The sequence below is a fragment of the Salvelinus sp. IW2-2015 genome, linkage group LG20 (assembly GCF_002910315.2).
Source record: "Salvelinus sp. IW2-2015 linkage group LG20, ASM291031v2, whole genome shotgun sequence".
NCBI classification, from domain to species: Eukaryota; Metazoa; Chordata; class Actinopteri; order Salmoniformes; family Salmonidae; genus Salvelinus; species Salvelinus sp. IW2-2015.
Genome location: NC_036860.1, coordinates 48,991,939 through 49,261,027, shown reverse-complemented (window position 1 = coordinate 49,261,027; position 269,089 = coordinate 48,991,939). Strand labels below are relative to the sequence as shown.

The window sequence follows — 269,089 nt, the reverse complement described above, 5'->3', positions numbered from 1 at the left end:
CTTCCGTGGCCTCCAATGCCTCTTTATAAGCTAGTAAAACCAAATGTCATGCTTTTGTTCGCTGCCTGCACCCGCCTGCCCGACTAGCATCACCACCCTGGACGGTTCCGACCTAGAATATGTGGACATCTATAAATACCTAGGTGTCTGGCTAGACTGTAAACTCTCCTTCCAGACTCATATTAAACATCTCCAATCTAAAATCAAATCAAGAATCAGCTTTCTATTTCGCAACAAAGCCTCCTTCACTCACGCCGCCAAACTTACCCTAGTAAAACTGACTATCCTACCGATCCTCGACTTCGGCGATGTCATCTACAAAATAGCTTCCAATACTCTACTCAGCAAACTAGATGCAGTTTATCATAGCGCCATCCGTTTTGTTACTAAAACACATTATACCACCCACCACTGCGACCTGTATGCTCTAGTCGGCTGGCCCTCGCTACATATTCGTCGCCAGACCCACTGGCTCCAGGTCATCTATAAGTCCATGCTAGGTAAAGCTCCGCCTTATCTCAGTTCACTGGTCACGATAACAACACCCACCCGTAGCATGCGCTCCAGCAGGTATATCTCACTGATCATCCCAAAAGCCAACACCTCATTTGGCCGCGTTTCCTTCCAGTTTTCTGCTGCCTGTGACTGGAACGAATTGCAAAAATCGCTGAAGTTGGAGACTTTTATTTCCCTCACCAACTTTAAACATCTGCTATCTGAGCAGCTAACCGATCGCTGCAGCTGTACCTAGTCCATCTGTAAACAGCCCACCCAATTTACCTACCTCATCCCCTTACTGTTTTTATTTATTTACTTTTCTGCTCTTTTGCACACCAGTATCTCTACTTGCACATGATCATCTGATGATTTATCACTCCAGTGTTAATCTGCTAAATTGTAATTATTCGCTCCTATGGCCTATTTATTGCCTACCTCCTCATGCCTTTTGCACACAATGTATATAGACTCTTTTTTCTTTTTTTTTCTTTTCCTACTGTGTTATTGACTTGTTTATTGTTTACTCCATGTGTAACTCTGTGTTGTTGTCTGTTCACACTGCTATGCTTTATCTTGGCCAGGTCGCAGTTGTAAATGAGAACTTGTTCTCAACTAGCCTACCTGGTTAAATAAAGGTGAAATAAAAAATATAAAAAAATAATCAAAGTTGTCTTGTTTTATTGATCATTCTTTGAGGACATATAAGGGTGTGATTAAATCAGTGAAAACTATTTGTATAGGCACGATCAAAATCAAGGAAACTGTCAAGTCAATTGCAATGTGCAAAAACAGGGGTAGTAATGACATCAGATTATTCTTTGTCTGAGAAAGAGGTGTTTTACTGACCATGCCACACACAGTAATGAGGCTGATGCAACAGATCAGACCTTTTAGCTTTAAATGTTGATTCAGTTTTATTTCTTCATATAAGCTCGACAATTCGCACTGCACACGCAAGAAGTTTCATGAGACAAATATATTTTTGAAATTAAGAAAGAGGGGAGATCTAAAGATACATCCACTAACATGGGTTGCTAATATGACTAAGATTATGTCTTTGGCTGCTGGAAAATAAAATAATGTTGATTTGAAAAACAATAGAAGATGAGAAAAATGCTGGTTTCAATGGTGTGTTTATAAAATTATTTTCTCAACATTTCTATGGTTATATTTTGGGCTAGCCTACTTTGAAACAAGGTAGGACATGTCTCATAAAATGACAATAAAGTTTATGGTTATATAGTTTCAAACCGCCTCCGCTCAAACCGCCTCCGCTCAGATTTAAGTTAGGTGATGGGCGGTGCGCAGCACTGTCCTTCACTCAGGTCTTTTGACCATTTGATCTGAATGAACCGTACCTCCAGTATGTCGACAGAATCAAGCCTTTATCCTTCATTATATTTGTCAAATATGACTGGTGTTTAGCCTATATTTATGTAATTAAAAGTCTCATTAAAGCTTGGCTACATTTTCCTCTTCCTCATGTCTGTCACGACTCCCACCGAAGGTGACCACCCTTCCTGTTCGGGTGGCGCTCGGCGGTCGTCGTCGCCGGCCTATTAGCTGCCACTGATCCTTTTTTTTCCCCCCTTGTCTGTTTATTAGTTGCACCTGTGTTCAGTTAGGTTTATTGGTTGGGCTTTATTTACCAGCCGGCCCGCCTACTGGTTGTGCGGGATTATTTTCAGTATACGTTAGTACTCGACTGTAAGTCACGGTTGTTCGTGTATGGTGTGTTTTGCTGAACTGTTTAGTTCCCCCTGTTTGGGGCATTTGTTTGAGTTGGCGTCATTTTCACCGGTGTGGTGTAATAAATATATCGCTACCCTGAACTCACTGCTTGCTGCGCCTGACTTCTTCCTCCACTACACCCCGGACGTTACAATGTCAGCATCTGTTTGGACATGAGGCTGTAGCCATTATGCATATCACATACGCTTTGACATGTAGGCTTTTTTATTTATATACTTGAGAAATAGATTTAAATATTAATCCAATGTTGGCCTCTCTGATCAAATTCTGATCTGAGTAATTGTTTGATATTGTGATTTTTGTGTGATTTATTCTTCTTGTCTGACAATTTTTGTTGACTTGTCCCGGACAAGAGGACAAGTGTTAATGTGGAGACCTGGGTTTGTTTTAATATAGTCATGTGAGGCTGATGAATGGCTCAGACATGATGAGATGACACTCCAGATGGGGATGGATTAGTTGGTCTGTCGCTCATAACAACAGCGAAATTAAGATCAATCCATTCCCCCTGGTGAATAGATTCCCATGTTGTTACGGTAACTGCAAATACTACATTGTTCCACCTGCAAGCGACTGTGTACTGTACCAGCTAATGTTCCACTTGGCCTGAATAGAAATACGTTGTATTAATGTGTGATTAGTAATTTGTATGCTTTTGGTGATGATGATTGTTGTGACTAGGACTAGATGCTGTTAGATCTGGCATACAGAGGAAAGGTGCTGTCTGTTTGCAGTTTGATATAATAAACACACTTTACCAGAGCACCTCACACGGTAATGATGTATTATTATTCTTTAGAACAATGCTTTAAAATAACCCTGACCTTTAGCCCAGCACTTGTAAAGGGTTAAAAAAAAATGCTCCTTAAGACAGCCTGAGGGAGAAGCTAGATTATGAAAGATGACATTGGCACACTTTTTGCTAAATCAAGCAGTGAATCAATTAGGTGTGTTGGCGGGTCTTTAGCTGATGCTCTGTCATTGTCACACAGATTGTGAGTCTTCCTTCATCAGCTTGTCAGCATTTCTGATTGACAGGAGAGGGTGTGAATAATGTAGGCAGATGCCTTTAATTTCATTTTTGAATGGTAAAGAGGCCTTGCCTTGCAAAGTTAACACACAAAGACATTTTCTAATTAGTATATGGGTTCATGTTATTTTCTTATGCATGTATTAGTAATATGCATGGCCTGCTGGTCTTGTGTATATCATGTGTTTTTTGCTATTGGTTGAAGTAAGGAGATTGGAATATGGTTTAAATATGTGCAAGTTCCATTACATCTAAAGGACAAATCTTTCTTCAGGGTTTTAAAACATTGTGATCGTGAAGCAACTTTTATGAGTTGATGTTTCTAATAGGAACCAGACTGAGCCTAGGTGTAAAAGTAGAGGGAATAAACAAAGTGGATGGCAAGTGGTACCGGAGCGCCAAGTCTAGGTCCAAAAAGTGTTAACAGCTTCTACCCCCAAGCCATAAGACTCCAGAACAGCTAATCAAATGGCTACCCAGACTATTTGCATTGTCGTCGCCCCCCCCCCACCCCCTCTTTTACGCTGCTGCTACTCTCTGTTTATTATCTATGCATAGTCATGCTAACTCTACCTACCCTGTACATATTACCTCAATTACCTCGACTAACCTGTGCCCCCGCACATTGACTCTGTACTGGCTCCTGAGCCTGGATTCGAGTGGCGCCTCTAGCACTGAGATGCAGTGCCTTAGACCGCTGCGCCACTCGAATCCAGGCTTTATCACAACCGACCGTGATTGGGAGTCCCATAGGGCGATGCACAATTGGCCCAGCGTCGTCCGGGTTTGGTCGGTGTAGGCCGTCATTGTAAATAAGAATTTGTTCTTAACTGACTTGCCTAGTTGAATAAAGGTTAAATACAAATGATTTAAGTAATAATATAGCCTCACTACCTTTATTTTACTGCTGCTCTTTAATTATTTTTTATGTGTATTTTTTACTTAACACTTATTTTTCTTAAAACTGCATGTTGGTTAAGTAAGCATTTCCCTTTAAGGTCTACACCTGTTGTATTTTGCGGAATTGAAAAAGCTCTTCTAACCAAGAGAACATCTGATATGCCATGAAAAGCAAAAGGTTAGGAGATGTTATTGTAAACATGGTAGTTGTCATTGTAAACATGGGAACACATATTCATTCCGTTGTTATATAACCAGGGAACTGTAAAGTTCTGAGGGTGTTGATTGGTAGAACATATTAAGGTGTAAACCAACTGCGATTCACAGACAGGAAACCAATAGACTGAACAAGGATGAGGTAGCGACTGACTGTTGTGCTTGGAACTTAAACATGGATAAGCAGCTATGTAGACTGGCTACTTCTTAAACCGAGTTCAAGTCTATCCATTAGATAATGCATATCCAATGATCACTGGCGTAACACACACCCCTGCAAGGCAGGGAGGCCCACAGGCAGGAAATTATCTTTAAAAATGCAAAATTCTCTCAGCCTCTAAAAAATGTGTAGAATAGCATGAGATGAACTATAAAAATGCACATTTTTCTCCCTGCCCTTTGGCATATGTGTAGCATTGCATGAAATTTGCTTTAAAACAGAAAAAATGTTCTCAACCTCATGGCAAAATGTGTAGAATAGCATGATATTAGCTATAAAACTGCACATTTTTCTATTTGCCCCATTGTGAAATGTGTGGAATTGCTCAGACCTTGCGGGTGGGGGGGTTATGGCAAGAAACTGCGGTACGCCACTGCCAGTGATATCATGTTGCTTGATGCATCTTAGCAAGAAGAGGGCAGAATAAGTGGATTTTTCCAACAATTGTATACTGAGTGACTAGGGCTCTTAAGGATGAAAAAATGCTTTTAAAGAAAGATAAGACCATTGGCAGACTGATTCAAATGTCTGATAACCTGACACCAGGTCCAAATTAATTTGCACACTTCTAAAATATATTTTCAATCAATACACTCTTGACCTTAGAGCAGTCGATGGTCCTCACCCCACGGAAATCTGAGAGTTGTTGTTTTCTCACTCTAAATTCTTACCACAAAAATAGTGTAGCAGACAACAAAGTACTCAATACCAATACCATCATATCCAGAGATGTACTATATATCGGATATAAATGCATTTAACTGACTGTTACAGGAGGATTTCACCATGTTAAAGATAATTGTTGAAATCCCTGGTTTACTTGTTTGTTTACTTAATGCAATGTCATTTAGATGCAGTGTAGAGGGTCTGTAGTGTCTGCTAGAAATGTATCTGATTCTAACAGTAGCAGCAGCTATCAAGCAGCAGCTATGATGTGGTTAAACAAACATTGGATTTACTTCACTTTCAGTGGATTCATATTGACTGGAAATATGGTGACGAACCGATTACAAACAAAAAATAAATGCAACACATTGCGCATTGATTAAGCATTTTCAAGCTGGAGAGAGTGCTTGGCCATAAAATAGATGTAGAAGCGTTTGCTTCTTGATTATCCATTAAAATGTCTCCCAGAAGTAGGTCAACCACTAGGTTCCGTGGAGTATCTGGCAATGCGTTGCCTCAAGTGGGCCACAATGTACTGTAAACAAATTGGTATCAATAATACACCCTCTTTGTATTCCATTGTACAATAGCAGTAGTGGTAGTAGTAGTGTTTCAGGTGATATACTGTACCTCCCTTCCCAGTCTCAGAACACCAGTCACTTTACCCCCAGCCTTATTCACCCAAAAAGAATGCCAAACCCTTTGAAAGCCCACACTGGATTTCAATATTTTTCAATAACAAAGGTGGGCGTTAGCTATACCAGATACACAGATCCCATGGTTTAGTTTCAATGTGGCAGCGTTTCAAAGAAATTCATAAGCATTTTCCACCACGTTTGTGGCAGTTCTCAACTCAAACATATATGTCCAATTATCGACCTCCCGTGTGGTGCAGGAATCAAGCTGCCACACACGAAAGCCCTCTCCAGAGAGAACAAGAGCTGTCCGTACAATCATTGCATAGGCCGTGTACACTCCGTGTTATCAGTGCGAGACGGCATGGAGGCTGCCATTGCTGTTTTAATGAGGAAGCATGCGTGAAAGTGGCAGGAGCAGTCATCTGTGAACACACGTACGCTCAGGCAGGACCCACATATCAGTCTCTCTGATGTGGAGCAACTGGCTGTGGAAGCCAGGGAGCGGCACCAGTCATCCAGGCATCCCAGGCAGACACATTGCAGCTTCCTCCAACCAGCACTGGCCAGGCTAGGCTAGGCTGCCCTGGATATGTTGCGTTTTGCCCCAGCAGCAGAGACCAGAGATAGATCAGGGTCAAGAGCTTCTCCTCAAAATTAATGTTTTCCCTTCTTTATTTTATTAAATACATTGGCCGAGGTATTAACGCTGGGTCAGACCTGGTGACTGGTCAATTTATCATTTTATTTCCCACCTTTTCCCCAGGGCATCCACCTAAGCTTGTGCTGTGAAATGTTACATGATACCCAGGGTAATAGCTTTGGACTCCTGGCATCTGAAGTAGCATTCTTTTTGTCTGTGCCATAAATTATTTGGTCTCTCTCGTTCAGCAGTGAATTTAACTCACCAGGCCGATGTTTGGGGGTCGATGATTCAATGAGGTAACCTAGACATGATTAATTTACAGAGGGCTTAATCATATCTGGATGATTAATCTATTTAGCCCTACTTTTAGACCTCTCATATGCATAGGTATCATGTAACAGTGTCAGTGTTCCATATATATTTTCTACCATAGAAAACTTATATTTGCATTTAAAATTATGCTTTCAATATATTTCACTATGACTATATAAAAAAATATTGTGGGAACACTACAGCAATGCAACTACCACAAACAATATACCTGCAGTATAAGAGAGCTTTAAATATTAGACACAGTAAACATCTTCCCCCTACTGTTATCCTAAAGTTGCTCTCAATATGTGGAAACTGGAGAAGACCTGAGGTAGTAGTGGTCAATACTTCCATCAACAGCATCACACAAATCAAAAGAAGTGGTTAGATTTGCTCCAACCCAGCGTTTCTAGCATTCCTGCCTCTAAAACTGGAACTAATCCTCATATCCAACATGTGAGGGTAGCCAACCACTTCCACCACACTCACCCTCAACACGGGGGCCCCTCAGGCATGTGTGCTTAGTCAACTCCTGTGTGATAGAAAAATTACATATTTACCTGATCTATATGATATTGATGGTTAACAATTAATATTTAACTAATAGTAAGACATTTCTGTCCTACTAGTGTCTGTGTTTTTATGGTCTCCACTCTATTTCCCTGCAGCTAATCTGGGCGTATGGTCACTAGAGATGGCTTGAGCTGACAAATTGGTTAAAGACTGCATTACATAGACAATTATGTGTTTTACTAGAGATAGCTTAGGAGTAGAACAATCCCTCATTATCTCAAAAGCATCCTTGCAACTGGGAACCTAAGCCAGGTTGGGGTTAAGACAACAACCCTGTGCAGATAACGACAGGATGAACTCAGAGTTGCTTATGATGCCCTATTCTGCATGGGAGGGGTGGAACCAACCATGACTGAGCATTCTTAGTGTCAGCTATATAAAGAACTCTGCATTTGTGTAAAGGTTAGGCTACTCTGCCCAACAGTCAAGACTGTGGGGTTGACTAGTCTCATTATTACAATAATTAATCAATATTAAATAAAGATGATTGTTTGAAAAAATGACAAAGTCTCAGTATGAATTTCCACGACACCTGTACTCTCTGTTCACCCACGACTGCTTGGCCACGCACAACTCCAACATCATCAAGTTTACTGACGATCACTGATGGCGATGAGACAGTCTACAGGGAGGAGGTCAGAGACTTGGCAGTGTGGTTCCAGGACAACAATCTCTCCCTCAACATCAGTAAGACCAAGGAGCTGATCGTGGACTACAGGAGAAAGAAGGGAGAGCATGCCCCCATCCACATCGATGGAGCTGTAGTCAACATGGCCTCAAAAAGTTCTACAGCTGCACCACCGAGAGCATCTTGACTGGCTGCATCACCGCTTGGTATGGCAAATGCAGCACCCTCGACCACAAAGCACTACAGAACATCACTGGGGCCGAGCTCCCTGCCATCCAGAACCTTTATATCAGGCAGTGTCAGAGGAAGGCCTGAAAAAATGCCAAAGTCTACAGCCATCAAAGCCATAGACTGTTCATGCTGCTACCGTCCGGCAAACAGTAACGGAGCATTGGTTCTCGGACCGACAGGCTCTGAGACAGCTTCTGCCCCCAAGCAATAAGACTGCTGAATAGCCATAAGACTCCTAAATAGTTCATTAAATGGTTACCAAACTCTATCTGCACTGACCCTATCTTGCACTGACTCTATGCACACTCACAAGGCTAAATAGTGCCTTCTGAAAGTATTCATACCCCTTGACTTATTCCACATTGTGTTGTGTTACAGCCTGAATTCAAAATTGATTAAATATATATTTTCACTCACCCATCTACACACAATACCCCATAATGACAAAGTGAAACATGTGTTTATACATTTTTACTAATTTATTGAAAATTAAATACATAAATATCTCATTTACATAAATACTTTGTAGAAACACTTTTAAGTCTTTCTGGGTACGTCTCAGAGCTTTCCACACCTGGATTGTGCAGCATTTGCCCATTATTATTATTACAAATTGTTTGTTGATCATTGCTAGACACCCATTTCCAGGTCTTGCCTTAGATTGTCAAGTAGATTTAAGTCAGAACTGTAACTTGGTCACTCAGGAACATTCACTGTCTTGGTAAGCAACTCCAGTGTAGATTTGGCCTCCAGTGTAGATTTGTTTTTGGTTATTGTCCTGCTGAAAGGTGAATTAATTTCCCTGTGTCTGGTGGAAAGCCAACTGAACCAGGTTTTCCTCTAGGATTTTGCCTGTGCTTAGCTCCATTATGTTTATTTTCTATCCTGAAAAACTCCCCAGTCCTTAACGATTGCAAGCATACACATAGCATGATGCAGCCACCACTATGCTTGAACATTTGGAGAGTGGTACTCAGTGATTATATTAGATTTGCCCTAAACACTTGTATTTAGGACAAAAGGGTATTTCCTTTCCACATTTTCTGCAGTATTACTTTAGTGCCTTGTTACCAACAGGGTGCATGTTTTGGAATATTTGTATTCTGTACAGGCTTCCTTCTTTTGACTCTGTCAATTAGGTTAGTATTGTGGAGTAACTACAATTTTGTTGATCCATCCTGTTTTCTCCTATCACAGCCATTAAACTCTGTAACTGTTTTAAAGTCACTGTTGGCCTCATGGTGAAATCCCTGTGCAGTTTCCTTCCTCTCCTGAACTTATTTAGGCTTGCCATAAAAAAGGGGTTGAATACCTATTGACTCAAGACATTTCAGCATTTCATTTTTTATTAATTTGTAAAGATTTCGAAAAAACGTAATTCCACTTTGACATTATGGGGTATTGTGTGTAGGTCAGTGACAAAAAATCTAAATGTAATCAATTTTAAATTCAGACTGTAACACAACAAAATGCGGAAAAATTCAGGAGTTGTGAATACTTTCTGATGGCACTGTACATACACACTCACACTACACTGACACTCTCACACAATACCCACACACATTCACATGCATTACATACAAACGAACACACATACACTCACGCACACATACACACACACTTTTACACTCATCATATGCTGCTGCTACTCTGTTTTTTATTCTACTCTTATTACTATCATCTATCCTGATGCCTAGTCACTTCACCCTGCCTTCATGTAAATATCTACCTCAACTACCTTGTACCCCTGCACATTGATCTGGTACTGGTACTCACTGTATATAGCTGCACATTGATTAGGTTCTGGTACTCCATGTACAGTGGGGAGAACAAGTATTTGATACACTGCCGATTTTGCATGTTTTCCTACTTACAAAGCATGTAGAGGTCTGTAATTTTTATCATATGTACACTTCAACTGTGAGAGACGGAATCTAAAACAAAAATCCAGAAAATCACATTGTATGATTTTTAAAAGTAATTAATTAGCATTTTATTGCATGACATAAGTATTTGATCACCTACCAACCAGTAAGAATTCCGGCTCTCACAGACCTGTTAGTTTTTCTTTAAGAAGCCCTCCTGTTCTCACTCATTACCTGTTTAACTGCACCTGTTTGAACTCGTTACCTGTATAAAAGACACCTGTCCACCACACTCATCAAACGACTCCAACCTCTCCACAATGGCCAAGACCAGAGAGCTGTGTAAGGACATCAGGGATAAATTGTAGACCTGCACAAGGCTGGATGGGCTACAGGACAATAGGCAAGCAGCTTGGTGAGAAGGCAACAACTGTTGGCGCAATTATTAGAAAATGGAAGAAGTTCAAGATGAAGGTCAATCCCCCTCGGTCTGGGGTTCCATGCAAGATCTCACCTCGTGGGGCATCAATGATCATGAGGAAGGTGAGAGATCAGCCCAGAACTACACGGCAGAACCTAGTCAATGACCTGAAGAGAGCTGGGACCACAGTCTCAAAGAAAACCATTAGTAAACACTACGCCGTCATGGATTAAAATCCTGCAGCGCACGCAAGGTCCCCCTGCTCAACCCAGCGCAGTAAAGGCCCGTCTGAGTTTGCCAATGACCATCTGGATGATCCAGAGGAGGAATGGGAGAAGGTCATGTGGTCTGATGAGACAAAAATAGAGCTTTTTGGTCTAAACTCCACTCGCCGTGTTTGGAGGAAGAAGAAGGATGAGTACAACCCAAGAACATCATCCAACCGTGAACCATGGAGGTGGAACATCATTCTTTGGGGATGCTTTTCTGCAAAGGGGACAGGACGACTGCGCCGTATTGAGGGGAGGATGGATGGGGCATGTATCGCGAGATCTTGGCCAACAACCTCCTTCCCTCAGTAAGGCATTGAAGATGGGTCGTGGCTGGTCTTCCAGCATGACAGCGACCCGAAACACACAGCCAGGCCAACTAAGGAGTGGCTCCGTAAGAAGCATCTCAAGGTCCTGGAGTGGCCTAGCCAGTCTCCAGACCTGAACCAATAGATAATCTTTGGAGGAGCTGAAAGTCCGTATTGCCCAGCGACAGCCCGAAACCTGAAGGATCTGGAGAAGGTCTGTATGGAGGAGTGGGCCAAATCCCTGCTGCAGTGTGTGCAAACCTGGTCAAGAACTACAGGAAACGTATGATCTCTGTAATTGCAACAAGGTTTCTGTACCAAATATTAAGTTCTGCTTTTCTGATGTTACTACTTATGTCATGCAATAAAATGCAAATTAATTACTTAAAAATCATACAATGTGATTTTCTGGATTTTTATTTTAGATTCTGTCTCTCACAGTTGAAGTGTACCTATGATAAAAATGACAGAACTCTACATGCTTTGTAAGTAGGAAAACCTGCAAAATCGGCAGTGTATCAAATACTTGTTCTCCCCACTGTATATAGCTCCATTCTTGTGTATTTTGTGTTACTCGTGTTACTATTTTTCTTTTTAAAACTCTGCATTGTTGGGAAGAGCTCGTAAGCAAGCATTTCACAATAAAGACTACACCCGTTGTATTCAGCGCATGTGACAAATAAAATTGTATTTGAAGTAAACATGTTGCCCAGCGTATTAACAGCTTCACCCCCAAGGTCACAGATACTTGCATTTACATTAAGCTGTTTTGTATTTTGGAATTTTAATTAGATCAAACTAAGATGAGTTAAAATGTACAATAGGGGTTTCTGCTCTGCTCTCTATTTCGGTACGCTCTCTGTTATTTGCGTTTCTACTAGATGACACAGCCTTAAAGTCAGATTATATTTTTGGTATTAATTTAAGGTTGGGGTTAGGCATAAGGTTAGCAGTGTGGTTTAGGTTAGGGTTAAGGTTAGGTTTAAAATCCAATGTTAAGAAGTGAAATTGTTGAAATGGGCAGGGTTTAGCCATAATTATTAATTCATCTATAATTATGACTTTGTGGCTGTGTTAACTAGTGACAACTTGTTATTTGGTACACTATGAAGGGTATGACGGGACCACTTATCATCCCACATCATGCATAATTAACTAGATGATGAGGGTGATATGTCATGCAATTAAGCTCAATGATGAGGTACAGTATGTCTCTATAAAAGCAGTATTGACGCTGATGTTGTTCGAACTTGAGTATTTCGGTTGAAATATATGGATTTTTAAATTATGCATTTAGAGTTCTATTATTCATGGAAACATGTCTGGCAATCAGTTAAAAATATCCTCTGCAGTATCTCTGTGTCTTAAACTAAATGAGCCTTTAAATTTGAGGATATAATGTTGTCAACTGTAGAGTTTGTTCAGACTGCTGAAATAAATACTTAACATTTTCCAGGAAAGCCTAAACACACACAGCATCTGTAGGATTTCAGCTTCATCTTATTTCACTGTTGAAAGAAATTACTTTTAATTTGTTGGTTTCATCATTGATTGGTCAGAGGAGTGAATCCACTCACCTGGCGTCTCAGTCCCTGACCAGAGTCTAAATGAGAGATAACTGGCAGCAGACAGACAGCGCCCCTGGAGGAGTTGGCTGGCCAGCCCTGATGTAAACACTGTGTGGACCTGGACACAAAACCAATAGGTTCAAGGCTAGTCCCAGTCCCAGAGAAGCAGCCAACATGATGCCTTTCGGCCCACCAGGCTTACTAAGTGCCTGACTCAAACAGGATATCTCAACCTGACCTTGGGTGGTAGGGGCGGCAGGTAGCCTAGTGGTTAGACTGTTGTGCCAGTAACCGAAAGGTTGCTGGATTGAATCCCCGAGATGACAAGGTAAAAATGTGTCGTTCTAACCACCAGGCTTACTAAGTGCCTGACTCAAACAGGATATCTCAACCTGACCTTGAGTGGTACAAGGATTCATGGCAGAATTGTTTTGTCAGGTTGTTCACACGAACACAGCAATCCATTTACTGTGCTGTACCTCATAATTGTGCATTCCTGATACACATGAAATGCACAACCATTGTACTGGAGTAGGGGTGTCAGGTAGCCTAGTGGTTAGAGCATTGGGCCAGCAACCGAAAGGTTGATGGATCAAATCCCTGAGGTGACAAGGAAAAATCTGTTGTTCTACCCCTGAGCAATGCAGTTAACCCACTGTTCCCTGGGCACCAAAGATGTGGATGTCAATTATAGCAGCTCCCTGCACCGCTCTGATTCAGAGGGGTTGGGTTAAATGTTTAAGACACATTTCAGTTGAATGCATTCAGTTGTACAACTGACTAGGTATTTGGCTGTTGTATGTCACAGCTGTTCTTTTCAGCTCCCAAGCCTACATCGATGGTCTTAGTTGAAAACCTGCACATACAGTACCAGTCAAAATTTTGGAGACACCTACTTATTCAAGGCTTTTTTWAAATTAAAACTATGAAATAACACATAGGTAATCATGGAGTAACCAAAAAAGTGTTAAACAAATCCAAATATATGTTATATTATTAAAAGTGGCCACCCTTTGCCTTGATGACCGGCACACTCTCAGCATTCTCTCAACCAGCTTCATGAGGAGTGCTTTTCTAACAGTCTTGAAGGAGTTCCCACATATGCTGAGCACTTATTGGCTGCTTTTCCTTCACTCTGTGGTCCAACTCATCCCAAATCACCTCAATTGGGTTGAGGTCGGGTGATTGTTTTGGCCGGGGTAGGCCGTCATTGTAAATAAGAATTTGTTCTTAACTGACTTGCCTCGTTAAATAAAGTTTTTTTTTTTAAATGTGGAGGCCAGGTTATCTGATGCAGCACTCCATCACTCCTTCTTGGTCAAATAGCCCTTACACAGCCTGGAGGTGTGTTGGGTCGTTGTTCTGTTGAAAAACAAATGATAGTCCCACTAAGCGCAAACCAGATGGGATGGCGTATTGCTGCAGAATGCTGTGGTAGCCATGCTGGTAAAGTGTGCCTTGAATTCTAAATAAATCACAGACAGTGTCACCAGCAAAGCACCATCACACCTCCTCCTCCATGCTTCACGGTGGGAACCACACATGCGGAGATCATCCGTTCTCCTACTCTGTGTTTCACAAAGACACGGCAGTTAGAAACAAAAATCTCCAATTTGGACTCATCAGACCAAAGTACAGATTTACACCGGTCTAATGTCCATTGCTCATGTTTCTTGGCCCAAGCAAGTCTCTTCTTATTGGTTTCCTTTAGTAGTGGTTTCTTTGCAGCAATTCGACCATGAAGGCCTGATTCAAGCAGTCTTCTCTGAACAGTTGATGTTGAGATGTGTCTGTTACTTGAACTCTGTGAAGCATTTATTTGGGCTGCAATTTCTGAGGCTGGTAACTCTAATGAACTTATCCTCTGCAGCAGAGGTAACTCTGGGTCTTCCTTTCCTGTGGCAGTCCTCATGAGAGCCAGTTTCATCATAGTGCCTGATGCTATTTGCGACTGCACTTGAAGAAACTTTCTGGATTGACTGACCTTCATGCCTTAAAGTAATGATGGACTGTCTTTTCTCTTTACTTATTTGAGCTGTTCTTGCCATAATATGGCTTTGGTCTTTTGCCAAACTTATAGAAAATTTGTTTCAATGGTCAGTGTGTTAAAAACGTTAAATTCGWAACACCATTTGAAACCTCAAAAGAGTATACTTTTTTATTAACATTTGACTTTGACCACATATTTTTTTTGCAGAGAAGGGACTCTGTTGTGTTGACTATTTTGTCATATCTTTCAATTAACACAATTAAAGAGGATGCTGCTCAATGCATGCTGCAACTAGCCAAATTGTTGCCTTGAACCTTTTCAAACTTAAATTTCAGAATTGGTTTTAAGGATGTAAGCTCCTCTAAGACGATTAAAGCTGCCTCATTCATTGGGATTGGAGAGTGTTGGAGGAATGCGGCAGCCAGCAGCATGTGATCTGGAATCTGCATTGGCTTTGTGAGCTCTAAAGACTCCCAACTTGCATTGCAAATCTCATCAAATAATACCCAGACACTTGATTAAATTAATTGGCTATTATTATCATGCAGCACACATCTCTGTGGGGAGAAGGGGACTGATGACAGGGATAAAAGTAGTCACTCACTCCACCATGGAGCCAGGCTGTTCACCATAACAATGTGATGAGAGAGCGAATAGACTGCTGTTGCAATCTGTTACTCCTTAATGGGAGCTCTGTTTCAATACCATCTTGGTCCCGCTGCTCTTTGAAGGATTTTAGTTCATAATTCACTATTTTTGAACAAACATGCTTCAGACTCACTGTTGTCTACTGTAGGCTACAGTATAGGCATATTGTCCAATAAGGAATGAATGGGTGTATAAAGATGACATACAGCATTTTATTCTCTCCCTTTGAAGGTAGTTCAGTAATAATATGCCTATTTGATTGTTATAAACAGCCTGTATCACAAGACTGGTCTCTTCCATAATGTCAAAGTCTGGTGAATGTTGTCATAAAGTGTCATCACATGTAATGTCAAGCTTATAATATTGTCAGAATAATCACATCTATGACAACAAAGTGTTACTGCTGTTTCTTTGATACTGAGCTGTGCGCTAATGAATTGTCTCTCCTTTCCCTTCAACAGGGATTGCAGTGGACAAGCAAGGATTAGTCTACTTTGTTGATGGAACAATGATTCGCAAGATCAATGGAAAAGGAATGATATCAACTGTCATTGGTTCCAATGGCCTGACTTCCACTCAGCCATTAAGTTGTGACGCCCGCATGGATATTTCACAGGTAAGATGACTAGACGGCCCACACACGCACACGCACACACACACACACACACACACACACACACACACACACACACACACACACACACACACACACACACACACACACACACACACACACACACACACACACACACACACACACACACACACACACACACACACACACACACACACACACACACACACACACACACACACACACACACACACACACACACACACACACACACACACACACACAGAGAGCTAGGAATGTATAGTATCCCAAGCCTTGCATTTACATAGAGCAGTACTGGCAGACTGAACGGACAGAAAGTATTTCAAAAGCAATTATTGACCCCTTATCTATGATTGATATCATCCTCTGGCTCCAAGGACCTTATCATGCAACGATTCCCTTTTAATCTATACACAGTCATATATAAGTAGCACAGTTAAGTCATCAATAAGTAATGCAGCAAAGCATTAAAACTGATATTAGCGATGAGCAATTAGACAATAATGTCCAAGAGAAGAAAAAAAAACAAGTAAAGACAGATCTTTTATCTATCCGACCTATAAAAATGGAGAGGCCTGATATCGAGAATGAAATTTCCTTTGAGACGTTCCCGCCATGATTAACTGGCCTTAGCGGCTGAATGCTCCCTCTCAATGGAGAGTTTTATTCTTGCTCCTGTCCCTGCTCTCATGAGCAACTGAGGCCCAGATAGGGCACGGGATGCACCCTGACTCAGAGAGCAATTATTCTCAGCCCTCAGACCTTGCCATAGGAAACCATCTTTATCAGAGTGCAAATTAGGCTACACCATGACATTCAAGGGGTCAGCGTGTGTACGGAATTTTTTTAGCGGGCCTATAATAAAGGTAAAAATTCATTACCTTTTAATGAGGCATGAACACAACCAGTCATTTAATCTGATTGTCAAACAAATCACTTAAAAAAATAGGCTTCCTCTGCATGATTGTCCACTCCAAAATAATTCCAGCATCCAAACTGCATGTACAGTGCATTCAGAAAATATTCAGACCCCTTGACTTTTTCCACATTTTGCTACATTGATGGATGAAATAAAAACATATCCTAATAAATCTACACACAATACCCCATAATGACAAAGCGAAAAGAGGTTTTTAGAAATGTTTGCAAATATCTTAAAAATAAAAAACAGAAATACCTTATTTACATAAGTATTCAGACCCTTTGCAATGAGACTCGAAATTGAGCTCAGGTGCATCCTGTTTCCATTGATCATCCTTGAACTGTTTTTACAACTTGATTGGAGTCCACCTGTGGTGAATTCAATTGATTGGACATGATTTGGAAAAGCACACACCTCTCTATATAAGGTCCCACAGTTGACAGTGGATGTCAGAGCAAAAACCAAGCCATGAGGTCGAACYAATTCTCTGTAGAGCTCCGAGACAGGATTGCATCGAGGCACGGATCTGGGGAAGGGTACCAACACTTTCTGCAGCATTGAAGGTCCCCAAGCACACATTGGCATCCATCATAAGTTTAAATGGGAGAAGTTTGGAACCACCAAGACTCTTCCTAGAGCTGACCACCCAGCCAAGCAGAGCAATCGGGCTCCCAAGTGGCACAGCGGTCTAAGGCACTGCATCTCAGTGCTAGAGACGTCACTACAGACCCTGGTTCGATTCCAGGCTGTATCACAACTGGCCGTAATTGGGAGTCCCATAGGGTGGTGCCCAGCGTCGTTGGGGTTTGGCCGGGGTCGGCAGTCATTGTAAATAAGAATTTGTTCTTAACTGACTTGCCTAGTTAACTAAAGGTTAAATAAAACATTTAATTGGAGGAGAAGGGCCTTGGTCAGGGAGGTGACCAAGAACCGATATGGTCATTCTGACAGAGTTCCAGAGTGCCTCTGTGGAGATGGGAGAACCTTCCAGAAGGACAACCATCTCTGCAGCACTTCACCAATCAGGCTTTTATGGTAAAGTGCCCAGACGGAAGCCACTCCTCAGTAAAAGGCACATCACAGTCTGCTTGGAGTTTTCCAAAAGGCACCTAAAGGACTCTCAGACCATGAGAAACAAGATTCTCTGGTCTGATGAAACCAAGATTGAACTCTTTGGCCTGAATGCCAAGCGTCACGTCTGGAGGAAATCTGGAACCATCCCTACGGTGAAGCATGGTGGTGGCAGCATCATGATGTGGGAATTGTTTTTCAGCGGCAGGGACTGGAAGACAAGTCAGTATCGAGGGAAAGATGAACAGAGCAAAGTACAGAGAGATCCTTGATGAAAACCTGCTCCAGAGCACTCAGGACCTCAGACTGGGGCGATGGTTCACCTTCCAACAGGACAACGACCCTAAGCACACAGCCAAGACAACGCGGGAGTGACTTCGTGACAAGTCTCTGAATGTCCTTGGGTGCTTCAGCCAGAGCCTGGATTTGAACCCGATCAAACATCTCTGGAGAGGCCGTAAAATAGCTGTGCAGCGATGCTCCCCATCCAACCTGACAGAGCTTGAGAGGATCGGCAGAGAAGAATGGGAGAAACTCCCCACAAATACATAGCGTCATACCCAAGAAGACTCAAGGCTGTAATCGCTGCCAAAGGTGCTTCAACAAAGTACTGAGTTAAGGGTCTGAATAATTATGTAAATGTGATATTTCCGGGGGGGTTTTTGTAATACATTTGAAAAAATGTACTGTGGTACACACACTGGGGTATTGTGTGTAGATTGATGAAGGAAAACAATTATTTAATACATTTTAGAATAAGGCTGTAACGTAAGAAAATGTGGGAAAAGTCAAGGGGTCTGAATACTTTCTGAATGCACTGTACACTCGCGCCATTTGATGAATCGAAATAGATATCTGTTACAAAACATCAAAAAGTGTTCTTGTTGGATGGATTGGATGCGCATTGGTGTTTAGCTGTAGGCTAGATGTCTCGTGAAATTGTCGACCATCCTCAGCTGATCCAGGAAAGAAAATAAACATTAATAGAAAATAATAAAGCTACATAAATGGTCTACTACTTCTGGCCACAGATGGTGCCGGAGAACACCAGTACCCGCGCGCACCTGGAAAACAAAGCAATGAGCGTTCTAAACAGCTGACTGACAAAAGCAAACAATGATGACTCAACAGATAAATCTAATGCATTGGAATGAAGGCTATTATTTATCAAGGAAACAAATGGCAAACAAATGGCAAAAATGAGGAAGTACAAAGGAAATTCTATGTGTAACGGAGCTCAGCTGAGGCCGAAATTCAGCACTACTGAGTGGACCAACCAGCTCTCACAGTCTCACGTCAGAATTAGACGTTCATCCATGTTTCTCAAACGTCAAATTTCTAAGTTGTTCCAAATCTTCGAAGCATTAAGTTTAGGCATTAATTCCACATTTTTAAGGTTAGGGTTAAGTTTAGGCATTAACTCCAAATGGTTAAGGTTTGGGATAGGCTTAAAACATAAATATCAAAAACAACTTTCTGTCGCTGGATTCGAACATGCAGCCTTTGGAACCAGAGGCAGATGCTTACGCCCATCCACAACACCGTAGCAAAAACTGAAACCTACTTGAAGGTAACAACGCTCACTGTTCCCCCTAGTGGCCGGTTTCCACGTCATCTCCCAATGTCCTCAGACATGGATGGACGTTGAATACTGACTTGTAACACAGGTGATCTGCCTGGAGTGAACAGCACTACCACAAATAAATACATTGTTTAAACAATGACAGAGATGTGTTTGTTTCATTTGGAGGCTTTATTTTAATATTTACCACTGTAAAACATATTAACCACTGCATTTTAAACAAATAGGAGAATGGTTAAATTAGCATTATTTAGAGACTCCCCCCAAAGTCTCATTCAGGGAAGCTGAGCACCCCCCTGGCTCCCCTGTAATTCACACACTGACCTTTATTAAGTTCTCACCAAAAGTTGTACAAATGCTGAGGCTGGCTAACCTTCAGAGATATGCCCTACAGCAGTGGTCACCAAAGGGACTAGTGGTTGATCTCCAGGGCATTCCTAGTCGATCGGAAAACATTTCTATAAAAAAACAATGATAAAGCCTTGCACTGTTTTCCCACAGTTCTGTTAACGACGGTGAGGGCAGGTGTTCAGCAGGCGAATGACACTGTCTACCGGTGCCGCTCCCGCTAGCTAGCAAGGAGGACTCCGGTAGGCGGGGACAAAATAACTGAGATTATACTTTTATTTCCCTTTTGACCCACATTCAAAAGTGTCACAAGCATGTAGTGCTCGAGGCGGGGGCATTCATAGAGGAACCAATGGGATGCTTGCCCAGAATTGCAGGCTGAAGTACAAACTCCACCTACTTGGTGACTCGGTTTCGCCGTCAGCTCGAAGACGGTGTCCCCTTTTAGGTCAATCTTAGCTGAGGGACGGTACGACGGTGGAGGATGAGACTGAATATCAGAGACTGAATATCAGATGCAGGACAATCAGTCCAGTAAAATTAAGAAAGCATGTTATTTACAGTTGAAGTTGGAAGTTTACATACACCTTAGCCAAATACATTTAAACTCAGTTTTTACCATTCTTGACATTTAATCCGAGTAAGAATTCCCTGTCTTTGGTCAGCTAGGATCAGCAATTTATTTTAAGAATGTGAAATGTCAGAATAATAGTAGTATGTAGGTTTGCCTAATCACTTATACTAGTCTTGATATGTATTATGGATAGTTTTAATGATCTAAGGAAAATAGTTGTATTGAACATTGTCAATGGGTCAGAAGTTTACATACACTCAATTAGTATTTGGTAGCATTGCCTTTAAATTGTAGCCTTCCACAAGATTCCCACAATAAGTTGGGTGAATTTTGGCCCATTCCTCCTGACAGAGCTGGTGTAACTGAGTCAGGTTTGTAGCCCTCCTTGCTCGCACACGCTTTTTCAGTTCTTCCCACAATTCTATGGAATTGAGGTCAAGGCTTTGTGATGGCCACTCCAATACCTTGACTTTGTTGTCCTTAAGCCATTTTTCCACAACTTTGGAAGTATGCTTCGGGTCATTGTCCATTTGGAAGACCCATTTGCGACCAAGCTTTAACTTCCTGACTGATGTCTTGAGATGTTGCTTCAATATATCCACATAATTTTACTTTCTCATGATGCCATCTATTTTGTGAAGTGCACCAGTCCCTCCTGCAGCAAAGCACCCCCACAACATGATGCTGCCACCGCGTTGTTCACGGTTGGGATGGTGTTCTTTGGCTTGCAAGCCTCCCCTTTTTTCCTCCAAACATAACAATGGTCATTAAGTCCAAACAGTTCTATTTTTGTTTCATCAGACCAGAGGACATTTCTCCAAAAAGTACAATTTTTGTCCCCATGTGCAGTTGCAAACCGTAGTCTGGCTTTTTATGGCGGTTTTGGAGCAGTGGCTTCTTCCTTGCTGAGTGGCCTTCAGGTTATGTCGATATAGGACTCGTTTTACTGTGGATATAGATACTTTTGTACCTGTTTCCTCCAGCATCTTCACAATGTCCTTTGCTGCTGTTCTGGGATTGATTTGCACTTTTCGCAACAAAGTACGTTCATCTTTTGGAGACAGAACGCGTCTCCTTCCTGAGCGGTATGACGGCTGCGTGGTCCCATGGTGTTTATACTTGCGTACTATTGTTTGTACAGATGAACGTGGTATCTTCAGGCATTTAGAAATTGCTCCCAAGCATGAACCAGACTTGTGGAGGTCTACCATTTTTTTCTGAGGTCTTGACTGATTTCTTTTGATTTTCCCATGATGTCAAGCAAAGAGGCAATGAGTTTGAAGATAGGCCTTGAAATACATCCACAGGTACACCTCCAATTGACTCAAATAATGTCAATTAGCCTATCAGAAGCTTCTAAAGCCATGACATAATTTTCTGGAATTTTCCAAGCTGTTTAAAGGCACAGTCAATCTAAAGTATGTAAACTTCTGACCCACGTGAATTGTGATACAGTGAATTATAAGTGAAATAATCTGTCTGTAAACGATTGTTGGAAAAATTACTTGTGTCGTGCACAAAGTACAGTCTTGGTCAAAAGTTTTGAGAATGACACAAATATCAAGTTTGTGGCTTCAGTGTCTTTAAATATTTTTGTCAGATGTTACTATGGAACACTGAAGTATAATTACAAGCGTTTCATAAGTGTCAAAGGCTTTTATTGACAATTACATGAAGTTGATGCAAAGAGTCAATATTTGCAGTGTTGACCCTTCTTTTTCAAGATCTCTGCAATCCGCCCTGGCATGCTGTCAATTAACTTCTGGGCCACATCCTGACTGATGGCAGCCCATTCTTGCATAATCAATGCTTGGAGTTTGTCAGAATTTGTGGGGTTTTGTTTGTCCACCCGCCTCTTGAGGATTAACCACAAATTCTGAATGGGATTAAGGTCTGGGGAGTTTCCTGGCCATGGACCCAAAATATCAATGTTTTGTTATCACTTTTGCCTTATGGCAAGGTGCTCCATCTGGAAAAGGCATTGTTCATCACCAAACTGTTCCTGGATGGTTGGGAGAAGTTGCTCTCGGAGGATGTGTTGGTACCATTCTTTATTCATGGCTGTGTTCTTAGGCAAAATTGTGAGTGAGCCCACTCCCTTGGCTGAGATGCAACCCCACACATGAATGGTCTCAGGATGCTTTGTTGTTGGCATGACACAGGACTGATGGTAGGGCTCACCTTGTCTTTTTCCGGATGCCCCAAACAATCGGAAAGGGGATTCATCAGAGAAAATGACTTTACCCCAGTCCTCAGCAGTCCAATCCCTGTACCTTTTGCAGAATATCAGTGAAATCAAATCAAATTTTATTTTGTCACATACACATGGTTAGCAGATGTTAATGCAAGTGTAGCGAAATGCTTGTGCTTCCAGTCTGTCCCTGATGTTTTTCCTGGAGAGAAGTGGCTTCTTTGCTGCCATTCTTGACACCAGGCCATCCTCCAAAAGTCTTCGCCTCACTGTGCGTACAGATGCACTCACACCTGCCTGCTGCCATTCCTGAGCAAGCTCTGTACTGGTGGTGTCCCGATCCCGCAGCTGAATCAACTTTAGGAGACGGTCCTGGCGCTTGCTGGACTTTCTTGGGCGCCCTGAAGCCTTCTTCACAACAATTGAACTGCTCTCCTTGAACTTCTTGATGATCTGATAAATGGTTGATTTAGGTTCAATCTTACTGGCAGCAATATCCTTGTCTGTGAAGCCCTTTTTGTGCAAAGCAATGATGACGGCATGTGTTTCCTTGCAGGTAACCATGGTTGACAGAGGAAGAACAATGACTCCAAGCACCACCCTCCTTTTTAAGCTTTCAGTCTGTTATTCGAACTCAATCAGCATGACAGTGATCTCCAGCCTTATCCTCGTCAACACTCACACCTGTGTTAACGAGAGAATCACTGACATGATGTCAGCTGGTCCTTGTGTGGCAGGGCTGAAATGCAGTGGAAATGTTTTTTGGGGATTCAGTTAATTTGCATGGCAAAGAGGGACTTTGCAATTAATTGCAATTCATCTGATCCCTCTTCATAACATTCTGGAGTATATGCAAATTGTCATCATACAAACTGAGGCAGCAGACTTATATATAGCCTACTACACACCTCATTGCTGCAAACTGTTTTGCATAGGTTTATGTTTTTTAAGTCATGTTTAAAAAAAATTAAAAAATCGGAGAGGTAAATCACAGCCCTTCATTTTGACTCAGTGATCTTGGCTCACAAAAGTTTTGGGACCACTGCATTACAGTCACTCTCTACAGACCCTCTCTCTCGCTTTACCTCTCTCTTTATCCCGCTCTCTTTCTACCCCTCTCCCTTCCTCTCTGTCCCCCTTCTATCTCTTTCCCTCCTTTTCTCTCTCTCTCTCGCTCTACTCTTTCTCTCTCCATCTCTCTCCCCTTCTCTCTTCTTCACAGCAACACAGCACATTGACCCGCATCTGAGTGGGTCTCACAGCTCTGAATAGGCAACAGGAAATTAACTGCTGTGCCCCCATAAGGGCTTATCACATAAGAAGCGTGCAATTCCCCTCTTATGCACAGATTTGCTTCTTTAGAAAGATTATCCATGCGCATCACTGGACTGGATCACGTGCTGATGAACCCATCAAAGTGCTCATGAAAAGATACATAACTATATAACATCATTATGGGTGTGGGTTTTCTCCAGAGCATTTGCATTTTCTGAGGCTGATGCTGTAGAGAGGCTACAGGGACTTTGCATACTGTATATAACGTCTCAATTAAACCTTCATATAGGAGGATACTGTATACCCTATTTTGCATCACAATAAGCCAGTCATTGACACTGCCTATTATTCCCATAGACATTTGTCAACTGCTCAGTCGTATGAGAAGCAGCAGGATGAAGCATTAAATTAAATGTTTGCAATTCAGATAATATCTTGCATGAAAGATTTTTTTTTACTGTCCATATTTCAGGCTTTGTGTTCCTGGCTTTCATTTTGTTGGTTTTCTGAATGCCTTTTACGCTGATTTATTATGCAGTGAAATTATTCCAAGCAACTTCATCCTCAAGATGCTCATTTGTGAGCTGGCTGTCTCCCTCTCCTCCTCGCGTATCTTACATGCAAAGTCTGATGTTCCACTGTGATAGAATCAAATGTCCAAACTATCAGGCCAAGGCCTCTAATCACAGTAATGTGTGTTGGCCATTTTGAAATTGATGTGTGGTTGATACTGTAGTTTACATATATGTTTGGCAGTGGTATTTCCCTTTCTCCAGAATTCTCCTTGCATGTTTTTGGTGTATGCAAGGCTTAAGGCCTCTTAGCATGCACAGCCCCACAAACATATTCTTATTGCATTTGACAATCAATTTAAACTGTGTCCCCAGCTTGGACCAAAGCTGTGCAGGAGGAAAATTAAGGTTATTTCATTGTTGCATCACACTGGAAGAGAAACATTGTCTCATTCTCCAGAGCAATATGTTTCTCCCCCAAGCCATTCTGAAAACAATAGAAGGCTGGAGAGATCTAAGAAACAAAGAGAGTCCAATACTCCATCCAATCCACCACTCCAGGCTTTACGGTGCAATAAGGCATACCATTCTGGTTCCCATCCCCTAGCAAATGAGACCCCTTCAAGTGAGTAATAAGGTACTTTATTATAAAGATTAGGAGAGAGTTGTATTGAGTCACTGCAAGCAGATTAGCATTGTGTGGGTATAAAATGAATTTAAAGAATGGAATAGTTCAGTGATAGCGTATTATCATATATGTGACAGATCTCACCATTCCAGATTTTCAGGCAAACAAAATGCAAGCATAGCACCGTTTTTTTTAATGGAGCTCATTGCATTGATTTTGCTTTTTAAAACGCAGGAGAAAAATATGTTCATGTATTGTCAATTAGTGTTCTTTTTGTGGGAAGTTATTTTCAAACACTGAGCTGCCAGTCTTCTCTCACAAGACAGACGTGTTCAGATGTGCTTTAAAATAATGGCTGCAGTGGGAAAACGTACCTCCAATTTCAATGCGCGGACACTATGCTGTCAGTATATTTTGTTACCTGTGTAGAGAAGTGTCAAATTATTCCTGAACGGATTCCTTTCATTCACGGACAATTGACTTGCATACAGCCCCTTCATCAGATCATCTCCGAGTGCTTGAAGGTGAGATGGCAACTAATTATATCCTCCACCAATCTGAATCATTCACCCCTATTGTGCAGGAACACTTACCACCCATTATTTGTGGTGGAAGAATGGTTTTTCATGATCCAATTAAACACAGGGGCGATTATATGGGAAGCTTTCTTTATTAGGACTTTGTCCAGCACCCTTAAGTATCCCACTCAGAATTAGTGAACTGTACCTTGGAGCTTTTTATTTGAAATGTGTGTCCTTAGCTGAGTCTCACGGGAACACAGTGTGAGCACACATCCAAAAATGACCTTACAGTGACATTACTACTTGTACAGAACGAGCACAACGTACAGCTTTTTTTTCAGTAGTCACATGCTATTATAAGGCTTTCACAAAATGTGCTCTATTATGAATTGCACACTTGACATTTCTGAATATATGACACAGACAGACAATGTCCAAGCAGTCTACACAGTATATGTGCTATTCTTACTACTACATTTACATAACATTGCAATATAATGCATAATCAAAGACAGTGGGACAACTGGAAAGGAAATGTTTCAGGAGAAACTTTGTGGCGTCCATCTATATGACAAGTACACTGAGAGTACAAAACGTTAGGAACACCTGCTCCTTCCATGACATACTGGCCAGGTAAATCCAGGTGGAAGCTATGATCACTTATTGTTGTCACCTATTAAATCCACTTCAATCAGTGCAGATGAACAGGAGGAGACCGTTAAAGAAGGATTTGTAAGCCTTGAGACAATTAAGACATGGATTGTGTGTGTGCCATTCAGAGGGTGAATGGGCAAGACAACATATTTAAGTGTCTTTGAATGGGGCATGGTAGTAGGTGCCAGGCGCACCGGTTTGATTGTGTCAAGAACTGCAACGCTGCTGGATTTTTCAAGCTCAACACTTTCCCATGTGTATCGAGAATGGTCCACCACACAAAGGACATCCAGCCAACTTGACACAACTGCGGGAAGCATTGGAGTCAACATGGGCCAGCATCTCTGTGGAACACTTTCAACACCTTGTAGTCCCTGCCCCGATGAATTGAGGCAGTTCTTAAGGCAAAAGGGGATGCAACTCAATAGGAAGATGTTCCTAACTTTTTGTACACTCAGTGTATATGCTTGTTAAACTGTGTTTTCCCTGCTCTAGGTTCGTCTAGAATGGCCCACCTACCTGGCTGTCAACCCGATGGACAACTCCCTGTACATCCTGGACAACAACATAGTGATCCAGGTGTCAGAGAGCAGCCAGGTGAGGATCGTGGCGGGCCGGCCCATCCACTGCCAGGTCCCTGGGATCGACCACTACCTGGTCAGCAAGGCAGCRGTCCACTCCACCCTGGAGGCAGCCAAYGCKATCYCKGTMTCCCACCAGGGCACYCTCTACATCGCRGAGACGGACGAGAGGAAGATCAACCGCATCCAGCAGGTCACCACCAACGGGGAGATCTCTGTGGTGGCCGGGGCGCCCACTGAGTGTGACTGCAAGATCGACCCCAACTGTGACTGCTTCTCCGGTGGGTCCCCTGCTGAGCACGCCATTATGCCTCAGACTCAATTCAGCAGTCTATCAAAGGCCTGCGGAGAGGCTCTCTGGATGGACATGCTCTGAAGCAATGATTTGGAACTATTATAACCCGCCCAATGTTTATGGTTGCATCAGTCTAGCTTGACAAAACAAACAAGCTTTAACGTGTGAAATAGCTCAGTGGAGTGGTGGGATGAACAGCGAGTTTATTTCCCTTTCACACAACACTCCTCACTTTATTGTCTCGGATGTATTATTCATAACAACTTTATTTGACATTGCAACTTGTCAAACACCACATTATTATTCAGTAAAGTATGAATACATAAATAGTTGTTTATGATTGACTCTCATTTGATTCAATGTATTCTACCTTAGCTAGTTAAGTGCGTAATTTCTTCATTGTCCTGTTCTCACAGGAGATGGTGGATATGCCCGTGATGCCAAGCTGAAGGCTCCCTCCTCCCTGGCTGTTTCCCCTAACGGGACTCTGTACATCTCTGACCTGGGGAACATCCGTATCAGGGCCCTGTCCCCCAACAGGCCCCAGCTCAATCAGAACAGCATGTATGAGATCACCTCTGTGGTGGACCAGGAGCTCTATCTGTTCAGTGTCAACGGCACCCACCTCCACACCCGCAGCCTGGTCACCGGAGACTATGTCTATAACTTCACCTACTCAGGAGAGGGCGACGTGAGCGCCGTGGTCACCAGCGACGGCACCATGGTCCATGTGCGCCGCGATGCCAACGGCGTCCCCCTCTGGCTACTGGTTCCCGGGGGTCAGGTCTATTGGCTCACGATCAGCAACGGGGGCGTCCTCAAGAAAGTCTCCGCCCTGGCGCATGACCTGGCGCAGATCAGCTACCATGGCAACTCGGGTCTCCTGGCAACCATGAGCAATGAGAACGCCTGGACAACAGTATATGAGTGAGTTTTCCACCACGCTCCTTCCTCTCTATTCATGTCAATTTCATTCTGCTTGATAATATCCTCTATTAGCACCCTTCAGATCATAGCCATATTCTTGTTCCTGTCTGCCTGTGTGAAGCTGTAAGTGCTTCACCACCTACACTCCCATTATACGGTAACATTTTGCTGCAGAATTTTGCTGCAGTTTTTTCAGAGTTGGAATGTGTTTAATTTGAAAGGTGTGTGTATAAATTACATTGTCCGAAAAAATGAAATATAAATGTATTTTCTAATAGATTATTTCCAAAATTATGTTTTTCTGTAATTGGGGCAAATCCATACGCTGGCCTGCAGAAATGGTCTTCTTTTTGTTGACGATTCAAAGCCTCAAAGAGAACTGGGAATAGTGTGATTATATAAAATGTTTGCATAGGCATTTTTAGGGATTTGTTCAGGGGTGCTTTGGGTTTAAAATCCGTTCGGATGTCAGGGGCAAAGAATCCTTTTCACTGCCTCTTAATTTTGTTTGATCGGCAGTAAAACCCTCTCCTTTATTGTGTCTCTATGAAAAATCCTAAATCCACCGAAACCCCATTCTCAGACTGTCCTCAGTGTCCTGCGGTAAGACTGCCTTTGGAGGTCATACCTCATTGGCTTCTTTGTTCCAGCAGCATCATTATACTGCCTCCCAGGGGTGAAGCTGGGGAACTACACCTTTCAGAATAGGAATATTCTGGAATCCACTGAAATATTACCATTTTACTACACAAGGTTGTCACAATGATGTAAGATCCACATTTCAGACATTAGTAGGATGTTATTTGACTGAGTGTTTCCTTGACCAGGTATAATTATGACGGTCATCTCATCAATGTCACCTTTCCAACGGGAGAGGTCAGCAGTTTCCACGGCAATATGGAGAAATCAGTGCGGGTGGAAGCAGACACTTCAAATCGGGAGAAATTCATCACAGCCACAAACTTCTCTGCTGCCAGCACTATCTATACATTACGCCAAGGTAGTAGTAAGGTTTCGTGTCATTTTCTCATCTCGTTTTTTTTTCATTATCATGCCGTAGCTTTTTATGTTGTCTGCTCACTACCAATGATGAAGCAAATATATTCCTCCCTGTATCTGTTATTTCGGTGTCCTCAACACGTTGTTCACATGCATGTCTTAATGAGGTGAACAATTTTAATAACGGCCCAACAGCAATTTTATAGAGCCTTAAAATAACAATGAGATGGCATGTCTGACAAAGGTGTAAAAAGTTGGTGAGGAAGTAAACAGGAAAGAAATGAGAAGTAGTCTCCTTTCACAAAGTCACACCTCTGTTCTCACATAGACACATACAGAGCCAGTGTCTCATCAAGTTTTGTTTGTAGAAATACAGTTACTCAAGGGGATATCAATGAAATGTCACATGGCACAAGCAATAATATACCATTCTGTTATCTCTACAATAACAGCTGTGAATAATATAATTCATGCATTTTATTGAAGAGATGACAATGGTATTACTGGATGCCCTGACTGCTATAACTGCCATGTACGGTATGTAGTCTACAGTTGAACCAGTCTTCTGTCGCAATATGAGTTGTCCTTGTTGTAATATTGAATGAGTTTAATCTCTCTCTCTTTCTCTCTCACACACACTCACTAATTATCTCTCTCACACACACTCACTAATTCTCTCTCTCTCACACACTCACTAATTCTCTCTCACACACTCACTAATTCTCTCTGTTACGCTCTCTCTTTGTCCCATGGCTTCACACAGAGCATGCTCAGAACACGTACCGTGTGAGTTCGGACGGCTCTCTGTGGGTGACGTTTGCCAGTGGCATGGAGGTGACCCTGAACACAGAACCCCACATCTCGGCAGGCGTGGTCAACCCCACGGTGGGCAAGTGTAACATCACCCTGCCAGGCGAGCATGCTCACAGCGTCATCGAGTGGAGGCAGAGAAGAGACCAGGCTAAAGGGAACTATACGGCCTATGAACGCAGGCTCAGGGTGAGGAAGATGCAGAACAGACAGCGTGAACACAATACCCCTCACCATATGTTGTGTGTGTGTGGGAGGAATGTCTACATATGGTACAATATGGCAGCATACTTACAACAGACCTAATGTCGCCCTATGGGAGTTTGACTCTTCCAACACTGTAGGTCATGTTAAATAGAAGATGTGTGACTGACCGGCTCAATTTGGTCTTATGTAGCAAAATTTGAAAGTGTTTTTTACATTGGATAAAAGTAGCGACTCAGAGCTAGAAAATTGTATATCGTATACTACAGTTGAGGAACATTGGGAAAGTAATTCTGCTTTGAAAGTTGATGAACTTGTAACCACACTTTTGAGAAAATGGCCCATGAATGTTTTGGTACACATACTGTAGAGCTCTGGCTTTCTTTACACCCATTCAAGATTGTTCACACCCTCTTAAGCCTTAGCCCTACCCATCTCTTAAGCACATGATGTGCTAAACATAGTGAGTATGGTAGTGTACTAAACAACCAAAGATTTCAAGACTAAAGGCTGGTTTATACTATGTCTGTAGACAGTTGTCGAAGTGACATCATWAATTTTTAGGCAAGTCAGTTAACCTTTCTGCGCACAGATCCCGATTACGGGATCATTTCCCTAAACAACCGCTGAATTGCAGGGCGCCAAATTCAAAAATATTACTAAAAATATTGATAATCATGCAATCACAAGTGAAATATACCAAAACACAGCTTAGCTTGTTGTTAATCCACCTATCGTGTCAGATTTTGAAAATATGCTTTGCAACGAAAGCAATCTAAGCTTTTGTGAGTGTATCAATCAATGCTAGAACAGTTAGCCTAATATTAGCTTGGTTAGCGTGGTCACGAAAAGCAATAAAATGTATCGCTTACCTTTGATAATCTTCGGATGTTTGCATTCACGAGACTCCCAGTTACACAACAAATGTTCTTTTATATTACTTTTATAACAAAAAAACGCCATTTGGGTTGCACGTTATGTTGAGAAAACTACAACCTCATTCCGTTCGACGAAAATTCCAAAAAGTATCCGTAATGGTCGTAGAAACATGTCAAATGTTTTTTATAATCAATCCTCAGGTTGTTTTTAACAAACATAATCGATAATATTTCAACCGGACCGTAACCTATTCAATAAGAGAGAAAAGGAAAATGGAGAGCTGGCGCAGGAACTATTCAGAGGACACCTGACTACTTTTGAAAAATCTCGTTAATTTTTCAAAATAAAAGCCTGAAACTATGTCTAAAGCCTGGTCACAGCCTGAGGAAGCCATTGGAAAAGGAATCTGGTTGATACCCCTTTAAATGGAAGAAAGACTGGCCAGGAAACACAGATTAAAAATATATATATATCACTTCCGGGTTATATTTTCTCAGGTTTTCGCCTGCAGAATCAGTTTGTTATACTCACAGACAATATTTTGACAGTTTTGGAAACTTTGGAGTGTTTTCTATCCTAATCTGTAAATTATATGCATATTCTACGATCTGGACCTGAGAAATAGTCCGTTTACCTTGGGAACGTTATTTAAAAAAACAAATAATAATAATCTGACCCCTAGCGTCAAGAAGTTAAGAACAAATTCTTATTTACAATGACAGCATACCATGGCCAAATCCAGACGACGCCGGGCCAATTGTGCGCCACCCTATGGGACTCCCAATAACGGTTGGATGTGATTCAGCCTGGATTCAAACCAGGGACTGTAGTGATGCCTCTTGCACTGAGATGCAGTGCCTTAGACCGCTGCGCCACGTGGGAGCCCAACATTCTATTGTCATCTGACATCAAACTTGTCATTATGAAAAAGTATAAACACAAAAACGACAGGGGTGTAAAATAGCATAACTGGTATTTTAACACCAATAAACCCATCCGTTTAAAAATGAATTTAGTATTTGTCAATCTAGCAAACCAGGCAACTAGAAGRAACTTTCTAAACAATGTTTCTATCTTGTTCAAATAATAATAATGACCATATCACATAGCTGACAATGTCTTAACTTTAGCTCATTTGTATTCATTATTACAGGAAAATAAACTCACAACAAGATCATTATTTACAAGTTAATTTTAAACAAGTTAAAGAGTTTATTACAGAAAATACCTTACGGTTTTGAGTGTGAAATAAATGCGGGGCATTCTACTGGAGAATTTCAGAACTTGGACACTGTCTCATTGGCCTAACGTTGTATAATAATTTGACTTTGGTGCAGGTCATGTTGTTCTTCACATTACCGTCTCTGGTAAACGCACACTGTATCAAATAAAATCAAGTTTATTTGTAACATTCACAAGATACAGAAGGTATAAATGGTACAGGGAAACGGTTACTTGCATAGTGGAGTCTTGTTTATAAATGTAGCTTATAAATGTAGCTATCTTAACAATGAACCATAATCCCAACTCATAATGTTACTACCCTACATGAATCTGCTGGTAGATAAAACTAACCAACTAGGTTCAATATTAGCTAGCTAGCTAACATTAGGCTATAACTAGCAATGCAAATGGCTCTGAGATACGAATAATGTTACTACACAGATCATACATGTAACGTTAGCTAGTGAACCAGCCAGCTAACGTTAGCTAGCTAACAGTACAGTTTAACTTGCAATGAAAACAACTTTCTGACACGTATAATATCTGAAAATGTAGCTAGCTAGACTCTCTTACTCGTATACATGGATGAACGTTTCTCCCTCTAAGTCATGGATGCCACAGTTGCCCTTCGTTTTAAAATGTAACCCGGAGACAGGTGTTTTATACAACAGCCTTTTGTGTGTTCTCTTTGAGACTGCATATTTGCAATCAAACGCCAGAATTTCTGTTCTCTTCTTAGTTATCATACTCTGCTTCCACCGGACATTCCACTGATTTCAAAACTCGGTCCTCCAGAAAGTGGAGCGCATTAGCAATACTTTTTCAGTTGTTTGTGATATCTTTAAAAAAAGCTGTGTTAGAAAGGATTACCTACACATACTGAGCAGCTTATGTTATAGACAGAAGCATGCTACATGGCAGACCAATCCAAACTCATCTCTTGGCATGTCCAGCCTATCCATTATCTCAGCCAATCATGGCTAGCGGGAAGGTTCCTCACTTTTTCTGTTGCTAAACCAACTCGAAATTMAACTATTTTATTCCTATTTACAGATGGCATGCAAGTTTGTTATTAAGGCACATGAAAGTTCACATGTTCCAGAAGGCATTTCTGCCAAAAAAACACATTTTGAGCAAAAAAGTTTACATTCAAATGCCTCTCCTGTGAAGTAGTGATGCGCAACATACGCATAGTTTACTGAAACGAGTCACATTTACACATGACTTGCTCAAATATTATGGATCCCTAGAACTTTTTAGTGGAATATTTTTAGATTCAGACAGTGAAAATGGGAAATCAATTGTAACCCAGACTTCATTGAACATGCACATAGAGAGGGAGAGACGATGATGACTCTGTCAGAGAGAGGAGGATAATGAGGGGGAAAAGGGTGTAGAATGTTTGACTTATTCCTCCTCCAAATTAGGATTAAATGAAATAAAAGCATTTAGGGACCATTTCTAGTTGAGCTGAGGCAGAGAGGGAACATTCAGCTCCATTACTGCCTGTCTGAATCGCTATTGATGGTGAAACACTCATTTACCATCACACTGAAGTCTTTAAAAGCCTCCATTTCAAATCGGCACAGTGGATTTGTTTTTGAAACATTTGCATCATTGTTATCTAGATAAAACAGCAAACTTTTGGGAGAAATAGTCAATAGCTCTAGTATTAGTCAGAGGAATGGCTGTACCACTCACTCAAGTGTTATTCTTGTCTCTCACCAACCCCAGGCTCACAACAGAAATGTGCTGTCCATAGACTTTAACCAAGCCACACGAGTGGGCAAGATCTATGATGACCACCGAAAGTTCACCCTGCGGATCCTCTATGACCAGATGGGTCGTCCCATCGTCTGGTCTCCCAGCAGCAAGTACAATGAGGTGAATGTGACCTATTCTCCAGCAGGCCTGGTGACCAGCATCCAGAGGGGTAACTGGTCAGAGAAACTGGAGTATGAGAACGGGAAGGTGGTTTCCAGAACATGGACCAATGGGAAGATATGGAGCTACACTTTCCTGGAGAAGGTATTCAGTAATTTGCTAGACATGTTGTGATGGATCCAGAAAGAGTCCAATGCATAAGGATTTTAGTTTGTTCTGTATATGTATATTAGGTGGCAGTCTGTAGCTCAGAGTATTAATCTACTTCTGTTTGTGTGTTCTGCAGTCGGTCATGCTGCTGTTGCACAGCCAGCGGCGGTACACCTTTGAGTATGACCACACAGACTACCTGATAGCTGTGACCATGCCCAGTATGGTGCGTTACAGTCTGCAGTCCATGCTGTCAGTGGGTTACTACAGGAACACCTACAGCCCACCAGACAGCAGCGGAGCCTCTGTGATCCAGGACTACAGCCATGATGGCCGCCTGCTCCAGACTCTGTACCTGGGCACGGGCCGCCGTATCCTCTACCACTACACACGCCAGTCCCGCCTGGCAGAGATCCTGTACGACACCACCCTGGTCACCTACACCTACGAAGAGGCCTCTGGGGGGGTGAAGACCATCCACCTCATGAACCAGGGCTTCATGTGCACCATCCGCTACAGACAGACAGGTACCACAATACAGACCAACCTTCTAGCTAACTTAATGGGGAATAGCGCTGAAGAACGTTACAAACGAAGACAAGCCYGTTAAACTTCAGTAATGATCCTCACATAATGACAAGAAGATAAGATAGATTCAAAATGAATGGCATGCCATAAAGTAGCTCATTGATTTTTATAATGGAATGTATTATGACAGGTTAATGTAAGAAACGAAACCACAAATGGCTGTGCCTCTGCAGGAGTATAATACAATAAGCTATATGAGATGAGGAGGCCTTTAGGCATAGCTGAGGATTATCCTTTATTGTGAGTTCTTATCACTATAATGCTTTGTCAGACAAGACTTAAAGTTTGACATATAAGTCTGCTTTGAGAGATTGAGCATACCATCATGAAGTACACTATTAGCACCTCTTGAAATATATCCTCAGGTGTATGGCCCCAATAATTCACCCATGAGAATTTATATATCCTATTCATCCTGCTAAGTTGAAATCTATTTTTGGAACCTAAATCCATGGACGACTCCGAAACTTTGTTGGGCTTTGAAATCCCTATAAAGCCAATATGGAATTGCACACTGATTATATAGGGCACCAAATCAGAACCCATTCTGGATAGTTGGAGATTGGGAGTGCTGCTGTGCACTGATGAGCAATTTCCTCAGCTTCACAGACTTGTATTCTGTCCTTTTGAGACATGCATGCCTCGCTGTTGGGGGTCACCATACTCTGCTGGCCTCTCCTGGTCTCCATGCACAGATACACCTCGATTTCCTCCTAACGAATTGACATGAACCTGTACTTAATAGTATCCCAGGTCCTCCACTGGCTGGGCCACAATAAGTCTGATTTGAAGCAAATAAGCAATCAGGGACAGCAGAGAGGGATGATGGTAGGCGAAAGCATGGATGAGAATACTTAAGAATGTATTATATAGCCTGGCCGGTGGATTTGGCTGGCTCAATGATAAGCCTGGATATATTACTAGAAAATGTAGCTGGGTCATTCCATGAAATGAGTGCCTTTTGCGTCCCTTTGATATTTGAATATTGCATTTTAAAAGCCTGTTCTATTAAATGAACTGCCATTTTTAATATAGACCACATGGAAAAGTAAATATGAATAAAGGTTTGCAATAGGGCCAAAATTCAGCATTTCAACATTTCTCTCTGTCAACACTGTCACTTCTAGGAAGACATTAACCAACTTAATCCCAAAATTTCACCATCATTGTAAAGCCCTAGTTATTTTTTTGCTTTTGAAGATTATTTATTTTATGTGATTAGTGATTCATTTACATCTGTCCCTCATTTTAAGGTCAACCCTGTTACGTGACCTGAACTCTCGTTTTAATATGATGAAACTATTCCTTTTTTAATAATTTGTTTTTCAAAAGAAACATCTAATAGTCAAATCCTAGAGTAAAAGCAGGTGAGCTGGTTCTACTCTTTTTGGCCATTTTCTTGTCTTGTGGTGTTAAACTAAACGGGTCGAGCATTACACGTCAGATAGGCTACAGGATACTTCTGTAAAAGTACAACATAAAAGTAAATGCCATACATCAAATTCCTTATATTAAGTAAACTAGGCGTCCCCAAAATGTATTTTTTTTTTTTTTACGGACAGCCAAGGGCACACCAACACTCAGACATAATTTACAAACACAGTATTTATGTGTTTAGTGAGTCCACCAGATCAGAGGCAGTAGGGATTACAACGGGTTATATTGATAGAGGTGCGTGAATTCGACTATATTGCTGTCCTGCCTGAGCATTCAAAATGTAATGAGTACTTTTGGTTGTCAGGGAAAATGTATGGGAGTAAAAAGTACATCATTTCTTTAGGAATGAAGTGACCTCCTGAGTGGCGCAGTGGTCTAAGGCACTGCATCGCAGTGCTGGCTGTGCCACTAGAGATCCTGGTGGTCACCCAGGCTCTGTTGGGTGACCGGGAGACCCATGGGGCGGTGCACAATTGGCCCAGCGTCGTCTGGGTTAGAGGAGGGTTTGGCTGGCTGGGATGTCCTTGTCCCATCGCGCTCTAGCGACTCATGTGGTGGGCTGAGCGCTGACACGGTGTACTGTGTTTCCTCTGACACGTTGGTGTGGCTGGCTTCTGAGTTAAGCGTGCATTGTGTCAATGTCAACCTTTGCCTCTCCTGAGTCCGTTTGGGAGTTGCAGCGATGGGACAAGACTGTAACTACCAATTGGGTAAAAAGTAATCTAATAAAAAATGCAATGAAGTCAAGTAAAAAATATAAGCAGTAAAGTACAGATACTGCTAAAGTAGTACTTCAAAGTATTTTACTTAGTTTACACCACTGTCTATTACACACTTTATCACTTCAGTAGTGTAGAGGTCAAATGAATTATCCTTTTCTCACACCTACAGTACACTAAGTATCATACTGCAGGCTAGGCAGTCTTTTTAGTGGGGTCTCTGCCTTTTTGCTCTGAGTTCCTCAGCTGGTTTGAGCCCAAATGAAGCTATTGAATATGTTGTTAGAGGCCTTTACAGAGCTGAATGGGAGAGTGAATAAGCCCACATTAATGAACTGCCATTCAGTCACTTTGAATGTATCACACCCCTGCAATTTCAAGCATCACAGGTCAGCAGCCTCCAACTTCATTTGCAGTCACATGATATCACGCAACCATCTCAATTCAATTTTCATATCCTAAGGACAAAAGTGATTAAAATGTACAAGTCTTTAATTCTGCTTTAGTTCGTTAGTTTAGTTTAGGCAGACATACAAATACTTTGTCTCTGTTTTATAATGTGCAATCCATATGGGTGTGAACAAGACTGTTTGAGGTACTGGATTAGTATTAGTCTTCTGGGCATCTCTGCTCTGCTATTGATGATACAATAAGTATGTCTTCAAACTTTGAAGAGCTGCTAGAGTCATGCAAATGTACTTCATTATAAAAGATTGTTTCATTTATGCCTGAGTTTTTTTTAAAGATGAAGTTGTGATTTCATCTTATAAATGTTGAGAAATCTAACTTTAATTACCTCATCCTTCTCCCCCCAGGTCCTCTGGTTGGGAGACAGATCTATAGGTTTAGTGTGGAGGGCCTGGTGAATGCCAGATTTGACTACAGCTATAATAACTTCCGGGTCACCAGCATGCAGGCCATGATCAATGAAACTCCTCTTCCCATTGACCTTTACCGTTATGTTGACGTGTCTGGAAGGATTGAACAGTTTGGGAAATTCAGTGTCATAAACTATGACCTCAATCAAGTGATCACTACACACATCATGAAGCACACTAAGATATTTAATGCGAACGGACAAGTGATTGAGGTCCAGTACGAGATCCTGAAGTCTATTGCCTACTGGATGACAGTGCAGTATGACAACATGGGCCGCATCACTATCTGTGACATCAGAATTGGTGTGGATAACAACATCACTCGCTACTCATACGAGTATGATGCTGATAGTCAGCTCCAGGCTGTGTCGGTGAATGATAGGCCACAGTGGCGCTATAGTTACGACCTCAATGGCAACATTAATTTACTGAGTCATGGCAACAGTGCTAGACTCACGCCGCTGCGCTACGACTTACGAGACCGCATAACACGACTCGGAGAAATTCAGTACAAAATGGATGAAGATGGCTTTCTTCACCTGCGGGGCAATGTCATGTTTGATTACAACTCCAACGGGCTGCTTGCTAAAGCTTTTGACAAAGTGTCAGAGAGGAGTGTTCACTACCGCTACGACGGCCTGGGCAGGCGGGTGGCCAGCAGGACCAGTGACGGCCAGCAGCTGCAGTTCTTCTATGCTGACCTGACCAAACCCACCAGGGTGACCCACATGTACAACCACTCCAGCTCTGAGATCACCTCCCTGTACTATGACCTGCAGGGACACCTCATCGCCATGGAGCTGAGCAGCGGGGAGGAGTACTACGTAGCCTGTGATAACTCTGGCACGCCACTGGCCATCTTCAGTAGCCGAGGACACATCGTCAAGGAGATGCTTTACACCCCTTACGGAGACATCTACCAAGACTCAAACCCATCCTTTCAGCTGATCATCGGGTTCCAGGGCGGTCTATATGACGCATTGACCAAGCTGGTCCACCTGGGGAGGAGGGACTATGATGTGGTGGCTGGGAGGTGGACCACTCCCAACCATAACCTGTGGATGGAGCTCAGCATCAACCCCAAGCCTTTCAACCTCTACTCCTTCAAAAACAACTACCCGGTTGGAGAGTTACAGGATGTCACCAAGTTCACTACAGGTAAACTATATGTCTACTTCCTGAAGACAGACCTTTAAACTATAGAAAATAGGACTCTCAATTGTGTTGCATGGCAAAATCTAAAATTCTATGCCCTGTCATTGACTCCTCAATACCTTCTGTCTCCAGATATTAGCAGTTGGTTGCAACTGTTTGGGTTCCAGCTCCACAACGTTGTCCCTGGTTACCCCAAGCCGGAGGTGGAGAGCATGGAGCAAACCTATGAAATGATGAGGACTCAAACCAAAACACAAGACTGGGACCCTAGTAAGGTGAGCTAAACCTAGACTAGGCCTAGACAGAGCCTAATCTCCAGTATGATCCTTAGATATTACATAACCTCCTCATAATCCTTATTATCATTAGATAACCATCCCATGTGTGTTTGTCTGCCAGGTTCTGTTGGGTATCCAGTGTGAGTTGCAGAAACACCTGAAGAACTTCATCTCTCTGGACCGGCTGCCTATGAGTAAGGTGAGTGGTCAGCTGGGGGCGTGGCATGGCCGGAGGCCCCGTTTCTCTGCCATCTCCTCCATCTTTGGTAAGGGCGTCAAGTTTGCCATCAGAGATAATGTCGTCACCACCGAAATCATTGGAGTGGCGAGCGAGGACAGCCGACGTGTGGCAGCAATCCTAAACCACGCGGTCTACCTCTCCGGCCTGCACTTCACGGTGGGCGGTCTGGACACTCACTACTTTATCAAACCTGGCCTGTTGGAGGGGGACCTGGGAGTGGTCGGCCACACCGGAGTGGGTCGCGTCCTGGAAAACGGCATCAACATGACCGTGTCCCAGATGACGACAGTGGTGGGTGGGAGGACTAGGCGCTTCGCTGACATCCAGATGCAGCACGGGACTCTGTGCTTCAACATCCGCTACGGTGCCACAGAGGAAGAGGAGAGGGAGCATGTGCTGGAGGTGGCCCGGCAGAGGGCGGTGGAGGAGGCCTGGGTCATCGAGCAAAGGAGGCTGGAGGAAGGAGAGGAGGGCTCCAGGCTCTGGACAGAGGGGGAGAGGCAGCAGCTGCTCTCCACTGGACAGGTGCCCGGCTACGATGGCTACTTCGTGCTCTCCGTGGAGCAGTACCTGGAGCTCTCTGACAGTGCCAACAACATTCACTTCATGAGGCAAAGTGAAATCGGGAGGAGGTAACAGCGGCATCTTGCTTCACTACTGCCGTGGGTTCCCCTTCACCAAAGACAGTCTGTTTTTAGACCTACAATGATTTGTTGTACCGTTTTTTCTAGAATGATGACGATAAAATAAGAAAAAGACAACTGCCTTTAAAAGTGACAAATGATGGTATTTTGTTTCACCTGTGTTTTGATTGTTTAGTTTTTTCTGAGAATGAGTTGATCATTTGAAGCTCTTGACTGTCTTTCATTTGAGTGATTTAGCTAGCTTCTGTAATTTGACCTACTTTGTAAACTGTTAGATATGCTGAATCTGAGATGATACGCTATATCAAGTTCATTACCATATAATTCATCTTTATACATACTGTATGTATAACAGTGTTGTGAATTTCTCTCATTTCAGTTTATACAGTACATATCTCTCTGATCTTTTGAGAAATGGTAGTGACAGGTACAGTCTTCTTTTGTGACTACGAGACTCACTGGCATCGGGGATTGCTGCTTCCTGCGTATTTGAAGTTCTGGTGGTACAATGGAGTAGATTGTGTGGGTTTAGACACATTAAATTGTATATAGCAAGTGCTTTAGCGAGATACAAGTGCTTAACTTGATGTGTTGTTACTGATTATTAATTGTTAATCCTATCAATAGAAGTGATCACTGGAGTTACACAGAGCAACGGGAAAAAGTATTCATGCTGAAAACCTGTACAGTATAGTTGACATTATTATAATTTTTTTTTTTTTTTACAAATTGCTTATTGTAAAATATAATGTATTATCTGGGTGGAGCTTGTGCCTTTCTGCTCTTAAAAAAACTTTGAAGGATGACAATTCAAAAAACATCTTTCCATACCATGAAAAGTGTTATTATTTGTATAATTGATCTACTGGACTAGAATCCTTATGGAGTGGAGCTTGCAGGGCAGACTATAGTGGCCTATACAAAGTGCTAAATCATAGTGTAAATGCTGCAAATACCTCATCATATTGTAATTCACAGGTATTACATTCATTGTACCTTAATTATTCTGATGCCATTACAAGGCTGTCCTTACCATACCCTGTTTAGATAGACCGAGTGTCCCAGTAATAGAAATATCTGAGCTAGCAAGTCAGTTGGTTAAATAAACGTGAAATAAAATAAAAATAGTCAGACAGTATCGAAGATAAGTCTCTGCTGCCACTGAGAAACCCAAACGTCATGAATTAGTAACAATCAGTGGTTTGCATGGTAAAAAGAAAAGGTGATAAGCTTGTAAAAAAAAAAAAAATCCATACATGTAGGACAAGGCACACTTCAAGTTTACCAAGTGGATAGAAATATAGACTTTACATCAGGAGCAGGAAATCATAATAGGCTGAAAAGCAGCAAGAGAAGAGSACAAATTCACATTACGTGGCTTACAAGAGCCTAAGTGTGTACCAGTTACAGGTCGAATATAGTGGATATGGAGGATTTTTCAAAAATAAATGCACACAGAGAGTAGCTGTTTCCCACAAATAAAACGAATTGGAAACAGTGTTTCAATATTTACACATTTATTTTTTTCTGTGCTTAATTTACTGCAAAGTCACATTGTGTTACAGTATTAGTCATTCCTATTCCTCTGTGAAAAGATTGTAAGTAGTGCTATATGCCTCTGTCTAGTATTCCACAGAAATTATCTGAGGAATTTCGACATCCGCTACCCCATCTTCACAACAGCTAAAATATTTTCAATGCAGCCCCAATTAAACAAGCCTTAGTAAAGCAATAGTTTATTCAGTCCTTTGAAAGATCTAAGAAACCTTATTTCATAAGACTGACTTTCAAGTCTGGGAATTAATTMTAATTATTTAATTTATTTTGATCAGAGTATGACATGTTTGGAACTGAAAAAGAGGGGTTTAAAAAGTAAAATGTTGTCCAGCCATCCACCCTCAAGCATTACCCACACACACAATTTGGTTGTACTGTTGTCAAGTAATTTTGTAATTGGGATGTGTATGGTTTGTGTGCTGACATTTGTTTTCTAAGCTTCTCATACGGAAATGAAACATTTAGCACTGTGGAAAAGTCTGAACCAAAAGCATGACGTGCTGTTGGACGAAGCCAAACACCCTATATTCTGATATTCACTTTAATACTGTGAAGTTCATCAATATATAATTCTGTGCAACCTTATCTGTTGTTTTTTACTTTAATTKTCATTGGGTTGTATTGCAAAAAAAACTATTGTATAAAACGTAGGCTATATGATATACTATATAACATATTTRGGGTAAATTAATTGATAGTACTCCCTATAATTGATAATTCTCTGCCCATTGGTGGTCAAATTGATGATYCTGTCTTAGTCGGGATACTGTCTTAGTCGGGATACTGTCTTAGTCGGGATACTGTCTTAGTCGGGATACTGTCTTAGTCGGGATACTGTCTTAGTCGGGATACTGTCTTAGTCGGGATACTGTCTTAGTCGGGATACTGTCTTAGTCGAGTCTGAGAGCGAATATGATGAGATTACCAAGATACATTTGTGATATACGGTATACTATGTAGACTGATGGTATGAAAACACTATTGCTTGACTGCATTTTCTACTCTGGGCTTTGACCAAGAGGCATGTATTTTCTGCAAGTGCTCCAGGAAGAGGGTGTAAATAATAAGAAATTAATATATTGGGTGTGGAAAGTTCATGTTCAAAACAAGGTACTTTGAAGGTTTGACTTTTAATAAATAAATGTGCAAATTCTTTGTCCGTATGTTTTGATGTTTATTTCATTGTATCATGAAATAATATGAGTACCACTGGTTTAAATGGAACTGGACATAATGCAAAAAATAGTTAATCAAACAACGTGATTTAAACAGAATACAAAACCAAAAAATAAATACACAAATTATTTAATTTGAATCATTTCACAGTTCTTCAAATATATTGTTGTCAAAGTTTGTATCTTTGAAGAGGAGCCATCATCTCATGGGTACTGCAGGTCAGTGTGTTGGTTTTCAACTGGATAGAGGAGGGGCATCTCCAGGCCCTGGTTTGGATTACCAWAGGCAGCTATCAAATTGCTTATCTTCCTGAATAATCGTGTCTGTACTCCAGGGTTTGTCTGAAATACAGAAACGCCTTATCTGTTCATTCAGGTCAAGTCAGGATAGAGTTTCCTATTTCCAAAATAACTATAKGGTAATTAGTAGACCAGCCAACCTGGAAAAAGTGCTTGCTTTTTTTGTTTGCTGCTACATGCTGTCATCCATGCTAGATCAAACAACGATTTATTTTTCCGTTATATTAACAGGTAAGTCACTGTTCTCATTGTTCTCATTTACAGCAACAATCTGGGGAATAGTTACAGGGGAGAGGAGGGGGATGAAAGCACCAATTGTAAACTGGAGATTATTAGGTGACCATGATGGTATGAGGGCCAGATTGGGAATTTAGCCAGGACACCYGGGTTAACACACATACTCTTAGAATAAGTGCCATGGGATCTTTAATGACRTCAGAGAGTCAGGACACCTGTTTAACATCCAATCCGAAAGACAGCACCCTACTCAGGGCAGTGTCTTCAACTTCCAGCTTATACATARTATATACATTTTACGGACACAATATAGTTTACATTAGTTATCTTTTGTTTGTTTTTAGTCCCATCCTTCAACTACCCTCAACCCCTCCCATCTATCTCCGAAGACCATTCAGTTTATATTTCTATTTGTCATATATTTTCAACTGTGCTGTAAAGTTTCACAAAAGTTCTGAACCTACATCGCATTCGGAAAGTATTCTGACCCATTAACTTTTTCCACATTTTGTTACGTTACAGGCTTATTCTAAAATTGATTAAATAAAACAAATTCTCAATCTACACACAATACCCTATAATGACAAAGTCAAAAACAGGTTTTWAAAAATGTTTGCAAATGTATTAAAAATAAAAAACAGGAATACCTTATTAACATAAGTATTCAGATCCTTTGCTATGAGACTCGAAATTGAGCTCTGGTGCATCCTGTATCCATTGATCATCCTTGAGATGTTTCTACAACTTGGAGTCCACCTGTGGTAAATTCAGTAGATTGAACATGATTTGAAAAGGCACACACCTGTCATATACAGTTGAAGTCGGAAGTTTACATACACTTAGGTTGGAGTCATTAAAACTCGTTTTTCAACTACTCCACAAATTTCTTGTTAACAAACTATAGTTTTGGCAAGTCGGTTAGGACATCTACTTTGTGCATGACACAAGTCATTTTTCRAACAATTGTTTACAGACTACAGATTATTTCACTTATAATTCACTGTATCACAATTCCAGTGGGTCAGAAGTTTACATACACTCTAAGTTGACTGTGCCTTTAAACAGCTTGTAAAATTACAGAAAATTATGTCCTGGCTTTAGAAGCTTCTGATAGGCTAATTGACATAATTTGAGTCAATTGGAGGTGTACCTGTGGATGTATTTCAAGGCCTACCTTCTAACTCAGTGCCTCTTTGCTTGACATCATGGGAAAATCAAAAGATATCAGCCAAGACATCAGAATAAAAATGGTAGACCTCCACAAATCTGGTTCATCCTTGGGAGCAATTTCCAAACTCCTGAAGGTACCACGTTCATCTGTACACACAATAGTACACAAGTATAAACACCATGGGACCATGCAACCATCATACTGCTCAGGAATGAGACGCATTCTGTCTCCAAGAGATGAAAGTACTTTGGTGCAAAAAGTGCAAATCAATCCCAGAACAACAGCAAAGGACCTTGTGAAGATGCTGGAGGAAACAGGTACAAAAGTATCTACATCCACAGTAAAACGAGTCCTATATCGACGTAACCTGAAAGGCCGCTCAGCAAGGAAGAAGCCACTGCTCCAAAATCACCATAAAAAAAAGCCAGACTACGGTTTGCAACTGCACATGGGACAAAGATCATACTTTTTCAAGAAATGTCCTCTGGTCTGATTAAACAAAAATAGAACTGTTTGGCCATAATGACCATTGTTATGTTTGGAGGGAAAAGGGGGAGGCTTGCAAGCCAAAGAACACCATCCCAACCGTAAAGCATGGGGGTGGCAGCATCATGTTGTTTTGCTGCAGGAGGGACTGGTGCACTTCACAAAATAGATGGCAGCATGAAGAAGGAAAATGATGTGGATATATTGAAGCAACATCTCAAGACATCAATCAGGAATTTAAAGCTTGGTCGCAAATGGGTCTTCCAAATGGACAATGACCCSAAGCATACTTCCAAAGTTGTGGCAAAATGGCTTAAGGACAACAAAGTCAAGGTATTGGAGTGGCCATCACAAAGCCCTGACCTCAATCCCATAGAAAATTTGTGGGCAGAACTGAAAAGGCATGTGTGAGCAAGGAGGCCTACAAGCCTGACTCAGTTACACCAGCTCTGTCAGGAGGAACACCCAACTTATTGTTAGAAGCTTGTGGAAGGCTACCCGAAACGTTTGACCCAAGTTAAACAATTTAAAGGCAATGCTACCAAATACTAAATGAGTGTATGTAAACTTCTGACCCAATGGGAATGTGATGAAAGAATTGTGAAAAACTGATATATAAACTGATATATATATAACATTCTATTGATTGCAAGAATTTTGTATCATTTAAATTGAAAAACGACGTTTTGAAGAGCGCGTCATTTTGTGTATCAGTTCATTCCATGTGCCATGGAATCGGTACATCAAAAATCTCTTCCCAACTATTTTGCAATCTGTATGGCAAAGTGGGTCGCGGACCTGCTTAGCAGCCGTATCTGAGCTCAGTTTGGCAACTGCGCAAGTGGGAGGGAGATGCCCGTGTGCTTCGCGTTTTACCTCATATTTTTTCTGCAGTTTTATTGAAAATCACTCGACAACCCACACGCTGAAGCGCTGTCGTTCAGCAGCAGATGATGCGCTGTCAGCCACTCACTCACCTGCCATCACTCACCGCTGTCATCAAATGGACTCAAGCTAGCCACCAGTTCTGACTGAACTCATACAGCGATATTTGATTTTATCTCTCTTGGTTTCATACAAACTTTGAGAAATAATGAGTGCCCACAATGTGTTTGGTGCAGGGAAGTGCTTAGGAATGAGTCTCCCAAAACTAACAAATTAAAATGACACATCCTGACCAAACATCCACAGCATGACGGTAAACCCAGGGAGTTATTTCGAACAGGGCACAATGATTCAGAAAACAGTGCTTCGACAGTAGAAAAGTAAGTCAGCTAGCAAGGCATTGTTGTCAGAAATAAGGGAGTACTATCGCTCATAGTACTAGATGTGATTTTTTCTTTCAAACATTAGCTAATAGCTAGTTAACGTTAGCCAAAGCAAGTTAGCTACTGTACTGATAGTGCAGCCCTAAGTAACAGTACAGATGAAGATATACCATTATCAGGCCTACTGTACATCTTACTGTAGAAATTACTGTTAAAAACAAGTTTAGGTTGGAACTGTTGCTGTTAAAATACAAGTAATAATTTTTATTCTGGAATACACTGATTGAAGCAAGACGCTTTTTGAGGCAAACACTCACAATTCTGGGTTGCTCATCTACAGCAGGAAGCTGTCTACTGCATGACTGAGAAAGCAGTAGATGTTCTGATCCAGTTTGGCATCACAAACCTATGCGAGTCAGAGTTCTCAAAACTGTCGTACTTAAAAAACAAGTACAGAAACAGGGTTGCACTGTCAAAAACTGAGCCCAGAATAGACATACTTGTTGATAACTTTAAACCAGCCACACGCACCTCTCATTAGGACTGTGTGTGTGTGTGTGTGTGTGTGTGTGTGTGTGTGTGTGTGTGTGTGTGTGCTGTTGTGTGTGTGTGTGTGTGTGTGTGTGTGTGGTGTGTGTGTGTTGTGTGTGTGTGTGTGTGGTTGTGTGTGTGTGTGTCGTGTGATGTGTGTGTGTGTGTGTGTGTGTGTGTGTGTGTGTGTGTGTGGTGTGTGTGTGTGTGTTGTTTGTGTTTGTGTTTTCTTTCTGGTCTATCATCTGTGTGATGTGATTTTAAAATCAGAGTTTACTTCAGTTCAAAAATAAAATGTATTTATTTTATTGTAATAGCAATAGTTCCAACCTAGACTTTTTTTCAACAATACTTTCTACAGTAAGATGTACAGTAGGCCTGAACATTTTTCATCTGTACAGTTTTTTTTAATCAATTTGTATATTTGAGTTTAACCATAATATTTGTTGTAATATTTCTTCTGTCTTTTCTGGTGGATTAAACTGAAATTGCAAACAACTTTCTATGGCTTGTTTWAAAAATAGTGATATTTTGGAGATTATTTCATTTTCAAATAACTGAAAGTGGGAGGCTGTAATCTGATTAAAAAATATATATATTTAACTAGGCAAGTCAGTTAAGAACAAATTCTTATTTACAATGACGGCCAAACCCGGGTGACGCTGGGCCAATTGTTCGAACCAGGTACTGCACTGAGATGCAGTGTCTTAAACCACTGTGCCACTCGAAGGGCAAAGGCCATTCTTGAACATGGGGTGAGCCATTCTTACTAATCTGCTAGAGCACCAGTTTGGTTTTAAGTATAGCTTTTGTATGACTGAAGCCTTTAGAGAGAGGTCTAATGCTTTAATATTTAATAATGTCTGCCCTCCGAATTCATATTCATTATATAAATAGGCCCGTTTAATTTTGTCTGGCTTTCCATTCTAAATAAAATGTCATATTTTTTGCTCATACAGTACCAGTCAAAAGTTTGGACATACCTACAGTACTCATTCAATGGTTTTTCTTTATTTTTACTGTTTTCTACATTGTAGAATAATAGTGAAGACATCAAAACTATGAAATAACACATATGGAATCATGTAGTAACCAAAACATTTTTAAACAAATCAAAATATATTTTATATTTGAGATTCTTCAAAGTTGCCTCCCTTTGCCTTGATGACAGCTTTGCACACACTTGGCATTCTTTGGCACACTTTTTTGGTTACTATATGATTCCATATGTGTTATTTCATAGTTTTGATGTCTTCACTATTATTCTACAATGTAGAAAATAGTACAAATAAAGGAAAACCCTTGAATGAGTAGGTGTGTCCAAACTTTTGACTGGTACTGTATTTAAAAAAACAAATCGTTAGGTGTAGACCGGCCATAAGCATCTGGCCTAACTTTGTTTATCTTCTTTGGGCTGCAGGGGCAGTATTGAGTAACTTGGATGAAAGGTGCCCATTTCAAACGGCCTCGTACTCAATTCTTGCTCGTACAATATGCATATTATTATTACTATTGGATAGAAAACACTCTCTAGTTTCTAAAACCGTTTGAATTATATKTGTGAGTAAAACAGAGCTCATTTTGCAGCAAACTTCCTGACAGGAAGTGGAAAATCTGAAATCGATGCTCTGTTCCAGGGCATCCCTATTCATTTGCTTGATATGTATTAGCATACATGCACTTCATACGCCTTCCACTAGATGTCAACAGGCAGTGAGAGAAGAAATGGAGTGTATATCTTGATCTGAGGTRGAATAAGAGCTCTTGGCATGACGTGACACCAATTTCCTGTTTTCTGGAAGGCGCGAGTAGGAACCGGGTATTGCCTTCTGAAAAGCTGTCGTTATAGACGGCTACTATCTCCGGCTTTGATTTTATTTGATAAATGTGACAAWATCATCGTAAAGTATGTTTTTTCAATATAGTTATCATATTATTGAAATTTTTTCGGGAGGTTAGGCGTGTTGCGTTCTCTGCGTTTGTTCAGGAAGGAGAGCTTCGCGCCACTTGGCTAGTGTGCTTGCTAATTCAAGAGGGAAAAATGCCATTCTAAAACCAAACAACGATTGTTCCCGACAAAGGACCACTTGTACAACATTCTGATGGAAGATCATCAAAAGTAGGACCCATTTATGATGTTATTTCATATATCTGTCGAACATGTGTACTATGTTTGCGCCCAGATTTTTGGGCGCTCTCTCGCCATAACGTAAGCTGCATGTCGTAATGAAGTTATTTTTAGAATTCTAAACACCGGCGATTGCATTAAGAACTAAGCTATCTTAATTTGCTGTCCAACATGGTTTTTTTAGTAACGTTTATGAATAGTTAATTTGATTAGATTAGGTGCTCCCAAGATTTCTCCGGACATTGTTATTGGCATTTTGCCTAGTATTTCACATTGTATAACCACGATTTGTGCCGCTAAATAATGCACATTTTCGAACAAACAACATATGTATTGTGTAATATGATTGTTATAGGACTGTCATATGATGATTTTGAGAAGGTTAGTGCAAAAAATTAATATATTTTGCTGGTTTATTCGTTATCGCTAACTGTTGGCGCTTGAATCAATGCTGTTGTGTTTTTGGCTATTGTGGTAAGCTAATATAAGTGCTATATTGTGTTTTTCGCTGTAAAACACTTAAAGAATCGAAAATATTGGCTGGATTCACAAGCATGTTGTCTTTAATTTGCTGTACAGCATGTATTTTTCATAAATGTTTTATGATGAAGTATTTAGTATTCAATTTGGTCTCTGTAATTGTTCTAGCTGCTTCGGTGCTATTTTCCCGATTGTAGCTGCATGTAAAACACTATGATTTATCCTCAAATATGCACATTTTCGAACAAAAACATAGATTTATTGTATAACTTGTTATAAGACTGTCATCTGATGAGTTGTTTGCTCCTTGGTTAGTTTGGTTGGTTTTCTTGGTTAGTTAGGTTGGTTTTGTGCAAGCTACCTGTGCTGTGAAAAATGGCCTTGCTTTTTTGTATTGGTGGTGAGCTACATAAATAAGATGTGTTTTCGCTGTAAAACATTAAAAAATCTGACATGTTGGCTGGATTCACAAGATGTGTATCTTTCATTTTGCTGTATTGGACTTGTTAATGTGTGAAAGTTAAATATTTCTAAAAAATATCTTTTGATTTGCGCGCCTGCACTTGGAACGGGCTGTTTCATAGAGTAGTACCGACACCGGGCCTGCAGCCATAACAGGTTATATTCCATCATTGTTTGATCTAGCATGTATGAGAGCCTGTAACAAGTAAAAATAAATTAAAAGCAAGCACTTTTTCCTGGTTGGTTTGGTCTACTAAATATCAATAATACAATACCATTTTATAATTTTGTATCTAGTGTTTTGAGGCCATACCTCTTAAGGGATGTGCTTTCTATAATTAGAATGTAGAAAAGTGTGCGTGGAATTTGCAGTATACTTGTAGCAAATCATGTGTGTCCATGCAGTAAATCTACTATTAACCAATGGATATGATAACATTACTGTTTCTTCTCTTTACTCACCTGAACTGTCCAGGACCCTCATTGATTTGGAACACTCTGTAGGTGTAGACAATGTCTTTGCATCTTTTTCGTGAAAAAATATAATTACACATTTCAATGCAGAGTTATTTTTTGTTTAATCGTACTGTAAATTACAGTCCAGTATTTATGGTATTCTATAGTCTGTGTAAATTGGAGTTAAATGAAATGGAACAACCAGTCTGTATGAGCATGAATCAGAAGATGGGAAACACAGGTGTGTGTCATGCATGTCATATCATATCCATCTGATGATTCATTCTGTAACATTGTTATCTCACCGCCTTGCTGAGAAATTATTATTTCTAAGTACGTTTCATCAGAACGGCATTGATGAAAATGTGAATTCATAGTATAAGTCAATCAAAATGGCAATAACTAAACCTACATGTTTAAAATATTTATGGTCACATGATTGTTAGGTCAAAACATAACAAATGGATCAACAATACTGTTGAGGTACTCACAGGAACACATAGGCAGTAGGTGTTGGGTAAACTCTCACTGTCTCGGAGTAGATAACTTCCATCTCTCCCCACTGCACCCAGGATCCTCTCAGTAGTGGCCTTGCTGATAGCCCGTGGTAAACAGAAACATGCTCTATGATACTGACGCTTGACATGTCTTTGAATAGCACTGACACACATTCAGAATGGTAGTTTATGGTATGGTGGCATCTACAGGAAATCATATCATTTCCTGAAGGAAAGAAAAGATACACAGCCTGTTTGCATATTAAAATAAATACTTCACCCAAATTACATTTATTGGTTTCCTTGCTCTGTAAGCAGTCAATGGACAAAGTATGACAGCAGTCCATGCTTTGGTTTAGTTTCCCTGGCAATTGTTAGCATTGTGGCACCAATCCCAATCAAGTCATGGGACCGATATTATCATTTTTTACACATCATGTTCAAATCATCTACTGTGACTTTGAGCTTTACAATCAATTTTAGATACTTTCAGATAATTTGGACATGATTCACAAAAAATGCTAATATCTGTCCCTTGACAGATAKTGCCAGGGAAACTAAACCAAAGTATGGATCGCATTTTGTAATTTGAGTGAACTATCCCTTTAAGGTTATGTCACTGCAGGAAACAGTATTGAAGTATGAGTATTTAGGCCTACATGTCACCTTAATTTGCATTGAACTTTTCTGTTTATTGTAATCTTCATATAATGTTCATATTAGCTGATAATATGATGGGTCTGGATGAGTTTTAATAACTAAAATAACAATTTGAAGCAAAAACTATGGAATTATCATCAAAGACAATTCTGTTGCATCTGCGCTTCTCAAACCCAGCCACAGAGTGGCAGTAAAACAGAGCCTATATCAATGCTTGTTACTCAGTGTCTTCGATGTCTCTATGATGGTTGCAAAAACAAATGTCAGGGGGGGAAAAAAATCGGTTAGTTTTGATTGTATGGAAAATCAATGAAATGCATGTTAAAATTGCTACACTGTGATACAAACTCTAGTCCCTGTCTTTCCCATGTTTGTTCAACTTGAGCATGGCTTTAAATAATTGAACGGGGGTTTCGTTTTCACACCAAGAAGACAGCCAGACAGTTATATCATTATGAATCATTGTATTCTTATTAGGGCTGGCACAATCACTGTATAATCATGTAACTGACATTTATGGACAATAACTGTGAAAGAAAAAAGAAAAATCTCCATAATCATCTTCATACATTCATTTTCAGAGGGGGAGGGTGAGGGGATGCAACTTCATTTTCAAGTYGATATAGTTTACACAATAGAAGTTTTCAATTTTTACATGAAGAGGAAAAGCTTCCTACCAAAAGTTCAGAGTGGTCAAAACCATTCGTTTTTGAGACAGGGGTCACCAAAGCTGTGTTATAATATTTTTTTCAAAGATGCGTTATGATACATAACAAGGTCCCAAAAAATGTTTTATGACAAGAATCATGATAATTTGCATGATAATTAATTGTTACACATAATTATATAATCGTCACAGCCCTATGATATTCAAATGAAGAGTGTCTGGAAGACATAACTCATAGCGTGTCCAGATAAGGGTTATACATTTGACACAATATAATGTTAATTATGGTTCAAGATAGACAAATTATACAGTTTACAGTAGATGTTTGCATGTACATTTTCTTGCCGTTTAYAAGGCTCCGTGTTGATTGACATATATAGTTTTGTTATGTATATACAATAAAACAACATATACATCACATTATTTTAACTAGGACAAAAGCACATAGTTGTATATTTCACACACACTTAATATCACACTGGCCTATGAATCTCAGAAAACATGGCCAGTTTATCCAGCACATATACTGTAGATTGTATTGAAATATCCCTTCACCCTAACATGAGCTTCATGGTCACATGGGATTTGAAATTGACATTTAAATATATGTTTAGATGCCCTCTGTCCAGCCTACAGGGTGTCCCTGATTAGGAGTAGACAAGGGGGGTTCAACGTCCCCTGGAGACTAGGCCTGGGGGTGATCCTGGATGTCTGGGTTCAACTGCTACACATCTGACAGCAGTCCTCTCATAGTCCTGCCAGGTGATCCACTAGGGTCCCTACTGTGTTGTCCCAGAGTCTCCAGTGGCCCTGTATCTTTGATGTTGCTGGAGAAGGAGCTAAGCCTGGTCCTGATGGAGTCTCTCTTCTGACACAGCCTGGGAGCCTTCTCCTCGTACAGCCGCCACAGCTGCTCCCGAAAGTGGATCCCCACAAAGCAGTAGAGTACAGGGTTGATGGCGCTGTTGAAGAAGCCCAGGCAGAGGGTGAAGGGCATCAGGGTGATGATGGCCTGGCGCACCCAACAGCTGTGCATCACCCCCAGGGTGCTCAGGACGTCCATGAAGGTCAGAAAGTGGAAGGGGAACCAGCAGACTAAGAAGACCAGCACCACAGCCACTACCATCTTCATCACACGGTCCAGGTTGCTGGAGCTCTTTTCCAGGCTGGGCTGTGCCCCCAGGAGATGCTTCCCAATGCAGCAGTAATAGCTGGCGATGACTGTGAAGGGCACCAAGAAGGCCAGGATGTTCTTTGTCAGGGCCAGGGAACCAGTTTGTCTGGGTAGGTGGATATCTGAGGGCACATGCCGTGACCCCCAGGTCCTCCAGGTGGTAGGTGTCTCTGAAGGCCATGGTAGGGATGGTCATGAGGCCAGCAATGGTCCAGATCACACAGCTGACCACTCGTGCCCAACACAGGTTCCTGCTGCACTGAGACTGTAGGGGATAGACAATGGCTCTGTAGCGGTCCACACTCATACAGGTGATGAAGTAAATGCTGGCGTAGACGTTCAGAGAGAGGAGGCTGCCGCACAGCTTACACATCAGCCCACCAAACACCCAGTTGTAGTCAACGGAGTAGTAGACTGCCCAGAAAGGCAGGCTGATCAGGAACAACAGARCTGAGAGGGCCAAGTTTACAATGTAGGTGTTGGCCACTGTTTTACGGTTGGACTTTTGACACAACACGAACACCACCAAGACATTGCCCACAAAACCAAAGACAAAGATGAAACTGAAGATGGTTGGGATCAGCTTGTTCTGATACAGAGAGGGGGAGATGGAATCACAGGAAGAAGAATTGTTCATTGGGACTTGTGATGTGTTGGTGGCCATTGAGAGGTTAGAGAGTGTTGTTGCCAGGGGACTTTGTGTGCGTGATTGCTTTTACAGCTAACTCCGACTAAGGCCCGTAAGAAGATCATGTAAAATCAGCAACATTTTAAATGAGAGAGTTGCAATAAGTCTGTAACTGTAAAATACAATGAGACAGTTGTTTTGGAAAGCATGGTAATAAATTGCTCAATGTTACATGCTGACCACACCACTCGGGTCATGTGCGTGAGCGTTGCAAAATAAATTTACACATACATGTTGTTCAATCATTGCACCACACTGCTCGTGCACGCCATTGAGCGTCTGCGTTGCCAAGCGCTAAWATAGAAGTCAGTTCTATTTGTGACGCTGAACGCGGTGCAAGTCCTGCCTCTCCCATCTCCTCATTGGTTTATAGAAGCAGATACCCACGTGCCATCTCCTCATTGGTTATACCCACGTGGGTGATTGAAAGATGAACTGAGGTTGGTCGGTCATGGTAATACACCTATGAAAGTTAGATGCCAATTGCCATATAAAGTCCAAATAAGAAAAAGCCTGGAAGGAGGAGAAATGACTAGAAACGATTCGGTTGACCGTTTTATGTGTGAATTAATTGTCGGAGTAGAGGACCTTGTGCATTTCAGGTATGCACGTTTACATGTATATCCCAGGACAAATTAGCTAGCAACAGCAAGCTAGCTAAATAGGACAAATTAGCTAGCAACTGCAAGCTAGCTAGCTAAATTGCCATAACTGTTTGATGCTTTTCGACCTGTCCCCAAATTAATATAATTGGTTCAGAGTTTGTTTTGATATTTCAACCTGCGTGTCGTGACCGCGTTTGGTGTGTGGGGGGGAATATATTTGCGTATGATGGCGCACGRGTGTGTCCGGTCTGGGCGTGGTGTTAGTAGACACAGGGTGGGCCAACTGAAGAATGAGGTGTTCTCAGTCCACTAAATACTTTGCCTAATGAATTTATTACATTCTGATGACAGCTAAATCTTTTAGTGATAACAGCTGTGTGTGAAACAGCTCAGTCTTCCTTCTGTATGTCTTTTTTTTTTAATGTTTTTTTTTCAGAACCTCTACAGCAGATGTAAGAATCACGTTTCATTATGTCYTTTTGTCCTGGAGCATGAACACCGGGCCAACCTAATGTAAAAAAAGAAATACATTTGTATGGCCCATTTGAGAAATCCTTTTTGTTTTGAGAATATGTATTGGATAGTCCTCCTCTGTGCAGGCTCCAGGCTGGAGTCCATCTGAATAGTGTTATATAGGAGCAGACAGAGGAGAACATGTGGTTGGTTATTTTAGAGGGCTCTGGGGGTTCTGGGGTTGGCCATATTCCCCCCTCCAGGGTCCCTGTGCATGATAAACTCCCCTACAGGGGCTGGCCTATACAACCAGCAGCGCATGCTGTATAGCAAAGTAATGAGCATTACATAACATAGCATTGTGAACAACTGACTGCTGCAATCTCTCAGGAGATATTTTAAGGTCTTCCTTTTTACAAAATAACTCATTTGTGTTTGAAATTGTAAAAATAGTAGAGAAAAAGTAATGATAAGGTGGATTTGATTGATTTGCATTACCTTGATTCAATCTGAAAGTATTGTACAGGTATGTAATATATTTATAATGAACAAAAATATAAAAACGCAACATGCAATAATTTCAAGGATTTTACTGAGTTACAGTTCATATAAGGAAATAGTCAATAGAAATAAATTAATTAGGCCCTAATCTATGGATTTCACATGACTGGACAGGGGTGCAGCCATAGGTGGGCCAGGGAGGGCATTGGCCCACCCACTGGGGASCCAGGCCAAGCCAGTCAGAATTAGTTTTCCCCCACAAAGGGGCTTTATTGCAGACAGAAATACTCCTCAGCACCCCCTCAGACAATCCCGCAGGCGAAGAAGCCGGGTGTGAGACATCTGTGACATTGTGTGGCAAAACTGCACATTTTAAAGTGGCCTTTTACTGTGCCCAGCACAAGGTGCACCTGTGTAATGATCATGTCATTTAATCAACTTCTTGATATGCCACACCTAATCAGGTGGATGGTTTATCTTGGCAAAGGACAATGCTCACTAACAGGGATGTAAACAAATTTGTGCACAACATTTTAGAGAAATAAGCTTTTTGTGTGTATAGAAAATGTCTGGGATTTTTTATTTCGGCTCATGAAACATGTGATCAACACTTTACATGTTGCGTTTATATTTTTGTTTGGTGTATATTTATTACATTGTGTGTATTAGAGGTCGACCAATTAATCGGAATGGCCGATTAATTAGGGCCGATTTCAAGTTTTCGTAACAATCGGGAATCGTTATTTTTGGGCGCCGATTTGCCGATTATTTTTTTACTTAAAAAAAAAAAATGTACACCTTTATTTAATCTTTATTTAACTAGGCAAGTCAGTTAAGAACACATTCTTATTTTCAATGACGGCCTAGGAACGTTCTGCCTCGTTCAGGGGCAGAACAACAGATTTTTAACCTTGTCAGCTCGGGGGGTCCAATCTTGCAACCTTACAGTTAACTAGTCCAATGCTCTAACACCTGTTTACATTGCACTCCACGAGGAGCCTGCCTGTTACGCGAATGCAGTAAGCTAAGGTAAGTTGCTAGCTAGCATTAAACTTATCTTATAAAAAACAATCAAATCAATACTGTCATTGCTCCAATGTGTACTTAATCATAAACATCAATGCTTTTCTTAAAATCAATACACAAGTATAATATTTTAAACCTGCATATTTACTAAAAGAAATCCAGGTTAGCAGGCAATATTAACCAGGTGAAATTGTGTCATTTCTCTTGCGTTCATTGCACGCAGAGTCAGGGTATATGCAACAGTTTGGGCCGCCTGGCTCTTTGCGAACTAATTTGCCAGAATTTTACGTAATTATGACATAACATTGAAGGTTGTGCAATGTAACAGGAATATTTAGACTCATGGATGCCACCCGTTAGATAAATACGGAACGGAATAAACGTTTTGTTTTCGAGGTAATAGTTTCCGGATTAGTCAAAGGTATATGGTTTAGAGAGAAATAGTCGACGCGTTATAATTCCTGTAATAACTTGCGGCTGAACTTGAAAGGGGTTCCTTCGCTATTTTACCGTTCATGTCTTCCATAGAGAATGTCTTGATCTACTTCAAATAAGGTCTGTGTTTCACGGAGGAGCAGACTGACAGGGGACCATGCAGACAAGCTCTGCTTTCTGCACTACAACTTCTTAACTGGGAATATTGAAGACCCATGAAGCTGGTGGTTCGTTTTAACATATGTTCTCATGTTATTTGAGACTAAATTTATTTTTATTTATGTATTATATTAAGTTAAAATAAAAGTGTTCATTCAGTATTGTTGCAATTGTCATTATTACAAAAATGTGGTGTGTGTGTATATATATATATATATATACACTGCTCAAAAAAATAAAGGGAACACTTAAACAACACAATGTAACTCCAAGTCAATCACACTTCTGTGAAATCAAACTGTCCCTTTAGGAAGCAACACTGATTGACAATAATTTCACATGCTGTTGTGCAAATGGAATAGACAACAGGTAGAAAATTATTAGGCAATTAGCAAGACACCCCCAATAAAGAGTGGTTCTGCAGGTGGTGACCACAGACCACTTCTCAGTTCCTATGCTTCCTGGCTGATGTTTTGGTCACTATTGAATGCTGGGCGGTGCTTTCACTCTAGTGGTAGCATGAGACGGAGTCTACAACCCACAAACAGTGGCTCAGGTAGTGCAGTCATCCAGGTGGACACTACAATGCGAGCTGTGGCAAGAAGGTTTGCTGTTGTCTGTCAGCGTAGTGTCCAGAGCATGGAGGCGCTACCAGGAGACAGGCCAGTACATCAGGAGACGTGGAGGAGGCCGTAGGAGGGCAACAACCCAGCAGCAGGAACGCTACCTCCGCCTTTGAGCAGGAGGAGCATGCCAGAGCCCTGCAAAATGACCTCCAGCAGGCCACAAATGTGCATGTGCTGCCTCAAACGGTCAGAAACAGACTCCATGAGGGTGGTATGAGGGCCCGACGTCCACAGGTGGGGGTTGTGCTTACAGCCCAACACCGTGCAGGARGTTTGGCATTTGCCAGAGAACAAATTGCATGGCTGTGTGCTTGATTTTATACACCTGCTAGCAACGGGTGCGGCTATAATAGCCGAATCCACTAATTTGAAGGGGTGTCCACATACGTTTCTATACAGTTGAAGTCGGAAGTGTACATACACTTAGGTTGGAGTCATTAAAACTCGTTTTTCAACTACTCCACAATTTCCTTGTAAACAAACTATAGTTTTGGCAAGTCGGTTAGGACATCTACTTTGTGCATGACACATAATTTTTCCAACAATTGTTTACAGACAGATTATTTCACTGTATCACAATTCCAGTGGGTCAGACATTTACATACACTCTGAGTTGACTGTGCCTTAAAACAGCTTGGAAAATTCCAGAAAATAATGTCATGGCTTTAGAAGCTTCTGATAGGCTAATTGAAATCATTTGAGTCAATTGGAGGTGTACCTGTGGATGTATTTCAAGGCTTACCTTCAAACTCAGTGCCTCTTTGCTTGACATCATGGGAAAATCAAAAGAAATCAGCCAAGACATCAGAAAAAATGTGTAGACCTCCACAAGTCTGGTTCATCCTTGGGAGCAATTTCCAAATGCCTGAAGGTACCCCGTTCATCTGTAAAAACAATAGTACACATGTATAAAAACCACGGGACCGCGTAGCCGTCATACCGCTCAGGAAGAAGACGCGTTCTGTCTCCAAGAGATGAACCTACTTTGATGCGAAAAATGCAAATCAATCCCAGAACAACAGCAAAGGACCTTGTGAAGATGCTGGAGGAAACAGGTACAAAAGTATCTCTATCACAGTAAAACGAGTCCTATATCGACATAACCTGAAAGGCCGCTCAGCAAGGAAGAAGCCACTGCTCCAAACCCGCCATTAAAAAAGACAGACTATGGTTGCAACTGCACATGGGGACAAAGATCATACTTTTTGGAGATATGTCCTCTGGTCTGATGAAACAAAAATAGAACTGTTTGGCCATAATGACCATCYMTATGTTTGGAGGAAAAAGGGGGATGCTTGCAAGCCGAAGAACACCATCCCAATCGTGAAGCATGAGGGTGGCAGCATCAAACATGGAGATGCTTTGCTGCAGGAGGGACTGGTGCACTTCACAAAATAGATGGCAGCATAAGGTAGGAAAATTATGGGGATATATTGAAGCGACATCTCAAGACAAAAGTCAGGAAGTTAAAGCTTGGTCGCAAATGGGTATTCCAAATGGACAATGACCCAAAGCATACTTCCAAAGTTGTGGCAAATGGCTTAAGGACAACAAAGTCAAGGTATTGGAGTGGCCATCACAAAGCCCTGACTTCAATCCTACAACCCTGACTCAGTTACACCAGCTCTGTCAGGAGGAACGGGCCAAAATTCACCCAACTTATTGTGGGAAGCTTGTGGAAGGCTACCCGAATCGTTTGACCCAAGTTAAACAATTTAAAGGCAATGCTACCAAATACTAAATTAGTGTATGTTAACTTCTGACCCACTGGGAATGTGATGAAAGAAGTAAAAGCTGAAATAATTCATTCTCTCAACTATTATTCTGATATTTCACATTCTTAAAATAAAATGTGGTGATCCTAACTGATCTAAGAGAGAGAATTTGTACTAGGATTACATTTTCCTGAGGCTATGGTCTTGGGAGAGGAGTTAGTGGAATTCAGCAGTTTTACAGGTATAAAGGTACCAAGATTAGGCCGTAAACTAACAAATTAAATAAGGCCTGGCCATTTWTTTTTTTTGTCATATGGCTTACCACACACACACACACAAACACACCAGCACGCACACACAACTTACTAGTTGTGAATTTGGGTTAGTGCCTAGGTTTCTTAAAGGGGCACACACACATTGAGTTTTCAGATTTTTTTTCCTGAGTTTTAATTGACCACGTGAATTATTTTGATAAAAATGGATTGAAGAAACTTACAGTAGACCTGGGATACGAAATGTATGAATGTTGTATACGAATACGACATTCATCTTCTGCACATCTATCACTCCAGTTTTTATTTGCTCTACTGAAATTATTTTGCCACTACGGCCTATTTATTGCCTTACCTCCCTAATCTTACTTCATTTGCACACACTGTATATAGACTTTTCTATTGTGTTATTGACTGTACGTTTGTTTATTCCATMTGTAACTCTGTGTTGTTCGTGTCGCACTGCTTTGCTTTATCTTGGCCAGGTCGCYGTTGTAAATGAGAACTTGTTCTCAACTGGCTTACCTGGTTAAATAAAACTGAAATAAAAATTAAAAACAGCATCCAGTTGAAGTCATCAACTGCCTTTTTCTCTCTGGAGTTCAACAGAAGTCCACGTAGAGTGAGCATGGAGAGAGATCCATTCCAAAACTTCTCTCATATTGCTGGTATACTGGTTGGCAAATAGACGAGACATAATGAGTTGTGGTGGGGTTGAAATTGGGACATTGTCACGGGCCATCCATTTTGAACTGTGAAGCTATATGAAGAAAGAAAATTAAGAAATGCCAGAATATTGAGTGCCAGAGAAGGGAGGGGGTTGGTCAACTGTACCCGTAATTGATTTAGACTTGTCTGAAATTGTTTTTGTGGGCTATCAGGTTGATTGAGGTCTACACTGCTAAATTGATAGTTATTTAGGCTAAGAATGCATTGAGATACTGATTTGTAATTATAACCCTGATGAGGAACTTAATACTAGAATTATGAGATTAATATATTGTACGGTTAATATAAATGTACATTCTGCCAGTGTTGATGTATGTTAAGTTGGGGGTTTTCATTTTGAGTGATATCAATGAGCAATGTCATTATACATTTTGGTTGGATAATTAATTGGGTTTTAATTATGATTTGGAAACTGAARGATTTCCCTGACCTATTCCTGACTACATCTCTGATGATGACCCCAATTCTGAGCATAAGGACCCAGATGTGGAGCTCATGTTCCTACTAAGTGTACAAAGTGCCCAGAGTGTCTGTCACTGGTGTAGGAAGGGTTCGTTCTAAATGGGGTGGACATTTTTATCATGCTGACCCCCTACTTTTGTGTATGGTGCCGGTGTGATGACTGTCCGATTTGCTGTAATGAAGCTTGTGTTTGATTTAATTTTTATGTTTCATTTTCTGTTCCAGATTGACAGTGTTTAGATAAGAAAGGTTTAAAACTCAGCAACCCAAAGAAAGGTTGTTTACTATGGATGAAATGTCAGGCACCAGAAATATGTACATTGTTTGTTTAAATTTATGTTTAACAATAATTATGTAATGCTTGTATCCTTTATTTTTCCAGAAGAAGCTTAGCTAATTGAGAGGGGAATGTGATAGAAAAATGACATACTTACCTTATTTGTTTGATATTAATAGTAAAAGATTATATATTTAACTAAGAGTAAGACTGGTCTGCTAAGGCTGAGTTTTTATGGTGTCCACTCTAGCTTCCTGCAGCTAGTTTGGARGTCGAGGAAATGGGTTTTACTAGAGGGTGAGAACTTTACAGCCACATTCCATTCTATCATTAGTGGTGCATGTGAGACATATGTCTCCGGTCTAACTGGGCCTGCATTCTATAAATGAGATAGCCTGAAGGAATTGAGGGGATTGGGAGAAACTCCCCAAATACAGGTGTGCCAAGCTTGTAACGTCATACCCAAGAAGACTCGAGGCTGTAATCYCTGCCAAAGGTGCTTCAACAAGGTACTGAGTAAAGGGTTTGAATACTTATGTAAKTGTAATATTTCAGTTATTTGTTATTTATTTTTGGGGGAAAAAATGTCTAAAAAACAGTTTTTGCTTTGTCATTATGGGTTATTGTGTGTAGATTGATGAGGGGGGAAAAACGATTTAATCCATTTTAGAATAAGGCTTTATCGTAACAAGTCACGGGGTCTCAATACTTTCCCGAATGCATTGTATGTATAGATAAATATGTAAGGAAAAACAGGAGGATACATGCATCTCCATCAGTTCTCACATGTTAATGTCCATTGGGAGCATCTGGCAATGACTAAGGCCTAAGAGGCTTTTGCATTTACCGTCCAAGGACTCAGATTTGTCATACAGAAATCCACATTTGGGCAACACTTGCACATTTCCCATGTAGTGTTTGGAAAGACCCCTGGACAGAGTGTTCAATGAGTGAGTCAGCAAGAGGACAACCTGCTGTCCTTCTCAAACGATCCCCATCTGAAAGCTAGGAAACATGTAATGTCAGACTAAGAAATTAGAGGCAAGAATAGACCTTTAAATACTTGATAATGTATCGTTAATAATTATTTTAACTGTTAGGCATAAAAACCCTCACATTAAAATACCATTCTAAAAGGGGGGGTGCACCAGTAAATTCCTGTAAAATCTTCACACATARGTGTATCCAAGAGAAAATGTCTCCCCTGTGAGTATAAACCCAGATGGAACTGAAGAACTTGGAAATGTTGATGCAATCTTGAAATGATTATTATTTTTAAATCATAAATCATGGTGTTTTCCTGTCTTTACCAACATTTAAAAACTGCAACGTAAAAAATATTTTCACATGACCCACACATTTTTTRCCCACGTTTGTGTTTAAAAACGTGTGTGTAAAATATTATTGTTCTCAGAATTTTAATTCCGAGATTTTACGTTTTTTTTTTATCTTTTAGCAAAACAATATATATACATTTTTGAGCTGGAATGGAATGTTTGTATCCTGTATATTTGACTGTGATATGTGATTGTCTCACCTAGCTATCTTAAGATGCAGCAGCTAATGGGAATCCATTATAAATACAAATATAAATACACTTACTGTAAGTCGCTCTCGATAAGAGCATCTGGTAAATTACTAAAATGTTAAATGTGGATGTGAGTTGTGTTAGTGTTGAAAGGACGTGTTAAGCTGATTGAAATTGGGATAAGAGATATTATTAGTGTTAAGATATTGACATTTGGATAATAAGTGGTAAGCTGAGTTCAACAAAGGATTTCAATGGGATAATAAGAGGGTTGACATTTTGATATTAAACTGATTTGGAATTTGGATAACAAGAGGATTGAAATTTAGATAATAAGAGATATTATTACTATTAACTGATGAGTGATTGAGAGCTGTCAGGACACTAGCTCTGGTGTGAAAGAGGTGGCGTGTCTGAATGATCTATAATGTTATTGAGCGGTTCTGTCTAKCACTGCCCGTCAATCTACAAGTAGTGAGCACTGACAGGAAAAGACATTGAAAAGTTTGAGAGGATAACAGCTGAGATGGGTAAGAGCTGTTCATTGATTCCCCCGGACACTGAGATTTCCCAGAGAACATGATATGTGTAATGTGTACCTCTCGGGTGACTGCGATGTGACCATTGCTGGTGGTGTGGATGTAAATACCTAAGTTGATTTAAAACGTTATATATGGAATCTGTATGTGAAGATATYAAAGGAGAGAGTACTATTCCCGAAWATGCTGTTAAATAGAACACTAGTGTACATATTTAAACCCTTGTATGAATAGAACACCAGTGTAAAGGAGGKATTTGTGAAGAAGCATATAATGGGTTACTAGAGAGTTTATAAAGTAACAATGATTTAAAAAATAATAATAATGATAATAATAATATACAYCTTGCACACCCACACGTAGACGTACGTAAGTGTTGTAAAAAGTATTCTGAGAAGTTCAGGGTGGTCCCTAAATGGATCATTTGATGAAGATAAGGTTAAAGCATTGTATGACTGTCTAAAGGGTCTGGGAAATAAAGTATCAGACAAAGATTACCCCATATACACTTTTGGTAAACGCTTATGGAATTTCCTCCACCCCTGTAATACATTTTGAAACAAAACCAATGCCCTGTTAAATAGAACCTATGAATGTTGACCATGTAGAGACTTGTTAACTAAACTTAAGGCTATAAGATATTGCAATGCCAATGGAGTTTTCATTGATATCCCAAATGATGAAGTTCTAAACCGATTCGTGAGTAGGCAAAATTGAACCACTCCCCGAGACGGAGTTGGAAACTGGCTCTGTATCCCAGTCTATCCTGTCTCAGGTGCCAGACCTATTATGGACAGAGCACTCCATCTACAGTGGACTGATAGACAGTGCCAGCCCAGAAAGTTTATATGRTCCCTTCTGAATTGGCCAATGTATTTTATAAATTTGGCGCATTATATGTTAATCATAAAATAATAGGCATTTAATAAATGTGAYGCAGAAAGTGACTATCCAACAGAAATTGGACATATACAGTTGAAGTCGGAAGTTTACATCTTAGCCAAATACGTTTAAACTCAGTTTTTCACAATTCCTGACATTTAATCCTAGTAAAAATTCCCTGTCTTAGGTCAGTTAGGATCACCACTTTATTTTAAGAATGTGAAATGTCCGAATAATAGTAGAGAAAATGATTTATTTCAGCTTTTATTTCGTTCATCACATTCCCAGTGGGTCAGAAGTTTACATACACTCAATTAGTATTTGGTAGTATTGCCTTTAAATTGTTTAACTTGGGTCAAACGTTTCGGGTAGCCTTCCAAAAGCTTCCCACATTAAGTTGGGTGAATTTTGGCCCATTCCTCCTGACAGAGCTGGTGTAACTGAGTCAGGCTTGTAGGCCTCCTTGCTCACACACGCTTTTCAGTTCTGCCCACAGATGTTCTATAGGATTGAGGTCAGGGCTTTGAAATGGCCACTCCAATACCTTGACTTTGTTGTCCTTAAGCCATTTTGTGAAGTGCACCAGGCGCTCCTGCAGCAAAGCACCCCCACAACATGATGCTGCCACCCCTGTGCTTCACAGTTGGGATGGTGTTCTACGGCTTGCAAGCCTCCCCCTTTTTCCTCCAAACATAACGATGGTCATTATGGCCAAACAGTTCAATTTGTGTTTCATCAGACCAGAGAACATTTCTCCAAAACAAATGATCTTTGTCCCCATGTGCAGTTGCAAACCGTAGTCTGGCTTTTTTATGGCAGTTTTGGAGCAGTGGCTTCTTCCTTGCTGAGTGGCCTATCAGGTTATGTGGATATAGGACTCGTTTTACTGTGGATATAGATGCTTTGTACCTGTTTCCTCCAGCATCTTCACAAGGTCCTTTTCTGTTGTTCTGGGATTGATTTGCACTTTTTGCACCGAAGTATGTTCATCTCTWGGAGACAGAACGTGTCTCCTTCCTGAGCAGTATGACGGCTGCATGGTCCCATGGTGTTTATACTTGCGTACTATTGTTTTTACAGATGAACGTGGTACCTTCAGGCGTTTGGAAATTGCTCCCAAGGATGAACCAGACTTTTGGAGGTCTAGAATTTTTATTCTGATGTCTTGGCTGATTTCTTTTGATTTTCCCATGATGTCAAGCAAAGAGAAACTGAGTTTGAAGGTAGGCCTTGCAATACATTCACAGGTACACCTCCAATTGACTCAAATGATGTCAATTAGCCTTTCAGAAGCTTCTAAAGCCATGACATCTATTTCTATAATTTTCCAAGCTGTTTAAAGGCACAGTCACCTTGTATGTAAACGTCTGACCCATTGGAATTGTGATACAGCGAATTAGAAGTGAAATAATCTGTAGTCTGTAAACAATTGTTGGAAAAATTACTTGTGTCACGCACAAAGTAGATGTCCTAACCGACTTGCCAAACCTATAGTTTGTTAACAAGACATTTGTGGAGTAGTTGAAAAACGAGTTTTAAAAGTGTATGTACACATCCAACTTCAACTGTATATATTAAGAGTAACAATGTAGAAGAGTACCAAGGTAGACTAAAATGAAAACAATGCCTTCCAATAAGGAAAAGGTTATTATGTTTGTTTTGTTTTTAATCCTTACAATAGAGGTAAAAGCAGAACATTGTTTGAGAGTGATCAGTGTGTTATTAGCAGTAGTAATTTGGAGCGTCTTGAGAGTCCTAGTTGAAGGAAACAGATATGGAGACCAGTGAAAGTAACAAAGTGAATGGTAATATTAGTGGCTTAAAGATAATACTCTAATAATGCAATATTTGAGTAATTTGAAGAAGTAAATGTTTCAGAGGGATTGAGCCTTGGGACATTATATTAGAGGCTGCACTGGTGTTTGGGTTAGAGATAAGCTCCCTGTGGACAAATAGATAACCCAACAGTGAAATAAGTGCTACTCACTGAACTCAAACAGGCTGTAAGGGACATAGTCGGACAGAGGTAAGAATAATTGAATAAGATACGTTTTTGACWGTTTCCAATTATTATTGCTCAATTCTATAGCTTGGGTAACACSAGTGATTTAAGTAAGAAGATAATGTCATCAAAAACAATAATCTGTTTCRATTACGTGGAACTGTGTCCAGAATTGAAGTAGATCAAAGTAAATGTGTTAAGTACCGAATATTGAACTGATAAGCCAGGACCAACTTTTTGAAGGACCTAGCAGATTTGTTAAACAACAGGTTTCATATTTTGACTAGTGGATGTTACAGGGACAGTCAGTACAGGACTATGTCAATGCAACAGGTCAAAATGATAGGATTACAAGAAAGGGGTTCTGGGATTGTTTACTTTAGAAGGTGCCTATTTTGCTTAACGGGACACTGTATCATCTGATGTGTCTGAAGTATGATTCTGTATACGTATGGTTTTATCAAGACTTCCTACCCAAGATGCAGTAAGCTCGATTAAGATTAAGAATTTTTTAGGAATGATTAAGAAAACTAAAAGCATATTGAAAAAAAWAAAAAAWAAAWAAGATTTCTTCCAGGTCTGACAAATGTCCATTACCGAGTTRACCAATTATTCTGTATCTCTCCCTTTGAAAGGTTTCCTGAGACAGGTGCCTTAAGAGAGTGGTTATTGAGACTGTGTACTATATAGTATAAAGGTACCCGGATCCGGCTATTAAGAGATCTCCCAAATTAAGTAAGGCCTGGCGTTTTACCCTACGTTTTACAACACACACCAGCACACACACACAACCCACCTGTTATGAATATTTGTTAGTGGTGTTAATACTGTGTTTAATTTAATGTGTGTTGTCTTTTTATTTTGGTATAAGGGGATTTTTCATGGGTTAGAAAGGATGCAACTTAAAGGGCACACAAATAAAATTTTCTGAAGTATCTATTMTKCGAGTTTTGTTTGCACACATGTAAATTCTCTTGATAAGAAATGTACTGAAAAACCCAATGTAAACCTGGTACACATTTTAGGGGGAATGTTTGAAATGTCTTTTAATAATGACTCTGAGGTAAAGGAAAGAAAAGGGAAATAAACACTCACTTAACTTCTTACGGATCATTGGGACGCTAGCGTCTTACCTCGACAACATCCGGTGAAATTGAAGAGTGCGATATTCAAATGACAGAAATCGTAATATTAAACATTCATGAAAATACAAGTGTCATACATCATTTAAAAGCTTAATTTCTTGTTAATCCAGCCGCGTTGTCAGATTTCAAGAAAGGCTTTACGGCGAAAGCATACCATGCGATTATCTGAGGACAGCGCCCCGCACACAAAAGCATTACATACATTTTCCAACCAAGCAGAGGCGTCACGAAAGTCAGAAATAGCGATAAAATAAATCACTTACCTTTGAATATCTTTATCTGGTTGCAATCACAAGGGTCCCAGCTACATAACAAATGGTCCTGTTGTTCGATAAAGTCCTTCTTTATATTKCAAAAAAGTCAGTTTCATTGGCGCYCTAGACTCAGTAATCCACCGGTTTCCCTCGTTCAAAATGCATACAAATGAATCCCGTAAGTTACCAATAAACTTCTTCCAAACATATCAAACAACGTTCCTAATCAATCCTCAGGTACCCTGATATGTAAATAAACGATCAAATTTAAGACGGAGAATACCGGAGACCATTACCGGAGATAAATAACGAAGTATGCGCACTCACCGGAACATGCTACAAACACTACAGCCAAAATGGGAGCCACTTAGAAAAACTACAAATTCTAGCTCATTTTTCAAAAAACAAGCCTGAAACTCTTTCTAAAGACTGTTGACATCTAGTGGAAGCCCGAGGAACTGCAATCTGTGAGGTGTTCCTTTTATATTCCCATTGACAGCCATAGTAATCAAGGGTGAGCTGATTCTTTTTTTCTGGATGGATTGTCCTCGGGTTTTCGCCTGCCGTATCAGTTCTGTTATACTCACAGACATKATTTTAACAGTTTTGGAAACTATAGGGTGTTTTCTATCCAATACTACCAATTATATGCATATCCTATCTTCTGGGCCTGAGTTACAGGCAGTTTACTTTGGGCAACTCATTCATCCAAACTTCCGAATACTGCCCCCTAGCCCGAAGAAGTTAATGTGGTTGAACGACCTCTGACCTCTGTTCTGACTTTCTGGTGAGGCCTGATCACCCTCACTAGAAAGTCTAGAGTCATTGGGTGAGATTTAAATGTAATATGTAAATACTGATAATTAGGAAGAAGTTTATCATTTATCAATAGTCCTATATATGTGATTCGGACCACGAGTGGTGTTGTTTTTTTACACATCAATCACATTGTGAGTCATGTGTCAAAAGGGAAGAAGTGTATGTTGTTGTTGTTTTGTTTGTTTGTGTGTATTGTTGCTGTTGTTTTGGTCTTGCTTCCATACAAATCTCACCAGGTTAGGTCTACTGAATGGTCGGAATTTCTCCCTAAGGATTAGCCCTCTAACTCCCTGACCCTGTAACTCTGCAGTGAGATCACCAAGATGATAGGGGAGTATAAGCCAATTTGCAAAAATGGTTTCAACTGTGTGTTGTTATTCTCTTTGACATTTGTCTTAGACATTTGTATTAAGAATATTGGTAGAAGTAATACTTTTTCATACAGTGAATAGTTTGTCTTGATTCCCTGAATTAGAAACAGAAACTGTGGTTCTGGTCTGTCTTCTCTCAAAGTTATGGCGAAGGTGACCACAGATGGTATCTAGATGCATGGATAATTAGCCCGAGAACAATGTGAGCCTCTAACTGGCTGAAGTAATGGCAACAATGGCGTTCATTATGGTCCTTCACCACTTCTACCTGAAACCTGAGTCCGAGCCAGCAACCTGTGCACAGCATCCAGTTGAAGCTATCAACTGCCTTTTCTCTCAGGAGTGCAACATGAATCCACTTTGAGTGAGCATGGAGTGAGATCCCGTCCAAACTTCTCTCATGCTGCTGGTGTACTGGTCGGAAAATGAACAAGACATAATGGACGGTAAAGGATGGTGGCGGCTCAGGTGAGAGATTCGTCTGCTTGGGAAAAACAGATTATTTCCAAGATATTGAAATCAGGACATTATCAAGTGCAATTCACTTTGAACGAACTGAAACACTATTTGAAGAAGAAAATGAAGAAACACCAGAAGAGTGAGTGCCGGGAGGGAGGGGGATTGTCAACCGTGCCCATAATTGATTTAGGCTTGTCCCCKAAAAATTATTTGGAGTATCAGGCTGATTGTGGAGGTCTGCACACTCCGAAATGTATATTAATTTAGACAAAAAATTCATTGAGATGCCGATCTGCCATTAACAAGCCACTCGCGACACAAGCTCCAGCTGAATGTCATTGCCAGAATCCATAAATGAAATTGTGTAATGAATGAAAAAATATTTTTTTGAAATATTTAACTTTCACACATTAACAAGTCCAATACAGCAAATGAAAGATAAACATCTTGTTAATCTACCCATCGTGTCCGATTTTTAAAATGTTTTACAGCGAAAACACAACATATATTTATGTTAGCTCACCACCAAATCCAAAAAAACACACAGCCATTTTTGCCAGCCAAAGATAGCTTTCACGAAACCCAGAAATAGAGATATGACATCATGTGACATCATATGACATCATGTTACACAATACATTTATGTTTTGTTCGATAATGTGCATATTTATATCCACAAATCTCGGTTTAAATTGGCGCCATGTTCAGAAATGCCTCCAAAATATCTGGAGTAATTGCAGAGAGCCACGTCATATAACAGAAATACTCATCATAAACTTTGATGAAAGATACATGTTTTACATATAATTAAAGATACACTGGTTCTTATTAATGCAACCGCTGTGTCAGATTCTTAAAAAACTTTAGTAAAAAGCACACCATGCAATAATCTGAGACGGCGCTCAAACATAAATAACATTTCTCCGCCATGTTAGAGTCAACAGAAATACGAAATTACATCATAAATATTCCCTTACCTTTGATGATCTTTCATCAGAATGCAGTGCCAGGAATCCTAGTTCCACAATAAATCGTTGTTTTGTTCGATAATGTCAATTACTTATGTCGAATTAGCAACTTTAGCTAGCATGTGTAGTACTCGTGTCCAAACACTGGCGCAAGCGCAAGTGAACGCAAACATCGGACAAAAACTTCAAAAGGTTATATTACAAGTCGAATAAACTGGTCAAACTTAGTTGAGAATCAATCTTCAGGATGTTGTTATCATACACGTATGAAAAAGTTTGGGCACCCCTGACAATTTCCATGATTTCCATTTATAAATAATTGGGTGTTTGGATCAGCAATTTCCTTTTGATCTATCAAATAACTGATGGACACAGTAATTATTCAMTAGTGAAATGAGGTTTATTGGATTAACAGAGAATGTGCAATATGCATCAAAACAAAATTAGACAGGTGCATAAATTTGGGCACCCCAATAGAAAAATCACATCAATATTTAGTAGAGCCTCCTTTTGCTAAAATAACAGCCTCTAGACGCTTCCCATAGCATGTAATGAGTGTCCTGATTCTGGATGAAGGTATTTTGGACCATTCCTCCTTACAAAACATCTCCAGTTCAGTTAGGTTTGATGGTTGCCGAGCATGGACAGCCCGCTTCAAATCATCCCACAGATTCTCAATGATATTCAGGTCTGGSGACTGGGATGGCCATRCCAGAACATTGTACTTGTTCCTCTGCATAAATGCCCGGGTAGATTTTAAGCAGTGTTTTGGGTCGTTGTCTTGTTGAAATATCCAGCGCCGGCGTAACTTCAACTTTGTGACTGATTCTTCAACATTATTCCCAAGAATCTGCTGATATTGAGTGGAATCCATGCGACCCTCAACTTTAACAAGATTCCCAGTACCGGCACTGGCCACACAGTCCCACAGCATGATGGAACCCCCACCAKATTTTTACTGTGGGTAGCAAGTGTTTTTCTTGGAACGCTGTGTTCTTTTGCCGCCATGCATAACYTCCCTTGTTATGACCAAATAACTCAATCTTTGTTTCATCAGTCCACAGCACCTTATTCCYAAATGAAGCTGGCTTGTCCAAATGTGCGTTTGCATACCTCAAGCGACTCTGTTTGTGGCGTGTGTGCAGAAAAGGCTTCTTCCGCATCACTCTCCCATTACAGGCTTCTCCTTGTGCAAAGTGCGCTGAATTGTTGAACGATGCACAGTGACACCATCTGCAGCAAGATGATGTTGTAGGTCTTTGGAGTGGGCTGTGGCTGTTTTTGACCGTTCTCACCATCCTTCGCCTTTGCCTCTCTGATATTTTACTTGGCCTGCACTTCTGGCCTTAACAAGAACTGTGCCTGTGGTCTTCCATTTCCTCACTATGTTCCTCACAGTGGACACTGACAGCTTAAATCTCTGCGATAGCTTTTTGTAGCCTTCCTCTAAACCATAATGTTGAACAATCTTTGTTTTCAGGGCATTTGAGAGTTGTTTTGAGGCCCCCATGTTGCCACTCTTCAGAGGAGAGTCAAAGAGAACAACAACTTGCAATTGGCCATCTTAAATACCTTTTCTCATGATTGGATGCACTTGTCTATGAAGTTCAAGGCTTAATGAGCTCACCAAACCAATTGTGTGTTCAATTAATCAGAGCTAAGTAGTTACAGGTATTCAAATCAACAGAATGACAAGGGTGCCACATTTTTGCATAGCCTATTTTTCACATCTGATTTAATTTCATACAACTTAATATTGCTACACTAAAAATCTTTGTTCTGGACAATACCCCAGTACTCAGCTTTTATTAGAAAATGAATGGCATGCCACTGTGATCATTTTCTCTGACGACAGAGTAAATTATTACGCAGCCTCAGAGGGGTGCCCAAACTTTTTCATACGACTGTATATATCCAATAACGTCCCAATTGGAGCATTTCTTCATGTCTGTAAAAGTAATGGCACACATTGACATCCCATGTCTAGCGTGTTGCCTTCTCACCAAGCTGCTTGCCTATTGTCCTGTAGCCCATCCCAGCCTTGTGCAGGTCTACAATTTTAACCCGCATGTCCTTACACAGCTCTCTGGTCTTGGCCATTGTGGAGAGGTTGGAGTCTGTTTGATTGAGTGTGTGGACAGGTGTCTTTTATACAGGTAACGAGTTCAAACAGGTGCAGTTAATACAGGTAATGAGTGGAGAACAGGAGGGCTTCTTAAAGAAAAACTAACAGGTCTGTGAGAGCCGGAATTCTTACTGGTTGGTAGGTGATCAAATACTTGTGGCATGCAATAAAATGCAAATTAATTACTTAAAAATCATACAATGTGATTTTCTGGATTTTTTTTTTAGATTCCGTCTCTCACAGTTGAAGTGTGTACCTATTGATAAAATTACAGACCTCTACATGCTTTGTAAGTAGGAAACCTGCAAAATCGACAGAGTATCAAATACTTTTTCTCCCCACTGTATGTAAAATATATAGGATAGGGCCTCCCGAGTGGTGGAGTGGTCTAAGGCACTGCATCACAGTGCTAGATGTGCCACTAGAGATTCTGGTTCGGGTCCAGGCTCTGTCGCAGCCACCCGCGACCGGGAGACCCATGGGGCGGCGCACAATTGGCCCAGCGTCGTTCGGATTAGGGGAGGGTTTAGCCGGCAGCGATCTTTTTTAGCCGGCAGCGATCTTTTTTTGCCTTCCTGTGACATCGGGTGCTGTAGGTGTCCTGCAGGGAAGGCAGTGTGCCCCCGATGATGCATTGGGCAGACCACACCACCCTCTGGAGTGCCCTGCAGTTGCAGGATGCTCTTAAAGGTGCATCTGTAAATGTTTGTGAGGGTCTTGGGGGGCCAAGCCGAATTTCTTGCGCCTTCTTCACCACACTGTCTGTGTGGGTGGACCATTTCAGATTGTCAGTGATGTGTACACAGAGGAACTTGAAGCGTTTCACCTTATCCACTGCGGCCTCATCAATGTGGATGGGGGCGTGCTCCCTCTGCTGTCTCCTGAAGTTCACGATCAGTTCCTTTTTTCTGGCTCCGCCAGGGCCCTCACCTCCTCCCTGTAGGCTGTCTCGTCATTATTGGTAATCAGGTCTACTACCGTTGTGTCGTCTGCAAACTTGATGATTGAGTTGGAGGCATGCTTGGCCATGCAATCATGAGTGAACAGAGAGTACAGGAGGGGGCTGAGCACACCCCCTTGTGGGTCCCCTTTGTTGAGGCTCAGCGTAGTGGAGGTGTTGTTTCCAACCTTCACCACCTGTGGGCGGCCCGTCAGGAAGACCAGAACCCAGTTGCACAGGGCGGGGTTCAGACCCAGGGCTCCAAGCTTAATGGTGAGCTTGGAGGGTACTATGGTGTTGAAGGCTGAGCTGTAGTCAATGAACAGCATTCTTACATAGGTATTCCTCGTCCAGATGGGATATGGCAGTTCGATGGCGATTGCATCGTCTGGGGATCTATTGGGGCGGTATGCAACTTGAAGTGGGCCTTGTGTGTCAGGTAATGTGGAAGTGATATTAACTAGCCTCTCAAAGCAGTAAATGATGACAGAAGTGAGTGCTATGGGGCAATAGTCATTTAGTTATCCTTTTTAGATAAAACTATACTAAATATAATCATGCCACCAAATAATTGATTAAAACATACTATTTTGCAATGAAGGTCTACAGTAGCATCAGCAGCAATCTGTAGCGTAGCACCATGGTGTAGCCGGAGGACAGCTAGCTTCCGTCCTCCTCTGGGTACATTGACTTCAATACAAAACATAGGAGGCTCATGGTTCTCACCCCCTTCCATAGACTTACACAGTAATTAAGACAACTTTTGGAGGATGTCCTCCAAACTATCAGWGCTCTTGCAGCATGAACTGACATGTTGTCTACCCAATCAAAGGATCAGAGAATTAATCTAGTACTGAAAGCATAAGATACAGCTAGCTAGCACTGCAGTGCATAAAATATGGTGAGTAGTTGACTCAAAGAGAGAGAAAGACACTAGTTGAACAGTTTAACAAATTAATTTCTTCCAAAATTAAGKTAGCAAATGCAGCTAGCTAGTTTAGCCTACTCAAACAGAGGGATGCTATGTTAGCTAGCTGGCTATGACTAGCCAACACTGGAACTCTTCCCAGTCAAGGTTAGCTTTTGGTTTTACTAATTTATTGCCACCGGGGCCTGCCGGTGTAAGTGCTAAACTGCAGAATGACTGTACATTAACATTTTAGTCATTTACCAGACGCTTTTATCCAGAGCGACTTAGAGTYGTGAGTTGATACATTTTCATATTTTGTTTTGTACTGTCCCCCGTGGGAATTGAACACACAACCTTGGCAAGCGCCACACTCTACCAAATGAGCCACAAGAGACCACTGTAAACTGTAACATTACTGCATGATTGTAGCAGGTTTCTTAAACGGAACAAAACGTGGATAAACATACCTGAATTTGTCCAATAGAAACTCTCGTTTGCAACTGTTGGACTAATGATTGCACCCTATATCAGCTAGATGCAGGCAAGAGTGTGCAAGGCGGTATTGAATGTGTCCCTGTCTGTCATCTCAAATTTCTCTCTCGACCTGTATGCACCTACGTTGTAAACTTTCATTCAGGCTAGGTTGTCGCAACCTCATGATGGTTATAAGTATTATGTAGTAGCAGTGGCAGTGGCAGTAGCAGTTAGAGACAGCAGGTGTGGTAGAGAGAGAGAGTCAAAAACAGCAGGTCAGGGACAAGGTAGCACGTCCGGTGAACAGGACAGGGTTCCATAGCCGCAGGCCGCAGGCAGAACAGTTGAAACTGGAGCAGCAGCACGACCAAGTGAACTGGGGACAGCAAGGAGTCATCAGGCCACGTAGTCCTGAGGCATGGTCCCAAGGCTCAGGTCCTCCGGGAGGGGAGGGAGAGGGTAGAGGCAGAGAATAGGGTTAGAGGCAGAGAATCCCGGTGGAGAGAGGGGAACCGGCCAGGCAGACAGCAAGGGCGGTTCATCGCTCCAGTGCGTTTCTGTTCATTTTTACACCCCTGGGCCAGACTACACTCAATTATAGGACCTACTGAAGAGAGGAGTCTTCAATAAAGACTTAAAGGTCGAGACTGAGTCTGCGTCTCTCACATGGATAGGCAGACCATTCCATAAAAATTGAGCACTATAGGAGAAAGCCCTGCCTCTAACGGTTTGCTTAGAAATTCTAGGGACAATAAGGAGGCCTGCGTCTTGTGACCGTAGCGTACGCATGTACGGCAGGACCAAATCGGAGAGATAGGTAGGAGCAAGCCCTTGTAATGCTTTGTAGGTTAGCAGTACAACCTTGAAATCAGCTCTAGCCTTAACAGGAAGGCTAGCACTGGAGTAATATGATCCAATTTTGGGGTTCCAGTCAAGATTCTAGCAGCCATGTTTAGCACTAACTGAAGTTTATTTAGTGCTTTATCCGTAAAGCTGTCCCAACAGCAGAGCTTTCTTTTCAGCGCCATGGAGTGAATCCACCTCTAAACATGGCTAACAGTGGAGCCTTGTCTGGCAGCGAAACAGTTAATTTAGCCTCATTTACTGCCTTTAAAAAAAACATAGCTGATATGGCTGACTTGCTTAAACAAATGTGGTTTCTAKTGACAATTGAGATGCAAAAAACAAGGTTGAATCATGACGTCAGTGATCTTCAGGTCGCAGCTCTAGAAAGAGGCCCGAGTTCCGACTTAGAATTCCAAGTGAGATGACCTTTCAAAATGTATTTTTCCAGTCGGAGCTAAATTTTTTCCAGAGTTCCCAGTTGTCTTGAACTCACTGAAGTCTGAGTTTTCCCAGCACCCAGTTTTGGATGCGGCAGAAATCATGCTGGATTGACAGCATGGCCAATGTATTCAATCTTCTCTGGCCTATGATGTGTTGCAAGTGAATGTTAATCCTTTTAATCTTGGAAAATAGAGCCTTAAACCCAGACTTGGATCACACACACCCTCTCCACTGAATAACAGGCTAGGGATTGCTCTGCAAAATGTACAGTTAGCCACTGATTCCTTCCAAACCACTCATTATTGTTTTGATATAAGCTTATCATTATCTGGGAACTCCTCTCTGAATTTGAAATAATCAAGTGTCCCTCATTCCAATATGTCCTTTTTTTAAACAACATGGACTTGGTTCATACAAATTCTGTTTTTGCCCAAATGGCAGATATTAACACTATCGCCCTCTAGTGTTTGAAATCAAATACTCATATTATCCACAATTACTTTGCATGACTATCACAATACTTTACCATTTGCACTTTTTCTCTGCTCTGATTAAAATGACAAAAAAAGGAGAATGAAGGAAAATGCCTTTATTCCCTATTTGGCAATTCTATTGCACAAAAGAACACACATCTGAAACATGATTATCATTGTGAAGATCAGGGATTGGTGATTTCAAATTGAAGGCAGTCAATTRGTGAAGTGATTTTCATTTATAAAAAAAGAAAAAAGAGGGAGTGATAAAACATGTAAAATATGTCCTCTTGGCTGTACTGTAAAATAGCCATGTATATATATAAAGTTTAAATATGTTGACAGTTCTATTAAAATACAAACAAAACTGTTTGAAACATTTCCTTTTGAAAATACTAACTGACATCAAGTACAAGGACATTATTCCAATGATCCAAACACACATATCAAACTGGCCAGTTCATAATGTAACATGACCTCCAGGTGCCTCTATGTGGGCTTATTTGTGAGTTTCTAACTTGTGCAAGAGCTGCACACATCCATAAACATTGGGTTTTTACAAAAAGGTTCAACTCAGTAGTTCTATAAAGTCTTACAAATGCTATAAAACATGGATATGTGTTAAAACGGCTCACTCGTTTACAAAATGCCACATGGAAAATATTTGCATAGACTGACCGGACTAAAAACAGGCATTCACCACATGAATGTGGCTGACAAAAAAAGTGACAGCATAGCAGTGACCCAAGTAAAGTCCCTAGTAAAAATATATATATATTTAGTGTAATGGTCCAGTTTGGTTAGTAACATAATTTGTGGACTCCACAAATTGAGGCTGTTCTGAGGGCAAAGGGTGTTCTTAATGTTTTGTACACTCCGTGTAAGCGCTGGTAAGGAAACCTTGTGTTGTGGCCCTGGAAGAAGAGTGTAAAGATGGCTGTTTGTTCTGGTGGATGCAGATGATGGCCTGCACCCTGCTCCCTGTGGGTGTCTATGTAAACTGCAAGCTCCTCTGCAAAGAAACACAAATGACACTAGAGTTCAAATTCAAATACAGTATGTGTGCGTCCTGATTCTCCATCCTTCTCCGTGTAATGGATTCAAATCGGATTGGTGAAAATATTGGCCGGAGGCGGGAGTTTCCACCATTGGTAAATCCATGACAGGAAGTGTGCAGGTACACACTTGGGGAGAAGGGTTGAGAATCAGGACATAGCCTGTGACTAACTGTTCCCAATCCTTGAGGTAAAGAGAGAAAGGCACCTGAAAAACTATAGTTGCTTTAACTTCTCTAGGATAAGGGGCAGCATTTTCACATTTGGATGAAAAGCGTACCCAGAGTAAACGGCCTCCTACTCAGTCCCAGATGCTAATATATGCATATTATTATTAGTATTGGATAGAAAACACTCTGAAGTCTCTAAAACTGTTTGAATCATGTCTGTGACTATAACATAACTTATTTGGCAGGCAAAACCCCGAGGACAAACCATTCAGATTTCTTTTTTTTTTTAGGTCACTCTTTTCAATGGGGTTTCATTGGGAATCCAGATTTCTAAGGGACCTTCCTGCAGTTCCTATCGCTTCCACTGTATGTCAACAGTCTTTAGAAATTGGTTGAGGTTTTTCCTTTGAGAAATGAAGAAGTAGCCATGTTCAGTATGAGGCTCCAGTGAAGTGTACTGTTTGTTAGAGGCGCATGACCAGAAAGCATGCTACACATTGTTTTCCTCCGGTATTGAACACAGATCATTCCGTCTTCAATTTTATCAATTATTTACGTTAAAAAATACCTAAAGTTGTATTACAAAAGTAGTTTGAAATGTTTGGACAAAGCTTARAGGTAACCTTTGAGATATTTTGTAGTCACGTTGTGCAAGTTGGAACCGGTGTTTTTCTGGATCAAACGCGCCAAATAAATGGACATTTTGGATATATATCGACGGAATTAATCGAACAAAAGGACAATTTGTGATGCTTATGGGACATATTGGAGTGCCAACAGAAGAAGCTCGTCAAAGGTAAGGCATGAATTATATCTTTATTTCTGCGTCACGCCGGGAGGGTTGAAATATGATGGTCTGTGATTGTTAGCTGGGGTGCTATCCTCAGATAATAGCATTGTTTGCTTTTGCCGWAAAGCATTTTTTWAAATCTGACACGTTGGCTGGATTCACAACAAGTGTAGCTTTAATTTGGTATTTTGAATGTGTGATTTTATGAAAGTTTAATTTTTATAGTAATTAATTTGAATTTGGCGCTCTGCATTTTCACTGGATGTTGGCCAGGTGGGATGCTACCGTCCCACATATCCCAGAGGTTAACACATCACATTATTTTCCCATTTCTGTGGTTTTCCCTTATCCTCCCCCCCCTCCCACATCTTCCCCCCCCTCCCACATCTTCCCCCCCCACCTTCTCCTTTTCCTCCTGTCGTTCTTCATCCACGCATGTTGTACAGGTCTTCATCCTCAGGGCTGACCTGGCCCAGGTCAACTAGCTTGGGGTCGGGTGCAAATTTGGGTTTCCCTGGAAATACCCAAAATATTTGTTTATTTCTTTATAGTCGACGTCAATATCTGATATTAAAAGAAGATGAAGCCAACCGCTTAGATTAAAATATCTTCACCATCAGTTACTATTACAATCACAGATGGCTCCTCTGTTGGAGCTGGAGGAGCAGCCTCCTCAACAGGAGCAGATGCCGTCTCTTCAGCTGTAGGAGGTGGGGCAGCAACCTCCTCTACAGGTGCAGGGACAGCCTCTTCAGCTGCAGGGGGTGCAGAAGCAGCTTCCTCCTCAACAGGGGCAGGTGGAGGAATCTCTTCAGCAGGAGGTGCAGGGGCAGGCTCCTCGACAGGGGCCGTCTCAACAGAAGGCACAGGGGCKGTCTCAACAGAAGGCACAGGGGCKGTCTCAACAGAAGGCACAGGGGCCGTCTCAACAGAAGGCACAGGGGCAGTCTCAACAGAAGGCACAGGGGCAGTCTCAACAGAAGGCACAGGGGCAGTCTCAACAGACTCTTCTATGGGGACTGGGGCACAGCCAGGTTCAGAGGGAGGAGCCTCGTCAACAGCAGGCATGACTGGTTCCGATGATCCAGCTTCAGGGAGGGGCTTTGCCTTAGGTATTTCTGTCTCAGGGATTGGAGCTGGTGGGGCTTGCTGCTTCTAAACAGGAAAACATTGGTCAAGTTGTGTTTAATCCATAAAAATATGCTTTTCAAACTAAACTTTTCAACTCCTGAGAGAGCTTTAAACGGCTTGTTAGATTTATTAATCATTGACCTAGCTACACTGAACAAAATTACTGTATAAATGCAACATGTAAAGTGTTGTTCCTATGTTTCATGAGCTGAAATAAAAGAGCCCAGAAATGTTCCATTTGCACAAAAATCTTATTTCTTTCTAATTTTGGGCACCAATTTTCCACAGGTTCCACAGTGAAATCAATTTGAGACCATAGAGTAGATGAAAAATAGCATCTATAATGTCAATAGTCTGTTGTACCTCAAGACTGACAGTTGGGGGAGTTACTTCTTTGGGCTTTGATTTAAAGGTTGATGCCACATATGAGGTGGTGTACTGGTTGGCTGCATACATCTTCTGCCCAGTCATCTGCAGAAGAAAAGCCACACAATGTTACAGATGTAGGAACTTAATTTGATCACTCTTTTGTTGCCGAGAATGTGCAGGAAATGGAAACTTGTACTGTATTTTTACAAAATTTCCACTTTGAAATAGACTTTAGTTGCCCTAACGAAAAAGGTATCAACCCCTATAAAAATGTCCACTAATTATAAGCAACATAATAATTCACATATCCTGTGCTGCAGGATTATTTTCCTGCTGTAGCAAACTGGCTCAAATTAAAATCATACATCTGAATGTCCCTATGGCATATCACAAGAAATCCAGTTTCAGCTTTTAATTTTAGCTCATATGCACATGGATGTCAAAACAAATTGACACAAGAAAACTAGATATTGTGCCATAATACGAAATGTGTTTTAACAGTCCAAAGTATTGGATCTCATGACATTTATYTAATAGTGTGTAAAAAGGCCTTAGTGACAGACGAAAGGAAGCCGTGGAATTGTTTTATTTTTTCCTGTACATTAATATGTACCTTTACAACAGCCACTGTCTGAGTGGGGTAGCACACTGCCATCCCAACAGTGGCCATACCCAGAGGAACCCCCAACATCATCAGATGTGGCCCTGCAGGAGGGGGGAAAAGTCAGCTACTCTACATAGTGGAACATGATACCAAAGAGACATTTGGCAACCTGCTTATTCAACCATTCTACTGCGAAGTGTACATTTTGGATTATCTACTATCTATTATCTATAGTTAGTCTACACCCCCTTTAATTTTGTGCACATTTTGTAGCATTACAATGTGGGATTAAAATAGATTTCATTGTCATTTTTTGTCATGATCTACACAAAATACTCTGTCAAAGTGGAAGAAAAATTTGACAATTTTTTAAAGATTAATGAAAAATAAAACAATAATATACCTTGATTAGATAAGTATTCACACCCCACTGAGTCAATACATGTTATAAACACCTTTGGTAGCGATTACAGCTGTGAGACTTCTTGGGTAAGTTTCATAAGAGCTTMGCACACCTGTATTGTGCATATTTGCCCATTATTCTTTTCATAATTCTTCAAGCTCTGTCAAGGTGTTGGGGATCATGACAGCAATMTTCAAGTCTTGCCATAGATTTTCAAGCAGATTTATGTCAAAACTGTAAATTGGCCACTCAGGAACATTCACTGTCTTCTTGGTATGCAACTCCAGTGTAGATGTTGCTTTGTGTTTTAGGTTATTGCACGGTTGAAAGGTGAATTCCTCTCCCAGTCTCTGGTGTAAAGCAGACTGAAGTAGGTTTTCCTCTAGGATTTTGCCTGTGCTTAACTCCATCCTGTTTCTTTTTATCCTAAAAAAATTCCCCAGTTTTTGCCAAAGTCAAGCATACCCATACCATGATGCAMCAACCACCATGCTTGAAAATAAGGAGGCAATTAATCAGTGTTTTGTTGGATTTGCCCCAAACATACAGCTTTGCACCTAGGCCAAAAAATTTGATTCCTTTGCCATATTTTTCTGCAGTCTTACTTTAGTGACTTGTTGCAGACATACGCACATTTTGAAATAATTGTATTCTGTATATTGTTCTTCTTTTCACTGTCATTATTGTGGAGTCACTGCAATGTTGTTGATCCATCCTCAGTTCTCCAATCACAGCCATTGAACTCTGTAGCGGTTTTWAAAAAATCACTAATGGCCTCAGTGACATCTCTAAGCAGTTTCCTCCCTGTCCTGCAGCTTAGTTCATAAGTTCTACTGCATCTTTAAGGTGTCTGGGTAGTTTAATGCATCATCCACAGCATAAGTATTAACTTGACTAAGCTTAAAATAGATATTCAATGTCTGATTTGTTATTGCTACCCATCACTGCCATTCTTTGAGGTCTTCGAAAACCTCCCTGGTCTTTGTTCACTGAACAAACATAAACGCAACATGTAAAGTGTTGGTCCTGTTTCATGAGCTGAAATAATCCCATACATTTTCCATATGCACAAAAAGCTTTTTCTCTCAAATTTTGTGCACAAATTTGTTTACATCCCCTATTTCAATCCTACTTTGTAATGCAACAAAATATGCAAAAAGTTCAAGGGGGTGTAGACTTTGTATATGCACTATATAATAAACTGCTGGTCAATAATCTGGGGAGTATTCAGTGATGTAATGCAGCAACTCATTATTACCTTTCCTTGCCAGGATCAGACCAGCTAACCCAGAGACTGTGATCACACTGACCCTCGGGAAGAAACCAGGAGGAGGATCTCTCAGGAACTCATATGTATCTAGGTAAAATAGACATGAAAAAAAAAGTTGTTAAGAGATTGAGATACTAGAACAGACCTACTGATGTGTCAACAGAACTCCCCCACTCCTCACCGTGTCCAGCAGTATAGACTGTTACAGCTCCAACCTTGACAGAGGTATAAGCATTCTGGAAAAACAATGGTCAGAAATTAGTAGAAAATAAAACTTGTTTGCAAAACAAACCAACAGAGCTGAGATATTACAAGATCACAAAAGCTGCCATTTTCAGAAAGTACCTCACCGTCTATTGATCTCATGGCATTCTCAGTAAAAGTAGACAATTACTATAACTGAACTAAAGYGCCACTCCAAAACTTCCAGCATGTCATTCTTAAAAACCCATATTGATGAATATTCAAATTAGCCAATACAACCAACAGTCAGCAGTGATAAGAGGCCATCAGAGCCATATAGTGTAAGTATACCTTAACGGCTCTAACATATGGCAGCAGCCCCACTCGGACCACACCCAGCCCACTCTGCAGATCTCCAGGCTGCTCATCCATGTAGTGTGTTGCTGGAGGGTCTGGAGCATAGATGGACAACTAAGAACAGAACAATAGATCATCATCAATTGATCGTCAAATGCATACAGCAAGAAGCATGGTGGTAATAGTCAAGTACATCCCGTTTCTTGAGTAAATTGAACATCATCTTGGTCATTTGATTACCTCTCTAGGGGAGAGCCGCACYGTTTCTGTTTTGTCCTCACTCATGGCATAAACTTGAAACGAGGCCATTCCCATTGCTGCAGAGATCGCCGCCAGCTTCACTACCTGCAGACACACAAACAACAGACTTTTGTCAAGATAGGCCTAAAGTAGTCCATAGTTTTCCTGTCTTATATTCACATCTCATCAGTTATTGAAGAGGCACAGTTTAATCTAATACAATACAGGCCTACACCCGTCTTGTGCCATCTAGTGCAAATACTATGGACCTATAATTGGACAATATTCTACTGTAACTGATGATGAAAATGATAGGCCTAATTAGAATTATTCTAATGGAAATTATAATACTGTTATGCATAGTATTACAATTATCAGAACAGTACTTTACTTCATGAAACCACGGTTGCAACATTTTTAAACTAAGAATGCAATATCAATGGGATACTGATCAAAGAGATAAGACATTGAACTTGTTGAGCGGGGAGGGCTCTTCTAGATTAAAATAATTAAATTGATACAATAAAGATACATTTAGGACAGATTAAGAAGAGGTGATCTCTTTCACATTGAAATAGTAGGCTATCTATGCTAATTCTGAAATATACAGGGAAACACTTGGCTACAGCCATTCTATATCTACTTCAAAATCCACAAATCCACATCRACACAACTAGATAGAATTTAGAGTCAGACCACAGCAATTTGCGTTTGTTGCTACAACATGTTCTAAAAGGTGCGTGTAGAAAACAATGTTGTATTCACGCAATTCTGGTCGATGTGTTGGCACATAAATACACACATGTAAACGGATACATTATTCGACCTTTTTAAAACAACCTTAGAGTCCCAGTTCAAACTCAAGGAAAACATTGCTTAGGAAAGACTTGCACTGTACAAATACTTACTGGAACCATTATGGTACCGCCCCTCAGTGTCCTACCGGTGGCGACAAGGGACCAACTTTAGCATAGGAAAACGCGTTAAATCCTGTTAAACTGTAACCACTTTCGTGTCCTCAAAGGCACTGCGCTATCGTTACATCAAAGATTTGTGTAACTAAACCCAAATAGACCACAGCCCGTCTTTTCCAAGGGAACAAATTAGTCATAGTGGGCAGAACAAGCAAAGAGATGGACAGAGCCAAGCACGAGTTAGCAAGTTCCTATTGGCTCGTTCGAGCTGTATCTACATATTTCCGTTAGTGAACGCCTACTCTGTTGAGTAYGCGTGTGCAATAACTCAATTCGCCTTTGCACTCCTTCTAAACAACGCAATATTTTACAACTTTGACAAAACGTAAAGTCTATAAAACTTAGTCCACTCTGGTCATAGCAGATTTTAGTATTATGAACAGAAAACTCTATTGAGATCAAATGTTTCATCAATGACAAAATGTGCGGAATGTTGACCAAAATCCATCTCCTTTCATCTCCCACTGCCAGCCACTAGYCTCAAGGAAAACAATGTTTAGTTGTGAGTGGAAACGCCAAGCGGATGCTTCACATTTATATATCCGGTGAAGTATCTGACTCCTTGTTATTCCATCATTGATTGGACTGAATTTTGGGTGCCGGTGTTGTGCCGAAAATTTCCCCCCTGACAGAACCTCCCCCCCTTTTATAATTTCCTTAATTTTGTGGCTAGGGTCAAATACTTTCTGTGGCACACACATCAGAGTCAAATACTTTCTATATAACAAACTTTACGTCAGGATAGGCAACCAAAATTATTAATGAATGTATGTGTATTATATTAAACATAGAGGGAGTAAAATGTTGGCAAGCAGTAAACATTTCAGAACAACTATGGCTGAATTATTATCCTTACACTTTCAAAAATACTAGTCGAATAAGACATAGGAGAGATGACGAATTTTGGCAAAGAGATGTATTTATAGACTAATAAAAATCAGGAGCGGATTTAGGTACGGGCGACATGGGCAGCCGCCCAGGACTTTCTGCTACTAAGATTGCCGGGGGCGGCACCGTGCCATACAAGCTAGAACCGCCACATASACTTGAAACAAATAGCCAAAACGAAAACTGCAGACAAAAATGCTTTCTGCTACTAAAATCAGTGAAATGTAGGCTAAACTGACAACGGAGTGAAGAGCAGAAATCTCAACTAGCAAGCAAGTCGAGGCAATGAAGAATGCGAAGGGGGGGAATTCTGGAAGGGGGGGGGGGATTCTGGCAGGGGGGAGATTTTCGGCACAACACCGGTACTATTTACATTTGGATGCAAGAGCTCCACAATACTTTTGAGCTAATATTGGATAAGTAGAACAAGAGCTCAAGCAGTTGAACCTTTGTGGTGGCGGTATCAGCTCCAGTGAGCTTCTGCCCAAGTTAAGCACTGTTTACTGGGTCAGTGAATAATGACCTCCACTATAACAATGACATACACATAGCAATGTTAATCAGTTTTCTTTATTTAGAGTATTGTTCTTCATTCCTGATCCTATCCTGGAAAAAGCCTGCCCATTATGTGGGTCCCTATGAGCAGGGTTGAAGATCTGCTTTAGTTCAGAGTACCGTTTTTGTTATCAAAATAAATAGACATGAATGCATTTATTTGTGCAGTAATTCAGTTTATTGGTTTTACAACTTCAGTTTTACAACCTCGTACTGTATATATTTCTGAGAAACAAAAAGGCTACTTTTGAATCATAGGAAGAATAAATGTATTTCTCTTTCTTGATAACACTTTTTTAATCAGTTAATGTACAGATAAACAGATAATAATATACTTCCAAAAAAGAGCAATATGTTCCTTTTTTTAATGTCGCAGTGCAACTTACATCTTAGCTACACACCTGCGCAGTTGTACTATGAGGTGCACACCTCCAAAATAACACAGTGGAACCCTGGACAGATTGGGCAGATTTCATGTACAATGTTTTAAAACATTGTGAGAACAATTACATTCTGGTTAAATGAAATACATTCTACAATACATGTACTGCTATTCATAAAATMTAAAGTTGCGGGCAACAACTTGAGCGTAACTGCTGACACGTTTTATAAATGTTAGTAGCCTAAATGTCTAATATGACATGTAGCCAAACAATGCAGGGCCTGTGTAATCATACTGTATAATTTGAAGTAGATTATACTGTATAACAAATGTACTGACCCCTAAAGGCATTTTAAGTATCAGGACACAATACTGGATGATAACTGGAGGTGAATTGAAGAAATGTCAATATCCTGCCAGGAATAAGGGAACATATATTAAGCAGCACAAAGAAAAACATTATAATTGAAATTTGATAGAAATTACATATTCCATCACAGGTAAAAGTCCAGAAAATAGGCCTAAAAAGAAACAACCAAGTATGTCAAACTTTAAAAATGAAAAATGTGTTATGAGTTGTTGATCATGTATTTTGCACAGAAGGAATGCAAACACATTGAAGTACTACAGTACTACTTCTTAACCTGTAGAAATAAACAACTTAAGCAAATACAATTKATCGACACAATTTCTGGGATCCTTTTGAAAATAAGCCGGTACATTCACATAAAATCAACAGAGACACAGAAAGGGAACAGAATACATGAGCAAAACTCAGGACCTGAATCAACCCTGAAGATCAGGAGGTAACTTCTGTGACAGGTGGAGTGAAGCAAAAACAGTCATTCAGGAGACGCAATGCTTTTTGTCTTTTATATACTTTTTATAAGAAAAATATAAGTAAAAAGATTCTGTCGTCACAGAATCTAAAGATTGCATTCACAAGTATATAGTTCACAGTTTTAAATAGAGGGTGCTGCTATGCAAACAATATAATATTTTTATTTAACACATTTCTCAACCCCAATGGCCACATGTACATGTTTACTACCATGCAGATGTTTGATTTCAAAAATAAATCTCACCAACAAATGCTATAATGATTGGCAAAATCAAAATAGCTACAAAGAGACATATCAATAAATGTAAAAAGTGTCATTCCGGTGAGCTGTGTTTGGCTAAACTACTTTGTTTAAATGTCAAACAAAATGTACATAATTATACATACATGTTAAACATGCAACATCCGTAAATACAACAAAAATGTGTAATAAAACCCTACTGAGCTTCATACACTAAAAGCCCAAATACCTCCATCTCTTTCTCTCACTCTCTCTTCCTCACACACCCTGTCCTCTCCACACTTATACAAACATACAGTGCGCACACTTTTACACAGATTGGGTCTTTCTTTCTGGGGGCTCAGGGTCACACAGTAACATGTTGGCCCAGTAGGGGGGTGCATTGTTGTAATCAGAATGATGCCTATAGCCCGTCGCTACATAGCTCTCTCTTCAAGCAGCATTAAAGGGGAAATAAAAAATGAAATGAAATCAAAGCTTGCTTCCTCTTAAGCAAGGAAATAAATAACAAAAATGACAATCGAAGAAAAAAATGCACTGCATCAGCCAAAAACAGTTCTCGTCTTCTTTTTGTTGTTAAGTTCTCTTTCAATCTATCATCTGTTGCATTTTCTGTTTTGAAGATAATAATGAAGAAGGATAGTTTCTCCACACATGCAGAATGGCACCCCGTGGGAGCCTTATTTTATCCAATATACAGTATATACACCGACCGTAACTCTCTTGTGTTTGACCTCAGTGCAGTATGTACACATATTACAGTGATTGGTTTGTCAGTTCATTTGCTGTGAATGGTGACGGTAGACCCTGGCTGCATCGACGATTGGGGGGGAAAGAGATGATTGCATGATTCCACAGTGTCTTCCTGTTACTCTGTATCTGAGCACTCAAACGTGAGTTTCGATGAAGGAGTGGGTGTGCATCATCAGAGGTGGAGACAGGGGTGAGAGGTCGGACCCCTCAGGGTGAGACTCTGTCGGGGCAGAGCTGAACTCACAGATGTCCACAAAAAGCTCATGGTGTTGCTGCTTCCACTCCTGGAAGTTCTGGGAGTTTAGACCGGGGTCGTCCAGCACTTGGCTGATAATGGCCAGATCCCCCTCTTTGGCCTGTGGGAACACATCAGTTAGTGTTTGGCTTACATACCACCTAAATGACCCCACTCATATGCCACCTGCTGGACCTGTAACATCCTATACCATTCATATTTGCCCTTTGCAGTGTTTTCCCTAAGCGCTGGTCGTCGGCTAACCAACCGATAACAGACTGATTATTGTCCGGCTACTTTTTCCACTTCATAAATTAACTAGGCTTCTTTTCATTTAAAAGTTTAAATTCGCTAGTCAGAAAAGTCAGTATAGCCTTCTCCCCCTAGAATAAACAATATGCATCTTCTAGTGACCTATTGGTAGGAAAGGCGCCTGTCAGTCATAAAGCGAGCGATGACAGGGAAACACTCCTGGTTTGTCAGTCTGCTGTCTGTCCCGACTCTCAGTACATGCTTCTTCATCGTCTCCTGTGAGTGAATTTAGACGCCCCATGTAATGTAACGATGACTTGAAATCTACTTAATTATTGTTTTGTGGCACATTCAACTATTTTATTTCGTGTATTTTATATAGCCAGCCACGGAGTCGAGGCACAGGCTATTTCCTGTGATTTGATTGACGATCGAACAGCAAGTGTTGACTAGTTTATAAAAAGTGTCGAACTGACTGAATAAAGTCAATCTCCTATATACTTTGCTATTCATAAATCATACAATGTAGTTACATGTCATCGGAACAAGTAAACAAAATATCTTGTTTGTATTTTCCTAGGACTTGAAGCCCATGTCGAAACTTGCCACAATAAACTAAATTGAAAGAGTAGACTCGACTAGTTTCTCTGACTGTATTACTAAGCTACCGCCTTCCCTCTGTCCAACCCCCAGTGAATGATTGACAGGTCTGAAACCCCACCAACTTTGAAACATCCTGGCCCCTCCCCTGACAATCCCACCCACAGTGAATGATTGACAGGCCAAACTGTTAAAGGGATAGTTCCCCCAAATTACAGAATTACACATTGGTTTCTTTACCCTTAGTGTCCACAGCCACAGAGCCAATAAAATACATAATTTGAAGAACAAACATCATTGTGGCAATTCATATCTTGCAGCAAAACTGTAAATATGACTTTAATCTCAAGAGAAGACAGGTTAAAGGTTAAAAAAATAAGCTTATTTTACCTAGGCCTAGATGATATCCAATACAACTAACACACTGAATTCATATATTTTCAGTAATTTTAATTGCAAAGTCATGTCTTTCTACTCAGTACCACAACTCATTTAACCAATCTGGGATGTAAAGTTGTACAAGCATTTCGCCACCACACTCAATAACATCTGCTAAATATGTGTATGTGACCAATACAATTTGATTTGATTTTAAGTATTCAATAATTTAGCTGTGTATTTTGGATGGAATCAAGGCATTAGAATGTACCAGAGGCCACCAAAATAGAGCTTGTTCTGCAAAAACAAAATCCCCAGGAGGGAAAGCACCCCCAGAACCCCAAAGTCCGGAACTCCCTGGCTGGCTACTTTTCATATACTTGGGGAAAACACTGCCTATGACTGCCCCACAGCCTGCACTGTGGCTGAGGCCCTTCCTCTCCGTACCTTGAGCGTGCTGCGCAGGGCACGAATGCGGTGCAGCTTGTCATTGATGACAGGGTCATTGCAGCGCTTGACGAAGGAGCGTCTGAACTCCTGTTTGGTGGAGGGCCTCTGCTCCCCCAGGGCAGACAGGCTGGCCTGCTCTATGGAGCGGTACAGCTCATGAAAGCCATCCACTCCCTCATGATCATGGCCTCGCTCTTTAGACCGAGAATCTGAGCGGGGAAATTAGGACAGGATTTCAAAGCTCTGTACTAAACCTTATTCAACCATTTTAACTTGGAAAAAAGCTTTACAAAGTACCTTGCCTAACCTTGTCATCAAATGAATATATAATCAAGGCATAACCAGGTATATGTGTATTTTTTAAACAGTAACTTGAAATCTGAGGAGTCCTAAAGAGAAGCCTGGCGAGAGCAGGAAGTACCTTGTTTTTTTTTTGAGTTGTGCTTTCTGAATGGCACCTCATCATCCTCACTCTTCTCCTCTGAGGGTCCTGCTGGGCGCAGGCTGCCCTTGGTGCCCTGCACGTCCCTGTTTCGGGGCAGGCTCTGGCTGCGCTGCTTATGGGTACAGTGGTGGAGGCGCTGCTCGCGCTCCTCTATGTCCACCAATGGGAAGGGCCCATCTCTGTCAGGTTGTCGGCGCCTCTGTGCGGGCAGTGTGGCCTGGCGTCGGCGCTCAGGGGACATAAGCAGCTGACCCATTCCCATGTGGCCGCTGCCGTAGCCCCCGTCACCCCTGTCACCCTCCCCCGGCACGGTCTGCAGAAAGTGGAGGCCCGAGCTGGTGAGGGGCGTCTCAATCAGGTCCTGCCAGGAGCGGCGTTGGGTGTCACGGAGGGTGGGGCGGAGGGTGGGGTGGCAGCCGGAGGACTGGGTGCTCCCAGGGGCGTCTGGGCGGGAGTCCTCAGCTGAGGAGTGGGAGTACGTGGACTCACTGGAGAAGTGGCGCTCAGGGAACGGACTGGAGGAGTTCACCTGGAAGGGGGCCAGTGGACAGAGGTATTTAATGATAGGGTCATTATGTATTGTATGAGTGTAAGCATAAGTGTGCGTATCAGTGGAGGCTCCTCAGAGGAGGAAGAGGAGGACAATCCTCCTCAGTGAATTTCATTTAAATCATTAAAAAGTGATCCTTTTTAGATAAAACTGTACTAAATACATATGTCACCATATGTCACCAAATTGATTAAAACATACAGTTTTGCAATGAAGGTCTACAGTAGCCTCAATAGCACTCTGTAGGGTAGCACCATGGTGTAGCCGGAGGACAGCTAGCTTCCGTCCTCCTCAGGGTACATTGACTTCAAATGGTTCTCACCCCCTTCCAGTAATCATGACAACTTCCAGAGGACAACCTCCAACCTATCAGAGCTCTTGCAGCATGAACTGACATGGTGTCCACCCAATCAAAGGATCAGACAATTAATATATTACTGAAAGCATAAGCTACAGCTAGGAGAGACTCAAGGAGAGAGAAAGACAATATTAATTTCATAAAAATAAAAATAACACTTTCAGTTTCACAAATGCAGCTAGCTAGTTTGGCCTACTCAAACACCCAGCTCAAACAGAGTGATGCTATGTTAGCTAGCTGGCTATGACTATCCAACACAACACTGGAACTCTTCCAAGTCAAAGTAAGCTTTTGGTTTCACTAATTTATTGCCACCAGGACCTGCCGGTGTAACTGCTAAACTGCTTACTGACTATACACCGTAAGGTTACTGCATGATTGTAGTTGGTTTACTAACGCATTAGTTCTATAAGCTATGTTGTCTACGACGTTACTTTATCTAATATGGTGACAATGATATGGTGACAACACTGTGCCATGTTTAACGGTGAGAATCGCAGAATGGTGAACTTACTAAATGACTGAAGAGTTTGACTGCGTGATGTTAGGTGGCTTCTTGTGTAAATATTTTCCGTCTGGATATTAATGATTTGTATGACTGAAGAGTTTGACTGTGTGATGTTAGGTGGCTTCTTGTGTAAATATTTTCCGTCTGGATATTAATGATTTGTATGTAGCGTGTAGGCTGTGTGTAGCGGTTATGATACGGTTTGGCTTGGAAAGGTTTTTTCACCTGGTCACATACAGCTGATTTGTTGTGCATTGAAGTCCACATACGAAGGGAAAAGGTGAGAGAGGGAGAGCGCATAGATGCGAGAAAGAATACAACGTGGCCGCTATGAAAGTTAACTGTGTTTACGTGTGATCAGGGATGCATTCATTTCGCTGATTCTGTCGAAAAACATTTCTTAAACAGAAGCAAACGGAACAAAAATGGGAATAAACATACCTGAATTTGTCCAATAGAAACTCTCGTTTGCAACTGTTGGACTAATCATTACACCCTAGATGCAGGCAAGAGTGTGCAAGGCGGTTTTGAATGTGTCACTGTCTGTCCATGTGTCAGTGTCTTTTCTCTCTACCTGTAGCAAACTCATGATGGGTATAGGGAAAATTAGAGTATCATGTAGTACTGTAGCTTAAACKTATCAATGTTACATTGAACTGAGTGAATGGAATATGAATGACAGTCATCCAATATGTTATAATAGAAATAAGGCCATGCTTGTGAAAAAAATAATTGCCCTCCCTCATCTTAAATATCACCGACCGCCACTGGTGTGTGTGTGTGTGTGTGTGTGTTCCAGAATGTGGACCAGATGCCTGCACTCACAGACGGGGTGCGGTGGTAGGTATCACAGCGTGATGACATGCCCTCTTGTTTCAGGGTCATAGAACCATCAATCTCATCCTGGTCACTCTCACTCCAGTAATCTGAAACACACATCAAAGTTGAACATCAATAAGATAAACAGCTTGGGTGACCTCATCAATGCCAATACTGTCAGTATTGCACTACAGTACAATAGGTATTGATCTAACACACTTATGTAACATTTTACGTCAATGTCCTAAAATCATTCAATTTCCACATCACAACAGGATGTTGTCTGATGTCACTAAACATCTAGTCAGATTGTCCTACCTTCATCAGGGCGAGAAACTTTATCGTCGGGTGTGTAGCCAATCGCCGCCAGCCCCAGCCGGTTCATCCATCTAAAATGGGTAAGAAGACAGGGTGCAAATACACAACATGAGATGGTTAATCGACTAACTAATACAATACTGGGAGTGGCAGGAAGTTTGAAATGTGTTATGTTGCCAGACTCGCCGCCTGAACGAATCAGTTGGAGGGGCCTTTGATTTCCATAGCCGGCCCATTTTTTCATGCGACCTATGTGTGCACGCACTTGCATACATTTTTTAAATGGGTGTAATAGTAAAGACCATAGGCAGCTCGTGAATTTCAAGTTTGGGGAAGCTTACAATTCATCCTACCATTTCTACCGATCTGCGTGCCAGTTATGATTATTTTTAATTGCACATTTTCATGGAACAGTTTCATTTAAAAAATGGTTAATCATAAAAATCCGAAGTAGGCCTTAAATTATAAAAATCTAAAACTATGGCGAGAGCACTAGCCTCTGTCATAGACACACTGATACACTGTGAACCATTAGTGACTAAAGAAATGAGAGCATAGAACTCAGAGATAGCCTACAGACCAATGCAGCAGTAGGCTGCATTTAGTAAAAAATACAGTTGAAGTCAGAAGTTTACATACGCCTTAGCCAAATACATTTAAACTCAGTTTTTCACAATTCCTGACATTTAATCCTAGTAAAAATTCCCTGTCTTAGGTCAGTTAGGATCACCATTTTATTTTAAGAATGTGAAATGTCAGAATAATAGTAGAGAAAATTATTTATTTCAGCTTTTATTTCTTTCATCACATTCCCAGTGGGTCAGAAGTTTACAAACACTCAATTAGTATTTGGTACCATTGCCTTTAAATTGTTTAACTTAGGTCAAAAGTTTCGGGTAGCCTTCCACAAGCTTCCCACAATAAGTTGGGTGAATTTTGGCCCATTCCTCCTGACAGAGCTGGTGTAACTGAGTCAGGTTTGTAGGCCTCCTTGCTTGCACGTTCTTTTTCAGTTCTGCCCACACATTTTCTACGGGATTGAGGTCAGGGCTTTGTGATGGCCACTCCAATACCTTGACTTTGTTGTCTTAAGCCTTTTGCCACAATTTGGAAGGATGCTTGGGGTCATTGTCCATTTGGAAGACCCATTTGCGACCAGCTTTAACTTCCTGATTGATGTCTTGAGATGTTGCTTCAATATATCCACATAATTTCCGATTGATGCCATCTATTTTGTGAAGTGCACGTCCCTCCTGCAGCAAAGCCCCACAACATGATGCTGCACCCCCGTGCTTCACGGTTGGGATGGTGTTCTTCAGCTTGAGCTCCCCTTTTTCTCCAAACATATCGATGGTCATTTGGACAAAATGTTCTATTTTTGTTTCATCAGACCAGAGGACATTTCTTCCAAAGTACGATATTTGTCCTCATGTGCGTTGCAAACCGTAGTCTGCTTTTTTATGGCGGTTTTGCAGCAGTGGCTTCTTCCTTCACTGAAGCGGTCTTTTTAGGTTTGTCAATATAGGACTCGTTTTACTGTGGATATAGATACTTTTGTACCTGTTTCCTCCAGCATCTTCACAAGGTCCTTTTCTGTTGTTCTGGGATTGATTTGCACTTTTCGCACCAAAGTACGTTCATCTCTAGGAGACAGAACGCGTCTCCATCCTGAGCGGTATGACGGCTGCGTGGTCCCATGGTGTTTATACTTGTGTACTATTGTTTGTACAGATGAATGTGGTACCTTCAGGCGTTTGGAAATTGCTCCCAAGGATGAACCAAACTTGTGGAGGTCTACAATTTTTTTCTGATGTCTTGGCAGATTTCTTTTGATTTTTCCATGATGTCAAGCAAAGAGGCACTGAGTTTGAAGTTAGGCCTTGAAATATATCCACACGTACACCTCCAATTGACTCAAATGTTGTCAATTAGCCTATGAGAAGCTTCTAAAGCCATGACATCCTTTTCTGGATTTTTCCAAGCTGTTTAAAGGCACAGTCAACTTAGTGTATGTAACTTCTGACCCACTGGAATTGTGATATAGTGAATTATAAGTGAAATAATCTGTCTGTAAACAATTGCTGGAAAAATTACTTGTGTCATGCACAAAGTAGATGTCCTAACCGGCTTGCCAAAACTACAGTTTGTTAACAAGAAATTTGTGGAGTGGTTGAAAAACGAGTTTTATTGACTCCAACCTAAGTGTATGTAAACTTAACCTGTTCACTGTGATTACTATTATTTGACCATGCTGGTCATTTATGAACATTTGAACATCTTCTCCATGTTCTGTTATAATCTCCACCTGGCACAGCCAGAAGAGGACTGGCCACCCCTCATAGCCTGGTTCCTCTCTAGGTTTCTTCCTAGGTTTTGGCCTTTCTAGGGAGTTTTTCRTAGCCACCGTGCTTCTACACCTGCATTGCTTGCTGTTTGGGGTTTTAGGCTGGGTTTCTGTACAGCACTTTGATATATCAGCTGATGTAAGAAGGGCTATATAAATAAATGTGATTTGATTTGATTTAAACTTCCGACTTCAACTGTATATATATATTTTTCSTTTCTGTTTTGCATGTTACTTTGGCATTAATACGTGTCACATACCAATGTAATTATATATTTTTTATGAGTTAATAAAGCTGCATACAAACATGTTCTCTGTTTTGCTTTATTGAGTAAGACAGCTCCAAAATGCAGTTTTTTTCAGCCTAGCTCAGCGCTTTCTGTGGTGGTGGGGCAGCCAGCGMAAAATACGGAGCCTTGGTGTTGGTAATGTTCTCTAGTTGCGCCGTGATTGGCTCAGTGTTCTGTCACTGATGGGGACACTACGTCACCACAAAATCTACAGTTAGAGCTTGGAAATTTAAGCCCCTTGGGTGCTGCCGTAGACTTACATTAGAAGTGCCCATCCAAGAAGTCTAAAGGTCATTGATAAAATCACGTTATATCTACCGTAGCTTTGATTGGACTGATCATGTCAACATCATACTTTCAAAATCTTAGCTAGCAAGCTAGCAGTCCTCATCATGCATCAAGTCGGCAATCTACTGGCAAATCCCTTTCAATCCTTGTCATATGAAGAGACATTATAGATAAAAACGTATCGGACCATATCACCTCCACCCTACCTGACACCCTAGACCCACTCCAATTTGCTTACCGACCCAATAGGTCCACAGACGACGCAATCGCAACCACACTGCACACTGCCTAAACCCATCTGGACAAGAAGGAATACCTATGTGAGAATGCTGTTCATCGACTTACAGCTCAGCATTTAACACCATAGTAACCTCCAAACTCTTCATCAAGCTCGAGACCCTGGGTCTCGACCCCGCCCTGTGCAACTGGGTCCTGGACTTCCTGACGGGCCGCCCCCAGGTGGTGAGGTAGGTACAACATCTCCACCCCGCTGATCCTCAACACTGGGCCCCACAAGGGTGCGTTCTGAGCCCTCTCCTGTACCCTGTTCACCCACGACTGCGTGGCCATGCACGCCTCCAACTCAATCATCAAGTTTGCGGACGACACACAGTGGTGGCTTGATTACCAACAACGACGAGACGCCTACAGGGAGGAGGTGAGGGCCCTCGGAGTGTGGTGTCAGGAAAATAATCTCACACTCAACGTCAACAAACAAAGGAGATGATTGTGGACTTCAGGAAACAGCAGAGGGAACACCCCCTATCCACATCGACGGGAAGTAGTGAGGGGTGTAAGTTTTTAGGTTCCTCGGCGTACACATCACGGACAAACTGATTGGTCCACCCACACAGACAGCGTTGTGAAGAAGGCGCAGCAGCGCCCTCTTCAACCTCAGGAGGCTGAAGAATTTGGCTTGTCACCAAAAGCACTCACAAACTTCTACAGATGCACAATCGAGAGCATCCTGTCGGGCTGTATCACCGCCTGGTACCGGCAACTGCTCCGCCCACAACCGTAAGGCTCTCCAGAGGGTAGTGAGGTCTGCACAACGCATCACCGGGGGCAAACTACCTGCCCTCAGGACACCTACATAACCGATGTCACAGGAAGGCCATAAAGATCATCAAGGAAACAACCACCCGAGCCACTGCCTGTTCACCCGCTATCATCCAGAAGGCGAGGTCAGTACAGGTGCATCAAAGCAGGGACCGAGAGACTGAAAACAGCTTCTATCTCAAGGCCATCAGACTGTTAAACAGCCACCACTAACATTTAGTGGCCGCTGCCAACATACTGACTCAACTCCAGCCACTTTAATAATGGGAATTGATGGAAATTATGTAAAAATGTATCACTAGCCACTTTAAACAATGCCACTTAATATAATGTTTACATACCCTACATTACTCATCTCATATGTATATGTATATACTGTACTCTATATCATCTACTGCATCTTGCCATCTTTATGTAATACATGTATCACTAGCCACTTTAAACTATGCCACTTTATGTTTATATACCCTACATTACTCATCTCATATGTATATAGTGTACTCTATACCATCTACTGCATCTTGCCTATGCCGTTCTGTACCATCACTCATTCATATATCTTTATGTACATATTCTTTATCCCTTTACACTTGTGTGTATAAGGTAGTAGTGTGGAATTGTTAGGTTAGACTACTTGTTGGTTATTACTGCATTGTCGGAACTAGAAGCACAAGCATTTCGCTACACTCGCATTAACATCTGCTAACCATGTGTATGTGACAAATAACATTTGATTTGATTTGCTCATCAGCCATTGGACATAAACATTATCAACAACAACAAGTTGGAAATTGCAAATTCAACAATGAGTGCTAAGGCGCCACTGCAGTCCCAGGTTCGATCCCAGGCTGTGTCACAGTCGGCTGTGACCGGGAGACCCATGAGGCGGTGCACAATTGGCCCAGCGTCGTTTGGGTTAAGGGAGGGTTTGGCAGGCCAGGATGCCCTCATCGTGCTCAAGCAACTGCTTGTAGCGGGACAGTCACCTGCAAGCTGACTTTGGTTGTCAGTTCGACAATGTTTCCTCCGACACATTGGTGTGGCTGGCTTCCGGGTTAAGCGAGCAGTGTGTCAAGAAGCAGTGCGGCCTTGCTCTCGACCTTCACCGAGTCCGTAGGGGAGTTGCATCAATGAGACAAGATCGTAACTACCAATTGGATATCACAAAAAAGCGGGTAACGCCATGGGCCAGAAAGGTTTGAATACACTGGCCATGCTGTCAATCCAGCATGACTTCTGCCATGTTCAAAACAACTGGAAACTCGGAACTGAGAAATCTCAGACTTCATTGAGTTCAAGACAAATGGGAACTCAGATAAAACTAGCAGCGACTCTGAAAATACGGAAAATCATTTTGAACGGTCATCTAACTCGGCATTCCAAGCCGGGATTTCGGGCCTCTTTCTAGAGCCCACAAGAAGGACCGCCGCGCCACCTTCCTGTTGAAGTGAGCACAGCACAACAAAGTGAGTCCAAATGTCTTGTATGCTGCTTCATAAATGATGTAATATGCCAGGGACATATGTATACTGTCGCCAAGAAAGTAATACCAAGTGTATGTTGTGTAGTAAGCTGTTATGTGCCTCACCCTAATAATTTGGTCCCTTTCCCCCTCATAACTTAGCCTACTGTTCTGACTTGATGGTGCACATGTAGCCTATAACTTGTTTTAGAGAACTGTAATCATTGAATAGTGTAAGAGCTTTCATTGTCTGCTTATATACCCCCTTTATTTATCCTACGGTTCTGTCTTGTTGTACAGGGAGAATACTGTAAGAACGGCCCATTTTCTGAATTCTGTCGCTGTACATTTCAAAAGTGCTGAACAAATAGTTATATTGACTACGTCCGTCCTAGCTCATTCATTAATGTCTTAATCGAAATTATGGATTGCCTCTTATCCGCTCATTGTTCCACTGTGCCATAGTTTGTACATCTCACTTGTCAGTAGAAATCCAATTTGTTTAAGCAAGTCATCCATATCAGCTATGTTTTTTAAAAAGCCTGTAAATGAGGCTGAATGAACTGTTTCGCTGCCAGACAAGGCTCCGCTGATAGCCAGGTGTAGCTGTGGTAAGGATTCCTACCATGGTGAATATGTAGGCCATAACAGGTTGTGGGCACGGTTTGTCACCGTTATAGTGCAATGAATGTATTGTTTAGTGTTGTGTAGTGGCTTTGCTGGCATGCATCAAAAATAAATAATTGTTTGCCACACCAAGATTTACATGCTAAAATCGCCACTGAATAGGCCAATAACTTCCAACAACAACTAAGTCAAATACATATGCCTAAAGCTAACAAATAAGAACAGTAGAAAATATCCAAATGAAAATTCTGGTTCTTTCAATCACATTCATCTCTCTTCTCTGCATGTCTGCCTCCCTTTCTATCTGTCTTGACTTGAGCTATTGCCAGTGAAGTTCAACATTGCATCAAATCAGAGGGTCCAGTCCAAAGCTGTCGTTAACAAACCTGCAACAATGTATCAACTTGCCTATTCCAGGCCCTCAAAGTTTCCTGCTCCAGTGAGCCCGGGACAGAAAGCAGTTATTTATGACGTTTCCACTGGATATATATATTTAGCTCTTTTCACAGAGTCTTGGGGATTTTTGAGGCCGGGAGTGTTGGAAAGATTTTTCAAATACTGAGGAACTATCATGCACAATGGATGTAAAAAAAAAACTGACTTTGTTGACTTGTGTGAGGCGAGGAAAAAAATGAGTGGTGTACGTGGTCAGTTAAGACAATAAGAAATCAGACATCGGCAAATGGGCCCTTCCTACATATGCATGCATTCTGAAATGAGACACACCATATCTTCACCACACCTCCTCCCCTTCTTGATGCAACATTTTAAATTATACTAAAGACACATTATCTTCACACATATTTCAGATGCTTTATACTGACAGCCGCAACTCAATCAACTAGACCTATTGCCACGCGCACTAATCAAATTGCGGGCTTCCCAAACAATCCACAGCCATTTTTTTAAGAAGCTAATGATCCTTTGTGGATAAGTCATGCTCCCCGGTGAAGTATTTTGAATGATTTTATGTAGACAGGAGTAATTATATAATTTTAGCTAAACATCCATTTATTTTAGGGCAATCCAGCATCCTAACAGTGCACTGTTTATGGAACCAGATAGCTGCCAAAAGGTTGAATGTACGTATCATTAGGATCATAAGAAAAGCCATGCGTGAAACGTAAGTGTGAAATTTCATCTGTGAACATACAAACACCATGTTGCGTTTACAGACTTGAGGCTTGAACAAATCTTGTGTTGCAATTCTGATGTACAATAATAACTTTCAGAGTTTTGGCAGTTTCATCTCACCAACAAAAAAAATGTATACCAAACGGCCTGTGAGGATTGCTACACGAACAAGCATAACACAGTATAAAAAACACGGAAGTCAGGGAAACTGGAAAGAGGTATCCWGCACGTTTTCAAGTTAAAAGTCTCCATTCTCTATTACTCAGTTGAGTTTACTTCACATGTAGGTAGCTAATGTAATGGATTTGTTTGCCAAGTCTAGATAGCACTAGCTATATTATGCCTACAACAGTGAAGTTTCAGTCCACTAGGTGCATCTCTACATAATGGGCATATCTCTGGTGACATGGACATCCCCATGCATGCACCTTATCAAAATATGACTAATTCAATATTGCACCATCCCAGTCTCTGTGCTCTGTCTGCAATCATAACCAGTAGTATCAACCAGGAATAATGAAACATAGAATAATGATAGATGTTTGGTGAATCTATAAATTATGTATAACCACTGGAGACTTTGCCACTCAAAATATATTTTTATAGAATATTTTGACATTTATCACTCAAAATCTTGCCAAAGCATATTATGTAGGAGGGGTTAAAAATAATTTTAAATAATTTGACATGATTTATATTAATCGGGTCATGAACATATGGACTTTGAAATTAACAAGGGAGACGTTAAATGTAGGCTAAGTCTGGCATAAGCTTATTCCCACACTTTACAATAACTCTGTTGCAGTGGTCTTAGGTAGTCTCCATATAGTCTATTCCCTCCATAGCTACACTGCTGCCCAGTTGAAGAGCTTGTGATCTCTATGCAGCACTACAGCACCATGCGCCTTCGGAAAAGAACCCCTCAGCCTCAGAAGATTCCCTTCTGGAGGCATGCAGCCAGAGAGTCATTATACTCTAATGTAGGCCTATTTGCCTACTAGCCAAATAAAATGCAGAGCATGCATGATGCGTGCAACTCGTCATTCCAACATATTTGAACATTTAATTCATCCTTCATTCAGTTCAGTCAGTTAGTATGTCATCCATTCTATCATTTGTCTGAGTTACAATAGGAACTAAATCAAAGAGAATAGAACAGTCTTATCCACTTGTTTATTGAAATCCATGTGTYTATTCAAAATTATCTCAATTCTCCAAAGTTCTTTAGCCTATCACTTTAATAATTCAATGTTTCATTTAGGCCTATCCAAATACAAAAATAGGCCTTCAACTTATAGGCATTGCAATTTAGGCTATCATTTCTGGTGCTGGTGTCTTGCGGAATAATTTTAGAACTCTGTGTTTTATAACTTTTTATTATAGGCTTCCACTTAAAAAGAGACCCTAGCTCACAGGCTTCTAAATATATTTTAAACAAAATAGTTGAAGAAGCACATGCAGTGGCTGATAGGGAAAACAGATCTGCCAATAAGAATAGGCTATAGATAGTCTTGACCATTTGGGACCTCTTGGCTATTTTGCTCAGGACCGGTTATAGCCAAGACTTAATCAATATTTTGTTATGTCTCATTTATTGATATGGATATAGCCTCTGCATGATGGGGTTGTGCAATGCAAATGGCTATAACAAGCCTACATACAAAGTGGAATTCACAATACAACAGTCAAAATGCCTAATATAAGGCCTACAGTCCATGCTCCCAAATACTGGAAAAAGTGTAATTCATTAGGTTACATGATCACCACAGTTGCCCCACACGGCTATAAAAATTAATTATGCAATTATATGGCCATTAAATAACACACAGCAGAATGGCATATTTAGATAGTGGAATAGGCCGAGCCTAAATCATATTTACTTTATATTTTGCAGCTCAGGCGGTTATTCTGGACAAGGCTCTTCTGTATCTTTATAGTATCATTCTCACACAAGTCATTTGCTGAAGGACCAAGCCTATACTACGCCATCTAGTTGTATTACGTTGTTATTGAATGCCGTTCTAAAACAAGCTCTTGACATTTATTTTGGAAATGAAACCGGAAGCTGCAAAGCAACTCTAACGTCTGGGCTAGAGTTGCTTGATTGACTAGCTACATTCAGTTCATGTCCTTTACAGATGCCACATTCCTGACAAAAGTTTGTACGTATAAAAAAGATCTGTAACCGAGTTAAGGGAGACATAGTAAGAATTGAACGTGTAAATGTTCATTCATAATCGTAACATTGGGTTTGTACGTTTACAGATCAAATTTAACAGTTCGTTTCATGTTTCACGCATGGCTTTTCTTACGATCCTAACAATTTACGTATGGATTTTCTTACGATCCTAACGATACATACATTCAACCTTTTGGCAGCTATCTGGCTCCATAACTGTGCACCCGCCATCTTTCCTTTCTAATTCACAAGAGGCTGAAACTAGAGATCTGCATATAATGACGAGATGCTCATGTCTCGGCCCTAACATTGGGAGTCTTTGTCCCAAAGGCGGGAAGGCAGGCGACAAGTTTAGGTCTGCATATTATTCCCATAGAAACGCATTGGTCTTATTTATACTGGACAGATTTTGTCAAGAGAGCCCTCTCGCTTTGCCTCTTCCTCTGCTGAAACTATATCACTGTAGAAAGCACCCGAGCGAGCAAAACAGCACCCCTCTATATGTAGCCATTATGTCTCAGTATTGGTAGACCATGTATCTGATGCTGTCTGGCCAGAAATCGTATGACATGCCATATTCTTTTGGTCCAGACAGCATCAGATACATGGTCTACCCATACTGAGACAGAGGGGTGCTGTTTCACTCGCTCGGATGCTTTAACTGAGATTGATGCGTCTTTCTGTCGGCGCATGTCTCGGTCAATATTTAAATATTTTATTTTGACGGGCAAGAAGGTACGGTAGGGCGGGTCAGGCCCCTTTAACGCCGGCCCTGTATGTTGCACTATAGTCTATATTTCTTAAGAAAATTCATAATTAAAGACCCAGTCCAGTAAATAACTATATTTGTCTGTGTTTTATATATATTGTAACAACCCTGGGTTTATAAGCGTGAATATCGACTCTGCCGCTCGAGCATGCTTTTGGGGCACAGTCAATAGCGCGCTGGTGCTTGTTTCATTACATTGGTGTCAGAAGTGATCGGACCTTGCATCCACGAACGTGTGTGTGCTTGGCCAGTGAGCGCGTTCCTATAAGACGTTGAGTCGCAAGCTAGCGCGAGGATGCGCTCTTCGAAAGGAGGGAGTTGTGTAACGATCCTGGGTTTATAAGCGAGGATATCGACTCTGTCGATCGAGCATGCTTTTGGGGCACAGTCGATAGCACGCTGGACTTCGGGCTAAAAGGTTGAGGTTGGAATAATACTGTGAAATTATGAAAATGATGATAATGCCCTTTTAGTGAAAGAGCTGTTTGAAAAGTTTCTAAACCCCTCTGCCAATAACAGCTAGGTTTCAGTTTTCCCCTTGCCACTCCCCGACAATCCTAGCAAAATTCTTGCTTGAGAAATTGCTATTCTCTCTTTTTGTTTATTTTTGACCATTTTAAGGTACTTAATTGTTACCCAGAAATGATTTGATATTGACATAAAAACAGCTGCATTGGACCTTTAACAGTCTGCATTGAAGAAAATAATGTATATCGATGGCATGATATGCAATCTCTGAATCCTCTCACATCCTTTCTTTTGTTAGTGCTACTCAATCAATAAAGGGAATTTGTGATCAACACTGCCACATAATTGCAAAGCAAAGAGCCAGAGATGATAACAAGTGAATCAATCATAACACAAGGGAAAGATGAAACTGTTTCTGATGAACAAAGCAGTAGCTGATGACCCAGAGGGTTCCTTGAAACAAGATACTTCCTGCTCTTTTTCATCTCAGTAGAAAGCAAAGAAAAATAACATTTCAGTGGAACACAACTACAGATATCTAAAGTATATTTTCATATTCATCCTGTTTGAGAATGAACGGAGAACAATGTCACAGCTCCAGCTGTGAATGCTCTGAAACAGATAATACGCCTTAGAAAATAAGCTGTTCACCTACTGTACATTCTGTTGCAACCAAGAGATCATTTTATGAAATAAGCACACTAACTAACCCTACCATCATAGCACTGGTCTTACCTGTTCATCTCCTCCAAACAGTCTGTGGCAAAGAAGAAACTCTTGATTTTGGGATGGCAGGCTTTGAAGGCACTGTAACGGAAGCAGAAAAAATATCCATTTAGTCTGTGTAATGTTGTAGTTCATCTAACGCTTAAACATCTCAATTTTGCATAATTCCATTCCATTAGCCTTAGATCCAGACCACGTGGTACAATACGAGCTTCAGAGCATTTGGTAATGGCCAAATAAGTGTACTGTATATGCGATGTGCTTATCACCGCTGTAGTCTCTGTAATAGTGGACATGAGGCCTGGCTGGCTGGCACACGCCACACCTAGCCAGTTGACCCCTCTCTGATCCCTATGTGACCCAATCAGCTTCTCAGGTGGAAACAGACACCTATTACTTCTACTACTTTGTGCCACAGCTATTTAAAGCTATTATTATGAAAATAAAATAGTCATGCCACGCAACAGCATCCTCTGTTTATGTGTTGTCCCTTTGAAGCCAAACATAAGCACTCGTGCTGGCAATAATGTATGATGTGCTTGTTTCTGTGTTTCATTTAGGCTTTGTGTTTTCGTTTAAATCCCCAGATTCACTAAAAGTTTGAGAGACAAAATAAAACATGAATCCCAAAAACACTCACTGTTTCCTTCTGCATTCAATCGCTCGATCTATTCGGAACTCAGGTAGGCTGATGAAACCTTCAGCCTTCTCGTCCTAGGAAAGGAGAGGTAAGGGAAATAAGAAGCAATGCATTGCCATATGCCTGTAGAGATGACACACCTCATTAAGTATACCAGACATACTGGAATACGCTGTACACTACATGTCACTTCAACATACAGTGCCTTCAGAAAGTTATCACACCCCTTGACATTTCCCACATTTTGTTGTGTTACATCCTGAATTTATTATGGATTAAATTGAGATTTTGTGTCACTGGTGTACACACAATAACCATAATGTCAAAGTGGGATTATGTTTTTAGAAATGWTAACAAATAAATTAAAAGCTGAAATGTTGAGTCAATAAGTATTCAACCCTTTTGTTATGGCAAGCCTAAATAAGTTCAGGAGTAGAAATGTGCTTAATAAGTCACATGGACTCACTCTGTGTGCAATAATAGTGTTTAACATGATTTTTTAATCTCTGTACTCCACACACAATTATCTGTAAGGTCGATCAGTCAAGCAATGAATTTCAAACACAAATTCAATTACATTTGAGCAGGTGCTGGAGGCAAAAGGCAAAACTGGAGAAACAGGAAAGAAATCTCTGCACACTACCAGTCATATGCTAATTTATTTTAATATAGCTGAGCTTTCGGTCAGTCGACCTTCATCAGAGCATATCTCCACAAACAATAGTGGGACAAATAAGGCCATACAGCGAGCCAGAGCCAGAGAGCAGGACAATAACATTAAGCACAAGGCCAAATATACACTGGAGTTGCATACCAAGACGACATTGAATGTTCCTGAGTGGCATAGTTAGGGTTTTGACTTAAATCGGCTTGAAAATCTTTGGCAAGACTTGAAAATGGCTGTCTAGCAATGATCAACAACCAACTTGACAGAGCTTGAAGAATTTAAAAAATAATAATGTGCAAATATTGTACAATCCAGGTGTGCAAAGCTCTTAGAGACTTGCCCAGAAAGACTCACAGCTGTAATCGCTGCCAAAGGTGATTTTCACATATATTGACTCAAGGGTTGTTGACTACTTATGTAAATTAGATATTTATGTATTTCATTTTCAATCAATTTGCTAACATTTCTAAAATCATGTTTTCACTTTGTCATTTTGGGGTATTGTGTGTAAATGGGTAAGGAAACATCCATTTTGAATTCAGGCTGTAACACATCAAAATGTGGAATAAGTCAAGGGGTATGAATATTTTCTGAAGGCACTGTAAATGGTTCAGTATCTGGAATATGGCCTGTAGTGTTGCTATATCTGACAAATCTGCAGATCGTGTTGGTAAACAGCAAGCCTGTTGTGGATAAGAGAAAATAAAGTAATGTTTGACAGCTGTATTGTACTGTCAGAGAGCAGCTTACATTCTGGTTGGTGTACCAGTAGAGCGAGGAGTCCTTGAGGATGAACCAGTACTTCTTCCACTTCTGGGTGAAGTAGCCCTTGGCATCCTTCTTCTTCCACAGCCAGCCCTCACAGTCCCCGTGGCCCAGGTCCTTACAGGAGATACGCCTGCGGCTAGCGCTAGTCAGAGAACCTGGGTGGAGAGCAGGATATCCCAGGAAATTCTTAGAGACACATGGACACACTAAACATTCCCTGGATGATACTGTATCCTTAATACTAACATCATTCCAACCCCATCACAAATCCTAATATAAAAGAAAACTATTGACAAAGGTTCACCAAAGGAAACCTCACAGTGAATGGGTTTATCCCTCATGTCTTACCTTTGGTTCTCTTTTTGGTCTTAGTCCTTAAAGACGCATAGTGAAATGACTGCAAGGAGAGGAAAGAAGAGAGGGTTTGATTAGAAGAGGTGTCTAAAGTACAGTACTCATATTAGGGGAGTAACAGTAGTATTAACTGTTTCATATAATTTGCTTTACCTTCCTCATGGATGAGCCTCCTTGTCTCTCGATGCCAAAACTAGCATACCTGCGGAAAGGGAAGATCAGGTGAGTAAGCATGCAACAAAATGGAGGCTAACCCTCTTTATCTGGGGATAAGCTGATCCTGTACTGCTATCAATGTAAGGATACTATTCATAAATAAAGGGTAGAATTATAACTTGATATCTATGTGAGTAAAATACTAAAGCATATATTCCATTGACATGAGTGCATGAGTTACATACATGAAACATTGATTTGTTTGAGTGTATCTCATGCTAGAATTCGTCCCAAAGAACTTAGTCCCCATTTCAGCATCTTTATCCTCCCCAGGGCTGGCCTGAATTCCCATCTGGACATGGCTCTACTGACAGATGGTACCATGCATGGTACTGGAACATGGACAATGACTGAAGAAATGGACATCACATATCATTCTCAATCTAAGTTTCACTACTTACTTTTGTGATATACTAGATGTAGATTTTCTACTGGATGTCAGTGTATTAGGTAAAGCAAGTATGTGTAGCATGCAGTGGACTGTATGTGTCACGACTTCCGCCAAAGTTGGTGCCTCTCCTTGTTCAGGCGGCGGTCGACGTCACCGGCTTTCTAGTCTCCACCGATCTACATTTCTTTTTCCTTTTGTTTGGTCTTGATTGTACACACCTGGTTTTCATTACGTTATAATTTATTCCCTATTTAACCCTCTGGTTRCATCATGGTTTTGAGCGTGTTTATTGTTGTCAAGTTGTCTCGTTTATGTGCTCTGGAATTTTGTTCTCCTTYATGGAAGATTGTTTATTGAGTAAAGGTACGATTATTACTCATCATCTCTGTGTCCTGCGCCTGACTCCGCCTTATCCACATCACCTAGACTATTGACAGAAACACGCACCTCTAATGGAGTCAGCAGGTGCACACAGCCCTCCTCTYCCTGTGGAGGAGCGGGTCCAGCAGCATGCGACTATGTTGCAAAGTCTCGGCACAGCCATGGATCGCGTGCTGCAAACCATGGAGCGATGGGAGAGATGGGGGTTTTCCAGCAACCTCATCATCACCCCAGCTCCCACAACAACCCACACCGCWGTCCACCCCTCCTTCACCTGGATCCAGTGGGATTCGACTCGCGCTCCCGAGGGTATATGATGGAACGGCTGCCGGGTGCCAGYGGTTCCTACTCCAGCTGGAGCTCTACCTGGCAACTGTTCACTCAACTCCTTCGGGACGCGATAGTGTGAATGCCCTCATCTCCTGTCTGACTGGTAAAGCACTTGAATGGGCCAACGCCATTTGGGGAAGGGAAGGACCGACGTTGGACAACTATGAGGATTTCACCAGCCGCTTCCGGGATGTTTTCAATCATCCACCTGAAGGGAGAGCGGCAGGGGAACGCTTGTATCATCTCAGACAGGGGATGACCGTGCTGCTGCTCCAGTTTAAACTGTTCTGCCTGAGGCTATGGAACCCTGACCTGTTCACCGGACGTGCTACCTGTCCCAGACCTGCTGTTTTCAACTCTCTAGAGACAGCAGGAGCGGTAGAGATACTCTTAATGATCGGCTATGAAAAGCCAACTGACATTTACTCCTGAGGTGCTGACTTGCTGCACCCTCGACAACTACTGTGATTATTATTATTTGACCATGCTGGTCATTTATGAACATTTGAACATCTTGGCCATGTTCTGTTATAATCTCCAGCCGGCACAGCCAGAAGAGGACTGGCCACTCCTCATAGCCTGGTTCCTCTAGGTTTCTTCCTAGGTTTTGGCCTTTCTAGGGAGTTTTTCCTAGCCACCGTGCTTCTACACCTGCATTGCTTGCTGTTTGGTGTTTTAGGCTGGGTTTCTGTACAGCACTTTGAGATATCAGCTGATGTAAGAAGGGCTATATAAATAKATTTGATTTGATGAGGAGCACACAAGACTTCGCTCTGGYCTTTCGAACTCTGGCCGCCGGCGTGGGATGGAATGAGTGGGCCCTGATCAACCACTACAGGTGTAGTCTACGCGAGGACGTTTATAGGGAGCTAGCCGGCAGGGACACCACCCTTACCTTTGACCAGCTGGTGGACCTATCCATCCGGCTGGATAACCTGTTGGCCTCCCGCGGACGTAAGGATCGGGGTCCGTCAGTTCCATCCCCCAGCACCTCCGATCCGATGGAGCTAGGAGGGGCTGCTATGAGGGGGACCGGAGGAGGGGCCATTCCCTGCACCACCTGTGGCCGCAGAGGGCACACTGCTGGTCGGTGCTGGGGAGGTTCCCCAGGGAGTCGAGGCAGCAGGCAGGGCACTGGTGGATCATCCCAGGTGAGTAGGCACCCGACTCACCCAGAGCTCCCTGTTGCGCACATGTGTGTATGTATAAAATTTCCTGAGGTTTCCCCGCATTCCCAGCATAAGGCGCAAGTAGATTCAGGCGCAGCTGGGAACTTTATTGACCGTTCATTTGCACTTAGATTAYGGATTCCTATTGTTCCTGTTGATGTGCCCTTCCCTGTTCATGCCTTTAGATAGTCGTCCTTTAGGGTCGGGGCTGATTAGGGAGGTCACAGCTCCACTACGTATGATAACGCAGGAGGGTCATGAGGAGAGAATTAGTCTCTTTCTGATCGAGTCTCCTGCTTTCCCTGTGGTGTTGGGGCTTCCCTGGTTGGCCTATCATGACCCCACTATTTAGTGGGAACAGGGGGCTCTTAAGGGATGGTCACGTCATTCCTTAGGGAGGTGTGTAGGTGTTTCCATAGGTGCAACTACGGTGGAGAGTCCAAACCAGGTCTCCACCGTGCTCATCCCCCCTGAATATGCCGATTTGGCTCTCGCCTTCTGTAAGAAGAAGGCGGCTCAACTACCACCTCATCGACAGGGGGATTATGCAATAAATCTCCTGGTAGACGCAGCACTTCCCAGGAGTCACGTGTATCCTCTGTCACAGGAGGAGACGGCGGCTATGGAAACATATGTCTCCGAATCTCTGGGACAGGGACACATTCGGCCTTCCACTTCACCTGCCTCCTCGAGTTTCTTTTATGTGAAGAAGAAGGATGGAGGTTTACGCCCGTGTATTGACTATCGAGGTACAAAACAGATCACGGTGAAATACAGTTACCCGCTGCCTCTCATCGCCAGTGTGACAGAGTCATTGCACGGGCGCACTTCTTCACAAAATTGGATCTCAGGAGCGCTTACAACCTGGTGCGTATCCGGGAGGGGGATGAGTGGAAGACGGCATTTAGTACCACCTCTGAAGACTATGAGTACCTCGTCATGCCGTACGGGTTGATGAATGCTCCATCAGTCTTCCAATCCTTTGTAGACAAGATTTTCAGGGACCTGCACGGGCAGGGTGTAGTGGTGTATATAGATGACATTCTAATATACTCCGCTACACGCGCCGAGCATGTGTCCCTGGTGCGCAAGGTGCTTGGTCGACTGTTGGAGCATGACCTGTACGTCAAGGCTGAGAAATGTCTGTTCTTCCAGCAGTCCATCTCCTTCCTAGGGTACCGCCTGTCCGCGACAGGGGTGGAGATGGAAAATGACCGCATTTCAGCCGTGCGTAATTGGCCGTCTCCAACCACGGGAAAGGAGGTGCAGCGGTTCTTAGGGTTTGCCAACTACTACCGGAGGTTTATCCGGGGCTTTGGTCAGGTAGCGGCTCCCATCACCACCTTGCTAAGGGGGAACCGGTGCGACTGCAGTGGTCAGCTGGGGCGGACAGGGCTTTTTGTCACCTGAAGGCTCTGTTTATCTCGGCTCCCGTGCTGGCTCATCCTGATCCCTCTTTGGCATTTATAGTAGAGGTGGACGCGTCCAAGGCTGGGATAGGAGCTGTGCTGTCTCAGCGCTCGGGTACARCACCAAAGCTCCGCCCCTGTGCTTTCTTTTCGAAGAAGCTCAGCCCTGCGGAGCAAAACTATGATGTGGGGGATCGGGAGCTGTTGGCTGTTGTCAAGGCTCTGAAGGCGAGGAGGCATTGGCTTGAGGGGGCTAAACACCCTTTCCTCATTTGGACTGACCACCGCAATCTGGAGTACATCCGGGCGGCGAGGAGACTGACCCCTCGCCAGGCAAGGTGGGCCATGTTTTTCACCCTTTCCTACAGACCAGGTTCCCAGAACGCTAAGGCAGACGCACTGTCCCGGATGTATGACGCAGAGAAGCGGTCCACGGACCCCACTCCCATACTTCCGGCTTCTTGCCTGGTGGCACCGGTGGTATGGGAGGTGGACGCGGACATCGAGCGGGCGTTACYTACAGAGCCCACTCCCACCCAGTGTCCAGTTGGGCTTCTGTACGTTCCGTCTGATGTCCGCGATCGTTTGATCTGTTGGGCCCACACGTCACCCTCCTCTGGTCATCCTGGCATCGGTCGGACAGTGCGCTGTCTTAGTGGGAAGTACTGGTGGCCCACTTTAGCTAAGGACGTGAGGGTTTATGTTTCCTCCTGCTCGGTGTGCGCCCAGTGCAAGGCACTTAGACACCTGCCCAGAGGGAAATTAAACCCCTACCCGTTCCACAACGGCCGTGGTTGTTGGATTTCGTGACGGATCTATCGGTGGATTTCGTGACGGATCTTCCTCCGTCAAAGGGAAACACCACGATCCTGGTCGTTGTGGATAGGTTTTCTAAGTCCTGCTGTCTCCTTCCTTTGCCCGGTCTCCGTACGGCTCTACAGACTGCGGAGGCCCTGTTCACCCACGTCTTCCGGCACTACGGGGTGCCTGAGGATATAGTTTCTGATCGGGGTCCCCAGTTCACGTCTAGGGTCTGGAGGGCGTTTATGGAATGCCTGGGGGTCTCGGTTAGCCTCACCTCAGGTTTTCACCCCGAGAGTAACGGGCAGGTGGAGAGAGTTAACCAGGATGTGGGTAGGTTTCTGCGGTCCTATTGCCAGGACCGGCCGGGGGAGTGGTCGGCTTTTGTCCCCTGGGCAGAGATGGCCTAAAACTCCCTCCGCCACTAACCTATCTCCTTTCCAGTGTGTACTAGGTTATCAGCCGGTTCTGGCACRGTGGCATCAGAGCCAGATCGAAGCACCTGRGGTGGACGAATGGTTTCGGCGCTCGGAGGAAACATGYGTCGCTGCCCATGTGCGTCTGCAACYGGCCATCAGGCGGCAGAAGGCGAGCGCCGACCGCCACCGCAGTGAGGCCCCGGTGTATGCACCGGGGGACCGGGTCTGYCTCCCGACCCGAAACCTACCCCTTCACCTGCCCTGCCGGAAGCTGGGTCTGCAGTTTGTGGGGCCATTTKAAGTCCTGAGGAGACTGAACGAGGTTTGTTATAGGTTACAGCTCCCCCCTGATTAATTGACCACTCGTTCCATGTGTCTCTCCTCAGGCCGGTGTGGCTGGTCCGCTCCATCAGTCTGAGGTGCGGGAGGTTCCTCCGCACCCTCTGGACATCGAGGGGGCCCGGCGTATACTGTGCGAGCCATCATGGACTCAAGGCATCGGGCGAGGGGCCTTCAGTACCTTGTGGAGTGGGAGGGGTATGATGAAGCCGCACGTCGGGGGGGGGGGGTGGTACTGTCATGACTTCCGCCGAAGTTGGTGCCTCTCCTTGTTCGGGCTGCGTTTGGTGGTCGATGTCACCGGCTTTCTAGTCTCCACCGATCTACATTTCTTTTTCCTTTTGTTTGGTCTTGATTGTACACACCTGGTTTCCATTACGTTATAATTTATTATAACTATTTAACCCTCTGGTTCCATCATGGTTTTGAGCGTGTTTATTGTTGTCTCGTTTATGTGCTCTGAAATTTTGTTATCCTTGATGGAAGATTGTTTATTGAGTAAAMGTACGATTATTACTCATCTGTGTCCTGCGCCTGACTACGCCTTATCCACATCACCTAGACTATTGACAGTATGTGAAACACACAGCAGCTTTCCATTATACTGACACCTTGGTTTTAACATAATTACTCTAACACTGAGTGAGGCCTTCACCTATCCAGAAACTCTGTGTAAAACTGAGTGCTGGTGCATCCATTCTACCAATGAGAATGATCTAAAGCGTGATACATTTCTAAAAATAATGTATTGCCTCCAGCAAGTGAAAGAAGCAACCTAAACCACAGAGCAGGTGGCAGGAAATCAGGTTCAGCCAGTCTCTGTGTCTCAGTAGAACTCAGCACGACGCAACATGAACCACTCAGGGAATGTGCTACTCATGCTGGCTATCTATGATGACCTTATTAGCACTCATCACTGTAACAATGGCTGAGAGGAATTCTCTACTGCCAGACCCCCATTTTAAACCTACATGGTTGGAGCACCCACTGAACACTGACTATGGGTAAGGTGTTGAATTGGGTAGGATTGTAGCATAAATTGAAACAAAGCACAGTGTTTTTTTAAATAGAAACAGGAAATAAGATTTAGGTCAATGAAAGGTAGAGGAAATATGTTCTGCTTGGCAACCCTCATGATTTATGTTAAAATCTCCTTCTCTTGAGGCCTATTGGCCAATTCAATTAAAGAGATGCTCCATAGCTTTTGTATAATTTCAGCCAGTAGTTTTGCAAGTAGTGCTCATGAGCCGTAACTGGTCCCCAAAAATGTTACACAATTATGTAGTACATCATCCGTTTCGTATGATATGTTTCGTCCCGCAATTTTAAGCAATTCGTATGATATGTTACTAATTCCAATTCGTACAATATGTTAGGAATTTGTAAGTGCGTGAGGTCCCAGACTGCATCTATAAGTTAATACATTGTAACAACACACTGAAGGTAAAAAGTCCTCTCTACTAGAATAATTTAAATGATGGTATGCAGGATGACGGAAATTTACTTCACTCACAAGAAGCAGAAATAGGTAACTAATACAAAGCATTCATAAGATAAATTATCTATCAATTACATTTTGATCATTTATGAAAAACTCTCAATTTACTTCAGAGGAAATTGTACCAATCAATTTCAAAGTAGCACAACTTGCCTCCATAGCTTAAGCAAAAAAACTCCCACACATCAATTTCTGAATCAGCAAATAAATCCATGTTCCTCACAAAACCATGGCAATATTCTCTGGCCATTGAGTTGGCCTGTCCCGTTGATCCCCATGGAGAAGTAATGCTCACTCACCTGTCAGTGTCAGCTCTCAGTGTGTCTCCAGCTCTCTGTGGAAAGGTAAAGAGCAGATTAGCGCATCACAGAAAGAGAGAGAGAGATCACAGCGCACTYTTATCTCAGAGCATGGCTTTTGTTTCCTGTTGTGACCAGGCAGGCAAATCAGTAGATCAGGGGAAGGTAGAGTCCCTGGGCCCAGGCAGAAACCATGGGGTGTCTGGGGTTGTGGAAATAGAGGTGGTATGGGTGGCACTCTTCTGACTCACCTTTTATTTAATTTTGATTGTGACCTCAAAAAAGCTTWAACCACAGAAAAATGGCACTGCTCTGTGACACAAATAGGTTGAATCTGTATTGTCAGACCATTATGCCACTATGTCTGAGTGTTAAGCTATAATATCCTTCTTGAACTGGTGCAGATTGATAAAAAATAAATAGTAGCTGTGCTGACTCACGTGGTACATTGGCACAGTGTTGCTCTCAGGCAGTGAGAAGGGCAGGCCTTCTGGCGGTCCTGAGTCCAGTCTGACAGGCGGGGCCAGCAGGGATGGGCTGATGGGATAGCTGGGGCTGCTGGGGTTGTGACTCTTCTTGCGGGTACGCCGCCCAGTGTCCCGCTTGCATTCCCTGGACACGTCCGGCTCCTCCTGGATTACTAGGATCTTATCGTCATTCAGGTAACGTAGCAGGGAGTTGTCTGAGTCTAGCAGAGGTCAGGGAGGGAGGGAAAGAGGGGAGCAAAGTTGTGTCATTTGGAAGCCTAGAGAGGTAATTATATGTTCATTAGGAGGCCCAGAGTGCCTATCACATTAAATGCTTGATGGCAAAACAACCTCTTACCAACGGTTTAGTGAAACAACATTTGGAATGGAAAAGAAAGTCAAAGTGAGAGCAGTCCTGAGGTAATGTTTTCCATTCTCACAGACCAGCATGTTTCCACAGAAACCAACCTCTGTTACGTGACCTCCTATCAGTGAGGGCAAGCCCCAACAGTGTGTGGTTTCAGAGCAGAGGGAGGCAGATATGTTTTTGCACTCGCTATTTATAACACAAGTCATGCGAGTGGGATGCTATCACTACAGCCCGCTCAACATAACTGCTGTACATAGTCTCACGAAGCTAAACAACACTGAAATCAGCCACGTGCAAAACAAAGATTAGGTTTTCAACTTAATTAATGCCTATATTTAGTTGATTGAATCTCCTTTTTAAAAATGTGATAGCTTCATCTTTATACAGTGCAGTTTGAAAAGACTTCTAAATGCGCAATCATGTTTCTGTCAAGATTCAGTGGTAATGTCAAAAGAAACCAGTGTATGTGTGGCAGTTCCAGTGAAATTAATGAAAGAAGCAGGCGATTAGTTATGTGTTGTTGAAAGTGGGGACGGTGATTGGTCCTCATTAGGCGTCTGTACTTTGCAGACACAGTGAAGCCAAAGCTATTTCCTTCTCAAAGTCAAAGCATTTAAGGGGGGGACTGGGGAGACTATCTGAACTGAAGGACCCACCTCTGCTACCTCTCTTGTACATATTTGGCTCCTTTGTCTCTGCCATCCAGTTGTAATCCGTTGGCATGGAAACTGGCCTGAGGTCACCTGGAAAGAAGTCCAAGTAGCATGTCAGCTAAGGTGTGAGTGGAGAGAGAGCTAGGAGTTGAGGGAAGACGGGGGGGCTGTCTCACTGAGAGGGATAGGAGAGGGTTGTAGAGAGAGATGGTGAGAGAGGAGTGGCTGTGTGTGGGTGGATGTCTGCATGACAGAGGTTAAAGTGCAGGCATGGCAGTAAGGGGTATAAGAGAAGTAGGTTATAGCATGGGAATCCAGTTGAAACTAAGTCATCTTTAGAGTGAAGGGAAAACAGTAGGCTTGTTGCACGTGTGTGAATGTGTGAGCATGAGAGACTGTGATGGAGCCATGTCATGGCACATGGTGCCTCCACAGACTGGGATGAGCGGAGCGTACCCTGCCTGGAGCCATTATGAGCTTGGAAGCAATCCACCCTCACTTCCCTGGCAGGCTGTTAACATGAAAAACACTCCGTCTGGCAGAGCCAAAGGGATTTATCCCTGCACCACTACACACTGTACAATACACAACAAACTGAGCCTCAACAGAGCCTCAACAGAGCCTCAACAGATCCTCAACAGCCAGGAGGGCGCTGAAACAATGCATCGCCATCTCTCTGTCAGATGGACGGATAGAATACTGTACATTATCAACGGCTTTCAAAGACCTCCTTTCCTTGTCTCAGTGTTGGCAGATAGTGTGTCACTCACTAAAGATTCCGGAGTCATCCCGTGCAGTAATGTGAATGAGCTCATTATGTGAAGTGCAGACAGAGGTGGCATGTAGAATATTCATCGTGCTGCTGGCCATCCTACAGCTGCAGTGCTGCTGCTGATGAAGGGGCAATGACAGGGGAAMGGGATGTCTGACTGTGGGGGTGGGGCTGGACTGTAAAAGGGAGAGGTTTATGTGAAACATAAATACGCTGGGGTGCATAATAATAATCTCTTCTATGCATAGCAATTGCCATGGGGCTTTACTGTACATTCTCCACGTGCCATTCACAGCTGGGTACACTGTATGATAATGCGCTTAAATGAAGGCAGGAGAGGGGAGTTACCCACCTCGCCTGGCATTCCACCCTTCAATGCTCCTCTAACATTAAACTACCGCCCAGATTGAAAAGGCTGGTTGGTAGGTAGTGCTACATATCTGGGCTGGGTAACTCACCATGGGTGGGTGTCCTGTCCCTCCGCCTGACCCCTGTGGAGCGGCCCCTGGTCTCATACTCCTGCCCCAGGGCCAGACAGTCCTCCTCCACCAATGTGAAGTACTTGCCCCCATCATGGTCCAGGTAGAAGCTGGGAGACTCCGAGCCTTTCATACCCATCTTCTCCAGACTGTACTTGTTGATGTCATCGCAGGACATGATACCTATCTCGTCTCTGTGATTGACAGGTATGGTTATGGAGAAGATCAGTCAGGTGCTAAAGGACTAAACAATGAAGTGAACATTAGCTGTACAGTTGAAGAAGGAAGTTTACATACACCTCAGCCAAATACATTTAAACTRAGTTTTTCACAATTCCTGACATTTAATCCTAGTAAAACTTCCCTGTCTTAYGTCAGTTAAGATCACCACTTTATTTTAATGTGAAATGTCAGAATAATAGTAGAGTGATTTATTTCAGCTTTTATTTCTTTCATCACATTCCCAGTGGGTCAGAAGTTTACACTCAATTAGTATTTGGTAGCATTGCCTTTAAATTGTTTAATTTGGGTCAAACGTTTCGGGTAGCCTTCCACAAGTTTCCTTAAGCCATTTTGCCACAACTTTGGAAATATGCTTGGGGTCATTGTCCATTTGGAAGACCCATTTACGACCAAGATTTAACTTCCTGACTGATGTCTTGAGATGTTGCTTCAATATATCCACATAATTTTCCTGCCTCATGATGTCATCTATTTTGTGAAGTGCACCAGTCCCTCCTGTAGCAAAGCACCCCCACAACATGATGCTGCCACCCCCATGCTTCACGGTTGGGATGGTGTTCTTCGGCTTGCAAGCCTCCCCCTTTTTCCTCCAAACATAACGATGGTCATTATGGKCAAACAGTTATATTTTTGTTTCGTCAGACCAGAGGACATTTCTCCAAAAAGTACGATCTTTGTCCCCATGTGCAGTTGCAAACCATAGCCTGGCTTTTTTCTGGCTGTTTTGGAGCAGTGGCTTCTTCCTTGCTGAGCGGCCTTTCAGGGTATGTCAATATAGGACTCGTTTTACTGTGGATATAGATACTTTTGTACCCGTTTCCTCCAGCATCTTCACAAGGTCCTTTGCTGTTGTTCTGGAATTGATTTGCACTTTTCGTACCAAAGTACGTTCATCTCTAGGAGACAGAACGCGTCTCCTTCCTAAGCGGTATGACGGCTGCGTGGTCCCATGGTGTTTATACTTGTGTACTATTGTTTGTACAGATGAACGTGGTACCGTCAGGCATTTGGAAATTGCTCCCAAGGATGAACCAGACTTGTAGAGGTCTACAATTTTTTTTCTGAGGTCTTGGCTGATTTCTTTTGATTTTCCCATGATGTCAAGCAGAGGCACTGAGATTGAAGGTAGGCCTTGAAATGCATCCACAGGTACATCTCCAATTGACTCAAATGATGTCAATTAGCCTATCAGAAGCTTCTAAAGCCATGACATAATTTTCTGGAATTTTCCAAAGCTGTTTTAAAGGCACAGTCATCTTAGAGTGTATGTAAACTTCGGACCCACTGACATTGTGATACAGTGAATTATAAGTGAAATAATCTGTCTGTAAACAATTGTTGMAAAKYTMACTTGTGTCATGCACAAAGTAGATGTCCTAACCGACTTGCCAAAACTATAGTTTGTTAACAAGAAATTTGTGGAGTGGTTGAAAAATGAGTTTTAATGACTCCAACTTAAGTGTATGTAAACTTCTGACTTCAACTGTATGTATGGGGTTTTCTAGGCTCACCTGTGTCCATAAAGGCCAGAGACTGGGGACAAGATGAAGACGTCATGGCCACTGTCCAGCGTAGAGGACATCCCCATGGTCCCCATGCTGTTGGGCGGGGTGTTGGAGTCACTGTTGGGACTGGTGGGGATGGGCTGTAGGGACAAGGGTGGAGTCATGTAGACAGCAGGACTGTAGTAGTATGAGACAATTTCCTAAATGTACWAATTTTTCATTCATGGCATTCATGTCAAGATTCATGAGTAAAATCCTATAGAATAGCATACTCCATGTTTGAGCTAATAGAGGATTGTGGTGCAATGTCACACAGTTCACTTAACACACTGGCACATAATAAACACTATGCTAGTGAAAAGGATAGGATGCTTTGTTGAATGAAGTTATTGAGACAAGGAGAGGATGTGAAGTGGCTCGTATTAGCAACAGCGATCTCGTCCATAGCAACCAAGAAATTCTTGAGAGAGGTCTGTTGGAAACTATGGAGGGGATAGCAACAAGACCCCTAGCAACAAGGGATTCTGTGATAACGACTATGCATCATTAATGTCAAGATGTGTCAAGTGTGGTGAGCATGAGCCATCTCTCCCCAGGAGATGCACTATGAAGTGTAACCTACTGTGATGACTAAACCCTTTGACCAACAACATCTGATTGATAAAGGTCCTGTGACCATCACCTTCCGATGTGAACAACTACATTTTCATATATTTTCCTTTTCCTCTTTCGAGTGTACTTCTAAGATGAATCAAATCAAATTTCATTTGTCACATGCGCTGAATACAACAGGTGTAGAACTTACTGTGAAATTCTTAGTTACAAGCCCTTAACCAACAATGCAGTTCAAGAAATATAATATTTACTAAATAAACTAAAGTTTAAAAAAATACAACTGCTGAACAATTTGATTAATTGTTCAGCAGTCTTATGGCTTCGGGGTAGAAGCTGTTAAGGAGCCTTTGGGTCCTAGACTTGACGCTCCGGTACCCCTTGCCGTGAGTCTTTGACAATTTTTGGGGATCTTCCTCTAACATCACCTAGTTTATAGGTCCTGGATGGCAGGAAGCTTGGCCCCACYCTGTACCGGTAAAACATCAACTTATCGCAATAATTTAAACAAAATGTCAAGAAAACTGTAGGCTGTTACACCAGCTGCTTTCAGAGGCAGTTTGAAACTTGGCAGTGAGCAGTGGTGTAAATTACTGAAGTAAAAGTACTTTAAAATACTACTTAAGTAGTTTTTTGAGCTATCTCTTTACTATTTATATTTTTGACAACTTTTACTAGATGTTGGAACATTGCTGTGGGGACTTGCTTCCATTCAGCCACAAGCATTAGTGAGGMRGGGCACTGATGTTGGGTGATTAGGCCTGGCGAGCTTAACACCAAATTCCTTACCCTACATTCCTTAATAAGAAACTAATGTACTTTTTACTCCATACATTTTCCCTGACACCAAAAAGTACTTGTTATATTTCAAATGCTTAGCATGACAGGAAAATGATCCAATTCACACACTTATCAAGAGAACATCCCTAGTCATTCCTACTGCCTCTGATCTGGTGGACTCACTAAACAAAAACGTGTTAGACGAGTGTGCCCGTCTATCTACAAATAAAAAAATACAAGAAAATGGTGCCGTCTGCTTTGCTTAATATAAAGAATGTGAAATGATTTCAACTTTTACTTTTGATACTTTAGTATATTTTAGCAATTACATTTACTTTTGATACTTAAGTATATTTAAAACCAATTACTTTTAGACTTTTACTCAAGTAGTATTTTGCTGGGTGACTTTCACTTTTACTTGAGTCATTTTCTATTAAAGTATCTTTAGTTTTATGACAATTAGATACTTTTRCCACCACTGGTAGTGAGTGTGGCAACCGAGGACAGATGATTTTTATGCACTACGCACTTCAGCACTCGGCGGTTCCGTTCTGTGAGCTTGTGTGGCCTATCACTTTGCAGCTGAGACGTTGTTGCTCCTAGACGTTTCCACTTCGCAATAACAGCACTGTGGACCGGGGCAGCTATAGCAGGGCAGAAATTTGATGAACTGACTTGTTGGAAAGGTGGCATCCTATGACAGTGCCAGGTTGAAAGTCAATGAGCTCTTCAGTAAAGGCCATTTTACTGACAATGTTTGTCTATTGAAATTGCATGGCTGTGTGCTCGATTTTATATACATGTCAGCAATATTCAATCCACTAATTTCAATGTGTGTCCACATACTTTTGTATGTTGCGAGTGAATTAACATGCACGGGTAGCCTAGTAAAGGAGCCCTTTGAAGTGATTGTTTGACAATTAGATGAAAAGTTATGCCACAATAAAAGATAATAGATTTTAAAAGTTAAATGACAAATCTTTATGACTAAGCCTATAAAATGGAGGCTTCAGAACATCTAGAGCTCACTCCTTCTACGGGACTTCTGTAATTAATAATAAATACCATTCTACAAGAAAATCAAAATAGAATCCATTTTATGTTCTTCTTCATTATTAATACATTACTACAAGAAAAGTAAAAAATATGGCCTAAATGTTTGTCAAAAGAAAATAGCCCAACTGTTAGATTGTTCATGTCTCTCAGACCAAAGCAAGATAAAACAAAAATAATTCAATATGAAGCAGTGGGTTAGGAACGGGGCAAGAAACAAAACAAGAGATAAAAAGACACTACCGTACAAAATAATGATTAAAGCTGGTAGTCCTCCCACTATGTCTGTGTCCTATGAGTCTGACCACGGCAGCTGAGGGTTCTCCTGTATATTAGGGGTTCTCAAACTTTTTCATTCAGGCCCCCCTTCCAGCATTGGGGAACATCCCGCGCCCCTCCTGCATGTGTGCGCCATGTCTATTTCTATTTCTATGGGCACAAGCATTGTTCACACCCCTCTTGTTGGTGGAGAAAATCTTGCAGTTCTATACATTTTGCCATGTCTAATATGTATTTGTGTGATATTTTCATTTAAATTGTTATTTTAACCCTTATTTAACCAAGTAAGTTGACTGAGAACACATTCTCATTTACAGCAACAACCTGGGGAATAGTTACAGGGGAGAGGAGGGGGGATGAATGAGCCAATTGGAATCTTGACTCAAATATTTGAGTGACTAAAACCCTTTTAGCACAAGTTCTATGTGCTAAAAAATCTAGCTAAAAAACATTAGCTGACATGGGTTAGTTGACCTGGACATTTCTGACAAGTTATAAATAGATCTCTAAGGTATGCAATGAATGACATGACAAGAGGAAAACTGATGATGCACTACCCAATTTCGAAATTGTACCTTGTGCATTCTATTACTACAACTTTCAAGAGTAAGTTGAAAGCCAGACTGAGTTCCGACCCCTCATGCCCCACAGTTTGGGAACCACTGCTGTATACTGGATGAACAGATGGCTAGGTTCACTCTTCATTGACTTATTCACTATGGGAAACACTGAGTGCTTGATAGGAGTTTACTGAAGACTCATTTCAAATTCATCTCACATTATATTTGTCCTCTACTACCTGGATTTTCCATATGCTTCTCTGTCATCATATGATTCGTAAAGAGTTGAATTAATAATAGAACATGCCTACCCTTTCTCCAAGCCGTGTTGAGCTGTCGTGGTTTGACTCTMTCTGACTGAAACATCCATCATAAACAGTCCTGGGAGACAAAGTCACCCTAACAGTGTTCGTACCATATGTCAATGGCTCCTACAGCCACCCGGCATGCTGTCATTTAACTCTGAGGTGCTTCATTAACCAAACAGTGTTTGTGACTGATTGGTAACCTTTGTGTGTATTTGTTTGTGTTACCTGTAAGACTGCCAACAACGCCTGATTCCTCACGAAACTAGAACAAAAAAGGACCATGAATTGTGAGAATTTCCAGAAATGTTATCTATAGATGGGTCCTTTGGAGGAAGGATTATTTCTTAAAGAATAATTGAGAAATAATTAATTGAAGTTGGATTAATTGAAGAATACATAATATTTCATCTGTAGATGCTGGGTCGTTCCACAAAATGAGTGCCTTTTGCTTCCTTTGATATTTTAAGTAGAAATTGTGCACCAATATTGAATTTTAAAAGCCTGTTATGTTCAATTGAAGTGCCTTTTAATATAGACCACATGGAGAATTCAATAAATCTGAATTTTTATATGAATAAAGACATGTCCCTCCATACACACTCTCCAGGAAGATTTTAACCCACTTAAAGGGAAAGTTTACCTAAAATAAAAACAATCCCAAGTGATTCCATACATTAGGTGGAGTTTGTCTTCTCCTCCTCTCTTTCCCTGCAGTCTAGAACTAGAAAGCTGAAAAAATGGGTCACGTGACTCGTGATGTGTCTTTGTGCACTGCTAGCTCTGCTCAATTATCAGTCAAAGAGTGATTGAGAAAACCTCGAATTGTGGACAAATTCTTTGTTTTATTGAAAGCGTACAGCCAAATGAGCTATTTTTTGAGTAAGGAACTTTCCCACCCAAAATAATTGCAAATATTTTATATAATTATGTTATGTGGCTGACTGCAACAACAGCGGAGATGGGTAAAAACCGCGGAGATGGGTAACACCTGTGCATGTGCGCTCTCCTGGGGCAAACTCTGTGACGTATATGCCCTTATTTGGAGCATGACATCACAGATCAAATCAAACTTTATTTGTCACATGCGACCCGAATACAGCATATGTAGACCTTACTGTGAAATGCTTACTTACAAGCCCTTAACCAACAGTGCAGTTCAAGAAAGAGTTAAGAAAATATTTACCAAATAAACTAAAGTTAAAAAAATTATAAAAAGTAACACAATTAAATAACAGTAACGAGGCTATATATAGGGAGTACCGGTACCGAGTAAATGTGTGGTTGTACAGGTTAGTCGAGGTAATTTGTACATGTAGGTAGGGGTGAAGTGACGATGCATAGATAATAAACAGCGAGTAGCAGCAGTGTAAAAAACTAATGGGGGGGGTGTCAATATAAATAATCCGGTGGCCATTTGGTAATTGTTCAGCAGTCTTATGGCTTGGGGGTACAAACTGTTAAGGAGCCTTTTGGTCCTAGACTTGGCTGTCCAGTACCACTTGCCATGCGGTAGCAGAGAAAACAGACTATGACTTGGGTAACTGAAGTCTTTGATGATTTTTTGGGCTTTCCTCTGACACCGCCTAGTATATAGGTCCTGGATGGCAGGAAGCTTAGCCCCAGTGATGTACTGGGCCGTACTCACTACCCTTTGTAGCYCCTTACGGTCAGATGCTGAGCAGTTACCATAACAAGCGGTGATGCAACCGGTCAGGATGCTCTCGATGATGCAGCTGTATAACTTTTTGAGGATCTGGGGACCCATACCTAATCTTTTCAGTCTCCTGAGGGGGAAAAGGTGTTGTCGTGCCCTCTTCACAACTGTCTTAGTGTGCTTGGACCATGATAGTTTGTTGGTGATGTGGACACCAAGGAACTTGAAACTAATGCTTACAAATCGGATCATAACTCTAAAAGTAGCAAAGATTCTACTCTGGAACTTTGATATGCCCATAAAGTATATTATGTTCAACAATATATTGAAAAATGAGCCAAATCAAAAATGCTATACTTTCAGTGCCTTCAGAAAGTATTCATACCTCTTGGCTTATTCCACATTTTATTGTGTTACAGCCTAAATTCAAAGTGGATACATTTTATATTTTTTCTCGCCCATCTACACACAATACCCCAAAATGACAAAGTGAAAACATGTTTTTAGATTTTCTGCAAATCTATTGAAAATGAAATACAGATTGACACCCCTGAGTCAATACATGTTAGAATCACCTTTGGCAGTGATTACAGCTGGGAGTCTTTCTGGTTAAATCTCTAAGAGCTTTGCACATCTGGATTGTACAATATTTGCACATTCTGCTTAAAAAAATACTTCAAACTCTCTTAAGTTCATTGCTAGACAGCCATTATAAAGTATTTTCAAGATTTCCAAGTCGATTTAAGTCAAAACTGTAACTAGGCCACTCAGGAACATTCAATGTCGTCTTGGTAAGCAACTCCAGTGTATATTTGGCCTCTACTGGAAAGCAGACTGAACCAGGTTTTCCTCTAGGATTTTGCCTGTGCTTAGCTCTATTGCATTTCTTTTTATCTCAAAAAACTCCCTAGTTCGATGACAAGCATACCCATAACATGATACAGCCACCACCATGCTTGAAAATATGAAGAGTGGTACTCAGTGATATGTTGTTTTGGATTTGCCCCAAACATAATGCTTTGTATTCAGGACATAACGTTAAGTTCTTTCATACATTTTTTGCACTTGTAATTTAGTTCCTTGTTGCAAACAGGATGCATGTTTTGGAATATTTGTAATGTGTGCACGCTTTCTTCTTTTCACTCTGTCAATTAGGTTAGGATTGTGAAGTAACGACAATGTTTTTGATCCATCCCAGTGGCGACCCGTCATTCAGGGCAGGTGGGGCAGTACCTCCTGTTTTGAGCCCCACATGTTTTGCATGTTGTTTTGGCATTAATACGTGTCACATATCAGTTTGCAAACAATGTTAAAAAATATATATATATCATTGAGTTAATAAAGCCGCATGCAAACATGTTCTCTTTTTTGTTTACTTGAGTAAGGCAGCTGAAAATGCAGGTGTTTCAGCCTAGCTCAGTGCTTTCTGTGGTGGTGGGGCAAGCCAGCAGAAAATACGTAGCGTTGTGCCGTAATTGGCTCAGTGTTCTGTCACTCATGGGGACACTATGTCACCGCCAAGTCTATGGTTAGACCTTGAAAATTCAAGCCCCTTTGGTGCTGCCATAGAGTTACATTAGAAGTGTCCATCCAAAAAGGCTCAAGGTCACAACAAGTTGGAAATCGCAAATTCAACAATGAGTGGTTTAGAAGGAATCAGTGACAGTGGATGTGTGGTCCCAAATCTGGTATTAAGGAGCTCTTTTCCAAGTTTAAAATGATAAACATTCAACATTGGCCATGCTGTCAATGAAGCATGATTTGTGCCGCGCTCAAAACAACTGTTAACTCGGAACTGCAAAAACTTGACTTCAGTGAGTTCAAGACAACTTGGAAGTCGGGAATAAACGAGCTCCGACTGGATTCGACCTTGTTTTTTTTCAGAGTTCCCAGTTGTTTTGAGAGCACCATAAATCCAGAGAATGCCAGACTTTAATCACAAAATGTTCCCACAAAGGACCTCCGCGCCACCTTCCTGTTCAAGTGAGCATAGCACAACAAGGTGAGTTCAAAAATCTATTGTATGCTGCTGCATAAATTATGTAATATGCCAGGGAGATATGTATACTGGAGCTAAGAAAGTAATACTAAGTGTATGTTGTGTAGTAAGATTTAGTAGCCCATGTGCCTCACCCTAATAATTTGGTCTATTTACCCCTCTTAATTTCACCTACTGTTCTGACTTGGTGGTGCACATGTAGCCTATAACCTGTTTTAGAGAAATGTAATCATTGAATATTGTAAGAGCTTTCATTGTCTGCTTATATGCCCCCTTTATTTTTCCTACAGTTCTGATGTCACGTTTCTGACCTTATTTACTTTGTTTTTATTTTGTTGGTCAGGGCGTGAGTTGAGTGGGTATTATCTATGTTGTCTGTTTCTATGTGGGGTTTTCTAGTTTGGCCTGATATGGTTCTCAATCAGAGGCAGCTGTCATTTATTGTCTCTGATTGGGAACCATATTTAGGTAGCCTGTTTTCACTGTTGGTTTGTGGGTGTTTGTTTCCTGTGTCAGTGTTTGTGCCACACGGGACTAGTTTCGGTTAGATTCTCTTTGTTATTTTGTATTGTGTCATGTTCAGTTGTTTCTATTAAAACATGGACACTTACCACGCTGCGTTTTGGTCCGATCCCTGCTACACCTCCTCTTTAGACGAAGAGGAGGAAATCTGCCGTTACATCTGACTTGGTGTACCCCCCGTACACCAAGAACACTATAAGAATGGCCCATGTTCTGAATTCTGTCACTGTACATTTCAAAAGTGTTATTGACTACGTCCGTCCTATTTCACACATTAATGTCTTAATCGAAATTGAAGATGGCCTCTTATCCACTTATCCTCTTATGCCATAGTTTGTACATCTCAATTGTCATTAGAAACCACATTTGTTTAAGCAAGTAGTAAATGAAGCTGAATTAACTGTTTCGCTGCCAGACAAGACTCCGCTGATATCCAGGTGTAGCAGTGGTAAAATGTTGGGACTTTTTTCGGGACAGCTTTATGTAGGCCCTAACAGTTTGTGGGTACCGTTTGTCACCGTTATAGTGCAATTAATGTATTGTTTAGTGTTGTGTAGTGGCTTTAATGGCATGCATCCCACTTTATTTATTTCTTGCCCCATCAAGATTTACATGCTAAAATCCCCACTGATCAATCCTTAGTTTTCTCCTATCACAGCCATTAAACTCTGTAACTGTTTTAAAGTCACCATTGGCCTGGTGAAATTCCAGAGCAGATTCCTTCCTCTCCGGCAACTGAGTTAGGAAGGATGCCTGTATCTTTGTAGTGACTGGGTGTATTGATACACCATCCAAAGTGTAATTAACAACTTTACCATGCTCAAAGGATATTCAATATGCTTTTTTTACCCATCTACCAATACGTGCCCTTCTTTGCGAGGCATTGGAAAACCTCCCTGGTCTTTGTGGTTGAATCTGTGTTTGAAATTCACTGCTCGACTGAGGGACCTTACAGATAATTGTATGTGTGGGGTACAGAGATGAGGTAGTCACTCAAAAATCATGTTAAACATTATTATTGCACTCAGAGTGTCACGTCCGTCATTAGAATGAGACCAAGGCGCAGCATGGTATGCGTACATTTTCCTTTAATTTTAAATGTTCCACCAAAAAAACAATAAACAACTCAACGAACGTAAAGCTAGTAGTGCAAACACATGCAACACAAAAAGACAAGATCCCACAACAAAAAGTGTGAAAAAGGGCTGCCTAAGTATGATTCCCAATCAGAGACAACGATAGACAGCTGCCTCTGATTGGGAACCATACTCGGCCAAAAACAAAGAAATAGACAACATAGAATGCCCACCCCAAATCACACCCTGACCTAACCAAATAGAGAAATAAAACGGCTCTCTACGGTCAGGGCGTGACACAGAGTTAGTCCATGCAACTTATTATGTGACTTGTTAAGCGCATTTTTACTCCTGAACTTATTTAGGCTTGCCCTGAAGGGGCTAAATACTTAATGACTCTAGACATTTCAGCGTTTAATTTTTAATTAATTTGTAAAAAATGTCTAAAAACATAATTTCACTTTGACATTATGGGGTATTGTGTGTAGGCCAGTGACCCAAAATCTCAATTTAAAAACATTTTTGATTCAGGCTGTAACACAACTAAATGTGGAAAAAGTCAAGGGGTGTAAATACTTTCTGAAGGCATTGCACATGTTTATATTTTTCAATATCCATTTTTATATTTTTCAATATTAATAAATGTAAATGTATAATAAAAATCTAAATACTGCTCATATTACAGAGCAAGCAGTAAAGCTTCATATGACACCAACTTTTGCTTGTAGCACCTACCGATGAAACATTATGGAGTACTAAAAGAAAAAAAATCTAAAATATTCAAAATTCAATTATTTATTTCTCAATTATGCTTTAATATACAAAGGTCAAATATATGTCAACAATAGTTCCTTCAAAGGACCTTTCTATTGATAAAAGTTCGTGAGAATCCCCAAAATTATGGCAAAAATAAATAAAAAAGAGGAATCACCACAATATCCTCCACGGAGGGCAATCCAATACTCATTTCTTTCTCCAATTCTATTCAGCCACAATAATGAAGCATAACTCAAGCAGAACCCTGTTTATTTCAAACTGAAAAACATGCCACCGTGCCAAATAATCAATACATAATTATTTCCCTGACATGACTTCTGTCACGCCCTGATCTGTTTCACCTGTCSTTGTGATTGTCTCCACCCCCTCCAGGTGTTGCTTATTTTCCCCAGTGTATTTATCCCTGTGTTTCCTGTCTCTCTGTGCCAGTTCGTCTTGTATGTTTCCAAGTCAACCAGCGGTTTTCCCGTTCTCCAGCTTTTTGCATTCTCCTTTTTCTAGTCCTCCCGGTTTTGACCCTTGCCTGTTTCTGGACTTTGTACCTGCCCTCCTGACCATTCTGCCTGCCTTGACCACGAACCTGTCTGCCACTTTGTACCTCCTCGACTCTGATCAGGTTTTGACCTTTTTGCCTGTCCACGACCATTCTCTTGCCTACCCCTTTGGATTAATACACATTGTAAGACCTCAACCATCTGCCTCCTGTGTCTGCATTTGGGTCTCGCCTTGATACTTCAGTGCTTATCTACACACCCCATACAGAAGCAACCATTCTAGCTTCACATGTTGAGATATGAGGATAAGGTGCTGATTATCTGAACACATTAACTGATTTCACTGCAGATGCCAAAGACACGTAACCACAGAAACGTTCCTGGGCGTCATCAAGGCAACCCATGCAGCATGAAAATGAGTGAGCTTAGTGCAGAGCTAAAAATAGCTCTCACGCAGTCCAGGGCTCCCAAAGAAAAAAACATCCAGGCAGTTATGATGTAAACCCCCCTCTACCATCATCCTCCCCAGCTAGTGTTCTGTCTTTGTTCATCCTCCTCAGGCAGTCCCTGTTTCCCCCAGCCAGTCCCACATACTGTACTYTCTGTACTCCATCCATACTGAGCAGCACAATAGATTCACTAACTCCATTCACTGATGCTACACATAATCCATTAGAATTAAATTTAGGGTGGCCAGGTATGGGGTACAAGTTAAGTGCTAACTTGCAGATAATTACCCTTAAATTCATCATGTATCATAATCTCATCTATTCACAATGCGGCCCCCATAAGGAACTACTAAGCCAGTTGGTCATTATCAATAATGAGCGCTATGTTTCTTATCGCTCAAATTACACAGCTCCCAGGTGAATTGGTGAAAAAACGATATTCTTATCTACCAGAAGGAATCCTAACCAGATATCCAAACACATATAGGAACCCCATTCTCAATATCACATCATAACATAATTACCTGGAGTGCAAGGGGTTTCCACCGTACATTCTTGAGCAGGGCAGGGGCAGACGTGAGAGTGTTCTGAGGTCTCTTCTTCAGCGTGAGGATGACTCCGTTGGGGTCTTCTCTGAGGGCGTTCACCAGGTTCTTCAGCTGCCAGCCCACCTGCACAAATATGCCACAGTGGAGAGAGACAATACAACACACTCAGTAAGGCTGATGAAATACTCAACCAATCATGAACTAGTAAATTGCCGTAGCTAGTTACTGTAGTTCTGAACATCTCCTCTACCAACCATGTCTGAGATAATGACGCCGGAGATAATGACGGTGAAAACAACTGCACTATCATTCCAATACCCTACAGTACATTCCCATAAATTACAGTGCTTGGAAAATAATGGCGTCTGGCACAAAAACTGTTAGCTAAACAGTATGTGCTGGGAAGTGTTTCATACAATGCAGACAAAATATTGTTCCAATTACTTCCTTTCTTGACTGAACATAACAATTTTCAGAATTCTGTCCTATCTGTTGTTACAACGTTATACAACGTTATACAACGTTTAACAGATAGTGTTGCACCTCGTGCCGACCTATAATGCGTCACAAAGCATCAGCACCATGCTCAACTGGGCTCTGTCCCGCAGCAGACAGACAGTGTGCAGCTGTGCTACAGTGAGCTTGGTTCTGCTGATGGCAGTGTGCTCCCAGGCAGGCTCCAGTAGAGGCAGGGGAGCAGAGAAAGCAGGTCACGTCCCCCTCCCTCCCTCTCTCCCTTCCTCCCTCCCTCTCTATGCTACGCTGAGCAGAGCACCTCTCTCTCTTCCTCTTTGCTTTGTTCAGTTCCCCTCAACTCCCCCGTGCACTGTAGAGTGCCAATGTTAATAATGTAACTTATCTGTAAACAGGTTACATTATTCAACTCAGGGACTGGCATGGCGACATAGTCAAACTATAAAAAGACCAACAGATCCCTCTACACACACACACACACATTTCTGTTTGTCTGAGACACTGTCTCTGTGTTCACACCAGCTTCTGTGCTTACTGGAAACTGCAGTGGTAGATCACACTAGCATGTAATAAGCTAGCTAGTCTCTGGCCCCCTGGTGTGTCAGTTGCAACCTTCTATTGGAGGTTCGCCCAGGCATATGACAGTTCATTGGCACATCCACTGTCTCATCCACTGTCTCATGTTTCTGAACACAGCATCATGTCATAAAATGTGTAATCTCTGTGATTGGTTGGTTGGTAAACTAGTTGTTTTGTATCCTGCAGTAAGACAGGGTACTGCAACCACACCTTATTAGTATGTCTTTGTTTGGGCAGGAGGAGCTATAGTGCCCTTTTTCTTTAAATATACATCACAAATGTGAAATTAGGCCTACTACAAATTGTCCCCTACCGAGCTAGGACACTGCCCCTGCTCAGTATGACAACATCACAAGTGACCTGATTAATGCATCCACCATGGTGACACAAACCTAAATAATTTACAGCAATAGCCCCAGTCCTCCCAGTGCATTGATTATATTAGTTGTTCGTTTATAACCTCCTGCCTGCTGTTTTTATACTAAATCTCCATTTCCACCAGAATCATATTGACTGGACTATACAGTGCATTCGGAAAGTATTCAGACCCCTTCACTTTTTCCATATTTTGTTATGTTACGGCCTTATTCAAAAATTGATTAAATCGTTTTTTCCCTCATCAATCTACACAAAATACCCAATAATGACAAAGCAAAAACAGTTTTAAAAAAATGTATTAAAAAATAAAAAACGTTATGACATTTACATAATTATTCAGACCCTTTACTCAGTACTTTGTTGAAGCACCTTTGCCAGTGATTACAGCCTCGAGTCATCTTGGGTATGAAGTTACAAGCTTTGCACACCTGTATTTGGAGAGTTTCTCCCATTCTTCACTGCAGATCCTCTCAAGCTCTGTCAGGTTGGATGGGGAGCGTCGCTGCACAGCTACAGTTGAAGTCGGAAGTTTACATACACTTAGGTTGGAGTCATTAAAACTCATTTTTCAACCACTCCACAAATTTACTGTTAACAAACTATAGTTTTGGCAAGTCGGTTAGGACATCTACTTTGTGCATGACACAAGTAATTTTCCCAACGATTGTTTACAGTGTCACGCCCCGACCGTAGAGATCCTTTTTATGTCTCTTTTTGGTTGGTCAGGGCGTGAGTTTGGGTGGGCATTCTATGTCTGGTGTTCTATGTTGTCCTTGTTTTGTATTGCTATGTGTTTGGCCTGGTATGGTTCTCAATCAGAGGCAGCTGTCTATCGTTGTCTCTGATTGAGAATCATACTTAGGTAGCCTGTTCCCACCTGTGTTTGTGGGTGGTTGTTTTCTGTTTTGTGTGTTCACCTTACAGGACTGTTCGTTTATCGTTTTTTTGTTGTTTTGTCAAGTGTTTCATATTTTAATTAAAATAATGAACACTTAACACGCTGCACCTTGGTCCTCCTCTCCTTCTCCAGACGACGATTGTGACAGAACCACCCACCTACAAAGGACCAAGCAGTGTGGGAACATGGACTCCTGGACATGGGAGGAAATTCTGGACGGCAAAGGACCATGGGCACAGCCAGGAGAGTATCGCCGTCCGAAAAAGGAGCTGGAGGCAGCAAAAGCGGAGCGGCGACGCTATGAGGAGTTGGCTCGTGGAAAAGTGCACGAGAGGCAGCCCCAGAATTTTTMGGGGGGAACACGGGGAGATTGGCAGACTCAGGTAGGAGACCTGTACTCCCCGTGCTTACCGTGGCGAGAGAGTGACTGGGAAGGCACTGTGTTATGCGGGGAAGCGCAAGGTGTCCCCAGTGCGCACGCATAGCCCGGTGCGCTACATCACAGCTCCTCGAATTGGCCAGGCTAGAGTGGGCATCGAGCCAGGAGGGATGATGCCGGCTCAGCGCATCTGGTCTCCAGTGCGTCTCCTCGGCCCGGGGTATACTGCACCAGCCCTACGCACGTTGTCTCCAGTTTGCCAGCACAGCCCAGTGGGGCCTGTTCCAACTCCCCGCACTTGCCAGGCTACAGGGGGGATCCAGCCAGGACGYGTGGTGCTAGCTCTGCGCTCGAGACCGCCAGTGCGCCTCCACGGTCCAGTGCATCCGGTGTCTCTTTTTGGTTGGTCAGGGCGTGAGTTTGGGTGGGCATTCTATGTCTGGTGTTCTATGCTGTCCTTGTTTTGTATTTCTATGTGTTTGGCCTGGTATGGTTCTCAATCAGAAGCAGCTGTCTATCGTTGTCTCTGACTGAGAATCATACTTAGGTAGCCTGTTCCCACCTGTGTTTGTGGGTGGTTGTTTTCTGTTTTGTGTGTTCACCTTACAGGACTGTTCGTTTATCGTTTTTTGTTGTTTTGTCAAGCGTTTCATATTTTTATTAAAATAATGAACACTTACCACGCTGCACCTTGGTCCTCCTCTCCTTCTCCAGACGACGATCGTGACATACAGACAGATTATTTCACTTATAACTCACTGTATCACAATTCCAGTGGGTCAGAAGTTTACATACACTAAGTTGACTGTGCCTTTAAACAGCTTGGAAAATTCCATAAAATGATGTCATGGCTTTAGAAGCTTCTGAGAGGCTAATTTACATAATTTTAGTCAATTGGACTTGTACCTGTGGATGGATTTCGAGGCCTACCTTCAAACTCAGTGCTTCTTTGCTTGACATCAATAGGAAAATCAAAAGAAATCKGCCAAGACCTCAAAAAAAAAATTGTAGACCTCCACAACTCTGGTTCATCCTTGGGAGCAATTTCCAAACGCCTGAAGGTACCACATTCATCTGTACAAACAATGGTACGCAAGTATAAACACCATGGGACCACGCAGCCGTCATACCGCTCAGGATGGAGATGCGTTCTGTCTCCTAGAGATGAACGTACTTTGGTGCGAAAAGTGCAAATCAATCCCAGAACAACAGCACAGGACCTTGTGAAGATGCTGGAGGAAACAGGTACAAAAGTATCTATATCCACAGTAAAACGAGTCCTATATCGACATAACCTGAAAAGCCGCTCAGGAAGGAAGAAGCCACTGCTCCAAAACCGCCATAAAAAAGCCAGACTACGGTTTGCAACTGCACATGAGGACAAATATCGTACTTTTGGAGAAATGTCCTCTGGTCTGATGAAACAAAAATAGAACTATTTGTCCATAATGACCATCGTATGTTTGGAGAAAAGGGGGAGGCTTGCAAGCTGAAGAACCATACCAACCGTGAAGCACGGGAGTGGCAGCATCATGTTGTGGGGGTGCTTTGCTGCAGGAGGGACTGGTGCACTTCACAAATAGATGGCATCAATCATGAGCAAAAATGATGTGGATACATTGAAGCAACATCTCAAGACATCAGTCAGGAAGTTAAAGCTTGGTCGCAAATGGGTCTTCCAAATGGACAATGACCCCAAGCATACTTCCAAAGTTGTGGCAAATGGCTTAAGGACAACAAAGTCAAGGTATTGGAGTGGCCATCACAAAGCCCTGACCTCAATCCGTAGAAAATGTGTGGGCAGAACTGAAAAGCATGTGCGAGCAAGGAGGCCTACAAACCTGACTCAGTTACACCAGCTCTGTCAGGAGGAATGGGCCAAAATTCACCCAACTTATTGTGGGAAACTTGTGGAAGGCTACCCAAACCGTTTGACCCAAGTTAAACAATTTAAAGGCAATGCTACCAAATACTAATTGAGAGTATGTAAACTTCTGACCCACTGGGAATGTGATGAAATAAATAAAAGCTGAAATAAATAATTCACTCTACTATTATTATGACATTTCACATTCTTAAAATAAAGTTGTGATCCTAACTGACTTAAGACAGGGAATTTTTACTAGGATTAAATGTCAGGAATTGTGAAAAACTGAGTTTAAATGTATTTGGCTAAGGTGTATGTAAACTTCCAACTTCAACGTTATTTTCAGGTCTCTCCAGAGATGTTCGATCGGGGTRAAGTCCGGGCTCTGGCTGGGCCACTCAAGGACATTCAGAGTCTTGTCGCGAAGCCACTCCTGTGTTGTCTTGGCTGTGTGCTTAGGGTCGTTGTCCCATTGGAAGCTGAACCTTAGCCCTAGTCTGAGGTCTTGAGCGCTCTGGAGAAGGTTTTCATCAAGGATCTCTCTGTACTTTGCTCCGTTCATCTTTCCCTCGATCCTGACTAGTCTCCCTGTCCCTGCCGATAAAAGAAATCTCCACAGCATGATGCTGCCACCACCATGCTTCACCGTAGCGATGGTACTGGCCAGCTGAGGAGCGTTGCCTGGTTTCCTCCAGACGTGACGCTTGACATTCAGGCCAAAGAGTACATTTTGGTTTCATCAGACCAGAGAATCTTGTTTCTCATAGTCTGAGAGTCCTTTAGGTGCCTTTTGGCAAACTCCAAGCGGGCTGTCATGTGCCTTTTACTGAAGAGTGGCTTCCATCTGGCCATTGATTGTCTTCTAGAAGGTTCTCCCATCTCCACAGAGGAACCCTGGAGCTCTGTCAGTGACCATCGGGTTCTTGGTCACCTCCCTGACCTTAGTGGTTCCAAACTTTGATTTAAGAATGATGGAGGCCTCTGTGTTCTTGCTGCAGACATTTTTTGGTACCGTTCCCCAGATCTGTGCCTTAACACAATCCTGTCTCGGAGCTCTACGGACAATTCCTTCCACCTCATGGCTTGGTTTTTGCTCTGACATGTTCTGTTAACTGTGGGAACTTATATAGACAGGTGTGTGCCTTTCCAAATAATGTACAATCAATTGAATTTACCACAGGTTGACTCCAATCAAGTTGTAGAAACATCTCAAGGATGATCAATGGAAACAGGACGCACCTGAGCTCAATTCCGAGTCTCATAACAAAGGGTCTGAATACTTGTGTAAATAAGGTTTTTATGTTTTATTTTTTTATTACAGTTTTTTACGATTGCTTACACACTAAAATTTAACTTTTCCCACAATTAGCAAAACCTTACACTCAAGGAGCAAACCACAAGGCTAGATTTGCACAACTGTAAGCACATTGTCAGCTTCACACTATTTGCAAAACATTACACACAGTGATTTACAAAACACTAGACACACTTGTATACATCAGACACAGAAGTATATCATGATGTCACTTCCTTGCAATTCCAAAGCACTGACCACACCAATTACCACACCTATGAGCCAATCTGTTAAACACAGCCATCAGGTGCACAAACACATGATTGCTAAATTGTAGACACACCAATCAGGTTTAAGCACTATAAAAATGCAGCAGGTAGGTTCACCTGCCTTCAACCAATATGGAAGGAGTCAGAAGAAGAGTGAGGGTGAGAGGAGGAGTACACAGAGGAGGAGGAGGAGGAGGAGAAGAAGGAGGTAGAGGTAGAGGAAGAGGCAGAAGCCGAGCCAGAGGTCGAGGAAGACCTGAAGCAGGAGGAGAACGTGCACAAAGAAGAAGAGGACCAAACTTATCAAATGACATTCGTGCAACACTAGTGGACCATGTTGTGAACCACGGATTGACGCTGAGCAGATATACAGTGGCATCTGTCATAAGGACTTTTCGACAGGAAAACAGGTAAAAGAAGATCTGTCTACAGTTACAGTAATCAGCCGCTTATTGTATGCACCATATCAGCACTTGTGATACCCCTTCCTGTGACATTGTACAGTAAGTTACATGTATTATTCTCTACATAGGATTGAGGGTCGGGAACGACAAGGAGGAAGGGGGCCCATATTCACGCAAGAACAAGAGAGAGAGATAATAAACATGGTTTTGGCCAATGCTATCAGGCTCAGAGAACTACAAGCCAACATTATCGGTGACCAGGCCATTTTCAATAATGTCCATCAGGTCTCTCAGTCAACACTGGCACGCATCCTGAAAAGACATCAGGTTCAAATGAAACAACTTTATCGAGTGCCTTTTGAGCGTAATTCAGAGAGGGTCAAACGGCTGCGGCATGAGTATGTGGAGGTTTGTATTGTTCACTTTAGCACTGTGATGTTGCATACTGCACACATTACTTTTTTACATTGACTGTATACTAGACCTATCCTGAACTACACAATCTTGTCTTTCACTGTATTTCAGGGAGTTTTGCAGATGGATGCTGAGGAAATCCTGCATGAATTCATATATATTGATGAGGCAGGGTTCAACCTCACAAAAGCAAGAAGGAGAAGCAGAAATATCATTGGCCACAGGGCGATAATCAATGTCCCAGGGCAACGTGGAGGTAACATCACCCTTTGCGCTGCCATTTCACAGCATGACGGTTGTCCTCCGTCATGCCAAAATGGGCCCTTACAACACACCTCACATTCTCGCATTTTTGGACCGATTGCACCACATCGTCACAGCAGGTAATGAAATGCACCAGATGCAATACACGGTCATCTGGGACAGTGTCATTCCACCGCTCTGCTTTGGTCCAGAACTGGTTTCAACACCATCCACAGTTGACAGTARTATACCTTCCACCATACTCTCCGTTTCTAAACCCTATRGAAGAGTTTTTCTCTGCATGGTGGTGGAAGGTTTACGATCTCCAGCCCCAGGCTCAGGTACCCCTCATTCAGGCCATGGAGGACGCCTGTGACCAAGTCGACGCCGCAGCTGTGCAAGGATGGATTCGACATTCAAGACGGTTCTTCCCGCGTTGTCTTGCTAATGACGATATTGCTTGTGATGTTGATGAAATTCTCTGGCCAGATCCAGCTAGGCGAAGAGATAATGTATAGTATGTTTACTGTAGTATTTTCTGTACAATATTGTCAGTTTTTTTCAGATTATTTTTCATGTTTGTTGTTATTTACTGTAATTGTAACCTGTACTGGATACAGTATTTTACGTTTGTCTGTTTGCTGAGCTAACAGTGTTATGCACACTACTGTAGTAGCATGAAAACTGGGACATGTTTTGTTGTGATTCTCCATGTTGACTGATTTGGGTATATGGAGAGAAATAAATGATATTTTCCTCAGTCTGCAGCATTGGTCTTGTGTAGTGTTTGTATAGTTGCACTTTCTCTGTGTACTTCATTTACAGTACTCTAATCACTGACAATTAGACTTGTTAAAAGTGTTTTAGGTTAGCAACAGCAGTGTGTAACTGGTTCAAAAAGATTGAAGTCATATGAAATGTGTGTGTTTCGTATGGTAACAAAATATTATTTTTATGAAGTCGTGTATAGTTTTGACAAGCGTTCCATTTTGCAAATGATCTGAAGTGTTGTGCTACTTTGGTGTAGGGTTGTGCTAATTGTGTGTAGTGTTTTGACAAACCGGGCCCTGTTTTCAAAATTGTGCTTAAACAATTGAAAAAAACTAATTAGAAAAAAATGCTGAACCTGTTTTCGCTTTGTCATTATGGGGTATTGTGTGGAGGAACAATTTTATTTAATACATTTTACAATAAGGCTGTAACGTAACAAAATGTAGAAAAAGTGAAGGGGTCTGAATACTTTCCGAATGCACTGTAAATGGGCCAAGGGAGCCTCTATAGCAACAACAAGTAGAAACATACACAGAACTCACGCAATGCAAGGTGACACAAACACCTCTAAAGCGGCCACTGTTGGCCATCTAAAGCTGCCAGTGGATCAAATCAAATGTTATTTGTCACGTGCCGAATACAACAGGTGCAGACTTTACTGTTAAATGCTTACTTACGAGCAAAATATATATTTTTTAATATTACCACAAGAAAGTAACAATAATGAGGCTATATACAAGGAGCCCCGGTACCGAGTCAATGTGCAGGGGTATGAGGTAGTTGAGATGATTGAGGTAATATGTACATGTAGGTAGGGGTAAAAATTACTAGGCAATCATGATAGATAATAAACAGAGTAGCAGCAGCGTATGTGAAGAGTGTGAAAGTGTGTCCATGTGTAATGTAGTGTTTGTGTGTGTGTGTGTTGGAGTGTCAGTGTAGTATGTGTGAGTGTGTGGGTAGGGTCCAGTGAGTGTGCATAGAGCAAGTGCAAAAGAGTCAGTGCATAAAGAAGGGGGTCAATGCAAATAGTCTGGGTAGCCATTTGATTAACTGTTCAGCATTCTTATGGCTTGGGGGTAGGTACTGTACATGTGTGCTCAGAGTTAGCATGGTACAGGTGCACACAATGTTGGGAAAGCAAATAGGCCACAGTCCCAAACAAATATTACAATGAGGATAAACAAATGTGTACTTCTGGCAAAAATAGTATTGGAATGAATGCTCTTTCTACTAAAGAGGAGAAAACATTTATGTAGAACAATGGTTTTCTCTTCGCCAACAAGTGGGGTGTGAACAGTTTGTGTCATGAACAGTGCTTGTGCCCATAGAAATAGACGTGGAGCGTGGGATGTTCTCCAATGCTAGAAAGGGGGGCTGAGTGAAAAAGTTTGGGAACCCCTGATGTAGAATAACCATAAATAGGGTATCTATTGGTGAATATGGAGGAGTGATTTGACTGTGTCCTCCACTGAACTTTGATGTTTAAAGTGAGATCAGGACCCGTATCCACTAAGCGTCTCAGAGTAGAAGTGCTGATGTAGGATCAGTTCCCCATCTGTCCATATAATAGTATTCATTATGATCTCAAAGGCAAAACTAGATCCTAGATCAGCACTCCTACTCTGAGAGGCTTTGTGGATACCGGCCCAAATCAGATTAAATGGATTGCCCACTGCTGTCAACCCCCTGTGGGTTAATTGAACGAACTTGGTTACTTTGGGAACTAAAAGCTCATTATCAATGAATGACTAACCAGTCCCCTGTATTTTTACGAGTACAACGCCCCTAAACTACCAGATACTAAATGATTAATTGAGGACTAATTAGGTACTAGGCAGCACTAAATAAGCACCTTGTTCTTCTTCCAAAGACAAAGCGTTTTGTGCCCAGACAGGCTGGGCTGGAGGAGTACAGAGTCTAGGAAAGCACCCGTTTCTCATTCATGATGGCTGACCTTTCCTGACCCAGACTGAACAGAGTGTCTTTCCCCCAGACCCTGAGAGAGATCCTGTAGGACTAAATGACAGTGCAGTACTCAGAGCTGTACTCAGAGCTTTACAATGGAACATTCAGTCTGGACTCACCACTGTCTGGTGGTTGACCTGAATAACCTCGTCTCCAGCATGGATCTTCTTGCACTGGTCAGCTGGGGACTGCAGAGACAGTGACAGACAGAGACATGCAGAGGGGGTTGTCAATTATCAGCATTCAAGTAGGATAAGTAGAGGTTTGGACACATAGCCATCATAGCAATTCAATTAAAATGTAATGGTTATTAGAGACCTTTCATTATGGTTTGACCGTATAGGCTATATAGTGCTTTGCCCAACTCCTCTGACTTCATTGTCATGTCTAGGACAACATCTATGGCATGATAATGAACAGAACAAAGGAGTTGGCTAAAGTACAAACAGGGCCTGCATCCACAAAGCATCTCAGAAAAGGTCCTAGGAATCCTGTTAAAAACCTGTTTTAAAACACACAAAAAACTCCCAGGTCAAAATAGGGTTTAGGTTTGATGTTAATTCACTGCCCAGACAAACTCTGAGCCAGGAGTAAAAGCAACTCATAAAAGTTTATCTCAGATGGTAATCACGACAGTTTGAGGTACCGCAAAGGAAAGATAGTGATGACGCGCATTGATATTGTTGCAAATAATGGGGAATAACCAATCATGATGAGGCTTCACCAGCTGTGAACTCTATAGCATGCTTCAGATAACCACGGTGACTGTGACTGTACATCAAATGTTGCAATGGTAAAGAAATGTATATCATTTTTGCCTGACACAATCACTTTGCCTACTCTTAATGATTGCCTAATATGTTGGCAACCATAACCTTTTTTTTTAATAATAGCTGAATTTTGACAACATTACCGTTATATCAACACACTCGTCACTCCCGTTTAACAACTCTAAATCACTTTGGCACAGCAGGCATCAAGTCATTTGCCAATAATGTTGCAAACAACATTGCATACAACATTTGAAAGGTCTATCATTTTCATCAACATAATCAAAGGTAACATAAGCCAGCTAGATGCTTTCAACTGCCGAACTTATAGGCAAGCCCAATTTAGGCATCGTTTTTAACAACATGATGTTGCGCTCCAAAGAGATAACTTGAAATAACATGCTGTAGGTAATAAAATCATCGAAAGCAAAACATGTTTTTTTATTAGCCTAGTGGTTATACGTATTTACAGAAGTAGGATCTTAATTTGAGACAGTTTACTACAGAAGGAAAATAATTTGGTAGATTATAATTAATGGATTATTTTGGTACGGGTTGATACATTTTTTGTTAGGGCAAATCAAGTCTGTCATTTTAAAGTGGAAATAACACACTTTATAATCATTTTTAAACCTTGAATACCCTACAGTTTGAAATGCAGGAAAATTCTCAGAAACAAAAGAGTGATCAAATTAAGATCCTACATTACAGGTATATCGTGAAATAGGCCCCATGTGAAATCATTGTTAAAAGCACAAGAGATAGTGTTGCATGTAGAGATTATTTATGGGTTGATCAAAATCCAAACATCAAATCATTATTTTAACAACTCCAAAGAGATTGTACATGGTGCAGGAACCACTGACTCGCTGTATTTTTCTATTATCAGGACACCTGCTGGTAACTCTTAACTGATTAGGAGCGCTCATGAGGTCTCCTAAATATCTGTCAACTAGGTGGGACTCTTATGACTAAAGAGGCTTCATGCATATCTTTTATTTTTAGGAGTGAAATGTCTCTATTCTAAGCACTTATGACCAATTTTCTACTCTGAGATGCTTTGTGGATATGGGCCCAGATCTGCAAGGACAGGCTTCCTTGGCACAGCTTTATAAGATAGATAAATTATGTTTTCCCCCAAAATGTCCAGTAAGTCTAAAGAGTGATGATCTCAGCCACCATTTAGCAGCAATTGAAAGGAGTCACATCACTTGGCAGAGAATCAAACATCACCAGCCTCTATACCTCCCTTCATACCATGTAGTACGACTTCACACTTTGTACAATATCACTAATAGTAACTATTTTCCTTCTTCAGGGGCTCGGAAATGATTAATGAACTGTCAGTCACAGCACCCATTCCCTCTCCATCTCCTCCAGAGAATCCACAACATCCCAGTCATGCTTTGAAAGTGTTGCTGAATAGAAGAGCTGTGGTTCTCTGTGCCATGCTGCCATCTGTAAGCCTGTGTCATCCCTCCTCTGTTGCCAACCCCAATTAAACACCCAGATGATAATTAGGGGTTCACTATTTGCTGCACTAATTGAACAGTTACCCCAGAGCCCCAACCAGAGAGGCTGGTCATTACAGGACTACAAGAGGCTCACGTGGCAAACGAGCAGGCCAATGGTAAAACAGAATAACAAAGGTATGGGTGCTGGTATGGTTAATGTAAAACAATTGTTTTACTACAGGGACACATGGTCCAGGAAGTAGACTTACGTTCTCAGTGGTCCCAGTGATGACATGAAGGCCGTCATATGTAGATTTGATGTACATTCCCTAAATGAGAGGAGAGAGGGTAGACTGTATTCAACTAAAAAGGAGAATAATGTAGTTATAATGATGAGATGTACACTTCATATCTTGGTATGACATTACAAACAAGTAAAGTTAGCCTGTTTGCTCTGTCACAGAACTATCCTGACAGAGTCCTGGTTCAGCTCCTGTGGAGGTATGATTGAAGGCATCTATAGTGTAGTCTTAGTACTCACCAAGCCCTCGCTGGGCATGATGTTGGTCAGGTGCACAACCTCCAGATGGGCCGACTGGGACACCAGCGAATCAGAGGACAGCGAGATGATGTGGTCACAGATCCCAGACAGTGTTTTACACTGCAGACACAAGAAGACAGGACGGGATCATTCAATATGCTGCAGCTCACACTGTCAACTGGCTGATATGAATTACTGCCTGAATGTCTCTCACTCGTCAGATGACTGTATGGTGGAGAGAAACGACACAGTGTAAGGTATTACTAGTAAACTTTATGCTACATTGTCTATTGTGAGCATCGGGATCATGCATCATTTCCTGGAGTTCAAGAGTACCACTTTTCTGGTGTAGGACAAAGAACCAACTGGGAATGTAGTGATGGGGAAAAAACCAATACAGAAGTTTACATACACTTAGGTTGGAGTCATTAAAACTCGTTTTTCAACCACTCCACAAATTTCTTGTTAACAAACTATAGTTTTGGCAAGTCGGTTAGGACATCTACTTTGTGCATGACACAAGTAATTTTTCCAACAATTGTTTACAGAAGGATTATTTCACTTATAATTCACTGTATCACAATTCCAGTGGGTCAGAAGTTACATACACTAAGTTGACTGTGCCTTTAAACAGCTTGGAAAATTCCAGAAAATGATATCATGGCTTTAGAAGCTTCTGAGAGGCTAATTGACATCATTCGAGTCAATTGGAGGTGTACCTGTGGATATATTTCAAGACCTACCTTCAAACTCAGTGCCTCTTTGCTTGACATCATGGGAAAATCAAAAGAAATCAGCCAAGACCTCAGAAAAATGATGAACGTACTTTGGTGCAAAAAGTGCAAATCAATCCCAGAACAACAGCAAAGGACCTTGTGAAGATGCTGGAGGAAAGAGGTACAAAAGTATCTAATTCCACAGTAAAACGAGTCTTATATCGATATAACCGAAAGGCCGCTCAGCAAGGAAGAAGCCACTGCTCCAAAACCGCCATAAAAAAGACAGTTTAAAGGCAATGCTACCAAATACTAATTGAGTGTATGTAAACTTCTGACCCACTGGGAATGTGATGAAAGAAATAAAAGCTGAAATAAATTATTCCCTCTACTATTATTCTGACATTTCATATTCTTAAAATAAAGTGGTAATCCTAACTGACKTAAAACAGGGAATTTTTACTAGGATTAAATGTCAGGAATTGTGGAAAACGGKGTTTAAATGTATTTGGCTAAGGTGTATGTAAACATCCGACTTCAACTGTAAGTGTCATGATAATATCGTATTGTGAGGTCCCTGTCAATTCCTAGCCCTAATGACAGAGCGCATGGAGTCACTCTCTTCTCCTCCTGCCTGTGTTTTAGAGCAGAAAGAATAGAGCACTGCATGCAATTATCTGAGAATCTGACCCGCTTTTTAATGAGCGATTCTTTGGCTTATTCATCATCTGAGACACACATGGCATTCTTCAAAGGCAAGCTACGGCTCGTCATCCTGGGTTTAACAAGCTGAGGAGTAAAGGGGTCCTTATTGCTCTATGCAGCACTGTATTAGCAGCACTGGAGACTGTCATGTGCTTCAGATGTCATGTCGAATGTACTGTATGTTGGTTTCTATTACTGCCACAAGTAGCACAGCGGCTAGAACTGGCTAGCTACAGTGACACAGCCATGACTTTCCATCGATTCCCTTAGTCTCCAATCGCTCTCTCTCTCACTCGCTCTCTCTCTCTCTCACACAGACACACACACACACAGACTGACAGACAGACAAACACACATCTGGCCTGTACATAGTTTGTCCTAGCTTCTCTCTCTCTCTCTCTCTGTCTAATTGCTGTAGGCAGGAATGCCCGTGGGAGCAGCAGGGAGGTTCTGCATTATTCAACACAGACTGCCAACCAAAGGCCTTAAAACTGCGGCTTTAGAGAAATACACAGGCAGACTCACACACTCTTATTAATAATCTAAACCCTTTTCTTCCATAGTGCTGCCTGCCTGGTCGATGAGGAGGACGCGTGTGACTGTATTATCACATGTTCAAGTGTGGGCATGTGCCCTAATTCAAGGTGTGTGTGTGTGTGTGTGTGTGTGTGTGTGTGTGTGTGTGTGTGTGCGTGCGTGCGTGCGTGCGTGCGTGCGTGCGTGCGTGCGTGCGTGCGTGCGTGCGTGCGTGCGTGCGTGCGTGCGTGCGTGCGTGCGTGCGTGCGTGCGTGCGTGCGTGCGTGCAATGTGTAAAGATTCATTGGTGTTTCAAAATCATTGACCAACATATTGTTTGATGATTTATATGCCACTGTTATTTTGAAAACATTTGTTCATTTGTGTCATGTGTAACCTTTATCATAACTAATGTTTTTTATCTTATGACTGTAAATAAGATGGTAACACTTTTTTGGGATAGTCCATCTGTAGATGCTCTACAGACTATCTACAGACTATCAATAACATGTCAACTAACTATCTACAAACCCTATCCTTACCCCTAACCTTAACCCTTATCCTAACCCTAAACCTAACCCTTACCCTAAGCCTAGGCAAAACCCTTACCCTAACCTGTATTCTAAACCAAACCATAACCTTAGCAAGCAGTTGCTAATCAACAGATAGCTTGTTGATAGTATGGACAATCTGGACTATCCAAATTATGTGTGACCAATAAGATTTGTGTAAGGTGCCAGTTAATGGTTGATAGGAAGATTTGTGGATCCTTGTGTGTCTTTGTGAGCAGTAAACCACATGAAAAAAGACTCAAAACTCACCACATGAAGAATCTTGTTTTCTGTCTCATACACCGTGCAGTCCTGCAAGACAATTAAAAACCAGTTAGAGAAAAAAAACTGATCGCAAGTTTAGTGTAATGTATTTAGTTGGCAGACTGTCTATTGAGAGTGTTRAAAGGGAAGTTATTTTCAGTAGGCCATCTATTCCTGACAAAACTTTAACAGAAGTATAACATTGAGGTATAACATTGAGGTACGTAGCTAGGTGTTCTTTGAGAGAAATATTGATGCAATAGTATCTAGTTAATAAAATTCCCTAACCTTTTCCTACCCCTGGACAACTCACCTGTTGTACTATGGTGGTTAACTCCAAGCACAGTTGAACAATGTTGTTCTTTAGTAAGGAGTACTCTGTCACACTGACAAATGGGGATCTGGCAGGAGGGAAGAAAGTACAATATGTAGAGTTCAGAGACATTAAAAAATAAAATCTTGCATTAGCCCTCTCCAACAACTTTACAATGAAAGAGAACCATTATATAAACTATAAAACACATGCAAATGAAGTTCCTCTGTGAATATTTTGTTTTTCTAAAGTGCTATTTATAACATATGGAGACGGACCCTACGGAGCATAGCGCAGTGTCGCAATATCGTTTTTCGTCACAAAAGGGGCGGCTCCTTGTAGCACGCTTTAACATTCTACTTATTCCCGTGCCACATGAAAATGCTAACGTGCCATATCATTCCTTGCATAGCCATAGGGGAAGTGTTGTGTAGGCAATGAAGCTTGCTTGGTTCCTTGATCTGATCTATAGGGTATGCATCAAAGTAACCTTCACTGAACAAAATTTTTAACGCAACCTGCAACAATTTCAAATGTTTTACTGAGTTACAGTTAATATAAGGAAATCAGTCATTTTAAATGAATTTATTAGGCCCTAATCTATGGATCACACATGACTGGTAATACAGATATGCATCTGTTAGTCACAGATACCTTTAAAAAAAGTAGGGGCATGCTATGGATCACACATGACTGGTAATACAGATATGCATCTGTTAGTCACAGATACCTTTAAAAAAAGTAGGGGCATGCTATGGATCACACATGACTGGTAATACAGATATGCATCTGTTAGTCACAGATACCTTTAAAAAAAGTAGGGGCATGCTATGGATCACACATGACTGGTAATACAGATATGCATCTGTTAGTCACAGATACCTTTAAAAAAAGTAGGGGCATGGATCAGAATACCAGTCAGTATCTGGTGTGACCACCACTTTCCTCATGCAGTGCGACACATCTCCACCATGGGGCAAGCTGTTCACAATGTTGACATCAGCAAACCGCTCGCCCACACGACAACATACACTCTGTCTGCCATRTGCCCGGTACAGTTGAAACCATGATTAATCCGTGAAGAGCACACTTCTCTAGCGTGCCAGTGGTCATCGAAGGTGAGCATTTGCCCACTGAAGTCAGTTACGACGCCAAACTGCAGTCAGGTAAAGACCCTGGTGAGGACGACAGGCACGCAGATGAGCTTCCTTGAGACAGTTTCTGACAGTTTGTGCAGAACTTTCTCGGTTGTGCAAACCCACAGTTTCATCAGCTTCTCGGGTAGCTGGTCTCAAACGATCCCGCAGGTGAAGAAGACAAATGTGGAGGTCCTAGGCTGGCGTGGTTACACGTGGTTGTGAGTTGTGAGGCCGGTTGGACATAATGCCAAATTCTCTAAAACAACGTTGGAGGCGGCTTATGGTAGAGAAATGTACATTAAATTCTCTGGCAACAGCTCTGGTGGGCATTTCTGCAGTCAGCATGCCAGTTGCACGCTCGCTCAAAACTTGAGACATCTGTGGCATTGTGTTGTGTGACAATACTGCACATTTTAGAGTGGCATTTTATTGTCCCTAACACAAGGTGCACCTGTGTAATGAGCATGTTGTTTAATCAGTTCCTTGATATTCCACACCTGTCAGTTACATGGATTATCTTGGGAAAGGAGAAATGCTCACTAACAGAGATTTGTACACAACATTTGAGAGAAATAAGCTTTTTGTGCTTACGGAAAATTTCTTTGCTCTTTTATTTCAGCTCATGAAACATGGGACCAACACTTTACATGTTGCGTTTATATTTTTGTTGAGTATATTTTGCATTGATAAATCAATATAATCTCAGTGACTGTTTAAAAAATAAACCAAACAATATTGTGGCCTTATTAGAATCCCCCCAAAATGTATTTTGTTTAGAAGTGATAATGTTATTCTAGACTATTTGAAAACATAAAAATAGATAGCCATGTGACATATTTTGCTGATATGGGACCGAATAAATTTAAGCAGCTTATCAAATTGGGATAATGTTGTAGGTTACAATGGCAAGTATAAGTATTTGCCCGGACATATTTTTTAATTATTAATCAGATTATTTCACATGCCGATGTGGGAAGCTAAAAGGCTAGCTAATGTGCAGTGTTTAGCCAACTTGCTAGTAAGGGAAGACAACAAGACCAAGCCCTTGAGCAAGGCACTTAACCCCCGCACAACAACAGCTCCCCGGGCACCCACACCTCTCCAAAAAAAGACGGTAAACAGTACCAGTTAAAAGTTTGAACACACCTACTCTTTCAAGTTTTTTTTTATTTTTACTATTTCTACAATGTAGAATAATAGAGAAGACATAAAAACTATGAAATAGCACATATGGAATCATGTAGTAACCAAAAAAGTGTCAAAATATATTTCTTCAAAGTAGCAACCCTTTGCCTTGATGACAGCTTTGCACACTCTTGGCATTCTCTCAGCCGGATTCATGAGGTAGTCACCTGGAATGCATTTCAATTAACAGCTGTGAATGTTAAAAGTTAATTTGTGGAATGTCTTTCCTTCTTAACGCGTTTGAGCCAATCAGTTGTGTCGTGACAAGGTAGGCGTGGTATACAGAAGATAGCCCTATTTGGTAAAAGACCAAGTCCATATTATGGCAAGAACAGCTCAAATAAGCAAAGAGAAATGACAGTCCATCATTACTTTAAGACATGAAGGTCAGTCAATCTGGAAAATTTTAAGAACTTTGAAAGTTTCTTCAAGTGCAGTCGCAAAAACCATCAAGCGCTATGATGAAACTGGCTCTCATGAGGACCGTTACAGGAAAGGAAGACCCAGAGTTACCTCTACTGCAGAAGATAAGTTCATTAGAGTTAACTGCACCTCAGATTGCAGCCCAAATAAATGCTTCACAGGGTTCAAGTAACAGACACATCTCAACATCAACTGTTCAGAGGAGACTGCATAAATCAGGCCTTTGTGGTCGAATTGCAAAGAAACCACTACTAAAGGACACCAATAAGAAGAAGAGACTTGCTTGGGCCAAAAAACACAAGCCATGGACATTAGACCGATGCAAATCTGTCCTTTGATCTGATGAGTCCAAATTTGAGATTTTTGGTTCCAACCTCCGTTTCTTTGTGAGACGCAGAGTAGGTGAACGGATGATCTCCGCATGTGTGGTTCCCACCATGAAGCATGGAGGAGGAGGTGTGATGGTGTAGGGGTGCTTTGCTGTTGACCCTGTCTGTGATTTATTTAGAATTCAAGGGACACTTAACCAGCATGGCTAACACACAGTGGAGGCTCATCAGAGGAGGAAGGGGAGGACCATCCTCAGCGAAATTTTATAAAAATACAAATTGTGAAACATTAAAAAAGTTATCCTTTTTAGATAAAACTATACTAAATATATTAATATTTCACCAAATAATTGATTAAAATGCACTGTTTTGCAATGAAGGTCTACAGTAACTTCAACAGCACTATCTGGGATAGCACCATGGTGTAGCCAGAGGACAGCTAGCGTCCGTCCTCCTCTGGCTACATTGACTTCAATACAAAACCTAGGAGGCTCATAGGCCTCACCCCCTTCCATAGACATGGTAATTATAACCACTTCCGGAGGACGTCCTCCAACCAATCAAAGATTTTGCAGTATAAACTGACATGTTGTCCATCCAATCATAGAATTAGGATCAGAGAATGAACCTAAGCTGTGTTCGAATACCCATACTAACATACTATATACTACATACTTAATGAGTATATACTACATACTATATACTATTAGTTCATTTTAGTATACTGTAAACAAACAGTATCCTTTCAGTTGAGCGTATTAGCTCTTCGCCTGTCTACGGGAAGTTGATGCTGTTGCTATGCAACCTCTTGCAAGCTAGTTAGCATAACAAATGACTAGTTAGACATTTTATGACTTCGGGTGTGTTCTTAAATTCAATCTGGAGTGCCAGAGTGCGCTCGTAAATTCAGTGCGTTTCGCTCTCGGAGCACACACTGGACGCTCGGGCCGAGGAGTAGGGTTGATTTGAGCGTTCTGACCTTACAACGGCAGTCAAGCACCCAAGCTAACGTTGGCTAGCTTGCTAGCTACTTCCATACACAAATGAGACCACTGACCATTTTACTCGCCATAGCAGAGCTGGTTAGGCAGTTTTCATGTTATCCAGAGCAGTGGTGACTGTAACTGTGCTACGGGCAACAATTTAATTATGCTTTTTTTGCTGCCATTTACTGACAACGGCCATATTCAACGGGTGTTGAGCTCTCGTAAATTCAATATGCTGCATTCTGGTACACTCAGGCGAGAGTGCTCTGAAATTGGAGTAACGTTAGATAGCCAGAGCGAATTTACGAAAGCACCCGAAAGTCCATTGAGAACGCACAACGACTATACCATTTAGCTAAGCTAAAAATGACGGGAATAATCAAGTCAATAAATGTTGGGTAGTTAGATAGCCTAAAATTAATATACTGGCAAGTTTGATGTATAAGTAGCCAACTAACATTAGGTAGATAGCTAACATACTAGTACATACTGCTGTAATGATATGCTATGTGGTTGGTAAGGACAGCATAGCTAACAAATTGTCAGCCAACATAATGTGTAAGGTAACTTATTTGAAAAGTAATTACTTTATTACATTGTTCAACATTTTCTTAACATTTGTCATAATTAGTTAAAGCAATGTATCCGCTCTCGTTGTACTTCAGCTGCATATTTTCCGCCATTTTCTTCAAATCTGAGAACAATGTGAAGCCACACCCATTTCCGTATGAATTGCAAAGTACAGAAATAGTGTCCTCTGCGTGTATACTTCATGTTTTGGCTAATTTAGTACGACATCCGGGAACTTTTGGCATACTAACTATATTCATACTATGACCAATAAGCATACTATATACTCAATTCGTATCACAAATAGTACAGTTAGTGTGGTTAGTAGTTAGCTTCAATGCCATACAACTCTCCTTCTGTGGCCTCCAATTGCTCTTAAATACAAGTAAAACTAAATGCATGCTCTTCAACCGATCGCTGCCTGCACCTGCCCGCCCGTCCAACATCACTACTCTGGACGGTTCTGACTTGGAATATGTGGACAACTACAAATACCTAGGTGTCTGGTTAGACTGTAAACTCTCCTTCCAGACTCACATCAAACATCTCCAATCCAAAGTTAAATCTAGAATTGGCTTCCTATTCGCAAAAACAAAGCATCCCTTCACTCATGCTGCCAAACATACCCTTGTAAAACTGACCATCCTACCGATCCTCGACTCGGCGATGTCTTTACAAAATAGCCTCCAATACCTACTCCAAAAATTGGATGCAGTCAATCACATGCAATCCGTTTTGTCACCAAAGCCCATATACTACCCACCACTGCGACATGTACGCACTCGTGGCTGGCCCTCGCTTCATACTCGTCGCCAAACCCACTGGCTCCAGGTCATCTACAAGACCCTGCTAGGTAAAGTCCCCCCTTATCTCAGTTCGCGTGGTCACCATAGCAGCACCCACCTGTAGCAACGCCTCCAGCAGGTACAGTGGGGAGAACAAGTATTTGATACACTGCCGATTTTGCAGGTTTTCCTACTTACAAAGCAGTAGAGGTCTGTCATTTTTATCATAGGTACACTTCAACTGTGAGAGACGGAATCTAAAACAAAATCCAGAAATCACATTGTATGATTTTTAAGTAATTAATTTGCATTTTATTGCATGACATAAGTATTTGATCACCTACCAACAGTAAGAATTCCGCTCTCACAGACCTGTAGTTTTTTTAAGAAGCCTCCTGTCTCCACTCATTACTGTATTAACTGCACCTGTTTGAACTCGTTACCTGTATAAAAAGACACTGTCCACACACTCAATCAAACAGACTCCAACCTCTCCACAATGGCCAAGACCAGAGAGCTGTGTAAGGACATCGGGGATAAATTGTAGCCTGCACAGGCTGGGATGGGCTACAGGACAATAGGCAAGCAGCTTGGTGAGAAGGCAAACAACTGTTGGCACAATTATTAGAAAATGGAAGAAGTTCAAGATGACGGTCAATCACCCTCGGTCTGGGCCCCATGCAAGATCTCACCTCGTGGGCATCAATGATCATGAGGAATGTGAGGATCAGCCAGAACTACACGGCAGGACCTGGTCAATGACCTGAAGAGAGCGGGACCACAGTCTCAAAGAAAACCATTAGTAACACACTACGCCGTCATGGATTAAAATCCTGCAGCGCACGCAAGGTCCCCTGCTCAAGCCAGCGCATGTCCAGGCCCGTCTGAAGTTTGCCAATGACCATCTGGATGATCCAGAGGAGAATGGAGAAGGTCATGTGGTCTGATGAGACAAAATAGAGCTTTTTGCTCTAAACTCCACTCGCCGTGTTGGGAGGAATAGAAGGATGATACAACCCCAAGACACCATCCAACCGTGAAGCATGAGTGGAAACATCATTCTTGGGGATGCTTTTCTGCAAAGGGGACAGGACGACTGCACCGTATTGGGGAGGATGGATGGGCCAGTATCGCGAGATCTTGCCAACAACCTCCTTCCCTCAGTAAGAGCATTGAAGATGGGTCGTGGCTGGGTCTTCCAGCATGACACGACACCGAAGCACACAGCCTGGCAACTAAGGAGTGGCTCCGTAGAAAGCAATCTCAAGGTCCTGGAGTGGCCTAGCCATCTCCAGACCTGACCACAATAGAAAATCTTTGGAGGGAGCTGAAAGTCCGTATTGCCCAGCGCCAGCCCTAAACTGAAGGATCTGGAGAAGATCTGTAGGGAGTATGGGCCAAAATCCCTGCTGCAGTGTGTGCAAACCTAGTCAAGAACTACAGGAAACGTATGATCTCTGTAATTGCAAACAAGGTTTCTGTACCAAATATAAGTTCTGCTTTTCTGATGTCAAATACTTATGTCATGCAATAAAATGCAAATTAATTACTTAAAAATCATACAATGTGATTTTCTGGATTTTTGTTTAGATTCCGTCTCTCATAGTTGAAGTGTACCTATGATAAAAAATTACAGACCTTACATGCTTTGTAAGTAGGAAAACCTGCAAAATCTCAGTGTATCAAATACTTGTTCTCCCACTGTATATCTCTCTGGTCACCCCAAACCATTCTTCCTCAATTCTTCCCGCCAATACTGGAACGACTACAAAAATTCTGAAACTGGAAAACACTTATCTCCCTCACTAGCTTTAAGCACCAGCTGTCAGAGCAGCTCACACAGATTACTGCACCTGTACATAGCCCATCTATAATTTTAGCCCAAACAACTACCTCTCCCCTATCGTATTTATTTAGCTCCTTTGCACCCCATTATTTCTATCTCTACTTTGCACTTTCTTCCACTGCAAATCTACCATTCCAGTGTTTTACTTGCTATATTGTATTTACTTCGCCACCATGGCCTTTTTTTGCCTTTACCTCCCTTATCTCACCTCATTTGCTCACATTGTATATAGACTTATTTTTCTACTGTATTATTATTGACTGTATGTTTGTTTTAACTCTGTGTTGTTGTGTGTGTCGAACTGCTTTGCTTTATCTTGGCCAGGTCGCAATTGTAAATGAGAACTTGTTCTCAACTTGCCTACCTGGTTAAATAAATGTGAAATAAATAAAATAAATTAACATGCTGACCAGACCAGACACGTGCGCGAGCGTCGCAAAATAAATTTAGAAAGCCATGTTATTCAATTATTGCACCCACACTGCTCGCGCGCGCCAACGAGCGTCTGCGTTACCAAGGGCTAAAATAGAAGTCATTCCTATTTCTGACGCAGATCGCGCTGAAAGTCCTGCCTCTCCCATCTCCTCATTGGTTTATAGAAGCAGGTACCCACGTGCCATCTCCTCATTGGTTATACCCATGTGGGTGATTGAAAGACGAACTTTGTTGCCGGTTGTCGTGGTAATACAATGAAAGTTTAGATGCGATCACCATATAAGTTCAAAGATGAAAAAGCCTGGAAGGAGGAGAGATGACTAGAAACGATTCGGTTGGCCGTTTTATGTGTGGATTAATTGTCGGAGTAGAGGTCCTGACACAGCGGTTGCATTAAGAACAAGTGTATCTTTAATTCTATGTAAAACATGTATCTTTCATCAAAGTTTATGATGAGTATTTATGTTATTTGACGTGGCTCTCTGCAATTTCTCCGGATATTTTGGAGGCATTTCTGAACATGGCGCTAATGTAAACTGAGATTTTTGGATATAAATATGAACTTTATCGAACAAAACATTTATGTATTGTGTAACATGAAGTCCTGTGAGTGTCATCTGATGAAGATCATCAAAGGTTAGTGATTCATTTTATCTCTATTTCTGCTTTTTGTGACTGCTGTCTTTGGCTGGAAAAATGGCTGTGTTTTTCTGTGATTTTGCGGTGACCTAACATAATCGTTTGTGGTGCTTTCGCTGTAAAGCCTATTTGAAATCAAACACTTTGGTGAGATTAACAACAAGATTACCTTTAAAATGGTATAAGATACATGTATGTTTGAGGAATTTGAATTATGAGATTTCTGTTGTTTGAATTTGGCGCCCTGCACTTTCACTGGCTGTTGTCATATCGATTGCAGCCATAAGARGTTTTAAAGTCCATTTGTGTGTCAGGAGAAAATGTGAATATGTTCAAATTTAGTTTATATTCAAAATTGGGCTGGCTAGGCTGCCTATACATTTTTAATCCAAAATAATTAACTGGAATGAATCAATCAACTTAATAGTGATGATGTGAGTAATTTTTTTATTAGGCCTACAGTTGCATAGGCCTGCATATTACAAACATGCATAAAGCAAGCTCAGCACTGTGAGTTCTATTGTCTATCAGTTGTTGTCTATCTGTCTGGGTAGAGGAAATCCCCCTCCAAATCTAGTCTAAATGAACAAATATAAGGTAGCTGCAGTTTGACAGGGTTTTCATCCCCCCAGGGCCAGGAGGTTTTTTCAGGAGTTTTTTAAAACCATGTGACCTGATTAGGACAAACTGGTTGCATCATAGCCCATATGAAACCTTTTTACAACTGATTAATCACTGTCATACCTTATAAGGTCCAGAGTTTTCCTAGTTAGGTTAACATAAAAGGAAAAACTCCAGGCCCAAGGAGGTAAAAATTGCCCCACCGCTTTGGGACCTAACTGAAGCCACATCTCCTGTGCGCGCTCATCCAATGGCACATTGAATGTTTCCCCTCCAAGCACTGCGAGTGCACCTATCAATTTTCTCTCTTTACTGTATGTAGAGTCAATCACCTACACAATCGCATTATTACACATCAATGATTTTACTCCTAGCTTGGACTAACTCATTCTTGGCTCTTTTGTCTAACTATGTAGTGTGTTGTGTTATTGTTTTTTGTCTTCTCAGTCAAATCCTGTCCTACACTGGTCAAGCCTCTGAACACCTCAACTCATGCCTCATACCCTCATTCAATCACCGCTGTGATCCCTTTCCAACACTGTGTAAGTAGACCTCTCATTCCCATTCCCCATAATATTGTACTATYAACGTCTTTATTAAATACTTTAGGTTAAAATAATTAGTCTTTGGGATTTTTGAAACACACTTTGTATTCTCCATGCACACTTTGTCTTCTCCCATCCTCCTCAATTATTCAAGTCACCAGCGTCCACAGCATTCTGCAGCGATACGCCATCCCATACGCCATCCCATGCTTTTCAACCGTTCGCTGCCTGCACCCGCACGCCCGACTAGCATCACCACCCTGGACGGTTCCGACCTAGAATATGTGGACATCTATAAGTACCTAGGTGTCTGGCTAGACTGCAAACTCTCCTTCCAGACTCATATCAAACATCTCCAATCCAAAATCAAAGCAAGAATCGGCTTTCTATTCCGCAACAAAGCCTCCTTCACTCACGCCGCCAAACTTACCCTAGTAAAACTGACTATCCTACCGATCCTCGACTTCGGCGTGTATTCTACAAAAAGCTTCCAATACTCTACTCAGCAAACTGGATGCAGTTTCACCAGTGCCATTCGTTTTGTTACTAAAGCACCTTATACGACCCACCATGCGACCTGTATGCCCTAGTCGGCTGGCCCTCGCTACATGTTCGTCGTCAGACCCACTGGCTCCAGGTCATCTACAAGGCTATGCTAGGTAAAGTGCCGCCTTATCTCAGTCTCATCGGTCACGATGGCTACACCCACCCGCAACACGCGCTCCAGCAGGTGTATCTCACTGATCATCCCTAAAGCCAAAACCTCATTTGGACGCCTTTCCTTCCAGTTCTCTGCTGCCTGCGACCTGAACGAATTGCAAAAATCTCTGAAGTTGGAGACTTTTATCTCCCTCAACAACTTTAAACAACTGCTATCCGAGCAGCTAACCGATCGCTGCAGCTGTACATGTCCATCTGTAAACTACCCACCCAATTTACCTACCTCACCCCCCATACTGCTTTATTTATTTACTTTTCTGCTCTTTGCACACCAGTATCTCTTCTTGCACATGATCATCTGATGATTTATCACTCCAGTGTTAATCTGCTAAATTGTAATTATTCGATTTATTGCCTACCTCATGCCTTTTGCACACATTGTATATAGATTCTCTTTTTTTTCTACCATGTTATTGACTTTTTATTGTTTACTCCATGTGTAACTCTGTGTTGTCGTTCACACTGCTATGCTTTATCTTGGCCAGGTCGCAGTTGCAAATGAGAACTTGTTCTCAACTAGCCTACCTGGTTAAATAAAGGTGAAATAAAAATAAAATAAAAATCTGGTTTACGCTTAGTGGGATTATCATTTGTTTTTCAACAGGACCAATGACCCCAACCACACCGCCAGTGTGTAAGGGCTATTTGACCAAGAATGAGAGTGATGAAGTGCTGCATCAGATGACCTGGCCTCCACAATCACCCGACCTAAACCCAATTGAGATGGTTTGGGATGAGTTGGACCACAGAGTGAATGAAAAGCAGCCAACAAGTGCGCAGCATATATGGAAACTCCTTCAAGACTGTTGGAAAAGCATTCCTTATGAAGCTGGTTGAGAGAATACCAATAGTGTGCAAAGCTGTCCTCAAGGCAAAGGGGTGGCTACATTGAAGAATCTAAAATCGATTATATTTTTGTTATATTTGTTTAACACTTCTTTGGTTACTACATGATTTCATATGTGTTATTTCATAGTTTTGATGTCTTCACTATCATCCTACAATGTAGAAATTAGTAAAAATTAAGAAAAGCCCTTGAATGAGTAGGTATGTCCAAACTTTTGACTGGTACTGTATGTACAGTGTATTCGGAAAGTATTCAGACCCCTTGACTTTTGACACATTTTGTTACATTACAGCCTTATTCTGAAATGTATTAAATTATTTTTTCCCCTCATCAATTCACACACAATACCCCATAATGACAAAAAGAAAACAAGTTATTAGACATTTTTGCTAATTTATACAAAATTAAAACAGAAATAGCTTATTTACATAAGTATTCAGACCCTTTGCTATGAGACTCGAAATTGAGCTCAGGTGCATCCTGTTTCCATTGATCATCCTGAGATGTTTCTACAACTTGATTGGATCCACCTGTTGAAATTCAATTGATTGAACATGATTTGGAAAGGCACACACCTGTCTATATAAGGTCCCACAGTTGACAGTGCATGTCAGAGCAAAAACCAAGCCATGAGGTCGAAGGAATTGTCCGTAGAGCTCCGAGACAGGATTGTGTTGAGGCACAGATCTGGGAAAGGGTACCAAAACATTTCTGCAGTATTGAAGGTTCCCAAGAACACAGTGACCTCCATCATTCTTAAATGGAAGAAGTTTGAAACCACCAAGACTCTTCCTAGAGCTAGCCGCCCGGCCAAACTGAGTAATCGGGGGAGAAGGGCATTGGTCAGGGAGGTGACCAAGAACCCGATGGTCACTCTGATAGAGCACCAAAGTTTCTCTGTGGAGATGGGAGAAACTTCTAGAAGGACAACCATCTCTGCAGAACTCCACCAATCAGGCCGTTATGGTAGGTTGGCCAGATGGAAGCCATTCTACAGTAAAAGGACAATGGCAGCCTGCTTGGAGTTTGCAAGGCACCTAAAGACTCTCAGACCATGAGAAACAAGATTCTCTGGTCTGATGAAACCAAGATTGAACTCTTTGGCCTGAATGCCAAGCGTCACGTCTGGAGGAAACAAGGCACCATCCCTAAGGTGAAGCATGGTGGTGGCAGCATCATGCTGTGGGGATGTTTTTCAGCGGCAGAGACAGGGAGACTAGTCAGGATCGAGGGAAAGATGAACGAAACAAAGTACAGAGAGATTCTTGATGAAAACCTGCTCCAGAGCACTCAGGACCTCAGACTAGGGCGAAGGTTCACCTTCCAACAGGACAACGACCCTAAGCACACAACCAAGACAATGCCAAGACAGCACAGGAGTGGCTTCGGGACAAGTCTCGGAATGTCCTTGAGAGGCCCGGCCAGAGTCTGGACTTGAACCCGATCGAATATCTCTGGAGAGACCTGAAAATGCCTGTGTAGCGACGCTCCGCATCCAATCTGACAGAGCTTGAGAGGATCTGCAGAGAAGAATGGGAGAAACTCCCCAAATGCAGGTGTGCCAAGCTTGTTGCATCATACCCAAGAAGACTTGATGCTGTAATCGCTGCCAAAGGTGCTTCAAGAAAGTACTGAGTAAAGGGTCTGAATACCTATGTAAATGTAATATTTCCGTTTTTGTTATATTTATACATTTGCWAAAATTTCTAAAAACCTGTTTTTTGTTTTGTCATTATGGGGTATTGTGTGTAGAACTTTGTGGGGGGGGGGGGGGGGGGAAATTTAATACATTTTAGGCTGTAARGTAACAAAATGTGGAAAGAGTCAAGTGGTCTGAATACTTTCCGAATGCACTGTATGTTTTAAAGGCCAAGTCAAATTTCAGTTGGACCTTGCGTGCTTCATTCAATAGCTAGATATCTCCTGATATCCTGATATCTCCAGGAGTGATAAATATAATTTGTCTTAATCTGTTATTGTCTAGTACTGTCTTTTTGCTAGCTAGGGCCATCTACTTTAAGTGCTGCCTGTCTTCCCAGTAGCCTACTTGGTGCGTGAACTGATGACTGCTCATAATTTGCAGATGATTTTTAACACAACCAGGATTAAGGGGCAGGGAAATTTGGGACTGTTGTGGTTTTCATAATCAGTGGCTGTATTGGAGGGGGAGTGGTTTCTCCTCGGCAATCAGCAATTAGTACCGGGTGGGGTGCTCTACACCTCCGCAAAGCAACTATTGTTAGTACTTCAGTGTCCCCTGTTTTCTCAGCGGCACCGACAAAGTCCATCGCCGACATAGCCTATCCCTGAAACAAAGACTGTTGCCGAAACAAAGATGGTTCTGCCGAGATTTTCGAGGAAAGATAGAGAGGAAGGCTCCACAACACTCTCGCACTTGATTGTTTGACCTAGTATTTACAGATCTCATTTTGCTCTTTTGTAGCTTTGCCAACTATGTGTGTGTGTTTTCTATCCCAGTTCGCTCCTTTCCTTGGAGGCTTTACAGGCGCTCCCCACCTCTTGGCTGCAACCCTTCTAATTCAGTGTACCTTGCATGCACAACCAATGTGGAATTACTGGTCTCTGGCAGCGTTTGTAACTGCCGATCTGCGGTCAAGAACACAGAGTTAATCTCAGCCTATTCAGTCCCTAGAATTTGACGGAGACATGGCTCAACCCAAGAAAACATTGCTACTCCAGCAGCTCCCTCTTCATCTGACTACGTGTTCTCTCATAGTCCGAGAGCATCTGGTCGTCGCGGTGGTGGCACAGGGCTGCTCATTTCTCCTATGTCGAGATGTTCTATTTTTTCCCTCACTCACCTATCCATCTCATTTGAATTCCATGCTGTCACTGTCACTTGTCCACTCAAGCTTAACATTGTTTTCATCTATCGCCCACCAGGTGCCCTTAGAGTTCCTTAATGAGCTTGACACCTTGATAAGCTCATTTCCAGATGATGGCTCACCTCACTTCGTACTGGGTGACTTCAACCTTCTGACGTCTACCTTCGATTCATTTCTTTCCAACTCTTTCTTTCCACTCCTTGCCTCTTTTGACCTCACCCTTTCCCAGTTCCCTCCCACTCACAAGGCCTGCAATACACTTGACCTCATCTTTACTAGAGGCTGTTTGTCTACTAATCTCACTGCAACCCCCCTCCAGGTCTCTGATCACTACTTTGTTTCCTTGTCTCCCTTTCCTCCAACCCTAACCACTCAGCTCCTACACAGATGGTCATGCGCCGTCACAATCTTCGCTCTCTCTCATCTTCTATGCTATCATCGCTCCCGTCTGCTAAATCCTTCTCCTGATTCTGCCTCTTCCACCCTACTCTCCTCCCTTTCCGCATCCTATGACTCGCACTCTCCCCTTTCCTCCCAGCCGGCTTGGCCCTCCCCTCCTGCTCTGTGGCTGAGTGACTCATTGCGAGRTTACAGAGCAGGGCTGCGGGCAGCTGAGCAAAACAAAACTTCTGGAGGACCTATCATCCTTCCATTCCCTCCTCTCTACCTTCTCTTCCCCTGTATCTGCTGCTAAAGCCACTTTCTATCACWCTAACCCTAAGAAACTCTTTTCCACCTTCTTCTCCCTGCTTAATCCTCCTCCCTCTCCTCCCTCTCCGCGGACGACTTTGTCAACCACTTTGAAAAGTAGGTTGACGACATCCGCTCCTCATTCAGTCTATTGAGCCGACTGGTCCCACTCACACAGAACCACCCTATGACTTGACCTCTTTCTCAATCCCTCTGACGTAAAAGAATAGACAGGTATCCCTTCTTTCTTTTCTTGTCATTTGACTACTACAAATACAAATAATCTTGCTAGTTCATCCATAATAATCTCATCATGTAGTAGGCTAACTGCACTGTATCTGCGAGCTGTTGGCTAGAGCCCATGTACCAAGACCAGAGTGGGCACATTCGCTATATAACGCAACATTTCTGTGACAAAACCGTTAGTAGAGTTGAAAATGCGAGGTAACACCCACCTGTCCAGCCAGGCCAGCAGGTTCTTGGCTGCTCCGATAAGGTCCACCACAGAGGTGAGGAAGTCGTTGGGCAGCCTGCGGGAGGCCCTGCCGTCATAATGGCCYCCTCGACGCCTCCCTGTGATGAAGTTTTGTAGGTTCTTTGCTGAAGCATTAAGCTTGTGGGATAGGGTACGCAGGTTCTCAGTCTCCAGTCCATAGTTCTGGAACAAAAAGTACAGTACCCTCATGGTTCAGTACGCTCCCAGAAGTGTTTAACTTTAAAGGTAAGATGTCATTCGTCAAGAAAATGTGGATACAAGGAGAAATAACAGTAACTTGCATGGACATTGTGGTGCCAGTCAACGTTGAATCAGCGCTGTTTCCACGTCATTTCAAGGAAATGAACCAACGCGGATTATACATTGAATTGACGTCTGTGTCCAGTGGGGTCCTTGTATTTGAAAGCTCATACAAAACAGTGCTATAGCAAATGTATAGTGGATATAAGATCTAAATGGCAGAGATAAATAGAGACAAAGTCCCTCCAGTAATATAATCTCATCTTTACCTCTTCATTTATCCACCAAACCAGGTTGACTGAGCTGTATCTTTTTGATAAAGTTATTCAAGTAAACATAAATGGATGATTGCCTCATCAGAGACACAATAAAGACCACTCATCTGCTACACTTTCGTTAAAGTGTACAGAGCATCATGCCATATTCCACTCTAACCGGAATGTAGGTTGTGTGTGTACGTAACTCGTCACAATGGTGTGTCTGTTGGAGATGTGTGCCTGTGTGTGAATAGCTGTCTCTCATTCTGCGGGTCTTGTTAGCAGTCATCGCTGTCACCATGGAGAAATGCCTCCTTCCTGTCTAACTCACGACTATGTAGCTTAGCCAGKCCGGTTGCCATGGTGACTCCTGGCTTTGTCACTCTTAATTACACCGAGCCCAGTGTTTCCATAGCTCCTTCTTCCCTTATTGATTTTCCTCRTGCTTCATTAAAAATATCAAAGTAATGCGCTGCTTTCTGATAGCCTTTATGGGGGCTTCTCCATCACTAGTCGGTTATATACGTCAATGCAGAGGATGACAAGACAAAAGGCGGGTGAGAATTAAATATACTTTACATTCATAGACATATGCTAAGCAGCACTATAATAAGGCCTTGTCTTGGCAGTCGACCCACTGTAGAGGAAACACACTATTATGCTGCTAGGTGGTGGTGAGTCCTGACCAGCTCAGCCATTTCCCTGCTATCTCCTTCCAGTGAGCCATTCAGGCAGAGAGAGGCTTCACTSCATGGAGAGGACACTTTCCTCTGATTGCTGTAATGTAATGGGAGTAAAACCCCAGTTGCATCAACAACTCAGCAGCAGAGCTCTGTCTCTGTCTGTCTGGTCACTGCCGACTGATGAACAATTATCTAACTCCCAGCAACAAGCAACCCTCAGTTTGATGTCAAAGTGAGTCAGCAGTCACACTGACACTAAGCCAGTATATTCTTTCAATCCATCYCACTCACATAATCAACCCACGAAGGAGAGATTCGTTCCTAAAATGTATCTATTGAGAGGCTTGTCTTTCGCAAGCAGAGCAGAGAGACTGACATCTATTCAGTTGACATCCATTTTGGACGGGCCATGTGATAAGGCTGTGTGTGTGTGTGTGTGAGTGAGTGGGTGTGTGCGTGTCCTGTCCCTCCCGGCCCCTCCACCTGCAGCTCTCCCCCAGTGCAGTCATTACTCATGTCAGCCTCCTCTCAGCAGAGTGACGCAATGTTTAGCTGTAGTGCACTTTGCCAGGATCAATGGGGACATGTCCCAGCAGCCAATGAGAATCACAGCACATCACCATGCTGGAGATGAGATGCAGAACACACACTATACTGTGTTAACGCATATGCACACACACACACACGTTCACGCACTCAAACACACACACTCACACAGTCACACACCTATATTATAGCCCCCTATGTGAACAATCCAGTCTTCTCAACATTCACACACACACAAATCAAATTCTGACACACACACACAGGCAGCCCCCACCGGACCGTCTAACTAACAGACACAGATTACATGTGTGTGGGTGTGGAGATGTTGGCCAGACAGGGTTTCAGGCAGTCCAGGCACGTTTCCCAAGCCTCTAATGATGCTCTGCTGCGGGCCGCTCTGTCACAGCGAATCATACACTAACCTCAGCTAGCTCCACACACGCCGCACACACAGGCAGCCCCACACACACACTCCCTCCCAGCTGCTGCTTTCTAGGCCTATGGATCCATTACCAGCCCAACAGCGAGGACGTGTGCTGTGTGGCCCCTCTCTGATTCAGTCAAATCAATACACAGCTCTTAGCTTGCTCTAACAGGGCTCTTCCCAGGCCCACGCCTGACTCTCTCTGTATGACTCATCATACACCAAGGCTAACGACACCCACTTCATGCCACCCTTACTTATGTACACAGCACAGGCTCCTGCCGCTCCACCTCTATCTGCCCGTACAAGGATATATCACCAATGAATCTGAATTAGCCTTTAGCTCCAACGGACACAAATCATCGCCTTAGCTTTTTTAGCCTTGTTTACTGAGCACTGTACCTGACCCTCCCCTACTCAGCAAATAACATTGATGACGACTGTAGATGAAACACATGTTGTTTTTTATAATAAAAGGACACTTTTTACTGAACTTCAATCTTGTCTGTCATGCCTTTTTATTTATTTTACATTTATTTAACTAGGCAAGTCAGTTAAGAACAAATTCTTATTTTCAATGACGGCCTAGGAACAGTGGGTTAACTGCCTTGTTCAGGGGCAGAACGACAGATTTGTACCTTGTCAGCTCGGGGATTCGATCTTGCAACCTTTCGATTACTAGTCCAACGCTCTAACCACTAGGCTACCCTGCCGCCTTGCCATGCCTTGTCTGTCAAATGGTGCACAAACAGATCTGGCAACTGGGCTAGCTGGACATCTCCTGCATGTCTACTGTGTTCTTCCAGTTCAAGCACCTTGACTGCACTGGCTTGGTTGCACTGGAAGTCATCGATAGTAAAGTTGTTCCATCATGTCTGTGCACCAGATCTCGAACTCCACATTCCTATCTCCTGACCATCCTTCCTGACTCCAACTCTTTATGTCTAGAACGACTACTCACCAGAGCACAGAGTAGGTCCACAGCCTCCAGGATGAGCTCCTGGTGTCCAATGCGGGTGACCCCCAGCTCCTCCAGCTCCTGATGAGTGATGTGGAGCAGCTGCTCCCCATTGATCTTCTCTCGCTCAAAGTTCTTAATGTACTGCTGCAGACAGTCATCCAGGCCTGCATGGGGGACAGACAAGAGAGCATGAGGGGGGAAACTTAAGCACACCTTTGTTCTAATAGTATGTATTTGTCCCCTTTACAGTCAACATCCAAGTCATTTGCTAGGTGTATAGGATGTGGATTGTGCTGGTTTATATACCTTTCAAAGGCATAAATATGACAGAGCTTTATAACATGCAGTGTGACTGGCAGATTCAGAGTAATTGCTGTAATAAAAAATATGCATATCAAACCCCTACCGAGCTACTAAAAAAGTATTTTCCATTTCAGTCACTTTGTGTGTTAGTTCCTACATAATACCAGAAGCATGCTTCCAACCATAAACATGTTCCAAGTCCTGAGTGTGCTCTTACCCTCTAAGCAGAGAGAACAGACTTTTCTTTCAACTACAGAGAACTGAGCAGATCCAGTCTACCAGTTGACCTGCTCTTTGTGTAGAACAGAGCAGAACGGGAGCAGAGAGAAATGGGACTGGTCTAGGAAATCAACTGCTCTCACCACATCGTATTAAAGCCATCCTTATCAGAGCACAGCAGAGCCACACAGACACACAGAGTCCTCTGCAGCATTCTGTGTTGGAGCCATGTACAGCGGGCCAGGCGGCACAGAGAGAGCGACAGAGAGAGAGGAGCCCAGATAGTAGCAGAGCAGACTAGCAGAGTCTCGGCTTTCAACCACAGCATCCATCCATGGCTCCCGGGAGATGAGTCATCTCCGGCCGCGGAGCGGAGCGYGCCACAGCACAGAGCTGACCCACATTACACACACTGGCTGGGCCATGTCAACACCACAGCACACACACATCCATGGACACAGGCATTCAACGGGACAAATTAGCCTAGGTAGATCAAAGGATGGTACATTCAAAGACATATGCTGTATCTAGATGGCTCTGCATAGTCTGCATAGTCAGGTGAATCATCTGAACTAAGTTCCCCATTTGTATGTGGCAAACACTTGTCTTGCCGTGTTGTGTGCTGCTGCCTAGTCCTCTGTTTCTCTGAGCACACAGACAGGTCCGTAGCCTTGAGACAGGTCCGTGGCCTTGAGACAGGCCCGTGGCCTATGTTCGTGGGAGTGAAATTTATGAAAGCATGATTGCGCAAGTGTGTGTGTGGTGTTTCTTTGTGTGTGCATGTGTGTGCGCACACGTTCATGTATCCATCTAATGATCATGAATGGCTGCTTTCATTTGAGAGCTTGCTGCTTGTGGGATTTCCATTATGTTGCTTTCCTCTAGCTATCAAGGCTCCATGGCAACAGTTGCCGGGTGACCAAGAGGTAAGCCCCCTTGAAGAAGTGAATTATCAGCAGTACTTCATTATTGCCCTCAGACCTATCATAAAATGAAATAAGACAGGTATCTAATATTCATTCTAAATTACATTTTACCCGAGGGAATAATCCTGAGCCCTCAATGCCCTCATAAACTGGTCAGTCCCTCCCTCTTACTCTCATGGGTATTGAACCTACTCTCATACACAGCAAATAGTTGTTATGAAATAGATGCAGTACAGTTCAACTAGCTTGCCAACTGCTCTACCTCGAGCCACAATGTTGGAACGTAGTATCAATGTAAGGCAGCATTACCAAGGCAGGTTCGCTGTCCATGGTGCTAGTTTGTCTTGAACGCCTCAATTGATGCATTGGTGTGTGTGCATACTTGTGTAGGTAACGTCTAATATTTAGATTTTGTTCTTTGTAACAACAAGTGCAAACCCCTAATCATAAAATTACATTTTCACAATTATAGGATCTCTATTGCCCTAATGATCTTTCCTTTATAAAAATCAGGTGAGAAGCAACAGTCTCTATTGAGTGGAGTTCCCCTTTTACTTTACGACTGTGTCCACTGACCAACTCTCAAAAACCCCTCAAGAAGAAGAGAGCCAAAGTAGCAAATAGCATACCAATAGTATCCTGTGTGAATATTCTTTACAGCTGTGGCAGCACAAAGACATTTCTCAACTGTCCTATCAGCATCCTCTGTCTCAACTTTAATATGACAACAGGTGACATAGATGTCACTTGTCTATGCACTTCCCATGGTGTTTGGTGTGGAGGATTTGAGACTGAACTGAAGTTCCTAGTTGTGTTGTGTATCAGCTGCACAGAAGTTGTGCCGTAGGCYAGCCCTGCCCTTGGTGCGAAGGCTGGAGACACATCTGTGACAGTGGCGCCAGAGGCAAGCACGGCTGTGCACTTCTGGACTGACACTTGGCTGGCATAAACTATTGTGTACAGTACGTGGGAAAACATAAACCATGTCTGTGTTGACACATCACGTTAGTTGGATGATAGTAGACCTAAAATAAATCCCTGAGCCCTGGTGAGAGAACGTTAATAAATCAAACTTGTGCTCGGATGTTAATAGGTCTTTCTTTGGAACATTATTTAACCATTTAGATAAGCATTCAGCTCCTCATCCTCATTTATTTCTAAATGAAGGATGAAAATAAAGAATTTGTTGTCAGTCAGCGTCTCGCCTTCAGAATGACAGAAGTCTGCCACTACTAAAGTAACGGTGCCCACAATTTGTTTATGGCAGGTAATATAGCGCAACAATCGTTTTGTCATCCATTTGGTCTTACCTAAGTGTTATTTCACCTCAGCTGTACTGTTGGCCAACACAATAATAAAAACAACTATAGGTAAGTATGTTTTCTCTCATAAAAATCTTAATGTTATGGCAGATAGTGGAGAATTTGACTAATACTCTTGAACATAAGGCATCTTTAAAACATACTGAACAGCATAACGCCAACCATTTTGAATTCAGTATAACAGCATATCTAAAAGATCAAATTGACTACTGTGTTGCAAAAGCTGCTGTACAGTTCAATTACCTTGCAACCTGCAATATGTTCCCTATCCATATCCACAATGCTGAATTTCAGTATCAATGTAGTAATGTGAATCATTGTCTAGGTCAACACATTATCAGATGAAATAGGTTTGCTGTCCATGGTTCTAGTTTTGCGAATACCTCAATTGTTGCCAACACTTCTTCAACCTGTGTGTGTGTGTGTGGTGTGTGTGTTGGTGTGTGGGTTGTGTGTGTGTGTGTGGTGTGTGTGTGTGTGTGTGTTGTGTGTGTGTGTGTGTGTGTTTGAAAGAGAGTGTGTGGAAGAGAGACACAGAGAGAGCACCTGTCTTTATGGTATGAGGTAATCTAAATGTGAACATTATATAGGTCAACTGATTGTTTTACACGTAATGCGTTGGCCTCAGTATCTGGTTGGTGGTCTAGAAATGCGTAGCCTATCAGGCCAGGGTGATAATTACACTAAATAGCGCTTCCATCAGGGTTGGATACACAAAATGGCTCACGTTCAATGTTTCAATGCAAAGAATAGCACCGTTTTAGCTCAAAACACCTCCATTGAACCATTAATTTAGAGAAAATAGAAAATATGTGCACATATCCATGTTAGTCGTTTCCAAATGTACTCTGTCAAGCAAATTAAAATAAACATGTTGTATAAGCATTACCTTTCATCCAATCCAGCACTTGCTTGGGTGTCCATTTGCTTATAGGTTCCATCACCAGAGCCATCATCGATGTCTTTAAATCCTTCAAACGAGGACTTGATCGAGCGTGAAAATCGTGTTAAAAATCAGAAATGTTGTATCGGTATACAAGAGAACACATAGCATAGGTGCACCTTACTGGGTAAAGGCATGGCTGGTGACAGTATCCTGGGTAAGGAATGCGATGGTGCAGTCCACGCGCTCACAGAAACGACTCCCCCGCCCATCTCTCTCTCTCGCCCTCTCTCTCCCCCTCTCTCTCTCTCTCTCTCTCTCTCACACACACACACAAAAGTACCTGCCGACCACTGTGTAGAGAAAGAAGCGAGTCTCTCTCTGAGTGAGAAAGTCTTGCAACCCCTCCCTCCCTTGCACACCGCAGCATCACATGCTTCGTTCCAGAGACAGAAGGAATGGTGCAATAATACATAATTACCTGACGCCTTTATAGAGAAGCAATGGCAGCTGAGCGTGATGCATTATATTTCGATTGAACATTTCTGTTAAATATAATATCTCCAATTATAATACCGTTATTATCCGAAATATGTTCAACTCCTTAACTGACGTCATTTCCAGCCCATTTGAGTTGGAACTGAAACGAATCTATTGTGTTTTAACCAATAGAAAACTAGTGATGCTTGCATCAAGCCTGTATGGATACAGTATGGGGGGAGACCATATGAAACTGGGTCACCCTGCAATTAAAGTAACGATTCTAAATTGAAATAATAATTATAAAACAAAACATGAAAGACACAATTGATTGTCCAGGTCGTTTTTTAAAAGTTAGTTACAAAATAGCTCAGTTACTATAAAACCACATCACATCATGACAAATGGTGGGATGTGTGCTAATTAATCACTTCTTTCTGAAGTCCCCATGCTTTATTATTAGGAAAATAAATGTAGTACATAATTATTGAGCTATAGTCAAATGAACTATTACAACTATAATCAACTATTTATGGTGTGTGCACACTGTATGAGCCTGTGTCCCACTATGATATGGTTAATAATTCAGTCCTTGCTATGCTGGGCAGCATGATGACACATCTTTACCTAATACGGTACCTGCTAAGCCTGTTACTGACTCTTTTAAGATCTGGCCATTTCTTGTATCTTTATTCAAGTCTCTCCATAGGTTTCACTTCATGGTGATAAATGGAATAAACCTCAATATTTTCTTCTGGAAAATGATCAGAGGTATGGGAATAGTCACACACACTCACACACCCACACATACACACACACACACACTCACACACCCACACATACACACACAAACATGGCCACCACTCTCCCTAACCATTACCCTCTCCTCTGCTGCTCCAACAGTGCCATGCTAATAGTCCTTGGCATGGCTGCTGTATGACCCAGTGGCTCCCGACAGGGTGTGAAGTGGTGGCATTGGCTCTCACTCCTGACACACACTGGTTTACTGTTAATCCTCTCAGTCTAGTTCCCAAGCAGCATGCCACTATGATCACTAGCAATATCCAGATTGTCCATCATTGCCTACCCCTAGACTAAACATGTGCTTAATGCTGTTCAATACTGTTTTCCACATTAGATGCACCCAACGGAAAGAAAAATGCATGCATACCTAACACATGCTATCACATAGTCACACTCACATAAACCCTGACAGCCATACATCCCTGCTGAGAATTCTGAAATTAACCCAACCACAAGTCATGCCAGTGATCCAGATAGATATTTTACAAACTAAGATCAAGAGGCTCACTCAGGCAAAATATCAACCCACCATGGCTAAACCAGTAGGTGTATATTATAGCCAATTGCAACCCCCATTCCAATGGCCAATACAGTTTATTATCCACAAGACATGACTGCAATAACTCAGTTCTTTAGCATATTAATATTGATTATTTATTCAGTCAGTCGCATTCAAGATTAAAACGCATTAGAAATGTGGCACAGCATGATATGTTTATCTGGCACAGATGTTGTGTAATATGCTTTCTTGTCAAAGTGCAATGTGGCACTTGCAGTAAACATGCAATGCTTATGTATGACAGCAGGTGGCAATATTTTCCTGCTTTGACAACCAAGATAGGAAAATAGCTTTTTTCTTTGGCGTTTTGTAAGTCTGTGTTTAAAACAATATCATTTCAAATCAGCAGTATCTGTGAGGAATAATTTCTCAGAAACAAGATTCTTTATAAGATCAGCTCACAGTTCCCTGTTTTTCTACTCTTTGTCTTTAAACTCGAAAGCTTGACATTGTCTCAGGCACCCAAGCATGACAATATAGCAACTGGTTGCATTTATGTAGTAAATATTTTGGACATTGTGGCATTTTCTAAAGATATTTCTTTCAACAATTTAACAAAATGAGGGGATCTCCTTCCCAACTATCAATTGAATTTTCCTCTTGAAAGCAATACAGCTGACCACCAAGTATAGATTCAGTGGAATGCTTTAGCATTGTCAAGTACGTTAGAGTTGGCAGACAAAGTAGAAATACTGCTGGTTTCAGTCAGGTGGGCTTCTTCCTGAGTTCAGGGTTGGGGATGCGTAGGTTGGAGATGCGCAGGTCGGGAGAGCTGAAGTTGGAGCTGGCCACAGTGCAGGTGCTGAGGTAGTGGATGACAATGCTCTGGGCCGTACTGGAGTCTAGGCCATGGTCCTGACAGAGATACTGGCTGAGCTGCTTCACTGGTTCTGGTACCAGGCCCTGGGGAGGGGTCTGGACCAGGGGAGAGCTGCCCCGCGCCAGGCTGTCCTGCATATGCTGTCTGTACACCTCCAGCAGCTTACTCTCCAGGTAGCCGTTCAGCATGGAGTTGGACAGAGGTTCCCTGTTCAGGGTGATGATGCTGCTGTCTATGACCAGGTTACCCTCATCCTGCAGGATCTGGGACTCCACCCGTACCCCAGGCCCCACAGGCCCTGTGGGTTCCAAGGACTCCAGCTCTCCCAGGTCCTGAGATTGAAGAAGTGGCCCTTGGAACACCTCACTCTCCAGCCGCACGCTCATTGAACTCCTGTTTCCCACATGGTCTCCTCTGAGCTGCAGGTCAGGGTAGTCTTTGCAGAAGGTGGTGCAGCACCAGGAGCGATAGAGCTCCAGGTCACCATAGTCGTCACTGTGGCTATTGGGGATGGTGAGGGCATCACTGGGCCTGGTTGTCGCTCTAGGACCAGACTGCACCAGGCCTTCCATGTTTTCTGTGCAGCCCACACACCAGAAGCACATTTTTACATTTGACGTATTCAATCAAAAATGAATGAAATTATTAAACATTGTACTCATGCCTGGATGCACTTAATCTTATATGAGCCTTCTAAAATGCAGCATAGCCAACTGATCCAGCGAGGCATGCAGTATTTCAGACAAATCCAAAATGCTTACCTAACATTGAACCTTGGTTCAGAATGATATTGGGAGCAGGGTGTGGTGGACGTTCCTGAGCCTTTGTGGAATCACAATCCTCTTTCCTGTACCTGAAGACTCTGATGAAGGCTTCTCCCAACATGACAACCACTACACAACAGTGCATATTATCTCAACACAACATGGCAGCAAACCACACCAACTAGCACTTTCAATTGTGTATTTCCACAGATTTTATTCCAGGACTAGCATTAATCTGGTTCCAGGAAACCACCCCAAAGTATTATGCTACCATGACATAGCTTATCAGGCTCGAAATATAAATAAATACTCAGATTCTCTTGCCAGATCACATAAAACATAAATAGTATAAAACACAGGACAGGTGCTGAGAATATCCCTACCTCTGTTTTTACAATAGATGATGTTTTCTTCAGTCTGTCCACTAATACAAGGTTTACAAGTTAGCTACAGATGTCTCTGACTGGTAAGCAGCCACGGTATTGTGCTGTCCCTATTTGTACAGAGCATCTGAGTAGCAAATGTTAAAAACAGGAAGTATTGTCAGAAATAAAGTGAGAACACTCACTACCCCTGCTCTTCAGCTGCTGCCTTCTGTGATGTGACACATCAGTTTTAGAATGTAAGGAGAACTGAAACAATATGTGACGCGGTGGCGGTCGGTGCCGTTTAAGGTGAGGGAGGACGAATATATTTTTTATGAGCATGGCCTTATTTATTTTACAGCATATTGGATGACTGTCATTCATATTCCATTCACGCAGCTCAGTGTAACATCAATAGGCGTCACGGCCGATGCTGGAAGAAATGGACCAAAGCGCAGCGTGGTGAGCGTACATTACTTTTTATTTTGGAATGACGCCAACAAAAACAATAAACAATACAAAACGACCGTGAAGCTTAAGGGCTATAGTGCCACAAACAAAGACAACTTCCCACAACGAAAGGAGGGCAAAAGGGCTACCTAAGTATTGTTCCCAATCAGAGACAACGATAGACAGCTGTCCCTGATTGAGAACCATACCRGGCCAAAACATAGAAATAAAGAAACATAGAAAACAAAACATAGAATYCCCACCCCAAATCACACCCTGACCAAACCAAATAGAGACATAAAAAGGCTCTCTAAGGTCAGGGCGTGACAATAGGTTTAGGCTACTACATGATGCTGGAATTGTTTCATATATCCATCATGAGGTTGCTACAACATAGCCTATGAATGAAAGTTTACAATGTAGGTGCACAGGCCAAGAGAAATATTTGAGTAATCAAGGTGACAGACAGTGACACATTTAACACCACCTTGCACACTCTTGCCTGCATCTAGCTAATCTAGGGTGTAATCATTAGTCCAACAGTTACAAATGAGAGTTTCTTTTGGACAAATTCAGGTATGTTTAGCCCCGTTTGGTTCCGTTTAAGAAACGTTTTTCAACAGAATCGACAGAATTAATACACCCCTGATCACATGCATAACACAGTTCACTTTCATAGCAGCCACATACAAACAGCATGACCACATAATTCTTTCTCGCATCTACACGCTCTCCTCCTCTCACCTTTTCCCTTCGTTTGTGGACTTCAGTGCACAACAAATCAGCTGTCTGTGACCAGGCTAAAAAACCTTTCCAAGTCAAACCTTAATATCATAACCACTACACACAGCCTACATCGCTGTCACAATATTAGCTAACGTCATAGTAAACATAGCTACTAGAACTAAGGTGTTAGTAAACCCGCTACGATTATGCAGTACAGTCAGCAAGCAATTTAGCAGTTACACCGGCAGGCCCCGGTGGTAATAAATAAAATAAAAGGCTTGGACTTGGAAGAGTTCCAGTGTTGGATAGCCGTAGCCTGCTAGCTAACATGGCATTCCTGTTTGAGCCGAGTGCTTGAGTAGGCTAAACTAGCTAGCTGCATTCGCTAGCTAAGTGAAAGTTTTTWAAAAAATACTACAAAATATAGCTAGCTCTCGCTCTCTCTTGCTTCTCCTTCAATTTAAAGAAATGAATTTGTTCAAAACTGTTTAACTATAGTCTTTCTCTTCTTGAATCAACTTCACACCACATTTTATGCACTGCAGTGCAAGCTAACTGTAGCTAATGCTTTCAGTACTAGATTCATTCTCTGATCCTTTGATTGGGTGGACAACAAGAGCTCTGATAGGTTGGAGGACTTCTTCCGGAAGTTGTCATAATTACTGTGTACGTCTATGGAGGGGATGAGAACCATGAGCCTCTTAGGTTTTGTATTGAAATCAATGTACCCAGAGGTGGATGGAAACTAGCTGTCTTCCGGCAACACCATTGTGCTACAAGAATAACAAGGAAACTGGTTAAGAAAAAGACTGAGTAGTAAAGTAACACTATTTTATTATCAAATATGAAAAATATCTTGTTGAATTAAATATTCTCATATGTGTAAAGTATAACCGATATGATCTACTAAATGCCTAGTATTTGGGAACTCATTCTGCCTTGATTTCAAAATCATATTGAACACTGGATACTGCCCAGCATTGGCTTGAACTATTGAAACAGTACAAGGTTATCACTTTAAATACATTGTCATACAACACAACATTTGGCCATGCTCCGTTGGTCAATTCGATACCAGTCTGGTTACATTTTACAACAAAATAAAGCTCTATGATTGGTCTGAAGACGTGTACTGGCAGGCTGCTGTAGAGCTGACTGGAAGACGCCAGGAGAGGGCACTGTGGTCCGCTAACCAAAACCATACGGCTACTGTTGCTCCTGTCTGGCCAAGGCCTCTGCTTCCTGTGGGTGGTATGAAAACAGTGCTAAGAAAATGATACAAAACCAGGATTGAGACCAACTGTAATTATGCTTCCACCAAAAGGTTCATGTCATTTTAAAAACACAATTGTGTGTAAGTGTTGTAATGATATAGTACAGTAGTCAACAGAACAGTCTCGACCTGCAGCTTAAAAGCAGGTCAGCATTCATTGCCTCTATATTGTGCAACAGAGCTGTGAAATACATGGTAAAAGAGGAAACACTGCCTGGGAATTGGAAGTAACATGGAGTTCTTACAATTAACTACTCACAACTACTCTGTCCCTGTAGGATCAACAATGATATTGTGAATCAATAACTACTTTGTTATTACYAATCAATATGTATTGCATGCCTCTTTTGTGAGGTATTTATATTTTCTTGGACAAAAAGCAAAACAATCATTAAAGGGGCAATCTGCATTTGCTACATCCATTTTTGGACTTATAAATTAATTATATGTACCTGTTGATTCTTGAAGATTATAATGTATAAATGCCTTATGAGCTTAGATCAATTGTCGTACCCCATCGGAACCCAAAATATAAGCTTGTTTTACTCCAATGTTTGTAAAGAAAGTAAACACTATATAGCCTCAAAACATGGTTAAAACTATAATTTTTGTATCATTGATTGTCAGTCATTGCATCCATACCACTGTCTATGAAATTGAGAGTGGTTATATTTTTCTAGCTCCATCCCTCAGCTTTCTACCGAATCAGCGGAGGGGAGGACACTTTGTTAATGTTGCAACTGCTGATTGCCACTTTAAAACTCAGTCATTGCATAATGGCCATTTAACATACATTCTGAGACCCCAGAGAGAAGTACTACAGGTAGAAATATAAATATAAAGCTAAAACCACAGTTGAACCAGATACTAAACATGTGTTCAACACATGGAGATGAATTGCATAATAACATGCCACAAAAACCTTCCTCCAGAACATGAATTTACATTTCATTATATATCATGAGTGTTAGTCACATGCTTTTGAGCTTATTTTTGGGACAAATGTAACTTATACACTGATTGTGTTGTAGTCTAACTGTGTGGTTGAATATCATTGTCTTACGTCAGACGTCATCACTCTTACGTGACGCTCTTCCCTCAACCGATAGAACAGTTAATTAGGCCACACATACCCATTGGCCAAAAATAGCATTCCAGTCATTTTATAATGGCTGTATACAGCTAAGGCCAGAGGGCAATTTAGGACCATCTTTTATTTTGTAAGCTACAAATTCAGCACTGTAAGGTTCACTTCAAAACAACAAGCAATCAATTAAAAGTAAACGGACTGGTCACTTGTGGTTGTGACATACTTAGTATGTCCATAAGACCATTGTCTTTACCTTGGAGCCTAGAGGGGCTGTTAGGCCCAAAAAGGCATACACTGCGTGCTCCTCACGGGCATCAAAGAAGGCCTCATAGTTCTGTAATGACAATACAAGGGAAGCGGTCTCACTAAGTACGTTTCATTAGGTTATCACACAAATTGTTACAGAAGGTACCGGGCTCTAATATTCTCACAGAGTATGTTGAGAATGTGTACTTTCAATTAGAACAGAATAAATATTAACCAGGCACTCACTATGCAGTTGCAAGCCTACTGTCCTTTGACCTCTCACCATCAGTTCCAGGCAGTAAGCTTCACTACACAGTGATGGGGTCAGTACAGTACAACACTCACCCCACAGTATTGTTCTTCATTAAATATCTGTGGAGGCAGGGGGACACCCGTCGTTGGTCTGAAGTCTTCAGGTACGTTCTCCCTCATCCACTTCCTGTTGTCTTCACTAGTGACGATGTCACACTCCTCAAAGTCAATCTTGTTGACAGTAAGGAAACTCATGATGTCTTGCTGCTGCTTCTTAATCTACAGGCAGAGAGGGGATATAGATATACTATGAGTTGTTGTAATAATGATACAATAATAATACGGTTTGGGTGGCGTATGGGGAGATAAGCCTCTATTCACTTTGCAGAGCCTCTGCTGCCAAGCTGCATTCTACATAAGAGCCTGAGGACTGAGACAGACCCAATAAGGCCTCTCCACAACCAGGATCAGCTAAGAAGTCAGGCACAGACCAAATATGGCAGCAGGATGAGAGCCCAGTGTTCCCATGCTACCACTTATGTTCTGTCTAAACTGTGCTGCATGACTTTAGTTAAGAATTAGAGGAAGAATACTTTGGAATATGACATCAAATTATATAGATGAAACATGTTGTCAACTCTTGTACACAAAGACGCCTGGCTTTACAATTAGGTATACATAACAATTTCTCTATGGTCATTGTTGTGACTTGCAAATTCACAGTAAGCAATAATATCTGTCTTTCAGACCAGATAATTCAGGGGTTGGCTGAGGCAGTCGTTCTGTAGCCATTGTGCTTTTTGACTGATTCTTTAGAGGGTGACGTACTGTAATTGGGTGAGGTATGAAGCTCAGACGCCCAAAGACTGATCCTGTCCAGCTATTCTGGCCCAGAACACCCCTGGCAACAGTAGGAGTGTTGTTTTACAGTATGTAGGGAAGGAGTGGAGGGACAGGAAAATGGAGGAAGGTGGTGGTGAGGGAGTCAACATCTGCTGAGAGAGTCTAATTAAGCCTGACCCCTCACCCTCACCACTTGGACTATAACAGTTGCTTGAAAACATCTGAGATGTTTCACCAAGTGCTTCACCTAAACATTCTTGTCTGCATGCTCACTCATAAAAATACTCCAACACAGATGGGTTTGAGCAGGAGTAAGTGACTGCTATTCCTACAGACAAATATGTGACTATGTCTCCTCTTATATTATACTGTGTTGTACCTGCATTTTAGATACAATACAATCATAGCATTGTGCTAATACTATATTAACACTATGCAAATGAATACAATAATAGTCATGACAAATCAATATCTCCAAAATGGCAGGTCCTCCTTGTTTTAGGGCCATTACAATATGCATTGTCATGCATGAGAAGCCTATAGAATCTAGTGTATTTGTGCAGCTGTCAGTCCCAGCTTCTACTCTATCGCTTGGGACATCCCATGCACCACTTGCAGAACTTTCAAAAGCAAGTTTATGTCGACGCTAATTCAATACTCGATAGAGCCTAATTCATATGATAGTATCTGCGTAGCTACAACAGAGCAATAGCACACTCGTATGAGCCCGCCACACCTACCTAATCATGCAAATACATGTCATTTGAATTCGCTAAGAAAATGAACATAAACTGACTTAATTTTCTTAGCGAATTCAAATGACATGGCTACAAAGCTTACTCAATACTCTAGGTTTCTTACCGCTGTCGATCCAGAGGATGATGCTATAAAGACTTTTATCACCATGGCTGTTTGATTCACTCCCCAAAACCAAGTGAACGGTGCACACCGCACCAACGTCTCCAAATGATCTCGTTCTCTCTCTCGCACTCTCTCTCTCTCTCTCTGTAACAACAGATGGAAATCAGATATCTAAAAACAATTGGGAATACTATCCCAGTGCTTTCGAAATGTATTTCCAAAAGCGTTTGACTACGTTCATATTTCTTACGCCAATTTACATAGCACAATAAACACATCTCCCATATATTTAAAGTAAGACTTTTAATAAATATACACTAAATAAAGCAAATAGACATATGCTCTGACATAAGGAAAATACAGTAATACGTTTACAACATACTAGCTACCCAATGTAGGCCTAAACCTGTCTGATAAGAGAATAACGTTATAGCCCTATCAAAAATCCGGGTGATTATTTGGCGGCATTGTTTTTCTTTTTAAGAATAGCCTATTTTGTCTTCCAATATTTTAATGATTTCATCTAATGGTGGCTGTTCAACACTAAGCGCATGGATGCAAGCAGAATTGAAACATTAACGTCTGTGATTTCTTATATTTTCTTGCGCCAGTCCGTGAATAGGGAAGCTGTTACAAATGATAAACACGTCATTCACTTTCCCTAGGAATTTCGCGCGTAAATGAACTACATTGAAAATCTGTTTCTTTTGTGTCACCTTGTGCCATCCTTTGATTGGCCAAGCATAACATCAGTCAACATTTAGCCGCACCTACCCCCACCCCCATCCAACCACTGGGTTTAATGTGCTGTATCTTTACTACAGTATTAATAAGAAGACGTCAGTCTCTGCAAACTGTGAACTCTGAATCACAAAATATAGCTATATCTTTAGTTTCTATTAAAGAAGAAAACCTACAAATCCAACATGCCCAAGAGAAAGGTATGTAGAGAGCCTAGATTACAGTATGCGGATATACTTTTTGCCCTGTATAAATCAGTCTTGATATTATGAAGCCTTCGAGACAACGGAGATTAAATACAAATCTGACGTATGTATTTATGTTCACTCTTGCAAAAAAATCATTTGATATAATTATTAGATTTTTTTGGTTTGCAAAGAGCGTCTTATTTCGCCGAATTTAGAATGTTTTGAGGGATTTCTTGAGAGGCGCACACAATCTTCTGTCTGGTCTGAAGTCAAGCTGGATCTCCATGCTATTGAAACCACAAGCAGCCATGCTTTGCAGTTCCTACCCACATCGCGAACACAGCCAAACAAAACGGGTGCCTTTTGATAGTTAGACCGTGTAAATCTGCATGTAAAGAGTACAGAAAAATAAAGTAAAAACTCTTCCTTTCTTCCTCAATATAATTTAATTCTAAGACCGTCGCAAAAAGGATAATTTTAATGTTTTCTTTGTTCACGTTAAATGGGTGCTATTGCGCCTTCTTATCGCCAGGGGGCGGAACACAGTTGATTCTGCCCCTCCCCCTAAAATACATTTGGTGAAAACAGATGAGGACTAATGTCCCAATGAAAAAAAATTACCAGGTCCACTGCTTCTTCTACTCAACGCATAGAATATGAAGCGCAAATCTAGAATGAGTAGAGGCTGGCTGTATAGGCCAAGTGTAGGCTATTGCCAATGTTTGCAAGTGGCTAAGTTTCTGTGAACTTGCAGTTACACATTTTAGACAATATTTAAATATTCAGCAATATATATTATGTTTTAGATATGCATGCTATTGTTTCCAATCATTTTGAGTAATGTATTTTTTCATACATTTTGCAGGGAGCCGATGGAGATGTCAAGGAGGAGGTAAGTGATACACACACACAAAGACACACACATGAATATCACCCTTGTAGAATAGGCTACAGGTTGCAATCTTCACCATTATTAAAATCATCACTAGTGATTATTGGTGATGATTTTATCACGTTATTTGCTCGTAAAAACCTGAAAATATTAAATTTGTTGAAAAGTATAATGCATTCCTGAAATAGTGAAATATTAAATTGTCTGCATTATCATTCAATTCCTTTTAAAATGTTTTAACACACCTTTGATTGAGTAATATTATTCTCTTTTCTTACATTAGCCTTCAAGGAGATCTGCACGGTTGTCATCGGTGAGTACATTTTGTTTCTTTAAAGCTACCTTTTGGAAATGTAATATGTATATAGGCATCAGCACTACAACTATTTAACCTTTAACTAAAAATAGATTTTCTTCTTTTCAACTATCAAATCAAATCGTATTTGTCACATGCGCCGAATACAACAGGTGTGGACCTTACAGTGAGATGCTTACATACAAGCCCTTAACCAACAATGCAGTTTTAAGAAAATACCCCCAAAAAGTAAGAGGTAAAATAACAAATAATTAAAGAGCAGCAGTAAAAGAACAATAGCGGGGCTATATACAAGGGGTACCGGTACAGAGTCAATGTGCAAGGGCACCAGTGTCGAGGTAATTGAGGTAATATGTACATGTAGGTAGAGTTATTAAAGTGACTATGCATAGATAGTAACAGAGTAGCAGTAGCGTAGAAGGGGGGGAAATGCAAATAGTCTGGGTTGCCATTTGATAACGTATATATTTTTTGTTCTGTTTCATGGTATGCAATGCATTGTTTTGAGAATCTATTGTATCAATATACTCTTCCTTCTGTATTTTTCAGAAACCAGCCCCTCCCAAACCAGCACCAAAACCAAAAAAGCCAGCTAAAGTAATACTTACCTGTCTTCAACATCTACTCATTCAATATAATTATGCATGTCAGGTGTTTAGCATGTCATGTTGTCTTTTCGGCACATTCACACCCATATTAAGTGTCTAGACAATTACATCATTATGAGGTTCCAGGCAGAGAAGATTTGACAGATATGCATGTAAATTGTCCCCACAGAAAGAAAAAGAAGTGAATGACAAGAAGAAGGAAGACAAGAAGAAGGTGAAGGGAGCAGCAGTCGAGGAGCCTAAAGAGGAGACCCAGTCTGAAAATGGCGAGACCAAGACAGACGAAGTATGTCATGCCATATCACTGATTGTTAATATAAGACTATAATTTTTAATTGGAAGTACTATCTCGAGAATATTGTTTTTATTTAGTTGTATCTTACTATTTCTGGAGGCAAATCCATCTAAAAACATGAATCATTCAGGATTCTCAGTGTCTCACATTGAATAGCTCTCAAGGTCTTACTTTTGTCATCTTACAGGTAGAGACTCCAGAAGAGAAGACTGAGTAGCACCTGTCCTGTTCGTCCAATCTCCTCCCTTGTACCAAGTCTCATGTGTTTTCCCTAAAACCTCCATTACCTTATTAACAGAGGAATATTTTTATCAACAATTTTGTAATTATTGGTACAGGTTTTTAGCACAAAACAAAGCTAAATATGGAAGATTGTTCTGTTGTGCAGTGGTCATATCAAGTGTTTTTAAGCAAACATAATTACGGTTTCGTTTTTTTATTAGTGTTGGTACCTTGTTGGGAGCTCAAAAAATAATGCTGGCTGGCAGACTAATTGCAGGTGGTATAGTATCACATTGTAGGTTTGCCAACTCACAACATTTCACTTTTGTTGGTGGTTGTATTTTTACCCTTGATATGTGCAGTGTTTTTTCTTTATGTGGGGGTTTACTTATTTTCAACGTGAATGTCTGTAAGAGGAATTTAAATATTGAAKAAATATTGAAAACATTCCAGGCTTAATAATGATGTGGGCATAACTGCTTTTGAAATAATCTTGCTCTGAATTATTTTGATGACAAATTATTTTAACGGCAGAAGAGACTTGTTGGAAGTCGCTAATGCTTTTTGAAACAAATGTTGGGATTTTTTATTGAAATATGCCGCCATCTGTTGTGTTCCCACTGAAGTTCTGGATGTCTAATTGGAATTTAATAAAATAGTAATTGGAATTTTCCTCATGAGGTTGCACTCTGTCTCATTACTTTACATGTCCTTATTACTGTATCATTACCATATCATATATAAACAAACAATAATCTTAAACTAATGACTGATGGAAAACTTTTGGTCAGAGGTAGCATTTTGCAACCAACTTTCTGGATTTGGCTAAATGTCTTAGTCACTATTTGCTGACCAAAACTCAAAATTAGAGTAAATGGACCCTAGGTACAACACATGACCAAAAGTATGTGGACACCTGCTCGTCAAACATCTCATTCCAAACTCATGGGCATTAATTTGGACTTGGTCCCCCCTTTGCTGCCCTAACAGCCTCCACTCTTCTGGGAAGGCTTTCCACTAGATGTTAGAACATTGCTGGGGGACTTGTTTCCATTCAGCCACAAGAGCATTAGTGAGGTTGGCCACTGATGTTGGGCGATTAGTTCTGGCTCGCAGTCAGCATTCCAAAGGTGTTCGATGGGGTTGAGGTCAGGGCTCTGTGCAGGCCAGTCAAGTTCTACCACACCGATCTTGAAAAAACATTTCTGTATCGACCTCGCTTTGTGCACAGGAGCATTGCCATGCTCAAACAGGAACGGGCCCTCAAACTGTTGCCTCAAAACTTGAACCACAGAGTCGTCTAGAATGTCATTGTATGCTGTAGCATTAAGATTTCCCTTCACTGGAACTAAGGGGCCTAGCCCGAACCATGAAAAACAGCCCTAGACCATTATTCCTCCTCTACCCAACTTTACAGTTGGCACTATGCATTGGGGCAAGTAGCGTTCTGGCATCCACCAAACCCAGATTCGCCTGTCGGACTGCCAGATGGTGAAGCGTGATTCATCACTCCAGAGAACGCGTTTCCAGAGTACAATGACAGCAAGCTTTACACCACTCCAGCCGACCCTTGGCAAAGTGCATGGTGATCTTAGGCTTGTCTGCGGCTGCTCTGCCATGGAAATCAATTTCATGAGGCTCCAGACAAACAGTTATTGTGCTGACGTTGCCTCCAGAGACAGTTTGGAACTCGGAGTTGCAACCCAGGACAGACAATTTTTACGCGCTTCAGCCCTRGGCGGTCCCGTTCTGTGAGCTTGTGTGGCCTACCACCTCGCGGCTGAGCCGTTGTTGCTCCTAGACGTTTCCACTTCACAATAACAGCGCTTACAGTTGACCGGGGCAGCTCTAGCAAGGCAGAAATTTAACGAACTGACTTGTTGGAAAAGTGGCATCCTGTGACGGTGCCACGTTGAAAGTCACTGAGCTCGTCAGTAAGGCCATTCTACTGCCAGTGCTTGTCTATGGAGATTGCATGGCTGTGTGCTCGATTTTATACACCTTTCAGCAACGGGTGTGGCTGAAATAGCCGAATCCACAAATGTTAAGGGTGTCCACATTATTTTTTTTATATATAGTGTATCATGKCAGCTTACTTGTAGAGCCTACAAATCACCACAAAGACATGATCATCTGTCTTGCAAAAGCATGCAATTTTTCAGCTCTAAACATAAAAAATTGTTTGACTTGCAAATTGGTAACCTTGCTATAACTAGGCCAAAGTAGTGTTTGGCAGTACCCATTGCAAGGGCATTATTTTTGCCATATGGTAAGTTTTGTGCTTGTCTGAAAATAACCCTATAGTTGCAAGTTGCAACTCAATTTTAATATTTGGAAGTACATAGTCTGAAAGTGAAGGCAAAACATTAGATCAACATCCATGAAATCTCATCAGCAGAATATAATAGGCCTTACTTGTTTGTCATTTCAAATATACAATCTCAATACCCCAGAATATGCTCTACTCTCAGACAAATAAATTGAGGTCGATGAAAACAACTTTGATATCTACAAATATGTCCTCAATAAAAGGTCTCTGTCCTGGGCTCGATTTCCCAATTGCATTTTAAGGATAAATTAGTCTTTAGAACCATAACAATGAACTGAGCCGTAAAATGCTTTTGGGAAACCGGGCCTAGTACTGTATGACCCACTATATGGTATGACCTCCTCACCAAAACCAGGTGGTATGGCCACCAGGTGGCTCGTGCTGGAATTGCACATTTGCTGTCATTGGTCGCGGGAGGGCGCTAACAAAGCTGTGAGATAGCTTGAGAAAGGAAAAGGCCAAACGCTGGGAAGCAATTCAAGTGGCTATTTTCCAAATACACCTAAACATTAGTGAATCAAATGTCGATGTTCTTATCAAGTGATGGCAGAAGAACAGTGTTCACAAATCGAAGCTGGTGAGTGTTAAGTGTCTAGCTATTTCTCTATTTAAAATATTAACGCAAACACAGTTTAGGTCTTGAGTCAGTTAGCCTAGCTATCTAGTAGTTAGCATAGCTGTCTAGCTTAGCAAGCTATTGAATGGCTTAATAATGCGCCTCTCTATTTTCAGAATTGTATTACCTCATTGCCAGATTTCTCCAGTCGGGACCGTGTAAAAAATCGGCACAGGTAGGAATGACAAGTTATATCAATAACTTTAACTACAATTGCTATCTGTCTAAATATCTCAATGTGTGCTAAAGACTAGCAACTCTCTCCATAGATCCTGGTTGAGGAACTGGAAGAGTATGAGGTAAGCTGCGCCCGCTCTCGTCTATATTAGCTTGTTCCCAGGTCTCGTTTCCGCGATATTGGGGCGCTTTCTACTTTTATTGGTATGGTGTACTTTGTTATTGATAGAGGCATGAACAATACGGCAAATGCATTATTGTATTTATTGAGTTTTGATGCATTTATCTAACCGCGTGTCTTCCGTTTAGTTGATCCCGAAACGATGGAGTTGGGACGGCAAACAATACAAACGAAACTTCCAAGACTGGGTGAGTGTTATTATAATAAGTTCATAACCGGCTATCCAATCAATCGTGTAACTTTTGATTGCGAGAATACATTTGTATATCAATATTTTGTCGGCTTTCAAATGTTTTGGTTCAGTTGGATGATAGTTATTTTTAAACCATCTGTGCGTTTGAGTAAAAGCCGGCATTTGATTACTTAAAATTAATATTTGGTCAGGAATTATAGCCGTGTTGTGTGTGGGCAGAGAGGAGGGGTAAACAGATTGAGGCTGTACAAAGGCTTGGGAAACGTCCATCTTACCAGACAGCCAATGAAATAGCAGTTAAGGCGTCCGCATGCTTCTCTTCCGAAACAATTCTTGCATATATTATGACGACATTTTGTGACGTTTTGGTATCGGCAAGGTTTTTTTTCGGCTTTTCGTGCACAGGACATATTTTTTTCTCGAGGCAAACCGAATGGTGCTTTCAGGACAAAGTAGGGAACATTATGACGTCAGGGGTTTTTAGGTCGGAGCTCTAGAAAGATGCCCTATTTCCTGACTTGGAATTCCGAGTTTGTTGACCGTACAAAACGATTTTCCAAATCGGAGCTCGTTTTTTCCCAAGTACCCAGTTGTTTTGAATGCTCGGTAGTCGGAGTGTTCCGAGCTCCCAATTGTTTTGAACGCAGCAGAAGTTCGGTCAGGGAAATCTAGGCCCCTTTGTCAGAGATTGGTCAACAGTGGGGATTATTCAATTAAGTGTTTGTCATTGAGTGAGAGAACTCGTTTTCATGCACGTTTTTTCACTTGAGAAATACTGCACCAAACATCTTAGCTAGATGTAAAATTGCGCAACTAAGAGCTCTGCAAAAACGTCAAAATGAATGACAGATTTCTTGAGTTATTTTTGATTAATTAGGCCTATACTAGCTAGGGCGTCTCATGATGGACAAACGGCACTATTGCAGCTTTTTTCAAAATTTTCATGCGAAGGTCTTTTAATATTTGAAGGGAGTATACAAGGCACAAATGTTCACTTAGCACAGCCGAGTTCTGCTAGGCGCAAACCGAACCTAGTATGCAGAGCCTTTACTATTTGAGACAGCTGGGAGAAGGAAGGTGATTCAAAATCAAATCAAATTTTATTTGTCACATACACATGGTTAGCAGATGTTAATGCGAGTGTAGCGAAATGCTTGTGCTTCTAGTTCCGACAATGCAGTAATAACCAACGAGTAATCTAACCTAACAATTCCACAACTACTACCTTATACACACAAGTGTAAAGGGATAAAGAATATGTACATAAAGATATATGAATGAGTGATGGTACAGAACGGTATAGGCAAGATGCAGTAGATGGTATCGAGTACATATGAGATGAGTAATGTAGGGTATGTAAACATAAAAGTGCATAGTTTAAAGTGGCTAGTGATACATGTATTACATAAAGATGGCAAGATGCAGTAGATGATATAGAGTACAGTATATACATTATATTAAGTGGCATTGTTTAAAGTGGCTAGTGATACATTTTTGATCAATTTCCATTATTAAAGTGAGCTGGAGTTGAGTCAGTATGTTTGCAGCAGCCACTCGATGTTAGTGGTGGCTGTTTAACAGTATGATAGCCTTGAGATAGAAGCTGTTTTTCAGTCTCTCGGTCCCTGCTTTGATGCACCTGTACTGACCTCGCCTTCTGGATGATAGCGGGGTGAACAGGCAGTGGCTCGGGGTTGTTGTCCTTGATGAGCTTTATGGCCTTCCTGTGACATCGGGTGGTGTGTGTCCTGGAGAGCAGGTAGTTTGCCCCAGTGATGCGTTGTGCAGACCTCACTACCCTCTGGAGAGCCTTAACGTTGTGGGTGGAGTCAGTTCCGTACCAGGCCGGTGATCCAGCCCCGACAGGATGCTCTCGATTGTGCATCTGTAGAAGTTTGTGAGTGCTTTTGGTGACAAGTCGAATATCTTCAGCCTCCTGAGGTTGAAGAGGCGCTGCTGCGCCTTCTTCACAACGCTGTCTGTGGTGGGTGGACCAATTCAGTTTGTCGTGATGTGGTACACCCGAGGAACTTAACTTTCCACCTTCTCCACTACTGTCCCGTCGATGTGGATAGGGGGTGCTCCCTCTGCTGTTTCCTGAAGTCCACAATCATCTCCTTTGTTTTGTTGACGTTGAGTGTGAGGTTATTTTCCTGACACCACACTCCGAGGCCCTCACCTCCTCCCTGTAGGCCGTCTCGTCGTTGTTGGTAACAAGCCTACCACTGTAGTGTCGTCCGCAAACTGATGATTGAGTTTGGAGGCGTGCATGGCACGCAGTCGTGGGTGAACAGGGAGTACAGGAGAGGGCTCAGAACGCACCCTTGTGGGGCCCCAGTGTTGAGGATCAGCGGGGTGGAGATGTTGTTACTACCCTCACCACCTGGGGATGGCCCGTCAGGAAGTCCAGTACCAGTTGCCCAGCTGCACAGGGCGGGGTCGAGACCCAGGGTCTCGGAGCTTGATGACGAGTTTGGAGGGTACTATGGTGTTAAATGCTGAGCTGTAGTTGATGACCAGCATTCTCACATAGGTATTCCTCTTGTCCAGATGGGTTAGGGCAGTGTGGTTGCGATTGCGTCGTCTGTGAACCTATTGGGGCGGTAAGCAAATTGGATGGGTCTAGGGGTGTCAGGTAGGGTGGAGGTGATATGGTCCTTGACTAGTCCTCTCAAGCACTTCATGATGACGGAAGTGAGTGCTACGGTGCGGTAGTCGTTTAGCTCAGTTACCTTAGCTTTCTTGGGACAGGAACAATGGTGCCTACTTGAAGCATGTGGGAAGCAGACTGGGAATAGAGGATTGATTGATATGTCTGTAAACACACCAGCCAGCTGGTCTGCGCATGCTCTGAGGACGCGGCTGGGGATGCCGTCTGGGCCTGCAGCCTTGCGAGGGTTAACACGTTTAAAATGTTTTACTCACGTCGCTGCAGTGAAAGGAGAGTCCGCAGGTTTTGGTAGCAGGCCTTGTCAGTGGGCACTGTATTGTCCTCAAAGCGAGCAAAGAAGTCATTTAGTCTGTCTGGGAGCAAGACATCCTGGTCCGCGACGGGGCTGGTTTTCTTTTTGTAATCCGTGATTGACTGTAGACCTGCCACATACAGTGGGGCAAAAAAGTATTTAGTCAGCCACCAATTGTGCAAGTTCTCCCACTTAAAATATGAGAGAGGCCTGTAATTTCCATCATAGGTCCACTTCAACTATGACAGACAAAATGAGGGGGAAAAAATCCAGAAAATCACATTGTAGGATTTTTAATGAATTTATTTGCAAATTATGGTGGAAAATAAGTATTTGTCAATAACAAAAGTTTATCTCAATACTTTGTTATATACCCTTTGTTGGCAATGACAGAGGTCAAACGTTTTCTGTAAGTCTTCACAAGGTTTTCACACACTGTTGCTGGTATTTTGGCTCATTCCTCCATGCAAGATCTCCTCTAGAGCAGTGATGTTTTGGGGCTGTTGCTGGGCAACACGGACTTTCAACTCCCTCAAAGATTTTCTATGGGGTTGAGATCTGGAACTGGCTAGGCCACTCCAGGACCTTGAAATGCTTCTTACGAAGCCACTCCTTCGTTGCCCGGGCGTGGTGTTTGGGATCATTGTCATGCTGAAAGACCCAGCCACGTTTCATCTTCAATGCCCTTGCTGATGGTAGGCTTTGTTACATTGGTCCCAGCTCTCTGCAGGTCATTCACTAGGTCCCCCGTGTGGTTCTGGAATTTTTGCTCACCGTTCTTGTGATCATTTTGACCCCACGGGGTGAGATCTTGCGTGGAGCCCCAGATCGAGGGAGATATATCAGTGGTCTTGTATGTCTTCCATTTCCTAATAATTGCTCCTACAGTTGATTTCTTCAAACCAAGCTGCTTACCTATTGCAGATTCAGTCTTCCAGCCTGGTGCAGGTCTACAATTTTGTTTCTGGTGTCCTTTGACAGCTCTTTGGTCTTGGCCATAGTAGTTTGGAGTGTGACTGTTTGAGGTTGTGGACAGGTGTCTGTCATACTGATAACAAGTTCAAACAGGTGCCATTAATAGCAGGTAACGAGTGGAGGACAGAGGAGCCTCTTAAAGAAGAAGTTACAGGTCTGTGAGAGCCAGAAATCTTGCTTGTTTGTAGGTGACCAAATACTTATTTTCCACCATAATTTGCAAATAAATTCATTAAAAATCCTACAATGTAATTTTCTGGATTTTTTTTSCCTCATTTTGTCTGTCATAGTTAGTGTACCTATGATGAACATTACAGGCCTCTCTCATCTTTTTAAGTGGGAGAACTTGCGCAATTGGTGGCTGACTAAATACTTTTTTGCCCCACTGTACCTCTCGTGTCTGAGCTGTTGAATTGCAACTCTACTTTGTCTCTATACTGACGCTTAGCTTGTTTGATTGCCTTGCGGAGGGAATAGCTACACTGTTTGTATTCGGTCATGTTTCCGGTCACCTTGCCCTGGTTAAAAGCAGTGGTTCGCGCTTTCAGTTTCGCACGAATGCTGCCATCAATCCACGGTTTCTGGTTTGGGAATGTTTTAATAGTTGCTGTCGGTACGACATCGCCGATGCACTTTCTAATGAACTCGCTCACCGAATCAGCGTATTCGTCAATGTTGTTGTTGGACGCAATGCGGAACATATCCCAATCCACGTGATCGAAGCAGTCTTGAAGCGTGGAATCAGATTGGTCGGACCAGCGTTGAACAGACCTGAGTGCGGGAGCTTCTTGTTTTATTTTCTGTCTGTAGGCTGGAAGCAACAAAATGGAGTCGTTGTCAGCTTTCCGAAAGGAGGGCGGGGGAGGGCCTTATATGCGTTGCGGAAGTTAGAATAACAATGATCCAGGGTTTTACCAGCCCTGGTTGCGCAATCGATATGCTGATCGAATTTAGGGAGTCTTGTTTTCAGATTAGTCTTGTTAAAATCCCCAGCTACAATGAATGCAGCCTCAGGATATGTGGTTTCCAGTTTACATAGAGTAAAATAAAGTTTGTTCAGGGCCATCGATGTGTCTGCTTGGGGGGGAATATATACGGCTGTGATTGTAATCGAAGAGAATTTCCTTGGTAGATAACTGCAGTGTGTGTGTTTCCCAAATCAAATTTTATTTATCACATGCGCCGAATACAACCGGGTTAGACCTTACAGTGAAATGCTTACTTACAAGCTCTTAACCAACAATGCAGTTTTACTGAAATACCAACAACAAAAAGGAAGAGTTGATGATGATGATGATGATAATAATAACAAATAATTAAAGAGCACTAGTAAAATAACAATAGTGGGGCTATGTACAGGGGGTACCGGTGTTGAGGTAATATGTACATGTAGGTAGAGTTATTAAAGTGACTGCATAGATAATGATAGAGAGGAGGGGGGGACAATGCAAATAGTTTTGGGTAGCCATTTGATTAGATGTTCAGGAGTCTTATGGCTTGGGGGTAGAAGCTGTTTAGAAGCCTCTTGGACCTAGACTTGGCGCTCCGGTACCGCTTGCCGTGCAGTAGCAGAGAGAACAATCTATGACTAGGATGGCTGGAGTCTTTGACGCCTGGTACAGGGGTCCTGGATGGCAGGAAGCTTGGCCCCGGTGATGTACTGAGCCATACGCACTACCCTCTGTAGTGCCTTGCAGTCGGAGGCTGAGCAATTGCCATACCAGGCAGTGATGCAACCCGTCAGGATGCTCTCGATGGTGCAACTAAAACCTTTTGAGGATCTGAAGACCCATGCCAAATATTTTCAGTCTCCTGAGGGGGATTAGGTTTTGTCGTGCCCTCTTCACCACTGTCTTGGTGTGCTTAGTGTGTTAGTTTGTTGGTGATGTGGACGCCAAGGAGCTTGAAGCTCTCAACCTGCTCCACTACAGCCCCGTCGACTAGAATGGGGGCGTGCTCGGTCCTCCTTTTACTGTAGTCCACAATCATCTCCTTTGTCTTGATCACGTTGAGGGAGAGGTTGTTGTCCTTGCACCACACGGTCAGGTCTCTGACCTCCTCCCTATAAGCTGTCTCATCGTTGTCGGTGATCAGGCCTACCACTGTTGTCATCAGCAAACTTAATGATGGTGTTGGAGTCATGCCTGGCTGTGCAGTCATGAGTGAACAGGGAGTACAGGAGGGGACTGAGCAAACCAATAATTCCTATGATTAATAGTGTTAAACAGTGTTAAATAACACTGAAAACAATATTTGTTTGTGAAAATGTTTCATTTTGTCATTATAACAAGGTTGGTAGCAACATTTGAAAATCATTGTGGAAATCAGTTAAAATCAAATTGTCATATGCTTCGTAAACAACAAGTGTTGACTAACTGCTTTCTTATGGGCCCTTCCCAACAACTAAGAGAAATAATAACACAAGGAATAAATACACAATGAGTAACGATAACTTAGCTATGTACACGGGGTACCAGTACCGAGTCAATGTGCAGGGGTACGAGGTAATTGAGGTAGATACACTACTGTTCAAAAGTTTGGGGTCACTTAGAAATGTTCTTGTTTTTGAAAGAAAAAAAGTTCATTAAAATAACATAAAAATGATCAGAAATACAGTGAGGCATTGTTAATGTTGTAAATGACTATTGTAGCTCGAAACTGCTTTTTTGTAAATGTATATTTATGGAATATCTACATAGGCGTACAGAGGCCCATTATCAGCAACCATCTCTCCTGTGTTCCAATGGCATGTTGTGTTAGCTAATCCAAGTTTATAATTTTAAAAGGCTAATTGATCATTAGAAAACCCTTTTGCAATTATGTTACCACAGCTGAAATCTGTTGATCTGCTTAAAGAAGCAATTAAACTGGCCTTCAGACTAGTTGGACTAGTTGGAGCATCAGCATTTGTGGGTTCGATTACAGGCTCAAAATGGCCAGAAACAAATAACTTTATTCTGAAACTCGTCAGTCTATTCTTGTTCTGAGAAATGAAGGATATACCATGTGAGAAGTTGCCAAGAAACTGAAGATCTCATACAACGCTGTGTACTACTCCCTTCACAGAACAGTGCAAACTGGCTCTAACCAGAATAGAAAGAGGAGTGGGAGGCCCCGGTGCACAACTGAGCAAGAGGACAAGTACATTAGTGTCTAGTTTGAGAAACAGACACCTCACAACTCCTCAACTGGCAGCTTCAATAAATAGTACCCGCAAAACACAAGTCTCAACATCAACTCTTCCCTTCTGCACACACTTGAACAAATCTTTTACATTTATGACACTGAAGGTGCTTGTGCACAAAAGCTCTTACAGGGTATCTCATGAATCTTAACTTTATATGAGAAGGGAGAGACTCTTCATAAAAGAACAGTAGCATGGATTAAGTGAATTTCTTTTCTCCGTCCATCATACAGGTCAGTCGACATGCACCAACCACTCCATCAATGTCTTCAGTTATATCCTCTGCTTTTACTGCTTGTGCCACCCCAGAAATAACCCCCATGATAGGTGCCCGGCTATGAAAATCCAAACAGGATTTTCCACTCCGGTATCATTTTGAGTCTTAAAACACGCTTCTTCTGCTCTGCAGACACACACGAAAAATCTAAATAAGAACACTTCTTGAGACCCTCACCGACTCCACACTTTCCTCCAACACATTCCAGATTTTCCTGGAGATGTTAAATGGATTTCCTAAGTAGCATTGATCCAAAACCCTCACTAAAAAACATCTAGTGGTTTCCTATTTTACAACACAGCTTTACATCTCTTGTTTCTCCTTTTCTTCGCCACTGTAACACACTCATTCTCACTTTCCGCCATCTTCTCCTCAGAGCCCTTCCAGGAACCATTTCCTTGTTTGACCGCTAGGTTTTATGGGTATTATGACTCTGGTACTCCTATAGAGGTCCTGGATGGCAGCGGCTCGGCCCCACTGCTGTACTGGGCCATATGTACTACCCTTTGTAGGCTTTGTGGTCGAATGCCAAGTGTGTCTCATACCAAGCGGTGATGCAGCCAGTCAAGATGCTCTCAATAGTGCAGCTGTAAAACTTTTGAGGATCTAAGGGCCCTTGCCAAATCTTTTCAACCTCCTGAGGGGTAAGAGATATTGCCTTCTTCACGACTGTTGGTGTGTGTTGACCATGATAATTCCTTAGTGATGACACAGGAACTTGAAGCTCTCACTACAGCCCCTTAAATGTAGATTGGGGCATGCTCTGCCCTCCGTTCCCTGTAGTCGATGATCAAATCCTTTGTCTTGCTGACGTTGAGGGAGAAGGTGTTGTCCTGACACCACACTGACCGGTCACTGACCTCCCTAAAGGCTGTCTGATCGGTGATCTGGCCAACCACTGTCGTGTCATCAGCAAACTTAACGATGGTGTTGGAGTCAAGTGTCGCCACGCAGTCGTGGGTGAACAGAAGGTACAGGAGGGGATGTTCCAGCTCAAGTCGACRACAAAACCCACAATGTAATGCTCTCTCTCTGGGGTGGCTAGCAAACATAGCTACACATAATAATACCAAAGTCAYTATCAGCATATGAAGTAGTCTAAAATCACCTAAACAGACTGCACTATCAATATAGGAGATTCTCACTGAGTTCAACTTGCAGTTTGCCCCTGCCCAGATGTGAGTGCAAATTACTTTGCTATAACAACAATGGCCCTTTCGCAAATTTCTCAGACGCGCATTGCGAGATGGTACTTGAAAGAGAAAATATGTTGAATAATTTGGTAAAATGCCGAAGAATGGGACATGTAGCTGCTCAGTGTTAAGGAAAGAAAATATGTGCCAAGTGTGGAGGGGCACATGATTATAGTGATTGAGGAAGCAATGTGAAGGTTAGTGCTGTAATTGTGGAGGAGAACACAGTGCAGCATTTACTGAATGCCAGGTACAGAGAGAGGTATAGAGATATAGGATCAGTCATCATGTATCATATGCAGAGGCCGTAAAACCGATTGGATGTTTCTGTAGTAAGTGGAGCTACTGTCGGTGAAGTTATTAGGGAATTATTTGTTTATTTTCGGCAGATSATGATTTATCGTACATTGCAGCACAGTAGGTGGCAGCATGCACTTAAACAATTATTTGCGGACCGCCATGATATCATAGAAGAATATTTTTTAAATMTAACCTTTATTTAATTGTGGGGCAGCAGGTACCCTAGTGGTTAGAGCGTTGTACTATCGATTCCCCGAGCTTACAAGGTAAAAATCTGTCGTTCTGCCCCTGAACAAGGCACCCACTGTTCCTAGGTCGTCAATGAAAATAAGAATTTGTTCTTAACTGACTTGCCTAGTTAAATAAAGGTTTAAAAAAAATAACATTTTGGCAAGACAGTTAAGAACAAATTCTTATTTACAATGACTGCCAAACCAGGACGACACTGGGCCAATTGTGCGCCGCCCTATGGGACTCCCGATCACGGCCAGTAGTGATACAGCCTAGGATCGAACCCGGGTCTGTAGTGACGCCTCTAGCACTGCGATGCAGTGCCTTAGACTGCTGCGCCACTCAGGATCCCCTAAAAAGAATTTGGTACACTGTTTGGATTGAGCACATCTAAGCAAAATATATGTACTTGGTCATGGCGATTATAAACGGGTGGATGTGTTCTAGACAGTATGCCCATACCATCTGTTGGCTGATTTGACCATCTCTAGGGCAGGTAATTGTTTTAAACGCTTTGTGATAGGGAATAACACACTATCTCCAGTGACGAGAACCATGTAGCTATGACGCGTTCCTACACAATTTCCTGATTTCACAGACGGACTACTTAAAGTTAAATCATGAGAATTGTTTTATTTTACTCACTGATAGGACATGGGTTTTCACCAAATGGACAGGAGTTTCATGATTTTTATTTAATGGGGTGGATTATCCCTTTAATACAGGCAAACAACTGTTTAACTGTGCGTGGCATTTGTGCTTACACTCCACTTTCACCCCTGCCCAGTGTCAGTTTTGGGGGCAGAACATAAAATCTAACTAAAGATGTATTTTGACTTCTAGGTTGTAAATGTAAGTCATTTCAAGTATTAAAGTGTCTAGGGAAACAGTTACATTTTCCCTAATGTTGCTTTGATTACATTTTCCTATTGATTCTGCTCACACAGGTCTATATGATGACTGTTTTCTCTGATGTGTCCACAGGTGATCTTGAACCAGCACATCCCAGCAGACTACCTGCTGAGAGTATGCCAGCAGATTGGTCCTCTCATAGACAAGGAGGCCCCACCTAGCGTCCCTGGGGTCCAGACCCTCCTGGGCTTGGGAAGGCAGTCTTTGCTTCGCACAGCTAAAAGTGAGCGCCCCCCCCCCCTCCCATTCATTGTTTCTTTCTCTTGCCATCAAAGACCAAACAAACTAATGTCATAATCATTGATTACACAGATGCGGAATACATGTCCCAGACTCCCAGGTCATACAGTCTGTAATGCTTTAGAACCATGTGTTCTGTTAGGTTGTAGCCACACAGAATGGAGCGGAACTGCTGTTGCTGCGCTGCACCGGGGTCGCCCCCCAGAACCACCAGTCAGCTTTGGGAAGCCCCCCAGCATCGGTAAGCTGTGCTGTAAAAATAATATTCCTGAAACCTGTAAATGATTGGAAACACTACAGAGCAATACATATTTCATTGTAAATTCCTTTACCTTTGCCCAACTGACCTCTACCCTCTCGCTGTCTAGTGTCCATCATGGGCGCTCGCCAGGCTACTGGCACTGCCCGCTTCGACCATGCCCTGCCGTCCTACACCTACCAGCATATGAAGATGCACAGGCGCATCCTGGGCCACCTGTCCTCTGTGTACTGTGTGGCCTTCGACCGCAGTGGCAGACGGATATTTACGGTAAGAGTCTGACAATAGACGAGAAGATATACCAAAGACAGTTGTTGTCAGTTCCCTCTGAAGTGTGTCAGTCTCTATGCCGCCGGTGTCTCATCATGACCCCTCTCCTTCCAGGGTTCTGATGACTGTCTGGTGAAGATTTGGTCCACGGATGACGGCCGGCTGCTGTCCACCCTGCGTGGCCATGCGGCCGAGATCTCCGACATGGCAGTGAACTACGAGAACACGCTCATAGCCTCGGCCAGCTGTGACAAGGTCATCCGAGTGTGGTGCCTGCGCACCTGCGCCCCCATCACTGTGCTGCAGGGCCATGCAGCCTCCATCACCTCCATTCAGGTCAGGACAGCCCTCAGGACTAAGTAATAGGAACCTAGCTAGTTATATCCTTCATTATTCATTCATGTTAGGTTCACCTAACACCTTTTTTGCACTATTGGTTAGAGCCTGTAAGTAAGCATTTCACTGTAAGGTCTACACCTGTTGTATTTGGCGCACGTGACAAATAAACTTTGATTTGATTCATTTACCTTCTGTGATGTAAAATATCTTGCATGAGGCCATTTTTTAATTATTATTATTATTATTTTTTGCAATTTTGTGACCCTTTCGATTTGAGAAATATCAGTGTGTTTGACACCCCCTGTCCTCCTCAGTTTTGTCCGGCGGTAAAAGGACCGATGCGCTACCTGGCCTCCACTGGCGCAGACGGCATGGTGTGTTTATGGCAATGGCACTCGCTCAGCATGAAGTTTGTGTAAGTGTTGGACAGCGGAGTTTGTCTGAGGCATCCAGGGAGGGATGGCAAGGTGATGGTGTCTTTATTTTCAACAGATCCTTTTTTTGTGGCCTAAGTGACCCTAACCTGTGTTTTCTGTTTCCTCCTCAGTGACCGGCCAGTCAAGTTCATTGAGCGGTCAAGGCCCGGGGTCCAGATTTCCACCTCCTCCTTCAGCTGTGGTAGCTGGCCCCTAATAAACAACATGCATTACATTACAATTCCTCATCACATTTTCACTGAATTATGGAGTTATTTGCAAATGACTATTTGAACAACATGAGTCAAGGTAAAGTTTTCACGAAGCCACAGAACTAGATCAGTTTGTTTAATGTACTTAACTGTTGCTCTTTGAATCAGGTGGGATGTTCCTGGCCACGGGCGGCACTGATCATGTGATCAGGGTGTATTACCTCGGCTCTGAAACACCCATGAAGCTGTCTGAGTTGGATGCTCACATGGTAAGACACAGCAGAGAAGAAGAGAAAAGAGAGCGGAAACAGAAGAATAAATAGTGCTAGATCACAGAGCACTTGTACTGTCAGTTTGTTTCTCACTACTCCTTTTGTTAACTCCTACCTCTCTTCTTCCAGGACAAAGTTGTGGTAGTCCAGTTTTGTAACAACAGTAACAGGTTAGTGTGCACACTTGTCTCTTTACTTTGATAAAAAACTATTTTGATTTGTTGCTGTGTGGGCTCTAACTGCTGTGTCTGTCCCCAGCCTGAGGTTTGTGAGTGGCAGTCGGGACGGCACGGCTAGGATCTGGCATTACCAGCAGCAGGAGTGGAAGAGCATTACTCTGGACATAGCCACCAGACTACCAGGGTAAGACAATGCTGTCTATAATTGTCTGTGCTGCAGCAAATGGGTGTATGAGTTTGTTTGTCTCGTTAGTAAGTGTACTTAACGTATGACTGTGTCACAGGAGTGCTGTTGTGAATGGCGAGGACAAGACCAAGCTGGTGCCGACGATGGTGGCCTGGGACCGCGGTGACCGCACGGTCGTCACAGCGGTCTCTAATTACCTGCTCAAAGTGTGGAGCTCCACCACGGGCCAGCTGCTGCATGTGCTGTCTGTGAGTAGATGTCTCTATCTCCCGTTGGTCTCCTCCGCAAACGGCTGGAGACCTCTGGCTCTGTAGAAAGGCATAAAGCCGTCTGGTCTCTTCAGTGAGTGTGACCTGTTGGGACTGAATGTGTTGTGCTCCTCCTCCAGGGTCATGATGATGAGGTGTTTGTCTTGGAGGCCCACCCATTTGACCGCCGCATCATGCTGTCTGCCGGTCACGACGGCAACATCTACATGTGGGACCTCGCCAAGGGAGCGAAGATCCGCAACTTCTTCAACATGGTGAGAGCCTGACTGCTGTTCCAGTTAGCAAAGGATCTTCATATGTACTACACGGTGACCGTGTTGGTGGCGTACCAGTGTTTTCACCCTGGCTGACATTCACACAAGCCTTCCTCTGTCTCAGATTGAGGGCCAAGGCCACGGTGCAGCGTTTGACTGTAAGTTCTCAGCTGATGGACAGCACTTTGCCTGCACTGACTCCCATGGCCACCTGCTCATCTTTGGCTTCGGCTGCAGCAGACCCTATGAGAAGGTGAGTGTCTGGCCTTTACACATGGCTCATTTGGATATAGATATGTTACTTCCATGTTATCTAGTTGCTTCCAAAGAGAATAACAAATCCCCTATCTCCTCCAGATTCCTGATCAGATGTTCTTCCACACTGACTTCCGGCCCCTGATCCGGGACGCCAACAACTTTGTCCTGGACGAGCAGACCCAGCAGGCGCCCCACCTCATGCCCCCTCCTTTCCTGGTGGACGTGGACGGGAACCCCCACCCCACCCACTACCAGCGCCTAGTGCCCGGCAGGGAGAGCTGCAAGGAGGAGCATCTGGTGCCCCAGCTGGGCTACATGGCCAATGGTAAACCTCCTTATCAACACTTTCAACAATGTTTCTTTACCTGGCTCTGGGATCAAAATGTGGGTAACATTGGGAATTGTAACTTCTCTGTTGCTTAGGCGATGGTGAGGTGGTGGAGCAGGTGATTGGCCAGCTAACGGCAGATGAGGGTCAGGGAGAAAGCCCATTGGATGTCCTGATCAGACAGTTGCAAAACCAGCCGGATGAGAGGCGGGACCAAGAGAGAGAGCCTGAAGGAGAGGGGGGTATGTTCCACAGTCTCATATAACCATATTTGCATACTGGAATGACCCTCATACAGTATGTGCATATTGGATTTCAGACGTTGTAGTCTTTAATTAAATATTGATGTATGTGTAACTCTGTTTTTCCGCATTTGAAGCTGGTGAGAGACCAGAGGTAGTGGGATCGCCCCCTAACGTGGGCCTGAGGAGGAGTGGTCAGGTGGAGGGGGTGCGTCAGATGCACCACAACGCCCCTCGCAGTCAGATGGCCACGGAGAGGGACCTGCTGGCCTGGAGCAGGAGGGTTGTGGTCAACGAAGTCCAGCAAGGAGTCCTCCGGTGAGACTGACTGACCAGACAGACAGAGGCTACCTTAGATGGCCTTGAACCTTATGTTCTAACCAGTCCTGCCCATCTTCTTCATTTTGAGCCTTGGACCATTTGTAAGATTGGTGCTGAGGTAGATATCCCCCAGTGGCTGACTAAAGCTGTTTGCGTTGTGTAGGGTGATGGAGGAGACCAGACGGGCCAAAGGTGAGGTGGAGTGTTCCATCTACAACACAGAGAGGAGGAGGAAGCCTGTACCCAGTTCTTCTAAGGTGACTACACTACTGTCCCACAGCTCTCTATTTCTTTCAGGACAAAAGTGTGCCCCTTTGTTGAATTCTACCAATTGCTTTACTTTATTTTCTATCATTCAACAACGACTTCTCCCCCCTGTAGACTGAGCAGCAGGCTCCTTGCAAGCGCTCCCTGCGGCGGACCCAGAGGAAGAAGAAGCAGACCAGACCTCCACCAGCGTACCAGACCCGCTCAGCAGGAGAACGTCGCCGTGTGGACAGGGGGAGGATCTCTGACAGCCAGATGGACTCGGACAGCGATGGAGAGGTGGGGGGGTTGTAGTCTGTTGTTCTTGAAGTAGCAGAGGACTCTGTGTTGTCATGTCAGTGGAGGTCTAATCATGTTTCTGTGTGGAGCAGGCAGAGGAGCAGGCAGAAGCCATCAACGCTTCCTCTGATGGGGAAACACAGTGGCAGAGTGACAGCAGTTCCAGGTAAATGTCCTGAAAAGTCAGTATACTGCAGGAACATAGGTATCCATTCATTACTCTACCTTATGTCTGTGATTACAAAATACACATTTTGATACCACTTTTCTCCCCCTCAGTGTCTCCTCCAGTGACTACTCTGATTGGACAGCTGATGCGGGGATCAACCTCCAGCCCCCCAAGCGTACCAGCAGAAGGCAGGTGCGGCCGCCTGTTGGCTCCAGCAGCTCGGAGGAGGCGGAGGGCCAGGGAGAGGAGGCCAGGAGGAAGCAGGCGGAGGAGAAGAAGAAGCCCAAGCAGACCAAACAGAAGGTGCGCTCACGGAATGTACAGTAGAAACATGGGAATGGCAGGAAATGGGACAGCCAACTTGCTGCTTGGAAATGGCATATTATTATTGATCTTGTCTATGTTCTCAGTTACTGGCTGTACGGAGTGTAGAGCCTTTGACTTTGTTTGACTTTGATGTGCTGAGGTCTCGTGACTGAGGGCAAGTTCCCTTAAGAGTGTGTGTGTGTTATTTCAGAGCGTTTAACCCCCTGTCTCTGTGCTCAGAAACCTAGCTCGTCTCTGTCTCTGGCTGGGTGTGATGCGGAGGAATGGCTGCCCCCCTCCTGGATCATGGAGACCATCCCCCGCCGCTCTCCTTTTGTGCCACAGATGGGTGACGAGGTAAGGAACCCTACTGCCTTACGGGCCTTAGGTTCAACAGAGTACACCAGAAACCCTGGGACTATAAGGTTCTATCAGCAAAAGGATGATTCTGTTATAATTGGCTTGAAAGTTCTAAACGCTCATTGCTTTGAATGCTGTCATAAATGTTTATATTGTGTTCTTTTGAACTTAACAACATGAGTAGGTAGAGAACATTGAACAGAACAAGGCTGTGTCAATAACTTATTTTTGACAAAAATGCTGATAGTCACAAGCTCTCGATTTGAGCTAAATCTGTACCTAATTGAATACGATAGTGCAAGGTTTGCGTCATAGTTAATAGACACGTGGCCTGTGTGATGACCCTCTCCACCTGTTCCTCTTCAGCTGATGTACTTCAGGCAGGGCCACCAGGCCTACGTCAGGGCAGTGCATAGGGCCAAGGCCTACAGTATCAATCCTCAGAAACAGCCCTGGAACAAGCTCAACCTCAGGGTAAGACTAACTCTCAACACTTACTCACACTGCTTCCTTTATGTCTACCACATACAGTTGAAGTCGGAAGTTTACATACACTTAGGTTGGAGTCATTAAAACTTGTTTTTCAACCACTCCACAAATTTCTTGTTAACAAACTATAGTTTTGGCAAGTCGGTTAGGACATCTACTTTGTGCATGACACAGACAGATTATTTCACTTATAATATAATATCACTGCATCACAATTCCAGTGGGTCAGACGTTTACATACACTAAGTTGACTGTGCCTTTAAACAGCTTGGAAAATTCCAGAAAATGAAAAGATGTCATGGCTTTAGAAGCTTCTGAAAGGCTAATTGACATAATTTGAGCCAATTGGAGGTATACCTGTGAATGTATTTGAAGCCCTACCATCAAACTCAGTGGGAAAATGTGGAAATCAAAACAAATCAGCCAAGACCTCAAAGTCTGGTTCATCCTTGGGAGCAATTTCCAAATGCCTGAAGGTACCGCGTTCATCTGTGCAAACAATAGTACGCAAGTATAAACACGCAGCCGTCATACCGCTCAGGAAGGAGACGCTTTCTGTCTCCTAGAAATGAACGTACTTTGGTGCGAAAAGTGCAAATCAATCCCAGAACAACAGCAAAGGACCTTGTGAAGATGCTGGAGGAAACGGGTACAAAAGTATCTATATCCACAGTAAAACCTATAATGACATAACCTGAAAGTCCGCTCAGCAAGGAAGAAGCCACTGCTCCGAAACTGCCATAAAAAGCCAGACTACGGCTTGCAACTGCACATGGGGACAAAGATCGTACTTTTGGAGAAATGTCCTCTGGTCTGATGAAACAAAAATACAACTGTTTGATCATAATAACTGTTTGGTCATGTTATGTTTGGAGGAAAAAGGGGGAGGCTTGCAAGCTGAAGAACACCATCCCAAACGTGAAGCATGGGGGTGGCAGCATCATGTTGTGGGGGTGCTTTGCTGCAGGAGGGACTGGTGCACTTCACAAAATAGATGGCATCATGAGGCTGGAAAATTATGTGGAACATCTCAAGACATCAGTCAGAAGTTAATGCTTGGTGGCAAATGGGTCTTCCAAATGGACAATGACCCCAAGCATACTTCCAAAGTTGTGGCAAAATGGCTTAAGGACAACAAAGTCAAGGTATTGGAGTGGCCATCACAAAGCCCTGACCTCAATCCCATAAAATATTCGTGGGCAGAACTGAAAAAGCGTGTGCGAGTAAGGAGGCCTACAAACCTGACTCAGTTACACCAGCTCTGTCAGGAGGAATGGGCCAAAATTCACCCAACTTATTGTGGGAAACTTGTGGAAGGCTACCCAAAACGTTTGACCCAAGTTAAACAATGTAAAGGCAATGCTACCAAATACTAATTGAATGTATGTAAACTTCTGACCCACTGGGAATGTGATGAAAGAAATAAAAGCTGAAATAAATCATTCTCTCTACTATTATTCTGACATTTCACATTCTTAAAATGAAGTGGTGATCCTAACTGACTTAAGACATGGAATTTTTACTAGGATTAAATGTCAGGAATTGTGAACAACGGAGTTTAAATGTATTTGGCTAAGGTCCATGTGAAAGTCCGACTTCAACTGTATGTTATTTTATGTATTTCATATCCTTTGTGAGGCCTCTTTCTTATTCAATATATTTTGTTTGTTTCTCGTCATTCAGGACCAGGAGTCTGTGAAGGTGGTTGGCATTAAGTATGAGGTGGGCCCTCCTACCCTCTGTTGCCTAAAACTTGCCTTCCTGCACCCCATCTCAGGCAAAATGACCAATGAGTCATTCTCCTTAAAGTGAGTCATCCATCTATCTTATTCTCTTTTGTTAAAAAGAATATGGTATAACCAGCAATAAATTGCAATGAATGTCCTTGTTCTCTCAGGTACCATGACATGCCGATGTCATTGATTTCCTGGTGCTCCAGCAGTTCTATGACGAAGCTAAAGAGCACAACTGGCAGACTGGTTAGTGTTGCTTCACTTTTTTTTTTTTTTTCATTTTTTTTTTCACCTTTATTTAACCAGGTAGGCTAGTTGAGAACAAGTTCTCATTTGCAACTGCGACCTGGCCAAGATAAAGCATAGCAGTGTGAACAGACAACACAGAGTTACACATGGAGTAAACAATAAACAAGCAATAACATGGTAGAAAAAAAGAGAATCTATATACAAGTGTGCAAAAGGCATGAGGTAGGCAATAAATCGAATAATTACAATTTAGCAGATTAACACTGGAGTGATAAATCATCAGATGATCATGTGCAAGAAGAGATACTGGTGTGCAAAAGAGCAGAAAAGTAAATAATAAAAGCAGTATGGGGGGTGAGGTAGGTAAATTGGGTGGGTAGTTTACAGATGGACTATGTACAGCTGCAGCGATCGGTTAGCTGCTCGGATAGCAGATTTTAAAGTTGTTGAGGGAGATAAAAGTCTCCAACTTCAGAGATTTTTGCAATTCGTTCCAGTCGCAGGCAGCAGAGAACTGGAAGGAAAGGCGTCCAAATGAGGTTTTGGCTTTAGGATGATCAGTGAGATACACCTGCTGGAGCGCGTGCTCGGGTGGGTGTAGCCATCGTGAACTGAGATAAGGCGCACTTACCTAGCATAGCCTTGTAGATGACCTGGAGCCAGTGGGTCTGACCGCGAACATGTAGCGGGGCCAGCCGACTAGGGCATACAGGTCGCACAGTGGTGGGTCGTATAAGGTGCTTTAGTAACAAAACGAATGGCACTGTGATAAACTGCATCCAGTTTGCTGAGTAGAGTATTGGAAGCTATTTTGTAGATGACATCGCCGAAAGTCGAGGATCGGTAGGATAGTCAGTTTTACTAGGGTAAGTTTGCGGCCGTGAGTGAAGGAGGCTTGTTGCGGAATAGAAAGCCGATTCTTGATTTGATTTTGGATTGAGATGTTTGATATGAGTCTGGAAGGAGAGTTTGCAGTCTAGCCAGACACCTAGGTACTTATAGATGTCCACATATTCTAGGTCGGAACCGTCCAGGGTGGTGATGCTAGTCGGGCGTGCGGGTGCAGGCAGCGAACGGTTGAAAAGCATGCATTTGGTTTTACTAGCGTTTAAGAGCAGTTGGAGGCCACGGAAGGAGTGTTGTATGGCATTGAAGCTCGTTTGGAGGTTTAACAGGCTTATGTACATGGTGGTTAGAGGCTAGCAGAGGATCAGTCCAGCTCCCTCGCTTACATGTTCCTCCTCTCTACTTTGTGCCATATAAGCAGTGTGGTGCGCTCTCCCACATACGTTTGTGTTCTGTGGGATGTACCTTTATACCAACCAATATTAGCGACAATTACAATTGGTTTGAGGGATGACTACAGTGTGAGTGTGGAGAGGTCAGTGCTGACCTGTAGAAGCGGTTCTCCAGCCGTCTGCGGATGGTGCTGAGGTCAGTGGGGTAGGCCACCACAGTGCAGTAGAGGGGGTAGTCAACGAGCTGCTTACACTGGGTAGGTCACTGCTACCACACACCACACAATACCACACACCCATCTCAGGTCATCTACTGGAATAATGCAGTTTGTTATAGTTCATACTCCCATACATCTGTGCTCTGTACGTGTGATGATTCACGGACCAACTGTTGTCATGTACTGAAACAAGCAATGTTTTATCCCGGCTAGGTGTGCGCTTCCGGAGCATCATCGATGACGCCTGGTGGTTTGGCTCGGTGGAGGACCAACAGCCACTCCAGCCAGAGTACCCAGACAGCCTGTTCCAGTGCTACGCTGTCAAGTGAGTCAATGTGTACCCCGCASTGAACAGGTTTGATTAACACGTCTGACACTGTAGATTTAAGCTTACAGTCTGGAGTGGTACATCCCAGTGTGACCCTCAAAAGTTCATACTGTAGCTTACACTCAATAGGAATGCATAACATATAAATGTCTTATGATACTGAATGCTGAGGTGTGGTTTCTCTTGACTAGGTGGGATAATAGCGAGAGGGAGAAGATGAGCCCTTGGGACATGGAGCCCATTTCTGATGAAGGTTAGTATCACTGCTTCTATCAGTGGCTCCTCACCCATCTCAGGTCATCTACTGGAATAATGCAGTTTGTTTTCAGTCAGTTTACACATTCAAGTGTCTTCCTCGCTAGATCATTCAACATAACACATGCAGTCTCTATCTAGATCAGGTTATTGATAGTGAGACTGAGCTGCCAGCCAATGAGCTGATGTTGTCTCTGACTGGTGTGTTTTAACCAATGAGCTGATGTTGTCTCTGACTGGTGTGCTGTGTTCCCTCCCCCAGCGGAGTTGCCAGAAGAGGTTGGTGACGGGGTGGTGGTGACAGAGGAGGAGGTGAAGGCTCGCCTCTACAGCCCCCAGGAGGGGGAGTGGGGGGCTCACTCACAGGACGAGGACTGCCAGAGGGTCATCTTTGGCATCAACGAGCTGCTTACACTGGGTAGGTCACTGCTACCACACAGGAACAGTTTTCATGCTAGGAATTCTGCGTTAAATAGATTGTAACTGGAAGTGAACTTGCATATGGATTGGTATTGCCTGATGGGCTGTGTATTTTGTATGTAGACCTGGCCAAGGCGTTTGCGTCACCTGTGGACCTGCGGGACTACCCCCTCTACTGCACTGTGGTGGCCTACCCCACTGACCTCAGCACCATCCGCAGACGGCTGGAGAACCGCTTCTACAGGTCAGCACTGACCTCTCCACACTCACACTGTAGTCATCCCTCAAACCAATTGTAATTGTCGCTAATATTCCATTCATCCTTGCTGCCCCGTTGTACCTCTGTGTTGGGACTTTGGTATGTGCCAGTTTGGGGAGATCAGTGACTCTCACTCAGCTTATCCCCCCCTGGTGTTCCTCTCTCCTAGGAGGATCTCGGCTCTGATGTGGGAAGTGCGCTACATCGAGCACAACGCCCGCACTTTCAACGAGCCCCAGAGCCCCATCGTGGCAGCAGCCAAGGTGGTGACTGACGTGCTCCTCCGCTACATCGGGTAGGGCACCCCTGACATCATACTAAAATGAAGCGTGTAGATTTCCCCAATGTGAAATCTACTTAAAGAACTTGGTGTTGACTGAAAATATGACAAGTTGTTGTGTGGTTTTGTCAGGGACCAGAGCTGCACAGACATCTTAGATCTGTGCCACAAGGTGAAGACGGAGCTGAGCAGTGGAGAGGATGAGGTGAGACATGGAGAAATACATGTACACCCCAAAGGAGTTCATAGTGATATTTAAATGGTATTGGTGGTCTATTAAACTGTACTAAGAGTACTTGTCTCTGTGTTGGTGTGCAGACTGCTGAGGTGGACGTGGACTCTGACACTCCAGGGACATCCACAGGACAACAGGTAAGGGAGGGTTTAATCTCAAACATGGAATATGCATTGTTTTTGCAATGACTGTGATTCCTCTTCCCCGTTGTCTTTCTGCCTCCTGTTTTTATTTAATTTTTTTTTCACCTAACTGGAAACCTTCCCTCTCTCCCACTTTCAGCGGGCCAATCCCAGTCCTAAAAAGCGTGGGGTTGTGTTAGATGTGCGTGCGTGGCGGGGCCAATGTCGGGAGCTGCTGCGGCGTATGATGGACGGCCCTGACTCTGAGCCCTTCAGACAGCCTGTGGACCTCTTCACCTACCCAGTAAGGCTTGTTATTATAGTCACTGCCACTCCCACAGAGAGATGATAACATCCCCTTACAGGATAAGTGCCTTAGGATCAGAGTGCTTTACAATCTGGCTCATTTAGTCCCGTAACAAGATAAAACCTGCTCCTGGACTAAAAAGCAATGGCGATTCTTCTTTGAAAAAACGTTTTATTTTAGGATTAGGTTTAATCTGTTTCTGGGAAACCAGCCCACTGTGTCATTTCAATCAGAGAAGCTGATAGTCTTATTAGTCTGACTGTAGTGGTTCAGAAGTATTACAAACTATCTGTCCTCAATTCTCCGTTATATGGTTTCAGACGTCCTAAAAACGACTCTCTCTCCCTCCTCTCCCAGGACTATCGAGACATCATAGACACTCCCATGGACCTGGGGACTGTTACAGAGGCGCTGGTCGTCGGAAACTACGAGAACCCCATGGAGTTTGCCAAAGATGTCCGTCTCATTTTCAGCAACTCCAAAGCATATACACCTAACAAGAAGTCACAGGTTAGTCTACTCATTCTGACAATTTTTTGGGTTGCACCTCGACTCACGTTGGTTGAGCTCTCTCCACTTCTTTCCAATATTCAAGGGTGGGGGGGGTTGCAGTGGGTCTTATAACCCCTGACCCTTATGTGTTCTGTGAGAGAATGGGGTTTTGATTTTCATTGTTTCATCTTCAGATCTACACCATGACCCTGAGCCTATCAGCCTTCTTTGAAAGACAAATCATCTCCATCATCTCCGACTACAAGTCTGCAGTCCAGAACCAGCGGAGGAGGAGTCGCCAGAGTGTCAGCTACAGGAAGAGGCTGAACAGTGGAGGCAGCTCCCCTCCCACCAGCCGACCCTCCAGGTACTGGCCTGGCTGGAACGACTCTCTACAACTTTAACCCTTACCAGTGTAATAAACCCACCTGTTATGTACCACTCCTTGTAGGATCTATTTAGATTCCACCTCAAACACTCTGTCTTGGTGTCTTATCTCTAGTCCTAAAGGGAAGCACAAGTCGGGGAAGAAGGCAACACCCAAAAAATCCCAGCCCTCATCTAAGAGCCAGTCTCGCAGGCCATCTCAGGGTAAGTCTTGTCGTGTATGTTTGTGTCTGTGGCGGTATGTGTGAAATGCTTGAGGCGATGGGAGGTTGGGTGGTAACGTGAGGTGCTGCTCTTGCAGCGTCGGAGTCGAGCAGTGTGGTGGTGGATGAGGACAGCCAGCCCTCGTCCTCCTCCAGCTCCGGGACAGGCAGCCACGTTGGGGGCCCAGGGGCTGACCGTGTCACTCGCAGTCGGACCACACCCATCAAGAACTCTGGTATTACTACACAGAGTAACCAACACCAAAAGGCAGTTGATAAATAGTCCTTCATAGAGGTGTTTTACCAAGTTATCAAGACAAATGTCTTCAGTTAGTTTCCCAACTACTTGAATGTTTGAAGTCAGCCTGGTTAAATCGAAGCAGTTAATGGTATCATTGCTATGTTTTTCAATGCTGCCAAAATCACACAATCAGAAAGGGTTATCATGTAAGCCTACTTGGTAGCTGTTGCTGGAGGCTAGTGTTGTCAGTGTTGCTGTGATATGTTTAACAGGGAGACCATGTATGTTTGTCTCCAGAGCGTAACAGACCTCTCACCAATGGTGCCAGACAGAGCCACCGGCGAAGAGTGCTGCAGGAGGGGGAGGAGTCTGGAGGATCCAATAGCTCCTCCTCTTCATCATCGTCTTCCTCATCATTGTCCTCCTCCTCATCAGACAGTGATTCAGACAGTGAGTCGGAGGTTGGGAAGTTCGTGGAGGGAGGAGATCACGACTACAGCAAAGCTCCCCGCTTAAAGACCCGCCACAAAGCCAAGGGCAAGATGGCCGTTTCTGGGAAGAGGAGGCGGAAAGAAGAACAGGAGGCGGAGGAGGCTCCAGAGAGAGCCAAGAGAGCACGAGTCCAGGCAGAAGTTGAGGAGGAGGAAGATGAAGAAGATGACGACGAACAAGCTGAAGACAATGAGGAGGAGGAGGAGGAAGAAGAAGAGGAGGAGGAGCCACAGCCGCAACTGCAGAGAGAGGAGGAGGATGACGAGGAGGAGCCTGAGGAGGAAGAGGAGCCTGAGGAAAAGGAGGAATCGGAGGAGGACGACTCTGAGCAGGGTGAGGGTGGGACGGAGGGCGGTCAGAAAAGCAGTAGCCGCAGTAAGTCTGGTCAGGTGAACACCCGGAACCAGGGCCGCAGGACAGTGTTGTACAACGACGAGTCAGATGAAGAGTCGGGGACCACAGAGGACCCCCTCAACCTAGGCATGTCCCGCTCAGGACGGGTACGCCGCATGACCGAAAAGGCCCGTGTCAGCCACCTCATGGGCTGGAACCACTGACACACACAGCCCCCTCAAACCTCCTCAAACTGGGTTTTCTAACCCCAACCAACCATCTACCTTACCCACCAGGCGTGATACTGAGACTGGACTCTGTTCAATTGACTAAATTAATACTTCAGGGATTTCTTTTTTTAATGATTTTTGCATAATTTTGCTTTGTGTAGGAGACTGTTTACGACACTACTGGCAGTGGTGCTCCTGATAATCTTGCCAAGGAACCTCCCTCCCTGGTCTTCAGGGTTACTCATCAACATGGACCTGGTCAAACTCGCTTCCACCTAATTTACTGCTCTCCTGGGCCTTAAAGACTCCTTACTCCTCTTCTATCAACTCCTCATCTGCTTTTCCTCCGCCATCTTTCTACTTGCCCTTACATTCTCCCTTCTTCCTGGTCCTACTACTACAAAGTTTCAGACATGCCAAAAAACGGTGCTCATGTTATATCTCAAGGAGACTGTACGGTCTGTTTTTCTTTACCATCTGGGTGACAGAAAGTGATGCTCCCTCTACTCTCTCTGTTTGTGTCCTGTCTGAACAGTACATCTCTCCCTAAATGACCCTCTTCCACATGACCCCCTCTGTGTTGGGTTGTCTGATTTGATGCTAACCCTGTCACCTCTTCATCCTCCCAAATCCTTACCCTTCTCATTGAGAGGTCAACTCTGGTGTGCTCATTCACTGCATAAATGTCCCCTTTCAGGTGTCCAGGCTAGGTCATATAGGCAAAGTGATTCTGTGGGTTTTAGTTCAAGACTATCTTCGCGTAGGAACTGATTGATTCTAATTAGTTGAGGTGGTGACTTCCTACATCATTAATTATGTCTCGTTATAAAATGCTGCATGCCTACAGTAGACTGTTCCGCCATTGAATCAGAGACAGATGTAGCTCCTTAGGTAACTCCTGGGCCACTGAATGTTTTTAATGCTATATTCCCCCTAGTCCCTATCAGTTCTGTAGAATTTGTATATTTGCACATACAATAGTTTTATAGAGGCTTGGCCATGTCCTCATCCTGTGGCATGTGGTTGTTAGGGTTGATTGATGTCTAGTGTGCTAGTGACGTGAAAGAGTGTGGGTAATTGGAAAGGAGAAATGCAAAGCTGTTGTATAAGGATTGGAACCATTGTTCTATTTCTGTTGGTCGGAACATACTTTTATGGATCAAATGCACACATTAGTTTATAACTTCCAGGGCACTGTCCTTCAAACCAGTCATTGGTTCAAACACCAATGTGAATCATGGTACTTTTTGGGAGATGTTCGCCCATAACCACCACTCACTTCCACCTCATGCTTTCCTAAATGTGGCATTTTCTACTACAGAAATTTGTATTTTTTCCACTGTATTATACACTTTGCAATTCTTTCTTAGCTAATACTAATGATGGTGAAATATTTGCATATTTATCTATTGTCTGGCAGCTGAATTTGAGAAGGCTTTTGTTGGGCTGCGCATCCATTGCCCTCTGATTTCCTCTTAATTTGACAACCAGAAAAGCTACAAAGAGCGAAGGACTTTTTTTTCATGCAGTTTTAAAGAACAAAGGACTTTATTTGTGTGTACAAATCACAGATACATTTTGCCAGTAATATTCACACCTTTGTGTACAAATACATCTGATTTAGTTGTTGTGAGCATTACTGATCAGACGGTTGTGTTTGCTGGCTCGAAGGTCGGAGCGACGGGTCTGCCTAAGGAACAGACCGCATGGCTATAGACAGGCAGGTTCTCTTCTCCTTTCCTTTCACTTCCTAACATAAGGTGCTGTGTGTGTGTGTGTGTGTGTGTGTGTGTGTCATACAGTAACAGTTCCATGACTTCACCCAATGCTCCCAGGATCCACCCAGCTCCTCTACCCCATGATTCCCCTACTACACTCTGGTTTAGTGGCTCTGAACTCTCCCTTATGTGTCATGTGGTGGTCCATGCTACTGCTAGTCATGTTGCCGCACTAGAGAAGGAGATGGGACTCTGGGAAGTCAATTCATTAAGCAAGGTTTTGGTTAGTCAATCGCCAGCCAGCAGTAACTCTAATGTCTGCAAACTCTTTGTGGGTGTAGAGTTTGAAAAGACCTCAATTGTGCCAATAGATAGGCCTAAATACCTACTCAATATTTTGGGAATGTGCTCTCTTCATATAATAGATGGTAACTGGACTGGCCTCCTAGTCGTTTCTGAGTTCAATGATGACATTCTAGGTGTAATAAGTGTTTTTTTRCCCCTACACAATGTTTTTGATTTGTTTTCTAAAAAATAAAGGAGCAACAGATTTTCTCCAAATTTGGCACCCCTGGTATTTCGGTTTAATTCAGTCACATTCTATAAACACAAACATGTTATACTATGATTTACATGTTCTGTCACTTCTCATGGAAAGACCGAACTGAATTCTAATTTCCTCTAGCTAAGTGTTCCAGCCATTTTCTCCTGTACCTCCATATTTGTTTTCCTAAACCCCTTGCTGTCAACGTGTTATCATTTGAGTCATCACGACATGGTTTGCACATCCTGCCAGTCAACACACTTGGTACAAACTGAGCTGCCACTCTTCCTCAGGCACTGTAAATTTGACTTTTGCCACTCTTGTCTAGCTGTTTCAAACCTATCCCTGGCTTGGTGAGTCATCTCTGGCTGCCCRTTCAAAGAGCCATGATGAGTCATAAAGATGCACCATATCTCTGCAGTGATGTCAATCCTACCTGTCCCTGACCACAACCACTTTCCCCTGAGTGGCCTGCTCTACCTTGGAGAAGTAGTAGCAGTCTAGGCATTGGATAGGGTATGGAATCTAGGAGGAGAGTGGGAAAATGTGGTGGTATGGTTGGTTTGTTTGCAGCCAGTTAGCCTTGTGATAGAGGTGACTCAGCTTGCGGTGCTTTGGACAACCAATCTAGCTAATGCACTGGAGATTGGAAAGGTGAGTCAGATTGCCAGCTAGTAACAATACTTAGCGCTCCTCTGCTGCATGTCGCTTCAGCACTCCCAGAGAGACTGCACTGCAGTGATGTTGAGTTTCTGGATGGAAGCAGACAAATTGATCAATTTGGATTATAAAAACCAAGTGTGTTACTTCCCCTGGAATGTTGAAGTCACCTCAGCTTTGCACGTGTCTGAAAACCGTGATAATTACATTCAGCATCAACCAGCCACTTTTTTCTCCAGGGAAATTAGTATCAGCATCACTGTCTGGAGGCTGAATGCAATAAATCTGAGGAGGCTATTTAAGTGCGTGAGGTTTATTATCAAAATGACCATACAAATTCAGCATTTTTGAATATGAATACAGAGATCATGAAAATTCATGATGTTTCTCTAGTAGCTCCGGAACAAGTTCAGACACAAAATAATTCCACCTAAAGAATCCCAACAGATTACTGTATTACAATTTACAATCAAAGCTATGGTATATGAAAGTACCAGATTACTGCAGTTACATTTACATTAGACTTTCATCAATATTGAATTGGTTAATCACAAATACATCCGCTACATCTATAGTTCACTAATCAACAATAAGGTTGCGTACGTTTACATTGTGCTTCAGATTCAATTGCCCGTTAAAGTAACTCACTGCCATGCCTGTGCTGAAAATACATGTTGTAGGTCTTTTACAGTACCTCTTGTGTATCTTATACAATGAAGTGCCACACCCTGGGAAATAACAATTGCTGTGAGTGTCATTGTCGCACATGGTCAACTTATAACTATCTGTAAATACTACCACGTAAGAGAAATTGAGGGGTGATAGTTTAAACCACTTTGGAATCTCTCATCTTAATGACCCTGATTTTTGCCCTGATAAATTACCTTTGTCACTCATTAGACACTAAAACATTCACCAAGGATGCAATCAGACATTGTTAACACCCAGATAACAAATCAATATGTACTCCACATTTTCCCAATACCTAAGCACAGCTTATGTCATATCAAGATTTGTGATTACAATACAATATTAAACAAGTATGATCACTTCAAGAAAGTTAATTCACTTAAATTGAAGAACTGARGCTATATTGAGTTTCTCTAAAACACAGCAGGCTTGATCAGATACTGTCTCATTTGTACATTGTGTGTTGTGATTTGTCTATATGGTATTTTTAATTTGAAGTGTTTCTACCTTCATCCACTGCAGCATACTTGACCCTCATCTACCTCACTATAGTATATTTAAGCAATATTGCCTGAGGAGGTGTAGTATATGGCCAATATACCACGGCAAAGGGCTGTTCTTAGCCACGATGCAACGCGGACACAGCCCTTAGCCGTGGTATATTGGCCATATATCACAAACCCCAGAGGTACCTTATTGCTATTATAAACTGGTTACAATGTAATTAGAGCAGTAAAAATAAATGTTTTGTCATACCTGTGGTATATGGTCTGATATACCATGGCTGTCAGCCAATCAGCGTTCAGGACTCGAACCACCCAGTTAATAATATAAGAAACGCTCGGTTTACACTTCATACAGTATTTCTGTGATGTTAAACAACTTTCTCATTAATTGACAATCTAGGATCCCCCGTCACAGGAAGGTGACAAAGGACTTGTTTGACATTGCAGCCGACAGATCTACAACTAATTTTGCATCATAAATACCTACTCATTATTATTTGTAAATCATTCAGTCAACATTTACCCACAATGCATCACAGATTGTATGCTCTTGAACACGGCCAAAGCCTGCCTGCCTGCCCTGCTGATGCAGCTGAAACAACCATGTAAACGGTTCTTTCCCTCTGACATTTTCCCTCACAGCTATTCTCTCTCCCATTCAAAACAAAAATGTACGGTGTCGTGGTGGCCAGCCTTTATCTAAAGAACTCCAATCCTCCCTATTCTGTGTCCACTGTCTCTCACATCATAGGCAGTGTCTTTTCAAAGCATTGAACAAACTGTGCTCATGCAGCCTGTTTTCTTTTTAAAATCTATTTTGTGCCTCTGGTTACAGAGTAGAACCATATAGAACGCAGCCTGCATGCTCTCCCCCACTCACATGCTGGGACCTACACCAGGCCGGTCTGCATGTGGACATGTAAAGGGTAGGGGTGGTAAAGGAGGGGGGGCTGTGCTGCCTGGGGAATGTAGTAGCTGCTGAATATGGGGTCAGCCATGTAAGGTGCAGGCTGGTAGAAGCAGGTGACGTTGGCAGTATTGGGAATGGCATTCTGTTCCCCCAGCACCCTCAGAGCCAGCACAGTGATCATATTGAGTGTCTGCCTCCGCTCATGTCCCATCAGACACACTGTACTCTCATCTATCACCCGACGCAGGGTCATCAGAAAGTCATATTTGCTCATCTCCTCGTCGCCAATAAAGTGGCAGCGCAGGTAGGCCTCGATTTTGCGCTGCTGCTCGCTGAGGTCAGGAAAGTCAATAAAGAAGCGGGAGCACATGTAACGCTCAAGGGACTTGATCTCTGTCTCACTGGCTGGCCTGAAGTTCCTCACGAGCAGGTCACTGTACTTCAGAAGTCCACCTCCTCTGATCTCCTCTGGGTTATGGGTGGCAATGAGTCGGAAGCGCAGGTGATCCATGGCTTGCTCAAAGTCACCGTACATGCACTCTGCTACCACAGTGATGCTGACCCTGTCTTTTAAGGCCGAGCTTGGCCCTGGAAAGACTGTGGTTGTGTCTGGTGGCCCTGGTTCCTGAGCAGCAGCAGGCTCAGACTCTGGGACTCTGTCCCCTGTGGTTTGAAGGGACACTGATTCCTGAYTAACTTCTGAGTCGGGAGGCTTTTTTGAGTATTTCACTCTGACTATTTGTTCTATGTTGTGGGGTGATATGTTTTTATCTTGGGATGAAACAGCTGGAGTAAGGTGATCTGTGAGTGTTTTAGTGCTCTCTAAGTTCCTCTGTCTGGACCCTGAGGAGGATGAATAATGGCCTTGATCAGTGTCTATTAAAGAGGGATTTGGTTGTATTGTTGGGAGTATTTCTATAGGCTCAAACAGCTGTGTTGTAAGATCTGACAGATCTTTTAACAAAGACCATTTTTCAGGGAGTGATGAAGTGCTGCTCATCTTTCGTGACATCTTCCTTAGAGATTTAGGTGAGGGGCAAAAGTCAGGGACAACTTGCTGGGATGTGTCATAGGTTTTCTTGGCTGGGGGAAGGAATGCATGTTCAAGGTGTATGTTTTGTGTGACAGCAGTGCAGTCTTGGGATGTGGATTGAAGTATCACCTGAAGTTGAGCTTGCTCTTGTTGCAGTGCTGAGTTCGCTGTGAGCAACATGGGGGATGAATTGATGTCTTTTGACTCAGAAATTAATGACTCCTCTGTGTTATTTTGAGGGTCTACAGATGTATTTGGCACCAGAGGTTCCATCTCTTCTGTCATTGTTTTGGAGGATATAACTGAGAGGTAATCTGTATTCTGAACAAATTGTATTTTTACTGTATCAACCGTTACCACCACCTCCTCTTCTACCTCTTCCTCGTCCTCCAGAGATCCCAGGTCTAGCTCTGCTTTCTCTAACACTTCCTGTTCCTCTTGCATTCCAGTTGCATGCACATCCATAGGATGCGATGATTCTTCCTTTTGAACAATAACCTCTTCACTGTGGCACAGACTGTCAGTGAAGTGTGTCATCATTGAGTCATTGTCTTTATCTTCTTTTAGATTCACAGAGGTGGAAGGGTACTGGGGTTCCATTATGGTTTTCTCTGCCCCTCTATCCAGATATAACACATTGCCATTGTGTAACTCCAATCCCTCACACTGACCCTCTTGCCTCCTCTCAGTCTCCCAATATGACTCCAGCATATGGTCCAATATAATCTGGAAGGAGTCCACACTGAATTCAAACTGTCGTCGCAGGGAATTTACGAACCTGAGCTCCACAGTCTTACCCCTGTTATTGGACAGTGAGATTAGGCTCCAGCGGTCGTGCTCATTGAAGACCTTGACCATCTTCTGTACGTAGGCCTCCTTCATGGTGAGGCAGGTGATCTTGCGTCTGTTGACCCCACGGGGAAGGAGGTCACGCAGGCTGCCCAGCACCACCTCCTTGATAACCTGGAAGTCCTCCTGTCTGGGCAGCTCCACTCCAAAGATGATGTCCAGGTCTCTGTAGCCCGTGCCGTTGTCCCTGACCATCACATAGCTGGCGGTGGAGCCATTGAGGCGGATGTCCCTGACCCTGATCTCCCTCTCCACTAGCCGGTCCTTCACTACGTGGATGATGTCCTTGGGTCTCACCTCCAGGGTGGGGAAGTTCCCTCGGCCGTGGATGTGGATCACCTCTGTCAACACCTGGTCCAGAGTCTGGACTTGCTCCAGGGTCAAGTTGTGGAATCTTCTATCCATTTGGAGCTCCATTATCTTGGGTTTACCTGCAAAAGGACACAATATTGTATTTGGAAGAAGCTGGGTAATTTCATGCCACAAAATGTGTGTTCAATGGGAAAGATTCTAATGCATTTTACAACAAGTGAAGAAATACTATCATTCATTCACATTGAGTTCAGGGGATGTCAATGTCAACTCTGAAACACAAGAGACACCAAAGGCACAGATTGCACCATTCCAAATTAAAATAGGTGTGTTGGTACTACTAAGCATAAGATAGTGCCTCAGCAGGATACAAGGCACCATCTATGGAATATGCTGTAGGATGCCTCCAACTCACAAATCTTGCCAGTTACTGTCACACATGTGCATTACCCCCCCCCCCCCCCCCCCCCCCCCCCCCCCCCCCCCCCCCCCCCCCCCCCTTTACACCTGCTTGAACACATGGGGGTGGAAGATGTAAAATGAAAAATTCAGCAGGAAAGTAACCAGCTAGGAACTTCCTCTCAGAAGAGAAGTAATATGAGCAAAACTTGTCCTTGTTGTTTTTGTTCGCACAACATCCTCTGGTCCAAAGGTAATGGTTTTATTTTCAACTGCTTAATTTGTGTATTTTAAACTTAGTGATAAATGAACTCATTGAATAATAAATACTCTTGGCTGTCTATAAACAAATCAATAAGGCTACATAAACATTTAGAAATGATATCCCACAAATAAGATTAGCCTGATGTAGCCTACTTTGACACAGATTTAACGTGAACAGTGGTATGAGGTCAACAGCTGGGATATGTATTGGTACTTTCCTACAAAAGCCAAAAGTTTGCATGGACAGTTCTTATGGAATCCATCATGTACTAGAATAATAGTCGCATGCTGCAGAATTTTAGTCTCATGTGCAACCCCTTCTCGCCCGCGCGCCTGCTCCCACTCTTTAGATAAAACCATATGAGTCATACAGTCACTGAATAAAGCACCCCTCGCCGCGTCTTCTGGATTTTCTGCATGCGTGTAAAAAACATCGCCACTTCTCACATATTCCCATTGTTGTATATTTGAGATTTATTCTATACAAATATGGTATATCAAGCAAGGAGTGCCGTTGTTGATAATCAGAATCGATCAAGTAAAATATTGCGTAGGCTATAAATCTGTTCTCTTGAGTTTTTATTTTACAGTCCTTATTAGGCTAAGTACTCAACGACGTGATGCCGCGTATGCACAGTCTATGCAATTTACCTAAATAATATTTACAAACCCTTTATTAGCCTAGTGAACACTCACAGGACACTGAATAGACCACGCACGTAGACTACATAAACATGCTTAACAACAGCTAAATAATTTATTGAACAGAAACTAATAAAATATACAAAATAAAACATTTTGGTGAGTTTAGTCTACACCTCTTCTCCCACGTCTTCACCTGATGCAATATTGTTAGGTATAATTTACACACTGGCCAACATTGTTTGCTATTGTTTAATCCATCCATGGACAATGCAAATCATTAGCCTATCAAATGTACATATTTGTTTGATCCGTTTACATTCAAATTGTATAACACACAAACCTTACGTATTTCGAAATTATTCCTGTATCAAATGTAACATGACAATGATCATGCAATTAAATAATTGACTTACTTAGTTAGCCTACTCACCTAACTGGTGGATGAAATGGTAAACTTAGCCAAACTATAGTGATAAAAACAACAATAAGTGATATCCAACAGGTTTAATTGGATCTCCGAGTCGTAGACACAATTCGTAATCTTGCGAAGCTGTAGGTTCGTGCGTGATCGCTGTCCAACAAAACAGTGGTGCTGAAACAAACTGAAGTTCAACCACGCACTGTTTTCTCAACTGGGAGCGTAATGTAGTTTCCATGGCAATCTGGCGTCACGATTTTACGGTAACTGAACGATACTCTGATTGATAGATAATCCCATAATGAACAGACAATCTACAATATATATACAAAAGTATGTGGACACCCCTTCAAATTAGTGGATTCGGCTATTTTCAGCCACACCCGTTGCTGACAGGTGTATAAAATCCATCATTGGATGCCACCTTTCCAAGAAGTTAGTTCTGCACTGCTAGATCTGCCTAGGTCAACTGTAAGTGCTGTTTTTGGGAAGTGTAAACAATTAAGAGCAACAACGGCTCAGCTGCGAAGTGATAGGCCACACACGCTCACAGAATGGGACCGCCAAGTGCCGAAGCATGTAGCGAGTAAAAATCATCTGTACCAAGTTCCAAACTGCCTCAGGAAGCAACGTCAGCGCAAGAACTGTTTGTCGGGAGCTTAATGAAATGGGTTTCCATGGCCGAGCAGCCAATGGTGGCAAGCCTAAGATCACCATGTGCAATGCCAAGCGTTGGCTGGAGTGGTGTAAAGCTTGCCGCCATTGGACTCTGGAGCAGTGGAAACGCGTTCTCTGGAGTGATGTTTCCATCTGGCAGTCCGACGGACGAATCTGGGTTTGGTGGACTCCAGGAGAACGCTACCTGCCCGAATGCATAGTGCCAACTTTAAAGTTGGGTGGAGGAGGAATAATGGTCTGGGGCTGTTTTTCATGGTTTGGGCTAGGCCCCTTCCAGTGAAGGGAGTTCTTAATGCTACAGCATACAATTACATTCTAGACGATTCTATATTTCCCACTTTGTGGCAACATTTTTAGGCAAGGCCTTTTCCTGTTTCAGCATGACAATGCCTCCGTGCACAAAGCGAGGTCCATGGTTTGTTGAGATCAGTGTGGAAGAACTTGATTGGCCTGCACAGAGCCCGGATGTCAACCCCATCGAACACCTTTGCGATGAATTGGAATGCCGACTGCGAGCCAGGTCTAATCGACCAAAATCAGTGCCCAACCTCACTAATGCTCTTGTGCATGAATGGAAGCAAGTCCCCGCAGCAATGTTCCAACATCTAGTGGAAAGCCTTCCTAGAAGAGTGGATACTGTTATTGCAGCAAAGGGGGGACCAACTCCATATTAATGCCCATGATTTTGGAATGACATGTTTGAAGAGCAGGTGTTCACATACTTTTTGTTATGTAGTTTATCTATCAAGGTTTTCATACCCCTTGACTTATTCCACATTTTGTTGTTACAGCCTGAATTCAAAATGGGTTAAATATATCGTTTTTTTACCCATCTACAAGTAATACCCCATAATGACAAAGCAAAAACAAGTTTTTAGAAATGTTATCAAATTTATAAATAAAATAAAAAACTGATCACATTTACATAAGTATTCAGACCCTTTACTTAGTACTTTGTTGAAGRACCTTTGGCAGCGATTACAGGCTCGAGTCTTCTTGGGCATGACGCTACAAGCTTGGCATACCTGTATTTGGGGAGTATTTCCCATTATTTTCTGCAGATCCTCTCAAGCTCTGTCAGGTTGGATGAGGAGAGTTGCTGCACAGCTATTTTCAGGTCTCTCAATAGATGTTCGATCGGGTTCAAGTCCGGGCTCTGGCTGGGCCACTCAAGGACATTCAAAGACTTGTCTCCAAGCCACTCCTGCGTTTTCTTGGCTGTGTGCTTCGGGTCGTTGTCCTTTTGGAAGGTGAACCTGAGATTCTGAGCGCTCTGGAGCAGGTTTTCATCAAGGATCTTTCTGTACTTTGCTCCGTTCATCTTGATCTTGACTAGTCACCCAGTCCCTGCCACTGAAAAAACATCCCCACCACATGATGCTACCCCCACCATGCTTCACAGTAGGGATGGTGCCCGGTTTCCTCCGGATGTGACGCTTGACATTCAGGCCAAAGAATTCAATTTTGGTTTCATCAGACCAGAGAATCTTGTTTCTCATGGTCTGAGAGTCTTTCGGTGCCTTTTGGCAAACTCCAAGTGGGCTGTCATGTGCCTTTTACTGAGGAGTGGCTTCTGTCAGGCCACTCCACCATAACGGCCTGATGGGTGGATTGCTGCAGAGATGGGAGAACCTTCCAGAAGGACAACCATCTCCACAGAAGAACTCTGGGGCTTTGTCAGAGTCACCTCCCTGACCAAGGCCCTTCTCTCCCGATTGCTCAGTTTGGCCGAGGGGCCAGCTCTAGGAAGAGTCTTGGTTGTTCCAAACTTCTTCCATTAAAGAATGATGGAGGCCACTGTGTTCTTGTGGACCTTCAGTGCTGGAGACATTTTTTGGTACCCTTCCGCAGATCTGTGCCTCGACACAATCCTTCCTCGGAGCTCTATGGACAATTCCTTTGACCCCATGGCTTTGTTTTTGCTCTGACATGCACTGTCAACTGTGGAACCTTATATAGACAGCTGCTTTGTCATTATGGGGTATTGTGTGTAGAATGATGAGGGGGAAAAAATGTATTCATTCAATTTTAGAATAAGGCTGTAAAGTAACAATGTGGAAAAAGTCAAGGGGTCTGAATACTTGCTATATACAGCAATAGCTGAATAGGATGACATTGACTGGAATACAGTATGTAAACATAATTAAAGTGACTAGTGTCCCATTATTAAAGTGACCAGTAATTCCATGTCTATGTACATAGGACAGCAGCCTCTAAGGTGCAGTGTTGAGTAACCGGGTGGTAGCTGGCTAGTGATAGGGTGGAGGCCGGCTAGTGATGGCTATTTAACAGTTTGATGGCCTAGCTGTTTTTCAGTCTCTCAGTCCCAGCTTTGATGAACCTGTAATGACCTCGCCTTCTGAATGTTAGTGGGGTAAACAGGCCGTGGCTTGGGTGGTTGATGTCCTTGATTATCGTTTTGGCTTACCTGTGACATTGGGTGCTGTATGTGTCCTGCAGGGCAGGCAGTGTGCCCCTGGAGATGCGTTGGGCAGACCTCACCACCCTGTGGAGAGCCCTGCGGATGCGGGCAGTGCAGTTACCATACCAGGCAGTGATACAGCCCTACAGGATGCTCTCAATGGTGCATCTTTAAATGTTTGTGAGGGTCTTAAGGGTCAAGCCACATTTCTTCAGCCTCCTGAGGTTGAAGAGCTGCTCTTGCGCCTTCTTCACCACATTGTCTGTGTGGGGGGACCATTTCAGATTGTCAGGGATGTGTACGCCAAGAAACAAGAAGCTTTTCACCTTCTCCACTGCGGCCCCGTCGATGTGGATGGGGGCGTGCTCCCTCTGCTGTCTCCTGAAGTCCACGATCAGCTCCTTTGTTTTGTTGATGTTGATGGAGAGGTTATTTTCTTGGCACCACTCCGCCAGGGCTCCCACCTCCTCCCTGTAGGCTATCTTGTTATTGTTGGTAATCAGGCCTACGACTGTCGTCTGCAAACTTAATGATTGAGTTTGAGGCCTGCGTGGCCATGCAGTCATGGGTGAACAGGGAGTACAGGAGGGGGCTGAGCAACGACCCCTTTGGGGCTCCTGTGTTGAGGATGTTGTTTCCTACCTTCACCATGTGAGGGTGGCCCGTCAGGAGGTCCATGACCCAGTTGCACAGGGCGGGGTTCAGACCCAGGGACCCGAGCTTAATGATGAGCTTAGAGGGTACTATGATGTTGAAGGCTGAGCTGTAGTCAATGAACAACATTCTTACATAGGTATTCCTCTTGTCAAGATGGGATAGGGCAGCTTGCAGTACAATGGCGATTGCGTCATATGCATATCTATTGGGGCAGTATGCAAATTGAAGTGGGTCTAGGGTGTCAGGTAAGGTGGAGGTGATATGATCCTTAACTAGCCTCTCAAAGTACTTCATGATGACAGAAGGGAATGATAGTCATTTAGTTCAATTGCCTTTGCTTTCTTGGGTACAGAAAAAATGGTGGACATCTTGAAGCGGGGACAGCAGACTGGGATAGGAAGAGGTTGAATATGTCGGTAACACTCCAGACAGCTGGTCTGCACATGCTCTGAGGATGTGGCTGGGATAGTGTTATGGGAGTTTGTGTTATTGGGAAATTGCACTCCTCCAGGATTGGTGAATAAAGGCCTCGGTATCATTTAGGGGTGAATGAGCAGACATTCATAGAGCAGAGCAGGAGGAGCTTGGGAGGAATGCACTGGCTGCCGCAAAGAGGGGGAATATTATATCAGACAGAGGGTGAGTCATCCCCTCACTCACAGCCGTGATCCAGAGACGCAAACCTAATCATCAATCAAGCTCGATTCCCGCCCACTCCCCAGTTATGCCACCGCCAGCACAGCTTGTCTTTGAGGAGAACCCCCAGCACTAACCTGATTGGATTGTCTCTGCACTGACATACCACCAGAGATAAGGGATAGAGGGAGGAAAAGGCTGTGCACATAATAGATAGCAATATTGTGGCAAATGTAATAATCCTGAATAAATGTAATAATTCCAGAACTTTACACGTCCATTCAGACATCCACTGACAGAAATAAAATAGTTATTTTTTTGGGTTGTTAGTGACGTCAAATGCAACGCACTGAACGCACCCCCTGAACATGTGATGGTGACGTAATATTTGGGTAGTGTGCCCGGAAGTATCAACGATAGTAAAATTTAAATAAGTAAAGCAAGTGCTGCATTACGTCTAAATCGAGAAGAATAAGAGCAATAACAAGACATTAATTCTTGGACCATCAAGGACCCTACCAGCATGTCGAGTATGGATAGTATCCTTTCGAGAGTGTTAACGTTAGCTAGGCGGAAATATAGGTAGAAAAGGAAGGCCTCTGTTTAGTTCACGATAAAGCCTCGTCTGAATACGATTTTAAAATACATATATAGCTAGCAGGTTTAGATTTGTATTTAAGCGTAAAGTTTATACTTGGATTGCTTGGTGACAAAGGTAAACGCTTGTTTGCTCTTATTGATATTGTAACGACATCTGCCAAAGTAGGCATAATCTATYATGTCTATAATCTATATATAATCTATAATCTATATATGTAAAGTTTGTTTGTAAAGAGGGTATGAATAAAGTTTCAGTATTTGTGCCCTTTTGGGTTTAATTTATGTATGACCATTTTGAAACAGTCTTTAACGTCACGTCACAGAGCATCTCTTCAATCTCAAGTTTTCAGCCAAAGAACTGCAACGAAACTCTAAGAAATGTGACAAAGAGGAAAAGGCAGAGAAGGCCAAAGTCAAAAAAGTAAGTAGGCTTTTTACATCATTAGTCAATCCCTGAATCACCTCACCTTAACTCTGAACATATCAACTGAGAATGTAGGGATACTGAACCTTTATCCTTGCCATAGGCTATCCAAAAAGGAAATGTGGAAGTGGCACGGATCCATGCGGAAAACGCCATCAGACAGAAGAACCAGTCGGTCAACTTCCTTAGGATGAGCGCTCGGATCGATGCAGTGGCCTCCAGGGTTCAAACAGCAGTCACAATGAACAAGGTGCAGTTGTTATACATACCTACGCCCTACGAGACTTCACACAGCGACGTTCTTGTTTTGTAGGTAAACATTTGTTCACACTTTACAACACGTAAAACATTGGTTTGGATGTTCAAAATGGAGACACTAATTCTGCTTAAGATGGTTCCACACTTTTTTACTTGGGAGGGAAAATTTGGTGCAATGTTGTGTGAAAGTGCAAGGTAACTACGGCAACAATGGCTGTGTCCAACCACACAGCAAGGTACCTTTCTATTTAAGTAATGTTGGTTAATTCTACAGGTCACTAAATCTATGGCTGGAGTGGTGAAAGGCATGGATGCCACACTGAAGAGTATGAACCTGGAGAAGGTAACGTGTGTATTTTTWAATTTTATTTGGATCCCCATTTGCTATTGCAAAACCAGCAGCTATTCTTCCACACAAAACATGGCACAATACAGAACATTCATAGATAAGAACAGCTCAAGGACAGAACTACATACATTTTAAAATGTCACACACAGCCTCCATATCAGTACAGCCGTCTTCATCGACCTGGCCAAGGCTTTCGACTCTTGTCAATCACCGCATTCTTATCGGCAGACTCAATAGCCTTGGTTTCTCAAATGACTGCCTCGCCTGGTTCATTAACTACTTTTCAGATAGAGTTCAGTGTGTCAAATCGGAGGGCCTGTTGTCCGGACCTCTGGTAGTCTCTATGGGGGTGCCACAGGGTTCAATTCTCGGGCCGACTCTTTTCTCTGTATACATCAATAATGTCGCTCTTGCTGCTGGTGATTCTCTGATCTACCGCTACGCAGACGACATCATTCTGTATATTTCTGGCCCTTTTTTGGACACTGTGTTAACTAACCTCCAAACGAGCTTCAACGCCATACAACACTCCTTCTGTGGCCTCCAACTGCTTTTAAATGCTCTAAGTGCATGCTCTTCATCCGATTGCTGCCCGCACCCTCCCGCCCGACTAGCATCACTACTCTGGACGGTTCTGACCTAGAATATGTGGACATCTACAAATACCTAGGTGTCTGGTTAGACTGTAAACTCTCCTTCCAGACTCACATTAAGCATCTCCAATCCAAAATTAAATCTAGAATCGGCTTCCTATTTCGCAAAACAAAGCCCCCTTCACTCATGCTGCCAAACATACCCTCGTAAAACTGACTATCCTACCGATCCTTGAATTTGGCGATGACATTTACAAAATAGCCTCCATCACTACTCAGCAAACTGGATGTAGTCTATCACAGTGCCATCTGTTTTGTCATATTTGTCGCCAAACCCACTGGCTCCAAGTCATCTATAGGTCTTTGCTAGGTAAAGCCCCGCCTTATCTCAGCTCTCTGGTCACCATAGCAACACCCACCGGTAGCACGCACTCCAGCAGGTATATTTCACTGGTCATCCCCAAAGCCAACACTTCCTTTGGCCACCTTTCCTTTCAGTTCTCTGCTGCCAATGACTGGAACGAATTTCAAAAATCTCTGGAGCTGGAGTCTTATATCTCCCTCTCTAACTTTAAGCATCAGCTGTCAGAGCAGCTTACTGATGGCTGTGTACAGGTACAGTGAATCTGTAAATGGCACAACCTCATCCCCATATTATTACTTATCCTCTTGCTCTTTTGCACCCATTATCTCTACTTGCACATCATCATCTGCATATCTATCACTCCAGTGTTGATGCTAAATTGTAATTATTTCGCCTCTATAGCCTATTTGCCTACCTCCCTACTCTTCTACATTTGCACACACTATACATAGATTTTTCTATTGTGTTATTGACTGTACGTTTGTTTATGTGTAACTCTGTGTTGTTTTTGTCGCACTGCTTTGTTTTATCTTGGCCAGGTCGCAGTTGTAAATGAGAACTTGTTCTCAACTGGCCTACCTGGTTAAATAAAGGTGAAATTAAAAAATAAATTAAAAAACATGCACACAAAATATCTAGGTCAAATAGGGGAGAGACTTTGCGCCGTGAGGTGTTTCTTTATCGTTTTTTAAATCCAGGTTTTGCTGTTTACTTGAGCAATCACAGGTGGGAGTTCTGTGCAATCATGGCTGTGTGTGTACGCTCATAATGCTGGTAGTCAAATACAGCTATTTGATAGGTGTCACTCTCTTTTTAGACAGTATACATCTTATGTTCTTCACAATCTGAGAGGGAAATTGGGTAATGAATGTCTCATCTCTCTAGATCTCAGGCCTCATGGACAAGTTTGAACATCAATTTGAGACATTGGATGTGCAGACAGCCCAAATGGAGGACACCATGAGTAGCACAACCACACTTACCACACCACAGGTAATGAGGCTTTTCTGTGCTCCTGCTAGACAGACCTTTGGTCTTTGACCAGATTTGTGGCCTTTAATCTTGAAGTCTGTAACAGTAAATACACACCCAAGTGCAGATCATGACGAGATACATTTGTTTATTCTGCTCTGTTCACAAACAATGGAGATTAACAGTCAGTGACGTGTTTCAGAATCAAGTGGATTCACTGATGCACGAATTGGCTGATGAAGCAGGGTGAGTATTCCTCATTTTGTGGTTTTCTCCATTCTTGAAAAAACTTGTATATAAAGGATGGAAATGTAATGTATAGCAATTTGTTCTTCTGTTTCTTTGTGTTTAGTTTGGACCTGAACATGGAGCTCCCACAGGGGCAGACTGGATCAGTGGGAACCAGCGTAGCATCAGTAGAGCAGGTACAGAAACAGGCCCTGAACAAGAGCCATTATATACCCTACCACACTTTCAATTGTCTACTAAACAGGATCTTTAAAATAAATTATTGGGATAATAGAGCAATGATAACAATGCTGATATTATTATTGTAGCTGTGCCTCAGGCTTGCAGAAATATTGCCCTCAGCCCCACCCCTCACCCTTCTTACATAATAAAAAAAGTTTTATTTTTAGAGATGTCTGACTTACTGCATCTGCAACAACATAACACCTGTTTTTCTTTTGTTCTCAGGATGAACTGTCTTCAAGGCTTGCCAAACTCCGAGACCAAATGTAAAGGAAGAACTCGGTCTGAGACCTCGATGCATGGCCTGAACTGGATAAAAATCCAAGACCTGCTGTTCTTTTCATAATGTCTTTGTCTCTCATTTAGTTTCTCTTTAAATGTATATCTTTGAGAGCCTTGCCCTTGGGTCCTTTATTGGTGTTCGAAATGTACTATTTTATATAGAGAGTATGAAGGTACAGGAATATAGGCCACCAGCCTACTAACACAGACTTATTGGTTATGGAAAATTCATGATTTAAAAAAATATATATTATAACTGGTATGGTTGCATCTCCAACTGATGCTTTTTGTATGTCTTTATTGTGTTGTAGTTTGGCAGACCTCTCTTGTGTCTTAAAAAGAAAATACAATGTTATATGATGCGTTTCTTTCCGGTGTCCCTCCATTTACTCATTTCCTGACAAGATATTTTATTCACGTGAATAATAATAATTGTGTTTTAAAAATGTGTATATATTCTCCTATCCTGTATCAGAACGGCATGGTTTTATGAAGAGATTGGTTGGTTGATTCTTACATTTGATAACTGAGMTTTTTTTTTGTGTGTGTGTGTCTACACAGTTTAGGGTATTAGATAATACAATTTTATACAGTAGGCTGTCATTGTAAATAAGAATTTGTTCTTAACTGACTTGCCTAGTTAAATAAAAATAGAACCTTTAGTCTCTTGTACCACGTATCTTTTTCAGTCTCATTTCCATGTACATCTCACCCTATTTGCATGTATGTAAACAATGTTGAAAATAATAGGGATTAAAGCCGTGCTTGACTTGGACCGAAATAGGTGCATGTACTCATTTGGGTTCTGGTACTGTTTATGTTTAAGTGCAGGAGCTCCACAATACTTTTGAGCTAATATTCTATTTAGAGGAACAGGAGTTCAAGCAGTAGAACATGTGAGGTGCAGGTACTAAGTCAAGCTCTGGCTTAAAGATGAAAATGTTGAATGCACATGTCAAAATGACATATCGTCTGATGAAATTTGCCACGTTACAACATAAATATCCCCAACATTTGACGCTTTGGAACGCACCCACACTTACGCATTCTTGGGTCACGTGAATTGCCCCCTCCCAGCTAGTAATCACGTGAAATGTCTAAGACGCTGTGTAGACAGTGGAGTTAGTTTCTGTACCTCTCTAGCTACTCAACTAACCAAATATTTATAAAAGTCGTTTTTTTCCTGTTTTTATTTTACGAGCCTCGACCAGCCCCTTCAGGTGATAACGCATCAGATGACCCGTCGGTAGTATAATCGTAACCGAATGATATTGCATGTTTTGTGGGCCTGCCAGTTAACGTTAGCTAGCATCAGCATGTTTGTGGAGGCTTAAACACAGCAAGCAATGGACCTGTCAGCTCGCTAGCTATCTAAATCAAGTAATGTATAAGCTATTTTAAATCGAAAATATTGACATAACTATATAGTTGCTGAATATTTTGTCAATAATTTAGCAATTTTTCATCGCAAGCGAGTAAACTAAACATTTTCTGAGTGTTGTTTAACGTTATTAGCTGGCTAAGTTCGTTAGTTAGCTCGCTTGTTGTACATAGCTAACGTTAGTTTTATGTAGCCAACGTTAGTTCTTTTGATAGTTGAGAACGTAACAAACTACACCAACATTATAGTACATCTCTGGCTACACTTCAATACCAAAGTTATACTTCCCTTTCTTCATTTCACTTTTTATGCTGTATCCCCTTTTGTAAATACATGCTAATTTGTGCAATGTATAACTYGTAGTGCAAATGCTTTCATTTACATTTTTCACATATCCTAACTATATCTGGCCCTCTAGTGTCATATAAGCTAATAATCATATACTCTTGCAATCTAGATATTTTACCTATTATGTAGCTAACATTTTTTTGACCTTACCAACTGTTTAGTTTGGATGATACTAGCTAYTAATTACATCACATTAGAGATAATGACATATCTGTATTTATTCTGCATGTTATGTCTTGTGCTGAAGCTGTAAGTGATACGAACAGAAAGCCCGCTGAAGAGGGCCAAAGTCAGACTGACTAGATTTCAACATTCTGCAAACTGAAAGATTAAGGGGATGTCAAGCACAGCCATGAAGAAAAAGGTAGATAAATAAAAAATGAACGCTACACTGGTATTTGTAAGAATTGAAATAACATTTTCAGTGACAATAGACACTGGGGGCTCAGAAGAGTTGTAGGAGTCTGTGGTTGTTCCCCTATAGAAATTCCCCTTATATGCAATTGGTTGACGTCCTCTAAAGGTGTTGCTGATGGGCAAGAGTGGGTCTGGGAAGACGAGCATGAGATCGATCATCTTTGCCAACTACATAGCCCGAGACACACGGCGCCTTGGAGCCACGAGTAAGTACTAGCTAAAGTTTCTAAACTAAATACATTTTTAAGCCAGTTGAAAATGCCATCATTTCAATTGTTGTCAGCTAGCTATGTCGTGTTGCATTGATGCTCACCCTATTCTAATTATTGAATTTTCTTTCTCCTATCCTCTTGCGACTTAGTTGATGTGGAGCACTCCCATGTGCGATTCCTTGGCAATCTGGTTTTGAACTTGTGGGACTGTGGAGGGTAAGTCAACCAGTCTCTTTCAGCCTCATTTGACAAGCTGTAGGGTGTTTCTCTATGTGTATCACCACAATTAACACTCTGCTTCCTGTGTCTGTCAGACAAGACACTTTCATGGAGAACTACTTCACCAGCCAGAGAGACAACATATTCAGGAACGTGGAGGTGCTGATCTATGTGTTCGATGTGGAGAGCCGTGAGCTGGAGAAGGACATGCATTACTACCAGTCCTGTTTGGAGGCGATCCTCCAGAACTCCCCCGACGCCAAGGTCTTCTGCCTGGTGCACAAAATGGATCTGGTTCAGGAGGACCAGAGAGACCTGGTGAGCTGGGGTTCACACAACACCATGCCGATCAGATACTTAATGTTTTAATGCATCAACTCATATTCACTTATTCATACACACATTGAATTTTAAGACATATTTCACTAGGAATCTGGCTTAACACTTTTGCGGCACTCAGACATTCCTTCAAATGGCCAGAGGGCTCCACCACTAACCAACCTGTTAGGAGGCTATTTATTTAGCATGGGGGTGTGCTCAACTCTTAACACCTATGTGGAAGACTGATTGTCCTCCCTCTCTCCAGATCTTTAAGGAGCGTGAAGAGGACCTGAGGCGTCTGTCCAGGCCATTGGCTTGCACCTGCTTCAGAACATCAATCTGGGATGAAACACTGTACAAGGTAGCTGCTCTGTCTGTATGACTGTTTATCGCTGTTCCCTCAGATAAGTCTCTAACATCTTGTTTCTCTCTTAAGGCATGGTCCAGTATTGTTTACCAGCTGATCCCCAATGTACAGCAGCTGGAGACAAACCTGCGTAACTTTGCCCAGATCATTGAGGCAGACGAAGTGCTTCTGTTTGAGAGAGCCACTTTTCTGGTGAGGGCTGCTAGCTATTGAAAACGGCTTTGTTGAAAATCTGATGGTTGGATGAGTAGGAAATTATGTAATTTCTGGTGGTAATGTTTGTTACAGGTAATCTCTCACTACCAGTGCAAAGAGCAGCGTGATGCTCACCGCTTTGAGAAGATCAGCAACATCATCAAACAGTTCAAGCTCAGTTGTAGGTGAGGTCCTCCTCCAGAAGGAACATGTCTCTGTGGTGACCTTACTGCGTCTCGACCTGGTATCTCTGTCTTTGGTGTTTTCATGATGCAGTACTTTGTGGTGTTTGCAGTAAACTGGCAGCCTCCTTCCAGAGCATGGAGGTGAGGAACTCCAACTTTGCGGCCTTCATTGATGTCTTCACCTCTAATACATATGTTATGGTGATCATGTCGGACCCCTCCATACGTAAGTATAGCCATTATTATTATTTATTATTAAGGACTTGTTTGTACATGAGAAAATACATATCTACTGTAAGTCAATCAATCGAATATATTTATAAAGCCCTTTTTACATCAGCAGATGTCAAAGTGCTATACATACAGAAACCCAGCCTAAAAGCCCAAACAGCAAGCGATGTAGAAGCATGGTGGCTAGGAAAAACTCCCTAGAAAGGCAGGATCCTAGGAAGAAACCTAGAGAGGAACCAGGCTCTGAGGGGTGGCAAGTCATCTTCTGGCTGTGCTGGTTGGAGATTATAACAGGCCAGATTGTTCTCCAAGATATTCAAACATTCATAGATGACCAGCAGGGTCAAATAATAATCACAGTGGTTGTAGAGGGTGCAACAGGTTAGTACATCAGGAGTAAATGTCACTTGGCTTTTCATAGCCGGGCATTCAGAGGTCGAGACAGAAGATGCGGTAGAGAGAGTTGAAAACAGCAGATCTGGGACAAGGTAGTACGTCCGGTGAACATGACACTCTAAATAATGTTGTCTCTACTTATAGCCTCTGCAGCCACACTCATTAACATCCGCAACGCCAGGAAACACTTTGAGAAGCTGGAGCGTCTGGATGGACCAAAGCACAGCCTGACCATGCGTATGCGCTAAGTACTGCATCTGGCCCAGAGGGTGCCAGCCAGCTGAACCAATCAGTCCACAGACAGCTAACTACAGGCTGTGGTCCAGCCTTGACCAACGCATATGAGCAGCCCTGCACTGTGCTACCCTGTCTCACTCAATCACATGTTTTTCCTACAGAAGATTCTGTTTTCCTTTAAGTCAAATCTTTGTTGATCTCATGTATCATGAACTGTGATGCCTTTCTCAGACATAATTGTCAGATTAAAAAAAATATATATATAGAAAAATCTATTAAATGCTCATATTTTACTGTTAGGGGATACCAATGCTGTCTTGGTCTGTCACAAAGTCACTCTGTAAATGGTAAGCACAGTATGTTGATTAAAAAAGGAAAAGGAGCCTCAGAAATTATTTTCTGCTTTGTATATAGTCAAGTGACTATATTTACAATGATCTGCTGTTGTCAAGGCTAGAGTTACGTTACTATGTGGATGTGATGAGTGCTACGTCACCATGCCAMCTCATGTAGTCAAGGCTTTGACGCTGAATTCTATGAATCAGGGCTCTAAAACCCTGTTCCTGGTGAGCTATGGTCCTGTAGGTTTTCACTCCAAACCCTAATATAGCACACCAGTTTCTAACAATTAGCTGGTTGATAATCTGAACCAGATTAGTTACAAATGGGGTTGGAGCAAAAACCTACAGAAGGGTAGCGCTCCAGGAACAGGGTTTGAGACCTGTTATCAATGCTTTGAGGTGATGGAAACTGGTGGGATATGGGTGTGAGCTCAACAAATACAGTATCTCACACACTGTTGAACACTGGAAAACACATTTTGTGAAGACTTTAAACCTGGAATAGTGCATTCATGCATAAATAAAACATATTTAGAAATAAGTCTGGTGTGTTCTGCAACATGTGACAAGGAATATAATATGGTGTAAGTTTTTTTTTTGGTTGTACTTTTACCCCTTTTTTGTGATATCCAATTGCTAGTTAGTCTTGTCCCATTGCTGAAACTCCCGTACGGGAGGGGTGAAGGTCGAGAGCCATGTGGCAAGGTTGTCRTTCGAAACACGACTCTGCCAAGCCACACTGCTTCTTGACACACTGCTCGCTTAATAAGGATTAGCCCCTTTCTTTCAATTTTGCCTAAAATGACATACCCAAATCTAACTGCCTGTAGCTCAGGCCCTGAAGCAAGGATATGCATATTCTTGGTACCATTTGAAAGGAAACACTGACATTTATGGAAATGTGAAAGGAATGTAATGGAATATAACACAATAGATCTGGTAAAAGATAATACAAAGAAAAAACCAACTGTTCTTTTGTATTTTTTTTGTACCATCATCTTTGAAATGTAAGAGAAAGGTCATAATGTATTATTCCAGACCAGGTGCAATTTAGATTTTGGCCACTAGATGGCATCAAATCAAATTTTATTTGTCACATACACATGGTTAGTAGATGTTACTGCGAGTGTAGCGAAATGCTTGTGCTTCTAGTTCCGACAATGCAGTAATAACCAACAAGTAATCTAACCTAACAATTCCACAACTACTGGCTTATACACACAGTGTAAAGGGATAAAGAATATGTACATAAAGATATATGAATGAGTTATGGTACAGAACGGCATAGGCAAGATGCAGTAGATGGTATAGAGTACAGTATTATCATAATGAGATGGTAATGTAGGGTATGTAGACATAAAGTGGCATAGTTTAAGTGGCTAGTGAACATGTATTACATAAAGATGGCAAGATGCAGTAGATGATATAGAGTACAGTATATACATATGAGATGAGTAATGTAGGGTATGTAAACATATATTAAGTGGCATTGTTTAAAGTGGCTAGTGGTACATTTTTACATAATTTCCATAATTCCCATTTTAAAGTGGCTGGAGTTGAGTCAGTATGTTGGCAGCGGCCCTAAATGTTAGTGGTGGCTGTTTAACAGTCTGATGGCCTTGAGATAGAAGCTGTTTTTAGTCTCTCGGTCCCTGCTTTGATGCACCTGTACTGACCTCGCCTTCTGGATGATAGCGGGGTGAACAGGCAGTGGCTTGGGTGGTTGTTGTCCTTGATGATCTTTATGGCCTTCCTGTGACATCGGGTGGTGTAGGTGTGCTGGAGGTATTTGCCCCGGTGAGCGTGTCAGACTTCACTACCTCTGGAGAGCCTTACGGTTGTGGGCGGAGCAGTTGCCGTACCAGGCGGTGATACAGCCCGACAGGATGCTCTCGATTGTGCATCTGTAGAAGTTTGTGAGTGCTTTTGGTGCAAAGCCGAATTTCTTCAGCCTCCTGAGGTTGAAGAGGCGCTGCTGCGCCTTCTTCACAACGCTGTCTGTGTGGGTGGACCAATTCAGTTTGTCCGTGATGTGTACACGAGGAACTTAAAACTTTCCACCTTCTCCACTACTGCCCGTCATGTGGATAGGGGGGTGCTCCCTCTGCTGTTTCCTGAAGTCCACAATCATCTCCTTTGTTTTTCTTTTTTTGTTTTTTTGTTTTTTTTAAATCCCTTTTCTCCCAAATTTTCGTGGTATCCAATCGCTAGTAATTACTATCTTGTCTCATCGCTACAACTCCCGTACGGGCTCGGGAGAGACGAAGGTCGAAGCCATGCGTCCTCCGAAGCACAACCCAACCAAGCCGCACTGCTTCTTAAACAAGCGCGCCTCCAACCCGGAAGCCAGCCGCACCAATGTGTCGGAGGAAACACCGTGCACCCCCCTCGGTTAGCGCGCACTGCGCCCGGCCCGCCACAGGAGTCGCTGGAGCGCGATGAGACAAGGATATCCCTACCGGCAAATCCTCCCTAACCGGACGACGCTATGCCAATTGTGCGTCGCCCCACGGACCTCCCGGTCGCGGCCGGCTGCGACAGAGCCTGGGCGCAAACCCAGAGACTCTGGTGGCGCAGACTAATATATTTCTAGACCACTGCGCCACGGGAGGCCCCTCTTTGTTTTGTTGACGTTGAGTGTGAGGTTATTTTCCTGACCACCACACTCCGAGGGCCCTCACCTCCTCCCTGTAGGCCGTCTCGTCGTTGTTGGTAATCAAGCCTACCACTGTAGTGTCTCCGCAAACTTGATGATTGAGTTGGAGGCGTGCATGGCCACGCAGTCGTGGGTGAACAGGGAGTACAGGAGAGGGCTCAGAACGCACCTTGTGGGCCCCAGTGTTGAGGATCAGCGGGGTGGAGATGTTGTTACCTACCCTCACCACCTGGGGCGGCCCGTCAGGAAGTCCAGGACCCAGTTGCACAGGGCGGGGTCGAGACCCAGGGTCTCGAGCTTGATGACGAGTTTGGAGGGTACTATGGTGTTAAATGCTGAGCTGTATCGATGAACAGCATTCTCACATGGTATTCCTCTTGTCCAGATGGGTTAGGGCAGTGTGCAGTGTGGTTGCGATTGCGTCGTCTGTGGACCTATTGGGTCGGTAAGCAATTGGAGTGGGTCTAGGGTGTCGGTAGGGTGGAGGTGTATGGTCCTTGACTAGTCTCTCAAAGCATTCATGATGACGGAAGTGAGTGCTACGGGCGGTAGTCGTTTAGCTCAGTTACCTTAGCTTTCTTGGGAACAGGAACAATGGTGGCCCTCTTGAAGCATGTGGGAACAGCAGACTGGGATAAGGATTGATTGAATATGTCCTTAAACACACCAGCCAGCTGGTCTGCGCATGCTCTGAGGACGRGGCTGGGAATGCCGTCTGGGCCTGCAGCCTTGCGAGGGTTAACACYTTTAAATGTTTTACTCACCTCGGCTGCAGTGAAGGAGAGCCCGCAGATTTTGGTAGCGGGCCGTGTCAGTGGCACTGTATTGTCCTCAAAGCGAGCAAAAAAGTTATTTAGCCTGACTGGGAGCAAGACATCCTGGTCCGCGACGGGGCTGGTTTTCTTTTTGTAATCSGTGATTGACTGTAGACCCTGCCACATACCTCTTGTGTCTGAGCTGTTGAATTGCGACTCTACTTTGTCTCTATACTGGGACTTAGCTTGTTTGATTGCCTTGCGTAGAGAATAGCTACACTGTTTGTATTCGGTCATGCTTCCGGTCACCTTGCCCTGGTTAAAAGCAGTGGTTTGCGCTTTCAGTTTCARGCGAATGCTGCCATCAATRCACGGTTTCTGGTTTGGGAATGTTTTAATCGTTGCTGTGGGTACGACATCGTCAATGCACTTTCTAATGAACTCGCTCACCGAATCAGCGTATTCGTCAATATTGTTGTTGGGCGCAATGCGGAACATATCCCAATCCACGTGATCGAAGCAGTCTTGAAGCGTGGAATCAGATTGGTCGGACCAGCGTTGAACAGACCTGAGCGAGGGAGCTTGTTGTTTTAGTTTCTGTTTGTAGGCTGGAAGCAACAAAATGGAGTCGTGGTCAGCTTTTCCGAAAGGAGGGCGGGGGAGGGCCTTATATGCGTCGCGGAAGTTAGTATAACAATGATCCAAGGTTTTACCAGCCCTGGTAGCACAATCGATATGCTGATAGAATTTAGGGAGTTTTGTTTTCAGATTAGCCTTGTTAAAATCCCCAGCTACGATGAATGCAGCCTCAGGGTGTGTGGTTTCCAGTTTACAWAYAGTCAGATAAASTTCGRTCAGGGCCATCAATGTGTCTGCTTGGGGGGGAATATATACGGCTGTGATTATAATCGAAGAGAATTCCCTTGATAGATAATGCGGTCGACATTTGATTGTGAGGAATTCTAYATCAGGTGAACKGAATGACTTGAGTTCCTGTATGTTGTTATGATCACACCACGTCTCGTTAATCATAAGGCATACACCCCCGCCCCTCTTCTTACCAGAAAGATGTTTGTTTCTGTCGGCGCGATGCGTGAAGAAACCAGCTGGCTGCACCGACTCCGTTAGCGTCTCTTGAGTGAGCCATGTTTCCGTGAAGCAGAGAACGTTACAATCTCTGATGTCTCTCTGGAATGTTACCCTTGCTCGGATTTCATCAACCTTATTGTCAAGAGACTGGACATTGGCGAGTYGTATGCTAGGGAGTGGAGCGCGATGTGCCCATCTCCGAAGCCTGACCAGGAGACCGCTTCGTTTGCCCCTTTTACGGCGTCGCTTAGGGTCGCCGGCTGGGATCAGATCCATTGTATTGGGTGGAAGGCAAAACACTGGATCCGCTTCAGGAAAGTCATATTCCTGGTTGTAACGATGGTGAGTTGACGTTGCTCTTATATTCAGTAGTTCCTCCCGACTGTATGTAATGAAACCTAAGATTACCTGGGGTACCAATGTAAGGAATAACACATAAAAAAACGAAATACTGCATATTTTCCTAGGAACGCGAAGCGAGGCAGCCATCTCGGTCGGCGCCGGAAGTAGGCGCCGACCGAGATGTAGGCATCAGTGTATGTGCAGCATTTTAGACTGATCCAATGAACCATTGTATTTCTGTTTTTAAAAATTGTATCAAGACTGCCCAAATGTGCCTAATTTGTTTATTAATAACTTTTCATGTTCAAAATTGTGCACTCTCAAACAAATAGCATGGTATTATTTCACTGTAATAGATACTGTAAATTGGACAGTGCAGTTAGATTAACAAGAATTTAAGCTTTCTGTCAATATCAGATATGTCTATGTCCTAGGAAATGTTCTTGTTACTTACAACCTCATGCTAATCACATTAGCCTACATTAGCTCAACCGTCCTGTGGAAGGGACACCGATCCCGAAGAAGATTTATTAAATAGTTAGGGCTCTTCAATCCGCATAACAGAAGTGCAACCTTACAGATTGAATWCAATTTAAAGGCAATGTTCCTGCTTTAGTGGATACCGCGTTCACGATAAACTCTGCATATTTCGGCTAGATCGGAAATTGACCCCTTTTGCACAAACTCTTATCACATAAACAGTGTACAAAACATTAAGAACACCTACTCTTTCCATGACAAACTGACCAGGTGAAAGCTATGATCCCTTATTGATGTCACTTGTTAAATCCACTTCAAATCAGTGTAGATGAAGGGGAAGAGACAGGTTAAAGAAGGATGTTTAGGCCTTGAGACATTGTGTATGTTTGCCATTCAGAGGGTAAATGGGCAAGCCAAATTATATGTGCCTTTGAACGGCGTATGGTAGTAGGTGCCAGGCACATCGGTTTGTGTCAAGAACTGCAACGCTGCTAGGTTTTTCCACACTCGGTTTCCCGTGTGTATCAAGAATGGTCCACCACCCAAAGGATATCCAGCCAACTTGACACAACTGTGGGAAGCAATGGAGTCAACATGGGCCAGCATCCCTGTGGAACGCTGTCGACACCTTGTAGAGTCCATGCCCCGACGAATTGAGACTGTTCTGAGGGCAAAAGGGGGTGGGGGTGCAACCAATGTTCCCTCTATTTATTTCCGGCACTGGGCAAATTTCAGGTCTGCTGAGCGCTAACTTCAACATTGTGAACACGGAGGCTTGTACCTGCTTTAAGTTAACAGTTTTAACAGTGGCCAAGTAGACTACTGTGGCTATTTCATTATAATGTAGGCCTAACAGAGTGGCCTACCATCAAAAACAATGGAGAAAATGCATTCCATAACGTTTTAACATGGAAATATCTGTTATCATTCAGCCTACAGTAGCAGCAAATGTGCGGTGTTCAATGTAGGCCTACATTCCTTGAGACGTTTGGAAAAAAACATGCAGGACTTGACATTAACCTGTTTATCCACTTGTCCTTCAGACAAGGAGGTGACTAAATGTTGTTTCATTATTATTCCCATACCATTATTAGGGAATCAGACAAATTCTGCTACCCTCTGCCTATTGGCTACTTAGCTTATTCAAGACCATCTTAAAATATGCTGTCCCTTTAATTAAGACCAAAAAAAAGCTATTTACCTGAAATGCACACATTTTGTGCTCTTTTAGGAAGCAACTACTCCCCCATTGTTGATTAGAAATGAGCTGTAACTGGGCTAATAACTCACTAACTGGCAAAGAATATTAACAAATGTGCACAGGTGGCTACATGTAGCTCCCGCTTTGATCTCAAAACAAGAAAATCTGCAGCTCTGATTGGTTATGGCGCACCAGTATTAAGAGTATGGGGCTGAAAGGCGCTGCATGGTCAATCTGCCGTCTGCATTGACTTTACAGGATTTACGGTGATATGGCCTCTGCAGAAGTCAAGGCATTCATGCTTCTTGACCTTCACAGAGCTGTTATGAAGTAAAATGTCATGGAAGTGAGTTTGTGTTTACACAAGACCTCCTGCCCTCACCCACCGTCAACCAATCATGTCAATGCGGAGCTATACGGAGACCTCCGCGTTGTTACATTTGAGAGGCGTACAGCGATGCGGTAAACGGCTCAATTTGGCCTCTGCYTCCGTCAAAAGACTTCGCAATTGCGTCACACTGTCCATACGGCGCTCCCGACCAAATTTTCAGATAGAGCATAAGTTGGCTTCGAGTCGTACACGTCAATGCAATTGAATCTTACTCAAACGCGCTCTGCCTACAAGAGAATACCTTGCAGTTCATTTTCTTTCGGTATGTTACATTGAAAGTGGCTAGTGTTGTGTTGATTCTAGCACAATTTCGACAGCAGAGCGAAACGTTGATCGTGTTAAAGGGGAAAACTAGAGTTGAGTTCAATGTCGCGCTTCTCTGCGCAATATTTCATCTGCGCGGCATTTTAGAAAGAAAATTAGGTGCAACTCAATTTTACGGTGTTCTTAATAGTCAGTGTACGCTGCTGCTGTTCATCGATCCTGTTGATTAGTCAATCACTTTATCCCTACCTATATGTATATACCTACATCAATTACCTCGTACCACTGCACAGCGACTCGGTGGTGTTACCCCGTGTATGTAACCAAGTTATCGTTACTGTGTATTTATTCCTCGTTAATTCAATTATTTATTTCATCAGAAGGGCCGTAAGCAAGCATATCAGTGTTAGTCTACACCCGTTTACGAAGCATGTGACAAATAAACATGTATTTGATTGATTTGCATCGGTCAACGCTTCTTATGTCTTCTCAATTAGGAAGTACCTTCACATTTAAATTGCACTACAGCGCTTATCTTCAGTGAACCGGATTTAATCGACCCCTAAAGCATATTGGAGCACATGTGTGCAACTCTTTATTTAATCAGAATTAATTATTTGCCCAGCACCAGTGTTGAAATTTGGGAAGTGCATCTCACACACACCTTAACTTGGGAGTACTTTTCTATAAATCACAATTGATGCTGCATTAAAAGCAAACCTTTATCATAACTCCTCTCAAAATGATCTTCATTGTATAAAAAAAAAAGAAACAAACTTGCATAATGCACATATTCATTCTGATAATTATTGCAATCTTCAATGAAATGTTATGCGAAAAGTCTTCTCCTGCTCTTTGCGTCGGTTGTCGCAGAGTTTGGACACATCCTCCACCCTTCTCTGTAGAAGCACTGAGGATAGACATATTACAGAGTTAATATGGATTGAAGGATGTCAACTTTTTATCAGAAGCAAGGTTCAAGTTAAAAAGTTGTTTACTCAAGACCACACATGGGTTAAATACTGACCCGAGTTCTGGTCAATCCATTGAAGAGAGTCCATGTGGGCATTGAGAATTTTACAGATCTGCTGAAGCTAAAGAGAGAGAAAAAAAAAAGTGTTAGAATAACTAATTACACATTTCCTCTTCCCTAAATAAACTAACCAGGTAACCACAGTTCAGAACATGTGGTATTTGCTTCAGAATAACTGTAGAAATACATTTTTTCACCTTTATTTAACCTGGTAAGCTAGTTGAGAACAAGTTCTTATTTACAACTGCGACCTGGCCAAGATAAGGCCAAGCAGTGCGACAAAAACAGAGTTACACATGGGATAAACAAACGTACAGTCAACACAATAGAAAAAAAGTCTCTATAAGTCTAGATACTGGCAAATGGCTGGAGGTAGGCAATAAATAGGCCATAGTAGCGAAGTAATTACAATTTAGCAGATTAACACGAGTGATAAGTGAGCAGATGATGTGCAAGTAGAGATACTGGTGTGCAAAAGAGCAGAAAAGTAAATAAAAACGATATGGGGATGAGGTAGGTAGATTGGGTGGGCTATTTACAGATGGACTATGTACAGCTGCAGCGATCGGTTAGCTGCTCAGATAACTGATGTTTAAAGTTAGTTAGGGAAATATAAGTCTCCAGCGATTTTTGCAATTAGTTCCAGTCACTGGCAGCAGAGAACTGGAAGGAAAGGCTGCTAAAGGAGGTGTTGGCTTTGGTGATGACCAGTGAGATATACCTGCTGGAGCGCGTGCAACGGGTGGGTGTTGTTATCATGACCAGTGAGCTGAGAAAAGGCAGGGCTTTACCTAGCAAAGACTTATAGATGACCTGGAGCCAGTGGGTCTGGCGACGAATATGTAGCGAGGGCCAGCCGACTAGAGCATACAGGTCGCAGTGGTGGGTGGAATAAGGGGCTTTGGTAACAAAACGGTTGGCACTATGATAGACTGCATCCAATTTGCTGAGTAGAGTATTGGAAGCTATTTTGTAAATGACATGGCCGAAGTCGAGGATCGGTAGGATAATCAGTTTTACTAGGGTAAGTTTGGCGGTGTGAGCGAAGGCTTTGTTGTGAAATAGAAAGCCGATTCTAGATTTGATTTTGGATTGGAGATGTTTAATATGAGTCTGGAAGGAGAGTTTACAGTCTAACCAGACACCTAGGTATTTGTAGTTGTCCACGTATTCTAAGTCAGAGCTGTCCAGAGTAGTGATGCTGGACGGGCGAGCAGATGCGGGCAGTGATCGGTTGAATAGCATGCATTTAGTTTTACTTGCATTTAAGAGCAGTTGGAGGCCAAGGAAGGAGAGTTGTATGGCATTGAAGCTGGTCTGGAGGTTAGTTAACACAGTGTCCAAAGAGGGGCCAGAAGTATACAGAATGGTGTCGTCTGCGTAGAGGTGTATCAGAGAATCACCAGCAACATCATTGATGTATACAGAGAAGAGTCGGCCTGAGGATTGAACCCTGTGGCACCCCCATAGAGACTGCAAGAGMTCCGGACAACAGGCCCTCCGATTTGACACACTGAACTCTGAGAAGTAGTTGGTGAACCAGGCGAGGCAGTCATTTGAGAAACCAAGGCTGTTGAGTCTGCCGATAAGAATGCGGTGATTGACAGAGTCGAAAGCCTTGGCCAGGTCGATGAAGACTGCTGCACAGCACTGTCTTTTATCGATGGCGGTTATGATATCGTTTAGTACCTTGAGCGTGGCTGAGGTGCACCCGTGACTAGCTCGGAAACCAGATTGCACAGCGGAGAAGGTACGGTGGGATTCGAAATGGTCAGTGATCTGTTTATTAACTTGGCGTTTGAAGACTTTAGAGGCAGGGCAGGATGGATATAGGTCTATAACAGTTTGGGTCTAGAGTGTCACCCCCTTTGAAGAGGGGGATGACCGCGGCAGCCTTTCAATCTTTAGGGATCTCGGACGATACGAAAAAAGTTGAACAGACTGGTAGTAGGGGTTGCAACAATGGCAGCGGATAGTTTTAGAAAGAGAGGGTCCAGATTGTCTACCCCAGCTAATTTGTATGGGTCCAGGTTTTGCAGCTCTTTCAGAACATCTGCTATCTGGATTTGGGTGAAGGAGAAGCTGGGGAGGCTCGTGAATGTAGCTGCGGGGGGGAGCTGTTGGCCGGGGTAGCCAGGAGGAAAGCATGGCCAGCCGTAGAGAGAAAAGCTTATTTAAATTTTCAATTATCATGGATTTATCAGTGGTGACCGTGTTTCCTAGCCTCAGTGCAGTGGGGGCAGCTGGGAGGAGGTGCTCTTGTTCTCCATGGACTTTAGTGTCCCAAAACATTTTGGAGTTAGAGCTACAGGATGCAAATTTCTGTTTGAAAAAGCTTGCCTTTGCTTTCCTGACTGACTGCGTGTATTGGTTCCTGACTTCCCTGAACAGCTGCATATCGCGGTGACTATTCGATGCTATTGCAGTCCGCCACAGGATGTTTTTGTGCTGGTCYAGGGCAGTCAGGTCTGGAGTGAACCAAGGGCTATATCTGTTCTTAGTTCTAGATTTTTTGAAAGAGGCATGCTTATTTAAGATGGTGAGGAAATTACTTTTAAAGAACGACCAGGCATCCTCGACTGACGGGATGAGATATCCTTCCAGGATACCCGGGCCAGGTCGAATAGAAAGGCCTGCTCACAGAAGTGTTTTAGAGAGCGTTTGACAGCGATGAGGGGTGGTCGTTACACCGCGGACCCTTAGCGGATGCAGGCAATTTACATAAGTAAAAGCACTGGCAGCAAGGTATTCAAAAGACATCGGTCTATTTTTCCTTCTCACCGGGTCACTGTTATCAGCTGGCCCGCTGGATGTATTCAGGTGTTCAATGATCTCCTTTAGATCTTGGGACATCCTCTTCAGCTGGGCGTCCACGTTCTCTGCAAGCTTGTACCTGCAGAAAGAGATGGAGACATTGCATAAAGATGAGATATCACATAACCATAGTCATGATTCAGTTCACTGTGCATTGGTTTTCACTCAGAAAGACCTTTGGTAAAACCTTACGTCCTCTCGCGTTCCTCGTCTGCGTTCTGCATGTAGATGGTTCCACTCTGTTCTTTGACAGACTCCTCCAGTGGGGACAGCAGGTCCTCCAGCTCCTTCTGTTGTGACAGGATGAAGTCCAGTTCCTGGTCCAGCCTGGGACGGGGTAGAGAGCAGAAACACAAGGTCATACAATAAAGATTGACAATAATTACCATAGATCTACTTACAGATAAGACAGAATTCTGAATTATCTGATATATTCAAATACATTATAAGAAATAAAGCTGTTGACCGCTACCTTCTTTGGTCCAATTTCACTTTCTCCATTTCCCTGTGCAGTGATGTGATCTGTAACAACGAGATGAACATGCCCTTCAAACATCTGCCATGAAGAGACCCCAAAGTTCAACTTCATATGAGATTAAAACAAATAGCATTGCCTAGCTTCTAGTGGTGCAGTTATGAGAAGTGCCACTATAATGACATGTCTGTTTACCTTCTCTCCGTTCTCCACCAGCGTGCGGTCCCAGGCGTTGACCTGGGTGGCTTGCTGTAAGAAATGCCTCTCCTGGTCCTCCAGCTCAAGACTCCACTTGTTAATGAGACCCTCTAGTTGGATATATGACATCACTGGAGGAGCACTGCAGGGGGAGGAGTAAGGGACCAGTGACAAATCGGTCACATACAGAGCAGAAATTATTGGGGGTGTAGCGAAATGCTTGTGTTCCTAGCTCCAACATTGCAGTAATATCTAATACACACAAATCTAAAAAAGTAAAAGAACGGAATTAGGAAATATTAGGATGAGCAATGCGTGTACAGAAAGGAAAACCTGTGTATTCTATGAGTTTGCCTACAACTCCAACACCTGCGGAAAGTACCTGGATGTGCGTATGTTCTTCAGCTTTTGTACACACACGTCAGAAAGTATTCAGACAACTTGACCTTTCCACATTTGGTTACTTTACATTTTATTCTAAAATGGATGAAATAAAAACAGGTTTAGAAATGTTTGCAAATTTATCAAACAGAAATACCTTKWTTACATAAGTATTCAGACCCTTTATGAAACTCGAAATTGAGCTCAGGTGTARCCGGTTTCCATTGATGATCCTTGAGATGTTTCTACAACTTCATTGGAGTCCACCTGTGGTACAGTTGACCGTGCATGTCAGAACAAAAACCAAGCCACTAGGTCAAAGGAATTGTTCGTAGAGCTCTGAGACAGGATTGTGTCGAGGCACAGATCTGGGGAAGGGCACCAAAAAACGTCTGCAGCATTGAAGGTCCAAGAACACAATGGCCTCCATCATTCTTAAATAGAAGTTTGTTATCACAAAGACTCTTCCTAGAGCTGGCAAAACGGAGCAATCGGGGGAGAAAGGCCTTGGTCAGGGAGGTGACCAAGAACTCGATAGTCACTGACAGAGCTCCCCTGTGAAGATGGGAGAAACTTCCATAAGGACAACCATCTCCGCAGCACTATCAATAAGGCCTTTATGGTAGAGTGGCCAGACGGAAGCCACTCCTCAGTAAAAAGACACGACAACCCGCTTGGAGTTCGCCAAAAGGCACCTAAAGACTCTCAGACCATGAGAAAGGAGACAAGCTCTGAATGTCCTTGAGTGGCCCAGCAAGAGCCCGATCATCTCTGCTTGAAAATAGCTGTGCAGCAACACTCCCCATCCAACCTGAAGGAGCTTGAGAGAATCTGCTGAGAATGGGAGAAACTCCCCAAATACAGGTGTGCCAAGGTTGTAGAGTCATAACCAAGAAGAAACGAGGCTGGAATCACCACCAAACGTGCTTCAACAAAGTACTGAGTAAAGGGTCTGAATACTTATGTTAATGTGATATTTTAAGTTTTTATACATTTGCAAAATATTTATAGAAACCTGTTTTCCTTTGTCATTATGGGGTATTGTGTGTAGATTGAGGGGAAAAAACAATTTAATACATTTTAGAAGGCTGTAACGTAACAAAATTTGGAAAAAGTCAAGGGGTCTGAGTACTTCCCGAAGGCACTGTATGTGATGGGATGTACAGACAATATGGATACATCTGTATTATACAGTATATGTACAGCAATAGTTAAATAGGATAGGCCTTGACTAGAATACAGTATATACATATGAAGTGGGTAAAACAGTATTTAAACATTGGTTACTTTAATAGTGTTCCGTGACTACGTACACGCATTTCAGTTTCCTTCCAGAATTGAATTAATTGAAATGGAATTAACCCCAACCCTAAATACAATGGTTGAGGATACAAATACAGTGAGAGATACTGCAGTGAGTGGTTGTAATAAACTGGACAGGCTGAACCCTGCAGTACCTTGCTGTAACAGTAGCAATGGTTGTGGCTACGCCAGTGATGGGGGCCGTTACACCAATGCCAATGGCGCCCGCAGGTTTCATAGCCAGTGAGAAACCTGTGGTTGTGGTAGGGGCAGCTAAAACAAACACTACAGTGAGGAATTCATCAATATGACAAAAATACTGCATGAACAACCCCATATACACAATTTTGCATAAACAGGCAACAATATCAAGCTCTAGTTATTCTAATAATCCTGCATGATAAAACAGTGAACCTGTACAGTACCTGGTCCAACTGGGGCAGTAGTTGTGGCAGTGACTGCTCCCAGGGGTTTGAGCATGAAGCCCAGGGTACTTCCCGCTGTTGAGGTGGCAGCCGGGGCAGCGGAGGTAGGGGCAGCGCCCACTAATCAGAAGAGAGTCAAGAAATTAAACTCCACCACAGAATGTCAGAAAGCCAATTTAACCTTATTTTTGAGTTTTCCAACACTTGATATTTCAAGCAAGAGCTCGCTAGTAGGTAATAAAACTCACAAAATCCTGTGATTGCTGCTGTAGCAGGAGCTGCTGTTGATGCTGGTACAGCAAAAAGAGAAGAACCTAATGAGGCCTGGGTAGCCGGGGCAGTTGCACCCGGGGCTGGAGTAGCTAGAGAGAAAATAATAGACCATCTTAAACTCATAGCCGTTGATAGTTTAAAAACAGGCACACACCCCCTTTAAAAAAACAGCACATTTTCACTGTTTCAACAAAACAAATTCTACAATTTGTCAAGATATTCATTTCATATATGCCAAATGTCTCCGATTCCCCCATTTACCAGAAGGTTTGACGCCAAAAGCGAATCCTCCAACCTGGGTTGTGGTTGGTACAGCTGTTGAGGCCACAGAGTTCAGAGTCAGACCTAAGTAAAGACAAAATACTATAATTCAGGATGAAAAAAAACACTGATGTAAAGTAATAATGGCATTTATAGTACATTACCCATGATCTGATAAACAGATGACTAGGAGCTCAGAAAACTCACTTGTGGGCTGGGTCCCCAGGGAGAGGCTGGCAGGTGTGCTGTTTCCAAATGAGAAGCCTCCTCCTGCGGTTACAGTAGGGGCTGGGGCTGTGGTGGCCTGGACCTTGGCTGCACCAAAACTAAACCCACCTCCCATAATTTGGGTGGCTTCAGCAGGAGTTCCTAAAGAGAGTCCACCAGCTGCAGCAGGTTGGGTCTGGGGCTGAGTTTGGGCAACAGGGGCTCCAAGCCCCCCTGCAGTCCCAAAGCTGAACCCCCCTCCTGCAGGGGCAGCAGTGGTTTGTGTGGCGAGACCCCCACCAAGTCCAAAGCCTGTCCCAGGGGAGGGGGTCGCCATCCCCATAGTTAGCCCAGTCGGTGCAGGTTGAGAGGCGGCTGGCGTACCCAGATTGAGTTTAGCAATGGGAGTCCTAAAGACAAAAGCAAGAGAAAATAACGCATTATAAGATCTACATTACAATTGCTATCCTACTGTAAGCTACACAGGCAACAACCTACCAAGTTTATTTTATTTAACTAGGCAAGTAAGTTAAGAAAAAAAGTATTATTTACAATGACGGCCTACTCCGAATAAACCCGGACGACGCTGGGCCAATTGTGCGCCGCCCTATGGAACTCCCCATCACAGCCGGATGTGATACAGCCTGAATTCGAACCAGGGACCGTAGTAACGCCTCTTGCACAGAGACGCAGTGCCGTAAGCCACTGAGCCACTCGGGAGTTTGTTCAGCTCATCATCAATGCTACCCTTAGATAATATAACGACCCAAACATCCACGCAAACTACATCATCCAACAGACCCACCCAAAAGAGAAGCCTCCTCCTGCAGGAGTACTGCTCTGTGCAGGGGTCCCAAAGCTGAACCCTCCAGTTGGGTTTGTGCTACCCTGGGTGGGCATAGCAAAGAGCCCAGAGCTCTGGGGGGCAGCTACTGGGGCCTGGGGAGTGCTGGGGGTTCCGAAAGAGAAGCCACCACCTGGAGCTGCAGCACTTGGCATCCCGAAGCCTGTAGCTGGGGCAGTTGCAGTTTTGGGAGCTCCAAAGCTGAATCCAGTACCGGACGCTTGTCCAAAGTTGAATCCTCCACTCATTGTCCTATACAGAAAGAGAACAAGGGAGAGAATAATACAATGACATATCGTACCAATGTCATTATAATCCCTTCAACATCTTCATCCACTAACACAGCTTGGCTAGAAACAGAGAAGAGATTCAGCTGGACATGGGAATGATCTGTCCTGATAAAAACTTGTCAGAAGATACCGACGCTACCGTCACGCTTGTTTACACGGACCTGCATCTTGGGTCAGAACACAACCACGGTTAGATTAAAACACATTGGAGGCTCGTGCTAGTTTGCAGTAGCCACCACAGACATTTTGGAATGGCAGTGTCAGCCAATCAGCTCCTTTCTTGTTCAACTCAACACCCCATTACATTATGGGTGTGGGGCTACTGCTAACTAGCATGAGGCAGAACATTTCGGTTTTCCGAGAAAACTAGCAGTATTTCAATCTACTCGATGGAACAGTGTGGATAAAGGTAATATACAGTAGCATATCCCATCCCTGCATTGAGCGGTACATTTTCCGACCAGTATCTGGCGCCGGTTCCACGGCCTCTTAATATAACCATGATTTAACATGATTGCGTTCCGACCCCTGTGCAGTTCGGTGTGAATGGTAGGGTTGGTAACGAAACAGTAGGGCTTGTATCTTCTGGCAACATGCTAACAGACTAACTTAGCTAGTTAGCCGGCTAACTACATTTTGAGCTAGCATTTTTACACTGATCATATGTATAAATAGCAAATGGGAGACCGGTATCTAGCCAGTTGACACTCTGCAAATAAATTGCCTATATGGCAGCTAGCTAGCTAACGTTACCAAACTAGCATATTTTAGTTYGCTAGCTAGCCAGCTACGGTTGGTTAGCTACAAAAATACGAACGATTTAGATGGCTAACAAAACGCCATATATTAAACCTCCAGCTAAACAAATGTATACATGTTCGTTCACTGGCGTTGAACAATTGGATAACATAACCATACCTTTCGTTTTCTTCAGACAACAAATTAAATTGAAAAACACACGTTATCTGCGTGGAGTTTCAACGAGCGCTTTTATGGTTGCGAACACTGGCAGGTCCACAAACGCCCAGAATGTGAGAGCGCCATCTGCTGTGATGGAGTGTGGAGCTGGACCAGGCTGAAACTCAGGACAAGTAGTAGTAGTATTAGTATTAATATTGTTTTTGGTAGTATTGCATAGTGTTTTTTTTTTAGGGGGGGGGGGGGGGGTTCAAATAGGTATCTACTTACAGAAAAATACATGACATTGAGTATTTTTCTTCCAGCAAAATCACCAGGTTCTAGAAAAGCCCCCTTCAATGTAGACCTTTACAGATGGAGAATTTTTTTTTGCTTCTACCCAGGCCATATTACGACTGGACATGCCATTAATGAATTCAAAGGAATGATCCATATTGTACCAAATTAATCACATTCCTCTGTACAGTGCATTCGGAAAGTATTCAGACCCCTTCCCCTTTTCCACACTTTGTTWTGTTACAGCCTTAATCTAAAATGGATTAAAGGAGAAAAAAAATATTCATCAATCTACACTAAATACCCCATAAAGGCAGGGCAAAAACAGGTTTTTCGAAATTTGTGCACATTTATTTAAAATTAAAAACAGAAATACCTTATTTTCATAAGCATTCAGACATTTTGCTATGAGACTCGAAATTCAGCTCAGGTGCATCCTGTTTCCAATGATCATCCTTGAAATGTTTCTACAACTTGGAGTCCATCTGTGGTAAATTCAATTGACTGGACATGATTTGGAAAGGCACACACCTGTCTATATAATGTCCCACAGTTCATGTCAGAGCAAAAACCAAGCCATGAGGTGGAAGTAATTGTGCCGAGGCAGGATTGTGTCGAGGCAAAGATCTGTGGAAGGGTATCAAAAGATGTCGACAGCATTGAAGGTCCCCAAGAACACAATGGCCGCCATCATTCTTAAATGGAAGAAGTTTGGAAGAAATGGAAGAACCACCAAGACTTTTCAGAGATCTGGCCGCCCGGCCAAACTGAGCAATCGGAGGAGAAGGGCCTTAGTCAGGGAGGTGACCAAGAACCCGATGGTCACTTTGACAGAGCTCCAGAGTTATTCTGTGGAGATGGGAGAACCTTCCAGAAGGACAACCATCTCTGCAGCACTCCATCAATCAGTCCTTTATGATAGAGAAGCCAGATGGAAGCCACTCCTCAGTAAAAGGCATATGACAGCCCTACTTAGCAAAAGGCACCTAAAGGACTCAGACGATGAGAAACAAGATTTTCTGGTCTGATGAAACCAAGATTGAACTTTTTGGCCTGAATGCCAAGCGTCACGTCAGGAGGAAACCTGGCTCCATCCCTACGGTGGTATTTGTCCTTTTAATTCCTTTTGATTCAGTCACTAATGAACACTAACATAGAGACAAAGTAGACTCCTCAATGTAGCATTTAGTGCCTGCAAGTCCAGATAATGAAGCCCATGAGAGCCAAAGCTGTCTGCCATCCCCTCATCTCATCTTTCTCCCTCACAGAGCTCTCTGACAGACTGTGGCAGACAGTCTCCACTTAGTGAACACAGTCTGAGGGGAGTGCTTAGAAAGCCTGAGGGGCTCGTGGCTGAGAGCATTCTCAGAATCTGTTCAGGATTCAGACTAGTGAACAGCGTCCAATGATCTGCTATTCGGGTTCCCCATGGATTAATCACTACTCCACCAAAACACCTCTGTATGGATGGAGCATCCATCCATCCAATTAACACAGAAGTTAGATAGGCATTAGGTACCACAGTGATAGTTGCACTTAAGTACAGCAGCCTATTGTTACTTTATGGATTGATACTTTTGAATGCAAGCAACTAGACCATGCTGGTATCTGGAGAAAAGTAAGCAAATGTATTTGGGTAAATTGGTCAACCGCACTGTAGTAAAAATCCTAGGGTGGTGCGACCGCATCACTCTTTCCCTCCACAGTGTAGAGAAAAGCCTGCAGGCAGACAGTCCACAGAGCATACGTCCCTTCAGACTAGAGGTCGACCGATTATGATTTTAACGCCGATACCGATTATTGGAGGACAAAAAAAGCCGATACCGATTAATCGGCCAATTAATAAWAAAAAWAWAAAWAAAATRATATATATATCATACACACATTTTTGTAATAATGACAATTGCAACAATACTGAATGAAKAATGAACACTTTTATTTTAACTTAATATAATACATAAATACACACACACAGCTCTGAAGTGACAATGATACTGAAGAGTCTGCTTAGGAGACAAATACTCTCAACTGTTTGAATAAAAATAGAGTAAGTTACCTGTGATGAATGTTGAAAACAAAAACTGTCATTTCTATATGCAGGAAATCCTATTTTAATAATGGGCATGGTAAGAATTGACGACCAAAGTGCGAGTCATAATTCCCATGACACCTTCTAGCAAAATCTGAAAAGCGGTTCCTTCATTTATTCCATAGGATATTTTTAGATTCACTTAAAATAAGGTCTGTGTTTCGTGTAGGCTTACACCACCTTGCCAATTTTATAACTGTGTAGATATCCATAGGACAAGGTAACTCTGATCAATTTTCTTTGTAGAGTGGATTTGTAGAGTGGATTTATGAAAATATGTTGACAAACGTTACCTTATCCTAGTGAGATTTACACGGGTATCAAAACATCGAGGCGGTTTAAGCCTGCACGAAACACAGACCTTATTTGAAGTAGATCAAGACATTCTCTATGGAAGACATGAACGGTAAAATAACGAAGGAACCCCTTTCAAGTTCAGCCGCAATTTATTACAGGAATTATAACACTATAATTGTTATATTATTTCTCTCTAAACCATATACCTTTGACTAATCCGGAAACTATCACGTCGAAAACAAAACGTTTATTCCGTTCCGTATTTTATCTAACGGGTGGCATCCATGAGTCTAAATATTCCTGTTACATTGCACAACCTTCAATGTTATGTCATAATTACGTAAAATTCTGGCAAATTAGTTCGCAAAGAGCCAGGCYGCCCAAACTGTTGCATATACCCTGACTCTGCGTGCAATGAATGCAAGAGAAATGACACAATTTCACCTGGTTAATATTGCCTGCTAACCTGAATTTCTTTTAGCTAAATATGCAGGTTTAAAAATATATACTTTTGTATTGATTTTAAGAAAGGCATTGATGTTTATGGTTAAGTACACATTGGAGCAATGACAGTCATTGATTGATTGTTTTTTATAAGATAAGTTTAATGCTAGCTAGCAARTTACCTTAGCTTACTGCATTCGCGTAACAGGCAGGCTCCTCGTGGAGTGCAATGTAATCAGGTGGTAGAGCATTGGACTAGTTAACTGTACGGTTGCAAGATTGGATCCCCCGAGCTGACAAGGTTAAAAATCTGTCGTTCTGCCTCGTTCCTAGGCCGTCATTGAAAATAAGAATGTGTTAACTGACTTGCCTAGTTAAATAAAGATTAAATAAAGGTGTAACATTTTTTTTTTAAATGCCACAGATATCTTAAGTTGAGGGAGCGTGCAATTGGAATGCTGGCTGCAGGAACATCCACCCGAGCTGTTGCCAGATAATTGAATGTTCATTTCTCTACCATAAACTGCCTCCGTTGTAGAGACTTTGGCAGTACGTCCAACCGGCCTCAAACCCAGACCACATGTATGGCGTCATGTGGGAGAGCGGTTTGCTGATGGCAACGTTGTGAATACTGTGCCCCATGGTGGCGTTGGGGTTATGGTATGGACAGGTATAAGCTAGACAACACAATTGCATTTTATCTATGGCAATTTTGATTGCAGAGATACCGTGACAAGATCTATACACATCCCAGTTCTTCAATGGCCTGCTTACTCAAACATGTCACACAATGAGCATATTTGGGATACTCTGGATGAACGTGTACGACAGCGTGTTCCAGTTCCCGCCAATATCCAGCAACTTCACACAGCCATTGAAGAGTGGTACAACATTCCATAGGCCACAATCAACAACCTGATCAACTCGACACAAAGCAAATAGTGGTCACACCAGACACTGACTGGTTCTGAGCCACATACTTAAAGAAAAAAAAAATTGTGACCAAGAGATGCATATCTGTATTCCGTCATGTGAAAATCCATACATTATGGTCCAATTAGTTTATTTCAACTGACTTCCTTTGTACAGAGTTACATGAACTATCTTTAAAATTGTTGCATTTATATTTTTGTGCAATAAAGATATGCCTAGGTACAAATAAAAAACAGATTTTTATGCATCATTTGCTTTATTGTTTCCTTTATGTATAAAGCACTGCAGTGTAAACATTTACACACAAGACAAAAACGCATCGGTATGGTAACGCCGCTACATGGAATGCAGAAATGTGTCAGCTATATTTTTTGGTAATATTGAATTCAAAAGATTAAGTGGAAACCTTACTGTGCAACAGAATATAGCATCAAGACAAAATGAAAAGGCACAACGAATGAAACTGAACACTGTCAGTAAGCTCCCCCTTTCTTCCAGAGTAAGACATCTTTAGTCCAATACAAAAATGCAAGACAAGACACCCAGCTGCTCTCAGCTTACTAGCTAGCATAATTGAAAAAACAAACTGTAATAAACAGAATATCCTTCAGGCTTGGGCATTACTAAGGTTTGACCTTATGGCTTCTGTATAGAGATATGCAGCCGTTGTCAAGACCAGCTATTAGTATATGCATACATTTCAATTGAAAGTTGTTCCTCCACAATTTCAGTTTAACAAGTTAATCTTGTCATCCACTGTAAGGGATGTTATGAATATGTAGCGTGAACATCAAGCATAGAGTTGTAACAGTAAAAATGCATGTTAACTGGAAAACTGCACATACCATACAMCATTCTGAAACATGAATGGAGTGTTGCATATTGAGAAGTAACATACCAAGTTGTCCTCTAACAGGCCTAGTCTTCTTCAGAAACATGTATGGGCTTAACTTAAATAAGAATACTACAAAATATTGTGCAAACATATTGCTGTTCAAAACTAGGTTGAAATAACACTAACTTTTAGTAACATTATCTTCCACGTCTTTCTAAATTCCCAGGTCGCCCTTCATCAAGCAAATGGCTTGTGGGTAGTTTGTCGATGCCAAAGTGGCACAGCATCTTGGTTAAGGCCACTTCATCCCCCGGCCCATCAAGCATGCGAACACCGTCATTACCATTTTGGGCTTGACATCCACCAGGTCGTCTGGGAGAGCGTAGACACACACCCCGATCTTCCTCGCCATGGAAATGGCATATCTAAGAGTAGAAAAAGGTTGTTTCATTTAATATTGATCAGCACTTTCTTGCATGACAATACATCTGACATTTCCATTTGTTGCATATTCATACGTATGACTTCTGAATATATTAGAGTGCCTTAAAAGTATTCATACACCGACTTACTACATTGTTACAGCCTGAATTCAAGATGAAAATAACTCACCCATCTATATACCCCATAAATGACAGTGAAAACATGTATAGACATTGAAAATGAAATACAGAAATCTAATTTACATAAGTATGCACACCGAGTCAACACTTTAAGCACCTTGGCAGCGATTATAGCTGTGAGTGTTAGTAAAAGGCAACTTATGCTTGATCCGAAAATGTGGTCGGTGGCTTCCTATGGAGGGTATGACGCAATTGCGGAGCCTCCGGAGGCCAAATTGAGCTCCGTACTGCATTCACATTTTTTAACAATGAGGGCTCCATATAGCTCCGTATTCACATGATTGATTGACAGTAGGTGGGGGCGGGAGGTCCTGTACAGTGCATTCAGAAAGTATTCAGATCCCGTCACTAACATTGTTACATTACAGCCTTATTCTAAAATGGATTACATACACACCTCCCCATCTACACACAATACCCCATAATGACAAAGCAAAACAGGTTTTTGCAAATGTATTAAAATTATAACAGAAACACCTTATTTACATAAGCATTCTGACCCTTTGCTATGAGACTTGAAATTGAGCTCAGTTGCATCCAGTTTCCATTGATCATCCTTGAGATATTTCTACAACTTGGCGACCACTTGTGGTAATTTCAATTTATTGGACAGGATTTATAAGGGGACACACCAGTCTATATAAAAAAGGTCCCACAGTTCACATAGCATGTCAGAGCAAAAACCAAGCCATGAGGTTGAAGGAACTGTACGTAGTGATCTGAGACAGGGTTGTGTCGAGGCACAGGTCTGGGTAAGGGTACTAAAACATTTCTGCAGCATTGAAGGTCCAAGAACAGTGGCCTCCATTCTGAAATGGAAGAAGTTTGGAACCACCAAGACTCTTCCTAGAAGTGGCCACCCGGGGAGAAGGACCTTTGTCAGGATGGTGAACAAGAACCCGATGATAACTCTGCCAGACCTCCAGAGTTCTTCTGTAGAGATGGGAGAACCTTCCAGAAGGACAACATCTCCGCAGTACTCCACCAATCAGACTTTCATGGTAGAGCGGCCAGATGGCAGCCAATCCTCAGTGAGAGGCACGACCGTCCGCTTGGATTTTGCCAAAAGGCACCCAAAGGACTAAGACCATGAGAAACAAGATTCTCTGGTCTGATGAAACCAAGACTGAACTCTGGCCTGAATGCCAATCGTCACATCTGGAGGAAACCTGGCACCATCCCTACGGTGAAGTATGGTGGAGGTGGCATCATGCTGTGGGGATGGTTTCAGCGGCAGGGAGACTAGTCAGGATCGAGGGAAAGATTAACAGAGCAAAGTACAGCGAGATCCTTGATGAAAACCTGCTCCAGAGCGCACAGAACCTCAGACTGGGGCCAAGGTTCACCTTCCAACAGGACAACAACCCTAAGCACACAGCCAAGGCCACCTGGAGTGGCTTTGGGACAAGTCTCTGAATTTCCTTGAGTGGCTAAGCCAGAGCCCGGACTTGAACCCAATCGAACATCTCTGGAGAGACCTGAAAAGAGTTGTGCAGCGATGCTCCCTATACAATCTGACCAAGCTTGAACGGCTCTGCAGAGAAGAATCTCCCCAAATACAGGTGTGCCAAGATTGTAGTCGTCATACCCAAGACTCGAGGCTGTAATAGCAGCCAAAGGTGCTTCAACAAAGTACTTAGTAAAGGATCTGAATACTTAGGTAAATGTGATGTTTATTTTTTATAAATTTGCACCAAGAAAAATMTTAACCCTTTTTCTCACCAAGCAGCACTGCTTCTTGACACACTGCTCGCTTAACCCGGGAGCCAGCCGCACCAATGTGTCAGGAAACACCGTCCAACTGGCGACCGTGTGAGCGTGCATGCGTCCAGCCCGCCACAGGAGTCGCTAGAGCGTGATGGGACAAGGACATCCCGGCAGGCCAAACCCTCCCCTAACCCGGACGATGCTGGGCCAATTGTGCGCCACCTCAGGTCTCCCGGTCGCGGCCGGCTGCGACACAGCCCGGATCTGTAGTGACGCCTCTAGCACTGCCTTAGACCGCTGCGCCAAATTGGGAGGCCTAAAAAACCTGTTTTTGCTTTGTCATTATGTGTTATTGCGTGTAGATTGATGGGGAAAAAACGATTTAATACATTTTAGAATAAGGCTAAACAAAACGTGGAAAAATTCAAGGGGTCTGAATACTCTGAACACACACCCTTCCCAAAAGCTGCTCTGCGAAGCGCAAGTAGTATGACTGCTTTGACTTCTACAGAGGCCGTATCACCGTAAATGTTGCATGGCCAATGCAGATGTCAGATTGACCATGCAGTGCCTTAAGTCTCAAAAAGCTTTCCACGCCTGGATTGTGCAACATTTTCATTATTACATTTTTTATTCTTCAAGCTGTCAAATTGGTTGTTCATTGCTGGACAACCACTCAGAGATAACTCAAAACTGTATCTCAGCCAGATTCAATGTGGTCTTGGGAAGCAACTTGTGTATATTTGGCCTCATGTTTCAGGTTATTGTTCTGCTGAAAGGTGACTTCATCTTCCAGTGTCTGGTGGAAAGCAGACTGAACCAGGGTTTCCTCTAGGATTCTGCCTGTGCTGAGCTCCATTCCATTCCTACTTACCCTGAAACTCCAGTCCTTTACGATTACATGCATGCCCATAACATGATGCCGCCACCACCGTGCTTGAAATTATGGAGTGTGGTACTGAGTCAGTAATGTGTTGTATTTGCCCCAAACATGCATAACGTTTTGTATTCAGGACAGGATTCCTTTTCGCTCTGTCAATTAGTATTGTGGAGTAACTACAAAGTTGTTGATCCATCCTCTGTTATATCACAGCCATTAAACTAACTGTTTTAAAGTCACCATTGGTCTCTGGTGAAATCCGAGTGGTTTCCTTCCTCACCGGCAACTGAGTTAGGAAGGACACCTTTGTCTTTGTAGTCACTGGGTGTATCGATACACCATCCAACGTGGAATTAATAACTTCACCATGCTCAACGGGATAGTCAATGTCTTCTTTAAGGTGTCCTATGCGATGCATTGGAAAATCTCCCTGGTCTTTGTGGTTGAATCTGTTTGAAATTCACTGCTCGACTGAGGGACCTTACAGATAATTCTGTGTTTGGGGTACAGAGATAAGGTAGTCATTCAAAAATCATGTTAGTCACTATTATTGCACACAGAGTCTATGTAACTTGTTAATCAAATGTTTACTCCCGAACACATTTAGTCTTGCCATAACAAAAGGGGCCGAATACTTAACTCAAGACATTTCAGCTTTTCATTTTTAATTAGTTTGTACATTTTTTGAAAAACATTATTTCACTTTGACATTATGGGGTATTGTATGTAGGCCAGTGACAAAATCTCAATTTAATCCATTTTAAATTCAGGCTGTAACAACAAAATARGAAAAAAGCACTGTACTTCTCACAACCCCCCATATTTCATGTTTTTAACAGGAAGTATAGCAAAAAACAGTAAGTAATTGAAGCTTGAATTCCTCTTACAGGTCACTAACCCATATCAAAGTTTGTATGGACAGGTTCATCAGTGGAAGTCTTACTTGGCATTCTCCAGCTTGTCCTCAGCTGCTAGGCTGCCAGTCTTGACCAGGTCATAGCTGATGCTGCCAGGTTGGATGGCATCAATCAGGTCCACCACTGGTAAACTGGTGCTGATCTCCTTGTCCTGACAATCAAGGGGAGAAGACCGTGTTAAATACCCACGTCGGAAATCAGTTCAAGTACTGTGTCAGAATTTGTGGTATGTCACATTAGGTTTGCTGATTAGATGTATTGACAATCACTACAGAACATAGATGCATACTAAAACTGTCAAATAAGAGAGAAAAGTATTAAAAATAGAACCTAAATATATCAATAAAGCTTGACAAACCTTGAAGCTTGAGATCTTGGTTGTTTTCTCTGCCTCTGACAAGGTTGTATTGACCCATTTGACAATGTCGTCATCATTAGCCATCTGGCCATCTCCCAAGTCCTCTAGTACATTCAGAGTATATCTAGGAGAGATGTCAAGTGTTTGCTAGTATATTGATCAGTTTCTGGTGAACTCAGCAGTGGTCAGCATGCAGTCACTGAAGATCAGGCAAGAGTAAATGAAAAATAGTCAACTTATTCTGCTTAAGAACTAACATGAACAATATTCCAGTGCTGTTGCCTAGGGGCCAGGTTTACAAAACATTTTGCCTTATGCTGCCTTCTCTTATGACCCTGATTTACTGAAAAGCAACCACATGTGAGAGCATGTCAAATATCGCTGACGGTAACACCACAGATCCTAGTATTGTACCAGAACAAACTGGGAATTCTAGTTGGTCCACACGCACCACCTACTTCAGCCCATAACCATGCCTAGCTGGACAAATGATAAAGTAACGACTTCTGGGTATTGAAGTAACAATGCAAAGTTAAATTGGAGCAGCATATTTTTGGTTTCAGGAAACAAATAAGATTGCCAAAATATTTGACAGTATATGACTTACGAAAAGACAATTGGGGTAAAAAGTTCCTTTCAGCCCTCACCCTTGATCTTTATTTTACCTGTGCTCTTTTGTTTTTGCATAAACAACCAAAAATAACTACATATTTTATCCCTGGCTATAAAAAGGTATGTTACATATTGATCTAAGCATGTGCCAAGACTCACCTCCTCATGAGCTGCCACAGCAGAGCCAGCGTCAGGGTGGTGTTGCCATCGTTCAGGTCCTGCCCACCAATGCCAACCAGAGAAAACTTGGCCGTCATCTTCCCCAGATCCACTGCATAGTTGCAGTTCTCCAACTGAGAGCAGACAAAACACAGTAGGAATCAAGAGAAAAACATTAGTCCCTCTCCAGAACTGGAATTGACGCTGTGGTCTTTTGATCTATGAGCTTCTGAATAGTTGAAAAGTCAATTCTGCAGTATTATTTAGCATTCTTTCAAAGTAAAAATAAATGGAGGAAAATAGATTTTATTTGACAATAGTCAACCTTTTTCATGTTTGTTCCAATCTTGGGATATGGTGGCTTGTTGACTTTGTTGGTCCAGTCGACAGGTACTTTTATCTTTTCATAAAGCTGAAAGATGATTAAGGCGTCTGCTAGGTCTCTATAGAGTAAAGCTAGTTATTTAGGTTACTCATTGATAATAAAGCCAAAGAAACCTTACCCTATGTATGAACACCACTGGTAGGGAGCATGTTATCAGCAGTATGTCATTGGCGTTTTAATTTTCCATGTAAGTCATTAGTTGAATTTGGTACATACCCATACAGATGATTGACATGTGGGTTCACGCCCAGGGAATTCATCCAGTTCCGGAAAGTTCCCTCTTCTCGTGTCTCACCTAAATAGAAAATAGAGCTGTAGAGTCATTTTAAGGTCTAGGGGCGTACAATGTGTACTGAACAGAAATCATACAGCAACCTCATGACCAACAGACTAGCTCAGCACCCACCTTCCAGCAGGCCCCAGTCAATGCCCTCTCCCTCAGGCTTGGTGAGAGACGGGTACTTGTTGAAGAGATTGGCCACAAAGGCCAAGTTGAGTTTGGGGTTGCCAGAGACTACGTCGGCTGGTGTGACAAACTGGCGACAGTCCAGCCTGTCAGCCTGCTGAAGCATGTTCTCTGCCCTCTTCAGGTCATCCTTCTCCTACAGGACAGACACCACAGGTTCATGCTAATGACACATTTCATGTATCCCTTCTGAATTTTCTTAGCCATGTTATCTGTGTATGGAATTTGTATATTCGCCGTAAAAGTGCTTACACTGAAGCCTGCCATGCTGATGTCTGTGTGTGGCTGGTCTTCCTCTGTGCATTTGGGGGAGATTTGGATGAGGAGGTGGAAATAGGCTCTGGAGTCCTGAAACAGAAATCTTGTTTCAATCTCAGCATTGGAAAGAAACAAGCACACTGGGATACAAGGTTGTGCAGGCCACATGGGAACACAAATGGACAGGTATGCAATGACCATGACAGAAAATATTACAGTACAATGACCTTGACACATGAAGCTATTGTCAATTCCTATACAGTAAGGAAGTTGATCTATGAAGTAGGTCTGTCCGCTAAAGAAAAGAGTCAGTCAGAAATAAATCAAAGCACAGGCATAATATATAAAACTTAACAAATAACCTTCTATTCTTTCAAAGCGAACAGTTAAGAGTCCAGATTTGGATAAAGCCTTGTTTGAGGCACATTCATCATTATTTTATTTAGCTATTGTTCCAACACTTCATTGTGAAGACAAGAATAGTATTACACTTCACCTTAATTAACCAAATAGAAACAGTGGACATGAACCATAAAGACAGTGCACTCAAAGTATTCACACCCCTTGATTTCTTACATTTTGTGGCATAACAGCCTGCATTTAAAAACTGGCAATACCCCATAATATCAAAGTGTAATTGTTTGACATTTATACAAATTAAAAAACCTTGAGCCAATAAGTATACAAGCCTAAATAAGTTTAGGCGTAACAATTTGCTTAACAAGTCACATGGACTCCCTCTTTGTGCAATAGTGTTTAACATGAGTTGAATGATTACCTCATCTCTGTACCCCAAACATACAGATAATTGTAAGGGCCCTCAGTCGAGCAGTGAATATCAAAACTATATTCAACCACAAAAAGGTTTTCCAATGCCTCACAAAGGGCACCTATTGGTAGCAGACATTGACTATGCCCTTGAGCATGGTCAACGTTTTACACTTCGGATGATGCATCAATACACCCAGTCAATACAGGCGTGCTTCCTAACTCGGTTGCCGGAGAGGAAGGAAACTGCTCAGGAATTTCAACATGAGGCCAATGGTGACAAAAACAGTTACAATTTAATGGTAGGAGAAAACTGAGGCTGGATCAACATTGTAGTTACTACACAATACTACCCAAATTAACAGAGTGAAAAGGAAACTAAGCTGCACAGAATAAAAATAATAATTAATTAACTTGTTTGCAACAGGGCACTYAAGTAATACTGCAGAAAATGTGACTAAGCAAGTCACTGTGCAAATCCAATACATTATCGAGTACCACGCTCCATAATTTAAGCATAGTGGTGGCGGCATCATGTTATGGGTATACTTGTAACTGTTAAGGACTGGGGTGTTCAAGATTTTAAAAAATAAAAAAATAAACATAATGGAGCTAAGCACRGGTCAAAATTCTAGAGGAAAATCTGCTTCAGTCTGCTTTCCACCAGACACTGGGAGATTAATTTACCTTTCAGCAGGACAATGCCTAACAGTTTTGAATGAAATCTGGTAGAAAATCTTTGTCTTGCAATGATCAACACCCAATTTGACTAAGCTTGAAGAATTTGCACAATCCAGGTGTGGAAAGCTCAGATACTAACCCAGAATGACTCATAGCTGTAATAGCTGCCATAGGTGATTTTAACATGTACTGACTCAGGTGGTTGAATACTTATCTAATCAAGATTATTTTCTTCCACTGAGAGAATGTAGATCATTGACAAAAAAAAGACAATTAAATCAATTTTAATTTCACTTTGTGATAACAAAATGTGGAAAAAGTTAAGGGGTGTAATTACATTGAAGTCACTGTACATGGATTTTACACATCCATACCTTGATGTCCAAGCTGAAGTTACTGATTTTCTCCCAGCCAGCGTTCTCCAGGTGGAAGTTAGCCCAGCGCAGCAGCAGCTCCTCTGGAGACAGCTTCATCAAGTCCTCCAAGGTCTCTCCATTCTTCAGCAGAGCAGCCAGGGCTGAAGGAGACAGGGTCACAGGACATAGTCAGCTACATCACCGCAACTCACTGACCAGAGGTCTTCAGCCAGAAAAAAGAAAGAAAAACTCCAACACTGAGGACAGACTACCGCGACATCAATGTTGTGACATAAAAGGAAAGACACCTTTGATCCTTGTAATAGGTCAATGTACCGTGATGAGGAATAACATGGTTAAATACCAGGTTCATGAGTCGCCAAAGATGTGATAGTGCTGTGAAAGTCCCTCACCTTCATTCCTGCTGAGCTCGATGTCAGCGAACAGGCCGATCTTGATGATTTGCCACAGCAGGCCCAGCACCAGGTGGGGCTTCCCCTCCCTAAGGTCCAGAGCCCCGATGTTCACCACATGGCAGCCAATGGCAGAGGCAGAGTTCAGAGCAAGGTTCAGATTCTCCTGTAGGACGAACAGAAACCGTTTTGAAATACCGTTCACGAAAGAGAAACAAGGCCTCCCACATATGTAAATTAAAACAGATGACAGTAATTATATATTTACAATAGCATGTAAAGACCTGTATTGTGAACGGTGTCAGTTTTGTCTTGTTTATGGTCCTCTCGTCAATCGTGTCTGGCACCGACAAGTTGATCATTTTACTACAGGAGCACATAAACAGCTGGTTTATGAGGGGACCTAATGTTGGAAGACACAGGTATGCCCCATTTCAAACCACCACGTGTAAGGAAAAATAGCTGTGTTAGGGGCTGTAAGGCTTGAAGGGCAGGAATTATACAGAACACAATAATATAAATCTATGGTCTCACCAGAGAACGATGCCGTCGCACAGGGCCTTGAAGAGGGAGTCTGAGTTGGGGTCCATGGGCAGGGCGTGCTTGCAGTCAGGGTCATTCTCCAGCGCTGTGTTGATCCAGTTGACAAACGCGTACCGTTCCTCCTCTGCATAGGACAGCACAGAGAAACACCAAGCCAACAACTAGCACCACGTCATAACAGTGGCGGTCGGTGCCGTTTAAAATGAGGGAGGACGATAAAACATTTTATCATTTCAAATACAGTATATTGGATGACTCATTCAGCCCCGGCCTGCAGCCCCGGCCTGCTAGCTGTCTGAATCGCCGTGTTTCCAACCAGCCCAACCACTCACTGGACCCCTATTGATCACCCGGCTACGCATGACTCTCCCTAATATCAATATGCCTTGTCCATTACTGTCCTGGTTAGTGATTGTCTTATTTCACTGTAGAGCCTCCAGCCCTGCTCAATATGCCTTAACCTACCATTTAGTTCCACCTCCCACACATGCGGTGACATCACCTGGTATAAACATCTCTAGAGACAATATCTCTCTCATCATTGCTCAATGCCTAGGTTTACCTCCAATGTACTCACATCCTACCATACCTCTGTCTGTACATTATGCCTTGAATCTATTCTCTCATGCCCAGAAATCCGCTCCTTTTACTCTGCACGCACTAAACGACCAGTCCTGTTAGCCTTACCCTCATCCTACTCCGGTGATTTAGAGGTTAATCCAGGCCACAGGTGCTCTCATTTGTTGACTTATGTAACCATAAAAGCCTAGGTTTCATGCATGTTAACATTAGAAGCCTCCTCCCTAAGTTTGTTTTATTCACCGTTTTAGCACACTTGGCCAACCCGGATGTCCTAGCCGTGTCTGAATCCTGGCTTAGGAAGTCCACCAAAACCTCTGAAATGTCCACCCCTAACTATAACATTTTCCAACAAGATAGAACTGCCAAAGGGGGCGGTATTGCAATCTACTGCAGAGATAGAACTCTGTCTTACTATCCAGGTCTGTACCCAAATATTTCGAACTTCTACTTTTAAAGATTGATCTTTCCAGAAACAAGTCTCTCACTGTTGCCGCTTGCTATAGACCACCCTCTGCCCCCAGCTATCTTCAGAGCTCGTGCTGCTTGGTGACCTAAACCGCGACATGCTTAACACCCCGGCCATCCTACAATCTAAGCTAGATGCCCTCAATCTCACACATTATCAATGAACCCACCAGATACAACCACAAATCCGTAAACACGGGCACCCTCAGATATCATCCTAACCAACTTGCCCTCCAAATACAACTCTGCTGTCTTCAACCAAGATCTCAGCGATCAATGCCTCATTGCCTGCATCCGTAATTGGCTTGCGGTCAAACCACCACCCCTCAAATCAAATGTATTTATATAGCCCTTCTTACATCAGCTGATATCTCAAAGTGCTGTACAGAAACCCAGCCTAAAACACCAAACAATGCAGGTGTAGAAGCACGGTGGCTAGGAAAAAACTCCCTAGAAAGGCCAAAACCTAGGAAGAAACCAGGCTATGAGGGGTGGCCAGTCCTCTTCTGGCTGTGCCGGGTGGAGATTATAACAGAACATGGCCAAGATGTTCAAATGTTCATAAATGACCAGTATGGTCAAATAATAATAATCACAGTAGTTGTCGAGGGTGCAGCAAGTCAGCACCTCAGGAGTAAATGTCAGTTGGCTGTTCATTGCCGATCATTAAGAGTATCTCTACCGCTCCTGCTGTCTCTAGAGAGTTGAAAACAGCAGGTTTGGCCGTGCTTTCCAGCTGGCTACCCCGGTCAACAGCAACTCACCCAAACCTCCCCCACCCAAATCCAGATAGCTGATGTTCTGAAAGAGCTGCAAAATCTGGACCCCTACAAATCAGCAGGGCTAGACAATCTGGACGTCTATTACTAAAATTATCTGCCGAAATTGTTATAACCCCTATTACTAGCCTGTTCAACCTCTTTCGTATCGTCTGAGATTCACATAGATTGGAAAGCTGCTGCGGTCATTTCCCTCTTCAAAAATGGGGACACTAGACCCAAACTGCTACAGACCTATATCTATTCTACCCGGCCTTGCTATGGTCTTTGAAAGCCAAGTTTACAAACAGACTACGAACCATTTCAAATCTCACCGTACCTTCTCCGCTACGCAATCTGGTTTCAGAGCTGGTCATGGGTGCACCTCAAGGTCCTAAACGATATCATAACCACCATCGGTATTCATCGACCTGGCTAAGGCTTTCGACTCTGTCAATCACAACATTCTTATCGGCAGACTCAACAGCCATGGTTTCTCAAATGACTGCCTCGCCTGGTTCACCAACTACTTCGCAGATAGAGTTCAGTGTGTCAAATCGGAGGGCCTGTCGTCCGAACCTCTGGCAGTCTGTGGGGGTGCCACAGGGTTCAATTCTCAGGCCCACTCTTCTGTATACATCAATGATGTTGCTCTCGCTACTGGTGATTCTTTGATCCACCTCTATGCAGACGACACCATTCTGTATATCTTTGGCCCTTCTTTGGACACTGTATTAACTAACCTCCAGACAAGCTTCAATGCCATGCAAGTAAAACTAAATACAAGTTAAACTAAARGCATGCTCTTCAACCGATCGCTGCCCGCACCTGCCCGGCCAGCATCACTACTCTGGACGGTTCTGACTTAGAATATGTAGACAACTACAAATACCTAGGTGTCTGGTTAGACTGTAAACTCTCCAGACTCACATTAAACATGTCCAATACAAAATTAAATCTAGAATCGGCTTCTTATTTCGCAACAAAGCATCCTTCACTCATGCTGCCAAACATACCCTCGTAAAACTGACTATCCTACTGCTCCTCGACTTCAATGTAATTTACAAAATAGCCTCCAACACTGTACTCAGCAAATTAGATGCAGTCACAGTGCCATCCGTTTTATCAAAGCCCCATATACTACCCACCACTGCGACCTGTATACTCTCGTTGGCTGGCCCTCGCTTCATAGTCGTCGCAAAACCCACTGGCACCAGGTCATCTACAAGTCTGCGCTAGGTAAAGCCCCGCCTCATCTCACCATAGCAGCACCCACCTGTAGCACGCGCTCCAGCAGGTGTATCTCACTGGTCACCCCCAAAGCCAATTCTTCCTTTGGCCGCCTTTCCTTCCAGTTCTCTGCTGCCAATGACTGTCACGAACTGCAAAAATCTCCGAAGCTGGAGACTTACCTCCCTCACTAGCTTTAAGTGCCAGCTGTCAGAGRAACTCACAAATCACATCTGTAAATAGCCCATCCAATCTACCTCATCCCCATACTGTATTTATTTATTTTGCTCCCCAGTATCTCTACTTGCACATTCTACCATTCCAGTGTTTAATTACTATATTGTAATTACTTTGCCACCATGGCCTATGTATTGCCTTAACTCCCTTATCTTACCTCATGTCCACATGCTGTATATAGATTGCTTATTCCATGTGTAACTCTGTTATGTGTCGAACTGCTTTGCTTTATCTTGGCCAGGTCGCAGTTGCTAAAGAGAACTTATTCTCAACTAGCCTACCTGGTTAAAAGTTAAATAAAAAAAATTCAATTCCATTCACCCAGCTCAAGGTAACGTCAATAGATTTAACCTACTACATGATACTCGAATTTCCCTATACCCATCATGAGGTTGCTACAACCTAGCCTATGAATGAAAGTTAAAACTCAACTTGTGCATGTAATGTTTAGTAATCAGGGTGACAGTGACACATTCAACACCGTCCTGCATCTAGCTGATCTAGGGCATAATCATTAGTACAGTTGAAAACTAGAGTTTCTATTGGACAAATTCAGGTATGTTTATCTCCATTCCATTTAAGAAACTTTTCAACAGAAACTGCAGAATGAATACACCCCTGATCACACAAATGCAGTTCACTTTCATAGCCACACAAACAGCATGATCACTTTGCTTGTTGTAATTCCTCCTCACCTTTTCCCGTCGCTTGTGGACCTCAGCTGTCTGACCAGGTGAAAACCTTTTTAAACCAAATATCATAACAGCTAGACAGCCTACGTAGTTGTCACCACACAACGTCATAGTCAACATTGGTAATATAACACATTACTAAACCCGCTACAAATCATGCAGTACAGTCAACAAAACACTTTAGTAGTCACACCGGTGGGCCGCGGTGGCAATAAATTAATAAAACCAAATTCTTACCTTGGAAAAATTCCGGTGTTGAATAACATAGCCAGCTAGCTAACACAGGAGCCCTCAGTCAAGTGTTTGAGTAGGCTAAACTAACTAGCTCTTCCATTTCTGAAGAAATGTATTCTTTCAAAACTGTTCAACTATTGTCTCAGACAACTACTCACCACATTATATGCGCTGCCAACTGTAGCTTGTGCTTTTAGTACTAGATTAATTATCTGATCCTGATTGGCTGGACAAAATGTCAGTTAAAGCTGCAAAAGCAATGATAGGATGTCCTCCAACCTCCGGAAGTTGTCAATTATTGTGTAAGTCTATGGAAGGGGGTGAGAACCAAGAGCCTACTAGGTTTTGTATTGAAGTCAATATACCCAGAGGACGGAAACCATCTGTCCTCCAGCTACACCGTGGTGCTACCCTACAGAGTGCTGTTGAGGCTACTGTAGACCTTCATTGCAAAACTGTGTTTTAATCAATGATTTGGTGATGAATATATTTAAAATCTAGTTATCCCCAAAGAATTATAGCTGTAATATTCACTATTTTTATGAAATTCACCCAGAATTTACCTCCCCTTCCTCATCTGAGGAGCATCCACTGCTTCATACACATGGTTTGTCACTACACAGGAATAATCTTTTCTATGACATCCCAGAAACCCAGTTATTGTCAATTGACTAATCAATACACTATGAAATTAGAGACAGGGCATCTACCTAAACTCATGAGTAAGGTTCCCCTAGATTAAAGCAAAGACCCTACATATACGCAATACAACATACTGTAATGCAATGACAGAAGTGGTAGGAGAAGCTGTGAGCAGCTCACCAGAGAAGGAGTGTTGCGTTCCCTCGCTGGACTGCGTAGATGTCCCCCCTATGGCCAGGATCCCCTCCTTCCTGTTAATGACCTTCCGAAAGCTTTTGGCAATGTCACTGCTCTTCAACTCCTGGAATATCTGCAGAAGAGAGGGCAAAGTGCATTTAAAATCAAATTTATTTATATAGCCCTTAGATCAGCTGATATCTCAAAGTGCTGTACAGAAACCCAGCCTAAAACCCCAAATAAGCAATACAGGTGTAGAAGCATTAAGCTCCCACAAGCCAAGACTTACCTCAAGCTCTTAATACAGTTATGATTACGTTATGCTCAGTCAATGAGGATTACTACAAGAGAAATCTGTATAAAAAGGAATTGTGTCATCGAGTCAGTTGCACGAGTCAAAACAAATTCTGTAAGCTGCAATTCTATTCAGTAAGGTTCTCACTGGGGAGAGGCCATTTGGTAAAAAAAACACCAGTGTTTACCAGGAAGCTAAGTGCCCCTGTATACCAAACATTTGATCCTCCTTTGTAAGAAGTCGACATATGGGATACTGTATGCTGAATGGCCAGGGGAAATGTTTTTGGAAATAAGGATGCGAGGGGGGTGTAGGCTGGGTTAGAAAGACATTTGTCAATGGCCTAAAATCTATACAGGAGCCAAAGTTGAGTCAAGTAAATCAACGTTTGTTTTCACAGGCCCCAACATCTCTAGAGTCGCTGACCTGACACCTGCTGGTCTCAGTAGTCCACCACCAGCTACTCAGCCTGGAATTGAGTGACATTAAGTGTACGCCACAAACATCGGATCATGTAGCGTTAGGGAAATTTTCCATGAGAAGTTAAGCAAAATTCCTAGGCTTAAAAAATAATTTAAAAAAAGTTGGCTTACAACAGTGAACCTATTTTATGGGATAAACAAGGCAATTCTAGGTCTTGCGGCATATTTTGGTTAAACTATCCCCAATTAAAATGGAATTGCAACCCTATGCATGCACAGTGCATTCTTCCGTCACATGTACAGCTGATGCTCAAGATCTTGCACACTAATAGATATGCTATTGAGCCCACACTACTACACTCTGCGCCAATGACTACATGCTCCCTGGTAAATTAGAATTACAATACTGGGTGGGGTGAATATATTTTATATTACATGATTTTTTGTTAACTAGTAAATAGCCTACAGCAAAATGAGTTTCAAAAATGTCTAACTTGTTAACAATTTCTGCTAGTTAGTTTGCCACCATGTGGGTTTTAGCTTGCTTGAGCCTGCTAACTGAGGTGTTAATTCACCCGTTTCATACATGTTTCATTTTAAAACATTTATCTAACAAAGGAGTTCGTTAATCTAACTGCTTCACCATTTCTGTACATGGAATTGTATTTTTACACAAATTTTTTCCCTAATCTTCACAGGAAAATGCCATGGTCACCATCTGATGTGGAGACATTTCACTGCAGCTAATGTAGACAGAACAGCTGTGTACATWTGCAAATACTGTGCCAAATCACGTGTGAAAAATGTAACAAAGATGCAGAATCTGGGCAAGTGCATGAAGTACTCTCAGCACTCACAACAAGCAACTTCTGACAAGTCCCTCTACTTCTATTRGAGGTGAAAATTATGAATCAGACACCTTAGATAGCAACAGCACATGGTCCTCCTGGAATCAGAAGTTTGACTCAATGGATGAACGTAGTCAGAGAAATGCTGATGAATGTCTTGCTTGAGCTGTGTATGCAACTGGTTCACCTCTGATGCTCACAGGCAATGTGCATTGAAAGAGATTTCTGAATGTTCTTCACCCAGCATACATCCCTCCAACCAGACATGCTTTATCTACTCATTTGCTGGATGCAGAGTTCAAGTGAAGGTCAAGCAAATCATAGAGAAAGCGGACTGTATTGCAGTCATCTCCGATGGGTGGTCGAATGTTCGTGGGCAAGAACTCATTAACTACATCTCCAACCCTAAACCAGTATTCTACAAGAGCACAGACACACCGGTCTCTACATTGCAGATGAGCTGAAGGCAGTCAATGACCTGTGACCACAGAAGGTATTTGCACTGGTGACAGACAATGCTGCGAACATGAAGGCGGCTTGGTCTAAAGTGGAGGAGTCCTACCCTCACACCACACCCATTGGCTGTGCTGCTCATGCATTGAATCTGCTCCTCAAGGACATCATGGCACTGAAAACAATGGATGCTCTCTACAAGAGATCCAAGGAAATGGTTAGGTATGTGAAGAGTCATCAAGTTATAGCAGCAATCTACCTCACCAAGCAAAGTGAGAAGAATAAGAGCACCACATTGATGCTGCCCAGCAACACCCATTGGGGTGGTGTTGTCATCATGTTTGACAGTCTCCTGGCAGGGAAGGGGTCTCTCCAAGAAATGGCCATATCATAGTCTGCCGATAGAGAGCCCCATCAAGAGGATCCTCCTGGATGACGTATTTTGTGGTAAGCAGCCTGAAACCTATAGCAGTAGCCATTGCACGGATTGACGTTCAGACTCTGCCTGCAGATGTAAGAGAAGAAATCCAGACTGCCCTGCCCACTTCACTGTTGCGCCAAGCAGAGGAAACTGCCGTTCTAAAATACATCAAAAAGCATTAAGACTTCAGCCTGAAGCCCATACACGCCGCAGCATACATGTTGGAACCCAAGTATGCTGGAGAGACCATCCTGTTTAATGCAGAGATCAACAAGGCCTATGGTGTCATCACCTRGGGCTGGATGAGGGCAAGATTCTTGGCAGTCTGGCGAAGTACACTTCCAAGCAAGGGCTTTGGGATGGAGATGCAATATGGCAGTTGTGCCAACATCTCATCAGTCACCTGGTGGAAGGGACTGTGGATTTGAGTCTCTTTCCCCCGTTGCCTCCATCATCCTCCAAATCAGCCACCTCAGAGCACAACTGGTCCTTGTTTGGGAACACACACAGGCTGACCAATACGAGGGTTGAAGAATTGGTGGGCATCCAGGCAAATGTGAGGCTTTTTGAGTCTGACAATGAGCCATCCTCAACAAAGTTGGAAAGTGACAGTGAAGATGAGGCCTCAAGAGTCTGATGTTCAAGAGGTGGATATTGAGGTCCAAGGAAAAGACATGGAAGCCTGAGAGGAAGACCACCAAAGCTTTAGTTTCTAGACTAACATTTTACAGTTGCATATTGAAAAGTTTTTTTGGGAGAAGCGATGGATAATTGGGGATCATTCAATATTCCCTTTCTTGTTGTTCAGTGAAATCATTCCATGTTGAGTCAACTCATTTAATTAAAGTTCAATTAGTAACTAAATGGGTGTTTTCTATTGGAAGGATTTAATCATTTGCAATTATGTCTACTTATGATAAGGTAAAATGTTTATGTTTGTCTTCATATGATAATTATATCCAATGTAAAAAAGCTTAACTCAGCAAAAAGAAAATTCTTACTGTCAACTGCGTTTATTTTCAGCAAACTTAACATGTGTAAATATTTGTATGAACATAAGATTCAACAACTGAGAAACTGAACAAGTTCCACAGACATAAGACTAACAAATGGAATAATGTGTCCCTGATCACTAGTCATGCCCAGCACCGTGCCCTCACCTCCGGTGCAAGGTACTCTGGGGTGCCACAGAAGGTCTTCATGGTGGCGCCGTCCGTGATACCTTCCTTACATAGCCCAAAGTCGGTGATTTTAACATGTCCGTCATTGTCCAGCATTAGATTCTCCAGCTGAGAAAAGACACCAGGATGGATGAGACATTAGAACAGAGTGCCTGGTGATTTCACTATC

General features: G+C 42.5%; 12 protein-coding genes, 1 long non-coding RNA gene and 1 pseudogene across 24 annotated transcripts in view; 5 read left to right on the top strand and 9 right to left on the bottom strand.

Annotated features, from left to right (window-relative positions):
- tenm1 (teneurin transmembrane protein 1) overlaps positions 1-42,339 on the top strand; it is a 249,339-nt gene extending 207,000 nt beyond the window's left edge. Inside the window, 10 exon segments of the mRNA XM_070449465.1 lie at positions 15,838-15,992; positions 26,766-27,132; positions 27,563-28,073; positions 28,901-29,073; positions 29,836-30,071; positions 33,924-34,217; positions 34,360-34,750; positions 37,783-39,003; positions 39,133-39,275; positions 39,400-42,339. Of these exon segments, the coding sequence (XP_070305566.1) occupies positions 15,838-15,992; positions 26,766-27,132; positions 27,563-28,073; positions 28,901-29,073; positions 29,836-30,071; positions 33,924-34,217; positions 34,360-34,750; positions 37,783-39,003; positions 39,133-39,275; positions 39,400-40,155 (4,247 nt within the window). The 3' untranslated portion in view covers positions 40,156-42,339.
- Positions 41,352-50,498, bottom strand: LOC139029455 (uncharacterized). The gene is made up of 2 exons (XR_011481772.1): positions 50,437-50,498; positions 41,352-43,254 (listed from the first exon to the last, which is right to left on the bottom strand). It is a non-coding gene; the product is annotated as an uncharacterized lncRNA (long non-coding RNA).
- Positions 50,499-52,962: 2,464 nt separating this feature from the next.
- Positions 52,963-54,076, bottom strand: LOC111979993 (type-2 angiotensin II receptor-like; annotated as a pseudogene).
- Positions 54,077-77,068: 22,992 nt separating this feature from the next.
- LOC111981500 (MICOS complex subunit MIC27) lies at positions 77,069-84,309 on the bottom strand. Of its 4 annotated transcripts, none has more exons than XM_024012782.2 (10): positions 84,017-84,309; positions 83,109-83,213; positions 82,863-82,982; positions 82,510-82,564; positions 82,317-82,415; positions 80,665-80,756; positions 80,046-80,153; positions 79,166-79,706; positions 78,952-79,065; positions 77,069-77,548 (listed from the first exon to the last, which is right to left on the bottom strand). In XM_024012782.2, exons 1-9 carry the CDS (start codon positions 84,023-84,025, stop codon positions 78,977-78,979), a joined length of 1,218 nt encoding a protein of 405 aa, XP_023868550.1. In that variant the 5' UTR covers positions 84,026-84,309; the 3' UTR covers positions 77,069-77,548; positions 78,952-78,976. The 4 variants fall into 4 exon arrangements, with proteins under 4 accessions (XP_023868550.1, XP_023868553.1, XP_070305552.1 ...); XM_024012785.2 differs by lacking the exon at positions 84,017-84,309 and adding an exon at positions 83,935-83,995; XM_070449451.1 differs by lacking the exon at positions 84,017-84,309 and adding an exon at positions 83,949-83,995.
- Positions 84,310-85,694: 1,385 nt separating this feature from the next.
- Positions 85,695-167,303, bottom strand: LOC111981552 (connector enhancer of kinase suppressor of ras 2-like). Of its 2 annotated transcripts, XM_024012866.2 has the most exons (24): positions 166,923-167,303; positions 163,264-163,427; positions 160,112-160,314; positions 145,051-145,138; positions 144,744-144,785; positions 141,986-142,105; positions 141,714-141,773; positions 139,340-139,408; positions 129,259-129,405; positions 118,178-118,311; positions 116,403-116,617; positions 115,176-115,262; positions 114,123-114,370; positions 113,683-113,717; positions 106,584-106,632; positions 106,425-106,473; positions 106,059-106,231; positions 104,642-104,715; positions 104,011-104,082; positions 92,656-92,726; positions 92,344-92,444; positions 90,079-90,631; positions 89,655-89,866; positions 85,695-88,098 (listed from the first exon to the last, which is right to left on the bottom strand). In XM_024012866.2, the coding sequence occupies exons 1-24, from the start codon at positions 166,987-166,989 to the stop codon at positions 87,877-87,879; spliced, it is 3,255 nt and encodes a 1,084-aa protein (XP_023868634.1). In that variant the 5' UTR covers positions 166,990-167,303; the 3' UTR covers positions 85,695-87,876. The 2 variants fall into 2 exon arrangements, with proteins under 2 accessions (XP_023868634.1, XP_023868635.1); XM_024012867.2 differs by lacking the exon at positions 115,176-115,262.
- Positions 167,304-168,851: 1,548 nt separating this feature from the next.
- Positions 168,852-170,929, bottom strand: LOC111981511 (TLR adapter interacting with SLC15A4 on the lysosome-like). Of its 2 annotated transcripts, XM_024012800.1 has the most exons (3): positions 170,727-170,929; positions 170,341-170,472; positions 168,852-170,156 (listed from the first exon to the last, which is right to left on the bottom strand). In XM_024012800.1, exons 2-3 carry the CDS (start codon positions 170,462-170,464, stop codon positions 169,465-169,467), a joined length of 816 nt encoding a protein of 271 aa, XP_023868568.1. In that variant the 5' UTR covers positions 170,465-170,472; positions 170,727-170,929; the 3' UTR covers positions 168,852-169,464. The 2 variants fall into 2 exon arrangements, with proteins under 2 accessions (XP_023868568.1, XP_023868567.1); XM_024012799.1 differs by having other exon boundaries at positions 170,341-170,929.
- A 1,772-nt stretch (positions 170,930-172,701) lies between these two features.
- On the bottom strand, positions 172,702-182,952 carry LOC111981570 (adapter SH3BGRL). Of its 3 annotated transcripts, XM_024012896.1 has the most exons (5): positions 182,784-182,950; positions 176,450-176,591; positions 174,839-175,024; positions 174,501-174,581; positions 172,702-173,126 (listed from the first exon to the last, which is right to left on the bottom strand). In XM_024012896.1, exons 1-5 carry the CDS (start codon positions 182,786-182,788, stop codon positions 173,091-173,093), a joined length of 450 nt encoding a protein of 149 aa, XP_023868664.1. In that variant the 5' UTR covers positions 182,789-182,950; the 3' UTR covers positions 172,702-173,090. The 3 variants fall into 3 exon arrangements, with proteins under 3 accessions (XP_023868664.1, XP_023868666.1, XP_023868665.1); XM_024012898.2 differs by lacking the exon at positions 176,450-176,591 and having other exon boundaries at positions 182,784-182,952; XM_024012897.1 differs by lacking the exon at positions 182,784-182,950 and having other exon boundaries at positions 176,450-176,593.
- hmgn7 (high mobility group nucleosomal binding domain 7) lies at positions 177,218-180,388 on the top strand. Its single transcript, XM_024012899.2, has 6 exons — positions 177,218-177,390; positions 178,244-178,270; positions 178,554-178,583; positions 179,136-179,183; positions 179,364-179,480; positions 179,677-180,388. Exons 1-6 carry the CDS (start codon positions 177,376-177,378, stop codon positions 179,704-179,706), a joined length of 267 nt encoding a protein of 88 aa, XP_023868667.1. The 5' UTR covers positions 177,218-177,375; the 3' UTR covers positions 179,707-180,388.
- On the top strand, positions 182,456-209,459 carry LOC111981569 (bromodomain and WD repeat-containing protein 3-like). The gene is given in 41 exon segments (XM_024012895.2): positions 182,456-182,617; positions 182,773-182,831; positions 182,926-182,955; positions 183,143-183,202; positions 193,315-193,465; positions 193,625-193,723; positions 193,851-194,011; positions 194,126-194,347; positions 194,665-194,765; positions 194,898-194,968; positions 195,147-195,247; positions 195,380-195,420; positions 195,509-195,613; positions 195,714-195,864; positions 196,005-196,139; positions 196,264-196,392; positions 196,497-196,722; positions 196,821-196,967; positions 197,105-197,285; positions 197,452-197,545; positions 197,670-197,834; positions 197,927-198,000; positions 198,114-198,306; positions 198,550-198,666; positions 199,036-199,143; positions 200,842-200,966; positions 201,056-201,066; positions 201,069-201,137; positions 202,810-202,921; positions 203,116-203,177; positions 203,442-203,597; positions 203,723-203,843; positions 204,028-204,153; positions 204,271-204,343; positions 204,457-204,510; positions 204,656-204,799; positions 205,160-205,312; positions 205,489-205,661; positions 205,797-205,885; positions 205,983-206,120; positions 206,423-209,459. Coding segments are annotated over 41 exon segments (5,313 nt in total). The 5' UTR covers positions 182,456-182,583; the 3' UTR covers positions 207,175-209,459.
- A 949-nt stretch (positions 209,460-210,408) lies between these two features.
- On the bottom strand, positions 210,409-214,544 carry LOC111980400 (uncharacterized). The gene has a single exon (XM_024011130.2). It carries the CDS (start codon positions 214,505-214,507, stop codon positions 212,189-212,191), a length of 2,319 nt encoding a protein of 772 aa, XP_023866898.1. The 5' UTR covers positions 214,508-214,544; the 3' UTR covers positions 210,409-212,188.
- Positions 214,545-220,896: 6,352 nt separating this feature from the next.
- Positions 220,897-224,945, top strand: LOC111981665 (charged multivesicular body protein 1b). The gene is made up of 8 exons (XM_024013047.2): positions 220,897-221,060; positions 221,445-221,542; positions 221,649-221,795; positions 222,078-222,146; positions 223,995-224,102; positions 224,284-224,327; positions 224,434-224,506; positions 224,778-224,945. Exons 1-8 carry the CDS (start codon positions 221,045-221,047, stop codon positions 224,820-224,822), a joined length of 600 nt encoding a protein of 199 aa, XP_023868815.1. The 5' UTR covers positions 220,897-221,044; the 3' UTR covers positions 224,823-224,945.
- A 963-nt stretch (positions 224,946-225,908) lies between these two features.
- On the top strand, positions 225,909-229,725 carry rraga (Ras-related GTP binding A). Of its 3 annotated transcripts, none has more exons than XM_024012455.2 (10): positions 225,909-226,054; positions 226,811-226,927; positions 227,087-227,186; positions 227,342-227,408; positions 227,507-227,729; positions 227,998-228,093; positions 228,169-228,291; positions 228,388-228,479; positions 228,590-228,705; positions 229,251-229,725. In XM_024012455.2, the coding sequence occupies exons 2-10, from the start codon at positions 226,901-226,903 to the stop codon at positions 229,352-229,354; spliced, it is 948 nt and encodes a 315-aa protein (XP_023868223.1). In that variant the 5' UTR covers positions 225,909-226,054; positions 226,811-226,900; the 3' UTR covers positions 229,355-229,725. The 3 variants fall into 3 exon arrangements, with proteins under 3 accessions (XP_023868223.1, XP_023868222.1, XP_023868224.1); XM_024012454.2 differs by having other exon boundaries at positions 225,917-226,214; XM_024012456.2 differs by having other exon boundaries at positions 225,991-226,080.
- Positions 229,726-237,425: 7,700 nt separating this feature from the next.
- LOC111981177 (nuclear pore glycoprotein p62) lies at positions 237,426-246,379 on the bottom strand. Of its 3 annotated transcripts, none has more exons than XM_024012342.2 (13): positions 246,284-246,379; positions 245,037-245,327; positions 244,232-244,641; positions 244,025-244,108; positions 243,739-243,852; positions 243,491-243,610; positions 243,221-243,350; positions 241,380-241,524; positions 241,182-241,231; positions 240,902-241,036; positions 240,677-240,788; positions 237,890-237,956; positions 237,426-237,772 (listed from the first exon to the last, which is right to left on the bottom strand). In XM_024012342.2, the coding sequence occupies exons 2-13, from the start codon at positions 245,321-245,323 to the stop codon at positions 237,681-237,683; spliced, it is 1,746 nt and encodes a 581-aa protein (XP_023868110.1). In that variant the 5' UTR covers positions 245,324-245,327; positions 246,284-246,379; the 3' UTR covers positions 237,426-237,680. The 3 variants fall into 3 exon arrangements, with proteins under 3 accessions (XP_023868110.1, XP_023868111.1, XP_023868112.1); XM_024012343.2 differs by having other exon boundaries at positions 243,221-243,338; XM_024012344.2 differs by having other exon boundaries at positions 244,025-244,078.
- Positions 246,380-250,560: 4,181 nt separating this feature from the next.
- LOC111980301 (plastin-3-like) overlaps positions 250,561-269,089 on the bottom strand; it is a 33,854-nt gene continuing 15,325 nt past the window's right edge. The window contains exons 4-16 of the mRNA XM_024011023.2: positions 265,304-265,433; positions 260,275-260,407; positions 260,025-260,106; positions 259,741-259,906; positions 259,346-259,488; positions 257,517-257,612; positions 257,205-257,400; positions 257,015-257,093; positions 256,739-256,856; positions 256,414-256,547; positions 255,643-255,766; positions 255,311-255,435; positions 250,561-251,582 (exon numbers count right to left, since the gene is read on the bottom strand). Of these exons, the coding sequence (XP_023866791.1) occupies positions 251,450-251,582; positions 255,311-255,435; positions 255,643-255,766; positions 256,414-256,547; positions 256,739-256,856; positions 257,015-257,093; positions 257,205-257,400; positions 257,517-257,612; positions 259,346-259,488; positions 259,741-259,906; positions 260,025-260,106; positions 260,275-260,407; positions 265,304-265,433 (1,659 nt within the window). The 3' untranslated portion in view covers positions 250,561-251,449. The remainder of the gene's footprint in view (positions 251,583-255,310; positions 255,436-255,642; positions 255,767-256,413; positions 256,548-256,738; positions 256,857-257,014; positions 257,094-257,204; positions 257,401-257,516; positions 257,613-259,345; positions 259,489-259,740; positions 259,907-260,024; positions 260,107-260,274; positions 260,408-265,303; positions 265,434-269,089) is intronic.

Coding starts and splice junctions, on each gene's coding strand:
- LOC111981665 (XM_024013047.2), top strand. Junction 221,796..222,077: donor CAGCAGTCACAATGAACAAG/GTGCAGTTGTTA, acceptor TTAATTCTACAG/GTCACTAAATCTATGGCTGG. Junction 224,507..224,777: donor GCGTAGCATCAGTAGAGCAG/GTACAGAAACAG, acceptor TTTTGTTCTCAG/GATGAACTGTCTTCAAGGCT.
- LOC111981570 (XM_024012896.1), bottom strand. Junction 175,025..176,449: donor CATCCTCTGGATCGACAGCG/GTAAGAAACCTA, acceptor CTCTGCCTGTAG/ATTAAGAAGCAGCAGCAAGA. Junction 174,582..174,838: donor ATGAAGAACAATACTGTGGG/GTGAGTGTTGTA, acceptor TTGTCATTACAG/AACTATGAGGCCTTCTTTGA.
- LOC111981511 (XM_024012799.1), bottom strand. CDS start 170,488: ATGCACTGTTGTGTAGTGGTTGTCATGTTGGGAGAAGCCTTCATCAGA. Junction 170,157..170,340: donor GAACCAAGGTTCAATGTTAG/GTAAGCATTTTG, acceptor TGGGCTGCACAG/AAAACATGGAAGGCCTGGTG.
- rraga (XM_024012455.2), top strand. CDS start 226,901: ATGTCAAGCACAGCCATGAAGAAAAAG. Junction 226,928..227,086: donor GCACAGCCATGAAGAAAAAG/GTAGATAAATAA, acceptor CGTCCTCTAAAG/GTGTTGCTGATGGGCAAGAG. Junction 227,409..227,506: donor AACTTGTGGGACTGTGGAGG/GTAAGTCAACCA, acceptor TGTGTCTGTCAG/ACAAGACACTTTCATGGAGA.
- LOC111981177 (XM_024012342.2), bottom strand. CDS start 245,323: ATGAGTGGAGGATTCAACTTTGGACAAGCGTCCGGTACTGGATTCAGC. Junction 243,351..243,490: donor TACTGCCCCAGTTGGACCAG/GTACTGTACAGG, acceptor TCCTCACTGTAG/TGTTTGTTTTAGCTGCCCCT. Junction 241,037..241,181: donor GTGAAATTGGACCAAAGAAG/GTAGCGGTCAAC, acceptor ACCCCGTCCCAG/GCTGGACCAGGAACTGGACT.
- hmgn7 (XM_024012899.2), top strand. Junction 178,271..178,553: donor ATGGAGATGTCAAGGAGGAG/GTAAGTGATACA, acceptor TTCTTACATTAG/CCTTCAAGGAGATCTGCACG. Junction 179,184..179,363: donor AACCAAAAAAGCCAGCTAAA/GTAATACTTACC, acceptor TTGTCCCCACAG/AAAGAAAAAGAAGTGAATGA.